The sequence below is a fragment of the Lissotriton helveticus genome, chromosome 3_1 (assembly GCF_964261635.1).
Source record: "Lissotriton helveticus chromosome 3_1, aLisHel1.1, whole genome shotgun sequence".
In the NCBI taxonomy this organism is placed as follows: Eukaryota; Metazoa; Chordata; class Amphibia; order Caudata; family Salamandridae; genus Lissotriton; species Lissotriton helveticus.
Genome location: NC_136061.1, coordinates 407,114,387 through 407,391,244, shown reverse-complemented (window position 1 = coordinate 407,391,244; position 276,858 = coordinate 407,114,387). Strand labels below are relative to the sequence as shown.

Sequence of the window (276,858 nt, the reverse complement as noted above, 5' to 3'; positions counted from 1 at the left end):
GTGTGGCTGTACTCTGGAGCGAAAGAATGTTGTATTGTTGAAAGCAAAACCGAATTGATGCTTATGGGCAACATAATAACCCAGAATGAGCCGCCGTAAGGTGGTACAGAAATAGCCAAATGCCTTGTCATCTAATTAGTGACGTGCATGAATGGATGAACGAGATTCCCACTGTCCCTACCTACTATCTAGCGAAACCACAGCCAAGGAAATGGGCTTGGCTGAATCAGTGGGGAAAGAGGCTTTCGTTGAGCTTGACTCTAGTCTGGCACGGTGAAGAGATATTTATTTATTTATTTCGGATTTGTAAAGCGCATGGCTGTCTCAGCGACGAGGCGTCCCAACGCGACCGAAAACAGGAGCCTGAAAGTTCAACAGTTTGCTTAGACAGCAGAAGTAGGAACCAGCCAGGTCTTTAAGGCTTTTTGAAACGTCAGATGGTTCAGATTCGCTCTAATAGGAGCCGGGAGCACGTTCCAAAGTTTCGCCGCCAGACAGCGGAACGAATGCCCCCCGCCGGCCCTAGCTCTCCAGTCTCAAGGGGCACAGGCCAATACTAAGTCGGCAGATCTCAACGGAAGCCCTGGCGAATCAAGATCTTGTGAGATATGCCCCGGGCCTTCAACTGAATGCGCTTTTCGACAGGCAACCATTGGAGTTTGGGGAGCACATGCGCCACTGAGCAGGATCTAGGCAGTGCAACCAAAATCCGGGTTGCCGCGTTCTGGACCATCTGCAGGCGCTTGATGCTGGTCTTATTGGCACCCAAGTAAAGGGAATTACCATAGTCCAGTCTGGACAAAATTGATGCCTGGACAATGGTCTGGCGCACCTTAGGAGGGAAGAAACCAAGCAAAGGTTTCATGCCTCGCAGAAGCCCGAAGCAGACCCCTGCAACAGCTTTCTATTGTTTGTCAAAGGTCAAACCGTTGTCAAACCACACACCCAAGTTCTTCCTAACCTCCTTAGAGAGTGGGGCGGGTTTGAGGCGATCTGGCCAGCACTGCTCAGACCATATCTCCCAGTCTTACCCGAACAGCAGAATCTCCGCTTTACTGGCGTTCAACTGTAAACAGTTTGCCGCCATCCAGTCAGAGACTGCAAGGAGAACTTACCCAAATTGGTATCGCATTTCTTCGAGAAAGCGATCACCAATTGGGTGTCATCGGCTTACGACACCAAGGACAGCCCCCTGCCTTTTGTCACCTCTGCCAGGGGTCTAACATAAATGTTGAACAAAAGTGGGCTCAATATTGAGCCCTGCGGACCCCCTGATGCATAGCAGCCTCCTGTGAGTGAAAAGGTGGTACTGAAACTTGGAAGGACCTCTCCTCCAAAAAAGACCGGATCCAGTCCAAGGCCGCATCCCTGATCCCAATTTCCTGAAGGCTTTTGAGAAGTATCTCATGGGAGACGGTATCAAACGCAGCACTTAAGCCCAGAAGGACCAAGGCCGCAGAGTCCCCAACATCCAAGCTACCCCGAATGGCTTCCGACACCACCAGTAATGCAGACTCTGTACTATGCCGAGATCGGAAACCATGCTGTGATGGGTCAAGGATAGCATTCTGCTCGATGAATACAGACAGAATAGAATTCACGTGTGATTCCACCAACTTGGCCAAAAAAGGCAGCTGGGAGATAGGCCAATAGTTTCCAGGTTCGACAGGGTCCAGAGACTATTTTTCTAGCAATGGGATGACTTTAGCATGTTTCCACGCCCGAGGTACAGATGCTGACATCAAAGACAAGTTGACCAGATCTAAGCTCACAGGAGAGATCAGGGAGTGAAACTGGCGAAAGTGGGCAGGTGTCAAAGGGTCGGCCGGAGAGCCTGATTTAATTTTTAAGCAAAGGGCCTCAAATTCCGTGGGTGCCAAGGGAGGGAAAGATGACAAACTGTTACCCCCCAAGGAGTCCCCCACTCCTGGTGCCTCCCCCTCCATTGGCAAGGCCGCCTTTGGTAGGCCCAGGTAAATTTGCTCTACTTTGTTGACGAAGTACCACGCCAGCTCGTCGCACTGATGGTTAGAGGCAATAAGAGAAACCCTAGTATCGCCCACGCTCTTCATGCCTTTGAGCAGAGAGAAGATAGTCTTAGCAGGATTAGGGCTGGCCAGGATTTTATTGGCCACAGACTCCGCTCGTGCTCTCCGAATGCACTTGTGGTACTGCTTAACAGCCGCCCGATATTCTAACTTTGCTGCCGCGTCATAAGAGCGTCTCCAGGCTCACTCAAGCTGCTTGCAGCCCTTCTTTGCTAGAGTTAGTGGGTCATTAAACCACGGATTAGATGGCCCTCGCCCCTTCCCTCCCATTTTAAGCGGGATGCAACTATCCAGGCCGGACGTCAGCCATTCTTGGAAGCACAAATTTGCGGCATCCACATCTGGCGGTAACTGAGGCCTATGCCCAGACATCCAGGCAGAAAAAAGATCCAAGTCTGACTTGTGCAAGGGGCGTTTGAGAACTTGGGCTGGGCGGATAAAGTCAGCTTTGCCCTGCAACTGCATTGAGAATGAAACCAAGAAGTGGTCAGTCCAAGCCTGCGGGACCGGCGGATACATTTTTATAGGACTACGGTTGGAAAAGATAAGGTCCAATAAATGGCCGGCCACCTGTGTACCCTCAAGAACGTGCTGTGTTACCTGGAAGGCTTCTAAGTCGGCCAAGAAGCTGACAATCTCGGCTTTCCCACCGTTCTCAAGATGGAGATTGAGATCCCCAAGGATGGTCAAATTTGGCGCCATACTAGCAAATTGTCCCACGTTACTCAGTAGATCTTCCCTAAACAAACTCGAGGGCCCAGGGGAATTAGGAGGCCAGATACTGTAAAATTGTGGTTGAGCCTGATTTTAAATGTGGCGCTTTCAGAGCCCACTATGTTCTCCTTACACAGGATGTAAGTATAAGCCTCCTTAACAACCACTGCAATACCGCCCCCTCTCCCCCCTCTATTAATGGTCTCTAACACATAGCCTTGAGGAAGAGCCAACCAAGGCTCTGCCACTGAATCTAGGGTGAGCTATGTCTCTGTTAGGAATAGAGCATCAGCTAAGAGGTAAAACACCTCAGCATGATGTTTCACAAGAGAGCGGCAATTCAAGCTGTACTCCGTATGTCCTAGTGGGAGGAATCCCCAGCACGGGGGATGGACACCAGGAGCCGAACTAGCAAGAAATGAATCTAGTGGTCACTCTATCTGAATGCCAGCTCAATAAGACTGAGGTGAAAGTCCTTCAGAAAGACTCGGGTTCGTCCCTACACCTAAAATCGACAAATTCCAACAGACATGTGAAGTACATCAATTCTTTCGGAAGATACGGCTGAAAGTGTTCTTTGACGGCAAAACCCAAGAACCAACTGATGACTCGGTGTTACACAACCCTTCTTCCTTCACCCCACACAATGGGATGGTCCCCAATGGAGCGCTTACCTACGAACAGGCAGTACTCAAAGATGTCAAAACTCTGACTGGAACACAGCATTTCAACAATATCTCAAAAATGGAGATGCAAGCACTAGAATCCCTAGCCAATGACACCACTATTACAGTGAAACAGGCAGACAAAGGTGGCGGTACGGTCATCATGGCAACAACAGATTATGATAAAGAATGTCTTAGACAACTGGCAATAGACATTACTATACCCCCATTCCTACCAACCCCACTGAACGCCTCACTAGAAGCATCATGGGACTAGTGGAGTCCGCAGAATGTCAAGGGTGCCTTAGCAAGAAGGAAGCGGCCTTTCTTGTTAAAAAGGAGCCTTAGACCCCCTACTTTGATGTGCTCCCAAAGATCTCACCAGTACCAGGCCGCCCAATAGTTTCAGGGATAGACTCGGTCTTGGAACCACTCTCACAATTCTGCGACCATTTTTTACAGCCACTAGTCAAACTTATCCCATCATATATACAGGACACAACAGATATCTTGCGTCTACTGGATCAGTTCCCAGATACTGACAAAATTGATTTCCTCATCACCGTAGACGTAGAGGCCCTCTATACTAACATCCCACAGAGGGCCACACTTGAGGTGGTTGAGGAAATAGTAAACACCACTCCCTGGGAGTCGCTAACACCGCCTGCATTGATTATGGAGTGTGCCACATTGGCCCTCACCGAAAACCTTTTTGAATACAAGGGACAACTCTCCCACCAGACACAAGGTAATTCCACGGGAAATACCTTCGCTCCCAGTGTGACCTCCCTCTACATGGCAGCTTTTGAGGGCAGACACATCCTCCACAACTCCAACCCTTATCAGGCTAACATTCTTCTTTGGAAGCGCTTTATAGAGGACATCTTGATTTTTTGGAGAGGCAATAATGAGTCCTACAAAGAATTTTTTGAATGGATTAATAAACTTAATCCATACCTTAACTTCACAATTACGGCCTCTCCCTCTCTTATAGCCTTCCTGGACCTAACTAACAACTATCAAACTCGAGGGCAATAACCTCTCAACCACAATATACAGAAAGAGTACTGACCGCAACAGTCTCCTCCACTTCAGCAGCCACCACCCTAAAGCATTGAAAGAGAATCTACCATTTCGTCAGTTTCTTAGGGTGAGAAGAAACTGCAGCACCATTGAGGAGTACAAATCTGAGTCCGCAACCCTGGCTAACAAGCTCACCACTAGAGGTTACCCCTACAGGAATTTCACACTCGCCAGAAAACGAGCTCGGAATAACCACAGGAAAAGCCTCTTAGAACATAAGACACATGAACCCACTGACACTGAGCTAATGACGTGTGTAACCACCTTCACACCAGCCTCTAACCAACTGAAGAACATACTGAAGAGACATTGCCACATCCTCAATACAACCTAGGTTTGTGTTCAAACGCTCTAAGAACATCAAGGATATTCTTATCCAGACCAGAGCAAAGAAAAAAGCAGTGACACACCAGACAACCTTGTGGCAATTGCCCGCAGTGAAGGGACACTACCCTTGTGGCACATGCAGTGCATGTGCGCTCACAACAATACATAAGACCATCACGCTGAACAACTCATTTACTTGGGAAATGAGAGGGCACACTAACTGCAACACTGCCAACTGTATCTATCTCCACTATGTGGGGATGACAACCCGCCCTATCAAGTTACGGATATCTGAGCACCGCAGCATTTTTCGCTGTAGGAAAAACAATACCAAAATGTGCACTCACTATTTAGAGCAAAAGCACTCACCAGATTCCGTAAGATGGCTTGTTCTTGAGGCCAATCCCAGAACTTCCAAAAACAACCTGTTTACTAAAGAACAGAGGTGGATACACCGCCTATACACAGACAGTGTTGGCCTTAATGAAGAAATACAATGGAGCACAATTAAGTCCCAGCAGTGACCCCCTTGGTTTTCTTCTTGTGGAGATACCGTACACACAGGGGACTCTATTATAAACGTTGGATAGCCTTAGTACAACTGCCCCCAACGGACACGTCACCACCCACTGCTATATGGCACTAGTAGCTATGAGCCGTTTATATAGCGAACTAGAACCTAAGATACTCCACCTTACCCTTTAGAATACTAACTAACCGATAGGTTGTCATTAACAGCCTCCCCATGCCACAACGGCTAGACACCTCGGAGGGGTGCAACCACTCATATGGGAACTTCCACGAGTACTACGAGCAGCCCTATCTCGCACTGATCAACCACTCAGAGTGACACTAGACATAGTTACTGCCTTTCCTGAGTCGAGATATACACTTGTGTGATTTTACCTCATATAGAACAACTGGCACTGTTATTGTTTTTCCTGAGTCCTCTCTTCGACTTTTTCTTGAGATAACAACTTGTGACACCTTTTATCATTTAGATTGACTCACCGATCAACTGGAGACTCGTCTATCTACCATACACTAACAGCACCCTCCACCTTTATACACTTTAAATTGCCTCTAGCTTGACACCGATAATGCGACATTATACCATTCTGTCATGGCCGCGCTAGTTACCCTAATCCATCACGTGAGCTGTGATACACTCCCCCAGTCACGTGATGTTTTTCAGCTGCTCTTAACGATAGCCATCTAACAAGCCAGCACCTCCCGGACCTGGCGCGTGGGTAGGTCATTCGGCTGCACACTAGGCTTCTAAAACGTGAGTAATAACTACGAACTTTCGTTTGTAATACTTGTCGACTTGTTCCGACTTGCTTTTATTGGCGAACAGCACCCCAAAACCGTCAATTCGTTTTTTACTCCCCTCGTAGCTAATCGCCATGCACATGGGTTAACACTCTCGAAATGGCCAGGGATAGGCTGCAATGCCGAAATACACATATACAACCTAGCGTGGTTACATTACCTCAACGCCTTTGATACCCCTATGTTTAGTATATTTTCATAACTATTTTTAGTGTGCTACTTTTATTGTATTGTTTGTAACCATCCATCCATGTACAGCCCAAGATACATGGGAGTGAGAGCCTGAAGTGTTGACCGCCGGGTACTGTTGATGCCTGGATTTTTTACACTATTAGGTGAGTCCCAGACAATTCTGCTGCTGTTATCAACCATATCCCACATGGGCATAGGAAACCACCATAGCTCTCTGTGGGTATTGTACCACCACATTTTTAATACTTTGCTAGCACGGAAATGTTATGTGCACACACCAAGGAGTACTTGTATTTTGAAGTCACTACAGGCACCGTCTAGCATGGTTAATCAATGTATATATCTGTAATGTATGCTTCCTTGTGTCTCCAAAACAGGCGGATCCAGCTTATCACAGGTACATTGACACACTAGACATTGCACTGTGTTTTCATGAACCTATGTACAATTCACACAACAGTTCAGTGTAGATAGTTCCATACCTTATGGTCCTGAAGAATTGCGAGAAACATGTTGACCGTTAAAAATATTCTTTACTAACCGACACATAGCGAGGAGACAATCCTCCAATGAGTGCGGTTATATTTCTTTTAACTAGGGCAGGAGACCCCCAGAATAAAAGTCAAATTCAGGCACTCCCAGCCCTATTTTAAACTAACGATCACGTCTACACTTTTCTGGCCCCATACCCGCACTTCACAACACGGCTGTTGGATAAAAGATCCCCGGCAAAGTGCCCCTCTTTGAGGTGAGCCCGTTGGGTATTGCACCGCCGACCGAACAAGGAGCAGCCCATATGATGAAGCATGACACCTGAAAGGGTGTGTGAGGGCATTAAAATCCAACAAATGGATTTCCAACTGTAGATCTCTTTGAGACACAGTATTGTCCAGCTCCCTAGTGACTTCTCCTATACCCACATGAGGAACAGCACAAACAATCTTTCTTTGACGTTCTCTAGTGGACAGAGGACCCGCTCCACTGGGGCCAGCTTGAATGCACAAAACTCACAGTTGAAAGAGCGATCCTGAAAGGCCCAAAGTAGAGAGGGGAAATTGGATGCCAAAGCCAGGAGCTCTTCCCGCGAATACCTGATAGAATCCGCGGAAAAATGTGCAGGGGTCCTGGCAACTGGTGACGGTCCGGCGCGGACGGGCGCAGACGGGCTTGCCTTTGGCGCGCGGTCGCAGCTGTACCTTCATTTAAGCAGTCCGGGCCACAACAACTGCCCCGCTGACCTTTCACTCCCCCTAGAGGGCGTAAACGCTCCAGCCGCCCCAGGAGAGCTACAGCCTTATGCCTTGCCCACCACCCGCTGAAGCTCAATGCCCCCTCACTTCCCAGCAATGCAGAGAACAGGTACATTTTAAAATGTAGCGAAGCACTATAAGTATATAGAAAATTTGTTTTAAAATGCAGAATGCGAGAAAACAACCATTCATGCTCCCGGCTCACGCCTCAGGAGTCTGGGTCTGCACGGTCGCAGCTGTGCCTGCATTTAAGCAGTCCAGGCCACAACAACTGTCCCGCTCACCTTTCACTCCCCCCAAGAGGGCGGAAACGCTCCAGCCGCCCCGGGAGAGCTACAGCCTTATGCCTTGCCCACCACCCGCTGAAGCTCAATGCCCCCGCACTTCCCAGCAATGCAGAGAACAGGTACATTTTAAAATGTAGCAAAGCACTATAAGTATATAGAAAATTAGTTTAAAAATGCAGAATGCGAGAAAACAACCATTCACAATTCCGGCTCACACCTCAGGAGATATGAGAGGTGTAAGATAAGTGGGAGGCCCTCGGGCTGCCAATGAAATACCACTACTCCTATTGTTTTTTCACTTACTCAGTGAGGCGGGGGCGAGCCCCATGGGGCTCTCGCTTCTGGCTCCAAGCGCTCGGCGCCCGCTGGGCGCAAACCGCTCCAGGGACAGTGGCAGGTGGGGAGTTTGACTGGGACGGTACACCTGCCAAACAATAACGCAGGTGTCCTAAGGTGAGCTCAGGGAGGACAGAAACAGCAGAGCAGAAGGACAAAAGCTTGCTTGATCTCGATTTTCAGTATGAATACAGACCGTGAAAGCGGGGCTTCACGATCCTTCTGACTTTTTGGGTTTCAAGCAGGAGGTGTCAGAAAAGTTACCACATGGATAACTGGCTTGTGGCGGCCAAGCGTTCATAGTGACGTCGCTTTTTGATCCTTCGATGTCGGCTCTTCCTATCATTATGAAGCAGAATTCACCAAGCGTTGGATTGTTCACCCACTAAAAGAGAACGTGAGCTTGGTGTAGACCGTCGTGAGACAGGTTAGTTTTACCCTACTGATGATGAGTTGTTGCAATAGTAATCCTGCTCAGTACGAGAGGAACCACAGGTTCAGGCATTTGGTGTATGTGCTTGGCTGAGGAGCCAATGGGGCGAAGCTACCATCTATGGGATTATGACTGAACGCCTCTTAGTCAGAATCCCCCCTAAAACGGAACGATACCGCAATGCCGTGGAGCCTCAGTTGGCCTGGGATAGCCGGTCTCTCTCGGGGAGCTGGTGTGTAGAGCCGCTCGCTTGGGGACCGGAGCGTGGACGGAAGGGGGCCACCTCCATCGCCCTTAGTGCACCGCATGTTTGTGGGGCACCCGGTGCTAAATCATTCGTAGGCGACCTGATTCGGGGTCAGGGTTTTGTAAGTAGCAGATCAGCTACCTTGCTGCGATCTATCGAAAGTCATCCTCTGAACCAAGCTTTTGTCTCTCCGTGCGTTTGTGCCCACGGATGCCCGTCTCCACCACACCCAGGGGTGGGTCCCTCTGCCGCCGGGCCAGCGGGAAGGACGCGGAGGGTGTAACGTGGGTTCGTGGGAGGCTGACTCCACCACGTGCCCTCTGGCACGGGGGCCTCCCCCTCCCGTCCCTGCCCCACCGGGGTTGCGGGGACGGGGCCACCATCCCTTGAGGGTCGGCAGGGTGACCAGATGGCCTGGGTCGGCCGGGCCTCTCCTTCCCGCTGCTCCCGCCCCAGTTGGGCAGGGAGGTGAGCAGCAGCCCCAGGGAAGGAGCCTCCCGAGCAGCTGCCTCAGTGCGCCTGGCCACCAGTCGCCGGACTGCAAGGGCGACTGGGTACGGCACAATCCCAGGCCATCTGGTTGCCTGACTGAGCGACCAGATGGCCCTGCGGGCCGGGTGACCAGATGGCCGGCCGGGCTAACTCCAACTTTTATCCTTCCCCAAAGTTCTGTAAGCCTTAATAGTCGAGAAAAATGGGCTCCCGGGGCAGGCCGTCGGGGAGAGGACGTGGCTTAGGCTTAACCCTCCTTGGTTCCAGCCGAGGGTCCAGGCGCTGGGAACGGGGGTCCACCGGATCCTGGGGAGGCTCTTCCCGGCCTGGCTAGGGTTTGGAAGCTGGAACTGGACCCCGGGCTTGTGCTCCATCCCAGGGTGCGGGAGCCCCCCATCCTGCAAGCCAGCCGAGCGTCCGTGCGCTTGGAACGGGGGTCCACCTGGGCCGGGGAGGCTCTCCCCGGCCTGGCTAGGGTTCGGAAGCTGGGACCGGAGCTCGTGCTCCATCTCAGGGTGCGGGAGCCCCCCACCATGCAAGCCAGCCGAGAGTCTGGGCGCTGGGTTCGTGGGTCAACCCGGGCCCGGGTAGGCTCTCCCTGGCCTGGCTAGGGTTCGGAAGCTGGGCCCGGGGCTTGTGCTCTGTCCCAGGGTCTCAGGGTGCGGGAGCCCCCCGTCCTGCAAGCCAGACGAGGATCTGGGCGCTGGGGACGGGTGTCCACCGGGGCCCGTGGAGGCTCGCCCCGGCATGGCTAGGGTTCGGAAGCTGGGCCCGGGCCCAGGGCTTGTGCTCCATCCCAGTGTCCCAGGGTGCGGGAGCCCCCTGACCTGCGAGCCAGCCGAGGGTCCGGACGCTGGGGACAGAGGTCCACCTGGGTCCGGGGAGGCTCTCCCCGGCCTGGCTAGGGATCGTAAACTGGGCCTGGGCCCGGGGCTTGTACTCCTTCCCAAGGTCTCAGGGTGTGGGAGCCCACCATCCTGCAAGCCAGCTGAGGGTCTAGGCGCTGGGGACGTGGGTCCACCGGGGCCCGGGGAGGCTCGCCCCGGCTGGCTAGGTTTCAGTAGCTGGGCCCGGGGCTTGTGTTCCATCCCAGTGTCCCAGGATGCAGGAGCCCCCCCGTCCTGCAAGCCAGCCAAGGGTCCAGGCGCTGGGGACGGGGATCTACCAGGGCCCGGGAAGACTCTCCCTGGCCTGGCTAGGGTTTGGAAGCTGGGACCGGGCCCGGGACTTGTGCTCCTTCCGGCGGGTCCTAGGGTGCAGGAGCCCCCATCCTACAAACAAGCCGAGGGTCTGGGCGCTGGGGAAGAGGGTCCACTGGGGCCTGGCCTGGCTGCTTTCAGAAGCAGGGACCCGGCCGGGGAGCGGCCGGCTTGTTTTCTGCCCACCCCTAGTAAATACAATGGAGTTACATGGTGCTGAAATGGATTTTGTTCCATTTTTTTGGGGGAGATGGCTCAGAGGATGGTATGTGCTGGATGACAGTAATGAAGGTATATTGCCTACATTCCTGTGCCAATATTGTCCCCTTTCCCATCCTTGTCCCCCAGCAAACCTTGCTTCAGGTAGTTCTTTGTCACCTTTGTCACATTTGCCGAACTGCCACTGACACTACTAGACTTCCATGTCCCTTATCTTGCTCCCTTTAATTCCCTAACCAGTTGTGCCACTTACTGCCCTACCCATGCTGCTCCTTGCCTGTTTCCTCTAAATGTGAACCCACATATGTGGATAAAGTACATAGTCTTGTAACAACTAAGTGGCTCATATTCATTGTTTTTGAAAAATTCTTAAGTTTTATTTTATGGAAAATAATCATGACCTCTAACCTAAATTGAATAATGTTTTTGTGTTACCATGAACGATAGTTCTATTTAATCAGAACTCTAAATTCATATTTACAAAAAGTAATTCTGCTGGCATGCACAAACTTTACAATATGCCAATGTTTTGGTTACTGGCCCTTGACATATTTTCCAGAGATAGTACTGATAGCTTGCCCGAATTTCACATGGGGTAGATTGATTTTGAAATTTGTCCTGGCTGTACCTGGTGCCTTGTTGCACAAAAGAATGATCACCTAAATTGGATTGGGACACCTCTACTGTAAGATCTGAATTGTGTGCTGTACTGGTATCACAGGATACATCAGGAAACATAATGGTCCATCTTGTATGTCAGCCAATCAATGGTATTAGGTAACAGCGCTTAAATTAGTGTCATAAACTGATCTAAGATAAATGTAAGTGCCTTATTTGTTATAATTTAAATATATTTTGAATTGACCTACTTTGAATTTTAAGTGAATTATTCAGTTCTTTCTTAGTTTTTTTTGTGATCATCTAATATATGTTCACAATTTCTTCCAATATAGTTGGTTGTTTCTAGTTTTAGATTATCCAATCCAATGAGAGAACATTAGTTTGTTGAATCTAAACCCAAACATTTCATCCTGAGAAAAAAATGTGGGACTTTATTTACTTTATTTATTTATTTATTTATACCATTTTTAAGGCTTTATTAATGTATATTTCCCTTGGCTCATTATGTAAGAAACTTTCCATGTAATTTTAAATGTGATGATCTACAAATCAGTTTCTTAATATAGTCTCACTAAAAGGTTAAAGTGTTCTCTTCACTCGTTGGTGTACAAGAGTGGAATGTATCCAACAATGTAAACCACCCAATATTTAATAGAGATGGGGTTTTTTTGTCAAAAAGCCACTGCAAGAGAGATTTTGATTGTGAGCACTTCTAGCCTATGAGTGGACTGGTGCTTAGAAATTGCCACAATGTTACTGCTTCCAAAACAACTAACTGCTCACAAAAGTGTTCTAAGTAATTTTCTAGGTTGGGCACAGTGTGAGAAGCAGGTGTTTTATTCTATCACACCAGTTTTGAGACTTCGTCTGATTTAGAGTCACTGAAAGTGTGCCCATTATTTGGTTTACCCAACCAAGAAATCAACAACTTTATATATGGGGAAATTAAACTGCATTTGACATTACACATAATTTGTGTTGCTTTTAACCATATATTTACCATCGCTTGTTCTTGTAAATTGATCTCCATTCACAAGATGACTCACCCAGGTTTCAGAAGTATGTGTGAGCATCCGTAAAGCATATGGTGTAAAAGACCAAACGCACCTATAGATCACGCTGCGCTGTCTCATCTTACAGAGAACAGTTGTTTTCCTCCTTACAGCAACCACTGAAATTGCAGAGCTAACTGAGGAGATATTTCTTAGGATACACCCTGCCATCAGATCTAAGAAACCCAATTTAGCTATTTCAGTGTGCTCCAGACCATAAAGTAGTGACATGGGAATTTTTGCTGGGTAAACCTCTAAGAGGTAGGCGAAGTGTCTTCTGCCATTCACCCTATAAAGAGCGCCTAAAATTTTGCCTAAGACTGAGCTTTTTTAGGTCTCGCATGGCGCCTGGCGTTAGCAGCGGGCATGCTTTGCTCTCACCATGCGAGGGCCTTTTGGAATCTATACGGATTCCAGATGTGCATGTGGACGGACAGAAGATGTGCACGCGGGGACTAAATGCTTTACTCGCGGCGTGAGACGGACGCACTATATTTCTGGCTCTGCTTGGTGTAAGAAGCACATATTTTTCAGAACGAGTTAAAGTTGAAACTGGGTTTATTGGTGAATGCTTCCCTTAAGTGTTCATTTGGTGGCATTGCGCCGCTAAAAATATTCAGTTTCCGGTGTTCGTTTTCACAGCTGAATTAGTCATATGCGTTCATCACCGGAATCCCGACCTCACCAAACCTGGAACTTTTACCCTTCTTCCAGTATGATTGGTACATTTCTTAGCCCGCTAAAAATATTCAGTTTCCAGTGTTTGTTCTCACAGCTGAATTAGTCATATGCGTTTATCACCGGACCTCCGACCTCACCAAACCTGGAACTTTTGCCCATCTTCCAGTAGGATTGGCACGTTTCTTACTAAGAAAACACGTGTCATCAGTTCATGGGCGCTTCAAAAGCTATTTCAAGCTTGAAAATAAAACATTTCTTTCTTAAACTCTCTGTTGCCTAATGGTATTTCCTTTAAAATTACAATTTGCCTGCAATTACACACAGCTCTCTCCAGATGGCTCTACTTGCTACGCGACAAAGGGTGATTAGCAGCAACACCGCGTGAGACACACAGCTATACCGAAGATCTCCTGTACCACAAAAGATATTCTTTCATTTGTCTCAAGTTTGCACATTTAAAATATTTTTTTTAATTCCATGTGCCTTCTCACGCCTCTTAACGCTGCTCAGCTGCCTTTAACAGTCACACCATAATTACTCCCCCACCTTCGCTTTACTTTCTTTCGCCCTCAGGACGGTGCATCTGACATTATAACTGTGCAAATTCGACCTCAGTGTCTTTTGATTTTTTTTTTAAATAGAAGTCTGCTTTACTGAAGCAGTTACTTGACACAAAATTGTCTTAGCTTTTTGATTGAATTAGCGCGCACTCTCCTTCTTACTCCTTGCGCTACAGCTTCCTGCTTCGTTCTATCCACAACGCGTTTCAAATTCGAAATGCGCCACAGCGGCCTGGTTCTTCTTTTCTTCGCCTCGATATACATCACAGCTGCAGCTAACCCAAGATGTGTTTCCTCCGTGCACTCACCTCTCCTCAAGCACTTATAAGGTCCAAAGGCGAGACCTATTGGCTATGCCAATGCTTGTTACATATTATTCTCAATATGAGCCTTAAGACTAAGATTGCTACAAATTAGCTTTTCCAGAAAATTATCAGATTTTACAATTTCAAACTTTTGGGGCCTAGGGACCATGAACAATTATAATATTTGGCTTTCTTCTTTCCATGAAAACACATGATTTTACTTTTAGAGATGTTAATCTTTAAATGATGAGTATCAGCAAAATGTCGCCTTCCCTGCAGAGGTCTAGTGGGACCTTTAGAAGTAAGGTCCAGAATGATTATATCATCCGCAAATCATAAATAGGTAATTGCCTTTCTGCCGAATAACTGAGCTGTGCCCTCACTCTGTGATAAGTGAACTAGGCTGTGCAAAATGTATAAAGAAAAGAGTAATGGACCAGGAGGCACCCTTGTTTTAGGCCATTTAGTGTTGGTATTTCCTTAGAAAGCCCCCGATTGCCATCTAGCAATACTCTGCACCTGGTAGAGGAAAGGAGTGCCATATCGAAATCTAGCAGGGTGTGCAGCACACCCAACTTAAGAGCTTTCTCCATAGCAAAGGTCTATTCCCCACTGCACCAACAAAATTTAATTCTATGGCTCTTTAGTTACACACAGACCTCTGTAGTGCATTAACTAATAGAGGTTTCATAATGTACTACAGTGCATTCCCCACTGAGTAACAACGTTTTAAAATTTATTTTTTATTTAAGCTACCCCTTATTTTATATGTATCTACCTGATCGCGAAAGACCTAAAAAAGTACAAAATATTTGGGGGGTGATTTATGAGAGGCTTGAGCCGCTGGAGTGTCATTTTTTCTTAAGGTACGGCTGCACAAGTATCGCAATTGTATCTATGAGGTGACGCAAAGTCACCCTGCATGGCTATGCGTGGCATCATACATGTGGAGTACAACAAACCAGCGCAAGTCGCTGCCTTGCCTTAGTCTGTCAAGTAGTAGTTTTATGGGCATTGCGGTGGGTGTTCCCACGCAAAACCCATGGATTTTGGCGCTGCCTTAGATTACAAAACCATGTAAACCTGGGGCAGCTCCAATATCTTGTGCCTCCCCACAGCAGGTGTAACGAGGAGAAATGTTTTCACGTCTCCTATTTTTTTCCTCTTTCCATGTTTGTTGCATTCTTCAGCTCATATAGAAAGAGGAACATCCCTCTTGGGATTGTTTTTGTGCAGGAAGGTGACCCTTCCTGCACAAAAACAATCCTGCCTACATTGGCGTTAGGTAGCACTTTGTGCGGCAACGCAGGATGAAAGGACAGGAATGCACCATATTTCATAAATAAGGTGCATTCCTGTCCTTTCACATTGGCGTAGGCCGGGGCAGCAAGAAGACTTTCGGCGCTGCCCTACACCAGTTCCTCATAAATGAGGCCCTTTGTATTTAGCGACACCTTTAACCATGCTCCCACACTCACTGACCTTTGGTTTGATAAACACTGTTTAATATTATTTCCCCACTGTAAAAATGATTTGCTATGGGAATTGGAGGCGCTTATGGTTGTTGATAGTTGTCAATGATGAAGAGTATCAAATTCTAGAACTTTTTGTCAGGAGGGTGTTCATACACCTACAAATTTTTGACAGGGTGGGGTCTTGGCATCAACAAGTTTGAAGACCTCTGCTTTAGAGTGAGGTCAGTGTCATGAGTGAATCTAGATGATTTGGCTTTGGATGATAATTGGAGGTTCAGTCTGTCCAGGTTCATGTCACGGAGCCAGATTTGGATTAGTGGTTGCTTGATGTTATTGTTGAATAGGAGGAATTCGGTCTTGGTACGATTGAGATTTAGATAAGTACTGGTCATCAAGGTCTGTACGAGGTAAGGCAGTGCCTAAGATGCTGAATGTCAAGAGTGGAGGTGACGCGTGTACATTTATTCGGCACTGGTGTATTGGTAAATTTTGGATGATGAATGTGGTCTCTAGGGGTTTTATGTACAAATTGAAAATGACGTAGACAGAATGGAGTTCTTGACAACTTCACAGATGATAGCGAGTTTCTTGAGTCCGTAGGTATCTGTGTAGTCCAACTGGTGTTAGTTAGATAGACAGGAGGTGACCCAGTGGCATTCATTGCAAACAAATGCTATTTGAGAGTTTATTGTGTGGTAAAAGTGGCATTCTTGATGGTGTTAAATTGAGCTGATAGGTCCAGAAGTATAAAGAGTTAGAAGCCATCTCTATCTGTGTTCAGTAGGAGTTGTCTACTAGTTGTATGGCAGATGTTTTATTGTTGCAGCACAATCTGAACCCTGTAATTGTTGAAGTAGGTAGCTGGTGTTAATGTGAACTTGCAGTTGTGGTAGACTGCTTTTTCACTAGTTTTGCCCATGAAGAATAGATAGGTGAAGGGAGGTAGTTGGCAAGGTTATCAGGGTCAGGTGTGGGTTTCTCAAGGAAAAGGTGTTCCTGGTCAGTGTTGAGGGTATCTGGAAAGGTGCATTGGGAGGGGGGGTGACTGGTGGTGAGCAGAGGTTAGAGAACTTCTCAAGAGAGATATTTGAAGAAGGATGGAGTTAGGAAATTGTTTTCAAAGAAGGTGGATTTGAGGGTGTTGATGATCTCAGTGAGGTCTGCCAGACAGAAGGTTGCTTGATGTTGCACCGTTGTATGGTTGGTAAGGAGGAGCAGGCTTGGTGCTGTTGATGTACTGTCCGATTTTCTGCATTTGTCATTTGAAAAGAGGATAATGGCACTGCCTTTGTCAGTGGATTGTGAGATTGGTAAGTGGGAAATAAGGCTCAAGCAGGCTTGTCTGTTTTGAAGACCCTTTTGGATGCTTAACTGAGGGTTTTCGTTTTATATTTGGTTTTGAGTGGTGTGAAGAGTTAGCTGTGCATTGCACGGAAAGACTTTAGAAGATTGTTAAAGATCTGCTTTTCTTTACTTTCCCTTTTGTATTTCTGCTATTCTTGTCCCCTCCCCCCGACTGCCCCTTCTATTGAGCCAACGGGCCTGTCCCAAGTACAGAAAGTTTCTACAAAGGGTTTATACCGTTTTTAGGGTTCTAAGTTTACCGATTTTCCATTTGTGTAGAATATGATTCATGGAAGGTTTTGCAGTGATGCTAATAAAGACAAATATAAAACCAGTCTGTGGATGCATGGGGTAAACTTGCACTGTTGGTGTTTGTGCTATACTTTTCTGCTACTGTATGTGCTGTACCTATTCCATGTAAGGAAGTCCACACTGCTGTGTTGTATCGGATCCATGTCAAGGGAGTGCGATATTCTGCAACTTGTGCTGTACCTATTCTGTGTGTTAGTGAAACTTGATAAACGGTTTAACCAGTTCTTTTTGTGTTGTGAGATTGCACTTCTGAGGCCCATGAAGCACCCCTTTACAATAATAAGAGTAAGGACACTAAAATGTATTGATTTTTACTCTACCAGTTGTAGGAGTTCTAATGTTATCCACTGTGGAAAGAGGAAAGGAGGAGTAGAGCTATTAGGACCTGAACCTGCAACTTTTTAGTCACACCCAGATCCCCACACATGGTACATTGATCCACTGAACTGTCTTGCTACCCTATGTATTTTGAAGCACTGCTGGTCATACTGTATCTTATATGTGTGTTGGGGAAGCATGTCTGTCTGAGTGTCTGCTCCTGCCCTGTAAATGAGGTGTGCTGTGCTGCTACCTAGGTCTGGGGTTTGGAATGTGTTTTCCCTTGTTGTTTGCGTGGATAAGGAAGCTTTAATTGCTGCTGCCCGTTCTGTACCTGTTGTGTGTGTGAAGGACGCTTGCATAACGGTCCCCCATGTTATGCCTGTTGCTGATAGAAATGTTGCTCGGCGAGACAAACCCAAGAATAGGGTAGAAAGTTTATGAATCAAGTGCAGACCACTAAGATAGACATCAAAGCCATCCAATCACACATGTTCCCATATTCTAAAATGTTGCCCCAATTCCGCTGTACTCCTTACAGGGAACTGGCGCCAAAGCATCACCAAAATATATGCGTTTGTGCATATTGTTTGTGAAATGCTGCGCACTCACAAATAAATAGGTTTTCGTTCGAGCATTCTCGGCGGATGCGATATTGCAGTCTTCTCTGACGGTAACCATGGTGATAGCATCTTGAAAAAGAGAGTTGTAGAGTCACGCACAATATCGTTTCTTCAAATGAGCAGTCAGGTTCCCGAATGTTCCTTTTCTGCCAGCCGCGCTCGCTCACCTCACCGCAGAGGTGAGACAATACATTTGCAGGACAGCCTGCTCCCTCCTGCGGTGCTTAAAAATAGAAACGAGGTGTATTTTTGTCTCAACCCGCCGGGAATGGGGAAAAAGCAAGAGGTGTTTCAGGCAGCATTAGAGGACGGAATTTAGAGGGAGAGCACGATAGCGAGTACATGGAAACTCCGGCTTCTCTGAGCTCCCCCAGGTGCTTGGCATGGAAAGGAATCACAAATAAACAGGTTACAGATGGTCTGTTCAGCGCCTGTAGTAGCAGCTTCTCCCTTTCTCAGGAGCGTCTCCAGCACCTCTCAGTGGAAATAACTATTCGAAACAGAGCATGACACTGCAGTAGAAATGAGGGTTGAGTGAAGGGGCAGAAGAGCATGTCACCCATTTGAGCAACAAGAAATTCTAAGAAAATCTTAAAACACCAGAACTGGTCTCTCTGTCCACGTGGGACCCGGCCCAACAGGACGGATATGTGAGCCCCGAACATGAACAAGTTACAGAAGGAGACATCTCAGCTGCCCAAGTGTCACACTGTCTCAGCTGACTAGCACAAGGTCAGGCTGTCAAGCACCATTTTGTATTTTCCTCACAGGCTGAGGCCGGCGCAATAATCTCCCATACAACATAGCTGACAATTTAGGACTGTCAGAAACATGTTTTAAATTACCCCCAGAAGAAATAAACCGCAAAGGTAAAGGAGGGGACAGAAACACACACTTGGTCACAGCCCGGGCTGCGGCCTGCAACCATCGAGGGAGGCATGTACCCTTTGGTTCTGCTCCCGTTAATTTTGTTAGAACCTCAGGCAATCGACTCGCAATATACGGCTTCCAATAGTCATTGCCCCCTTCCATCAACCAATTTTGGATTACGTTTTCTACGCGATGGGACGCACTTTGAGCCCATCCCACGCTGTTGTATATGCATGCTACCAAAATTACCGGCACTGTAGATATATTTTTAATGGGTTCCTCACTTGTCTGAATCATTTACGGGCCATCTGAGACTGTGACATACACTGTCAAGGGGGGACTATACCGCAGGGTAATCCCTTACAGAATTTTATGTTATTTACCTTTCAGCATCATCGGATTAATCCTTCAGATGTGCTGGTTCTTTGCACTTCAGGCATAGTACCCTCATGCCTATCAGGGTGAGTAATACTCCGTCCCTGTGTTTACACGGATTTACCTCCTTTTAACAACCTCTCTCACACACACCTTGTTCATTTAATTCCAGATAGTGCACAGTTAATCTCCGCTTCATCGTCTTGATAAAGACCCGCCGTGACCACCAACAGGGGCACAGAAGGGTCGAAACGTCGACATAACCTTTAGGTCCAGAATGACCCGGTTTCCACATCAAGGATGACACTGTGGTTACAAATAGAACTCTGGCCTCTCCTACATAAATGATTTTAGATAGAACACCCTGTTGTTATTGTATATATTGTGCACTTATTCACTGTTTCACTATGCACAAATGTCACTAAATGATATTTTGTACATAACTTGTTTTCAATTTGATATAAACAAACAGCTCATAACGGAATGAAGTAATTCTGATAAAGATTGAGCATAAACTTAAAGACTTCAAGTTTTGGGTCTTTTCTCTTTGTGTGTGTTGAGAGTATAATTGATGCATGTCATGTATTGTATTTTGAAATAATCCCAGGTCTACCCGACAGAACCGCTTTTTCTTGAAACGATGCGGCCTGCAACCAGTCACCTATTCGCTGTTCTCATTCTTTTAGCTCTAAAGTCACTGAGACAGTGACATTGCATACCATACTGTCCTGTTTTGAGCATGCTGTAGATTACACGCTCTTCATTAGGAAATCACATTCCATTCACTCCAGACTATGTATGTATACATTTGCAAAAGGTAGACGGAGAGAGATGAGAAGGAAGAACAGAAACAACAGGAGAAGAGAGGGGGAAGGAGGGAGGCAATGGGAGTAGGGAGAGGGGTGAGAGGGAAGGAGGTAGACAGAGGTGAGAGAGGGAAAGAGATCGAAAAAAGAAGGGGCATAGGTGAGATTGGAGGAGAGAGAGAGAGAGTAAAGCAGAAATGGAAGGGGAAAAGAGAGGGTGTAACAAAGGGAGTGTATGGCAGGTAAGTAGGAATAGAGGCAGAAGGAGGATTTGTGATAGGGAGAAGAAACGGAGGAGGAATAGGGTGGTGAGAGGCGTGAGGAAGACAGAGACTATAGGAAGATAAGAAATATTGGAGCGGAAGGAGGCAATGGGAGGTACTGAAGCAAAGCGATCAAAGTGACTTGGAGGAAAGAAGAAAGGCAAAAGAGAGAAGAGGAAACGATCAAAGTTAGGAAGTTTCAAGAGAATGAGATGAAAGATGAGGAAAAATTAGAGAAAGGAAAAGTGAGAGGGAAGGGAGGAGGATGGGGTATATAATGAGAAGAGGAGGGTGGGAAGTGAAACTGTAGAGGAAGGAGATAACGAGAGAGAGGAAGAAATGAAGAGCAAGGAAAGGATGGAGAAAAGGTATCAAGAGTTTCCTGGTCTGTAACTACAACAGAAGGATGGATACTGTCTTAGTACTCTTTGCAGCAAAGCCCTTCCTCATGCACGCAAGCCTCTTAAATGACCCTGAGGCGTGGCCAATGTGTGGAGTGGATTTCTGAAAAGCAAAGCCTCTAGAAGTGTCGCCTCCTGCCACGCCCCTCTCAACCCACAAACCTGACCCACACCTAACCAGGATCACCCCTGGCCGCTATCCTCCCACACCCTGCTCTCCTTGTCACCTGAGCCCAGCATTTCTAAGATGCAAGAAGTCAGTCCCCAGATGTCTTGTTTCAGGGTGGGGCTCCCAAGGCTGGTCGCGGGGTCGGTCCTGCCATTAGTCAGCGCAAATGCAGGGAAGAGCTGAGGCCAAGCATTGGGAAACACCGGTGTACAAGCGGTATCCACTGACCATAACACCGTGGCTTAGCAAGGAGCCTTGGGGATGGCCTGTCGCCTGTAAAACATAAGACACAAGCGCGAGGTGCATGGACCGGAGAATCAACAGGGGTGAAGGAGGAAGACCGGGATCAGCAAAACCCAGATGGGTTGAAGGAGGAAGACAGGGTGCGGCAAGCCTATACAGTGAAAGCATATTTATAATGAAGCAGAGTAAGAGAGTTCACTTTCCAGGCTGCATTCACTTTGCCCTCGCTGTGGCCTCAATGATTCCGCCCTCCGAGGTTCAGCAGCTGCGTGGAGAGACTGGTGTGCTCCTATGTGCTGAACAACTTCTGCGCAATGGCCTGCCGCAGGCCGATCACTCAACTCCTGCTTGACAGCTCAGGAGGCGCTGTTATGCTTGACAATCCATTTCAGTGCGGTAAAGCGGACCACCACACTGAAATACGTTAGTCTAACGCACGATGCGTGATACTTGGCACGACTGCATGCAGATGGGCAAGTGCTGCGGGGCTAGCCACTACAAAGTACGTTCGGGCGCACTCTAGCAGTGCCACAGGCTTTGGGACAGTTTCTTCGTTCGCAGTGTGGATCACTTGGGCACACTCCATGGGGTTGGCAACAGCAGGTCTTGAAATGCGATCAGCATGAGCACACTTTGGCAGTGCTGTGAGTCTTCCACTTCAGCAAAGGTGACCATTTCTGAGCCAGGAGCATCTCACACATGCTATCTTGATTCTTTTAGAGAGACCCATAGCAATGGAGAGACAGCTCTTCCTCCAGATCAGACAGAGACAGGATGACATCAGCCCTGGTTGTTCAGAAGTCTTCTGGGTACTTTGTGAAGGACCCCCACCCCCAGCCCCCTTTTCCTCAAAAAGAGACTGGAACAATAAGTGGATCAACAACTTTTACTCTTATACAGATACAATAGACAGTGAATGTATATTCTCTATCTGTAATTTCAGAACCAATTTGGGTAACTGGCATGTTTATGTGTTCTTCTCAGGCTGTTGTCCAGACTTCAGCATTTGTCTAGATTGATGCTCCAGGTTGGAGCACCCACAACAGAGGCACAAAAAGTGTATGCATTGTGCACTGGAAGCGATCAAGAAGATATACAAAAGGCTGTCTAAAGGACTCTGAACAATGTGGGCTTGATTTGCACCCTTCACCCCCATTATGTACCAAATGGCAGGGCTCAAACATACCCTTCTGAGGCTCCTACAGCAAAAGGACCTCAGGGATTTTCTAAGGGAAAGCCAGCCTCGTGAATGTCAGTAATACACTTTTACTCCCTGGGAAAGAAACCTCATCTCCATCTTGTGCACATGAACAGGCCAGGGGCTTCCAAAATAGAGCCACAGCCTCCTAGTCTGGTTCACTCAAATGTGTGTTACACACAGACAACACACACATGCACTCGCGATGTTAGCCCATGGATCCAGGTTTGTCTATAGCAGTGGAACATTACATGAGTAGGATGATAGGCTATTCCTCCAATAATACAGATAAAAAGGTCTGGTCCCATTATAGCCGCAGCTGTGCTACTTGTAAGAAAAGAAGAGCAGGAGCCCACTACTACTATCCACTTCTACAATGTAGAGCACACTTGGTGCACCCCTGCAGGTCCAGGATCATGATCATATGAACAAACAGGCCTAGAACTTGATGCACATGCTAGATTAGTATGAGGCTGAGGGCAAACACCCAAACTAACAGGGCACCAGCTACTTACAGATGGGCACTTGTAGAACGGGGCATGACTGTACACCAAACATGGTGGGTTCATATTCGACCAATTTACTTTAATCATGTTGATCAGCACTATAATTTCAGTTGATTTCTGTTTGAAGTCACTTTTTGTAGTAGGTGCACAATTTGCTTCATTGTTTTTCCCTTAACTTTTGACAATATCTGAAAAGCTTCCTTTGTGCCTTTTATTGTGTCTTCATGAGAATGCTGAATGGCACCAATTAGACATTTGGACTTCAGGAAAGCATTGGCAATAACTTGTCAGTATGAGGCTACTAAGTGTTGTCAAATTCCTGCTAACAACCACAACATGTTCATTCATAGCCATCTGCGGTTGTGTGTGTATATGAACATGCCATACATAACAGATGGTCTAAGGAGCTGTATGTGAATGCTGATGATTTAATAGATAGCCTATAAGTATATGCAACATATCTAGCAGACATTTTGTTTCATGCATATAAAGCTTCCATCACGATCAAATACTGGTTCAGCAACATACCAGCACGCAATCATAGATTTCTTAAATGAATAACTCATGCTTTGCTGTGCAAATGAGACAAAAAAGCTGTTTCCTAATGACTTTTGTCTTGTCATTGTAGTATATGACTTCAAGGGTACTTAATACTCTTTCTACTGACATTTTAGACTACAGGAATAAATAGGACAATTCTGTAGTCTGACTGACATGTAAAATAAAGAAAGACTGTCTTTGAAAGAAATATGAGAGAGTGCGCATGACAGCTCTGTAACTATGTATTTGCGGGTACGGGGCCCGGGCGCTAGATGTCACTAAAGCAGGGTATTGAGATAATCAAGATTAAAAGAGCAACCTTCAAAGTCAAGCTCTTAAAATAAAGGTTACGTTTTGTCTCAACAGGAGGTACTATACGTATAGTGCAGGGGGTTCCAACCTTTTCTGTAGCGAGAGCTACTTCTGATCAGTGAAAATAATTGTGAGCTACTAAAGGCCAAGCAACTTGCGCATTGTTCCTAGGGAACCCCCACACCCAGCTTCACTGACTTTAAGCCTAAATTCTACAGAGCCAATACTGTGGTTTGAGCAAAATACACAGAGTGCCCTAGAAACACTGGTAAAAATTACTTTGGATGTATGTTGTCACCATACACTATAGTAGATGTCTTCAATCTGTGGGGCACGACCGTCAGGGGGGAAGTGGAGTCATGAGAAGGGGGACACGTTTTTCCCAGCCTCACTTCTGACTGGATTCTAAAATGTTTGCTCTTTGTTTTGGGAAAAAACGTACCTGGATGGTTAATTCCGATAGTTAAAATTCTACAGTTGAAGTGTCTTTCAGACAGTGTCCTGTGCTGTGAAACAAAACCGGGCAGATAGCTAAACAAGATTTCCTGCCAGAGTGCCTGCTTACCTGAAGGGAATGCAAATGTGTGCTACTAGTTAATCTGCAAACGTAAAGGGTAATCTGCAAATGTATAGGTATGCTAGGAAGCCGGTACTGGCTTTGATTGATCGAATCACTCGAAGCTTTTTGGTGACAGATTTATTCTTATTGAGGGGTAGTGCAAAGAGTTAACAACTGAGCTGTTTCTGGTTACACACAAACCTTTGCAGTGCATTAAATAATAGAGGTTTCACAATGTACTATAGTGCATTTCCCATTGGGTAACAACTTTATATATTTATTTATTTTTCATTTAAGATGCCTGTTAGTTTCTATGTAGCTACCTGATGGGGAACGACCTAAAAAACCTACAGAATATTTTGGTTTTAACCACACCTTTGACCCTGCCCCAACGCTCAAACTCTTAAGGTCCTCCAGCCCTTTCCCAAACATGACCGAAGTGAACAACAACAGCAAACTAATATAACCAGGAGTCATTTTTGTCTAAAATAGAAGTGTCTGCTTGCATAATATTAAACATAAAAACAATTTAAGAAAAAGTGTGAAAGAAGATTAAGGGACCATGTCCTCTCCTGGAATTAAAGAAAGCATCCTGTTTGGATTTTACAGTTCTTCATTAATGTTTTCATTATGATGAATGATGTTCAGCAACATCCAGTTCCATGCAGCTGTAAAGGCCAAGCCGTTAGCATCCCATGGAATTATAGTATGGTTCTCATTAGATGCCGTGCACTAAAGTTACAGCCCATGTACTACAGCAATTATGCCACGGTCACTGAAATTATGCGATTGTGAGGTTGCGGTATTTTAACATAATTATAGAATTGCCACATAATCAATCATCTGCCGCATAATCTGCTGATTCTAACAAAAAAAAGTGTCTATAGCTCAAATGGTTCAAAGTTACTAAAAAGCAGCGACACGTGCTGCCACACAGTAAAAAGCTCTTTGCAAAGCTGTACTGGTCACTTTTATGTTGCTTATTGCTATTTGTTACTAATGAAGTGCAATCACAGATTGCCCATCTCTTTAGAGAAAAACAGGCACACCCATCACATTAGTTCAGACATGTGTTACTATCCAAATAAGTTTTGTCAAATGATGTTTTGTTTGTGAAAAATAAAGTGCCATTGAGGATTTTTGGAGACTCCCAGTCACCCACAATCCACTCATTAGCTAAACACTGTTTAATATTATTTCCCCACCGTAAAAATGATTTGCCATACGAATTTGGGGCGTATATGGTTGTTGATGATGAGGAGTACCAGGTTCTAGAATTTTTTGTCAGGCGGGGGTCCTTACACCTAAATAATTTTAAAAGGAGGGACGCAGCACCAAAAAGTTTGAAGACCTTTGCAATATAGTATGGAGAGAGAGGAGTGAGTTTTAAATAAGTAGGGCTGTTTTGAACTCAATGGAAGCTGATGTGATGAAAACGTTTTTATTTATTGAAATGCCCAAATGAAATTTAGTTCTTCTCTGCTGTGCATGTTTAAGTGTGAACTCTCTTTTTAACTTCAGAGCTTATTTATGAATATATAATTCACAGTTGCATCAACGTTGGGCTCCCTCTTCTTTCTTGATTCAGGTACACCTAAATCAAGAAAGAAAAGTCAGTCCATTCAATGCTACTTAGATACAACTGTGAATTATATAATAATAAGCTCTGAAGTTGAACAGGGAATTCACTCTTAAATATCCACAGCAGTGAAGAACTAAGGGCCTTATTGTGAGTACGTCGGTCTTAAGACCTCTATACCCATGGGGGCGGTCCGACAATTCTAACCTAGGCGGTCTGACCACCTGATTATAATACTGTCACTCGGATCCTGAATTTCGCGGTGCGGGTGGTCTTCATAGTAGGGAGAAATTGACCACGCCCACTGGGGCAGGAACTTGAATACAAAAGTGGCGACCTGTGCCGTATCTAATGTTTTAATGATGGCCACTGAAGAAAGGACAGCCATGTCCTGAAACGCGTCTGGCTGACATTATTTGCTGTGCGCCTGTTCTAACATTCCTGCTGGCAAGCTGCAATTAAAGATAGATCGAACAAAAATGGTGTAGTGGCCTCTCTCTGTGGGGTGTTTTACATTGGATTGAAATTAGCAGCTACGCCCAGCTGCTGTTGAGAGGCTCACCGCGTCGCAGCGGGTCTGTGCTGAAGCTAGATGGTGTTGGCAGACGGATACACTGACGTTCACTGATTGCATCTACAAAGCAGGGCAGGTATGCTGAACTTTGCCCACAGTACCAATTGGAATAAGATGAGTGTTATGGGAAAACATTTAAGAGCGGACTCACTTGAACAAGAATCACGGTACTACAAGATCCAGGAGGCTTTGTTTTGACCACGCCCACTGGGGCAGGAACTTGAATACAAAAGTGCCGACCTGTGCCGTATCTAATGTTTTAACGATGGCCACTGAAGAAAGGACAGCCATGTCCTGAAACGCGTCTGGCTGACATTATTTGCTGTGTGCCTGTTCTAACATTCCTGCTGGCAAGCTGCAATTAAAGATAGATCGAACAAAAATGGTGCAGTGGCCTCTCTCTGTGGGGTGTTTTACGTTGGATATATATATGGCAAAATTATATGCTGCTTATTACTTTGGATGTCGAACAGTTATACACCAGTATTTCACACACTGATGGAATGAATGCAGTTTCCCATTTTCTGGGCCATCGGCCGATTGACTTTTATGAACATAAAGTGATTCTGGGCCTGATTGAATGGTGTTTATATAACAACTATTTTTTATTTGGCAAAGAAATTTGGAGGCAACTGAGGGGCGTGGCGATGGGGGCCTGCTTCTCCCCCAGCTATGCGTGCTTGCACGTTGGCTGGTGGGAGGAGCGGGTCCTCAACGTCACGCATCAAGTGTGGATGCGAGAAAAAGTTGTTCGATACCTTCGCTATATCGATGATATTTTCATAGTTTGGCAAGGTGATGAAACAGAAGCCTGTGCTTTTATTGATGCAATCAATGACAATCCATTTAACCTTAAATTCACGTCTAAAATGAGTACCAAACAAGCGGAATTTTTGGATGTCACTGTTTATATTGATGATTATGGCAGGGTGCAAACAACACTTCATCGTAAAAGTACTGCGGGCAACACTACCCTCCATGCCTCTAGTTTACATCCTAGGCACACGATCCAAAGTATTCCATATGGAGAAATTCTCAGGTTGAAAAGAATATGTAGTGTTGCTACTGACTTTGAGATTTGTGTTAATGACTTGCGTAGCCGCATGAAAGCCCGAGGGTACACGGAAAAAATGTTCAACCAAGCGCTAGTGAAATCCCAGGGCAGAACACGTGCCAGTCTTTTAAGTCTAGCTTCTGAAAATACCGAATTGCCTGATGAGACATCAGATATCATTAAACAGGAATGTCCCAGATTCATCACTGATTACAGTAGCCAACAAAAGAGGATAAGGCAAATAATCAACCACCACTGGCCCACTATACTAACTGACAGTGTACTAGGCAGCATGCTTCCTGACAAACCCCTGGTCACCTTTCGTCGAGCACTTAGTATGGGTGCTGTGCTCGACCAGAGTAGTCCTGAGCTTAAACTCAAACCTAATTGGCTAATCAAGGAGGGATTCCGGAAATGCTCTACTTGTAGAGCATGTAATTTCGGAATTAATAAGACACACTATAAAACCCCTTCAAGGATATTGAGATCCCAATTAAAGGCCAGCATACATGCAAAACGGAATATGCAGTATATGTACTGACATTTACCTGTGGCCTCAATTATGTAGGCAGCACTAAACAGCCAGTACACGTCAGAATTTTACAGCACATTCGGGCTATTTTGCATTCCGATCCTGCATATCCGGTGGCACACCATTTTTTGAGCTCACACAACAAAGATATCAATTGCCTAACATATTATGTGGTGGCCGCAGTCCCCAAACCAAGGCGAGGGGGCAACCGGGAGCTCAAACTACGTCAACTAGAGTCACGAATGATCCTCGAATATGACTGTAAATGGCCGAATGGGCTTAACATCACAGAGGACCTTCGCCATTTTTTGTGATATGCTATGGTTTTTTGAACATTGAGTCTCCAGCACTCTTAGTCAATCTAGGAGTTAACCCCTCTAGGTAGTCAGGTTCCCTGTTATCTAGTAGGTCAAACATACTATCCTAGGTGAACAGAGATAGCACTTGTCCAGTCAAGTAGTTGCGTGGTCAGTCAAGTTCCTTGTTGGCCACTTGGCCATTAATAGATTTAGCTCCTTACCTTCCCCTATTTTGTAAATATACACTGATTGTTATTTAAAATCTAGCAAACACTTTTTATCAAATTTTTGTATAATATTTTAGCACTTTTTTACACTGGGTGTTTTTAGCTATAAGGAATTTTACATATTGTAGTTTTATGACAGTATCAAATGTTTGTACAGTTTTTTAAAGAGATATGTAGAAGGACAGTGTCCTATCTCTAACTGTTAAGATTGCATTCATGCATTGAATACACAAGGTACTTTGCAATATGTAGGTCCAGCACTTTATCCCCTTTCCCCTTATTCCCTCATGCACTTTAATATACTCCACTTGACGCAGGCTTGGAACCAGTCTAATTTGTATATATTTGCACTTATGGATATGAAATTGTACGTTTTTTTTTAAGGGATTTATCCCGGAATTAAGTATATGGAATTTTTACAAATAATAATTGTGGATTTATACAAATAATAATTGTGGATTGTGAATTTTAAAAATGCCGTATTTTGCACTATACTCCAATAGATAGGAGTAGTATGTCTTTTATTTTCATGACACTGTGACATCATGTGACTGGGCGGGCTGATTGGGTGTGCACTGCATTATAAAATTAAAAAATTCAAACTGGCTCACTTGCATGTGAACAAGGGCTTTTCAAGCCCGAAACGCGTAGTGCCCTCCTGCCTACCGACAACCTTGCAATAAAGAAAGAACCTGTGAAGCGCATTTGGTGGTCCGTCTCCTCTGTTACCTCGCCGATCTGACTTTGGTCTGACCCGGAAGTGGTGTTGTTTGGAGTTTTTGCATATATATATATATATATGTATACACATATTACTTTAGTAGTGTATTTTTTAATAAATCTTTACAGAACAATATTTATTTGATATACACAAATTAGGTATTTTTCCTGAAAATTTAGTTTATAGTACAGTAGCATTAAAAAAAATATTATACATTTACAAAATTTATATGAAATTAATTTACAGTAACAATCAACTTACAAATATTTAATATATATATATTTTTTTACTTTAACTTTCAAAATGTCCTTATGCTTTGCCAAAGGGAGGTCTTCATCCTGATTGTGGAGGTCTCTGCCAATATGCAGAACATCAAACTTTGTAGTGAAGTAAGTACTAGTACTAACTTTATCGTCATATTTGATGTTTTTTATGACTCCACCACCTGTTTCTAAGGTAGGGTCATGCAAGTCTAACCGTTTAAGTAACTGTACACTTGTAAATGGTGAATAGCCAACACTAATAAACTTACTGAAAAGTGTAAGTGTAAACTTACATGTGTAGATGTACTCAAGTGCAAGTTCATCTTTGTGAATAGGCTACTATATCAGTACCGCAGTTTACAGTTAAACAAAAGTTTTGAGAAACTATTGACAGCACTCCTATAACCAAGTACTCATAACCGTTAGGGCATAAATAATAGGCCCTGAATTCCAATGTTACAAACTCTATTAGTTATAGAATTATACAGAAATTATTTAAGATAATGGCACAATAGTATCAGCATTAATTTCAGTCAACACAGGGGGTTCAAAAAAATTATAATCCACTTCTTTCTCTTCAATCTTTATTCTTTCATTTTCATAAAACAGGTATTCCCAGCAATAAGTAAAGATCACCAACACGTGTTTCGTCCTGCACAAGGACTTTTTCAAGGCATTAGTAGGATAACCTGAGATGAACTGAGATGAATAAGTGGCATCAAAGTATCGCAGAACCAGTCATCGTAATTTAGTGAAGCTTAGTATCTAGAAATGGCATAAGTATGGCGCGGTGAGTAATGCAGCGCGTAGAGGATAAAAGGGGGGACCTCCCGGTGTGAAGCACCCTTCCCTGCAGTGAAATGGGCGTCACAGTATATTGCGCTAATTTCAATGTGTGTGATTCAACTGTAAAAAGGTAATCACTAAGCACGGGTTCCAAATACGAACACTCTGTAAACTGGTCCACACAGTCGAAAAACAACCATAGTAAGTTGAGAAACGTAAGAACTAACGTCACATTACTTTATCCAAAACGTCTCCGAGTCGCAGTTTACAGTGGTGACGTTTACGCTAAAACAGCATGTGAAAGAAACTTCAGGTGTGACGACTGGAGATCAGAGACTTTACCTTTGTTTTGGGACTTTGAACAGGTAGGCAACCTTTGTACAGACATAAAGAAATTACAGAGCACTGTAATGTCAGGCACCACTATGTACCAAGGATGCTGAACTGGTACTAAAGACTCCAGTGCTGCTGAGTAACATAGTGAGCCTGCAGTGTGCAAAAAGTCGCATGATGGCCACAAGTGACTATCCTCCATTTCTGGCACAGAAGCATGGAGGTAAACCAGGGAGCATGGCATCCAAGCTTGTGCAGAGGTCCCTAGTTGTGTGGAATGTGCACACGTCATCAAAAAAGAGATGCATGAACAGGAAGAGCTGACATACTATGCAGGATTTTATGTACTCCAGAGGATGCAAAATTCATCTCTCCATTTATTGTGATGGACTGTTGGAGAAGAGCCATTACATGGCGTAATGCAAATTTGCTGCCATTTAATTGGGAAATAACTGGGGCTAGAAATTATAATAATTTGGACTACCTTATTTGGAATGAGGCGGTCAGGTACTGTGAAAAGGCTTTATTTACACCACAGAAGGGAAGGCTATAAACCTTGGAAGGCACTCTGAATAATCCCTATGTGACAAGGGAGTGGACCTCAGGATTTAAAAGTAGAGCAAATATCGTACCTGATACTGTTGAGGATACATTTTTAAGAGTGAAATGGTGGTGTGTTAGTGAGATACCATGTGCATTTATAAGTGTGTGTTGGTGAAATAGAAATATGCTGAAGGACAGTGAATTCTAGGTCAGGACTGGAGGCGAGGATTATGCCTTCTTTTTCACTTTATTAGGATAGCAGCGATAAGAAGAACAAAGACTACGTTTCCCATGAACCGAGGGGAAAGGTAGAAAAATATAAACACCTGGAAACATCCAATCCTGAACAGAGAACCACTGTCCAATCAGGAGTCCTCTAGACCAACATGGTCCTTTGCTAGTGTCCCCTCTGTACTCTTTCTTCGCTGCTATGCAGCCAGATAAGTGCTCTTCAGTTTATTTTACTTTTTAGCTCTTTGTTCTCTGTTAATCTTTAATGTTAACGATTGTGCGCTCTAGCGCTGGTTGTTAATTGTAATTTATGATGCTGACCGAGAGAGCGATGTGGTTTTTTCAGGTTTAATCCCTTTTGGGGGTTTCTGTGTTCCCGTGCCGTTTTTTAGGTCTCGCGACCTATCAATGCGCGCATGCGCATTGAGCGGTGCGAGAATTCAAGTGCTCAAAATGCTTGTGAAACCAAGGGTTTCTTCGTGCGGTTTTCTTTGAGTTCACGTGAATCACGTGACCAAACAAGCACGTGCATCAGCCTCCCTCCCTCCTAATTGCATTTTTTCACGGCCGCACAGCACATCAAAGGGCTTCTCCCAGCGTGTGCTGTGCGGCTTCTCCTCCCCTAATTATTCATGGCTGGCCGGTGGCCGGCCGTACTTTCAGTTTCCCTTTACGCTCTTGTTATTCTTGTCTGTTTATAACCCAAGAAGACATCCTTGCCAAACTCCTTTTACCGACCTTTCCAAGCTTTGTCTTACCATACCACAACCGTACATTGAAGGGTTTGTTATATCTTCTCACCATCTTTTCCACTATCTATGGGTAAGTGTCTGCTTGCAGCCCAGCTGGATGACCTTAACTGAAAACACTTAATGAGAAGAGAAGTCCTGCCACACTTCTCCTCCCCTCGCTCGCATTCCCGCCCCCCCCACCGGCTCTCCCGCCCCCATCCGGCTTCCCTCCACGCATCTTTTTCTATTCCCTTCTCGGGCGTCTCTATTGCTCACCAAAACACCCACGTGTTTGCACTGTCTCACCCCCTGATCGCCACCATTCTGGCTTGCTCCCGCCCACCCCACCTCTGCCCGTCACCGACTATCTCGCTCTCTTTCCTGCCTTCCGACTATCTCGCTCTCTTTCCTGCCTTCCTCTCTCTTTCTCTGACTCTCCGCGCTCTGGTGTGTTTCTTTGTCTGACTCCTTCTTTCCTGTCTGACTTTCTCGCTCTCTCTCTCTGTATCTGCTTCTCTCCTCCATTGGGCTCATAACACAGAGAGAGACCCCCAACAAACAGGCCGAGCGTTCTGCGGGGTTACCGCCCCCCACCAATCTGGGTCCGCAGCCACTTATATACACCAGACCCAAACAATTCAGCGTGTTTGCAGCAGAAGCCTGCTCGTGCGCGCTCGCGTTTCTTTCTACCCTTCACACTTATCTGCCATCAGGGCGCACAGCGCCCCCTCCTCAATTTACTGTTTGTTATCAGACTCCGTAAGGACTCACAGCCGCAATGCTGTGAGCTACACAGCACACTCAGTGCACGATTATTTTTCTGTACGTCCCTGATCACCGCAGAGGTACGGCAGGCGCTTCAAACCAGCGATTTCAAGATTTTTAAGTCCTTGCCAATTCTTTCATTCCTAATGTCTTCGTTTCTCTTGCACGTTTGGTTAGAAATCAAAGAAAATCAGCTTCACAAAAAAGGATTTATATAATTAGCAGACTGAATTCCGTTTGTTCTTGCATGGTGCTGCACCATGCCATAAGGCACTTGGTACAGGCACACAAACCCACACACACAACCACACACACACAAACCCCCCCCCCCCCACACACACACACACACAAAACCCCCACACACACCCACACACACACACAACCACACACACAACCACACACACAACCACACAACCAATAGCAAAACATAACATAGCATAACAAAACATAGCATAGCATAACAAAACATAGTATAGCATAACAAAACACAAACAACATAGCATAACAAAACTCAAACATAGCATAACAAAACTCAAACAACATAGCATAACAAAACACAACAAAACATAGCATAGCACAACAAAACATAGCATAGCATAACAAAACATAGCATAACAAAGCATAGCATAACAAAAAACATCAGAGCATCACAAAACATAGCATAACAAAACATAGCATAGCATAACAAAACATAGCATAACAAAACAAAGCTTAGCATAGCATAACAAAACAGCATAACAAAGCATAGCATAACAAAACATAGCATAACAAAGCATAGCATAACAAAACATAGCACAACAAAACATAGCACAACAACACATAGCATAGCAAAACAAAGCATAGCATAATAAAACGCAACAAAACATAGCATAGCATAACAAAACATAGCATAGCATAACAAAGAATAGCACAGCAAAACACAACATAGCATAGCATACAAAGCATAGCATAACAAAACACAACAAAACAGCATAGCATAACAAAACAAAGCATAGGATAGCAAAACTAAACATAGCATAGCATAACAAAACAAAGCATAGGATAGCAAAACAAAACAAAGCATAGGATAGCAAAACAAAACAGCATAGCATAACAAAACATAGCATAACATAACAAAACATAGCATAAAAAACACAACACATAGCATAACAAAACATAGCAAAACACTACATAGCATAGCTTAACAAAACACAACAAAACATAGCATAGTAAAACTAAACAAAACATATCATAGCATAACAAAACATAGCATAGCATAACAAAACAAAGCATAGGATAGCAAAACAAAACATAGCATAGCATACAGCATCACTCAGCACCACCGCAGCATCACTCAGGGGCACCACAACATCACTATGGGCTACCACAGCATCACTGAACGCCACAGCATCACTCGTTCGCCACCACAACATCACTCGGCACAACCACAACATCACTCGGCGCCACCACAACATCACTCGGCGCCACCACAGCATCAATCTGTGCAACCAATCAACAACAACTGGTTCAAATATGTTCTCTCAATTTTTCAAGCTTTATTACAAATGTCACAAAAAGATGTTAATATTTCACTTCTGTTCTTGGATTTTTGTCACAATAAAATACCCTAAACATAATCTTCACAAAAGTTATTTACAAAATTTAAGCTATTGCCATTATAAATTACAATAACTTTTATTTAAAAAAATTAAAAAAACATTGTTATTTGTAATATCAATACATGTAAGTCACGTACATACAACACATATTGCATTACAAATGCTATAGGTATCAAATTTGCAAAAGTTATAACTATTGGCAGTGTAAATGACAAAGCTATTAATTTAGCTATTTTCAAAACCAACACAAAAAAAGAAATTGTCATTTACAATACCAATAGCTCAAACTTTCCTAATGCGAGACCTATTGGCAACGCCAGTGCTTGTTTTACTTCCCAGCGTGTGGGCTGCGCTTGCGGTCAATTGTGTGTGTTCCGGGAGCGGGGTTTCCCGTTCCTACACGGTGTCCCGCTGGCGTCTGCTCTGTGGACCGTGTCTAGGCAGCATTTATTCTGACTGCTGAGGAATTCAAACGCTGTGCGTGCACCGTTGCCTCAAAATGGAGCTGCTGGTTCTGAGGCGAATGCCCATGAGGGTCTGTAGGCGGCGGGGCTTCTCATCTTAATAAAGCCTGTTCACTGCCTGGATTGTTACGCTCTGTCTCCTGCCTAATCCATTTCGGATTCAGAGTCCATATTTCCCTTTTACATGCCTCTCCGAGGTCAGGTATTGCCAAAGCAGGGCATCTTGGGGTAAGCATCCCAGAGCAGCTACACCCAGACGGGGTGCTTTGGCAAGTTCCCTCGCTATTGTATTTAAAGTCTCCAAGCCAGCATTATCCCCCTGGGGCTCCAACCCCGAAATTACTGTGGTACATCCGCTCCTTTATTTATTTGACTGCCACCCAGCCCTGATAACATAGGCCATTATTGTTGGCCTGGTGGGTTGCCCACTGTCAAGAAGATTCCTGTGTCCAATACCATGGAGTACTATGACGACTACCAGGAAGAGGAGGACCCTCTCGCAGACACACCCTGGGGGATGCCTTTTATGAGGCGACGGATTCTTCCATCTACCAGGCAGTGGATCAGGTACTCCCTCCTTTAGAGGACAGGTTCTTGCGCCAGATAGACTGGGTGTTTGAGCGCCTTCAGCAGCAGATTGCTGCGCCTCCCCTGCCTTCGGGTTCTTTGGTCCCGGATACCCTTGGCTCTCTGCCCTCTAAACGGCCAGTAGGGTAGATTTGGACGTGTTTGAACGCCTGAAGCAGGCCTTGATAGCCTGTTGATAGCCAGGCCGCCTGTCCTTTTGGACCTCCTTCTTCCTCACACCCGCAGGCCCTTCTGTCTACTTACACAGGCGTGGCAGGGGACCCTGTTGTTGTTGCTTGCCCCTTCAGACCCGCTCAGACCTCCCGGGTCGCACCAGATATGCTTGACCCCAATGACATCATCCACCCTGGTCCTCAGAATGGACCACAGCTGAGAAGTTTGCTAAGTACGTAGCTGAGCATATCCGCCGTCCTCTGGAGAAAGAGGCCCGCAACTGCCTACGGGAGGAGTATTCACGTTCCTCCCTCGAGGGAAAAGTACTTACTCCAGAAATCAATTCCCGTCCTTCAACTTTTCTGCAAACATTTATCAGAGACCCTAAGAAGGGGATCTACAGATTGTGAAGGGCGTGCCAAGATAAACTACTGGACACCCTCAGACCCATTACCAAAATCCTTGACATGACAGAGGAAGCTAAGGAGACTGGCTCCATCATTTCCATGGAGACCCTTTCCGAATGGGCCCAGAGAGTGGTAATTGTTTGGGGAAACGCTAATTGTGCAATCTCCATAGAGCGTCGCCGGTACCTCCTTATTAAGATCGATAGTTAGATGATCTGGCAGGCTCAGAGGCGGGCGCTGTTGCTCAGGGTGGCCTCTTCGGAGAACCCTTTGTGAAAGAACTTGGCAAATTTGTCAATACATTCACCTCATTGAACAAAGTCCAGTCTACCATCAAAAAGGTTTTCCCAACAGAGGCTCTGGTCAATACCAGGACCAGAATTTTCATCCCACAAGAGGACGCCGCGGGAAAAGAAAAGGATTCTGAGGAGGTGCTTCTACATCTAGTCCCGGTGAGTGGTCTCCGTTTCTCCCTCCTAAGAATAGGGGGGCGGTTGGCAGGTTGTTACCAGGCTTGGTTGACCATAACACACGATGCTTGGGTGCTCCAAACAGTGCAAGGTTTTCATATAGAATTTGTAGGAACCCCAGTGCAAAGGTCCGCCCCTCAGGCCCTTAATTTTTGGTGCAAGCTGCGGCATTGGTGGACGAGGAAGTCTCATTCCTTCTCCACAAGGGCGCTATTTCCATTGCTTCCCTTCATCCCAAAATGTTCTTAGCCGACAAAACCAATGGCAGCAAGAGGCCGGTCATCAATTTAAGCGAGTTCAACGAATGGCTGGTTTATCGCCATTTCAAAATGGAGGGGATTCATCTCCTTTGGGATGTGTTGCGCCCGCGCGATTTGATCGTTGGTCAGACAACACGTGTCACTCCCCCAACTGGCTTGGTGGTGGGCCTTTTGTCCGACTCAATACAAGTAATTTTCCCGGGCCCACTCCACTACAGAGCCCTGTAGCGCCTCAAGGCTTACTCCTTTGCAAAGGGTATCCGTATTCACACAAAGTCCCATTGTCGGCCGAAGCTAAGTCAGAGATCCATTGGTGGTTGGATCATATGGACGCCTGGAACGGGTGTGCCATTTTCAGCTCTGCCCCAGACCTTGTAATCGAATCAGATGCCAGCAGGCTTGGATGGAGCGCCCAATGCGGAAACCTTTCTACTGGAGGGTGGTGGTCTCCTGAAGAACAGAAGTTGTAAACCACTGTTTACAGTACAGCAGGGCCAGTGTGAACACCCCAACATCGCGCATTAGCACATGCGCGTCTGTCTATTATTTCCAACATCAGAGTTACCATTCTAGTGTGTAATCATCGCGATCTAGCGCATGCGCACCAGCATCTCCATTCCGGTAGTCTAAATGAGCGCAATACGTCACTCCGGATGCGACTCCTGTAGTACCCAGATTGCACAACAAATCCTACAGGCAGACAGCCCGCCACGCTAGAGACTGTAACAAGTCTAGTGGCTGTGCCTTACTTCCACAAACCCGAGAAATGCCCACCGGACCGGCTCGTTCCCCGCGCTTTCCGGCTATTTAACTGCTCAGCAGTGCTCGGCTGAAACACCAGCCAGGTCCTGTGAGATCCACAAACAAGTTTTCAGCCGGGAGAGCCCTCAACCACAAGTAAGTGCAAAATCGAGCTAAGCGTGCTGGATACGCACCGTCACTAACGCTGATCCCTCTTCCGTTTTACATAGTAGCCAGCAAGACTGCTAAAACCTTTTCTCTCCATTCCCAAATAGGTAGTGAGGCTAAGGGTCCCCCTCCCATGGGTCCTGATTTACGTTGTATTTTCGTAACTAACGTAATTATTATTTTATTTTGCTAAAAGTGATACGGACCAGTTTTTGGCCCACATTGTATACAAAAATTACAGCTATTTTCACATATAGCTCTCCACCAATACTACACCGTGGAGTACAAATGCAGTAACATTGACCTGACTTGCTGCGGCCATTATTTATTTATTACTCCACTGGAAGCACGATGGAGGCGCTATGTCTAGCCCTGTCACGAGCATGTGTTTTTTCCACCAGAAAGTTATTTTTTAACATGCATACTGTGTGCGCGAAAGATGCACACGTATGAAAGACACGAAGTGTTCTTACAAATTAGAAACACACCGCGTATGAATGACTTTACAAACTAGCACACACCCCGTATGAATGGCTTCATTGGAATTTATATGTTAAATGTTGTACTGTGATTGTCTTGTTATATTCCTTTACAGGTGAATTACTGCAGGTGGACACGAAATACAGTTAGTCCCCACAGCATAAGCTAGCACACCTTAGCGTGTGTGCTACTTAAAATACAAATACACGTGGCATAACTATTTTTTGCCACTCACTTCCACTTTTTTCACTTTTCACCACATTTTTTATTCACTTTGAGTACGGACCTGAAGAAAGCCTTACTTATTTTTATAAGGGCTGAAACATGTCAACCTATAGATAACTAAGACTCAACTAAACGGTCTTTTTGAGTTATCCACTTGTTTTTATCGTATCCTGGGCCACTGGCAATAAAAGACTTCTAGTCGGTCAGAGTCCCAGAGATATTTTTAATACACCACTTCATCACACTATCACTAAAAACCAGCTCCACTGTAATCAGGTGTCGCAGCACAGCTGAGTAGCATTCGGCTACTCAGCTGGGAACCTGATGATGAAGCATGACACCAACTAGGTTGGTGTGTGAGGGTTCTTCTAACAAACCCCTGCGGTGCCAGACACTGCAGTGTCGGACATTGTGCTAGACAGATCCGTCCAACTTGTTTTTGAAAGTATTTAACCAGGGACAAGAGCGGCCCACCTCCTGTCCTAGCTCTCTCATTTGTTTTTCAGTATAAATCAGATTGGCCAAGCCTCTCAACTGAGAAGTATATGATGAGAAATACATGTGACAACCCCAGTCTTGCCAACATCAACTGACCAGTGTGGCACCAATCCAATATTCACCTTGTTCAATCAAGGTATGCCAACACCTGCCTGGCTTTGAAAAGGTTATTTAATCCTCATACGTTGTACATTATTAAGTTCAGGTGTAGGTCTGTCCCAGGCAAACTCAGTTGCCCTTTATTTATAGCATCTCATATTCAAATTACTCTTTGCTGAGTAGGAGACCTATATGATGAAACCTAATAATTAGGCAACAGGTGTTACTTCCCATTGTCCCCTGACTCGTCACCAACTCTCACAGGGCGAGTCGGTCGCACCTCGCAGTCCTGTCCCTGCGCTTCTTTATGCGCAAGCAGACTCCAACCAGCCTCAGCGTCACTGCTTTTTCGTAGACTTTCACCACTTTCTCACGACGTTGCAATGCCTTCCCTTCATTCTTTTGATTCGGCCAAAATTACGTTCCTCACTTGTCGCCAGTGTAGCGGCATATTAATGTCACAAAAACTCGTTTGGAAAATAAAAAGGTAAGAGTTATTTGTGAGGGCACCTCATCCATCAGGCTATGGGGACAAGTGCCAAAGCAACCATCACCCAGACCCTGAGGTGTGCCCGTCGTTCTTAATTCAACATTCTACAAGTCATTAGAACAAGACACCACACTCTCCAGTTTCAAAGATTTGATAACTCTAGGATCAAATCAGCTCTTGAGGAATGATATGAGAAAGTGGCATTCAGTTTTAAGGGAATTTCGCTGAACGATTTTCACGCATCCATGTTTGTATTTGGGAAAGGCAGTCTTGAAGGGCGGAGAGGCCTTAAATAGTTGCAATTTTTTTATTTAATTGCATGTTTCAGCATATTGCTGATGGTTGCACCCAAGTTTTCAAATGTATTCTTAGTATTAGGCACGGAGTCTTAGGATCAAATGAGGTTGAGACTAGAATTGAGCTTTGAGGTACGTCACACAGCATTTTGGCAGCGGTGTGGTCTCCGATAGTCATTGATAGGGATCTGTTAATCAGGAACAATGTGACCATGGTAGGGCCCTGTCTCAGAAACCTTTGTGGCGCTCAAGAGTTTGAAGTAGTCTTTGATGATGGACAATGTATTACATACAGAAAGACTGACAAGCATGAGCCACCTTTGCCTAGAATGTGGAATACGTCGTCCAGGGCTATTAGAGTTGTGGTTTCAATTCCGAGGCTTGCCCAAGCCATGTCAAATTTGATATTAGATAATAATTCAATGCTTGAATAAGATCAGAATAAGGCTTTTTACTTTGAGATTGATGGAGGGCCAGGGTCAGTATGATGGGAATAGAATATTGGCACGATTTGATCCCTGCTGCGACGGAAAGCAGATGGTGGATGCTGTTTTACTCGCTGTGCTAAAGGCTTGGAGTCCTCACTGCTCATGTCCCTCGACACTCTCAGGTGAGGCGTGTTCTGTGAGGATGTGGGACTAATATTACCGCAGAGAATGTGAAATATATACATCCCGTGGCCTCTACATTGTAGCGCTTATAGGCATGGACAGTGCAAGTGCGCCTGGGTGCTATCACAGGATTTACTGCCCTACATTGAAGCAATACTGGTGGACAATATGGGAAAACTGGGGACCCCAAACAACCCAACCAACCAATCAAAACGCGGCTGACTGGGAAATGTCAAGAATCAGACCAAATGCCTGGTCCGTCCAGCCAGGACGTCACTGATGAGAGCCTCGACATGAAAACACCACTTAAAAACAAGCAATCAAGCCCTACATCAATTGATAAGAGATAGATGGAATCAACCTACGCTATGGCCACTAGGATAGTTAAGAATTGAGACAGGCTAACTTAAGCAGAGAATAGAATATCGTCAATTAAAGGTAGCGCCCACGAAGACGGAGAGTATCTACTATAAATGGGTAATATACTCTCGCTCATAACATCTAGAAATAAAGACTTAGAAGCTATGTCTAGGGGCAAGAATAAGTGTATTCTTGGACTAGCGGAATCAACAAATATAGGGATAATTGAGACAAATGTTGAGGAAATGCTGATGTTCCTCTTTGTGCGGATCGCTTTTCGAAACTATTTGTGGTGGAGCAGGCGCATCACTCGCTGGAAGCATGGCAGTTGACGGATGGCCCCACCAGACCCATAATTGCCAGACTCCTGAATTTCTGCAACAGAAACCGGATACTAAATCTGGCAAGTGAAAAGAAAGCACAGCCTTGCCCATCGCTCCAATGAATCCAATAAATCAAGTTTATCAATGTATCTGCTTCAATTCATGTACTCTTTAACACTTTTCCTTTTCTTCTTTTTTCATGTTTAATCAATTTATTTTATCCATTTCAAAATAAATTCCAAGAATAATTACAAATAGGAGGTATTTCCACATGTCACCACTTTATTATGAATGCACCCAATGCATTTCGAGAAACTTATTTCCCTTCGTCAGGGGTATCTGTTAAAAAAAAAAAACAACACCATTAATTGGACAGAGCGCGTATCCTGCATTGCACGCCATAATAGGTCTGAAGCAGTTCAACAGAGTTAAAATGTTTGACAAAGCAACAGTACAAAGGTGTGCATCTCTTCACTGTATATGTACATTGCATGAATTTCCGTCCAAAGCAGCAAGATTGCACCCATGGCCAAGTATATTGATCAACAGTGAAAAGTAGAAAACTAATCATCCATCACAGCAAGATCTTCCATCCATACAGGAGTGTTAATTCCAGATAGAAGTGATTAGAATCATGTGAACAACATCATTATGAGACTATTGGGTTTGTTATCTGGATTGAGCAAGAGATATGACATATACATACTATTTTGTATTATGTGGTTGCTCCATTTCGGTTGCCTCATTTCGGTTGCTCAGTTCACTTGTTTTAATCAATTATTGATTCGTTTAAATTACATTTAATTGAAGTAGGGAGAGCAAAAAATACTAGGTACTTGTTTCAACACATACACACTGCATTCAGGGAATTGGAGTTTTACTGTTGCTTTTCATCCAAGGGAGAGCGTGAAATTTCGTAGTTGATGCTGTTAGATAAGTGACTGCACACCTGAGAGCATGAGGAGGAGCTACATATGGTGGGGGGAGATTGCTTTTGCTTAAATAGCCATAGTGAATAAAGACGTGCAGAGGCACTCGCCATTACAAGCATGAAATCTAGAAATGGAGTCGATTCACGTTTCTGACTGATGTTTTCAAAGTTATGCATGTCATGGTAAGCGCACTCGTAAGAACTCAGTTATGAAAGCTTTGAGACTGAAACAGGGTTAATGGGGTCAATGGCAATAGGTGAAGAGTGCAAATAGATATGGTGTGTTTTTCCCTCTAAGAAGCAGCGAATATCGAGCTTTAGTTTAAATTAACATGTGAATTGTAATGAAAGTAAAAGTGGAGCGTTTATGTGTATTACTGATAGACAAACACAATTTTTCTAGTGATAAAGAGGCTTCATGAGAGGCATAGTTTTTGTGTAAGGATGTAAACGTTGCAAAAATTAATGGTGTTGTATTTATGTTTTTTTTTTTTTTAACAGATACCCCTGACGAAGGGAAATAATTTTCCCGGAATGCATTGGGTGCATTCATAATAAAGTGGAAATACCTCCTGTTTGTAATTATTCTTGGAGTTTAATTTGAAATGGATAAAATAAATTGATTAAACATGAAAAAAGAATAAAAGGAAAAGTGTTAGAGTACATGAATTGAAGCAGATACATTGATAAACTTGATTTATTGGATTCATTGGAACGACGGGCAGGGCTGTGCTGCTTGAAAAGGGACCTAACTAGGTCCCCGTGTTTTTGTTTAATTCGCAAGCGCAATTGGACGGAGCGCATATCCTGCATTGCACGCCATAATAGGTCGGAAGCAGTTTAACAGAGTTAAAATGTTTGACAAAGCAACAGTACAAAGGTGTGCATCTCTTCACTGTATATGTTCAAGTGAAAAGAAAGACCTGCAGCATAGAGGCAACACTATTTCATTCTACCCTGACTTCACCCTTGCTGTATAGAAAGCTCATCAGGCCTTCACTACAGTGTAGCAAAATGTACAGCAATTGGCGATCTCCTACGCGAAGCTTTATCCTGCGAGGCTGAGGATTACCATTGAGGGACAGTTGAAGGTTTTCACTGACCCACAGCAGGCAGCCGTGTTTGTCAAATCCTGGCAGGAGTGTTGCATGTGAATAGACAGGGATGGCACTCTGCAACTTATCTCGCCACCGGAATACGTAACCCCTTAAAAGACACACTAGAAGGAAAATATTTTGTGATATCATCGCTGCCGTGTGCTCCTAGCAATTATAGGGACCAGTAATCAAGGAACATGAAGCTAACTATATGGGAAAATACACTAAATCCCATGACTATGGGGAAAGGCCAGGAAAACCACATGTCACAATAATAAAATAAAATGAAAAACCTAGGGCAGCAAACAATATCTCCATCAACGATAGTAAAGGTAACCTCAAATATGAAGCTGCTGACATTGAGGAAGTATTTTTCTGAAACTTTAGTGAACTGTACTCATCAAGCTGTATGTCAGACTCGTCTCAGGTACATAACTACTTAGAAGATATGGCAATAGTATGGTTAAGAACAGCACAAGAGTTTCTAGGCCAACCACTCACCCTTGAAGAAATCTCTGAACTCATACGTGGCCTACCTTATGGTAAAGTTTCCAGATCAGATGGCCTGCATACTGAACTATATAAAACTGACAAACCTATTGGCCCAAAAACTCGTGGAGGTCTTCCAGGAGGTGGAAGATAAAGGTGCGCTTCGGTTCTCCAACTGCGAAGCGCTTTTGATTATTCTCTTGAAACCCAATGAAAATACGGGCAGCTGCAAATCATAGATACCTTCTTCTAGTTAATTGTAACGCCAAAATATTCCAGAAAATCATTGCCAATAGATTGCTTCTTTTGCTTTCTGAAATGATGCTCCCAAACCAGGCTGGGTTTGTACCTGGCTGATCAACAACTTACATTCTAAGCACCATTTTTGCGGTGCTCCATCAGATGCAACATGAGAATGCAGCAGTGGCAGTATTTGTAGACGCCATTAAAGCTTTCTATTCACTTGAATGACATTACCTCCTGAATGTATTGAGCAAGATGGGAATCCTCCCCATCGTTCCTGAGACTTACTAGTACTCTGTAGGCTTTGCAGATGGCTAAAATATAGATCAACAAGCATGCTTCCTCCCAAATTCGAAAGCAACACTGCACTCACCAGGGGAGCCCCCTTTCACTGTTATTTGCGCTAGCATTCAAACCACTAGATGCGAAGCTTAGGCAACACAATGTGCACTATGCAGCGCTCTTCCATGACCGTCCCACCAATACCACTTTATGCTGACGCTATATCTTAGGTCGCCTCAGGCGAGTTTCAACCCCATACTGTGAGAGTTCACGAGATTCAGTGGGCTCTTGGGTCTCACACTCATTAGGAAAGATTTGCTATTTTCCCTTAAATGGAAGGGACAAGATGGGTAGATCTGGACTTTCCACTTGAATGATATACTGAACCCATTAAACACGTAGGGATATGGCTGATCGGAAATAAATACAGATGTAAGATTGCACACCTGAAAGACAGGATTGGTACGTGGCTGAAACGGACATTATCCATGGCAGGCGGAATAGGCTTAATTAAAATAGTCATTTTGCCCAAACTTCTATAGTATAAGATTAATATACCCATAACATTCAACACACACCTTTTCAATTTCTTACGAAGCTGCTCTCCAAAGTCGTGTGGGCAAATGAAAAACCCAGAATTGCATGCTAATGCAGTTGTACAATCACGGTGGGTTTACAGTCCCCAACATGGAACTGTATCAGCCCACGTCACACACTACTGGATGAAACCATTGTGCCATACGGCCCATCTTGCTGTTGAAAAAGATGTAGCAGACTCCATCCCACGTTTGAATGCCAATTTAGATTTTGTAGATAGTTTGGAGGGTTTGTCCAACTTCAGATGGTGTGAGATCTGAATCATGGTAATTTTTTCCAACGTGGTATGCTATTTTGGACATGTATATGCAATGTAAAGTAACTATGTACTCCATATAACTCTCACGATATGAGCACATTCTTTTATAGTGCTTAGACTTTTCGAAATGGCTTTCTTCTAAGCACTAATCCACACCACAATGACAATGACCCATCACTGTCCATAGATCTTGACCTTTCCCCTTTCCCTTCTGCTCTCCTTGATCATACTATCTGCATTTTTCTGTTTCTCTTTCTTCTATCACTACCATTCACGATATTGACCTGGACCTTCCAATTTACTAGTCTAATAATGTATACCTTGGTTTGTCAGCATCTGTTGGCCAGATGAATAATTCAATGTCTCCCCCTCCATCATTTCCAGTGACTTTTGCATGAACCTCACCGTGCACCACTATCGCATGATGGATGACCTTGGGACAAAATTAGACACATCATATACATGATAGTCTAAATCTCTGCACATGGTTCCATGGGTGCCCCCTCACTTCACCCCGTGGTGTGGGTATCTTGGAAGACAGAAATTTTTATGTGGACTACCACCTGTTCTTCCCTGTCGTTTCTCGGAGCCATGATAAAGCCCCAGGCTCAATTGCCACAGGGGGCGAAACATGTCAGCTGTTTGTACATGTCGGTTTGTGCATCAAGTGGTACATTTTCATCATCTCTGTCAAAATATTGAACTATGTATCCAAAAATAAACTCATGTAAAACAACCAAAGGATGGCATCTTGATGAGGAAGACACTGCTAATCCTTTTTCAAGCTTATGGACTAGATGCATACTTCCCCAGGATAAAATAAACTCTACTCAATATCAGCAAAGGAAAAGCTTACAAGCAAAACTACATTTTACCGTTTATATATTTCCGAGGCCTCCTTACCTCAGCATCCATTTTTCCCAATGATGAACGAACAAAAAGCGATATCACAACAACATATTTGAAAATACACACGTAGGGAGACTGAAAACATGTACTGTTCTTACATTGCTTGACTTCTGTCTCATATCTAGTATAGAATCAGGGCAAGGTGTAAGCAAATTTCAGTGGGGTTCCACGCGGAACCTGGATGTTTTGGCCCCCTGAAAAGAAAAATACTAATTCTCCCAGGCGGATTATAACCATATTATACTGGGAAACTCAAAACACACCCCTGGAACGCTCTACTCCGGCATGCTCAGGATAGGATACAGAGATGGATTCTGCCCTGTAAAACAAAATCTAGTAATATACTACTCTCAGATGGCGTAATTACTGCCAAGTAGCACATTTCACTTGATTCGTTATAGATGCGTTCACAGAATGTTACACTGCATTCACGCTGCATAAATGGACTCTGCAGGCAGACTCATGCAGTGACTGCTGTAGAGACGAGGGTGTGGAGTTCATTTATTTGGCATGGGCTTGCACAGGTATTTTTATTGCAGGCAGTAGGTACACGCCAGGAAGTTATTGAATCCTCCCTGCCTATTTCCTCTATGACTGCACTTCTGGGTTGGATGAAACATGTAGTGTTCCTCCCATGCGCATTTGCTGTCCGCTAAAATCTGACGCTGTGGACATTGCTCCACCATTAAATTATGGTTGGCTGAGCTAACATATTGCTGCAAGCAAGTAGAGCTCTACGAAGACCTTCTACCCAAGGCTTCTTGCCCCCAACGACATATGGATTTCGTTCAGGCAATCCCTTCTTTTGAGACCCAAGCCAATGGATGCCTCTAAGACAAAGCTGTAGATCGCATGGTGGGACAAGTGCTGGAAAATGAATATGATCGATGTCAAGCGTGGCGTGTGAACAGCAATGTTGATATATCTCAGACATGTGACGTACTTGTACTTTGTTTTTTCTGTTATGAAACCTTCAATAAAGGTGAAGATGCAATAAAAAAAATTGAAGGGTAAAGAACAAAAACTACAAGTCCTAAGTGGCCTCACTCGAAGAAGATGGAGCGTATGAAGAACAGGTTGTTGGAAACCTGGGTGAAAGACCTGGAACTGTGCTCGTTTCAGGGTCAGACCTTCCACTTACGGGGCTTTGTAGGCAGTAGCTGCCTAGCAACATTTTTGGCTTCCTGTTTCAGGAGTTCATCACCGTGTTCAATCCCTGCACCTTCATTGTGTTTTACCCTGTATGTTACTAGGGGGGATTTGGCAAGATAGTTCTCTAGTTTTTATGTCTCCTACCTGTTTTAGTATTTACAGACTGTGGGTCCTAGGGTTTGCCATTTGTATCTCAGTTGGTGTTAAGCTCAAAGCACCATCCACCACGGATGAGTTCAGAGAGACCCTTCAGTGTTGTGTACGGACTAGTTTACCTTTCTGAACACATGTGACAGAAGTGAAAGGTGGTGAGAGAATCTGAAGTATTGTTAAAAATATTCTCCTTAGCGACTGAACTGAACAAGCAACAGCAGACGGCATGTTGAAGATGAAAAGAGTGAAAACACTCAAACGTGTGTGGAATGACAGAAAGGCAATAGGGCCGAATAAGAAAAAATTACTAAGAGAGTGTGGCACCCGTTGACATAATAAGCAGAAAATCAGAGACAAGACAGATGGATTAGCCTGGTCTGTATCACCATTTTCTCTCAAAATCGCATATTAGAAATTCATTTTTATTGCTTTTCCATCTGCTTTTATTTTCCATACACTACACAGGGATTTGGATTCTCGACATTAGACAGCACTGTATCCAACCGGTAATTCAGCCCAATGCTTTCAGGATGTCAGAAGCATGAAGGTAACACATTTCTTTACCTTTCAGCTTGCCACACAAGGCCACTAACTACATAATGGACAAATGCACCAGCCTTGTTTTTTTGACATCATATCTTCACTAGGCTAAACTTCAGCTAGAGGAGAAAACAGCCCTTTTTAAAGGTACACCATAATGTGATGGACACTACGAACAGGAAGCAGAACAACGGAGAGTTCATTAGAATCTGTGCCTTAAGGAACGTTGTCTCTAGTGTTTTGCTCAAACTCCATTGAGGATTAATGTACTATTTCCTATGTGGAGGTTAAAGTCTAGCCCCTGTGATACATAGTAATACATTCAACGTTAAGCTTGTCTTGAGGCTAAAAACACTCAGAAATGTTGCCACACACCATTGTACTATGTACATTTTTAATATATAGCTTTACACAAGACATAAGCAGATGGTCTCAAAGTCTAACGAAACAGTGTACTGGGTGATGACTGGAAATCTCACTTCCCCAGAGAAGAAGTGAGACACACCAATCTGAAACACTTTGCAGTCCTTCAATGATGCCCCTCATCCTTCTTTGGAGGGAACAGGGCGTACTCGACCGCCAGAGCAACTGCGAATGCTGCAAACCCCCACTTGAATCCTCGGAAAATCACGTCTGTGAAGGTGATCGGCTTTGCAAAGCCTCCCATGTACCTCCAGGCTTCATTGCTGAAAAGAGGCGAGAAAAAAGAATGGTCAGTGAAGGGGCTTGAGACCTACAGGCGCTACTAGCCATGTACCTTAACAACTGCTTCATTGGCTAAGCATCTCAATGTTAGACTGCAAGTCGATCTTATAGAAGAAATGATTTCAAATACACTTTGCCCTTCCACTTACTAATTATACTGAGGTCAGAATATGAATTTCTACTAAAAACTTGCATAACGAATGAGAATAAAGACATCATAAGACCTTCATACATTTTTAGTCACTCACCTATGACATTTAACCCATTCTTGGTCTTCAATGTCATTTAAATTGTTACTAAAGGCATTTAGCACGTATCTTTTATCACTTAAGTTATTGCAGTCTCTCATGTAATAATCTACACCTGACAAACAGTTTTGAACTTGCCTCTGAACAATAAAATATATAAATATGCAGTTATGTTTTTTGTGGACCTCCTGAGCGCCACTAGAGGAAAACCACCAGAATGGTAGAACATCTGTTCATAGCATGAAATAGTGGATGCGTCTACATGACTAATCTTTGCTTTGCCAAAGTAGTGCTTCCATTACTTTTCTAAAACAAAAAAAAAATTTGGAAGTGGTTACGTTAAGCAGCACTAAGGGTTAAGGGAGAGACCATAGAGGATGTTAAATGACGCTGGATTTAACTTAATAAATAGATGTCCATGCTTAGGTTTGTCTCTTGTGCATTTAGTTTGTCTTTTTTATTGTTAGTGTGCCAAAGGACAAAGTCTTCTTTTCTGCTTCTCTTCACAGGGGCTTTCAAGGCCATCTCCACTCATGTCTCTGTCTGTCCACCACCCCTCTCCAGAGCAGAGAAAAAACTATACATAGCATTTTCCCATCCCTCTGTCTGCCACCTATCCCCAATAACCCCACCTTACTAAATGACCTATGCCAAGCACAAATAGGTCATTCATAATCCATTTCTCATTGCATTCTGTAATTCTTGTTGTATATGGCGGTTGCGGAGTTAGAAAGCTCAGGAGCAAAGGAGTACCTGCTGATCTGTGTTGGAACATGATCAGAGCACAGGGTTTAGAGGGAATAGATGGAGAATTGATCCTCCACATGAGTTTCCAAGATGATGACTGCCACAGCCATATTACATGGATCTGTAATTCACGTTGGTGAGAAGCTTTTAAGAAAGCTGGACCTTCGTGCTAGTGCACTAACCCACAGGCTGCAGACCATGAAATACTGGAGGGAGGACCTGGATGCTGAGACGGTAGCGGTTTGAGGTCATCTATCTAACGTCTACATCAGAGTTATGGATTAACTGCTCAGTTGGGGCTATATGGGCGCATGCAGATCAATCAATGGCCTTATGGACTTTGGCACAATACTTTGAGGTGGAGGAGGACCTACAAAGATCTACAGCTCTGATCATGCTTAAGACCTACCCCAAGTTGAAAGTGACAACAGGAAAACCAAAGAAGAATTGCTATTCTGGACTCCATGCCACATCCAATTAAAAATCCAAACGTGCCTTTCCACTAGATGGATTTTTCCACCCTCCCTGCTGCTTTGTGAAGGAACTACTGATGGATATGCCATAGCTGAAGATGTATGAGTGGAGGGTAGAGGGGTGTGAAAGGTGGAAAATGTTAAGTCCAGGTTTGTGGCACTATAAGCCAGGCTGAGCAACATATCACCGAGGGTCACTAGCACCCAGACTCCCGCGCAGTCCAGGGAAATGACGGTCATCCCATTTTCAAACTAGTGCTGTGACATCCATTGCCTCATGGACAGGATGATCAGTCTGGAAAATGGCAAAGGAGCCAGCACAATCACACTGATTAGTTGGTATGTGCCTGATTTAGGAAACAAGGGGTGGGAGGTGAGGGGAAAGAACACTAATTTCTGAGCATGAAAATGGCTTATGGAGAGTACCACCAGCTAGTCCAGGAGCTGAGAACTGTCAAACTGCCCATGAGAGACACTGAAGAATAGAAACAAGAGGCGGTTATAATGATATATGAGACCAAAGGTAGGAGTTAGTATACCTAGGCTGGCGGAGCCTTTTCTTTCTAGATGGGGCCCAGTCACTGTCCTGAAAAAAAAGTGTCTCTGAGCCCTATAGAAATAGTTTGTTTGGCAGTGCACCCATTTCGGTGTCTTGTATCCTGCCAGAAAAACGGGCTGTAGGAGACGTGGTCTTTCCCTTTACACAAATCAAAGCAGGACAGCCATCCATCTGAAGCATTGTATTAATGTGATGCACCCTTTTCTTTTTTGATTAACTTGTTTATTGTTACTTGGCCTGCATATGTTCAGCCCTGCGGCTCAACAAGGATATTGCAGTTAGTGTTGTATTTCGATGCAGTGGTTTATCTAAGTCCATAAGTATCTAACGTTTAAGCAGTTACCGAATTTCAGCACGTGAATTTTAACACATTGTTAGAAAAGAGACTTGAGCATTATAAGCCATAGTGATTAAAATCAGTTGTAATAATTCTGACAGGACTAACAACTTTTCTTTTCATTATGTATTTTACATTGCAAGGGTGCCAATTTGGCAGACGTAGTGAAGCATATGTCCTACATTTATGTCTATTGAAAGGAAGTACAAATGTATTTAAATTGTGAAACATGGCAATGTTGTTTATCATGAGCGAGGCTCGGGTGAGCCGAAACACGTTATCTTTTGCTGATTAAAAGCTTTCCAGAAAGAGACTTGGAGTGCCGATCTCTTCTTGCTAAGAAGAGGCTTAAATGTAAATCTATATAAATCGAGAGCCACACAGTGCCTCGAGGTAACAACCTCATTTTGCCAGTATTTTGGTCACGCAGTCGACTTGTGGGGCATATGCGCTACCAGCTGGGGCTTAATCCAGCTTTTGTTGACTTACCACATGGGCACATGCTCTAGGTGCCTGGCAGCTATGACGTGGATAAATGACAAAGGTCGCACTGCCTGATCCAGTAGTATCACAAGTCCTTTGGTGCACTTGCTTACCAATCCGACTCACCCTACACCAAGGTCAATTAAAGCCGTTTCTCTCACAATCCGCAAAGTGATCAACCAAAAACAGAGTTTTTAAAAGTTCTACACAGATCGGCTTTGTCTCCACCCACATGTTGGTAGCCAAGAGTACATGTTTTGATTGAGCAGAGGCCGTATACTTCCATATGAAGAATAGTGTTTTCCCAACACAGCTGGGATTGTTTTTTTATGCAAATGCTGCACCTTGAACTTTTAGGGGCACACACCTGCTATTGCTGTTGAAGTGTCTTAGATAACCAGATAACTTATTATGGTGCTAGCTTTTCTCTGGCAGTAGCACAGATGGGAGGATGGCAGCTAAGAGGCATATATTGCAGTCACAGCACCCTCACCTATCATCATTAACTTCAGAGTGCTGCTTTGTGTTTGACAGCAGTATGAATTGTCTAGGTCTACACTAATCTACATGGACTTTAGGTCTGGCTTCACAGTGAAACTGTCACTTTACATTAAGTGTTTACCGAAAGAGCGCTTTCAGAGTACTACTGATAGAGGGGCTTAGACTTCAACCACACATTGGTTTTCTTGAGTACGAGATTTGATTGGGCTGTATTTCTGTGCCTCCACTAAAAGACTATAGCATTGCACTTTTTGGCTTGTGGCATTATCCTCGATACAGCAGGACTGAGTTGGTATGGGGGCAAACTTATGATGATGGCTATAGGTCTGCTCGGTTTGTTGTGAAATGTTATAATAAAGGTAATAGAGCTGACATTTTTTTGCAAAAAGCATATGCTAAAGTCAATAGCCAAAAGTGTTTTGTTTGTTATTACTCCATATAAAAGCCTACAGTTATGTATTTGGATACATGGAATCTCACAGATACCATAACAGACAATGGCTTGGTGTTGGGTATCCCCTGTCACAATCCATGGATATAGGTGGTTTGCTCTGTGAGAATCCTTGTTTGACTCTGGAAATAATTGGACTATTTAGGTAAGGTGACAACTACCCACCTGAAGGAATAATCACAACCCTTGTCAAGGTGAATCCTCAAAGTCACTAAATTAACCTGAGCTCAATCCCCCTCCCCTGATAGCCATGGCACAGTGCAAACAGGCTGAAGCCAAGGTAATGTGTAAAGTATTTCTGCAGTACCAAAACATTAATAAAGTCAAAATTCACAATAATATTTCAAAACCAAATTAGAACAAGCATTTGCAATGCAATAGGTCTCGCATTCACATGAGTTTGAGCTTGGGTTTTAAAACATAAATGAAAGGCATTGTCATTTACAATACTAATAGCGTAAACTCTCGCAAATGCAAGACCTTTTGCATTACAATAAAGGGCCTTCTCGACCACTTGTTAAATTGTAAATATCAGAGGAAGAGACCAGACCAGCCTTCGAAGTCTTCAAAGTATTGATAAATAGTGCAGTGAAGAAGATGTGTAAGTGTTGTAAATTACACAGACACAAAGTGTGAAGTGAGAGTTGCATATGATCTGAGCTATAAACACTGAAACAGTGACTACACTGTCGCGGCTCAGGAGGAAAAACACTCCAGTCCTAGTAGGGCCCTGGCATCACCTCCTGGTGCAAGGCGGGCTGTGCTTGATGGCAGGCATGGAGGGAGGGAGGGAGGGAGGGATGGTCTCGGCTGCAGCTCCGGCCTCATACAGTGCCAGTGCTATTACTAGTGAGCGAGAGGCGCTGAGGTGGTGGTATTGGTGGTGGTATTGGTGGTGGTGGTATTGGTATTGGCAGTAGTATTGGTGGTGGTGGTGGTGGTGGCATTAGTGGTGGTGTTGGTCGTGGTAGTAGTGGTACCGGTGGTGGTATTGGTGGCGTTGGTGGTGGTGCTGAGGGCATTGGTGGTGGTGGTATTGGTGATGTTGTATTGGTGGTATTTGGCAGTGGTATTGGTGCGGGTGGTATTGGTGGTGGTATTGGTGGTGGTGGTATTGGTGGTGGTGAAGGTATTGGTGGTGGTGGAGGTATTGGTGGTGGTGGAGGTATTGGTGGTGGCGGAGGTATTGGTGGTGGCGGAGGTATTGGTGGTGGCGGAGGTATTGGTGGTGGCGGAGGTATTGGTGGTGGCGGAGGTATTGGTGGTGGCGGAGGTATTGGTGGTGGCGGAGGTATTGGCGGAGGTATTGGTGGTGGCGGTGGTATTGGTGGTGGCGGTGGTATTGGTGGTGGCGGTGGTGTTGGTGGTGGTAGTGGTGTTGGTGGTGGTAGTGGTGTTGGTGGTGGTAGTGGTGTTGGTGGTGGTAGTGGTGTTGGTGGTGGTAGTTGTATTGGTGGTGGTAGTGGTATTGGTGGTGGTAGTGGTATTGGTGGTGTTGATGGTGGTAGTACTGGTGGTGTTGGTGGTGGTGTTAATAAAAAATCTTTTGAAAACAAACCATCAGGTGGCTTTAGTACAGATGACATTTAACACAGATGTGCTGTTGTCAGCTTCAGCCCATTAGCACAGGGTTATGTGCTACCTGGAAGAAACATGACAATTTGTTAATCATTTCTAAATCCATTTTACTTGGGCGGTTGAAACAGACCCAAGATAATGCCAGGTTAAAGTGACTGAAAACAGGCGCTCGTGTTACGGGGGTGGCCTTGCTGTTTAAAACAACACAAGTGGTTTCAGGTGAAGCAGCGCATGTCGGTACTGCAGAGAAACTCAATAGAGGAAATAGTGGTTACAGAATAAATAACAGGTCCAATGTAACAACTGAAGTAAAAGGGCCAGTCACCATGGGAGGGTACAAATGAAGACAAGGCCTTACTAAGGAGGGACTAACAAGCCTATTAACGAATCTGAAGGCAGCATTTATGAAAAACAATGACACAAGCCAATGAAAAACATGGGAGTAAAGTGGGCGCTGCTTCTCTCCCATACTCTACTACAGCAGTCTCGCAGAGCAAGCAACGCATGTGCGCTACCGCTAGGCTCGACCTAAAAATAGAGACAATATATCAAACAAGCATTTGCAATGCAATAGGTCTTGCACTGGCAAGATATTGAGCTATTGGCATTCTAAATGACAATGCTTTTATTTATGTGTTTAAAAAAACCTGCAGTAATAGAAGGCAGTGTCATTTACAATACCAATAGGTAAAAGTTTCTAAATGCAAGACCTATTGCATTGCAAATGCTTGTTGAGTGCAGCTACTATTACCATTACCATAACCTTAGAGCAATGCTTACAACTCTAATGTAAGATAAACTATCTCTATGTGGCTCACCGCTACATTCTTTGTTATTCAACAATCAGCAATACCTCAAAAACTTCCACGAACTTCTGCAAATAAACATCCATACTTTATAAACACCCTCACATGTCTATAGCTCTCTATTACAACTATTTAACATGGGTAAGTGCCCAGATATCTACTGGTGGATAATGTATTGTCAACAGACCCTTTGGATTTTCACATACATTTTTTGACACAGAATTTGGCTTTAAGCCACAACCTACTTTGAAATCTGCATCTTAGAACAACATCAGGTGCACTCAGGCTTTACCTTATTTAACACTGAATAATACATGCACCCAGACCATTAGTGATATGTAAACGGTGCACCATTTAGCTTTCAGCATACACAGTCGCCTCCTGGACTTACTCTATTTACATGCTATGGACGCACACATTTACACTCAGTAACTCTATGCTATATATGACTATGATGTAATCAGTTGTGTCATTACTGATTAAATCAATGATCTAATCAATCAATGATGCCATTTAACATGTCATGAGTGATGGAATATGTGAAGTTATAGGCAGAGCAAGGCAATGGTGCAAATTACAGTTAGCTCAGCAAACTACAACTATTCAATTTGAGTGCATTTTTTGTTTTTAAATGTTATTTTCTCAACTAATTTCAAAATCTAACTATAACATCACATCCACCTAGGAAATAGTCCACTTCAGCACCTGGGAAATTTCTGCTGTCATTTCATGGAGAAGTTTTATTTGCTCTTGAAATTGTTAATTTTTTGACTTACTTGTTTATTTTTTGCTTTAGATGGAAGTATATTCTTCTGTTACTTTTTTGCTTTTAATCTCTATTGCATATGCTTGCGAAAAATAAATTTTAAAACATTGCACTTTAATGCACATGTCATTATAGGTCTCCACAACCCGGCATCCACAGAGTTAGGTCCAATATCAGGTCTAGATTATGTAACTAACAACCACTACCCGGTTTTAAACCATATTCAGATGCACTGGATGTTGGAAATGTAATCAGTAATTTGGTTTTTGGTATAACCAGAATTTCTACAGCCCCCGTTTCCCTAGATTTTTGTCACCCATTGCATGCTCAATGTAGCCTTCAAATTCGAGTCCAAGCACATAGCTGAAATTAAAGGAGTTCTATGTCCTCTGGATTCAGAGAGGTGTGTCTGTGGCAACGTGCTCAGAAATTTGGGGTGAAGAAGGTGCTGCAGCACATCCAGAATAATCTTGCGATAGCTCAAAAGGACAAAGATCAATAAAGAGAGGCATTTCAATTTTTGTTTATCTTGAGTCATTTGCTGTGCATTCAAAACAGAGGTCAAATGCCAGACATTTTTGTTTGACAAATTGCTCCTGTTTTCTAATATGAAGACTGGTGTTTATTGTTTCTTCGCTTTACTGCAAAGTGAGTGAATTTTGCAAAACTGGGGTACTGAGAGTGTGAAAGAAGGTTGCTTCTGTATGGCAAATGTTTTCTAACACACAACAAACTCGAAATACTTGTAAATAAAGTTTACAAATATTTCAAACTATATCTGCAGCAAGTAAAGAGCTAATAAGGCTTATTTTTCCTATCTCTGAATTGTGATGGACTGCAAGGTTTCAATAAGATCAAAACATATCAATACACTTCCTGTGATAAATATTCACAGGGATCTAATTTCCAAAAGATATTATTAGTTCCTTATATAAGTTTGTAAGTAAAGCTGCATGTCTGATGCAAAATGAATGGCCATTTCAATGATATTTCAGTGTAAAATGCGCTCCATATTCATGGCAGTACCCAACCACTCCATACTTAACACGTATATTTTGGGCAATGGCTTCAAGCCACTGGACGCCTACTACAGCCCAGTCATATTCCTGCAGAACGGACATGCCTCGTTTGCTACGCTTGAACTATCTGTAAGGTGACCAGAATTTTAAAGCCAAAAAACGGGACATTTCACAAAAATAGAAGGACTGAAATTTTACTTCAGCTGAGCACACAGAATGGCAGGGCTCATCAACATAGAATGACAGAGGAGTTAGTAAGAACATAAATAAAATACAATATTTTAAAGTCAGGATCATGCCTGTTAAATAAAGTGCTTTCTTATAACAGCTGCTATCACTACTTTGAAAAACATAGAACGGCAACTCCCACTGCTTTCAGTCGACCCGGTCAAAAACCGGAACATGAGGCAAATTTCCCGAAACTGTCGGAACCCCGGTGAAAACCGGGTCTGTTCGGGCAAACGCGGCACACCTCGTTACTTTAACTATATGTATGTAGCGCTTTGTGTTTTTCACATTGATAGCAGCACGCCGCTCTGTCTGACCATTGTTCTAGTACCACTGCCTGAGGCCCGGCTTTACTATGCACCAGGCTTTCCTTGCTGCACAAGCTTCATTAGGGAGAAGGGTACGCTGTCGTCTTAGCATCATTACGATTGACAAAAAGTGAGATTTCTGTTAACATTACATCGATTATTCAAACAACTTTAAAAAATAAACACGTATGTTTGAGGAGGAGCAAAAGCATTTCTTCTCGCAGTGGGATGCTGACTGGCCAGACAATTAATTACATCTGCATGGTGGGTTCTTGAATTTTTATCTGCGAGGATGGAGGAGTATGGCATGCCAATTTCAGTCGCTTTTGAACTTTTTTCAGAAACAGTGTCGCAACATTAACAGGATGAAAACACAACCTTGACTTGATACACACATAAATTAACTTTGAAGACAGCGTTCTGTTACTCGGCTGTTTTTTCAGCTCCATATTCAGAGGCTTCGTTCTGCCTTTGCTTTTACTTTATAAAAGAGAAATCAGGCGAACGATCTTGGCAGCAATCCTCTGACTTCATGGCTCGAGAGTGGGATGGGGGAAAAAGGGGGGAGGAAAACAGAGTGTGCCTTCCCTTGACACGCGAGGAGGGGGAAGTGCTCTGAAAAGGCACCCTCGGAATGCCTGTGCACCGTCCGGCTCCTGAAGACTTTTCTTATCAGCTTGCTAAATAAACAAGCTAATAAGAAAAGCCTTCACCACAAGTCGGAAAGCAGGCCACGCTGCCCGGAGGGGATGTCCGAAAAACAGACAGGGCGGCACCCAAAAACACTCCTTTCCATTGGGAATCCAGCGCTTACTGACGCTACCCAATGGAAACGAGGAGCAGGGCGTTGTTGCATCTTAACCCTTTCTCTCTTTCCCTTACCCCTGCTCGCGCTTGCTTCTGCCCAGCGCGTAATTGGATGAGATCAGCTGGAATGTTCCCAGCTGAGTGTTCCATGATGACAGTTGTTGTCAGTTGGTATTGAGCTATTCCGAAGACACAAGCTTTGGTGTGTTGTCAAGGCAATAAAGAAACATATTACCATTCAAGTGGTTCCAGTTTGATCTTTACACTTTGACGACGAGGCCGGGGACAACAAACCGACAAACCCACGCAAAACAACAGTGTAAAGTTTCCGGTAAGAAAAAAAAAAAAAAAAAGGACAATTGATTTTAAGAAGCTTGTCTGATTAATGAAAGCTGGAAGGATAACATCAAGCGTAGTAAATAAGAACTGTTGTGAAGCTGACAAGGAGTGAAAAAGAAGCTTGTGGAATAGTATTTGAGAAGAAAGGAGACGTTTGAAAGAAAAGAAAATGATCTAGGCTTTTATCTCAAATGAAGCACATTTTGCACGCATGGTGGTCCGTGTAACCGTTGGCATCACGAGTGAGTGATAGAAGCCAAGCGGCGAATAGGAATAGCTGGCGTTGCAGTGTGCGTGACGGATAATGCCTCAGGTGTTCTATGCGCATGAGGAAACGCGCAGATGAGTAATCTCCTCAGATGGGTGGCGCGAAGGGCGGCGTACTTAGACGCGCCCAACGCCATCTTTTATCTGAAAAGTTTAAAACCAACGTTGTGCCTCTAATCGACTAACGCACTAGCCTTGCGCAACTAATGTGGAATAAATAAAAACGGCAAAACGTTTAAAAGGACAGAAGGAATCGCAAAATTTAAAAACACAGATACGGAGCTTAAGTGAAATGTTTATTGGAAAAAAAAAGTAATTACAGAATATAAGGAATTAAATTAATAACGTAAAGTAGGAGTAAATCAACCTAAGAAAATAAAAAGCAGTGGAAAGTAAGAGTAAAGAAAAACTATCCACAATATAAAAAGTGATAAGGAAAATTAAGTATAAGTAAGACACACCATGGCAAACAGCAACAAATATAATTTACAGCCACCTGAACCGTTTTTGAAAGGAACAGGAACTCCATCTGTAAAATGGGAAACATGGAAAGAGTACTTTGGTAACTATTTGTCCACTTTTGAAAATGATGATAAACCTATGAAACCAGAAGAAAAGAAAAAAGTCCTATTACACTGTTTGGGGGCTGGAGGATTGGAAGTATACAAAAATATAAATAAGAAAGTACGGGGAGGAGAGGAAAGAAATGTATATAATGAAGCAATAGAAGACTTAGATGGCTACTACAAACCCACAGTGTGTGTAGCAGTGCACAGGTATAAGTTCTACAGGAGAAAACAAGGCAAGGAGGAAAGTGTAGACGAATATGTGGCGGCATTAACCCATTTGCTGCTTCGAACGTTCAGCGCCAGTGCTAAACGTTTGAAGAAACGGGTGCAGCCGCGTCGGCCGTTGGACGTGCGCAGCACCAGGGAGGTAGCTCACGCGACGGCAGCAGCGAAGGGGTTAAAGAACTTGGAGTTGAATTGCAAATCTGAGAATATGCACGATGACTTAATAAGAGACCAAATTGTTATGTGTGCTGCAAATCCGAATATTCAGGATGCGCTATGGGCTAAAGGGGAGAAGCCACTGCAACAAGTCATTGAAATAGTAAAAAAAGCAGAATTAACAGGAAGGTGTGCAAGGAAGTCATAAATGAAAGTAAAAACAAAAATGATATTTCAAGCGTCGTGGCGAAAGTAATAGGAACAAAGAAAAAAACAAATGAATACAGGGGCAAAAGTAAAGACAGACCTAAGCCATGCAATTACGGAAAAAAGTTTGAAGAATTGAGGTGTTACCGTTGCGGGAGCAGCAAACACCTAGCAAATGATTGGAATTGTCCAGCAATTAATAACAAATGTGGAAAGTGTGGGCTCCTAGGTCATTTTTCAAAAAAATTGCATAAGAAGAGTAAAAATTAAAGTAAAATATGTACAAGAAGAAGAAGAGGAGGAGGAAAATGATTCGTCAGATGAATCTGAATACAATCTTTGTATACTGAATGTAACCGAACAGAGGAAAATGAAGAAGATTGTGACAAAATCAAGAAAAAAACGTTGTGCAAAAGGACAATAGAAGGAGTAGAGATGGAAATAATAGCTGATTCAGGTTCTCCTTGCACGATCATAAACTTGGAGTGACAAGTTTAAGGGAGTTCTGGGGAACATAATGGAGAAACCGGATAGAACGTTGAGAACTTTCACCGGGGAGCCAATCGAACTTGTAGGGTACAGAAAGCTGAATTTTGTGTTCAAAGAAAGAGAAATGGAAAGCAAAATGTACATAGCAGCTACTGGTCCATCCGTGTTAGGGTGGAAAGACCAGGGAAAACTTGGAATAACCCTTAACCCAAACAGTTCAGAACCCGTACTGGTTATGAAACAAGATTTGCTAACAGCAGGAGACCTGGTAGAAAGATTCCCCAAGGTATTTAATGGAAAGACTGGCAAATTAAAAGGGTTCTTACACAGAATCCAGTTGAAAGAGAATGCTTCACCATGTGTACACAAAGTCAGACAGATACCCAGAACACTGAGAGAAGAAGTCAAAGAAGAAATTAATAGATTGTTGGAAGCAGACATAATAGAACCCACAGAGTCTGCTGAATGGGTCGCACCTTTGGTGGTCGCGAGACGACCTAATGGAAATGGACCTGCGAGACCTAAACAAGAACATTCTCATAGACCAATATCCACTGCCTAACATTAGTGAAATGTTATCACTCACCAAAGGTATGTGTGTGTTCTCTACGATTGACCTGGCAGCAGCATACCACCAGGTACCTCTACACCCATATAGTAAGCACCTTACCACTCTCATCTCACCATTTGGGTGTTTCAGGTTCAAGAGAGTGCCGTTTGGCATAGCGTCTGCTGCAGCGCTGTTTCAAAGGCTAATGCAGGAAATCTTTAAGGGAGTGAAAAACATACTCATCTTCCAGGATGACATCCTAGTCATGGGGAAAGATCATACGAAACATGACAGCAAACTAATACAAGTGCTGAAGAAATTAGAGAAATGTGGAATGACAGCAGAATACAAAAAATGCAAATTTAGTAAAAAATGTGTGAACTACCTGGGTCACGAAATTTCAGGTGAAGGAATAAAGCCAAAAAAAGAACTCATAATGGCTATCAAAGATGCACCAATACCTACTAATAAAGACGAACTAAGAGCATTTTTAGGGCTAGTAGAGTACTACTCTAAATTTGTAAAGGACTTTTCAGCAAAAACATACGAAATTAGGAGACTACTTAAGAACAAAAATAAATTTGAATGGACAGTTTAATGCGAAGGAAGTTTAAAAAGACTAAAGAAAGAAATTTGTGAGGCACCAGCTTTGCAAGGATTTGACGGAAATCTGGATTGTGTGATCACTACTGACGCAAGCAGAAAAGGTATTGGGGCTGTTCTCACACAAATTGAAAAGAATGGAAAGGAAGTTACGATAGCTTTTGCTTCGCGATCTTTAACTGAAACAGAGGAAAGGTACTCTGTAATCGAAAGGGAGGCACTAGCCTGTGTGTGGGGAATGGACCATTTCCGCTAATACATCTGGGGAAAGAAAGTAATTTTAAGGTGTGACCACAAGCCATTAACTAAAGTATTGAGCATGAAAGGATTGTACAACGCATCACCTCGTTTGGCACGACTCTCCATTAGACTGTTGAATTATAATTATGAGGTTCAATACCTACCTGGAGTAAAAAATGTGGTGGCAGATTTCCTGAGTAGGCTACCTTTGAAAAATAATGAAAGTGAAGAAAGGGAGGAAGAACTATGCGTTGCAAGTATTAACGAGGAGTTTCCAACCATAAAGAAAAGTGAATGGATAAAGGAATATTTGTTTAATGAAGAATTAGGAAAAGTCAAAGAATACATTGTACAAGGATGGCCAAAGAAAAACAGCATGGAAAAAGAACTACGATTATACTGGGAACTCAGAAATGAATTGTCAGTGGAAGACAACCTAATATTGAGACAAGGTAAAGTGGTTCCGCCAAAGAAACTTAGAGAAAGAATAATAAAAATATGCCACGAACGACATTTAGGAATGAACAAAACAAAACAGAGAATTAAATATTGGTATTGGTGGCCTGGATGTGACTTACAAATCGAGAGAGACATAAGAAACTGCATAGAATGTGAGAATTCGGACAAAACACAAACAACTTTACGACCTCCGCTACAACCATTAAAATGCCCGAAAATGCAGTGGGAAAGAATTGGAATAGATGTAATGGGACCACTAAAATGGCAAGAAGAGGTCGTATATGTAATGGTAATGGTGGACCACCTTTCTAAGTGGCCAGAAATAAAGATATGTGGAAAAGTAGACACTAACGATGTGCTGAAATTCATGGAGGAAGTATTTATTAAGGAAGGAATACCTATAACTATGGTGAGTGACAACGGAAGTCAATTCACCTCAGTGGCGTTTGTGGAAAGGAACGGTATCAATCATAAAACAACCTCTGTGTACCACCCTGCTGGAAATGGTGCAGTGGAAAGATTTAATAATAAAGGGTACCATCCAGCTGGCAAACATCAATGGCAAGTGTTGGAGGAAAGAAGTTAACAAAATGATTTGGGGTTGCAGAATCACTCCAGGTGAAAAAACTTTGGTAAGCCCGTTCGAAATCATGAGAGGCAGGACCCCAATCTCAAAGGACAACATTGGATGGATTAAGTCAGCTAAAGAAAAGGAGTGGTCTGTAGACACCATAAGAGAAAGGATAAAAAATGCACAAGCAGCGTACAAAGAAAAATATGACAAGAAGAAGAATTGTAAAGAGATTAACATCCGTGTGGGAGACAGAGTGAGAGTAAAGAAAAGCGGTCACATTATCAAAGGTGAGAACAGGTTCACAGCACCGTTAGAAGTTGTGGAAGTCTTCTGTAATTCTGCCCTACTCAGTGATGGAAAAGTGTGGCATGCTTCAGCAATATCAGTTTCTCACAAGAGGGAAGTTAGCCCACAGGAAAGGAATAAACCTAAACCAACGCAAGAGAGAGGTGAGCAAAAGAGGTCACAACTGAAGTATGAAGAATCTGAAACGGAGTACGATGGGGATGATGAAACTCTAGGAGCAGGTGGAAATCAAGATAGTCGGAACCTAGAGATTATCGAATCTATTGGTGAAAGGGGGGACATCAGCACAGATGCTTCTGTGGTATCACAGGACACGTGTGATGACTATGCTTCAAGTGATGAACAAGAGGAACCAGAGTGGGAGAAGAGGGACTCAAACTACCACAACAAAGGGACTGTAAAATCCATACCATGTGTAGATGGGTAGTCGGTAGCTTCTACTGGGGCACCCATAGCAAGCACTAGTAGCTTTGGTCGTACTCTGAGTAAACCCAACAAATACGATGACTATGTTTGCGATTAGCACTGTGTTTAATGACAGCATGTTTTCACATACTTTCCTTTTAGGGATGGAGATGTGTTGCATCTTAACCCTTTCTCTCTTTCCCTTACCCCTGCTAGCGCTTGCTTCTGCCCAGCGCGTAATTGGTTGAGATCAACTGGAATGTTCACAGCTGAGTGTTCCATGATGACAGTTGCTGTCAGTTGGTATTGAGCTATTCCGAAGACACAAGCTTTGGTGTGTTGTCAAGGCAATAAAGAAACATATTACCATTAAAGTGGTTCCAGTTGGATCTTTACAGGCTTACAGCACCCTTTTTGTAACAAAATCTCTTGCAGGGCGGGGCAGCTTTGCTGACACGCCCACGCAAGACCTAAAAAAATTAAATGAAAATGACAAAAATCCAAAACAGGGAACCAGATATATGCATTTTTTTTAAACAAATTTTTATTACAGTTTTCCTTCAGTCATCTTACCAACAGTCGTACAATTCAATCAGGGCCATCACTTCGATGGTCCTATCCTCAGAATGCAAATCAGCAGCACTCAATATCCAGTATCTCTCGCCTAACTCCCCCACCCACCTCCCCCTCTATCCCCACCCCCCCCCCCCCCCATGTCAGTGTGCCCTCCTCTAACCCCCCAATGAGATGGCATAAACCCCTTGTGCTCTGGTACCTAACTCCCTGCTAAGGTTATGTGCAACTATGTCCAATTCGGAAATACGGGGGTTCCAGCTAATCGTTCAACCAGATATATGCATGGCGACTCTTCCGCTAAGGTGGAGGAGCATCGCCCCTCTGCTCGAAAGAAAAAATAAAAGATAATAATGCATCATTATTATCATTTGATATTTCCTATTGCAGTCAGTGGCAGGGCAGGCCAGATCAGGGGAGGAGTGGTTTGACTTACCTAAGAGTGCATGAACTGTTTTGGCTGACTCTCTTGGGCCAGCCAAACAGTTCATGCTCACTTTGCATGGTCCCCACCAGGCTGCATTAAACAGCCTGGTGAGGAAAATGCACAGGCTCCCTGTCCCAGTCTGAGCGCCTAACCACAGCGCTCACCAACGCTGCATTACAGTGTTGTGATTGGCTCAGGGGAGCCTTTGTGCCCGGGTGCTTCCGTGAAGGAGCTAGGGTCAGATACATCAACCAGGTATGTCTGGGTCATAGATTTGACCTTTTTACCTCCCGACATAGTCTTTTAAGCCCCAATTCTCCATACAAGTTCACTTCTAAAGCCCCCAGGACCTCACTGCAGGCACTCTGAGGGTGTCAGGCAGAGGCCAACAGGAGGGTCCAATTTAGGTCCAGTTGCCATTCATGAGATGGGTACTTCCAGGAGAAGGCCTCTTGCATCTTGTTGTCTTCCTGTAGTCACACAGGAGGATAGCCAAATGAACCTTGGAGTCCATTTCTTTGCCCTAGCTACAAGAGGGAGCAGATCCAGTCCCTCATGCTTCCTTTCAGGTCACAGACAGCAGGTCCTTTACTTGTTGGATCTTCTGCAGGTCTAACAAGCATTTGCAATGCAATAGGTCTCGCATTAGGAAAGTTTGAGATATTGGTATTGTAAATGACACATTTTGTATTTATGTTTTGTTTTTGAAAATAGCGAAATTAATAGCTTTGTCATTTACAATGCCAATAGTTATAACTTTCGCAAATGTGACACCTATAGCATTTGTAATGCAATATGTGTTGTATTTACGTGACTTACATGTATTGATATTACAAATAACAATGGCTTTTCATTTTTGTTCAATAATTAATACTTAAATAAAAGTTATTGTAATTTATAATGGCAATAGTTTAAAGTTTTGTAAATAACTTTTGTGAAGATTATGTTCAGTGTATTTTATTGTGACGAAAATCCAAGAACAGAAGTGAAATATTAACATCTTTTTGTTACATTTGTAATAAAGCTTGAAACATTGAGAGAACATATTTGAACCAGGTGTTGTTGAATGGTTGCACAGATTGATGCTGTGGTGGCGCTGAGTGATGTTGTGATGGCGAACGAGTGATGCTGTGGCGTTCAGTGACGCTGTGGTAGCGCATAGTGATGTTGTGTTGCCCCTGAATGATGCTGTGGTGGTGCGGAGTGATGCTGTATGCTATGTTTTGTTTTGCTATCCTATGTTTTGTTATGCTATGCTATGTTTTGCTATCCTATGCTCTGATTTGTTATGCTATGCTGTGTTTTGTTATGCTATGCTATGTTTTGTTATGCAATGCTGTTTTGCTATGCTATGCTTTGTTATGCTATGCTATGTTTTGTTATGCTATGTTTTGTTGTGTTTTATTATGCTATGCTTTATTTTGCTATGCTATGTTTTGTTATGCTATGTTCTGTTGTGTTTTATTATGCTATGCTTTATTTTGCTATGCTATGTTTTGTTATGCTATGTTTTGTTTTGTTGTGTTTGCTATGCTATGTTTTGCTATGCTATTATATGTTTTGTTTTGCTATGCTATGTTTTGTTGTGTTTTGCTGTTTTGTTATGCTATGTGTTGTTGTGTTTTGTAATGCTATGTTTTATGTTATGCTATGCTATCTTTTGTTATGCTATGCTATCTTTTGTTTTGCTATCCTATGCTTTTTGTTATTCTATGTTTAGTTTTGCTATCCTATGCTTTGTTTTGTTATGCTATCCTATGTTTTGTTGTGTTTTGTTATGCCATGCTATGTTTTGTTGTGTTTCGCAATGCTATGCTTTATGCTATGCTATGTTTTGTTATGCTATGCTATGTTTTGAGTTTTATTATAATATGCTTTGTGTTGCTATGCTGTTTTGCTATGCTATGCTTTGTTATGCTAGGTTTTGTTATGCTAGGTTTTGTTATGCTATGCTAAGCTTTGTTTTGTTATGCTATGCTATGCTATGCTGTGTTGTGTTGTGTTATGCTGTTTTGCATGCTATGTTTTGTGATGTATGCTATGTTTTGCTATGTTTTGTTATGCTAGGTTTTATGCTAGGTTTTGTTTTGCTATGCTTTGTTTTATGTTATGCTATGTTATGTTTTGTTCTGCTATGTTTTGTTGTGTTTTGTTATGCTATGCTATGTTATACTATGCTATGTTTGTTTTGCTATGCTTTGTTATGTTAAGTTATGCTGTTTTGTTATGCTGTTATGTTAAGCTATGCTTTGTTTTGTTATGCTGTTTTGTTATGCTATATTTTGTTATGCTATGTTTTGTTGTGTTTTGTTATGCTATGCTGTTGTGTTTTGCTATGCTATGTTTTGATTTGTTATGCTATGCTATGTTTGCTATTTTATGCTTTTTTTGTTATGCTGTGTTGTGTTATGTTATGTTTTGTTATGCTGTGCTGGTGAGGGTGAGTGGGTGTGAGGGGGTGAGGGTGGGTGTGGGTGAGGGTGTGTGAGGGTGGGTGTGGGTGAGGGTGTGTGAGGGTGAGAGGGTGTGAGGGTGAGAGGGTGAGAGGGGGTGTGAGGGTGAGGAGGGGGTGCGGGGGAGCACATGGTGAGCGTGCACCCGGCGCACATGCACTGGCCATAATCCGCATTCCAAAGCCCTCTGGCAGCATTTCCTGGAGCCCCTACATAAGTCTCGCCGGAGCAATGCGCAAGCGCATTGGCTCAGGCGAGACCTAAAAAGTGCTCTTAAGTGGGTGCCTGAAGAAGTCACATTTATGGTTAGCACAAGCTATTGAGTGGGGGGATGCCTGGCTTTCCTTAACAAATTTACCGGTCTATACCTACCCATGTTTATGTCTCTCACCTAGCGTTGCAGTGTGCAGCACTGCTCGTGCACCGAGAGACCTCATGTAGGGGGTTTGAAAACGGACCTAGGAATCGCACAAGCTTGTGCTTTTCCTTTTGGCCCTCGCTATTGCCCTTTGTGTGCGTCTTTTTATCAAAGACAGCACGCAATTGGCCAAAGGCGGGCGCATTGTTTCCCCCATGGCCTATTGGTGTCTATTACGCGCACTGCTGCCACGTGGTTTCAATTATCATGCCCAACACGGGCGCGATAATTAAAACCACATGGCTTGCTGTGGCGCACGCGCACCACTCATGGGCTTGTTCTTTTTTGGATCCATTTCACAGGGAAGCAACTAAATGAAAGAACAGCTGACTTCTTGTTTTCTAAAGAACTCGAGATGTTCTGTGCTCTGTGGGAGGAGAAAGTTCAGTTAAGATTGTTCCTTCGCATTATGGTGCAGCTTTCGTTTTGCACTCACCCGTCTTACCAGTGAAAGTATTTGGAAGGGCTCGTGCCCAGCTCCATTTGCCCCGCCCACCGTGGCTGCAGAATGTACTGAGAGGTGAAGCAGAATAAAACAGACATTGCGCCTTACTACGCACATGCATTTGTCCATTTACATTTCACTAAGCGCTGGAAAGCAGAAGTATTTGAGTTAATTCACAAGCCTACGGGTTTGCTTAAAATCTGAACTTCTACATATTTGCATACGGTTGAATATTGCTAAATTTCAAAATAGTAAAAACCGCTACAGCATTTGCAGTTTTTTCACGTGGAAATTCCGGCCTAAGCAGTCGGGATTCCAATTCTGCAATACAAAGCCTGGGGGCACCTGCACAGAGGTCTTTGGTGGAAAATCCACTTGACCAACTGCAATGAGGTATTCCATCTAGATGTAGGGAAGAATAAAGGGGCTATAGACAAAAAAAATACATCGGGCAGAATACAACACGTGTGTAGTTACCGTTGTTAATTTAAAAAAACAAATGACAAGAATAGACGCCTTTAGACCATCTTTCGCTCCGTTCAAAATTACAAGATACAATACAACTAGAACTAGCAGCAATTCAGAGCCACCAGTTGGCCTTTTGGATGCCTTACTTCGAAAACCTTCTTTGACCATTTAGCTAATATTGATTTACTTTCAGTGTATTCCAGTTTCACACTTCGCATTGTCTGAATGTACTGGCTAGATGTCGCGCAGTACGCCATGCTTAATTTGTTCAACAATAGGCGTCGGAGCAAAAAGTTTTGTTTAGAACTATGCGGTGCACCTGCAAAGACGGGCCTACTTGTCAGCCACAGAAGCTTCTATCTAAGTGTATCGGTATTAATCCAAACACCCATATGCAACCAACGGAATCTGGTGGAAATGGGCGGGTAGGGCTGGGCAGAGGTCAGTCTCACTCGGAAGGAAGGAGAGTGAGAGGGGTGGGACTAAAGTGGCCCAGCGCTGCCGCATGTCTGTCAAGGCTATTATTGGCGGTGGCCGTGTATGTATGTATGTATGTATGTATGTCAGGCCACAAATGACTTGCAGTTATTCAAAATCGTGATCTACAGATCATATTACACAGAAGAAACACGTTCTGTAGCTGAACTGTCATTCGGATAGTATATCTTTGTATCACTAACATAAGAAAGGGACCCTCGAAGTGCCGCGTGGAGCCCCAAGGAACCACCAGCCAACACAAGAACTGACCTGAGGTAGAATTCTTTTGTTAGAGATAAACATCTCTCGCCTTGTTTTTAACAAGAACATGTTTTGCAAAACATGAATGACTGACAAACAATTACTTCACCAATTAACAAGTTACAGTACTTGGCAAATATTAATGCTCCCCATACAGATTACGCTAAAGTAGACATGTTCGTTTTAATCAGCCCGATTCACAATTTTCGGGAGCCCACTATGTGACTCCTCTCCTGGTTCTTAACATCCCCAGAAACCAGATAAAAGATCCCACCCGTAATAAGAAGGTCCCCCCAAATATTGCTTCCTCAGAGTCACTCAGATAATAATCTATAATAACCATGCCAGAAGTAAGCCATCCCTTTAGGGCCCACGAGCTTGTGGAAATGAGGTGGGCATGTTTTGCAATATTACAGTGAAACTGCAATCGAATGCATGAAGGCATCTTTGCCTGCCACTCTATTGAATGGCTCATTGAATGCTTCACTCCATTGGTGGAATTCAACTTCCAGGCCCTGGGTACAAATTGTACCATATTCTAGGGACTTAGAGGTAAGTTAAATGTGCCATTTTATGAGCATGCCAATTCACCTACGTTGAAAGGTGGAGCATAGGCTCTTTACTACTAGTTAGCAGGGGGTCAAATGCTCTCAATTCTAAAGTCAGCATCAAAAATAGCACCAAAGCTGAAATAATCTGGGGTGACCATGTAGAAAAGGCAGATTTCCTTCTGGCCCTCTTAGGAGTAAGAGTATTTTGTACTACCTGTAATTTTGTATACCTTTCTAATTTTATGAGTGTGTGTCAAATAGTTGCCTTGTGGAAAAGCTTACATTCTAAACTGTAGGCCAGAGTAGGTTATGGTGACAAGCTATAGGCCCGATTGGTGCACTGAGAAACACTATGCCTGATGCCATAGGTCTGGTCTGCTTACTATGTAACGTTATGGGCCGTTAGTCTAGCTTAGTAATTCCTAAAAGCATTTGTTAAAGCCAGTAATCCTTTAACAGCTGGTTGTTATCACACTTTGTTACAGGCTATAGACCGGCATTTTGCTACATGTAATCTCAGATTACCATAGTAGGCAAGGGTTTTGGTATTTGCCACCCACTCTGACAAATTGAGGGGGGTTTCACTCTAATAATTCTCGATATTGGTATTCAGGTTTCCCTCACTTGATACTATGGAACCATGCATGCTGTGAAGTTTACACAATACCATGAGGTGAAGCTTGAGAGGCGAATACCACAGCTCCTGAGGTGGTGCTTTAGTAGCCACCCTACAAGTACCAGGGGGTCCCTAGCCTGCCCCTCACATCAGGACACGGAGACTGAGCCCAGAGTCTTGTAATGATGGCTACAAAATATTTCACTGCCCATCCTATAATGGTTGATGGGAGAAAAAGCTCCATTGCCCAATGGGAGGGTTCTATTTAAAAGATATATAATTCAAGGTACCACAGGACTCTTGTGGGACCAATCTTCCAGATATACCTAGCTTTGTTAGCCCTTTGAGCCCAACCCATGATCCTCTTTAAATGTAATTTCTCCAAAACTGTTGAACGGATTTATACCAAATAACGAAAAACACAAATCAGAGTAAAATTCAAACTTTTGACTAATTTGGTGTAATGCAGTTCAGCTGTTCTGTATAGGAAAACAACATTTCCTTCTATACTTAACATGAGAAATCAATATTTTGGAACCCACCCGTCCCTTTTTTATTTGTGCCTGCTTGATGTATCAGCACAAGACTTTTCATGAAGCTACTGCGCTGGATGAACTTTTGTCTGGAAGATTTTAGGCAGATTCATCAAATAGTGCTAAAATTATTAGCAAAAGATTTAACATGCTGTGGAAAGTCTGACCCAACTATAACTACCAGTAGCAACTGCTACTGTGTTATATATAATTGTATCTCACACTGTATTCCAGCATGGCATGTCTTGCTCTGAAGGTATCTTCCATTGTTCACAGCACAAAATAGCAAAGGATTATAAATTTAAAATATTGTCCTAAAAGGTGGACTTTTTCTCGATGTGTGTGTGTGGTGTGGGGGCAGGGGGGAGAGAGGGGCAGTCGAATTCCTCTAACACTTTAATCTGGTCTACTGCACAGACAAAGAAGATACAGAAAATACGACAGATTAAAAAATCTAACTGTAAGGTACCTCGAGAAAAGACAACCGAGGAGTGCTAATCGGTCTGATCAGTCAGAAAAGGCATCAAGAGGTTTTGACTGCACAGCAAAGGTGAAAAAAATGTGAGTACTTCAGCTGGCTTGGGAATCCAAAAAAGTGGTAGCCTGATTTACGAGTGTTTCGGAATTATTATTATTAATATTATTAATTTTATAAGGCGCACAGCTACCCGGAGTTTTACCGGAGCCATCGGACACAGGCGAAGAGAGAGAGAGAAACAACTATTGGTTTAATAACCAAATTTTTAGGCCTTTATGAAAGTTGTTATAGTTTCGTGCCGGAGTGGCGTGGGGAACGTATTCATTAGTGAAGGGGCCATGTTAGAGAAAGACCTGCCACCCATACACGACCGTTTGATCCTGGAGACTAAAAATGTAGCCTGAGGATCGGAGAAGGCGTGTAGGGAGGTAGGGATGGACTAAGGCCCTCAAATACTGGGGAGCTAAACCCGATTTGATCCTATGCATGTAGCATAGGGCCTTGAATTTGATACGATTCTCCATCCTCAGCCAATGGAGGCCAAGGAGAGAGCATGAAATGGAGGCCTTTCTAAACACCTGGCAAAGCAGTCTGGCCGCCGAATTCTGTACTAGCTGCAGTTTTCAGACCACCTCCTTGTTAGCTCCTAAACACAGGACGTTGCCATAGTTCAGCCTGGAAGTAATCAGGGCCTGGATCACTGTTCTTTGTGTGGGACTAGGCAACAACATCCAGAGTATTTCTTTAAGCCATTTTAGGATGGTGAAGCAGACTGAGGCGACCTTGACTGCTTGCTGCCTCGTAGATAGCTGGTTATCTAGAACTACGCCTAGATTGCGAACTGATTGCACTGGTTGGGGAAGATCACCCATTTGAGGAGGCCAGTGTCGGGGGCCCCAAAGATCTTTGTTCTTCCCAAGAATTAGAACTTCAGTTTTTCCACCATTTAGTTTTAACCTATTAGCATGCATCCAACTAGCTGTCTTTTGCAGCCCTACCTGGAGAGATGACACCTTAGATGGATGACAAAGAGAAGATTAGCTGGGTATCATCAGCATACGAGAAGATGGATAACCCAGCCTCTTCCACTTTTGCAGCCAGGGGACTAATAGATATTAAATAGTAATGTGCTGAGGATATAACACTGCGGTACTCCGTAAGGAGAGGCATGGGACTTAGAGCTTGCAGATGGGGAAAAGACCTGAAAAGTCCGGCCTGTCAGGAAGTCCATAAGCCATTTGAGTGCTGATGCGACAATGCCCACGGATTGTAAGACTTTTAGTAGGACAGTTTTCACCCTTGTCAAGACGTTGGCACAAAGTTTCTGTAACTCCCAAGAGTATGGTTTCTCTAGAGAACCCAGCTTTAAATCCAGATTGCGATGTATGTAAGATTTCTTGGGAGTCCACAAACGGTGTCAGTTTTTGGTTGATGTGTTTTTCTAAAATTTTTGAAAAAGCAGGAAGTAACTAAATCGGGCGGAAGTTAGATAGTTCCGCCGGATCGGCAACAGCTTTTTTCAAAAGAGGGAGAACCATAGCATGTTTCCATGCCGCTGGTACTGTTGCTTCATGCAGTGACGCATTAAGCAACTCCATAATAAGTTTGAGTGATGATGGTTCCAATTTTTCTGAGAATGGAGATGGGAATCCCACAGCAACACTCTGCATTGTATGGAATTACCCATTAGCCTGTTGTTGAAGTGACAGCTGACGGCTTCTTATTACATTGCAAGTTTGGAGAATTGGACAGGAGGTGATGCCGCTGAGTCTGCCTTTGCTATTTCAGACTACTGGTGATATAGAGAATGGCACAAGAGAACAGGCGTAAAGTCAACTAAAGTGAATGATCCCACTTTCTGGCCGCCCACTGCCAGCTGTCATCGCATGTTTCCCCGGCTCCACCCTAGGACGCCTTGGACTCCTGACCTCCTGGCTCTTTGGTTCTCCCAAGAAACACACCCGACTTGGTTACTTATCCTTCTCTCACTATCGTTCAAGGCACTCCCACCAACACAACTATTATTTTTGGCTTTCTTCTGCAGTCTCGGCTCATAATGGAGTCCAGCTTTTATTCAAGCTGTCTTTGCTAAAAGGAAAGGAAGCTTGTGGTTCTATATTGCTGCATTATACCAGATAACGTCTGGAAATGAGGAGCTGTCCTGTGCTACAAACTGAGGACAAAATAAACATTCATTTTATGATTTTAGACACAATTATACGCTTTAGAGTGTTTGTTTTACTAGGCATCATTGGTGACCTTGAGAAATATTTTGGGTTATGATTGAGTTTGACCACTGTTGTTCCTATGTATTTGTGTTTGCTGTACAACTTGATATAATACCATTAAAAATAAAATAAAAGGGATAATCAAGTATTTCATTAAAATGCTCCTTTCATTTCATAGTTTGCAAAGAAACTCCATAGGCTCTTGGAAAAGCGTCACAGAAAATATATGTAAAAAAGAAAATTAAAGTATGTATATTGTTTTGCAACCTCTTGCTCATAAAAGTCCCTTGAAATACGGCAACACTGCATGTTGGTCTGGAGCTCAATTTTACATTTCGTTAGAGTTTTGACCAGATTTTGATTTTTATTAATGAACTTTTCCCAAGATCTTACGAAGTTTAAGAAGTAGGAAATTACACTGGCTTTGTGGCAAAAGTTATACCAGGTACTTTTTAGAATGTTCTTAAGCGTATTCAATCACCTCTTACATTGGTCATTACAATACAAGGAGGGCTTAGCGTGATTCTATGGAAAGGTGCAGAGTGGAAGAGCTGCATGTTGCGGAGAATGATACTGAAGAGATCTGCTCTAGTTACTTTTTTTAAATTCTATATGGATGATTCGTCTAAGTAATTTTATTTTTCTCTTGCAGCCAGAGGTGTGTTGGTGGGGGTATGCAAGTTCCATTGTCTTCCCTGTAAATATTGCCACGTGACTGCTTACAAATGTCTGAGGGACCCGGGAGTGTGCTAAGAATCAGCTCAGAACGTGATCAACATTAGCCTGAATTAACTTCTATACAGACGCTTACACATACATTATTTATAATAAAACAAAGCGTAGCGAGTCGATATTAAATATTTATCTCAGCAGTGGATTCAGGCACGTTTTGAACAAAAGATACCGCTTACTGTGTTCGGATTACTAAACAGTACGCATTAACAGCAAGAAGGAAATATTCAAAGAAGTAGAATATTAAAATCTAAGAGCTCAGCAGTACTTTACAGCATGAAGTTCCTTCTGAAACAACCTAACAGCGATAGAATATTACACTAGTAAACAGACATATACTGCATGCTAAACAATGTTTTCATTTACAATATCTTGATTGGAAGAAAAAGTCATTTATATGACAGGCTGTGCTGGTATCAGGAAAAGGTTGCATTAGCAATTAGTTAATGGCACCACTAGCAAAAATGATGTTCCCAAAATAAATAAAAACATTGCATAAAATCTGTATAATAGTGCACTAATCCTGCTCTACTTGAATTATTGATCAAAGTTTCTACATATCCTAGAAAATAAGTACATACATACTAGAAGAGATAGATAACAGTTTGTATGGTCATTATTTTCAGTGGTTGTGGGAGTGAAGCGATTTATATCTTCAAACAAATAGCACGATACTGTTTACAGCCACAGCAAACAAACACTGGCAAAGCCAATTGGTCTTAACTTTTTAATGAGTGCTAATCTATTGACTTTGCCATTGCTGGTTATTAACGGACTGTTTAAAAAAGAAAAAAAGAATCAAAATACTAGACGAAAAGGAAAGCCCTTTAGGCATCTCAAAGCTGTACAAAGAATTCAATATTTCAATCTTTATAAAGGCATAGTTATTTTACAAATATTCAGTCTTTATAAATGGCATCGTTATTTTTCAAATACTTTTCACTCTGGAAACTCTCATCAGAATTGAAAAAGAATGAGCAGTTTACAGGAACACACCTGCCAAGGCCTAAGTTACGTTCCACAGACCTCACAACTGAAACATGACCCAGCCATTTGACACTCTGCAGTAACCTTGTGATTGATGGGCCTCCAGGAGAACAGATATATTCTTTTCAGTCATGTTAATTGCAACTTCTGCCATCTGATATTGTGCAGCAGCCACGCCTCCCCCAGCACCATAATAGTATTTGTGTGTCAAAGACTGAGCTTTTATGCAATATGTGCAATTTTGCGGAGCAACAAAACACAGACTTATGGATTGCAGAATGAAAAAGGAAAAATAAGGTCCCTAAATTTGAGCAGTGGAAGGATAGAAGTGAGCCAATCAAAGGGATGTTAAAGAGGCTACGCTCCAGAAGAGGGATAAAGCACAAAATAAGGAAGGCAAGCCTTCGTATAAGATGCAAGCAAATGAGAGTGAAAAGCCAAGCAATGGTACACAATCTACCAACTTTAAACCGGTGGGGTTGGCATAGGCTGGCACACACCCCTTCCTGACGTAGTTTTTCCCGCCAGCCTTCCCACCAGAGTGGAGGTCAGAACTGGTGGGGGCCAGTTGCTGGGGGCAGCAAATGGTCTGAAGAAGCTCACAGGCGGCATGCCTTTGAAGCTTCCCCCTGCCTATCCTAGGGGAGAAGACCTAGCACCTCGCCCAGGATGTGCATTGTTGCAGGCCCAGGAGAGCGAGGGGGCTCGCTACCCAGGTGCCCAGCAATCAATCAATCAATCAGTGACACTTATAAAGCGCGCTACATACCCGTAGGGTCTCAAGGCGCTGGGGGGGGGGGGGGGGGGTGCCGCTACTGCTCGAACAGCCAGGTCTTCAGCTTCTTCCTGAAGGAGAGGTGGTCTTGGGTCAGGCGCAGGTCGGTCGGGAGGGAGTTCCAGGTCTTGGCGGCCAGGTAGGAGAAGGACCTTCCTCCTGTAGTCGTTTTTCTGATGCGGGGGACGGCGGCGAGGGCGTGGTTGGCTGATCGGAGGTGGCGTTTGGGAGCGTAGAAGTTGACTCGGCTGTTGAGGTAGCTCGGGCCTTGGTCGTGTAGGGCTTTGTGTGCGTGGGTGAGGAGGCGGAAGGTGATTCTTTTGTTGACGGGGAGCCAGTGAAGGTCTCTCAGATGTCCGGAGATGTGGCTGGTTCGCGGGATGTCGAGGATGAGTCTGGCTGAGGCGTTCTGGATCCGCTGGAGTCTCTTCTGGAGCTTGGCGGTGGTACCGGCGTAGAGGGCGTTGCCGTAGTCCAGTCGGCTGGTGACGAGGGCCTGGGTGACGGTCTTCCTGGTCTCGGTGGGGATCCACCAGAAGATCTTCCGTAGCATGCGTAGGATGTTGAAGCACGCCGAGGAGACGTTGTTGACTTGCCTGGTCATGGAGAGGGCGGGGTCCAGGATGAAGCCCAGGTTGCGTGCATGGTCTGTCGGTTTGGGTGCGGTGCCCAGGGCGGGAGGCCACCAGGAGTCGTCCCAGGCGGAGGGTGAGGAGCCCAGGATGAGGACCTCCGTCTTGTCCGAGTTCAGTTTCAGGCGGCTGGTCGTCATCCACTCGGCTACCTCTTTCATCCCTTCGTGTAGGTTGGCTCTGGCGGCGGCGGGGTTGTTGGTCAGGGAGAGGATCAGCTGGGTGTCGTCGGCGTAGGAGATTATGCTGAGGTTGTGTTTGCGTACGATGGCCGCGAGGGGGCTCATGTAGAGGTTGAAGAGGGTGGGGCTCAGAGATGATCCTTGGGGGACGCCGCAGATGACTTTGGAGGCCTCTGACTTGTACGGTGGTAGGCGGACTCTCTGTGTTCTTCCGTCGAGGAAGGAGATGATCCATTCCAGCGCCTTGTCCTGGATTCCGATGTTGCTGAGGCGCCGTACTAGGGTGCGGTGGCAGACCGTGTCGAATGCCGCGGAGAGGTCTAGGAGGATGAGGGCCGCTGTTTCTCCATTGTCCATCAGGGCTCGGATGTCATCGGTGGCGGCGATGAGGGCGGTCTCGGTGCTGTGGTTGGCTCGGAAGCCGGACTGTGAGGGGTCGAGGGATCCGTTCGTCTCGACAACATGTCTGCTGTGTGGCATCCTCTGCAGCCACTCAGCCCAGACGTGGATTGTAGGTTAGGTTTTCAGGGGGCATCTATAAGATGCCCTCTGGTGCACTTTACATTAAATCCCACACTGGCATCAGTGTGGTTTTAATGTGCTGAGAAGTTTGGTACCAAACTGGTCAGTCTTCAGTGTAGCCATTATGGTGCTGGAGAGTTCATAGTGACAACCTCCCAGCACCATATACTCTTAATGGCATCACTGCACTTACAGTGCCCAGGAATGGCCCTGGGTACTGTAGGGGCACAGGGCTCATGCACCTGTGCCCACACCTCTGGCATAGGGCACCCAGCTAGAGGGGTGACTGAAGTATGCCAGGGCAGTGGGTTCTGTGGGCATGGCACACAGGGGTGTGTGTAGGCTGTTCGGAATTCGGTTTAAACCGAATGTAAACGATAGTACCCTACCGATTGAAAATAAGGTGACCTGGTTTAAACCGAGTGTCACTGTTTTTTTACATATTTCGAGTGTCACTGATTTTTTTTTACATATTTGTTGCTCCGCTTGGCCACTTGAGGGAGCCAAAGGAGCACAAAAAAGAACTATCCTTGAGGAATGTCCTCCCACTGCTGCGGATTTAAGCCAGCAGGGTCGCGGGACAGCAGAGAGAAGCCCACACCCCGCATTCGCTGGACAAAGGCAGCAGAGTGTCTCCTGTCGCGCCTCTGTCTGAGAACAGCCCGAGGGGCGCCACCAACAAAAGGAGCTTTCACAGCTCATAAAGGGACACGGACTATCCTGGAACTTGCTTTGTGGAAGCAAACAGCGGGGAAACAATGAGTCACCCCCATTAAATTAGGGGCACCCAATTGGTTGGCAACTGCGTACTGAGCAACCCCTGTAAGTGTCAGTTTTATTTGCGCTAGGTTTTGTGGTGTTCCACAGTGGGGTGCTCTGTGCGTAATGTGTTCATTGTTAAAGTTGCTAAACTCCCTAATTAGGGTGGGCGCATAATGATTTGATTGCTTTCCAGCTTTCCTACCAAGAGCAAAGATGAAATACAAGGATGGGGGCGGGAGGGCAGTGTGGGAGGTAACCAGCTTCCAGGGAGGTCAATCCGGCACTCACCTCGAACAATAACAGAGTCACTCCCTCAAAAAAAAAAAAGCACAGGCACACATGTATTACCATACAGATCGTATTTTAATTGATGTCATGATTATTTGTCCCCAAACATCTCTGCCCGCATTGAATATCAAGAGGAGAAGACGACTGCTGGTGCTCCAAGACTCAGCAGATAAATACTGCGAGGGAGCTGTTTCACAGGAAAGGTGGCAGGGCATCATTCAGTGGTGCATTAATTGACCTGCCTTTGCGTTATTATTATCAATAATAAAATTAACGGAGTTAGTCAGTGAGCAGTAAGGAGGCTGTGTCAAAAGGTCAAGATGCTGGCAGGCAGACCCACAACGCCGATGGAGCTCAAAGGGCTGCAGTCTAAACCCTCCCCCCAGCCCCTGCTTAGAAAACCTCCCGGGCACAGACAGCCGGACTGGGAAGTGAAAGCAGCCCTGGCAAATTTTGCCAGACCAGCCCCCGTCCGGCACGTAGCGAGCCAGCCCCCATCCGGCGCGTAGCGAGCAAGCGCAGCGAGCGAGCCCGACGGGCACTAGGGGGGTTTGGGGGGGTTCTCCCCCCAAGAGATTTTTCAAAAATGACAGACCAAAATGGTGAATTTTACAGCACATTTTTCATTACATATTCAAATTGTATTAACTTTCAAAGCACAGCAAACAGTAGATGATGACCTTAAAGAACATCAGTTTACCCACCCAGTCATATGTATCCATAGGCATTCTTTCAGGAGCACCAAAAATAGACACAAGTAGTGAATAAGAGAGAACAAAGTAAAAGTGAGACCAACCCCCACATGGTGTGTAGCGAGCAAGCGCCGTGAGCAACCACTAGAGTGAGTTTGAGGGTTGAACTTCTACCCCCCAAGAAAATTTGGGAGACAGAAAAGCCAAAACAAAGAGAGAGAGATAAAGAGCTAAGAGAGAGAGAGAGAGATAAAGAGCAGAGAGAGAGATAAAGAGCAGAGAGAGAGATAAAGAGCTGAGAGAGAGAGAGAGAGAGAGATAAAGAGCAGAGAGAGAGAGAGAGAGATAAAGAGCAGAGAGAGAGAGAGAAAGAGCAGAGAGAGAGAGAGAGAGAGAGAGATAAAGAGCTGAGAGAGAGAGATAAAGAGCTGAGAGAGAGAGAGAGAGAGAGAGAGAGAGAGAGAGAGAGAGAGAAAGAGCTGAGAGAGAGAGAGAGAGAGAGAGGAGAGAGAGAGATAAAGGAGCGGAGAGAGAGGGATAAAGGAGCAGAGAGAGAGAGAGAGAGAGAGAGGAGAGAGAGGGATAAAGGAGCAGAGAGAGAGAGAGAGAGGGAGAGAGAGGGAGAGAGAGGGATGAAGGAGCAGAGATATATATATATATATATATATATATGTCCCCAAACCAGCAGCCTGATTATAACTTTAGAACTAACATGAAAACTCTCAACAATGCCATCAAACCCATACACCTCACACACCCACTTTTATAAGCATTCCAATAACACATAGGAAAGAACAGACACACCCCATATTAACAAGATCTACCAATAACCCAAGCAGGTGGATTAGCAGACTCTACTAACACAGGTTAGGTGGAAGGTCAAATTATCCACACTCTACTGTGATATGTCTACAAGTACTAGAAGTGGGCGAGCAAAGAAATTAACAGGGAGAGCCGAGACAGAGCCAAGCCAAGGGTGGGCTCTGGCTGTAAAAGCTCATGTGCGAGCTGAGCCCTGAAAATCATGCAAGAAACAACATATTAGAATATAAGTTGTCTTCAAAATTTAAAAAAAGTGTTTCTTTAATATTGAGTGTTTCACCTTAGTCCATAAGATTGTATCTCTGCATCGAGAAGTATTTATTGCAAGCGAAAGGTTTTAAACAGAAATTTACAAATATTCCTGCCCACGCCATGCTAAAAATGCTATTCGTGAACTAAGAAGCAAGTGAGTTGTCATTTCTACCCTATATGTGGCCTAAATTCTTATCATACAGAGAGTAACATTAAATCAATCACAAAAGAGGTTTTTGTACTGCACACAACCCAAACACACTTATTTGAAGCTGCTCTGATATGTGATAATGATGAAAAAGGAGGCTCTGAGGCAAAATATTTGCTCAGGATTACACTGTTTGGTCAACCACGGAAGCCGGGGTTGATAGCAGATTTTCGAGTTTCCCACTGTGCAGTTCAGCCACTTGATGGGTATCTCTATCTGACATCAAAGATTAATGGTTTGTCCTTAATTCTTGGAAGAGGAGATTAGCGTGTGGGCGACAGTCACAATCCACATTTTATTTTCGGCGGTTTTAGATAGTGCGCACTTGTGAAAGCTTAACAACAGACAAAGACCACCTTGCATGCTGTTTTTTAAATGTTGCAGGTAGATTTGTCAGATTTACAGAATGCGGAGCTGAGGCCAGGATTTAAACCTTGTTCCCCCCCATGTTACATGGTTGTCAGCTGTAGCCACTAGGACACATAACCTTCGTTCTTTTTGGGCTCAAGATTCTAAGATGAACCCGAGCTGAGCCAGAGCCGGCATTTACCTCAAGCCTGGTTTGAGCTTTCAGTGGCTTGCTCCTGTCTAGCAAGTGCAACCGTTAGGTAACATAACATAAAATAACATTGGATCTCTAATTCAGTCATATCCTTCCATCAGTTGAGCGCTTGCTTTTTTCAATTCAGATCCTTCTGCCACAGTTTTCTATGATAGACCCACCTCCACTGGTGTGAGTCATTCCTTGCTTGACTTGAATCTCATTTGCCTGTAGTTTGAGGTCTATACTTCCTCCGAGGAGTTTAATTCTGTCCTGGATTGAGTCTTATCTTCCTTCTTTTTAATTTTTATTTTTTTTATTTTATATAGCGCAAACTCGACCCGAAGGTATAAGCCAAGTTACATGAGCACCAGTTGTGTTACAGATGGACACATTCATTTTGTTAGGCAAAGGCAGATTAAGTGGGTTGCCCAGAATCACAGGATGTTGAGCGTCCCTGCTGAGACTCGAACCCAGTTTCCCAGCTGCGAAGTCGACTGCTCTAGCCGTTAGGCCACATCCTTGGTGGGGAGTTCTAGCATCTATAGACTAGTTGAATCTTATAAATTAAGTCGTCTCATGGTTAGAGTTCTATACCTCCATTAATTGAGGCCTATAATCCAAGGGGTCGAGTCCAAACCTTCATTGGTGGGAGTCCTACAGTCCCATGGCCTTATCCTAGTGAAAGAATATAAACAGGATCTTGTCTCATGTCCTAGCAACAATAACCCTGGTGATGTACTCCTGAGGAGAAATGACCAGAAACCTTTACAATATGTGGCAAAGCAGCAAACCTCAGCCAGGCTTTAAAGATCACTGTGTATAAAACAGCATGTGTAAAGAGCTCTCATGAATATTCATCATCATGTGCCTCGTGTCTGAGCCCAACCACTCCAGTAAGGTAGGGTTGTGAATTGGGAGCGGCAGCTACTGGGATCCGTGTACAAAATAATTTATGGATGGAATAGATGGTGAACTGGGTCAACTCCCCGGTTCAGCTCTTCAATGTCTTTAAGAGAGAGTTGTTGTTGTGTATTAATGACATATAATTAAAGTTCCCATTCTGGTGAGCGCTATATGATGTAGAGTTGGGCAAGCCACTGAAGCTCCAGCCAGGCTCGCGTCGAGACAGATGCCTGTCTCTGGCTCAGCTCGAGGTCCTCTGGACCCCTCAAGACCAGAGGGAGCAGAGCTCTGCTCTGCCGGCCAAAGCAAAAGGGATACCAATACTGTGGCTTAGTTGTACAATGCGATACATGGAATCAATTCCGGCTGAACACATTTTGTGGCACTAGGCAATATTTTATTTCACCAAGCACCTTTTTCTTCATTATCACATCGAAAGTGCCTACAAACGCGCGAGCTCAGGCTGTGGACTGTACAAAAATCTGATTTAATAGAATATGAAGTTGCTTAATTTCTGATCTATGTTGCTGTCATCTTGCGAGAAAAACGTCAGTCATCATAAGTTCAGTGTAATTATGAGTGACTGTCAGTCACTCATAATTACACTGAACTTATGAAAATGTCACACACATAGCAATCTGAAACTTTGGCAGCTACGGCTGGGCACGGCAGGCTCAGGCTCTAGCTGACGACTCCGACTTAAAAGACAGTAAAAATAGACCGCTAACAGGGGAACATAGTCACTCATAATTACACTGAACTTATGAAAATGTCACACACATAGCAATCTGAAACCTTGGCAGCTACGGCCGGGCACTGGCAGGCTCAGGCTCTAGCTGACGACTCCGACTTAAAAGACAGTAAAAATAGACAGCTAACAGGGGGAACATAGTCACTCATAATTACACTGAACTTATGAAAATGTCACACACATAGCAATCTGAAACCTTGGCAGCTACGGCCGGGCACTGTCAGGCTCAGGCTCAGGCTCTAGCTGACGACTCCGACTTAAAAGACAGTAAAAATAGACTGCTAACAGGGGAACATAGTCACTCATAATTACACTGAATTTATGAAAATGTCACACACATAGCAATCTGAAACCTTGGCAGCTACGGCCGGGCACTGGCAGGCTCTAGGTGATGACTCCGACTTAAAAGACAGTAAAAATAGACTGCTAACAGGGGAACATAGTCACTCATAATTACACTGAACTTATGAAAATGTCACACACATAGCAATCTGAAACCTTGGCAGCTACGGCCGGGCACTGGCAGGCTCTAGGTGATGACTCCGACTTAAAAGACAGTAAAAATAGACTGCTAACAGGGGAACATAGTCACTCATAATTACACTGAACTTATGAAAATGTCACACACATAGCAATCTGAAACCTTGGCAGCTACAGCCGGGCACTGGCAGGCTCTAGGTGATGACTCCGACTTAAAAGACAGTAAAATAGACAGCTAACAGGGGAACATCTTAACGAGGGAGCTGAGAAACAGGTGGTCAGGGGGAGAGGCCTTTCTCTTGTTGCCGCGCTTGGTTTCTCTCGTCCACATGCATGCTGAGCGCGGGGCCTGTGAGATCAATCGGCCTGCTGCTGGGCCCGGCCCCTGCTGAGAACACACTAGTTCTTACAAAATACCCTCCTCTGAGGCCTGCCACAGCACACTCCTTAGGACAAGATGCCTGAACACATCCACCCGAAATGATGTTTGCTTTGCAATTCACACCGAAACCGCATTAAAGCAGGGGATGATAACTCAGGCCCGACAGCTCCCTGTGCTATCAGTTCACCAATAAGGCCTCGCAAAGACCTGGCAATCCTCTGGATAAATTGCGCCAACTTCAGTGTCATAGCTGCCAAGGTTTCAGATTGCCATGTGTGACATTTTCATAATTTCAATGTAATTATGAGTGACAATTCAACGATTATGAGTGACATTTTCTCACAAGCAATATAATTAGAAATTACACCGGAGAGTGAGGCTGAGGCACACATAGGTCACAGCCAGACTGTATGTTGTTTTTTCAAGACTAAAATAGCAGCCTCAAACCTAAATAAAACCATTAACCCTAGCTGAGCAGTCCTCCCCATTTGGCGAGAGGTGCCTACGTACCCAGCCCTGCAGCAGGCACCAGATTACACCAGCCGCAGGCAGCCTGTCACAGAACTAAAGGCTCTGTTGACTGTGATGCTGTTGATCAGTGCTGAAAGTAAAGTAGTTGCCGTTGGACCTGGGCCGACTGGCATATTTCTGAAGGGAGAAATGAGGGGTAGGGTTCCAGGCGCTCCCGACAGCTCTATGTATCCATAAACACTGCTTCTGTGACTGCAGGTTGCCAGATCCATGTCCTACTACCCCATCATGTATATAGAGAAGAGATCCCTAATCTAGTTAGAGATGAGAAAACAGGGATCCAATGACAGACATTAGTACGGTGTCTAGATAATCCCATGTTACCAAGGATGCCTTGCTTCTGTTGTAGGTTTTCATTCAACAACAAATCTACTACATTCTGGAAATTGCAGTCCTGGAGCGGCTCATTTGAACTAACAGGACTAGAGTGTCTCTACTTACATGGAGTCATCTAATTCCCTTAGGCATCAGAATTAACAGAAAAGTTATGTTACCCAGTAAAGGCCTTAAAACATACCAAGACCCACAAGAGGCAGCATAGAGCAAGTGGTATATCACCACACACTGGTCTTTTAGGGAGAAAAGCTACTATGACGACCCTAGCAAAAGGAGGATCGAGTGCAGGCAAAGCCCTTCCCACTCGCAGGTCTCTTGTTATGTGTAATTTTAATTGAGTCTCTTGGCCCTGTCATGCGAGTCAGGAATCACTAAAAAGCAGCATTAGTATGAGTAAACTACAAAGACTGATGCAGCTCACTTAGTCCTTGATATACTTATCCTATTTCTGAGCGCAGCTTTTTACGTATGCTGTATACATTTCAGATAAGAGCATTTTTAAAAACATTTCTGTGGAATGTGCAATTAATTTTAGAGACTTAATCAAGTGTGTACATATCACAGCAATATAGAACACTTCCGATGGTTGCTTGGTTGTGATATGCAATGAAAATATGTCGGCACATTACAGAAAAAGAGAACAATGTAACAAAGTTAGTGTCCTATCAAGAAAACTAAACAGGACAGACAGTCGTGTATCTTGCAACACGGAGATGTTATTCCTACCACTAACACACTCTGTGGTAAGGGGCACCTCCTGGTAGGAATGAACCATCTAGGTAAGCCGAGCAAAGACTTTGTGGCAGACCCTCTTCTAGATTTTTAGAATAAATGATGGTCCGCACACAAACAAATGACCTTTTCGACCCTCGGGTACAATAGAGGTCAGCACTGGCCAAGTAAAGCATAGTCACCGTCAGGGCTTACAAACGTTTTTTAAAGGGTTCACATGAGCTCTGGAAATGTGTGCACTATCAAAGCTCTCAATTGCGTGACCTACTGTCCTTTCAAATTAATCAAACAGTAGTGCGAAACTCGTCGAGGCACCCTCCCAAGCGCAGCCTCGCCTGAGCAGTGAGCAGAGTTGGAGCAGGCGCAAAGTCAGTCAGCAGTGACATGATGACGCTCTAAAATAATTAACTATACTAGAATAATAAATTACCTGAAACTGAAGCAGAGAGAGAAATCCACGCTACAGGCCAGCCTCATGATGTTCTTGAGGCAACAAACTCTTCAGCAGCTGGGCCCGGTCCGGACTCGAGCGGCATTACTTCATGAGAGGCTGCAGACACCAAATGGGGGTGCAACAGATGGCGGTGCGAGCAGCAGCGGCGGGCTCAATGAGACGGGGCACTGCACGGGGTCGAGGCTCACTGCTATGCAGTCTCCCTGCAGTGTCCGATGCTGTGATGACCATGCCACGCAGTCATGACCTGACCTGAGTGAGAGTGGTAAGGACCAGGTCATGAGTGTTTGCATTAAAGACAGACAGTCAAGATACACTTACTCACTCACTGTCACGCCGTCACGGACCACGGGTCGGGCCGTGTTGTTGGTGGCAGTCTGCAGACACAGGACAGGAGGGCTGCTTACTTCCAGGGGCGGACAGCGTGCCAGCGGCCCCGGGCCTAGCCTAGCCACCCCACCACAGTACAATAAATTAAATTATGGTGGCCGCTCGGCGCTCCGGTCCTCTCCTGGCTCTGGCTGGCTCTCGTGATCAGGGCCTGCAACCTGCTGTAGTATTGCACACTGACTGCGCAGTTTTAATTGCCCCCATTCAATGCACATGCGCGAAAGACAGCACCCTAGGCGGCGCGCAGACGCGCCGGAGGAGGCAGGGCATAACTGCGCGCTGCACACAGTCAGGCACCTCTCCCTCTCCTCCAACGTTACGCTTCCGCTTTTTTTTTTTAGGTTGCACTGCACGTCAGTGCAAAGGTCGACAATCAGGCTTGTTGCTGCCTGCTGCAGTGTATGGGCGGTGCGGGACTCTGAGTGAGTACAGTACTGTCTGGGTGGGGGGCCGGTTTTGGATCAGGGGGCCGGTTTTGTGAGTGGGGGGACTGGGGGCCGATTTTCGGTCCGACCCGACCGGTACAGAGTGTCAGTGTCAGACTGTCTGACACAGTGACACTGACACGCTTTACCCGTCGGGTCGGACCGAAAATCGGCCCCCACTCACAAAACCGGCCCCCTGATCCAAAACCGGCCCCCCACCCCCTCCAGCCGACCGGGGGATTGCCCGGTGCCCGAAAGCACCAGTCCGGGCCTGGCCGCACCCGAGTACTTCACAGGTCTTTGAAAAGACCATTTACATATTATCGGAGTGCTTTACATGAGCGCCAGAGTGCAGGGGGTGAAGACAGACAAGAGAATGACAAACAGCCTCTGCCTTTGTTGCCTTCACATACACGCATGTTTTTTAAAAAAAAAATTATTATGCACCTTTACTTTTTTAATGTGGAAATGCAATGTATTTATGGATATTTTAAAAAGTATCATTTTTCATCACATAGTGAAACTGAGACGTAAGCTTAAGGGCAAAACTACTTTTAGCTACCGAATCTCCTGTAGAGAAAGGCTTGTCAAGGGCTTACCCGACAATGGATTTATCTGCAGAGACGAGTTTTGAAACCTTCATTTGTAAACCAACCATCATTGTATGCACAAACTTCAAAGGACGCACGTCACCTGAGACCAGGCATTACTTAAAGGAACCTGTAAATTGTAGCCACTGCCTCAGATGCATACTTAAGTACTAAAATGGCAGTAAAGTGAAAGGTGAAATACGAACGCTTCTACACAAAGCAACATATATCTATGATGAATAGCTACATTGTTTGTCAGTCAATTATTTAAATTTCCATTCGAGCTTATCTGGAATATTAATCTAGAGGAGATGTCACCAGTTTGCGATATATTGCAACAACAAAATGGAATTGTATTGTGTGCCCACATACACGCATGTTTTGAGTGCTGACTTACGCTGCTTACGGGACAGTGCTGAGAATAACAAAGAGCAAGGCATGGGTGTATCAGCTGCAGCTCCACAATTCTAGCATTAAACAGAAGAATTCTGCAGCGAGCGCATTAACCCACTGAGTTTTCTTTGACCAGAGATACAACTCACAAGTGATTCCTCTGTCCGAAGCTGCCCTACAGTGGAATGTCGTTCCTGAAACCTCTCTAAGACCTGTTTCTTCCTGATATTGTTATTGTAATATCTTGTCTGTGATTGGTCTGTGCCATAGGAAGAGAAGGTCTGTGGGGGATCGAAAACGTACATCAGTTCTGTCTTGCTTTTTAATATCCCTGAGGCAGTGTGTGGTCATCTTCTTTTTGAGTTCTCACTACATGGCAAGGTGTTTACCTTCAGTGGGAGTTCTCACTGCATGGCTAGGTGTTGCCCTTCTGTCTGTCCACATGCATTACAGAGATGGATAGAGCAACAACATTCTTCTCAGCCCACTGAGTGAAATAGATCTTCCTGGCTGCCACTTTTAGAGATAGTGACAAATTGGGGATCAGTGTTCCGCTTGTGTTTTAACCTCATAAGTGCTGCGCCCAGTCCAACGGCCGACGGCACCACTACCTCGGGAGTGCTGCAGTCAGCCGTTGGACGTTCCAACTGCACCTGCGCAATGGAACGTTCAGCACTTGAGCTGGACGTTCCATAGCTGCTAAGGTGTTAATAGACCTTTGAATAACAAAACATCCTATTTTTAAGCGTTTGCTTACTGTTTGTCTTTGACCAGGTCTTTCGATGGGGTGTTTTAGTTTATTGCAAGTGTGCTCGATCTTGTGCCACTCTAAGTGTGTTCCTATGATCTACAGAGCAAGGGACCTCCTTTCGCTCCACCTCTGGTTCCCCCTCTTCCTTTGGGTGGAGTTGTACAAGGTACATTCTTGAGGCAAATTATTGGGGTCAGCTATCGGAAACAACTGGTTCACAGTGCATTAGATCCATACACAATGGAGTTACAGATGGTACGGGTCATTCATATTCCTGAGACAGGATTTGACCCAGTGCAAGTGATTGAAGGGATGGAGGCTGGGCAATAAACTTCTCCATTAGTTTTTGACTTGCACCAACATTGCAAGCTAGAAGTCGCCAGCCATCCATGGAATTTGTGTGTCACGCCCTCACCCCGTCTTAATCAGCTGGCCCTCATACAGTGAAAGATGTCTGAAATTGTTCCATCGTTCGTTTTGCAAATTACAATTTGAATTTAGTGTATTGCACATTGGGAATTCATCTGTGCCAAGCTTGCCACTTTTAAACATGCAATTTTTGTTGTTACATCTGGCTTTTACCTGCCTCTGAGGCCTACTTTCTAAAAGATATGAGCTCTTGATGACTGATTCTGCTGATCCAGAGCATCTTTCCTATGTTGTTTGCAGAGAGTGCCTAGTTTCTGCAGTTAAGTAAGGTTATTTACGACTGCAAAGTGTCTTGACCTTGTTCATATACAGCGAGTGCTTAATGCAAAGTCCATACATAAATCAAAAGTATATCGTTTAGGGAAACGTTAAGATTGAATTAAAGACCTATTGGTGTGAGACCGAGTCAGTCGGATATCAGGCTCCTGCCTTGCATGTAACTAACAATTTACCATCCGTCCACATTTTTCAGAATCACTGAAGTGGTCGAGCATTGTCGTTGTTTACCTCACTGGCCATTAAAGAACGTTCTGGCATTGTTTAGTGCAACACAGAGTGCAGGGGGCGAAGACAGACAAGAGAATGGGGAGCCGAGGTGTGAAAGGCCAAAGGGCCAGAGCAACACCAGGCCCCCTGCCTGGCTCACGTGGGGGGGGGGGGGGGGGGGGGGAGAGGAGCTATTGTGTTTTGGCGTCTGTCTAACTGCAGCCGCACCTAAGTACTTCGCAGGTCTGTATACGACCATTTTACTTAACAAGGCTATCTTGTTTTTCACCCCTTCTTAGAGTGGGGAGCTTAGTGCCACCGGACAGAGTCAGTTTTGCACAGTTAAAACTTGCAATGATGTAAGAATTTTATTGAAGGTTGTAAAGCACTTCACTCCTTTGCCCGTACACTGGTTGGATGCATCATGTAGGTTGACGGGAGATAGTAGGGCTAGGGTGACCTGGTTTCAGTGCAATTTGTTAATGGGCGTGAGAACGTCGAGGATGTCATGTATGCACTTTCTGCAAGAGTCTTGGTGGCCAGAGTTGGCAAATTGTGTACTGTCTGTTTTGGCGTTGCCAGTCTCAAGTGCCAATGTCTTGAGGGCCTTTTCACAAATGAAAGTGTACATGGGAAGGAAAGAGAGAGCGCAAATGACCAAAGATTCACTGAAGAAATATTGTATGGTGTAAAAGTTTATTTGGACCTCATATACACTGTACATAGACTGGCTTTATACCATGCACCAATTAAGAAAGCAAGCAATAATAAAAGCAAAGGGTACCATAAACACTGGTAAAACACCATTTCAGTTGTTTTTTATGGCGCGAAAATGAGTAACCACTGAAAAGCACTGTTTTTTCGAGGTATTGAAATCACTGGAAAACACTGAGAAAACACCACCAGAATTTACCAAAAATAGAAACTGAAAACAGGAAAGCCTAGGTGTGTGCCATGTTGACTCTCTGTTTAGTTCTGTTACTTAGACACTCAGCCTGCAAAGGCAGTGTGTGGGTGTCAGAGTACAGGGCCCCTCAGGGTAGCACGATAAGTGCTGCATCCCTCAGGGGTCTTCTCTGGTCACCATGCCCTGGGTGCCTAGGGTACCATTTACTAGGGGCTGATAGGTGGCCAGCGATGCCAATTGGGTTTTAGTTTCAACACAGTCTTAGGGAAGGAACACAGGCCGTGGGTACCTGGTTGGCAGGAACCCAGGGCACACTCAGTCAAAGCACATCAGCAGTTCAGAAAAAAGTGGGGGCATACCAAGGCAAGAAAGATGGCACTTTCTCACACAAACCATTGGAAAGAAGCTGAAACGCCCCAGATCACCCTCTGGTTCACCCGCCTGTGGCACACGATGGCCATGGAGTTACTCATGGCGCGCTTTCAGCTACAGGACAGTAAATTCACCAAACTATGGCAACCACTCGTGGACTATGTCTGCAGACTGGACCATGCTCAACTTCAACCCCCGAGGTTACGGGCTTTGCGCCTCTGAAGACGCTGTATACCCACCAGATGCAGAAAGCCTATGGAGGCCCACTGATGGACCTGCCCGACCTCCACCCCGAGCGGCGCTTACACACCAGACCCTGGACACCCCCACCCCTCCTCGGATGTAGACGATCCTGGCCTTTACCTACATGACACTAGTGACCACCAGTAATTCTGGCTGCCACGGCACCCACAGCGCCCCCGGCGTCAGACAGCGGTAGAAACCCCCCCGCCCTACCTCTCTCGCGCACTTTGCCCCCTTACCCCTCCCACCTGCTTCATTTCTGCTCTCTCTTTCTCTAGATCTTTGCTTTTTATGATGGATGTACTGTTCTAAGTTGCAATTGTGAATCTTACGAGCAGACTTGAAAGTATGCCCCTTAGGCCAAAGTCTGCTGGGTTAGAGTTTCGTTTTGAGCCCGGTTCTTAGGCAGACCCTCAACGATTACCCAAACACCGAGATTGCAACTACAAAAGGCCCGAACTTGCTATTGTGTCCCTCCCTACGACCGTCATCCTGTACTGCATGTAATGTCTCTGAAATCCACCTCGCTGCACCTGGTGGATGACACTAATGGATACTGTGTATTGGCCTCTGCCTTCTTGCTGAAACGATATGTTGTAATATTGTGGCGAAAGTGACTGATAATATTGTGATCTGCTCCTGTGCGATTACTATAAATGACAATAAAAACAAAGTAAAGAAAATTAGCAGAATAAATGGCTTTTCAGGATGATATTAATCTTTTCTCTTTTTGCTTAAAACATTTTATTTTGAGACAACAGTATCAGAACAGAACCTGTTTTGATAATATTAACAAATGAGTACCATACTAATATGCTCTACAATCTGTGGCATGTGCTAAGCACTGGTGGGTAGAATCGTTCATGTTATTATGTTCTGTATTCTTCATTTTATATTGGAACTGTTGTGGCTTGAAACACAGGAGAGACTTGGTACCAGGAGCTGTAGCTGGAGGTTTTACACCTGGAATAAGGAAACTACTTCAGCTGAAGCTCAAGTCCTGAGTGATTCGTCTTTACTGGATGAATGCAAATTACAATAGTTGGTGATGAGGTTGGAATTCAATCCTATGTGTGCATGCCTGATATTGGGCATCTGGGCATGAGAAAAACCAAACGATGATTAAGAAGTGATTACTGGTGGCCGGGGACAGACATCCATATTGAACACGTGGTTAGAGAGTATCTGGATTGTTGCCAAAATTACAAAATTAAATAAAGAAATACATATTCCTCCAATGAAGTGTAGAGAAATTCCTTCATGACCTTGGGAAGAAGTATTGTTAGACATTGCAGAATTGGTGTCAGTGGGATCAGCTTCCAATTACTTGTTGGTGCTGATGGATGTGTTCTTCAGGTTGCCTGAAGCTGCTGTAGTGTGAGAATACTATAGAGTTGTGATCACATTTCTGGTAGAAAGTTTAAGCAAAGAAACCAATCCCAGGACAATCCTAACTGATATTTGGATAAAATTCATGTCATGGGAGACGGAAAGGTTTTTGAGTTAAAGAGGTATTGGGCATAAGAAGTGTTCTTTCAACCATTCTCAAACTAATGGGACGGTAGAGAGGTTTTCAGCAGGACGATAAAGGAGGCCGTTTATTTGTCCAGAAGTTGTGGAAGAGATTGGAAGGAAGAAATGGGGAAGAAAATAGAAGTATACAGATTCACTCCACGAGTTATCACAGGACATACAGCATTTGAGTTGTTTTGAAGACAACCAGACAGCAATGTGTCTTAAGTAAGAAAATACAGAGTTCAAATTACGAATGGAGGGGTAGAGAGGAATCAGAGGATTGCTAATGCTGGTCTGATAAGAGAACAGGATAGACAACTGCAAGGAAAGATTATCTACTACACACGCAGTAAGGAGTAGACGTTGCTGTTGTAGACATTGTAGTAGTAAAGTCACCCAATAAGTCGAACAACTCTGAGTTCAGCAAGCCTCTTGAAGTTAAGTTGTTTTGTGCTGCAGTCAAGCTTCAAGGCAGGTGCATTTGGAATTTAAAAGATACTGCTGTTGTTGCCAAGTAAGACTGATCATACTTTTGTTTTCACTCTTTAGTGTGACCTTCCCTGTTCCCTTTCCTAGTGTACCTTTTGTCTTACTACATTTGGTGTGTTTATTACTGGTGGAGAGAATATGTGGCTTGTAATAAGCTCTGTTGGGCAGAATCTTTCATATTCTTCATTCTATATCCCAACCATAGTGACTTGAAACCTTGGGGAGACTTGGTACCAGGAGTCGTAGCTAGAGGTTGGAGTCTTTTTACCCAGAATAAAGAAACTTTACTCAACCTGAGTGATCTGTCTTTACTGGATGCAAATTGTAACACAATCCATTCAGTGAAATCTACCTTGCCACACTCGTCAGCAGCACTAAAATGTATCTGTTCATCAACCATCCTTCATACTCCTCCCCTCCACTCCGGAAACCTCTTCCACGTTCCCCCAACCTTATTTTATCACATTTTGGGGAAATTCTGTCTCTTTTAAGACCCATTCGCTTTTGCTAACATACAGTTTCTAGTATCTGACCGGGTTTTAAGTTGTGAAAGAGTATGGCTTCCCCTTAATTCATATCACATCTGTCCTGGCCAATATTTGAAAATAATTTGTCGTATTTAGAGCATGTTGGCTTTCACCACATTTTTCACAGCCCCCCCACGCGCCCCCCTAGGTTCCACTCTAGACTTAGATCTATTAATCTGGATCAGATATTCCAAAGGTTGCTAATATTGGGCAATAAGCCTTAGACAACCAATCTTATATGGTCGCAATAGGGAACCATAGCCAGCATAGGGTCTCTACAGCAGTCTTCTGGTCAACCTCACTTTCAACTTTTGTGAAATGAGAAGATGAACAGCATAAGGACCATCCTGCACGTAGTCCATTGTAGTGGTCAAGTCAAAACCTGGAAATGGTTCCCATGACTGCACATGACCAGCTTTGGGAAAAATTAGTCATATGTGGTTCAGCCACTGCAGATGAAAACAATGCAACCATTGTAGATACAAAAAATACATCCTTCGCTATATCTTTTATACCTTTAGAATCCAACACATATCCATGCAAAACAAGATATTTTGCATTATTTTGGGGTGTCAAAATAGGAATGAAGAAACCAGGGAAATAGGATTTGAAAAACTGGTTATGGTGTGTTAGGCATTGTACAGACACTTCTCAATTTTCTTTACTGTCAGCTTTTAGATAGAGTCAATTATTGGTCAACTACTGCTTAACTGCCTTGACACCTAGCCACACCAGCATACTGTCCAGCTTTGCCATCCATAGCAACACACGAGTTTCATCAGTACAACAAAAAACAAGAAAGATAGGAGGGTGCAGGTCAAGAGCAGAATATAAGATTACTGCTTTGCTAACATGAACAGTAATTATTTTTTCACAGAAGAATAAAGGTTTCTTAAGATTTTATCACTACATTGAGTATAGCCACAACTCCTGAAATATCTGCATGGATTTCCTTAAGTTCTACAGGCACTCTCTGTATATGCAATCTAGGTTAAAGTTTATCTTAAGTCATCATAATATGCACAGTCTACCATGCCGTGGCGTCTATAGGAGCCACAGAGTCAGGTGAAGTATACAAACAAGCATTGGCAATGCCACTAGGCCTGGCTTACAAATGTACTCTCGCATCAGAACTAAAAATCCATGTAGGCTAATGACTGCCCTCCCTCTCCCCATCTGTGTTGCTGCCAGAGAAAAACACCATAAATGATCTAGCTATGTAAGACACTTTAATAGCTTTACAATGTGATGTGTGGGCCCCTGTTCACTCTCAGGCAGCTGGATAAATAAACAAAATGGACATGGCTAGGTGAGGGGAAAGCACTTTTTGTGAAGCACACAACTTCTGCCTAATCAAAACATGTACTCTTGTCTTCAAGATGTGGCCAGAGCCAAATCCCTTCTCCTGATGGTTCTCACATAATTGTCTGGCAAAAGTGCTGGATGGACAGCTTGAATTATTATCATCATTGGTAATTAATTGGAGCCTCATCCCAGTCCATCATTATTTTGCACACCGTGCCTCTTCAGTCTGTACCCATCCAGATTCAAATCAGTCTTGCTCCCGCTGCTCTAATACGAACAGTCCAGCATGAACTGCCAAGACAGAATCCTCTCTGAACAAGAACACAAGCATCCCAAGACCAGTTTCACCCTTACTGGGGCTCATCAGTCAGGTATAGCAAGGTTACCATTGCACAGTGTGCACAAGAACCATGTCCAGTCATACCCACCCTAACTAGGGCGTTGCATTGAAGTATACAAAAAGTGGTGGATGGAATGCTTCAATTAATCTTAGCACTGGTAATTTCTCTAGCCTGCATCCCAGTCCATCGTTATTGTGCACACTTGTGGCACCTCAGTTTCGAGCCAGCCATATGCAAATCAGTTTTTTGACCCTTCTCTAATATGAACAACACAATCTGAACTGCCAGGCTGGGTCCTGCCAGACTGGATCCTTCCTGAACAGGAACACAAGCATCCCAAGACGGTTTTAAGCCTTATTATGTCTCATCAGCCATGTACAGCTTGGTTCCAGTGGTGCAGGGTGCACAGGACACCCGCCTGGGCTTACCTATCCCACTTAGGGCGTTTCACAGAAGAATACAAAAAAATTATGGATGAATTTCTTGAATTAATCTCAGCCACTAGTTATTATTCTGACTGCATCCTTAACGATTTGCATTTGGCTGGTTCCATACTGAGGTGGGATGGGGTCCAGAGAGGCTAAGATTAAGTCAAGCATTCCGTCCATCACTTCTTTGTATATTAAAGAGTCAGGAGGGCAAAGGGTGGCAGAGAACCATGAAAGTTATCATGGGTAGGTTTTCGTAATGGAGCAATCATCCGCACCAAATATTCTGCCTCGTAGCGAACACCCAGTGATTGAATCTAGACGTACTCCTAATATAATCCCTGTCAGCACCCACCGCTCCGTGAAACCGACTGCATGAGAGTAACAGGATTGTAACCAGCATATTTTTATTTTTCTACCTCGAACGACGGAGGGCTGGAGCCAGCTACTAGCCACTCGACTCTCAGTCCGGATCGTCTGGAGACATCACCACCCTCACCGGACTGTGGAGCCTGCACGGAGGGTCAACGAGGGCTCCGAAGCTCGCCCCCCTCCCCCCCCTGCACCGGACTGTGGAGCCTGCACGGAGGGTCGGCAGAGGTTTCTGAAGTTCACCCCCTCCCCCCCCCTGCACCGGACTGTGGAGCCTGCACGGAGGGTCAACGGAGGCTCCGAAGCCCGCCCCCCCCTCCCCCCTGCACCGGACTGTGGAGCCTGCACGGAGGGTCGGCAGAGGTTCTGAAGTTCACCCCCTCCCCCCCCCTGCACCGGACTGTGGAGCCTGCACGGAGGGTCAACGGAGGCTCCGAAGCCCGCCCCCCCCCTCCCCCCTGCACCGGACTGTGGAGCCTGCACGGAGGGCCAACGGAGGCTCCGAAGCTCGCCCCCCTCCCCCCTGCATCGGACGGTGGAACCGGCATCGGATTGGGGACATAGTGAAGGACTCCTGCTCTATTTGAGTCTCCCCCCTCCCCCCCCTACTCCGGAGTGTGGATACCCTGCAGGGCTCTTGCTCCCGACAAGCCTCGATCATATGGAGGCTCGGCGGTCGGCTTGGAGTTCATCCCTTCCACCGGACTGTGGATACCTGAAGGGCTCCTGCCCCTGAGGCCGTCGACTTCACCCTGGCCCCACCAGCTGCTGGATGCGGGACGACGGTGCCGCCTTCGTCCTTGCCCCACCGGCTGCCCGCCGCTAGCCTCTCGCCTTACACAATTGCCGCAGTGGAGCGCAAACGATAGAGGCGCTGGACTTGGCCTCTGATGACCTCGCTAGGAGTGTTTACTGAGGGTGTCTCGCGGCGCGGTAAAGCCGTTGCTGAGGGTGACTACCGGCTCTGAAGCTGACCCCCTCCCCCTCCCTTGCACCGGTGTGTGGTGGGCTTGCGCTGGAGCTGGTGACACTATATGCAGAGCGGCTGTCCTCGCTCTGCGCAACGAAAAGGGCACCGGACCCCTCCCCCACTTTTGACCTGAAGCAGGGACCCCTTCCTGAAGGCAGCGGAGGACGCAGATAGCAGCACCGGGTAATCGACAACGCAACCCCCCCCCTTTCCCGCCCTCACCCAACAGAGGACCGCTAACGGTCTTGAGGGCTGAGAGGGGCCTGGGACGCAGGTTGCGAGCAAACACAGGGGCAACACTGTACTAAGCACAGCTCAACATACAGAAAAAAGAAGAACTTTTTTTATAGGAGTGAATGAAACGTCGCATCTACGAAGCGGAAGGGATCATCATTATCATGGGCTAAAGCATTGCTCCTGTATAACTCTACGGGCAAAATTAACAGGCACACAGAACCTTAAGGTATTTACTTCTCCCACCCGCCTGCTCTCTTTTAAAATCTAACTCCTTTTGTACAAAATGGCTGGAGCCATAAAACTGTAGTAATAAATCCCCCACCTACCTCTGTTGTCCACGAGGCCCCTCAGCTTAACTCCCCCACACAGAGATAAGAATTCCTCCCAGCTAGACCTGAGCTCTGCCTGCTTAAAGAGAAAGTGTAATCCCATCCCCGGTGCTCAAAGTAATGGCAGCAGACAGAGGACTAATGTCTCTATCTCCCTTTGCCTGCATGGTTGTGAAGGGAAGCTGCTCTCCCCTGCTATCGAAGCAACAGCAACAAACAGAGGACTACTGTCTCGATCTGTACTACCTGGCGGCCATTTTAGACTAGTCTCTATTGGACTTTAGTATTTTAGACTAGTGTGATAGAATGTCTACCTATTACTGTAGTATTATACTTCTACCTATATTTTGAACATATGTATCGCGCATATTGCTACCTCATATTTGAATGTCTGCCTATTATTGCAGTATTATGTTACTAGCTTTATTTTGAACTTCGTAACGCACAGAATGAGAATACTTTTTCTGCATTGGACTTTTGTCTGCAATTGTATTTTGTTACTGACACATGTACCTCACATATTTCTGACTACTCACTACTGTCATTTTCGATTCAGGTATGTTACTGCCTGCCTAGGTATTCTATTTTTCTTCCAGTATATTATTATTATTATTTACATTATAGGCTATCACTAGTGACACTCACCAGTGTCTTCCCTGGCCCTGTAACTAGCAGCTGACAGCTTATACTATCGTCCTAGTTCCTACTTCTAACACCACAGCCTCTCTAAAATGGAGCTCAACGGCAAGCACACTTTTAGAATTAACTACCCCTCCACTCCTCTCTCCAAAAATGCCACTAAACGTTTTAAACACAACTTCTTGAGGTCACACCCTGAAACACCCTTTGCCGACACTTACTTCTCACTGGGCAATGGAGCCCTGAATACTGATATCATCTTCCACACCTCACGCAGAGCCCAATGGAGGAAAACTTTCCTATCCCTACTCACAGTCTCCACCACCAGGAAAACAACTCATGGCCTAATTCTCACCATCACACCTTCCCACCTCTTCCCGGGCAGGTCTACCATTACTATCTACAATAACGGGATTGTCCTAATCCAATCCAAGGACAAGAACCTGGAATTACTAGACAACCTGTTCCCCAAGTTCAAAGAGCACCTCTCCAAGCTGAGATCCACCACCCAGAACCCCGCCAGCACTATCACCCCTAACGTCGCATCCACCACCTACTACACTGCTATCCCTAGCACTCCAGTAAATGGCCCACCTGCTGTGAACGCCCCTCACTCCCCAAGGACAGTCACAAATAACTCCACCGCACATACTAGCAACCCCTCTAACATGACCCTTCTTATCCCCACCCATACCCCCTCCATCCTTCCCCCCCCGGACAGAACATCCCCCGCCCACAACGCACCACCATCTGAACTAGCCACCGCCCAAAGTTTATACACCCCCTCCTCCCATCCCCCCCACGACAGACACCTCTCCCTCCCCATCTCCCTCCCCACTCCCACCCACGAGTCTCTCACACCCGACACAACAACTCCCACCCACAACACGCCTACATCGGCACACACCATCACTCGGAGCTTATCCACTCATCCCCCCCTCGGCGGACAACTCTCCCCTCCCTGCTCCCCCCCCACTCCCACTCACAATTCTATCTCCCTCCCAACAAAAGATACAGAACATACCTCCTCCCTCACCGTAGCATCCCCCTCTCTCCCACCTCCTATTCTCAGCCCTCACTACCCTCCTGTCTCCCCCACTGTCTTCAGCCTTCACTCACTCTTCTACTCACCGGCACCGCCTCCCACTGAAGTCACTACCTATGCTTCCCACCCACCGCCTGTCCCACCCACTTCACTCACACCCTTCGCCCACAAACACGTTCACACCCCTCCGATACCCTGCCTGCTCTCCAGCACACTACTCAACCACTCACCAACGGCTCTCTCCACCAACACCTTCCCCAATGACCCTCCTCCTGACCTGACTTTATCCACCCTCCAACAAGTCAAAGAGGAAATCTTACAAATCAAAAAAGACATCCACGCAATCAAAAACCTTCTCTCCTCACAGCCCAATATACCTCCCACCATTCCACTACCCCACAAACGACGCACCCTCCCTACATACCCTCGCCCCCGACGACACCAGCAATGGCCTACTATCCCCGTTCGCAATAATTCCCACCGCCCCCGTCGTGTTCTCAACCCCTTATCGGACCGCGACCTATGCTCTCTCCTAAGCTCTTATGGCCCAGGTCCGGTAAAAGACTTCTCCAACTCACACATCCCCATACCCACAATTCTTACAAACCCTCTAAGGCTCCCAACACTCAACAACAGAGGCTCCGTCCCTAACAACCTCAGAAAAGTTCCCCTCACACTAGAAAGTTCGACCACCCTTCTCTCTCCCAAACTCAAATGCATCCTACTAAATTGCAGATCGGCCCAGAGACATTCCTCTGACATCGCGGATCTCGTCTCAAATAGGGATCTAGACCTAGCCATTCTAACGGAAACGTGGCTCACTGAAGCCTCTACCCCTATTATGGACATACTAGTCCCCCCCAATTATCACATCATTAGGCTGGACAGGTCACCTGGCAAGACGGGCGGGGGAATTGCATGCATTTTTAGGAGCAACCTCTCCGTTACTCAAGTCACCTCCCCCTCCCTTTCCTCCTGTGAACTACTCTGCCTCGACATCACCAGTGAGGGCAAACAAGTCTGTGCTTTACATCTTATCTATCACCCGCCCGGTGACAATCTCATATTCACCCAACAATTCATGGACCTGATCACTTCCAATGCCGGTCGGCAGACCACTCAAGTCTACCTGGGTGACTTCAATCTTCACTGGAACGATCAGAAAGATACCGTGGTGAATAGTCTCAAAACTTTCCTCAATGCGCTTGACCTCACCCAACTATGTGATAAACCAACACACGACAAAGGCGCGATACTCGACCTCATCATTGCCAAAGAGAACGCTATTCATCTGGAGGCGATTCTACCCTGTGACTGGTCAGATCAACACATTATCACCTTTCTTATCAACGAAAAAGTTAAACGTAACCCTACTCAACCAATCAAAACCAAAACATGGAAACGGGATTTGAAGAATCTCAACCCCTCTACCCTACCTCCCCACATCGGCAACCTCCTCCTTCCCCCTTCAGGGACCTCAGATGTTCAATCACTGACTGACCACTACCTTGACTCTATGAATACAATAGTCAATGAAGTCGCCCCTCTGCAACTGAAGAGAGCCCCCACCAAAATTTCTAACCCCTGGTATGATGACAGACTCAACGACGAAAGGCGTAATATGCGAATGGCAGAGCGCACTTGGAGATCGGACCCCTCAGCACTGCATCTCAAAAAGCTTAAGAACAAGAGAAATGCCTACTTTAGGAAAATAAAGCGCACAAAGTCGGACTTCTTTAGCCGCCAGTTGGACCAAGCGAAGAACAGGCCAAGAAAGCTGTTTGAGCTAATCAAGACCCAAACAAAGGCACAACCCACACAATCAAACAGCACAACAAATGACACCCCACACTGTGAAGCCTTCTCCGCTTTCTTTAAATTAAAGACTGACAACATAAGAAATGACCTCATCATGGATGTAAGCCGATACCCCAACCACACCAGAATGGCAGACACTCAACCTAAAAACAAGGCATCCTGGCAGCACTTCGATACCTATTCGGAAGAAGCAATACACAAACTGCTCTGCACCTTGAAGCCCTCTAATCACCTCACAGACCCTCTACCTGCTAATGCTGTAAAAGACTTTATCCCCTTGCTCCTCCCTCTCTGGACCAAGATCATCAACAGCTCTCTGCAACAAGGCCACATTCCAGACTCCCTTAAGGTGGGGCAAGTCACGCCTATACTCAAGAAACCTACAGCTGATCCGACTGACCTAAACAACTATCGGCCCATCACCAATATCCCCACCCTGGCCAAACTGCTGGAGAAATGTGTCCAACTCCAACTAACAAAACACATTGATCAATATGACCTCCTCAACCCTCATCAATCAGGCTTCAGAGCGAAACATAGCACGGAAACGGCTATGACACACATAATTGATGATGCCCTCCAAATTCTGGATCGCAATGAGTCCTGCCTCCTCATCCTCCTTGACCTCTCGGCAGCATTTGACACGGTCAAACATGAGAACTTGCTAGAGCTGCTAAGTACTAGAATGGGGATATCGGGAACTGTTCTCAAGTGGTTTTCGTCCTTCCTACACAATCGGTCTCAGAGGTTCAAGATCGACAATGTGCTATCTACACCTGTGCCTGTAGATCTAGGTGTTCCACAAGGATCCACCCTCTCCCCTACACTGTTCAACCTCGTTATGGAACCGCTCGCCACCTTGCTTCAAGCTTCCAATGCTCAATTCCATATGTACGCCGATGACACACAACTCTATCTAAAGTTACAATCCCCGGAAGACATCAAACATCTGAATTCCACACTTATTAACACCCAATCTTGGCTGGCTGATAATCACCTCAAACTAAATGCCCTGAAAACTGAGTTCCTACTCATCTCACCCCCGGCGAAAATCTCCACCACCCAAACCTGGCTCAACAACCTAACAGCACTCAATGTCCAACCCACCATCGTGGACTCAGCGAAATCCCTAGGCATCACACTCGACGCTAAGCTAAACATGCAGCAGCACGTCAGCAAAGCCACAAAAGCAGCTAATTTCCAAATTAACACGCTGAGGAAAATTAAACCCTTCCTCCCGGCCAAAGACTTCCAAACTGCTGTACAAGCTTTAGTCATCCCTCGAATAGACTACGGAATTGCGGCCCTCAGCGGTCTCCCGCTATCCACAACAGCACCCTTAAGAGCCTCCCTGAACGCTGCCGCGAGACTCATTACAGGCTCTAGAAAACATTCGCACATATCCCCAGACTTAAAGTCTCTAAAATGGCTGCCTTTTGAAGCCAGAATACAGCTAAAAATTGCAGTTATGACACACGCGGCCGTGCACCACAAGGCACCCAACTACCTCGCTCAAAAGCTGTCTATATCAGGAGGTTCGAGATCCAATAGGAGTACAAAAAATCTACTCCTGAAACCTCGTAGATTCCGGAAAGTGAAAACTTACAAGCGCTCCTTCTCAGGAATGGCACCCAGGATCTGGAATGCGCTCCCTCCTGAAACAAGACTGATCTCCTCCACTGCACTCTTCAAGAAAGAGGTGAAAACAATCCTTCTGGCCAAGATCTCCTGATCGTTATAGATGTTGGTTCAGAGACTCTGCATTGCCTTATACCACTGCTCACCCTATCCCTTGGCACTATACTCTATTTGTTGGGGGCACTACTACGCTACTCTCTTACTACCGACCAAGATATGTTGCACGTTGGTTTTCTGATCCACCTAAACACCTCTGTAGTGATCAATGATTTGTGCTATCCTTATTACTTCCTTACCTGATTGTATATGGATTGGTTTTATGTATGTTTTATTATCCATGTTATTACCATGCTATTGACTATTATATTGTTCCCATTATCTCTCTTGACTCCTACTGCACCTACCCTGTCTTGTGAAGCGCTCTGATATCTGTAAGGATCCTGTTCGCGCTATATAAAACTTTGAATAAATAAATAAAATAAATAAAATAAAAAACAACTATAGCAGAGTTGATATTTTGGTTTGAGAGATACTCTTGATATAGGGTCAGAAGGAATGGTGCAATCCTGCTTTTTTATATTTTCTGAAGTGGAGTGTTAGTTTTCGCACTGTTAAAGGGGACGATTTGGTCTTCACCCACTTCTACAGGCACCAGACCACCTACATTCAACCATCTCCAGAAGAATTATGACCTTTATGACTCTGTACCAAATACTAAGGAGGGTGTCTGAAATCCTAGTCACCGAACTCAGAGCCTATCAGCATGACCCCCTTAACAATAGGGCATGGTAGTTCAAATCAGATTGTTCCGATGAGTTGCTTCACTGGTCTTGAAGGCCAGAGATGGTTCTGTGATTCCAATACTTCATTATCCCAAGCCCATGCAAGTAGGTCATACGGCAAGATTCCGTGTGTTATGCAGCATCCCTTGATCCCTTAATTATCCAGACTATATTTTAGCTGTTCTTTTGGGCAGAATCAAGCCTGCTCAATCGTGGTTCTACTAAATAAAACAGGGGGACGTAATGGTATCCTCTGTTGTGAAGATACTATATGATGTCGGGCTCCACCCATATCTGTCAGTTTAAGAATTTTGAATCGATCAAATGTATAATCTTGTTACAACATAAAAAAATTAAACAAGAGAAATTGAAATGTAGCATATTTAACCATGGTAGTTTATAAATGTTGGAGTTCAGCTGCAGTCATTTTGAACTTCCAATAACCAAGAATGCAACCAAAAACGCTCTTTGTTTGAACTGTTGCCATGTGCCTGGAGACGATTCACCTCTTATCTAAACACAAATGTGTCTTATGGTTGGCCAAAGCTCAGCTGTAATGATGGCCAATTTGATGGCTAACTTCATGGGGAGAACACGCAGATGGAATTGATGATTCTAGCCCTGGTATCCCTCTAAGAGTTAACAGGGATCACATGTTAAAATCCCCGAAATCGGGATGAACGTGCCAGAACTGCAATAACCAGTTTCATTTATACATGTTTTGCCCATTCCCATTGAGTTTAATGCCCTATGAACAAAATATACAGCATTTCATTTTAATGTGTTTCATACTTGATATTTTAGCCGATGCTTGAGTAATATAAACATACACGTCCTGCCTTTAAATACAGAAATTATACTGATTCGGTTAATTTTCAAGTGTGGAAAAGAACTACAGTGGTTGGTTGATGAAGGAAAGTGTTTTGCTCGGTATCACACAATGTGATTTAGTGTGGAAGCCACGATTAGAACTTCGGTTACCAGAGACAAGAGTCACTCAATTACTAGATCTCATATTCTCCTAGTAGAGTGGCGGCAGAACGAGTCACATATACTTGCCTGTTAAGTAACTGAAAGTGTTCTAAACATACCAGCATTGTATTATGGTCCAAAGAATCGCTGGATAAAATGGGGAGTTCTAGCTGTTAACATGTTTGTGTGTTTTTTATTTTTTTACAATGTCACCTGGAGATTCCAGGCTGTTGAACAGGAGCACATCATAAATAATATGACATTCACACTTCAATTGTACGCCTCAATGGATCGAATCTAGTTCTCATATGAAGTACTTTCTCGTTTATTGTTGTACACACTTTACAGAATGATGCATACAATTTAGGTAAAGCGACCAGTAGAACACAAGGTTGTCAAATGTGATAGCTAAGATAAGTGATCATGTCCAGACCCTAGATTACATTTCCTCCCAGTTAAGCACTCGTCATTCTTTAAAGAAAAAGAGGGTGTTTTACCTGTGTATTGTATCGGACGTTGTGCAAGCCATCCCTTCCATTCCATAACGTCTAGCCAGTCTTTCCGTAAAAAATGGTCTTCTGCGCATGTGTTTAAGAATATGATCTAGGTTTATATAGTACCAGGCTGCTAAAAACGTAATGCCCCCATGAACAACAAGTACCATATTTCAGTTCATATGCACATCCCAGTGGGGCATAACAAGCATCTCCAGTCCTTTTTATGTAGTTCTTCAACAAAAAGCAGTTATAGTAGTTACTGCATATGGCTATTCTTTCTGAATTGTTTTAGCTACGAAGAATAATATTGTCAAGCCTTAGATGGACCCTTGGCCTGACCAGGACTTTAATGCATTATTTACAGCTCTTGGCTATGGGTGAACATGTCTGCATTTTCTTAAATAAAATAACGATGGGTTATTTTACCGCAACCAAGGATCCCTCAGGCCTCTTCTAGCCAGCCGCTGTTGTACAACCTCCAGAGGCGTGCCGTCTATCTTCCACATCCTGTAATCCGGAAGCGGCACCTTCCCGTGTCCATGACCAGCACCATGTTCAGGACCATGCCCCATTTCTGAAATTAAAAGTTTCAAAAGCATTTATAAGATTTAAATCAAAGACTGTCCTCATCATTCACCAAAGCCCAAAAAGAAAACAACCAAAATCTAGTACCAGAAACGAGGGTGCGGAAGAACCCTGAAACATTTTTAACTGAAAGCAAACTTCCCACATGGCCACCTGTCCAGTATTTCTAGCAAATGGGGGCAAAGGGCCTATAGATGACAGTAAGGTGAAAAGCCCTAAATGAGAAATCTAGGTAGAGTTCTGCTGTGGGGCAATAACAAAAAGTTATTGTTGATTATCATCCAAGTATCGGTTTCAGATATGGTAGGCTTCCACATTACCACTTTAAATTTGCCTATCCAACCCACTCCATAAAATCTTCAAATTTGAGAAAAAATATGGGCTGCTAACTTTAGCTTTGTAGCTCACGGGATACCCTCATGAGACTGCATTACTAAAACAGCCAACAGCTACCAGTTAGGCAAGGTGGCAAATGCAATGTTCTCGTACCCCAACTACTACTACCAGTGTTTTCTAATATGAAGAATGCACTATATTGGTATTCTGCATCTGGAACACTGCTCTCTACATACAAGTCTAAATCTATACTCTTCCCTCCTATCCTGTAGAACTTGCTAAGAGTGTAAGTATATGGTTCAACTTTATGGCATGCTCTTTACCTGGGGGCATTCAATCAAAAAAGTCTCAAACAATTAATTTTACAACTGGGCCATGTGATAGTTTATGGTTGTATGCATAGGGCACTGTAATATATTCATACAGTCATGTTGTCTAGAGTACTGCGATTAAGATGATTTTGCACAGAACAAAAACTGAAACTAAGTAAATAAAATCACAAGCCAAGAAACTGCACAGGACCCCAACAATAAACTTACACTAGTAACAGCAAGGGTTTCTGGCTTCAGAATTGAACCAGAGTACTTTCAAAGATATAAAAACAGATAAGACCTAAGAAAACGGATATGAAAGCAAATCAAACCCTGAATGGAAGCCACTGAAGAATTTGAAGACCGAAAGAGACTGTTTTATTTAGTCAAACCAGTCGTGGTTGTTCATTCTTAGTCTCCTGCATGCAGTGAGCCAAGCAGCTGTGAGTCCTAAATCAGGGGTCTCCCCTTTTCTATAAGGAGAGTTACTTCTGACTGCGGACAACAATCCCAAGCTACTAATGACTTTGACAATTGTTGTCGTAGTGTCCACATCAGAAAATCAAAATAGTGAGGAAACCTTACAGGATTACTAATAGGGGCCACCTAGGTGTTTGTCAAAACACCATCCACCCCAGTGCATAAGACAGAGTTTTTAACAGCAATGTCAGGCAGGAAAAGCTTTTATCATTATAAAATACCACCACATGAGTAATGAAATAACTTCAACAGCAGCAAGTGACCACTGACACAAAGGAAATACTAAAAGCTATAAATCTCCAAAATTCTGCTCGAACTATCATTCAAAGAGGAGCTTAAATATCATTTTGAATCGTTTTGTTTTCAAGCATCAGGATTCCAGTTTCTCAAAATCCATGGTTGTCTATCAGAAATGCACTTTCCATTTTGGATTAATACACACAAAGAAAATAGCCTCTTTTTCTCAAACTCGAGTTTTGCCTCAAAAATAAGCTTTCATGCAAGGCCTCTAAAATTAGTTTGTGATTTACCTAGTACAAATGTATAATATATACAGATTCTATGCTACCTGTCTAAGTTTTATTGTCATATGCCACCTCTGCTCACCATAATGCCATTGGTGCCTACTTTGTGCCAAGGTTGCCCACCATTTTGTCAGGCCCATAACTGTGCACTGCTTCCTATTATAATGCTAACACCCCCCCCCCCTCCAGTTCCCCCTCCCGTCAGCCATGGTTATTGTTCCAAAATAGCACCAAGTACGTGATATATGACCGTAATTGGTACAAACATACTCACAATATTGCAAGAACAGCAGATATTATTATTCCAAAGGTGCCCAGCATTCATCAAGATTAACCATTATTATGCTTCTGTGAACATTATATCAGAACCAGACATAATTGTGGCGGAAATAAACCTATTACATTTGGGATGACAGTTGCAACTGGTGTTCCCCGACACTAGAAATGGTTTCTAGTAAGGGATAGTACCTTTCAAGGAGGGAAACTACGTCAGGCGCAAAGACAACACATACATAAATGCACATGTGCACACATACAGACGGAACCCTGTAGAATTCAAACTAAACACCCACTAGTTAAACATAGAATACCTACATTTGAACACTGATCAACCTAGCTTCTTAGCACGCAAAGCTAAATTATTACAAGGTACACCTCAAAATCCATCAAGTTTGAAGGATGTATCACCGACCACCAGTCAGTTCTCACAAAGAGTGTTAACACCAGTATATTTTCAATAGTAGTTACTTGCCACCCAGTCTTAACACGGATTCTAAACGTATATAGAAATAAAAAAATGTGATGTACATGAACTAACAAATCAATCTCAATAAAGTATATATACCTGAGCTTTAGTAGCCACCTCCCCGCCCCCACACACACACACACAAACAAACACATCCCCCAAAAGCACTGCGGACCATGTCATTGTATATTTCAAAGTTCATCTGTATTTACTTAACGTTTTTCTACTGGTGCACCACAGAGACGTTTGTGTGCGTCGCATGAAACCCAGTTACAATTTACAAGCAGCTGTGAACAATAGAGAAATAGTTCCAAACAAATTTAAGACTGTGGATTAAACAAAAGGTCAAGATTTGGGGGTTAAGACATGGAAGATATAAAGAGGTCTGAGAATGTGGTCAGGTGAAGAGAAGTTCTCTTGATTTTCCTCAAGGGCAGGTGGTATGTTTGAGCTCTCTGGGAGAGAGTTCCAAAATGTTGTCTGCAGCTCTAGAGGAGGATTGTTTTAATAATGGCAATCCTGAACCTTCGAGTTTCCAAAAGAAATGACTCTGTTCCTGCCAACCAGCTTACCACCATAGACGGTTACTCTGCCACATAAATGCAGGTTTTACTAGTTGAAATCTTCATCTCGACAACATATTATGGTCATTTTGTGAGGTACATTTGCTCCAATGGAACTTGTAATACATACCTCATTATATTTGAAAATCAAAGGAGTGTTTCAGTGCCCATTTGTGAGCAGTTCAATCCAGAAATTATAATGCTTCTCTAAAACCTGGTTGGCGGTGGTTTATTGAGGGGCAATCAAAGCAAAGGTGTTTTAATACACGTTTTGCTTGCCAAAGGCGGATAGTGATGCATTGGCGACGGCACAGGCTGCGAGCTGGAAGATATTACGCATTACACCCTGTGAATATTTGAGTACACAAAACGCACATTCTTACCTTGGTGGCATGCAGGGCTAGTTCTCAAACCTCTAGATCATAATAAGGGAATACATTACATTTATAATGTAATGCTTTTTTTTAAATTATGCTTAAGTTGGATATTGTCTAAAATAATCAATGGCGAAAAGAAAGTGTTCCTGCAGGGCGAATGGGTTAGAGCATGTCTTGGGGAGGCATGTCAAGAAACTTTGTTCCAAGTGGTCTGATCCTCAGAAGATGGTGCGAAAGTAAAGGTGGGGTGGTGCGTTTGGAAGATGATTCTAGTGGGTTGACATTGTCCTGTTCTGGGTTGCACTGTACTTGTGTAACGGTTGTTTCTGAATAAACACGTTACATACATAACTTGAGGCAACTAAGTCTCTAAAAGTGATGAATGATCTAGGCTTTTAAAACAATACCACCTTTCAGACACATGGCAACACATGGGGTTCCTTTATGACAAACATCACATAATTTATAATAAATCAGGAGGGCACTGGTACAGATTCCGGTTTGTGGCCGGCGACTGATGACAGATGCAGGAAGAGCTTTTCCCCTCTTAGCTCCCCACGCCACCCCCCAGAAGTCATAAACTGGTGATGCCTTAGTGGAGTGTTAGTTGGTGCAGCTTGACAACCCCCAATCACGTAGCGACCTTGTAATGCCAGAAAACGTGCCGCCATCATAAGGACTGACAATTCTTCTCTTCAGCGTTTAATTTTTTTTCCACGTCACTTTTTACTTATTCCAGTTAAGAAGAACATTTAACAACCTGTTACAACTCGCTCGAAAATCGTTTCGGCACATTTTGTTATGTAATCGACAACGAGCTTTAAATGATGACAGAAACGTTTTTTTTCTCTTCAATCTGGTGCGTGGTTCAGCATTCAAGTTAGTTCAGGTACTTTTAAAACAACAGCATACTTTTGGATCTCATTTCCAGTAACATTAAATCGAAACTCCAACATCAAGACATTCACATCTTCAATATTCTGATGTATAATATTGCCACCTAATGTCTAATTGAAATGAGTTTTTCATGTTGTAATTTCCAATTTAACCTAAGTCTAGCAATGGAAAGGATTATATGTATTATTAATTTTACCCCTACACTGAGTGAGTGTACACTTTCTAGAGTGTTACTCCATTTTATTCACACCTCAAAAACACTACTATGTTTTATTTTACATTGTTTGTTTTTCATGCACACAAAATTTTAGGTTTCAAAAAAAAGAAAATGTATACGTATTGAAGTTGTGCACATTTTGTCTTATTTGAGTTCACTAAGTATTATATGGACCATCGTCCCACATAAATTTACACAATTTTGATACCTCTCCGCGAGGTGTGTTGTGGGATTTTCCCCATTATTTCTATCTCAAGTTGCAAGGATCTATTCCTGCATTTATTTATGCACATAATTTATTTGACTTTTGACCTCTCCGTGAGGTGTGTTTTTCCTCTCCACGAGGTATGTTTGGATTATTCTTCTCTATTTTCATGTGCATTCCACCTGACCTCCATTTGAGGTGTGTACGTGGACTTTGTCCCGACTCTTCTAGTACACTTTCTTAATCTCTCAGTAGGGATAAATAAGTTTTCAGGTACTACATAATTTTATTCTGTGCACAATTCTCTCATGTATTTGGGGAGTGTTTGTTGGGTGTCGACCCATTAGTTCAGTGCACTTTAATTTTACTTGTTGTATAGTTAAGTTACTCTCATCACCGTCTTTGTTTATTTTTCTCCTCTTGGTATTGGGTGTGAGTTTGTGTTTTTTCTAACTATGCGCAAGTCAGTACCTCTCCGGAGGTTGCCCATGGTATTTGTTTTACCCTCTGCGGGTGCATGATTTCTCTTACCTTGATACTTGGGTCAGTTTACTCTGGGCGATTTAGGTTTGTTTCTACACTTTAGCCCAGTTGTTCATCTATTTCTTCTTATATTGTTGAGGGAGATTCTGTTCTTTTCTTCTCCCTCGACTTGTTCTTCTCCTGAGGTGATATGGTTTTCTGCATCTTTCCTGGCCAGAAGGTGTGGAGAGATCTGTCATGGATGGTTTTTTTCTCTTTCTATCTCGTTTCTCTTTCTTTTCTGTGTTTTCGCTCTGGAAGGAAGGATGAGTGTCATTCTCTCTTATGAGTGTTGTTTGTACGTTCCTTATTGTTCCTTACATTTAAAGGATAGTTTTCTTTGTTTTTTCTTCACGCCTTACCTGCATTCTTCTATCTTCACTTATGCTTTTCTTTTATTCATTCTCCCAGCTCTTCCCGTTAGATGGGTTGTATTGTCCTTCTTATTAATCATTTATGGACATTCCTTTTTGTTCAACTTTGTAACAAGGGAGGATATGTAATATCCTAACCTGACATGTGCTATGCTGTGTCAGTGGAACCCTGCATCCGTGATGCAATATGGAATGTTGGGAGTAGTAAATGTCAGTTAGATTGGGGCTGAGTGCCTGGTTAGGTACTCCTGGTGGGGCTTAAAACTATTATATCTCTAACTTGTAACTAACTCCAATAAATTACTTGGAAACATCAAGATCATCTGTCTACATCGTTATTACAGACCTCCAACGCAGATGACTTGCAACTAAGGGATGTGGCTGAAGGTGTCACACAATGAATGATAAGATACTCGGGCAGTCGTTTGGGACTGGGCTTGAGTGCGCCAAATGCCCTTTATGTAACCCTTTTGCTTTGCCCAGCGTCAGAGTTCATGTAAATGTCAGTCCAGCTAAAGCAGGTGCTAGGTGGCACACTACATCTCTTCCCAACACAGATGAAATAAGATGGTACCTTTGTAAGATGATCTCTGCATCACTGCCCATGCTACAACAGGTGGAATAAGTCTTTTTGACAGTTACAGTTTTTGTCACAGGATTAGAACGGTTCTTCCGGCTACTGGTATCTTGTGTTATTCTCCAGGGTGGGCAATTCTCACTTGCAGGCTGTTTCAGGTAAAGAGTGCTTGTCGATTGTGGTGGCCTCGCCCTGTGATGGAGGGGTTGTCCTACTCCAGGAGGATGTTAGAATTGTTGGATGGCTGTTTGACATGCAGTGGGTGGTCTTCCCCTTGACAAGGCCCAATCAATCGCCTGAACAGGAATCTATTACCGGTGATTGTTTAGTCTACGTGCAGTTTCCAATGTTGCATTGTGTCGAAGGATTGCTTTGAAAAGGAGTTCTAAATCTCCTTTCTGGGCGTCAATCTGGTACCAGAACCAAATCTCCTGTTGTGATCAAGTGTTGTCTTGCAGTCTTCTTTTGGATAGCATAAATATTGTTCTTAGCTCACCTTTGCTGGCGGAGTTGAAAGGCTGAGGGTTACAGAGTCAGTGTGGGGCCACAAGAATGGTGTTGCCTACCATAGTCATAAGTGTTGAAGGTACACCACTGGTGTAGTTAGGTGGTTGCATGAGAAGCAACGGGTAGTAGATTGACCTCTCAATATTCCTGTTCCGCTTTGCCCACAATTGTAGGGCTTAGACTGTTCTCATGAACCTTTACCCCTCCCCACTGGCTTGAGGTCATCAGGGTGTGATCTTCCAGTGTAAGAAAAGTTCTAGTATTTGAAGGTATGCTGTGAATTCAGGTCCCTGAAATGGTCTGATTTTATTCCACTAGGTATGATGTTCGCTGCAATACTCTTTTCAGGTTTTGTGTGGAAGTGGTTGAAGCAGATCTTTTATACAATTTCATCCACGTATTTGGTTCAGGTATCAATAATACAAAGTAACTGTTGTCCATCAGGGAGAAGGCAGAAATTAGCATCCAGTTGTGTGAACAGTGTGAGGTACTTCTCTTCAGTAGTCACTGCCACTGGATGCTCACTCCCTCCCATGGCTTAGTATACATGAAAGTTGATGACCATGTCCTCTGCAAGGAGGTCTATGTAATGTGATCACACACCTACTCTCGAACTTTCATCCTGTTTTTCACAATTCCTTGATGTGCTCAGCCATCAGTTCATCTTCTGAGTGAATGCAGAATCATAATCCTGTTTCCTAAGAGAACTACACCTATTTTGTCACCCTTAGTTTGTGTCTGCCTTTCTTGAGTGCTGTCGTACCATGTTGACTGGTATGAACTTTGATTCTTGAACTTTGTAGGAACATTTTCCATTAGATATTTTTGTTGCTTCAAGGGCCAAGTGAATGCATTTTTTTGGCATCCACAATTTCTGCCAACATGAGTGATTTTGGCCATATTGTTTCATTGATAAAATGGATACGCTCATTATCTCCATCCAACAGGTGCAAGGTTCAGATTGATCATTCTGACGGATGTTTTAACATGTAATCTGCTGGGTTGTCACATCCCAGGCGACTCACTGCAAGTCAGTATCTAAAATGTCAAAACGCATTTCTCAAACCTGGGAAGTGAATGAAGTGATGAACCCGTTAAGAACAATGGCATGCATTTTTGATCTGTGGCAGACGTGCCACTGCAGATTCAGATGAAGGTGGGTGCAACCCCTTGATATTTAGGGCTTTTCTCTCAATTTGAGAGCATCTGGTGTCCCTCTCTCAGACAGAGCCCTACTGGCAAAAGTCAATGGTACTCATGCACTCTTACTTTGCTCTTGTATGGATATGGGTCAACATTCATTCCTTCTCAAGAAAATACGTAGGCATAGAAGTTGATGGTATCAGTCTCGAATTGACACTTGTGGCAGTGAAGAGAGAGGCTAGAATCGAAGATTCTTGCACCATAGCCCTCAAAGGTTATGTTCCATGATGGCTTTCACATGAATCAAGATGTCATCATTGACATTCAGACTCCTTCTAGTCATGGCAGTGCATCTTTGATTCCATTTTGTAAGACTTTGGCTACGGATGAGATGCTGAATTCGAGGCATTTGTATTGATAGAGGAAGAGGTGATGTAGCTGCTTGCCCCCTCCTGTTATAACTACATGTGCCTGGAACTCAGGTGTTGCTTTGAGAACAACCTTGCCCCATTCAGGTCGGTCAAGATGTCATCAATGGTAGGATGAAGTAGCATGGTCTTCTGAATAGACTTGTGACTGCCAAACAAGGAAATTAGATGTCCACCGCTGTTTGGGTATCATTATAATTACCACTGGGGACAACAACTGACCTTGCCCAGATACGTTTTCACCGGTGTTGAACATTTATAGATTTTTAGCACTGCTCCAAAAACAGCTTCATGTGGAAGGGCATCTATCAGTGTCTCATGGTGATGGGCCAAACAGTCTGCTGTCGGTGTTCCTTGGTCAGTGCTTTAATGCACTTAAGTCCCTGGAACATGTTATGAAAGTCTTTCAGTGGGTCTTCCACACTGCACGCATTGGCACTGTAAACGCATTTAGTCCGAGCTCTTAGTTTTTTACGTTGTTGGGGGCGCACCAAAAATAGAAGTCCAAAATATAATAAGTATGAAAATGTCCTTTATTTATTTTTGTCCATTAAAATACATATTATCAATACGAAATATCACGAGTTCAGCCAACGCGTTTCACTCCTTACCAAGGAGTTTCTTCAGGGCACTGAGGTTCTTTTTTTGGAATATTGTATTGCAGGAGTTTCCACTGTTGGTACATTAATTTTTTCTGTTGATCATGTAGATCTTTGGTTCTTTGATCATCCAGACATAATCCTTAGTGAGCTGTGGTTCCTGTTGTCCCTTATCTATGGTCTTATTTTCTCCTCTTCTTGAATCACAACGAGTGGTCCACTGTCGTTTTGGATCAGGATTCCTTGTGATACTGTTGTAGCGTTGTTCGTCTTCAGAGGTTCGGCATGGCTGGTTCCAAGCTCTTAGGCTGAGACACATCTGCTTAAACTCTCCTTTTGACACCCTCAAATATGGTCTTTTTATTGTGGAGTTACTTTTTACGGGCTTGCACCCTGCATTGCACTGCGTAGCAGTGCTCGCAGCGCGAGCCCTTTGGTAGGTGAAAAACGGTGTTTCGAAGCTGCCCTAGGAATCGCACACGCTCGTGCGTGTGCTTTTCCTTTTGTGGGCAGCTATTGGCCTTTGCGTGCGGCTTTTTGTAAAACACCGCACGCAATTGGCCAAAGGCGGTCGCATTGCTCCGCCCATGGCCTATCGGTGTCTATTACGCAGTGGTGCGCGTAACAGACACCAAGAGGCCATGTGGTCACGTGTATCGCTGTGGCGCGCGCACCACTCGCGGGCGTGTCTTTCATTGTCGCTTATTGAGGCCGCACGTAGACCTTGAGAACGAAGCTGCTTCAGCATACCTGAGTGCATTGAGGTTAAATGCATAGCTTTAGATGGGAGAGGTCAGAGGGCGGCGCTGGCTTTCCTTTTATTTGCCTGAGCTCACTTCGTGTCCACTTGATTACCCGCTTTCTGACTGCATGATTCAATGTACAGATATTGGGTAGAATAGGGAATTTACTTACTTTTTATTTTTATTTTATAATAATACATTTGATATTTGCTAGAAAGTATTACATAAAACACTGCTGCTGTGGAGGCCCTGGGTGGATCATCAGGTAACTGGTTAGACACCAGCTGAGGCACGCAGTGCATACCACTATTTGTCATTTCTGTGGTTGACTTTGTTAAAGGAGGTTCATGAGTATAGCCATTTCCCCGCTAACTCGAGATCGCAGTAGTTGAAGTCTACTTCTGACTCTGTAGTTAGATGACGCCTGTGGTCAGCTAAAGTCTGAGATAACCTGCCTGTCCATCATCATCATCATCATCATCTGTGTCCAGGTGTGTGTGGAAGTTCAAAGCATGGATGTCATTTAGGGGTCGCAGCTGCAACCCCGAGCACTAACTTTGCGACCTCTGGCCTCAGTGGTGGCAAAATCAATGCAAGGAACCCAGTGGCAACTCGTCCTTAAATACATCAGTTTGGGCTCTACTCGGTTTGGTTTCTGTAAATATTTTATTTTACTAATAGTGAATAATATATTCACTATTAGTGTATATGAATATTATATTATTCACTAAAACAATTGAGTATAATTAGCTCGAATAAAACCTTCAATGGCATCTAAAGTAAGTAAAAAAAATGTTTAATGTATGCTGTGGACGTGCCTGTAGATGAGTATTTTAATGAGAGAGTGTGTTTATAAGCTTGAATGTGTGTGTATGTGTAAGCGTGCGAGTGAAGTGAAGGTCAGAGAATATGTGATGTCAATTCCGTACTCCAGGCATTTGGGTTAAATGACGCCTATTGTTTTCAGCAAATGTTATCATATTACTTTTCCCAGAATTTATTACCTGTACAATTCGATGGATTTTTAGTGCATATTTTATCCCGTTGTTGACTCCTTAACACCCATGTTACACCTGATGAATAGTTGCATTTTAGTTTGAAGGTTTTTCTGAAATGGTCTGATGCCGCTAGTCTTGACATCTTTTTTTAAAAGTGTGATCTAGTTGTTGGAAAGGCAACAACCAATTTAGGATATCCTCGGACACTTACAAAATGGGGCTTCTGAATAGAGAGATTTTCCAGAAGTGATTTAATCTGTAAATGCAGATTTGTCCCTCTGTTTCCTGCTGTCTTATGCGATTTGATTTCTTTGCGATTTGCTGTCCGAAAACACCCTGGCTCTAGCCAAAGAGCTTCAGAGAGTGTGGTGCAAGGTTTCTTTAAAAGGGGACTTTTTTCTGCTTGCTTTTTCTACACACTTTTTAAAATGCTATCGGATTATTCTATTACATTATGACTTTTGCGAAGGTCTTCTGTGTTAGGCACCCAATTTTTGCCCAGGTCTGCAAAACAAGTTGTTTAATATATTTTAGCTATGCATAAAACATTTTATTTCTAAAACTTGTTAAATCAAGAGTTGATGCATTCCATGTTATGATTGAAAAGGCCTCTTGACAGTCTTTGAAAATGACCTGTGTGTGGTAGGGAACATTTTGAGATATGATACAGCAGTAGTATCAGCAGCAGTATTGGGAGGAATGAAGAGGATACATACTACACTTAAATATGTTTGAATGGGAAAAACCTACCCAGTTTTCCAAAACTGGACCTAGGGAATCTATTGCCAATTGCGTGTGGCAGTACTCGTATTCAGAACAGCAGGCGGGGTGAGGGAGGGGCCCCCTTGGCCGGTGCCCCTATGTAGATGGGTATTTTAGTTGCGAGTGGTATTCGCACTTGTGTCATTACTTTGGGTGTAAATGTATCATTGAGTGTTTCTGCAAGATTTGAGGGCATGTTCAGTATCCACTGCTGTCAGAGTATGACGTGAAGATAGTACTGGGAGAAGTACATGTATATCAAATTTACAACATCACAGTTGGAAGTTTACGGAGATGTTTGCACATCCAAACTGATACTTTCAGCCTCACTTGCGCTGTAAAAAAAGTGCATCTATTTTCAACAAGATCAAAGTAATCCGATTTGTTGTCATAGATCTTGAAAAGCAACTCTAAGTGGAGATAATATTAGTGATGATTGCAGAAGTTCAGCTACCATACCATTTTGTAGTTGTGCTTAACAGGTTTGTTCTGGCAGCTAGTTTTTTTGGGCGGTGCAGCACGCTTTAGCAATAGTGGCCATGTGCCTATCTTTTGGTCTCCATAAGCCGTGATATTTTATTTTTAAAGTGCGCACCTCGCCCCACTCCAGCAAAAGGCACGGTTAGGCAAACCCTATTTTAAATAGGTTATGCTTTTAGAAAGCAGCGTGGCACAACCAGCATGCTGTGTTGCTTACTAAAAGCCTAAAATATTGAACAATTACAGTTTGGTGAGCCGCACCTTTCTTTTCTTCGGCATCGCTAGTCAAACTTTGTATGTGTATTCTGCAGTCCCCTAGCGATGAGATAGAAGCTTCACTATGCACACTTTCACTTTCATTTCCCAAGTAGACCTTCACCCCTGCACTTCGACATTTGTTAAAATTTGACCGCCTTCTTGTAAAATTCCCTGCTCTCGCATTGAAGTCTGCAGAGACACCCACACGTAGAGTGCATATATCTCCCCAATTCAAGGTGGCTGCTAGACTAACTAGAGTGAACATAGACTACTCGCTTGTAGTTTCAGTACCTGTTGCCCGAAATACGTCATTGCTTTTCCGGCGTGTTTCCTCTTTGACATTTTGGGCACTCATTGAATGCGGATTGAAGTGCTCACTGTAGGACTAGTTTTGTCGGTTCCCCGCGCCCCGGTGTTCCCAGCCATACCGGCCCCCACACCACCCTTGGCCGCATCCTCGGCCGCCACTCTGCAGGAGGCCCTAGGAAGCTGAGGGCACATTATCAAAAGACATGTGCAGAAGGAACGCACGTCCCCCAACTGTCAGAGATGCTGCAAGTTCCCTCAGTACTGGGATTGTGGAGGGTAACTTGTGAATAGCATTTTACTCACTCCTGTGTATGGTGTGATGCCAGTATTTGACATAGTTTGTTGCCTTGGCTATTACTATTATTAATGCAAAAACTGGTGCTGTTGTTGTGCCTATCTGCGCCTCTGCTGAAGCCGCTGTAGTGCCTACAGGTGTCCTCTCCTCTGTCCCTGTTGTCATCAGCTGCTGCAATGCCTGCCGGTGTCCACTGCGCTGTCCCTGTTGTTGTCAGCTGCTGCAGTGTCTGCCGGTGTCCTCTCTGCTGTCCCTGTTGTCAGCTGCCGCAGTGCCTGCCAGTGTCCACTGCGCTGTCCCTGTTGTCATCAGCTGCTGCAGTGCCTGCCGGTGTCCACTGCGCTGTCCCTGTTGTTGTCAGCTGCTGCAGTGTCTGCCGGTGTCCTCTCTGCTGTCCCTGTTGTTGTCAGCTGCTGCAGTGCCTGCCGGTGTCCACTGCGCTGTCCCTGTTGTTGTCAGCTGCTGCAGTGTCTGCCGGTGTCCTCTCTGCTGTCCCTGTTGTTGTCAGCTGCTGCAGTGTCTGCCAGTGTCCTTTCCGCTGTCCCTGTTATCAGCTGCTGCAGTGCCTGCCAGTGTCCACTGCGCTGTCCCTGTTATCAGCTGCTGCAGTGTCTGCCGGTGTCCTCTTTGCTGTCCCTGTTGTCAGCTGCTGCAGTGCCTGCCGGTGTCCACTGCGATGTCCCTGTTGTTACCAGCTGCTGCAGTGTCTGCCAGTGTCCTCTCCGCTGTCCCTGTTGTTGCCAGCTGCTGCAGTGTCTACTACTTTATTTATATTTATCTGACAACGCGGATTTCTACCAGTAATGAGGTACCTAGGATCGTTGGCGGTAGAAGTGTTATTTATAGATTTATTGTTAAACCCACCTTTTGTCAGTGTCAGTTTACTGCATTGCATGTTATGTACTTAGCTGAGTGAAGTATTTGTTACTTTGCTCACATTGGTACAAATACATTACTTCAGCATTTGTTGAAGTTTGAGCTGTTCGCGTTGAAAATGACAATGTTTTTACTGTTTTTAAAATTTTTAATTTGCAGTGTAGTATTTATATTGGCATTGCGTTATTGTCATTGGTATAACAAGCCAAAAGTAAAAAACATTATAATTTTGAACGCCAACAGCTCTAACTTCAACAAATGCGAGACCTATTGCATTGCAAATGCTTGTTGTATTATGAGATTAACAGACATTAGATTTTACTTCCTGCCAAGGGTTCATCTTCTACATGTTACTCTACAGGAGTCAATGCCAGGGCCAGTAAGGAAGACTGTGATAACAATGGTTGGCAATCAAGATGGCTACCGAGCTGGGGCACCGAAAGGAAGCTCCTGGGTTTGGGATCACAAATGAGTGAATATCTTGTTTTATACCCTGACAGCTACCCCTCTGCAATATAGCTTTGCTACAAAAAACACACTGGAATTGAACCCAATTAGCGAAATTGTTACTACTCCCTGTGACATTTGGGTGCTTCGAAATGCACCCACGCATGATTGCAGGATACACGGATGCAATCGGACATAACTGCCAAGACAGATGCACAGTGGCCGATCTACCTGCCTCACCCGTCTGGGACATTTGATAATTTGTGGAAATCGTCCTGCATGAAATATCAGCCTGCATGGACTAAGCTGACATGATGCAGCTGAAAACAGGTGAGTTTTGCTCCCTTGTTTTGCCCATCTGCCGTCCACCAACTTGCCCTTGGTAGAGCTGTTTTCTCTCCTCTCAAGCGATTACGGCAGTTGTATAATGCGGGTGGATGTAAACCTAATCAAAGTCTAGGTCCGTGCCCATTGCACTCTATCGAGAGACTCCACCCCCCCTCCCAAGCCGACCCCACCAACTGTTGGCCTGTAGGACAGCCTGAAAGACTAGATCATGCCCAGTGCACTACATCAGGTCCCTCCACCCCCCTCTGAGACGACCTCTGCAAACTGCGGGCTTCCCTATTCTTATAGGTCTTGCCCACATACCAAACGTCCTGCCCTGCAGGCAGCCACCCCCCCACCAAACATCCAGACTGGTGGACGCCTCACCCCTCCCCAGTGTTCTGCAGGCTCCCGCTCCACCAAATACTCATGGGGTATGCAGCTGGTGATACTCTAAGACACTCGAAGAGCCCGCTTGCAAATGCACTTTATATCTCTTTAATTTGGGGCTGCTAGTAGTCTGTGGACAGTTCTCAATCTTGGACTCCCCCTTCCTCCACTCACCATTACAAGGGCTTATCCTCAAGATGGTTGTTGTTCCTTAGGAAGCAACAAAGACATAGGACTTGCAGTAAGCTGACAGCGAAGCAGGATTTTGTGTATCACTGTGCATCTCACATTGAGAATGGAAAGAAAAGAAGGACTTGTCACTTCATTGCCACGGAAGCGACCATCCTTGAAGGGCACTGGGTTGACCCATTTGATCTTCTACTTGCCCAAACATGGCAGACTATTCACTGCCACCTGTGGTCTTAACATTTCAGAGGAGTTTAATAGTCACCCCAACTCACAGTAATTGAAGAAACTCTATTGGTGGCTCGCTTTCATAATAAAGAAAGAAGGACTCCACGATTCAGACCTTCTAATGAGAAGGCATATTAGGATAGCACTGGGATGATCCCTTTAGTACCTCTTCTCGCAGTAATACAGGCAGCTTTCTTCTCCATCACTCTTGGCTTTCACTTGGTCTTCACTGCCACAACACCACCGCTGACAGCACTCTCACACATTTGAAACAACTTCTTTTGTATCCGTCTCTTGTTTGTTGACTCTCAGCAAGATTATTTATGCATTGAAATTCAGGGTTCCTTTGCCAATATGGAGACAAACAAAGCTCTAGTAACAGTTTGGCAATGGTGGGCCGCAAAGCGTTCACGATTACTTACCCCTCTATGTAAGAATGCTGCCAAAAGTTTCAAACATAGTCTTCTCAAACAGAACGCTGAAATGCTCATTTCAGACTCCTACTATTGTGCTAAGAAAGGAGTGTTATTATCTGATCTGATCTTCTTCACCAACAGAAGAGCACAATAGCGATGAGCCGCAATTCTCCAGATAACAACGAGTAAAACACCACATGGACTGCGAATCACCATAACACCCTCTTCTGCTTTCAAGTCTGAAGCAACCATCTCCCTCTACAGCAACGGAAAGTTCTCATACAATCTTCTGACTGTTACTGAAGATCAAAAGTCAATATCTACTCACCCAATCTACAACTGAAACATAGGCCTCACCCGACTCACCTCTATTTGATCACCTATGCATCCTGGAACCGCCACTGATGGCCCTAGATCACGGTCTCCTATTGATGAGTTCTGCCCTTCCCCCATTACCCATGTAATTGATCTACACATGCCCTTAGCTCATAAAAGGCAAGGAACTGATACTCACAGGCTGAGATTTGTCAACTTAGTGAGCAAGGTCACCCCTTCCCCTTCTACATCAGCCTTACAGTCGGCGACCATATCATCCCTACCCCCAATCTGCTCGAAACAACCCACTAAGAGTGCAGGATGCAAGTCGTTGAGGCACCTAGACCTCCTTTTATCCCCCTTCCCATCATCACATCTAGCAGTCCCCCTCCTAGCCTCATTTTGCCAGTATTTTCCCCTATTGCCTCCCACACCACCTCTGATCCACTAAGGCGGTGGACTACCCCACCCGCCCTAAAGAGCTCACATGCATCTTCCCTCCCCAGGCCGCACTACACTCCAATCCATAATGATGACCCCTCTTCTCCCACTGAATCCACTAAATGCAACATTACCCGTGGAAGTAACTGGAATACACTTTGGATTATCCAGGTAAGCAAGCTGGAACACAAAATTGATAATCTTGGGAGTAAATTTAGCAATTCCTAATATCAGAGAAACCTCACTAGCAGTCGAAAAGATTAAGTAATACACAAAAAACACAAAGATTAACAACCTCCCTCATTCAATCACAAGAAATGCCACCCACTCCCGGCCATCCACTCTGTGGTCCAAGAGAGCACATAACCATCAATCCATGCCAGACATCAATGCCTTGCTGCTATACTACAAGGATTCAGCAATGCCAGTCCCACAGCCAATTTACAAGATACAGCACCATCGGCAGCAAGAAAAAAGGATGGTCAAAGGATAAAAGACAGAATACAAACCACGGAAACCTCATTGAGATCCAGCTAACACCAGATCTTCAGCCCTCATCAAAACCGACCCTAAAATGCATGCTTCTTAACTGCAAATCAGTGATCACTCAAGCAACAGACATCAAAACTATCCTCCATCACGAATTGGACATGTTATTCCTGACAAAAACCTGGCTAAATCAGTGGTCCACACCCATGCTTGACATCATCGTGCCTCCAAACTGCACCATTCACCACCTTGACCGACTGCAACAACAGGGAGGAGGGATCGCAATCATTAATGAAAGATCCCTACAAGTCAAGTCTTTCTCAGTAGACAGTCGCACATCCTGTGAATACATGGGGGCAGAAATCTAAGCAGCAAAGAAATCCCTAGCCAAAGTACACTTCATTTATTACTCTTCAGGAGACAAGCAACTGTTCTTTGAACATATAATGGAAACAATCACTATAATCTCCATTCTACACCCCATGCCATTTTTCTCAAAGACTTCTACCTTCACTGGAATAATGAGACATATAAGCAGGTATCCACACCTAATTCCCCTCTGGTCAAAACCTTATCCAACAATGCGGAAGCCTAACTCATATCAAAGGGTCAATCTAATCATATCCAGAGAAGGTGCGCTGACAACTGACTCGATCACACCCAATGACTTAATTGTTCATCACTCAATCATTTTCCATCTAAATACACGGAGACCTAAAGGGCAAGAAATACTGGATTAAAGAGACCAAAAATATTAACAGGACTGAACTAACCACACTTTGCAAGAAAACCCTCAGTCCCCCAACAGGAACTCAAAATGTTCTTGGATTAATCAAGCACTGTCATATAGTTACTGCTTACCTATATACCGTGTTAAGTTAGCATGAGCTTATTAAATGTTTAAACGCCATTTTTTCCTTTTGCTGCTTTTTGCACACAACACAATTGTTATTTTAGCTTTCAACCTAGAAGAGCGTTGTGATTTAGATGAGAATAATATGTTATTGCTCTGATATCAGCTTTGCTTTGTAAACTGTCTGCACAGTGAGTGCTGAAGCCTCCAAGGATAACTTGACACAGTGTTGTTGTGAGGTCTGATCTTCGCACCTTCCTAGACATAACATAAATGCAGCTGCTGCCAAAATCTGGCTTTACGCGCGTTTTATATTGCTTTGCTTAGAGCACACGTTACACACTTGATGGTGCTTCGCATGCAGAGAGCTGGTGGAAGATGATGTGATCCTCTGCCACTGAGATTTTGAGGTATGGGCCCGCCCTGCTAAAACCCAAAGAGACCTTCATAGATATAATATACTATGCTAATAGGGAGGGTGAGAAAGAGGTGTTTTTAATTCCTATTCATTTCAGCATTCTAGTATGCCGTCACCGTTCGCTTTCTATGGATTAGTAACTATGCTGATAACTCTGCTTCTGATAATATGTTTGCTTGTATTATCTAAGATACTGCGTTTGAGAACCCTGCATTAGTAAATAAATATTTCAAATGTGCACGTGTCCTCTTTTACTCCATGTTCTGGTTTGAAATGATTGTATAAAGAAAGAGTGTTCATGTGTTCCACGATACCTGAGGTATTCTAAGTTCATGTTCTGGTCTGTCTAAACATTGGGAGTTTGTTATGACCAATGATACACTGTAGCTAGCTCGGTAAGGGGATTTTGGATACTAAGGTGAGTTTTTGGGCCACCCTAATTCACTGAGGTTCCAAATCTCTCTGCACAGTTCTGTAGGAGAACGGAATTCCCGCTACATGGCGCCCAACGTTGGTGGTCTTATATCATGACACTCTAGTAGTATATCATTCAATCCTTAACCCCTTCACTGTCGTTTCCGGAAAACGGTGGTGTCGGAAAAAACCTACCTATTTTTGAAATAGGTCTTTTCAAGCTTGAATCTATCTAAAACGGTTTCCTTGAATTACTACCCAGTTGTGCTACAAAGTTTACTTTGTTTTTCTAACTTTCTGTGCAGTCATGGCCAATGCTGTGGACATTCCGCAACATAGTCGCATTGCAGTGAGCAATCATTTGCAGACTTACCAAGTGCCCTTGGAAGACTTGGCTGTGATATTGGTGGCGAGTGCGGATGCAGCTTATCCATACGAACTGTTTTATTCGTGGGTGACGTTTCTGGCTGTGGACGCTAATTCTGGTGTGTTCCACAATTACACTCCCTCTTCTGTGCCGAATGAATCTACTCCGTACAGGGCACAGGAAGTTCCTATTAATACTTGGCAGCATCGCGTTTGGTTTGGTGGCGCCCTATCCCATTCTTTAACCGCTCCGAGGTTAGGTCCTTTGTCCATTCCAGGCGCAAATTGGCCTGTTTTGGCTGGATTTACTCCTCATCCTCTACACAGCAATTGTACCCTTGCGGAAGTTCGTAGACTACATGTAGTCTCGATTGCCGTGATTCGAGCATTAGTACAATACATAGCCCGCAATCTTCCGGTGCGGCGCTTCCGGCCGGACAGGGCGAATTGAAGCTCAGTCCCGTGATGGTCAATGCTGAAATGGGCAAGCGTCCCCAGGAGAAGGATGATTTTCCTTTCTAGCTTGCCGAGAAATTTGACCAGCTGGAAGCAGTATTTCCTAATACAACTCCTGGTGACAAACACAGGATTTTGACACTTAGTTTGTCAAAGGATTTGGCCCCTGAACTCGGTGACTGAGACCTGGGGTAAAACATTTGCGGCGGTCTATGCGTGGTGTTATGGCACTCCGTCTATGGCTGTCCTGCCTACGATCCTTAAACGCGTTCAAGATGATCACGGACCGGAGGCAGCGGTTGAATTGGGTATGCGCCTGTGTGGCACCTTTGATATAGTTTGCGATCTCATACTTGCTAATGTCAAGGGGGATGCAGTGAACTTTCAGGTAGCTAATGCTTTGGCGGCGATTCCCGATGCAGAGAAACCCCGACAGTTGGCGAGGATTATTGTGGCGGCTTATAAAACCGTGGGTCGCAATAGCAAGGGTCTAAAACCTTTTTCTGTCAGAGAAAAAGCAACCCCAATGGCAGAATTCAGAAACAGAAGTTCAGCCCAAGTCCAAGAAACAAAATTGGCCTAAAAAACAAAAACAGGGTAAGCAACAGCAACAACAGCAGACACAGGAATCTCGTCCTGCGTCTCCGTTACCTGCGCAAACAGAACGTATTTATGACTTGCGCGAAGATTAAATCACCTGATCGATTTCAGGTTTCTGATCAACGTTCTCCTCGTTCCTTTCAGGACTCATCGGCCTCGGCGACCGGTGGTGGAGGAGGCGGAAGGGGTCGGGGTGGTCAACAAGGAAGTGAACAGCCCCGCCCGAAAGACGGTGCAGGAAAGCAGGACGGCTCGACACCGAAGAGAACGCAGTTTGCCAAGAAGAAAGTCGCCGCCTTAACAGCGCACAGATATGCCACAGATAGTGAGAACGCGGCTTCGGAATCTGACATGGTCTCTGACCTTGCTGGACAGCGCGGCGGAGATTACCATTGTGAGAGAGGCCCTGCGTCCACTACTGAAGGTGACAGCGACTGATATTTATGTTGTGATAGAAACAGCAGATACAAGAGTTGCTCCCAGATAGACTTTATGAAATCGTCCTGTTAATCGAAGGTGACATACAACGTACCATAAAAGGGGTATTTTGGGAAAATCTTTCGTCTACGTATGACATTTTGCTTTCGGAGGCTGACTGGCCCCCACCTTTTGTTCTCGCAGCACCGCGAGGGGAGGAGGTAATCCTCCCCAGTTTCACAAGCACTGTCTCGAAAGAGCATGCGCTACATTTTGCAGAAGAGTGGGCTAAGGCTCTAGCACCGGCTCTGTACCGCAACCGTGACTTAAAGCAATCTTTGACAGCACAAGTTATAGGCACTGGCAGAAACTGGCTGGCCCATCTCAATGGCGTGCAGCGTGCTCTTAATAATCTCCCTAGAAGGTCTCTGGGTGGGCGGACCCCATACGAAATGTTCTTTGGTATCAAGATGTTTGTCCCGGACCTTGACGGTCTAGACGGCGTGGCCAGAGCCACAACCTTTGACGTAGATGAACATTTCAATGTTTTACAGGATCTACAAAAGACCAGAGACAGTCTTGCAAAGGAACATTTGCCCTCCACATCGGATGATGCGTTGCAGATCCCGGTAGTTGGCTGGCTACCCCAAGTTGGAGAACTGGTTCGAGAGAAGATCGATAATAAGAAAGAATTTGGTCCTTCCTATCGAGCTCTGGTTCCTGTGCTTAGAGTGAAGGGCACAAGAACAGTCATTTTACCACCACTTCCAGGTCGTAAGGAAAACAGGTTTATCTCTATTGACAATGTCAAGATACACAGAGTGGCCGATTCGTCTTAGTATGACTCCGGCGGTCTCCTGTCCTTCGATTGTGAGAAATTCTGTTTTGGCCACTGCTTCTAATCCTATGCCTGAGGTGGCCCTCGAGATGCCTGCTGTTTCCAGTCCTTTATTGAGTACTTTACCTGTTGATAACATTGATGAACTTGACTACACTTACCCAACTGACTTATCGATGCCTGATTTGCAAACACGTTTGGCCACTGAATCCAGATTCTCCTTTGACACTTTCAGAAAATTCAAAAAAACCCTCACGTTTTGCAGTTTATGCCACATTATTTAAAAAACATTTTTTGATCCCCCCTTGGACATATATTTGGCTGGTACTTTTTTCAATTTACCTTTTTATGTCAATTGGTTTTGTGTTTTATTTTTTTTGTCTAGTCGATGGCCATTATGCCGAGAGGAGAACATGCATTCGGCATCTTAATGGAACTTTGGCCCCTCTTTCCTCGTCACATTCAGCACACAGACTGAAGAGAGACTTGAATTTTGTTAACATCACTGCTTGGCCTGTTCTTGATGGGATTGTGTGGGATGCGGTTAAATTTCAAATCCATGGCCCTACTGAGGTTGTTAATGTCCCTAATGTGCTCAGGGTAAACATGGGAGATGTGGTGAAACAAAACATACGTTCTGATGATTGGGATATTCAGGCCGTAGAAGCGTTGTTTTCTGATTTGAAATATTATGCTGCCTTTGATGCTGAAGATTTATACTTGGATTCTGCTAATTATGGTGAATTATTTTGCTTCCAACATTTTGGCAATCATTATCTGCATAAAACGAGTTCCAAAAGAGATACTGTAAATTACACACAGTGGGAACATTGCCCAGCCCCTTCACAAGGCAGTTCGAGTACTTTCTTGAAAAAGTACACTTACTTTACCGACTTTAATCAGTCCAATCCCGAGTCTTTTTATTTTAAAATGACACAGAAGTCCATGTCCAAGGTTAGAATTACCGATACTAAATTATTGTATTCAAAGTCCTTTCTAGACAAATTGGCTGTACAAGGCTACGAGCTATGGAAGGAAACCATTGACCTTAAATCAGTTTGGGGTTCTAAAAGTTGGCAGGTACAAGGCACTGAGGCTTTGCACAGAGCATGTCTCATCCCAAATCATATGTTGTTTTTGAATTCTAGCATTTCACAGACTACATGCTTTGGATTGGCTACTTCTAAAAAATTAAATACACCTACCGTCCCTGATTTAGAGGAATATTCTGGTTGGAGTAAATTTACACAAGTCAGGCCTGATCCCCGTTTTGATACTGACCATTCTGTCACCACTTACTCGGTAGGCAAATTATGTCAGAATTGGCTAAAACATTCTACATTGGCTGCAGTTAAACTACATCTATCCAAGCTGACTGATGATGTGGATTTGAATGATTTCATTAAAGGCCCGGCTAGTGGTAGATCTAAAAGATGGATTTATGCGATTTACAATGAAATCTGGAAAACTTCACAAATTGAGGCTGCTACACGCCTTAGAGCTATTGATCAAGCTAATTTAGAAAAAGTGCTTGCAGTTGTAGATAACAGTATTAACATGCTTTCTTCACGCATTTACACATTAAATAATATTGTGCCTTCTGTTGTTGATATTGTACATGATGAAGTGTCTGTGTTGTACCATGGTCAAAATCAATTGCGTTCCATTATGCAATTTGCGTGGACCCTGCAGACGCTTAAGTCTGGTAAGATGCCTTGGACTTACATGAACGTGTCCTCCCTCTATGCCCCTTTTAATTTAACTGACAAGCAGCGCATGCTTTCAAGGCGAGATGCTTCTTTTTCCATGTTACACATTGAAAAATTAGAGTCTTTACCTTTCTCTGTGGCAAAAGCCACTGCTGTAACGTGGCTTATCCACGGATTAATTACATTACCATTTGCTTTGTACAAATTTACAAATTGTATGCGATATATCGCGATAGGCAGATATGAACCACTCGGTAGTTCGGTTCTCCATGAGGCATGGTCGCTTCCATTCACCTATCGATGCCTGAAAGACGAGAAGGAAGTTTATCTTAAGGGGGAGGAGTGCACAGAGACACCTGATCATTCATTGATATGCAGACACATCCAATTGCACGGTTCTTGTAACCAGGACCGGCCAAATTTTGCCTGTGTTTTGAAAGGTACTCCAGTTCCCGCAATCGTTCCTACTTTCACATTACTGGCAAACGGCAGTTATTTACTTTTGAATAACGAAGACTGTTGTGGATTAATTAGAGGTATCGCTTATGTGCTAACAGTGTCAGAACGTGTGGTGTGTTGCAAAAACGTTCTATATCCTCCTACACATGGGAATTCAGATGTTTCCATCTGGCCGCGAATCCCAACCTTGACTGCAGAGTTCAATGGTATGAGTAGAATACGAGCCCTTTTGTCTCAAAAAGAGGTGGCCCTGAGTTCGGCTCGTGAAAAATGTGTCCTTCACATAGCTAACACGCACACAGAGGTGAAGGCGCTATTGAATACTGACTTGCCATTGCATTTCAGCAAGCCGATTCATCAAATCTTTAATGCCTCCTCCACTTCTGGCCTCGCACACTTTTTTAAAATAGTTAGCGGTGGTCTTGTGACTTCCTTCGAGAAAATATTTGGAGTCATCCCTGCTTTCTTTCATTCTATATTTTCAAGCCGGTTTGGTGGATTTCCGGTTTTGCTGGCACTGGCTGCAGCCGTTCTGGTGATATTTTGTTTTATTAAAAATGGATGCCCGTCCTGTGTTAGAAGCCGCACAGCCCCCCCTTGCTCTGTTTCGCAACCGGATGCTTGAATACTATGGCGCACTGCCGCTTGCGACCTTAAGCACGGCGTATGGATTATCGTTTCGATTTTCCTATTTCACATGTGTCCAACCTGTGTTTCATTGCCTGAGCTGCGATTTCGACTGGGCCCTTGATTTGTGTCTCTGCAAGACGGTGTCTCCTGACGTCGATTTTAATCACCTGATGAGTCCAGTAGTTACTCACGAGTTGGTTTGTTCTGGCGAAAGGATTATGGCCTTGGCAGCGATGCATGGACTAATGGGTCATTTGAACATACTCGCAGCAGCGCAAGATTTCTTGGCACAGAGCTATATTGAGAACCCGCCGAGTTGTCCTCTGATGATGCTAGAGGCTCCGGTGCTGGAGGCGCACGTATGTTCTTTCCCACTAATGAATTGGATGGCTGAACTGTTTTCGGATGATGACAGTGATTTCATGCTGGAGGCTGTTGCTGCATATTTTGCATATTCAGTCCTGTCCTGAAAGCCTTCGAGACTCTTGGCTAATTGCCAGTTCTTGATTACGATTTTTTTGGACACTTACTGTACAAAATTTTTTTACAACCCCAGACCTATTGACTTGAGTGAGACCTCTATAAAGCCTTTTCACCAGATTTTAGCTCATTATTATTGAACTCTGCTTTCATAATATGCCCCTATTCTGGTCTTACCTTACATTATCTTGTCCGTGCTCGGATCATTGGGGGGGTGTCATATAGTTACTGCTTACCTATATACCGTGTTAAGTTAGCATGAGCTTATTAAATGTTTAAGCGCCATTTTTTCCTTTTGCTGCTTTTTGCACACGACACATAATTGTTATTTTAGCTTTCAACCTAGAAGAGCGTTACATGATAATAATATGTTATTGCTCTGATATCAGCTTTGCTTTGTAAACTGTCTGCACAGTGAGTGCTGAAGCCTCCAAGGATAACTTGACACAGCGTTGTTGTGAGGTCTGATCTTCGCACCTTCCTAGACATTACATAAATGCAGCTGCTGCCAAAATCTGGCTTTAAGCGCGTTTTATATTGCTTTGCTTAGAGCACACGTTACACACTTGATGGTGCTTCGCATGCAGAGAGCTGGTGGAAGATGATGTGATCCTCTGCCACTGAGATTTTGAGGTATGGGCCCGCCCTGCTAAAACCCAAAGAGACCTTCCTAGATATAATATACTATGCTAATAGGGAGGGTGAGAAATAGGTGTTCTTAATTCCTATTCATTTCAGCATTCTAGTATGCTGTCACCGTTCGCTTTCTATGGATTAGTAACTATGCTGATAACTCTGCTTCTGATAATATGTTTGCTTGTATTATCTAAGATACTGCGTTTGAGAACCCTGCATTAGTAAATAAATATTTCAAATGTGCACGTGTCCTCGTTTACTCCACGTTCTGGTTTGAAATGATTGTATAAAGAAAGAGTGTTCATGTGTTCCACGATACCTGAGGTATTCTAAGTTCATGTTCTGGTCTGTCTAAACATTGGGAGTTTGTTATGACCAATGAGACACTGTAGCTAGCTCGCGATACTGCGTTTGAGAACCCTGCATTAGTAAATAAATATTTCAAATGTGCACGTGTCCTCGTTTACTCCACGTTCTGGTTTGAAATGATTGTATAAAGAAAGAGTGTTCATGTGTTCCACGATACCTGAGGTATTCTAAGTTCATGTTCTGGTCTGTCTAAACATTGGAAGTTTGTTATGACCAATGAGACACTGTAGCTAGCTCGGTAAAGGGATTTTGGATCCTAAGGTGAGTTTTTGGGCCAGCCTAATTCTCTGAGGTTCCAAATCTCTCTGCACAGTTCTGTAGGAGAACAGAATTCCCGCTACAGCACTACAACCAAACACTATCAAACATGGTGGAGTCAGCAGCACCATTGACCCACAAAAGACAAAATGCCAAACCCTCCCATATTTGGTATAATCAAAGTCTAAATGAGGAAAGGAATCTCCATCACGTAGGACGACGATGTAGACAGAAACCCTCAACGTTGCTCCTAATCAAGATACGTGAACAACAGAGCAACAAAAACACATCTGGAACACAAAAGCATCATACTTCCCATCCCAACTTGACGATGCAAGGCATCACCCAAGAAGATTGTTTGAAATTGTCAACCAACAAACCGGGTCATACAATGTAACCAAGATCGACAACTCAATGGAAAAATTTGCATCTCCACATCCAGTGGAGGAACAAAGAATCACCCATCTAAAACCAAAAACCAAGCTATCTAGGATGACTTCAAATCGCTTACTGAGGAAGAGGTCACAAGCTCTTACTGGCCTTGAAAAAAAGTTCACATTTAAATGACCCTATCCCCTCCACATTACTAATGGAACTCAGTCACCTCTTCTCTCTCATAATGTTGAAGAAAATAAATTCATCACTAAAACAAGGTATTACCCCCAGACTACCTGAAGACTGGGCAAGTGGCACCCCTCCTGAAAAAAGTAGGAGGGGACCCTACAATCCTGAGCAACTTTCACCCAATACAGATTATTCCCTTTCCGGCCAAATTGTTGAAAAAATGTGTACACAACCAATTGAGTTAGCACATTGATTAATTCAACCTACTCAACAAATTCAAATCAGGATTTAGACCAGGGAACAGTACAGAATCAGCTATTGTTCAAATAATGGATAACACCCTTAAGATGCTCGACAACAATGACCCCTGCCTACTCTTCCTACTAGATCTCTCATCGGCGTTTGACACAGTTAATCACCACAACCTGCTAAAACTGCTAGAAAACAGAATGGGGCTGTCCGGAAAAATGCTTTCATGATTTGTATCCTTCCTGCAGATCCGCTCACAACGAATCAAACTAGGAAACTTAATCTTAGGTACCACACCAGTGAGAGGCTGAGTTCCACAAGGGTCGACCATTTCCCCCAAGCTCTTTAACCTATACATGAACCACTAACGGAAATCTTCAAACAATTGAAAGTTGCATACTACGCAGACAACACATAATTATACTTAAAGATATTCTCCCTGGAGGATATCGTCCAACTAAATAACACTCTGGTCAAAAATCAGTCCTGGTTAGCTCCAAACAACCTTAAGTGGAACTCACTTAAAAAGAATACTTTTCCACACATATTAAAGACTGGCTCATTTACCTTGAAGCCCTCAACTGCAAGCCTAACATTATTGATTCCACTAAATACCTTAGAATAACACTAGACAAAAATCTGAACATGCGAACACATATCAGTGCAACAACGCGCAGTGCGTCATTCCAACTCAGACTACTAAAGGAAATTAAACCATTCCTGCCACCTCCAGACTTCCAATAAGCAAAGCAATCATTAGTGGTCTCAAGACTACAATATGGTTCTGGAACCATATTGGCCCATTATTTAGGAAGGCCCTTTCTGGCCTTCCTAAATCATGAATGGCTGGCCCCACTCAAAGCGACCCTCAACGCAGCAGCTAGACTGGTAACCGGCACTAGACGCTTTGACAACATTACCCCTTCAACACAGTCCCTAAAATGGTTCCCTCTCGAGACCAGAACTCAACTGAAAATTACGTCCTCACTTCTCGGTGAACATTGGTGAAGTCAAGGGACAGGCAAAGCTCACTGTAAGCAGCAGAATTTAGAAGCCCCTCCTAGTTGGAATGTTTATAAAAACGAAACAAGACTGATGGAAAGTGTGTGCAGATCCCGTAGTCTTGTTGGACAACATGCAACAATACATTCACCATTTTCGATTGAGAGCTTTGGACGCAAAATAAATGAGGGACCGTAGGATCATCTTGTGAGCTGCTGGGCTCTTGAGAAGTAGAAAAAAAATGTTGCTTTTCAAGCTACTGATGTGGCGTACCTTTTGTTTAATCCAGGTACTGCACTGCATTTAATAAACCTATATTTTAATTTAGTCAAATATTATTCTTAATCCACTGCTCTCTGCTCCTGATAAAGTGTCACTAAAAGTGTCATAATTGACGCATGCATGCCAACGCGCCCGATTCGGGCGGGAAACTCCCGATTTGTGATGCAACAATTAGCTTTACTTTTGCTCTCTCCTGCCTGAAATTGCTTCTCCTTCCAATTTCCTCCCTAAAATGATGGCATGTCGCTCAAAGGTGCGTGCTGAAAAACTGGACTAGGCAGCTATGCAATGTACGCCTTTAACGTGTGTTCAATAATATGTGTCTCCAGCCTCATCAAATTAAATGTTTAAATGCATGCGCATGTTACACCATGATGTGGTCACGTTACTGTTTTAACAAGGCATTACAAACTCTAGTAGCAATGATACTACCTAGAAAAAAAGCCTTTAAACAGTATGTAAACTATACAGCAGCGAGTCAGACTTTCAGGCTTTTTAGTCGCTATTGCAGGAATGATATAAAATTCAACTACTGTTAAAGCACCAAATCGTAGCAGTATTTATACGTTTAAGTAGCCCAATTAAGCAGCCCTGTATTGTATTCACAGACTCTCTAGGACTTCATCCCTCGTATCACAAAAACAGATGAAAAACATCTGTGTTGTAAACATGACGACAGTCCATTCCCCAAAACTAACCAATACATTAGGAGGCAGTGACTTTAAGACTGTTATGGGCACAAGAGATGCGGTAAACGCATAGTAGAACGGTCCTCTTTTAATAACAAAAAAAACAAGCGCGACCCAGGCGGCCCACGCTCACAATGACAAAGAAAGAGTGTGTCCCAGCTAATGAAGGAGACTCTCTAACGCCACAAGTGAGAGATCCAATCCCGGTGGGTGGGGCCAAAAGTTGACAGGGCGGTGACAAGGAGGGACTAAAAAAGATGGGCGGGTCTTCAAGTCCGCCTCTGAAATCCGTATTGATTCCAAGAAGCCCTAGCATGGCGAGAGCAGCGCGTGTGCGCTGCTAACACCAGCCGAGACCTACAAAATTAGAGGATTCACATGAATGGAAGTAAAGGCAAAGCTGCCTATGTCGCTTCCTTTGTCTCTCATTTGTCAAACAACCCCCCTTTTCACTTTACCCAGGCTCAGAATACACAATTATTGTATTCCAATGCCTTATAAGTAGGGGTGGGTGGTAAACCAGCCTCCACCGGTGGAGTTATTCCACTCTGTGCCCCGCTTAACAGTGTGCAGTTTGCCAAACTTCACCAACCGCTGGCGGAGTGGAGTTTACTGGTGCCACCCCTGGTTATACTGCATATTTCGCCCTTTGAATATGAGCAGTAGCCGTGGCCTTCGTTTTAAACTGTGAGTATGTATGTTGGTGCTGCCTGCATTCCCCAGCATCTCTTTTAGCGGGTTTCTTAAAACCGCTTAACACAGGAGATGCCGGTGTGCCAGAAAGTGCAGACTACATAAGAATGCAAGATGCAAGCTGTCAGAAACAGCTTAAAAATAATTAAGAGGGGAGGGGCGGGAGCGAGAGAGGTTGTGCTGTGGAATTTTCAAGCAATGTGTCAGGTTCTCGACTAAGTCACGACTGTGGTTATTAAAAGTTCGGTAGAGCACCATTAAGAGCTCCAACTGAAATACTATTGATGACGCCAAGAGTTGTATTAGCTTTGGAGCCGAAAACATGAGATGTCTGCTCTATCTGTGCACAATTCAAAGTGCACTAATATCTTACATTACATGCAAACTTTCCAGTGTCTCAGCGTGGTAACACATTGATCTATTGAGTGTGAATCACCTCTTGCTACTCACTGGCTATGTATTGTCCCTAAAAAGCATGAATTGAAGCATGCACGTCCATGAACTTTGGTGGAATTTGCATGTGCTACACGATGCCGCCCTCATCTCTTAGAACTGCAGAAAAGAAAAAGTTTGCAGCTCCCTCATCATTCAAAACGCCAAATCAGACATTACAGTCCAGATAATACACACAAGCAGGCAGCGGAGGAGCACTGACAGCGTGCCTTACCGGGTTGAGTCTGAAGTACAGGTTGTTCTGTTGCCACAACAGCTATGGGAATACCACCCTCTGCTGCATGTCCAGGACCATGATGTGCCCCAGGGCCAGTAAAATAACAAGCATTTACAATGCAACGGTTTCGCCTTTGTAAAAGTTAGAGCTATTGGCATTGTAAATAGCATTCTTGCTACATTTTGGAACACCCAGGAGGGAGCTCTTCAAAACAGAGCTTAGTATTTGTCCTTTCTTTTTTATCGAAACGAGGGATAGTGGGAAGACTCCGCCATAAGACAAGTTAGCCGTATGACATGCATTTTGAAGTGAACTTTAAATAGATAGAATTCGTGTAAAAAAGAAAGGGGTTTATCTGCCCCCTTGTTTTGTAGTGGAGCTTTATGGCTTAACGTAATAGCAGCTTAATAGATTTTTTTTTAAATGTTAGAAATACAGCATAACGTGGGTACTAAAACAGCATATCCATATTTGATTCAAAAATAAGAAAGCCATACATGTTAGGAAGGGCATTAGTGTGGAGAGGTGGGGAATCACATGCATACATTTTCATCAAAACAACGCTATCCGGATCAGGTGACAGAATGTGTGTGTCTTTGTAGCAGTCTAACCGATCAAGATAGTGTGTAACCTGCTTTTAAAAGCCCATAATTCTCCGTCTCTCCTACTTCCTTTTTTCCTGCTTGCCACTCTGGCTCTCGTCTCTCTACGAGGCAGTTGCGCCCTGTTGGGCAGTTATAGACAGTTGGGCTAGTTGCCCTCCACATACCCTACTTGCTAAGGCGGATATACTCTTGCACACGACAAGCCCCTAAACAATACATCCCTAAGCCACGCGGCCGGCCCTCCTGAGAGGGTTGTAGGCAAGGCGCTGTGTTAAAGCTTCTTTCCCGGCCGCACTGGCACTGAACAACGAGAGATATCCCATACGCGGCCGGCCTCGACATGAGGTTGTAGGCTTAACGCTGTGTTCAAAATAAAACAGATTTGAACTAAAAGCCCATAATAACATTAAAGCTACCCCGACAGCTCACAAAACCCCTCCGCATCCCTTCCAAAGTCACGGAGGAGCACTTACTAAAACGATCATGACACCACAGACTTCGATACCGCTGGTGCGCTGCCCCTCGCCCTCAATTATAAGAATGTTATGAACTTTTCATCCACTACTTGTTGTTCGAGGAAGATTGCCCCATTCCATATAGATCCTGTTCTGTGGAACACGCGTTCCTCTCCGAGATCTAGCTAAGTAGCATCGATATCTTTGCTGAACAGCCAGATGAAGGTGAAATAAATAATAAAAATACGCTAAAGAAGCCACGGGTAGTGAATAATATCAGTGAAGTGTATTTTGCCCTCTAGAAGACTCGCTCGTCTGTGGGATTTCCCAGGAAATCCGTCCGATGTTGCTCGCTTTCTACTGGCACCCACCAGAAATGGAGGCGGTTCTAACGCTCCGACTGCAATGCCGTGCTCTCATTTAGGAAGTCATTAATCATATCTCCTTCCCCGGAAAGAGGTGGAGGAACCTGTGGAGTAAGAGCCCCCCTCCGCAACAAAGGCAGCAACCAGGGCGAGCAAACGTAGGCTTCCCAGCTATGTTAATCAACATTACAGGGTGTTAGTGCGTCTGGAAGTGGGTTTGACAGGGGTAAAGGAGGGGAGTGGAAAAGACAGACGAAAGTTATACAAAAACATGCGTTGGCCTCAGGCAAGGAGGTTTAAGTGGCACGTGGTAGCAGCATGGGGGAAGATATAGTATAAAACAAAATAGGAGAGAAAATGGTGGGAAGCAAGTGCTTGTGAAAGGAAGAGAGAAGCAAAAGAGAGGGAGGACTAAGGCTGATAGAGATGGAAAGATGGAGAAACAAGAGGGAGTAACAAAGGAGAGAGCATAAAAAAGAGCGACTAAACCACGAAAGAAAAAGTGTAACAACTGAGTATGCAGGATAAGACGGTGGGGGCTGAGGGTGGAGGGAAAAGGGAATTACAAAACAGAAACTAACAAAAGAGAAATAATAGGTGAGAAGAGGAGGACGAGAGCTCCAGTGTCGCGGTGTCAAAGGGTGCAGGGTTTCCGCCGAGGATCACACAGGTCGCTTTCTTGTCCTACTAGCTCTATGTCCCACTGCCTTCAGGTGGCAGAGATCACGTGCCTGCTCCCTCTGTAGGCACACTGGGGGGGGGCGCGTGCCCATGTACCTGCTGTACTCCTGAGAGTGGAGCAGGTGGTGCGTGCCCCTCCCCCGGGACACAACAGGGGGCGAGGTGAGGGTAACTGCCCAGGGGGTGCTGCCCACCTACCTGCTGTCCCCAGGCTCTGCTGGCAGCTCTCTGTCCTGGCACACTGTGGGGTGGGCTGGTGGTGCTGCCACCTTCCTGCGGTGCCCCGAGAGTGGCACGGCTCTCCTCGCTGCTGGCACCCACAGCGAGGCTCGGGCACGGTCTGACGAGGGAGTGTTCTTATACCCGCCTCTGGTCACACTTGTTGCACCGGTTTCCTTTGCGCTCCGGCGCGGAGCGGGTTAATACATTTCCAGGGATGCACTCGGGCGGGTTTTTCTGCTGCCCAGGACTTAAAGATCACTGCTCTCTGATGCTTTTAGGGGCACCCCACCACGAACTCCTCTCCCACCGAGTTCACGATAATAAAGTGGGTGGGAGTTCATGTCCAGAGACGCTGGGTGATCGAGGATACACATGCCTGGCTAGAAACAAGCTCCTTCCGAGGTTCAAATTGGTGCCTCCTTGGCATGATGTTGGAGTAGCCCCAAGGCTTGGTTCAGGCTGGTAGATGGCCATCGTTGGCGCGGTGGACGGGCCGGACGGGGACGACATGGTGATCGGCGAGAGACACACTGCAGCAGGCAGCACACGTGAAGTCACCTCCATGTCCCCGCCCGCCGCTTCTGACGAGTCTCACTTCCTGCTTCCTGTGTGTAACAGGACTTGGCATGGGCTCCAGGCCACGCCACTACACAAACCAGTCAAGAAAAATGCACGAACACTTGTGGGCAGGCCGGCTGCCCCGCCGCTGGATCTTATCCGCAAAAAACACAGTTGATGGACAGAATGTAGAACAATGTCATACATTCACCCCAGTACAAGGATCTGGGCCTAAATCCATCGTTTTTTTGCACTCCACACCACCCTGGGTTAGACACTGGCTATATGCAAATCAGCTCTGACCCTGTGCCTCATGGGAATAGTCCAGTCCGAACTATGAAACCATGTCTTTCCCAGACCGGAATTAAGCATCCAAGGACCGGTTTCTGGCTATCAGCCTTCATCAGCCTGGATAGCTTGACTCCAGTGGTGTGGAGAGCCTGGGACTCACGTCCGAGCATCCCCAGCCCACTCGGGGTGAAATTGCAAAAAACACAGTTGATGGACAGAATGTAGAACAATGTCATACATTCACCCCAGTACAAGGATCTGGGCCTAAATCCATCGTTTTTTTGCACTTATTTTGTCTTATCCGGGCACACGGACAGCGGAAGGGGGGGCGGGGACGGCACATGGACAGCGGGAGGGGGGGCGGGGACGGCACACGGACAGCGGGAGGGGGGGCGGGGACGGGATACCTGCCTAATCACGCAGCCCACCCCTGCATGGCACACGTTGGAAATGAAACCAACATGCCGATACAAAAAAAAAAAAAACGCCCACCGCCTGAATGACGTCACAAAGGGGCGGGATGAGAAAAATTCAACAGAAACGCCCACGAATCGCCTCCCAGAATGACGGACGCCTCTCCCTTCCAATGGCTAGCCTCCATTTATGGAGCTAGCCAATGGAACAGAGAGGCGGGACTTTTGTCCATACTTGTAAACAAAAGTATTCGCCCTGCGCGAAAGTATGCTGCGCAGCTTTCGGTGAGGCGAAACCTAAAAAGCAAAAGCGTGGCAGACATCGCTTCAGCCCACCCTGGAAGCCAATGCTAGACGGACAGCTTACTTCCTGCTCTCAGCCACATTTTAGTAACGGTAGCGTGCTTCCTTATTACTGACTGGGGCAGAGAACGAGGCTTGGGATGCATGCGTTCCATATGAGGCATTGGTATAAGTAGTAATAAGGCTATCAATCGCTCTCAGACACCCCTGCTCTCCTAGATAAAAAACACATGCAACGAACATTCAGGAATGCATATAGAATGCTTACTCGAGGTCCCGCAGCTCAGACTCTTTTGAAGCTATTTTTAACTCTCGAACTTCCTCTCGATGACGGACTTGGCCTGCGTACCAGGTTAGTGTACCAAGACACAAATCCGAGTGGACTGCGCCTGCGTGCCAGGTTAGTGTAGCAAGACACAAATCGGAAACAAGGACGACCGGCTTGGAAAACAAACGTAAAACAAATTAAGCTAATGTCGATAGTACCCTATCACTAATCCAGCCCTTAAAACCTAAGAAAGTAAGTTTAAACGGAATATCGCTATTTCCTTTGGATTATGCTCTGACTTTTTTTATATGCTGAGATGTTGTGTTGAGTACCATTATTCTGATTTGAATTATATTTCTAGTGAAGTCGGATTGCGTTGCCCACGAGCCTTGTTGGGATGTTAGATCACTCGCCAACGTATGCTGACATCACAACAGATGACGGTTTTGGGCTTTAAACGCTGCGCTATACAAGCGCTTGAACCAATTTATAAGTGGCGCGGAGTAAAACAAGATGTCAATGTGAACCCCAAGCAGTGCAATTAAACAAAGAGTTCTCCCAATCAGCATAATAGCAATTCACGGGTAAGTAAACTGTACTTGGCCAGTGAACCCGACCCAAAAAAAACAAAGTGAGGTATCAGCTTTTGAACCAATTAGAAAGCAGCAAAGTAGACAGACAATAGACTTAGCCTATGGGAAGCAGCAGGAGGTATTACACGCCGTATAGTAACTACAACGGGTCTTACAGACAGCACAAACGCGAAGATGCTTGACCTATGTTTTAGATACTCCTGCTTGGAGCAGTGGTAGAAGTGGGCGGGATCGGAAGGGTACGGCGTGCCCCTACTTTCAAAAATTATTTTCAGTCTGTTACCCTACTTCTTGTTTTAAAAAAGCGTCCTGGGACGGCAAGAATAGTCCTACTTAAAAATTATAACTTTTTCATTCTGCCTCTGCAGTTCCCTCGGCCCCCTCCCCTTTCCCCTCTGTTTCTAGGGGCCTGCAAAGCAACACTGAAAGGGCCATCAATCTTAGGTAAGCGCGAAAACGGCTACCTCTGATGGCCGTGCTGCTGCAGTGATTCACACCTCATTTAGTGAGGGCGTTACCTGCCTGCCCCCACTGTGACAAATACAATGGTCACATCAGGATGCTTTGGTGGGCCACCCTTGACCTCCTCTCCCTTTTATTTTCAGGCTCACGCAGACAGCACCTGGAAAAGAAGAAAAGGGCAAGGGGAGGAATTTGTGGCTTGCTGCAAATCTGCTCTTCACCCAGCCAGAACTGCAAAATAGGAGGAGGGCGGCTGCTGTAGCAGAGGCCGTCTGCTGGTCTATGTCCCCACAGCTGACCCAGACCCACCAGCATCTCCTGGAAATTGTTCTGCTTGCTTGCCCAGAGGTCCCCAGCCCCACCTTTACAGCTCTGCTCTTTTCCCTGCACTGGGGCATGCAAGAGGAGCCTGGACTGCTTCTGAACTCCACGCTCTTAAATAGACATCAAGTAAGTTGAGAAAATGAAAGAATACGCAGTGCCTTTTTATTTAATTACTGGAAAATGTCAAATGTTATTTTTTTATAAGGTGTACCACTGCTTTGCCTGTGTTCAGGGATGTGGTCTTTTAAAACAAGCATCCGCAATGCAATAGGTCTTGCATTACTGAAAGTTTGGCCTATTGGTGTTGCAAATAATAATGCACGCCAAAAGCTCAAACTTTCAGTAATGTGGGGCCTATTGCATTGCAAATACTTGTTTTTTTAGGCACAAGGAGACTAAGTGATTTGCCCAGAATCATAGGAAGCTTGAGCCTCCTGTCAGACCTGAACTTGGTTCCCCAGCTTCAGTCTAGTAGGGCACCGAAATATGTGGATTATGATTACTTCTAGAGTTGCTCCTCAGTAGGAGCCTCATTCACTCTGAAGCAAGGTAGAGGGCAGACAGACAAAGGGCTGACAAAATACGAAAAAGAATCGGATTCCTAGCAATTGAGCTGTGCTAGTGGAAAGCCAGCACTGCAGCACCAACTTGTGGTTTGTTGGTAAATTGCAACATTAGTCAATATTAGTTGCAAGGCGCTTTATACCACTTCTGCCGTTTCTAAGCATTATGTATCCAATCTGGCGATATACAAATTAACCGACCTGGGAAGGATTAATTGGTTTTGCCTGTGTTATCCATACACATGAGCACGAGAAGTCAATGACTAGTATTAATTCACTGAGGTATGTTGGCACCTGAGAAATACTGTCCATAGTGCCTGCTAGCTGTTTCAGTGGGCTTAGAGTTGGTTACAAGGAGGAAGCCATGCGTGGCAGACCCTACCACAAGTGTTGAACAGATATGCAAGAGCGTATTTACTCATGTAGAGAGGGGACCAGGGGAGGAGCTTCATTGAGAACCAGGTCAAGTGCCAAATCATGTGTAATTAACCTGCTGGACATTTGTGTACAGGTTTTGACAACTTTTTACAGTGAACGATGCACTAATGATCAGTTACAAATCCAAATTTGCACTGATAAATCAGCTAAATATAACATTTTAATTTTCTACCAATGGTAGGGTCCAAATATTGGTACAAAAATTCCCAGCATCCCAACACAACTACATGCCACTTGTGCAGATCACGAGGCCTGGACCATAGTGCTTCGCACCTGATCCTCTACGCTCAAGACAGCCAGTAAAGTGACTGCGCTGTACCTGCTCAGTTCATGATGAAGCCTGCAGCCAATGCTTAATTTGAGGTGGTGGCTGCAGCTGCGGGTATTCGCCAGGCTCTGCGGGCCATTAGTCGGAAATCACAGAAAGGCTAACTGAGACCTCAGTCCTCGAGAGGATGGTTAATGAATTCTCGTTTCACTGGGTAACAGTAACATATATCGTTTACAATGCTCGGAATCGTGGGTTGAAACTTGGCATGAAACGGGTTATTACCCTTAAAATATGGACAGTTATAGGACGGGATGTGGAAACCACCTGCCTAATGTTAACTTCATTCTAAGAGCCCCTCGTGGCTGAGCACGCTGAGGGGGTCCATTGAGACCCACCCCCACCCCTGAAAGGAAGAGTCTTGTCCGTTCTATTGACCCCCTCCCTCATCCCCTGTTACCCACTCAATTCTCAGCGGCCTGGATGCCCTCACAGTCTCAATTAAGAGACCTTCCTGTGTGTGAAAGGAGCCCTGAACAGTGAAGGGTGGCATGCATAGAAGTAGTGTTCTGTCCTGCTTCCCTGTCACCCCTCTTCGCTTATGTTCTCTCTCTTCCATACCTACTCTTAATTCTCCTCTCCATCAGTGCTTTGAAGTGGCATAGTCAGCCATGAAGCTCATTCCTGCCACCAACTCCATACAGCCTTCTCCTATCCCCTTGTAGTGCTCTGAAGCGGCCAGCAGATGACTTGTACTTCTATGAGCTAGTGCATACGATGGCTCTTGAACGCCGTGATGCCTCGTCTGGCCACAACAAAGTTCAATTAATTTTTTTTAAACGCAAACTCTGCACAAGCAGGTCTCAGAGTGCTGTGCACAAGAGGGTGTTCGAACACAAGACAACTGTGAATTAACTAGTGACAGAGGAGATTGTTGACAATTAAATATTGGCCCTTGATTAGCAGTGAATTCCAAAACAACGAGTGTAAAATCCTCTGTGTAGAGGATGCTGTGGTACAGGGAGGGCACACAACCTAATTTATTTTAACAAACTGACTACACAACGTGGTACCTGTGCACCCTAAACTGGAAACAGTGAACAACACAAGAGATGTGGGATTAGACAGTGCAGTCGAATCTGAGACTAGTAGAAAGGCCATGAAGAGGCAGGATACGCGGCTCCTACTCTCAAGAGCTGGGTGATCCTCTGCATTGACAAAGCACCGTCTGGGTCATGCAGCTTCCAATCCACTTATGACAAGCGTGTCTCTGAACCAGAGAGAGAAGAGCTCAGCCTCTGGCAGAATACAGGAACCTCTGCTTCAGGAAGGTTCGGCTGGGAGTTACCCCGGCCCGGACTCAAACCCATCTCTGCACAATCCAGCTTCTCTTCAACTCAAAGTCACAGGACTGCAGAAGAGATGATTGCATTCTGTCTTTACTTCTATTCCATATGGCATGGCCCTAAAAAAATTTACAAATTTGTCTAGACGTTAAAAAAACATTATTATATTGCTTGTTAGAAAGATTACGTTAAAGGTGCAAACTTTAAAACATCTGCCGAAAAGATTATGCACAGTAAAGCACAGGCAAGAACTGTACAGGAAGGTCAAAAAGGTAAGTGGTCCTGTGTGAGGGTCCTTATGAATAACATTAATGTGCCTAACTCAGAGGTCTACCCAGAGGCCTTCTTTTGTGTATCAAACTGCTCATGTGTATCATTCAGGCAGGAACCCAATTCAAAGGATATTCAGGAAGAATCTAATGTCCTACTCAAACAGTGACTCATGATGTTTATATAAAATAAGCATACATATCTGCAGTATTGCATTGAACAAGGCTCTACAGTAACTAGGCCGGACTGGCCATTCCGAGCATCAGGCGTTTCCCCTGGCGAATGGAAGGGTAGGGGGCCGGTTTAGTTTGTGGGGGCGGTTTTGTAGCAGTGCAGGAGTTTTAAAAACACTGCAAAGTTCTTTGTATATTCAGCAGGTTTCGGGCTACAATAAAAGTGCCAAGATAACTCCGGTGAATAATGTACCTGCTGGAGAGAGATGGAAGCGTATTTTGTCCAATGGCTGTTTTGACCAATCTAAGGTAGTGCAGAGGGTTAATATGTTTGCTGCAAAGAATGTGTACCATGCATATCAGAGAGCAATATGTTATGTGCACAGCTCAGTGGGTTACTGCTTTGTGTTCACTTCCCGAATGAAAGGACACTTGTATACATATGTAGTATACTATGTTTGAGCAGCTAGCTGGCTGACATGGATATGAAGGAGCCCTTGTGGGATTCCGTAAGTCAGATCAGATTCTCCTGAAGAGTCCCTTTCTCTTCTGTGCCCCGCTTAACACGTGTACAGGAGGAGCCCTGTATTCATGTCCTCAATATTTGAGACAAAAAATACGAAGTGATTTCTGAACAATGAAAGTAAAAGCGTTAAGGTAACATGTTCCTGCTTATATTTCGCACACTTTACATAAACCTGCATCCCCTATGAGTGTTTGCTTTTTCCTGAATTCAACCTCAAATAAACATGTTTATCCATTGCTTGAATTAAATAACGTTATAAGCTGTAACTGGTCAGTGAAATGCCAACGTACAAACATTTGTTATGTTTTATTTCTAGCCACACCCCTGACTCCACCCACTGATCCAAAACTCGGGCCAGTCCCGCCCCCTGATTCTCTGCCAACAGTTCCCCTACTTTTTTTTCCCACTTCGACCACTGGCTTGGAGACAATAACATCACTACCTGCTATGAGCACCATTACCTAGCACAAGAGATCTGTGTGCACTGCAGCAAGAAAATTACATCTGGAAGGAAAACAGTTCCACACTTTAGACAGGGGAACAACAACATTCCCTGTCTGGAAAATGAGGATAAAGACTTAATCCAAACTGCCCTACTTTGTTCCAATTCCCAAGTTCTTCTTGACCTAGACACATTAACTGCAGGGTATTTGAAGACCTGGTGTGATCCAGGGGTGGGGGTTGCATGACAGTCAGTAACCCATAGCGAAAGGAACATCTGCTGAAGTCTGCGGAACTTTCTGGAGAAACTGTAGAAGTCTAGCTAGTACCTAGTGCCTACTGACAGGATGTTCTTTTCAGAATAATGAGTCAAAGCATTCAAAAGTCATCTGGCAATTATGTTGCCGATATTTTCTGGCACAAGCCACCTAATAACTGGAAGGTTGCTTTCATGGAAAGGCTTGATGGAGAGAAAGAGACCTGAGCATCAGGCAATTACCTGGGCGTCGGAGTGGCGTAGAATTCTGATTTGCGTGAGTGCAGTTGTACCCACTGCGGTAGGTCGAGGAGTTAGGATACGCTGCCTTTACAGTCACTCACATATACACACTTACACCCCCCCCCCCCCATCCCCTTCAACCACAAGGACCCTTAACGTCACCATCAGTTGTAAGCCTCCCAAAAGGTGCGACACATTCCCGGGCAAGCGAGCCTGCCCTGGTCCCAAGTGACCCCCCTCTTGCCCAGGTGCTCCTCGTGTGAAAGCTCTCAAATTTTCCAGGTCAATGTACGTGTAGGTTATCAAGTCAAGGATATTTCTTTGCATTAAGACTCGTAGCGCTGGTTCCATATTGGGATCTAAAAAACGACATATTCCATAATGCAAATAACATATACTGGTCTGAATAAACAACTGGTGCAAGAAACTAGGAATCTTCAGAACTCTGGGAGCTGAACGCCATGCTAAAAGTGCCCTTCGTCTGACCGCAGCATAAACACACGACATAAACATACGACAACAAACCAACATGTGTCCCCCCAATGTGAACGCCGCCTTCAATGTGCTGATTGTAAGACACGCAAATGCACACTTCACGATTATTTACCTACTGGAATGACCTCCTACGATGAAGACTTTCAAGTTTCAACTCAGCCAGATGAACCGGAAGCTGTCACTTTTAACTGAGTGCAGAGAGGAAAAGAAAGAGAGGACTCGGGCACTAAGGCGCCCTGTGTTACCGAGACATTTCAGCGGCCATATTGGAATGCTGCTGAATACCATTTTAAACTTCAATATCCTACTAGATATCAATTACTTCTAAGGATTCTTCAGCTTCTGATGATTAAAAGTGTAAATTAAAAAACGATCTTTCTAGGGGTTTAATATCGGTAAGCGAAAAAACATACATACATGTTCTACAGGTTTCATGGCGCTCAGGGTGGGATTGTCTGGCGTTTGCATAGCTGCCAAGGTTTCAGATTGCTATGTGTGACATTTTCAGAATTTTAGTGTAATCATGAGTGACATTTCAACAACTATGAGTGACACTTTCTCGTGGTCAAAATCACGCAATGAAGAAGACGGAAACTTATAAATATTAGAAATTACACCCATTTGAACAACGAGAAACTCTAAGATCTTGAAACTGGTGCAAAGCAACTGATCGTTGCAAAGTACGTTGCAACCCTCTGCGCTACTTTTTGGTGAGTTAAAACTGCCACCAGACAAGTAACTCTCCAGCAGGAGCTTTCACACTCATAAGTTATGTCTAAGCACCGAACCCTCCCTCAGCTCAGCAGGTGCGGCTGAACGACAAGTAACTAAAGGATCTCTGTAGCAAAAGCATTAACCTGCTGAGCTATCTACATAAAATACAGTTCGGTAATGTCAAAGTACACCTTCTTTGTTGCAGCATGTTAACCCTCTGCACAGGCAGGAGCATTTCGCTCTGCGCCTGCAGTGGTTATAGAAGGATCAGAGCTGGCCAGATGTAATCTGAAACAAGATCTGCTCAGTGAAGGTAGACTGTGTCTTTCCATAAGATAATGCAATGGGACTCCCTGCTTTCCAGGCCTGCAATTTCCATCCAGGATTTATGGCTTCCCCTTCACTCCCCCTGACAGATTCAAACCCATACAAAATAAAACCCGTGCGAGAGGCAATTTGGATTGTGTGTTTTAGCTTTCAGTAATTAATTAAATTAGACTCCGTACACTTAGTTTAACTGTTAATGTCTAAAATCACGCCGCACTGAAAACAATTACACCCATAATGCAAGAAGCCAGCAACACAGCCATGATCAGCATCATTTTCGAAAGAGAATTTGCAAATCAGAGAGCAATTTTGCCTGCCAAACGAAGAATACAAGGTTTTGTTTGAAAGGCTGCCAAGGATTGCTGGTTGTGTGGAGTGAACAGTTTAAAACCCGGCTCTCAGCAGGAATGTTCATGGCGCATAAATGAAATGTAAAGCAATTACATTACCTTCGACAGTAATGTCAATGGCAGTCTCTCAGAGTGAAGCACGGAACCCGACCAGCGCATGAGAGTCTGCAGGCCCCAAACTCGACTGGCTGCATCATCCGTGGTCCGGTCCGGATTCACGCAGAATCAACAGAGGCTGCAGGCACCACTTAACCCTTTTGCCCAGCACTGCAGTGACCGCGGTCCTCCAACTCTGTTCCGGAGCAGGCAAGCGGCTCCTTGATAAGAGGGCAGCACAACAGAGGTGCGAGAAGCAGCAGGCTCCACGGACTTAAGTCAAACGTTAGGAGGCACTCAACTCTCTCGAGTCCCCCGCCGACTCTAAGAACCAGGGACCTCACTTCCTCTGCAGGCAGCCGTACGTGATGAGGTCACATCCGATTAACAATCCCCGGCCCAGTCGATACATTTGTAGCGCGCCGGCTCTCAGAGAGCTGCGCAGTCTGCTGCTGTTAACTGTTTCGGGACACAGGCGGCACCTCGAGCAGCAGAGAGAGCCACGGTGACGGGCACAGTGACAGGTGCCGTTGGCTCGCCTGGCAGTTGCAAAAATGCGTGACATTTCATTTCAGTGCGGTGATGCGGATCACCGCACTGAAATAGGTGGGCGTCACACGTGTTGCGTGACGCTTGGCAGGACTGAGTTTGCCAAATCACATGGACTCATTTTATATGAAGTTTAAATCGAGAGAGAACGGGCGCAACTGCTTGTAAAAGTGCTGTTCAGATGTGTTTGTATGACTGGTCTTATTTTTGTTGTGAATTTGCTCTTTTTACATTTTAGGCTTGTATATATGTATGTCTACCCAGCCTGCCCACCAATAACCACGTCTCACACAGAGCTTAGTATTATACGTGGTGTCTTTATTTTACTGTGTGTAACTGCGCACCAACATTCTAAAAACAAGAATTTACAATGCAATAGGTCTCGCAATTGCGATATTTTGAGCTATTGGCACTGTATTGTATTGTATTGTAATTGCATTTATATAGCGCTTACTACCCCTGAAATCGCTTTTTCGGGGAGTAGCACGCTACTCCGGGACCCATAGAGGATTAGTGTTGAATTAGTATAGTGAAACATGCAAGTACATTTTAAGTGGTGTGTAGGTTAGTTAATTGGATTTGGAATGATAGTGATGGAGCAAGGTGGAGAAACAAAATTTTGTGTACCCCTTGCAAAATCACACTTCCATAACCATAACTTGAACTAATGGAGTGATATGTGTAATTAATCAACTTAGAATAAGAAATGCACCTACACGAATACATGTGGGAATTAATTTTGCTTATGTTGCAATCATAATTAACTAATTATGTGATTCTGTCATGTCATAAACTAATAAGCTGCTTTTGAAATAACGGAATGCGCCATAAATGTGCTTTTGTTTACGTATTTCGTGGCAAAACGTGAAATAGGTGAGTATAATTACGTCTGAATGTTGCTTAATTGCTAGGTAACTACTAATAGGGAAAACCCCAGTAAGGGGGGAGGTAAAGAGAAAAGCTACATTTCTAAAATTAACGTTTATTTGTGTTTGTTACTATGATAGTTCCCATTCTGGCCTGTGAGGCCTAGCGAAAAGATGGCTGACTTGTTAAACTGCGAATAGAAAATGAACTGAGCATGCGCAAGCCCAAGTCCGAGTTCGAATGCGGGCTGCTTGTGCCTAGAGTGATCGCAGTTCAAGGACGATGTGGCCTGGAAGTCTAGATGGCTGCCAAAAGGATGAGCACAATGGTTCTGAATGTGAGAAAATCTTGGGAAATTGCTAATTGAGAACAGGACTAGCCCGGACATGACCCAAAACAATGACCCATTTAAAAATCTAGCTGACGGAAGAAGAACAAATATTGTATTGATGAGGTGATGCTCATCCACCCAAATTGTCCAATCAGAACTCGAATTTATGCTGAAAGTTAATTTTTTGATAGATAGAGCTAGTGAAAAAGGTATAAAAAGTGCTGGTTTTAGTGAAGAAAAAACTTTTCGATTTCCTCTCGAGATGCTGTCCATATGCTGATTTTTTCTGAGATGTAAGAATTTGAATAATTTTTCTATTTCTTCTGAATGAGAAGTTAGGTGAGGTTGTTAGTCAGGGATGTTAGGAGAAAGGATGGATTTTGGTAATTATCTGTCTTTTGCTAATACTTGCATTTCTGAAATCTAAATAAAATGTCTATTTCTGAATTTTCTAAAATAAATGAAATTAACTGTTTTGAAATAAAATCCTTATTTTCCGTTCAATGTCGTTTTTGAATAAATAAATAAATAAAGTGAATAAACTTTAGACATGTTAAATTTGCTTTTAATAAAAATTAGATAAATGGAGAATTAAGCTGGTCTTGAGTTTTCCTACACCTAATTTTTACTAGCAGATTCGTCGACCACAGTGGTGGCGTGTCTAAGTAAATGTTTTGTTAATAAAAACCATGGTAAAACTCGTTTAGACTGCAGGTGTAAATAGTATAATTATCCAGTTATAGGTTAGACACTCCACTATATGATACAGCTGCTCTCCTTTGTATCTCACCGATCCATGAAGTAGGGTGTAAGTGTTTCGTGAATGACTCGCGGCGTCATGGGCCCCACTGTCGAGCATATGTATTGATTTTGTACTTCAGGGAAAGGTGTCATGGTTTTAGAAATTATTTCCGGAGTACTGCTGCATCAATAGCAGAAGGATAGAGGAGGACAAAGGTTTGTATTTATATAGCGCTTGTTGACGCACACTATTTAGGAAGCCTACAAAGGGTTAGTGGTAAATTAATATGGTGAAATATGAAGTAATTTCAGTGGTGGATATTAGTCAGTTACTTGGAGTGAGAAGGATAGCGGAGGGATAAAAGGGGAAGAAAGGGGAGGAGGAGCTACGCTAGCAAGCAAGATGGCCGCGTAAGCTCCTGGCTCTGCCGACCTCCGCCAGCAGCTCGTATATCCTGCAATTTATCCTTACTTCGCACCAGACTCCCGTGCACATTAAGTGTTCCTGATTCTTAAGGTGCAATCCCGAAATTTCCATCTTATCGGGTCACGAAGATACGCCGTGTTCCATTCTCGGCCTAACTCAGTGTGGAAGCCGGGGCCTCGATTTCTAGCCCATCCGGGTTAGAGTTGATCAACATCGGCCACGGGACCTGGGTTGCGTCCGGTCTCCCGAACTGGGACACAATTTGCTTTTTCGAATGGCTGCTCTGTGAACTGTTTACATCGAGGACACAGCAGAGGGACGCACCGGTGCTGTGGTCGGGGGTCCGACGCCCGGAGACTCCGCTAGCCTCCCGGGGTGGACGGGCTCGGCCCTCGCTAGTGGCGAAAGTGTCGATATTGCAAGGTGGAGAGCGCCCACTGTTGTCATCGGCTTCGTGTGTGCCTGTTACCCCGGAGTAGTCGACCTCCGGGGTTCAAGTCCTGGTTTGTTGCTTCGTGAGAGGGGATGAAGGGGACGGAAGGCACACCATCGCTGCAGACCGTAAGGGCCGCCATTGGGGCGCTCCACTCGCTAATCACCGTCATGTGCCAGAAACTGTTTGTAACAATGGACAATATCTGTCTGAGACCGGACGACGACGCTTTGGCATGTTCTCAGCCAGCTGTGGTACCCGTGGAGCAGTGTATGCTTGAGTGTGAGGTCCCCGTCCGGAAGCCTGATTTCCTATGCTTTGCTGATTCTCGCATAACAGATAGCACGCCTATTTTCATCCTCGGCTTCCCCTGCTGGATCCCTATTCCGCCAAGTATCGCCATGGACTGTCTTAACTGCCGCAACAAGTTCCTCAATGACTATTGGAGAGTTTCGCTATCCTTCCTCACCTTTCCTCGCCTGATCTGTGGATATCGTGAACTTTTATCCTGTTTTTGATCCGATTCCTTTGACTTGAACTATTATGAACGCTTTGATTTTTCCATTGTGATTGTGGTTTGGGTGATAGGGGCTATTATAAAGAACCGTACTGGCCAGGGTTGAATCTGACTATTAGGGCTTGATAGAATATCTTGATCTGTTGCCGGGATTGTGACCTATAACGTAACGGGAGTTGGGTGGTGTTTCCTGTACTCCCCCGGTTTGATTACTTACTTTGCCTCATATTGTATTTGATATGTTTCGGGGTGGTCGCTTTTGGCGGGGGGTATGGGAGACCGGGAGTGTGTTTTAGTTCTCCTCCTCCGCTTTTTTCCTACTATTAGGGCAAGTTTCCGGGCGACAGGCACGCTGCTAGTGGGGGAGGCCGTAGCCATTGCAGGGGTGCAGGGTGGGGGGTTCGGGGGGGTTTATTATTTTGCCTTTGTTTTGTTCTACGGTCCTATTTTTTTTCTTTTTCTCCCTTCGGGTGGCGGGCTGTTTATCCTTCACTGATTTTTCCCCGTATATAGTGTCTACACTGACTTTGATTCTCCTGTATCCTGATGGGTGGGCCTTGTGGATGGTAATCGCTCTAGATCGCCTTCAAGTTGTTTATCCTTTACGTATGCGTAACTAATGCGTAATTATGATGGCGTCGTATGACCCTTTATAATCGATTGTATGCGAAGCTACATCCCCTCACCCATTCTTGAACTGTATTTTATAGTGTGACACCTGATATTTGTAATGCCACTCTCTTTCCTTCAATAAAAATATATATAAAAAAAAGGGGAAGAAAGATTTGCATTCATATAGCACTTGTTACCCCTGATGGGTGTTGAAGCGCTTTTCTGGCGAGTAGCACGCCACTCCGGAACCCATAAAGGATTACTGTTGAAAATTAGTATAGTAAAAAAAATATGAAGTAATTTGAGTAGTGGATATGTTATTCAGTTATTTGGGTAGTATATTAGTATAGTTTAATATGGAATTTGAGAAGTGAACATGTTAGTCTGTTAATTTCGATTGAAAAGGATAGTGGAGGGATAAAGGAGTGAAGGATTATTTTTTTAGGTCTTAGCAGTAGGAGGAGGCTTTTGGATGAGTAAAAAGAAGTTTTGGAGGGGAGGACTCAGAGGGAAGAGTTTAGAAAGGTTTGTTTTAGGGGACCTGTATAGTAAAAGAGGTGTCAGATGATGCAAGGAGGGGTAGAGTAGGAGAGAGTCTAGAAAGGGTTATTTTGGCAATCATAGTAGTGGTATGGGGTTTGGGATAAATGAGCGAGTGGAAGTAGAGGATATATTGATAGATGTATAGGATGAGAGATAGGGTAGTGCATTGGAAGGAGTAGTAGAAGAAGTTTGAGATGAGTCAGAAGGTTGGGCTACAAGATATATTGAGCGAAGTATAGGCTGAGAAATAGGGTAGTGCATTGGAAATGCTAAATTAGAAGAAAGTGATAAATATATAGATCCATAATTACATTGAAAGTATATAGATACATAAAGGAGGTAAGTATATGTAGATTAAAAATATTGATAGAGGCACAGGATGAGAAATAGAGTAGTGCATCAGATATGCTTTTTCAGGAGAAAAGTAACAGACACACAGATCCAAGTACAAGGAAGGTACATAGATGCACAATGGAAGTATGTACATGTAGACCAAAGATGATTTTTTTTTCTCTCAACAACATAATTATTTTACATGTATATACAAAGTAATACACAAAGATAGATACATATCTATAGTGAAAAAAATGGTTGTATACAGTGCGATATGCTGTAAATTTCTGTTTGCGTGTGGTGCTTGTGTGGGGAAGAGCCAAATCTTGAGTAGTTTTCTGAAGATTAGGTGGTTGTCGGTGGACCTTATGTTGGGGGGTAAAGAGTTCCATAGTTTGGCTGCTTGAACAGAGAAGGATGTGCCACCCATGTTTTTTTCTGGTATGGTGGGGTTTTGAGGCGAGATGCTCCTTTAGAGCGGAGGTTCCTTTGTTGAATGTGTTTGGTGATTTTATTCCTGATGAAGAAAGGTCCCATTCCATGTATTGCTTTGTGGGTAATACAAAGCAGCTTGAACGTGGATCTTCTGGCAACCGGTAACCAATGCAGGGCTTTCAAGGCAGGGGAGATGTGGTCTCGTGGTTTGATATGCAAGAGTAGTCTGGCAGCCGAGTTCTGAATCCGTTGTGGTCTTTTCATGGTCGTTAAAGGTGATGCATGGTAGGGGCAATTGGCGTTAGTGCTGGTGCTTTGTTTCTGTTTTAAGTACGATTCCAATGTGTCTGCTTTGTCCGTATAATGATTTGCCACTTTGTCTGTGAAATCTTGAGTAACAGGATGAGTTCCTTCTAGGCAATTTGGTTTGCGAAATTCATTTAGTATTTTATAGATTTCTTTATTGGCACATTTAGAGTTTTGAATTCTGTCTGAATAGTACCTTTTCTTAGCTTTTTGATAGCAGACTTGTATAATCTGTTAATTTTCTGTAGGTGAAGTTTGTCTTGTTTGGCCTTTGTTTTGAGCCAGGTACGTTGCAGCTTTCTAATTTGTTGTTTTATGTCTTTTATTTCTATGTTTCTCCAAGGCGCTTTTTTTCTTTTGTTCTGTTGTATGGTTTTGAGTGGTTTCAAGATGTCAAAAGCTTCCTGTAGCCACTCATATAGATTTTGAACAGAATTTATGGGTTCCAGATTTGTACTGGATGTTAGTTGTGTTTCCAAGTGTTCCAAATTGAGTTTGTTCCACGGCCGATAGGTGGATGGATGTAAGGTAGTTTTAGGTGAGTCGCTTAGCGTTGTTTTATGTTGGAAGGCAAGCAAGTGGTGGTCTGACCATGTGACTGGAGTTATAGTTTGAAAGGTAACTAGTTCAGTATTAGCAAAAATTACATCTAGGATATGTCCAGCGGTGTGTGTCGGATTGTGGACAATCTGATGCAGGTTCAATGTGTCTAGGCCGGTGATTATAGTTTTTGGATGGGTCATATTTGGTTTATCAAAGCAAATGTTAAGGTCACCCAGAACGCATAGGTTGGAGTGTATTGTTATCAGGTTTGAAACTGTGTCTAGAAGTGCGTCTGGAAATGTTGCCTTGCTAGGCGGAGGTCTGTAAAGGAGCAGGAAGTTACATGAGGAAGACGGTGTAGGATTGCATCTTGTTAGAAGAGCCTCACAATTCTTTATGGAAATGTTGTCAATTTTAGTGATATGTATGGTTTGCCTGAATACAACAGCTAGACCACCTCCTTTTTTGGCTATACGATTTTGAGTGATTATTTGATAGCCTAGAGGAATGGCTACATGCAGGACTGGAGCCATATCGCTCCCAACCATGATTCGGTTATGAATAGTATGTCTGGTGTTGCATCAGTGAGAAGGTCGAAAAATGTGATGCTTGTTTTTAGAGAGGGATCGAGCATTTATTAGTAGACAGTTTAGTGAGTGGCCTTTGGTGATAGTGGGACTTTGATTTGTAGAAGAGTGATCAGTATTGTGTGGGTTTGTAGCTGGTGTGTTTTTAGTGCTGGTATTAGCTGTATTAGGATAGCAATTGTGTAGCTGTTCTGTATCGTGTTCCTCATCCAGCATGCTAAGAAGGCATTTTGATGGGTCTGCATGTGTATGTGTTGGAGATGGTGTTTGAGAGTGAGTTGGAGTGCTGTATTGCTTTCGTGGTGTAACATTGTTGTGAAGTAAACATGGGGAAGCAAAGTTGTGAGGTGTGGCATGTTGCTTATATTTTTTCCGTGTGTTTAAGGCGGAAGGTGTATGAGTCAGGGGAGGTGGTGCAGCATGTGGGTCATGTAGTAATGTTCTAAATTGTCCTATGGATGAGAAGCGGTTAGAAGAGAGGTGCTGTATTGCTGTATCTGTGTTAGGTGTGGTGGAAGAGTGAAAGCTTGGCATTGGAGTTTGTTCCTTTGTGTGGTTTGAAAGGTGGGTATATGTTTGTATTTTGTGATGGTAAGTATTATGAGGTGTTGTGCTTTGAAGATCTTGTTATGCTAGTGTGTGTGATATGTTTTGCTTTTGAGGAGTAGTGAAAAAGGGTGCTGATGTATATGTTTCATGCAATGGATTTGGTTGTGTAGTATTGTTTGTGAGAGGAGATTGTGACGTAGAGGGGGTGATGATGTGTTTATGAGTAGAGTGTATGTTGTGTGTAGGAGGGATTGAAGTAGAGGTGAGAGTGTTTATCTTAGACTGGTTTGTTGCAAGAGTTACAGTTAAGGTGGTGTGCAGTGTGTGTGTTGTGTGTTAGTGTTATTATGGTCATTTACAATACCAATAGGTCAAACTTTGGCAAAAGCAAGACCTATTGTATTGCAGAGCGTGGTGTCCGTAAAGTGGGCGCCGCGCTCACCAGTAAAGTTAAAAAAAAGAAAGAAACAGAACGCGGTGCCCCTAAACAGGCGCCGCGCTCAGCATCCACGTTTATTAAAAAAAAGTTGAGCGGACGTTGCGTTCTTCTAAAAAGTAATAAAAAAAAAATTGCCATTGTGTCCTGTGTGCTGTAGGGGAAAGGGGCAGCCACTTTTAAAGTTTGAGCGGCACAGTGCTCCATACGAAAGGCAGCCACCATTGTCCTGTGTGGGCGCGCTGCAAATATAACAAGCATTTGCAATGCAACGGGTCTCGCTTGACATTGCAAATAAAAATGCTTTTTATTATTGCTTTTGTTTAAAAAACATAAATAAAAAGGCATTGTCATTTACAATGCCAATAGCTTAAACTTGCGTAAATGCGAGACCTATTGCATTGGAAATGCTTGTTTTATATTTTAATGTGGCAAAGGACTTTTGTACAGTGCCTCCTGTGAACCGAGTCACATGTGAGTGCTCTGGAGTTAAGACTGTGTGAGTTTCTGACGATGCCAGGCAGTGGGTCATAAAGGTGCTCAGAATACTCGCTCATCCAAGCCTTGGCCTCTTGGCCTCTTGGCAGACAGCACAGTGCTATGATCACTTATGTGCGGATTGTAATCACTGTTTTATATGAAACTGTGTGCGCTGGAGGCACACACAGATGGTGAAACTTCAGAGGAGGAGATATTTTCAGAACTGATACTTTCAGCTTTAAATATTCACAACAAAATTATTGTTACTCATTTATGATACAGTTAACAAGCATTTGCAAACTCAATGTATAGCCTGTTTTAGGCATATGTTCGTTGTTGTGCGGTGTATCTGCACACAATATTGGAGAAATCAGAAAGGTCCCCTAATACTTGTCAGGTGATACCAGTCTGAAGCACAGTGCTTTATTTTGTATCTTTTAGCTAATCCGTTAATTGCACAAGCCACGCCCCCTTTAAAGAAATTTCCAGGTGCACTCCTAAACGGAGACCTCACCCCACCCATTTCTTCATCTCACTTAAAGCCCCTGGCGGTATGTGCCATGGAACCCCTTAACGAAACCTTAGTCACCTTAAACTCTGCTCCCAAACATCGCTGAGCCCTCCATTAGAAGTTAGTGCGTCCGTGAGTTTGCTACTGTGTTCCCAGTGTTCCTGCGAAATCTGCGGGGTTAGATGCATATTCCATTTTTCTCGGCTCTTGTTGTGCAGTGACACCCTCTCCTCTCTAGCGAACCTGTATAATTTGGTGATTAGTTAATGCCTCGTGGGGCTGAGCAGTAGTGTGTGCAGGGATTGTAATGTCAGGGGCTCTGATGGGAATGTGGGATAATGTGCTTGCATTGCATTTCGCAGTCTGTAAAAAGTAAAGAAAAACAATGGCGTTTTGTATAAAATGTAAGTCGTCTACTGTCAGAAAAGTACCATCAGGGAAGATATCTTGCATCTTATCGACTTCAGCCAGTGTAAGTGTGTGCATAGCACCCGACTCCTGCGTGACCGAAGCTGCCGAGTGGTGAGCAAGAGGCAACAGAGGGGAATACAGTGGTTGCTTCGCCGCAGAGCAGCCTAGTGCCTGCCAAGCAGCCTAGTGCCTGTCAAGCTGCTATTATGACATCTATGGGGTTAATTTGGACTGTTCTAGTTTATGACACCAATTTGTACTACCTGTGTATTATGGTATTGTCTTGTTTAATTTATTGATCACATCACTGACAGGTCACCACCCTCTTATTGGGGGATTGCTGTATCTTGTAATTCTCTAATTATTCTCATATTTCTACATGTTTTGTTGCATAACTATATCCTCTCTAATAATTGTAAATATAAAACTCTTCAAATAAAAAAAAAAAACAGCCAGCTCTCCAACCGTTACCGAGCGCTTCAACCCCAAACTGGAAACATTTCAAGATCATGTACAAACAAGAACCGCCCAGCTCCGCATCACACTTAAAAAGAAACACAACTGGGGGGTCACATGGAGAGAACACTGTACATGAAAAAAGCATTTTGGTTGCTAGGACACCAAAATGCGAAATGGCGTCGGGCTGTCTACAGTCCCTACAGACTACAGACATGCGCATGCTGTTGTTTGCTATGGACACATGGCAAGAGCAGGCATGTTTGTCCATGCAGACTCGCGCATACAAGCCCTGAATTAATTCCAAAAGCTGCTCTCCATGGCGAGAGCAGCGCATGCGCTGTTTTCACCAGGCAAGACCTAAAATGAAATGAAAAAAAAAATATTTAATAAAGCGCACTGTGGCCAAGCGGCTTCCTGGCGCTGGGGACTTAGACCGCAAGTCGCAGAGGAGGCCCATGGGATTTAACAGGAGAACGCCTGAGAGAACAAGAAAGTTTTTAAGGCTTTACGAAAATGGGAGTAGATGGGGATAGAGCGTATGGACAGGGGGAGGCAGTTCCAGAAACGGGGGGCCAAAACAGAAAATCTGGTACCACCTGTTCTGGACTTGCGAAAGCGGGGGACATGAAGAAGAGAGAGAGTGGAGGAGCGAAGAGTGCGGGTGGGGACGTGAGAAGAAATGAGGGAACTGATAAACAAAGGGGCAGAGCGGGCCTGAGCCTGGAAAACTAGGCAGCCCAATTTGAAGAGGGATCTCTGGAGGACAGGGAGCCAGTGAAGGGACTTGAGTGCCGGAGTGATGTGAAAGGTTTTAGGAAGATGAAGAATGAGACGGGCAGCCTGATTCTGAATTGCCTGTAGGCGACGTGTTTCGTAGGCTGGAATGCCCACGTACAGGCCATTTCCATAATCAAGGCGGGAAGTGATAAAAGCCATAATAATAATTTTGAGGGCATCAAAAGAAAAGAAACAGGACATTTTTCGAATAAGACGAAGAGACAGAAAGCAGGAAGAAATTACAGAACTGATTTGTGCATGCATAGAAAGATCCTGACTGACCCTAATGCCCAAGGTGCGAACAGAAGCGACAGGTACAGGGGAGGACAAAAGGTGAGGGGCCAAAAAGTGGAAGACCAGGGGTTGGAGGAGCCGCCCGTCAAAACCAGCTCCGTCTTGTCCGGATTGAGTTTCAAATGATTGAAACTCATCCACTCAGATATGAAAACCAAGGTAGAGCAAAACTTAGGAATGGAGTCAGAAGAAGAAGAAAGATCAAAGACGAGCTGGAGGTCATCTGCATAATTGTACACAGAGACCCCCATATCGAGAAGAGACGAGATGAGAGGGTGGATATAAAGATTAAAGAGAAGAGGGGAAAGGGAAGAACCTTGGGGAACCCCACAAGAAACCGGGCGAAGAGGGGCAGAAAAGCCAGAGAGGTGGACTGCTTGAGACCGCCCCTTGAGGAAGGACGCAAGCCAGGAAAGAGCAGAACCCCGGATGCCCGCTGCGCCAACACGGCCGAGAAGGATGGAGTGGTCGACCGTGTCAAACGCAGCGGACAAATCGAGGAGGACCAAGGCCTGAGGGAGATTGGAGTCGGCTTTCCCCTTCAGCTCATCTAGCACTGCAAGGACCACCGACTCCGTAGAGTGGCCCGGGCAGAAGCCCGCTTGGTGAGAGGCCAGGAGATGATTCTCCTCGATATAGGTGGACAGACAAGATGTTACATGACTTTCGAGGATCTTGCCCAAATAGGGAAGGAGAGAGATGGGCCTGAAATTAGAAGGGAGTGATGGGTCCAGATCGGGTTTTTTAAGAATAGGTAAGACAATAGCTGATTTAAAAGAAGCAGGAACTAGGCCCTGGGTGAGGGAAGCATTAAGAAAGGAAAGAGGGGGAGCTGGGCAGCTAGAGAAAAGTGTTCTAAGGATACGTGCAGGGGCACAATCCGCCGGAGATCCGGACTTAACTTTAATAAGTATGGCAAGGAATGAGTCCAAGGAAATAGGCGAGAAATGGTCTAAGAAAGAAGAGGGCAAAGAAACAACATAAGGTGGACCGGGCAAAGGTACAGTAGGAATGTTAGATTTAATCTTAACGATCTTGTCGATGAAATAGTCGTTAAGTGAAGAGCAAAGGATCTGGGAAGGGACAAGGTTAGGGCTGGCGCGATCGGAGGTGGCTAAGTTGTGAACTAAAGAAAAAATCTCCTTCGATTTGTTGGCAGAAAGGGCGACTTTCTCGGAGAAATATTTGGTTTTGGCCGAGAGAATCGCTCTTTTATATTCATGTAAAAGAAGTTTGTATTTGGCCCGAAGAGTGGGACAATATTTACGTCTCCAATGACGCTCCGATCGTCTAAGATCTAACTTGAGGACTTTTAGCTCAGTATTGAACCATTTATGGGCGTCATGGGGGCGAATGGTCTTAACCTTCCTAAGCGGAGCAACCTGGTCGCAGGAAGAGGATAGCCAGGTTCTGACCGCCTCAGCCTGAGAGTCAAGGGAAAGATCGGAGAGATCAGGAGTGGAAGAAGCTAGGGCGAGCGAAAGAGAATTCAGATCGACCCGGTTCCAGCTGCGGGCGAGAATATTTTTAGGTAGAGGGAGTTTGTCAGTGGAGCCCAGGTGAATGGAGAAGGATACAATAGAGTGATCCGACCAGGTGCAGGGAAGAATAGTGGGGGAAAGGACCATACAGCGTGATGACCAAATTTGGTCCAGTATGTGACACTGGTCGTGTGTAGGGGCAGAAACGTGAGGTCAAAAATTAAGACAGTGGAGACTGGCCGAGAAATCTTTGGAGGACAAGTCCTCCTTAGGATCGCCTGGCCAGAAATTAAAGTCACCTAAAAGGAGGACCGAAGAGTTGTTAACCACAAGCGTGGCTAGGAGTTCCTGGAGAATGGGCACGAACAAGGGCATGTTTTGAGGAGGACGATACATAAGAACAACCGTGAGGGGGGCTGAGAGGTTAAGTGAGCAGGCCACCAGGTAGTCCACATTGGTTATGGGGCAATGAGAAAGGAGTTGAAATTGCAAACTGGAGCGAACAATCATAGCCACACCCCCCCCCCAACCTTGCCATCAGGACGGTCCGCCCGGAGGATGTAGTATGAGTCAGGGAGGATGGCTAAAATATCAGGAAGAGAATCAGTTGAAAACCAGGTTTCCGTGAGGAATAAACAATCGGGAGATTCCATGTTCAGGAGATTGAATAGGTCCACCTGGTGCTTTCCTGCTGAACGAGTGTTGAGCAGGTAGGCGAGGCAGCAGGAGGTGAAAAAGGAAGGTGGGAGACAGGGGGGGAACCAGGAGGGAGGGGGGTAGAGTATGGGAGAGAGGGACCATCGGACACGGGTGGGGGACATAAATGCCAAGAGAATCAAGGCAGTGTACCACCGGAAGGGGAAGAGGTGGAGGAGTATTAGCAGAATAAGAGAGTAACAGGGCAGACGAATAGACCAACAAAGGACCAGGTTCACTGGCCCCAGGTCCCGGGCCGTCGCGGACGGGCGCAGACGGGCTTAACTTAGGCGCAACTTCGGCGCGCCTTCGCCACGCCCGCTGCGCGGCCGGGGATATGATGTCATAATGTAAGAGGAGGAAGGGGCGTGGTGGGGGGGGAGTGGCCAGAACACTAGCCCGTCGACCCCAGAGCGCCCAAGATGGCAAACAGCCTCGCCCGTCCCCACTCCAGCAAGCCGAGAGGTAGAGGAGGGGGGCGATCAGCGGGAGGCGCTCCCGAGGGCAGAGACAGGTAGGAAGTTTTAAAAACAAGCAGCGAGTGCCGATTCAAGTCCAGGCACCGGCAAATTAAAATAGGTCCAAACGTTGCTCCCAGGGCAGCGCCAAGAGAGATAAGTGCAGCGTCCAGGTGCACAGATGGAAATGAGCGCAGGCTTAGCTCCCGGCAGGCGCCTCAGGAGGAATGAGCAGCAAATGCAGCCACCATTGTCCCCATTAGTCAATAAACAAAATAGTGCTCGCTGAGTTATAATGTAGAGCATGTAACAAGACAAGTAAAAGATCCAGGGCCAGATGTAGGTAATTCATATTTACCGACTCTTAAATACCGAATTTTAACGATTCGGTATTTAAGAGTCGGTAAATATGAAGGGGGGAGATGTAGGTATTACAGAATCTGTAAATACCGAATCTTTAAGATTCGGTATTTACCGATTCTGTAAATACCGAATCGGTATTGCCCATTGATTCCTATGGGCCGTGAAGCCCATAGGAATCAATGGGCAATACCGATTCTGTAATTACAGAATCGGTAAATACCGATTTTAGCAAGGGTGCAAGGGGTGTCACTTTGACACCCTCTAGCACCCCAAAGACGGGCATGTTTGCCATGTGGCACACAGACATGCCCTAAGGGCATGTCTGTCTGTCACATGGCTAGGTGTGCATGCACACATGTGCATGCACACCTGGAATCGGTATTTTATCACCCAATTGGATTGGGTGGTAAAATACCGATTCTGTAAGGCCTTAGGGACTCTGAAGAGTCCCACCTACATCTGGAAGGTACCGAATCGGTAAAAATACCGATTCGGTATTTTACAGATTCTGTAAATTTACCGATTCGGTAAATTTACAGAATCTGTAAAATCTGGCCCCCTACATCCCAAGATGCCAAATACCGGTCGGAAACGGACGAATTCGGCCGTTTCCGACCGATATTTGCCACCTACATCGGGCCCCCAGTCGTTATTTGAGGTAACAAATCCAGACAACAAGCCTATTTAGGAATCAGAAGCCATCATTTACGACAATGACAAAAGCCAATGACAAATATGGGCGGATAGTGGGCAGGACTTCCAGTCATACTCCAATACAGCATGCCTTGCAGAGTGATCAGCGCATGCGCGCTGCCTCTAGGCTCGACCTAACAAGCTTTCATGGATTTAAGCTCTAACATCTACCTCACAGCTCTACAGAGTTCACTAGGAGTCAAAAGGGTTCCTTTCTAAAATATCGCAAGACACTTCATCTCCTCCTCTGATAATTAAAAATATATACTTCTTTACAAATATATATATATAAGTTCAGGAGCTGGTATGATAAGGGCAGCCTTTCGTTCAGCCTGACGTGTTTCAAAAAGTTTTTCTTTCTCAGAGGCTCCCAAAAGGTATGTGCTGGATAGTCCTCCTCCCACAGCATTTATGTAAATGTCCCGCCCCTGGATGGGGTCTGCTTCATCTATTGGTATTCTGGGAGTTGGAGTGCTTAATCTTTCATCAATGTTGCGCACGATTACTGCCTGCAATAAGAACCAAAATGGGCCCCTGCAGCTGCTCGAAGTCTTCATTCTGCGACGTTTCCCCGCTTTTTTGGTAGGGAAATCCCTCCACGCGGCCCGCTTTGTATACTGGGGTCAAGTCAAGTCAAGTCAAATAATTTATATAGCGCGCTACATACCCAGAGGGTCTCAAGGCGCTTGGGGAAGGGTGGGGAATTACTTGTCGAATATCCAAGTTTTAAGTTGCTTTCTGAATGATAGGTGGTTCTGAGTGAGGCGAAGGTGAATGGGGAGTGAGTTCCAGGTTTTAGCTGCCAGGTAGGAGAAGGATCTACCTCCCATGGTGGTTTTGTTGATGCGGGGTACGGTAGTAAGGGCTTGGTTGGAGGAGCGTAGCTGGCGGGAGGGGGTGTAGAAGGAGAGTCGAGTGTTGAGGCATTCAGGTCCGAGTTCATAAAGTGCTTTGTGTGCGTGGGTTAAGAGGCGGAATGTTATTCTCTTATTGACGGGGAGCCAGTGGAGGTTTTTCAGGTGACTAGAAATGTGGTCTTTACACGGGATGTCTAGTATGAGTCTGGCTGAAGCGTTCTGGATGCGTTGGAGTTTTTTCTGAAGTTTTGCGGTGGTTCCGGCGTATAGGGTGTTACCGTAGTCCAAGCGGCTCGTGACCAGTGCGTGGGTGACCGTTTTTCTAGTTTCGGTGGGGATCCAGCGAAATGTTTTTTTGAGCATGCGAAGAATGTTGAAGCACGAAGATGAGACGGCGTTGACTTGTCTGTTCATCGAGAGTGAGGAGTCCATGATGATGCCCAGGTTCCGTGCGTGGTCCGTCGGGGTGGGTGCTTTTCCAAGGGCTTCTGGCCACCAAGAGTCATCCCAGGCGGGAGGGGAGGTGCCTAAGATAAGGACTTCTGTTTTGTCTGAGTTCAGTTTCAGACGGCTGTGTTTCATCCACTCGGCTACTTCTTTCATTCCTTCATGTAGGTTGGTTTTGGCGGTGTTAGGGTCTTTGGTGAGTGAGAGGATCAGTTGAGTGTCATCAGCGTAGGAGATGATGTTGAGGTTGTGTTGGCGTGCGATGGTCGCGAGGGGGCTCATGTATACGTTGAAGAGGGTGGGGCTGAGTGATGATCCTTGCGGGACGCCGCAAATGACTTCGGTGGCTTCTGACTTGAATGGTGGAAGGCGGACTCTCTGAGTTCTTCCGGTAAGGAACGAGCTGATCCACTCCAGTGCTTTTCCTTGGATTCCAATGTTTCTGAGGCGTTGTAGGAGGGTGTTATGACAGACTGTGTCGAAGGCTGCGGAGAGGTCAAGGAGGATGAGGGCGACTGTGTCTCCATTGTCCAGTAGGGTTCGAATGTCGTCTGTTGCTGCGATGAGTGCAGTCTCGGTGCTGTGTTTTGCTCGGAAGCCGGACTGTGAGGAGTCGAGGGATTTGTTGGTTTCGAGGAAGGCGGCGAGCTGGCTGTTGACGGCTTTCTCGATGACTTTGGCCGGGAATGGTAGGAGCGAGATGGGGCGGTAGTTTTTTAGTTCGTTGGGGTCAGCTGTGGGTTTTTTCAGAAGGGCGCTGAGTTCGGCGTGTTTCCAGCTTTCCGGGAAGGTGGCAGAGTTGAGGGAGCAGTTGATGATGTCTCGGAGGTGTGGTGCTATGATGGAGTCAGCTTTGTTGAAGATATGGTGAGGGCATGGGTCTGTGGGGGATCCTGAGTGGATGGAGTTCATCAGGCGGGTGGTGTCCTCAGTGGAGATTGGGTTCCAATCAGTAAGGATGTTCAAGGGGGGTGAGGCTACCGCAGAATGTTGGGTGGGTTTGTCTCCGTGTTGGTTGTCGAAGCTGTTGTGGATGTCTGCGATTTTGTTGTGGAAGAACGAGGCAAGGGAGTCGCAGAGGGTTTGAGAGGGAGTGATGTCGTTGGAGTTGGCTGAGGGGTTGGTAAATTCTTTGACGATGTTGAATAGTTCCTTGCTGTTGTGGGCGTTGTTGTCTAGACGGTCTTTGAGTGCAGCTTTCTTGGCAGTCCGGATCAGTTGGTGGTGTGTGCGGGTGGCGTTTTTGAGGGCGTCCTTGGTGCTGGTGTTTGGGTCTTTTTTCCAGGCCTTAACAAGGGAGCGACAGAGTTTCTTGGATGTCTTAAGATCATCGTTGAACCAGGGAGCGTTTTTGCTGCCTAGTTTGATTTGATGTTTTTTCAAAGGTGCTAGGTTGTCGGCGCTATTCGTTAGACATTGAGTGAGGTTAGCGGCTGCTTGGTTGGCGTTCGAGGAGTGGGCCGGGGGGTTTTGAAGAAGCGATGAGGAGATCTCGTCGATGGTGATTTTATTCCAGTTTCTCCGCAAAGTGGGTTGAGGAATGTTGTGGGTTGTGGTCTTTTTGTAGACAAAGTGAACACAGCTGTGGTCCGTCAAATGGAGAACTGTGGTGTGACTGAAGGAGATATGTTTGCTGGAGGTGAAGATGGGGTCGAGTGTGTGGCCTGCGTAGTGAGTGGGGGTGTTAACAAGCTGTTTGAGTCCGAGGTTGGCCAGATTGTCCAGAAGGGTGGTGGCGTTGCTGTCGTTGCTCTTTTCCAGGTGAAAATTGAGGTCTCCCAGTAGTATGTAGTCCTCGGAGGGAAGGGCGTGTGGGGTGATAAAGTCAGTGATGTCTTCACTGAATTGTGCACGGGGTCCTGGTGGCCTGTAGAGGAGGGTGCCTCTGAGTGTGGTCTTGGGGTCGGTGTGGATCTGGAAGTGAAGGTGTTCGGTGCTAGCGAGGTTGGCGTCTGAGCTGGTTGAAATGCGGATGGAATTCTTATGGACGATTGCGATGCCTCCTCCTGTTTGTTTGATGCGGTCCTTACGGATGATCTTGTAGCCTTCCGGGATGGCAATGGTGATGTCTGGGGCTGAGGATGCGTTCATCCATGTTTCTGTTAGGAAGGCGACGTCCGGAGAGATGGTGTCTAGTAGATTCCAAAGGTCGATGGCGTGTCTGTGGACCGATCGGGTGTTGAGTAGGATGCATTTTAGGTGGTTGGGGTCAGATATCTGTTTGGTGTTCGTGGATGAGGAGTTGGTCTTGGTGCTGTCATACTTGCATGAGATGCATGTGAAGGGTCCATGGGTGTGTCCAGGAGCGGCTTGGGCGCAGTTGGGGGGTCGGCCTGTGTTAAGGGCTAAGAGGGTGGAGGCGTCGTAAGGGATACGGGTGGAGGTGGTGGTACGGGGGCCAGGGGGTCTGGCGCTGGGCGCGGTCCAGGCACGGACGGGCGTATACGGGCTTACCTTTGGCGCACCTTCGGCGCACATGGAGCGCGACCGCTGCGCGTGAACGCTGCGCGCAAAAGCATCAGTCATAAATGGATAGTGGAGGGGGGAGGGGCGGGGGAGGGTCAGCTGGGAGGCGGGTGCGTGGTGGAGGGGACGGGCTACGAGGAAAAATAACACCAAATGGCTAAAGAAGCGAAACCGGAACCGGTTGGGGCCAACAAGAGTGGAAGCTTCGTGAGCAGAGGCACAATAACAGTAAAATAATTAAATAATGCTACAACTACACAATTCTAGCGAGCGTTATGCGAGGCTACTAAATTTAAATTGTAATCAGGCAGTGTAGGCGCTACTGTGTGAGAACAATGCTGGCACGAGCAGCGCGCTCCAAAATGCAGGCAGCAGTACGATACCAAATGTAGCAGCGCGCTTCGATATGTAGGCAGCAATCCGATTCCAAAATGCAGTCAGCGGTGAGAGGAGCTAACTTGGGTAATGGCGCTCTGTGGTCAGCAAAGTGATCGTAGCAAGGGCCAGTGGCTGCGGGGAGCGACCGCTTCTGACGGCGTCAGGACGGTCACAGTGAAATCAGGGACGGGGCGTGCTTACTGAGTCTGTGGGGGGGATGGTCAGCTGGGAGGTGGGTGCGTGGTGGAGGGGACGGGCTACGAGGAAAAATAACACCAAATGGCTAAAGAAGCGAAACCGGAACCGGTTGGGGCCAACAAGAGTGGAAGCTTCGTGAGCAGAGGCACAATAACAGTAAAATAATTAAATAATGCTACAACTACACAATTCTAGCGAGCGTTATGCGAGGCTACTAAATTTAAATTGTAATCAGGCAGTGTAGGCGCTACTGATTGAGAACAATGCTGGCACGAGCAGCGCGCTCCAAAAGGCAGGCAGCAGTACGATACCAAATGTAGCAGCGCGCTTCGATATGTAGGCAGCAATCCGATTCCAAAATGCAGTCAGCGGTGAGAGGAGCTAACTTGGGTAATGGCGCTCTGTGGTCATCCTCAGCGGCTGAGCTGCCGCTTTTAATAGACAAAACACTGGTGGGTCACAGGAGAAGCACACGGGAGACGTGCAAGGTCACCAGCCTTTTATTAAAAGATATAGACAAGTTCAGGAGCAGGTATGATAAGGGCACCCTTCCGTTCAGTCTGACGCGTTTCGAAAAGGTTTTCTTCCTCAAGAGTCTTATTACAGGCAGTAATCGTGTGCAACACTTATAAAAGATTAAGCACTTCAACTCCCAGAATGCCAATAGTTGACGCAGACCCCATCCAGGGGCGGGACATTTACATAAATGCTGTGGGAGGAGGACTATCCAGCACATACCTTTTGGAGCCTCTGAGGAAGAAAACCTTTTCGAAGCGCGTCAGGCTGAAGGAAAGGCTGTCCTTATCATACTAGGTTACATTTACATATTTACATTAATGCTGTGGGAGGAGGCCTATCCAGCACATGAACTTGTCTATATCTTTTAATAAAAGGCTGGTTACCTTGCACGTCTCCCGTGTGCTTCTCCTGTGAGCCACCAGTGTTTTGCATATATATGTATATATATATATATATATATATATATATATATATATATATATATATATATATATATATATATATATATATATATGATTGATTACTGGAAGCTGGGAGCTATCATCTTCACTGTCAGAGATCTTCAACGACGGTGAAGAAACAGCAGCAGTCACTGGGTTATCAGGTTTAGTCTTTCACTCACGCTCTTTATCAGAAGGCACAGGAATCAAATGCCGAAAGTGAGAACAGTCTCTGGTAACAGACTTTCCAGGACACTAGGCAGTCAACATATGTTCTTGGTGGACACTATATGGAAAGGTGCAGCATCATATGGAGCATCAGATTTTCTCCTTCGCAGTTGGCGGGAAATTACTAGGTCAAATTCAATGCTCTTTGCATGTTGCATCTTGCCAGCATAGACTTTCATCTTTTCTTTATTAACCAAGTCCTTTATTCGTGTTATATTATCTCCTCCTTCTCTTGTGTTGGTCCATTGAGGTAACTTGGTTGCCATTGCTCTCCCGAATATCAAAGTTGCAGAACTTTCATCCGTGGTCGAGTGAGGTGTTGAATGATAGGCTCATAGGGTAGAATTCAGCACCGTTTGCAAAGTTAGTCTCTCAAGTGTGGCACGCTGTACTGCTTTCCTTAGCGTAATCTTAAAACGGTCAACAAGACAGTTGGCCTGTAGACACAAAGTAGTACTCTTTATATGCTTTACGTTCAGATGCTCCAGAAAATCCTTTCATTCTCTACTGTTGAACGGCAGGCCATTATCAGACTACAAAATGCCTGGAACTCTTGTTGCAATAAAGCCGTCAAGTCTCTTGATGACTCACTCATGAGTTGTGGATGAGAGATCCTCTATTAATGGAATTTGAGAGTACTCATCCACAATTACCATCACATGATGTGCATTGCCTTGTGGACCAAAGAAATCAATGGTTATTCTCTCCCATGCATGCCTAGGGAGTTCTGACATGGTAAGGATATGTTGAGTATATCCGTACAGAGGCTGTTACATAGATGTTAGGCTTTCAGTGTAAATGCTCTACTCCTGAGGCGGAAAGCCGGGAGTTTGTAACTTTTTAAAAACTGTTTGCTGCTGTTTATTTTCATTTTAATTCACTTACCCCCAGTCACTTTGCTCGGAAAGCGGGCCTACCGCTGTCAGTGGAAGGCTTAGAACGCTGTTTCCAGCGCCACGATCCAAGCGCAGGCCACGCCCCCTTCGGAGGCCACGCCCACCGCCCACTGCTCTTAAGGGACGCTGACTACAAGCGTCACCACGTGTAAATGCTCTACTCCTGAGGCGGAAAGCCGGGAGTTTGTAACTTTTTAAAAACTGTTTGCTGCTGTTTATTTTCATTTTAATTCACTTACCCCCAGTCACTTTGCTCGGAAAGCGGGCCTACCGCTGTCAGTGGAAGGCTTAGAACGCTGTTTCCAGCGCCACGATCCAAGCGCAGGCCACGCCCCCTTTGGAGGCCACGCCCACCGCCCAACCACTAACTCTCCCATAAAAATGTGCTTCCCCTGGAAGCGCAGCGGACGAGCGCAGCGGGCGCGCCGTTTGCGCGCCAAAGGCGCGCCTAAGGAAAGCCCGTCTGCGCCCGTCCGCGGCCGACCGAGGCTAGAGGCTAGTCACTCTGCCTCTTTTACTCAATATTCCCGCTCGCAACTGACTGATCTCCGAGGTAAGTGGCCACTACCTACTACTGTTTCATCCCGTGTCGCTAATCTTGGCCTCCTGACTCCGCAAACCCCACTTTACACTAGTCCCTCGTCCTTGCCTCCGACTAGTTGCCCTTCCATTCCGACTCCCACTGCCCCCTCGCCTACAGTAATTTCTGCAATGTACCTCAATACCAGATCGGCAGTTAAACATCAGCTCGATCTTTTCACGCTTTTGGAATCCCAAAAACCTGATGTGCTATTCCTTACCGAGACTTGGTTCTCGGATAGCTCTCTCCCCTCCCTATTGGCAATACTCCCCCCATCTTATTACGCTATCCGAGTTGATCGTTCATCCGGAAAGTCAGGCGGAGGGGTTGCCCTGATTGCCCGTAAGGAAATTACTTTCCAACCCTTAGCTTTCTCTTCTCTGGGCTCTTCTGACTGTCTAGTTGCTCGTTCACTCTCCCTGACTCCCCCACTTACCTGTGTCCTTATCTACCGACCCCCGTCCTCCCCTCTTACGTTTCTCCCAAGCTTCCAAGACCTGATGGCTACTCTGGTAGTCAATCACTCCTCCATCGTTGTCCTGGGAGACTTCAACTTTTGGCCCTCTGACCCTGCAGAATGTGCAACCCCCAAAGAGTTTTCAGACTCCCTCCAGTCGCTCAACTTCACCTCTGTTGTGCACGTCCCTACGCATAGGTTGGGACATATCCTCGATCAAATTTGGCACCGAAACTGTCCGATTACCTCACTCTCGATCGCTCCCTGTGTATGGTCAGATCATTCGCTGATCACTTTTTCTTTATCCCTTCTATTACCCCCCAAGCTCATCTCCACCAAAAACGTCTGGGCACGATCATGGAACCGCGTTGATGTAGAGGCCCTATCTGCCACACTCTCCTCATCCAGCCCTGATCTCTCAGGGTTGCCATCTTTTGAGCAAGCTGAATCTATCAACAGCTGGCTACGGGCCGGCTGCGACTCCATTGCCCCTCTGAAGCGCATCTTGTCCAAACGCCCCAAAGATGCTAACCGATGGTTCTCCAACGACCTGAAGACCCTAAAACTTAATCTCCGCCAAGCAGAAGGCCTTTGGCGGCGTGATTACTGCCCTGTTTCTAGAATTCGATATACCACTCTCCTATCACAATACAAGAAATCCATCCTGGAAACTAAGAAGACTTACTTTTCAGCTAAAATTCAGTTCGCGGAGAACAGGCCCAGAGAAATATTCTCCATCGTCCAAGATCTGGCCTACTCTGATAGAACCTCACTCAAACCTCCTCCATCACAACCACTCTGCGATTCTCTTAATTTATCTTTTCTCAATAAAATTAGCACGATCAAGGCTAATATCCCTTCCCCATCCCCCTCCTTCACTGACCCGTGCTGTCCCCCAGCTACAGCACACCTTAATTCCATCCCCCCCCCTCACGATTGACTCTCTTTCCTCTATCCTTCCGCTGGTCAGATCCGGCTCCCCCCTGGACCCCTGCCCTGCCTACATATTGAAGCAGATCTACTCCCACTGCCCCTCACCGCCCCTCACGTTTCTTAACAGCTCATTATCCCAGGGCACTGTTATTCCATCACTCAAATCGGCAGTGATCGTTCCTATTTTAAAAAACCCGGGGCGGATCCCTCGGATCCAGCAAACTATCGCCCCATCTCCCTCTTGCCTTTCCTGGCAAAGGTATTGGAACGTCATGTCGTCAGAACCTTGGGCGAATTTGTGGAAAGAAGCAGTGCCCTGGCCCCTAGGCAGGCCGGATTCCGCCCCGCACATTCAACGGAATCTGTAATTATTTCCGTGATGGACAACCTCCGAGAGGGTTTGGACACCAGTCAGCCCCAGGCCCTGGTCCTTCTTGATCTTTCCGCCGCATTCGACACGGTGGACCATGCCATCTTACTTTCACGTGTCGAGGCGGCGGGAATCGGAGGGACGGCCCTGTTATGGCTATCTTCCTTCTTAACTGGCCGCACCCAGGCGGTCCGCCTGGGTGAGTACTCAGCTGACCCTTATCCTGTCCAGTGCGGGGTCCCCCAAGGATCCTCTCTCTCCCCCCTGTTATTCAACCTCTATATTGCCCCTCTTATTTTTTCTTTACAGCAGATGGAGGTCTCTGTGTACAATTATGCAGATGACCTCCAGCTTATCTTTTCTCTCTCTTCCTCCCCCGGTTCAATATCTAATTTTCAGTTCATCATGACTTTTATCCAGGACTGGATGAACTTCAACCACCTGAGACTCAATCCCGATAAAACGGAATTGGTGTTGACGGGTGGTTGCTCCAGTCCCTGGTCTCCTTCCTTTTGGCCCCCCTCTTTAGGTTCCCCACCCACTCCAGTTTCCTCTGTCAAGACTCTTGGTTTCAAAATCAATAATCAACTTTCCCATCACACTCAAGTCAGTGCCGCCGTTTCCTCAGCTTTTCTTTCCCTCCGGACAATACGTAAGGTTCACGATTTTTTTCCTCAGCCGCCCTTAAGCTAATACTTCTGGCCATGGTGACGTCTCGCTTGGACTATGGCAATGCCCTCTACCATGGCATGCCTGCGTACCTCGTGAGGCGTCTCCAACTGGTCCAAAACCAGGCCGCTCGACTGGTGTTTAATCTTCCCAAATCCCAACATGTCACTCCCCTGCTCGTATCCCTCCACTGGCTCCCTGTCCGGCAGCGTGCCTTATTCAAGCTTGGCTGTACTACTTTCAGAGCGCGGACTGGCTCTGCCCCGTCCTTCATCAATACAGCCATTCAAGACTACATCCCTTCCAGAGAACTGCGTTCTGCTACCCATCATCTCCTTGTGGTCCCTCGTTTTAAACGTAAAAAGTGGGGAGGTTCCAAATTTTCCACCACGGCTCCTGCCTTTTGGAACTCTCTCCCACCCCACTTGAGATCTTGCTCCCAGTACCCCCTGTTCCGTAAAGGTCTCAAAACCTTCCTGTTCTCCCAAGCCTTTCCCTCTTAAATCATTGCATTCTTTACTCTGTCTGCCCCCTGAGTAGCAGTATTTACTTAGCGCCATGAAACCGGCTGGTGAACGCGCGCTCTACAAAACCCTTAAACTCAAACTCAAACTCAAACTCAGTTCCTTTTCAACCCTCTCATCTAAATATGGAAACCAGACTCATTCTCAGAGAGCTCGCTTGGTGGCAACAATACCACGATATCCTTCATAAGCCACCTCAATCATCTTGTATCTCAATCTCCCCGGAATTAGGATTCTTGACCCTCACAGTATAACTCCTTCCTGAGTTATTGAGGGTTCATCTTTAACGTTTTTGTACTTTTGGCATTCACCATTACTGGTGAGAGGTCAAGCATGTCGTTTCCATGACTGATGTGGAATACCTTTCAACTTCAGCATGTCACTATCATGGCTTGTGGCAATGATGATTTGGGCTAATGATATGGCAGCTGGCGTATTTGACTTTACAATCCAATTAATGTAGGCTTCAGCCGTCATGGATGAAGTACCTTGAACTTGTATAGGTACTCTGGAAAGGTAGGCGGCATGGTTTTTATCCTTCCCTGGACAATGTACAATGGTGTAATCATACTCTTGTAATCGGAGTCCCCACCGTTCAATGCTAGGAGGCATTGTGGCTTTTGGACTGCCAGAGATAGTCAACAGATCTTGATGATCAGCCACCAGTGTAAACGGCTTTCCATACAGGAATACATGGAAACGTTCACAAGCCCATACCATGGTCAAACTCTCTCTGGTTGAAAGTAAGTATACTTTGTCTGAGACAAACTTCCATGGCATGTGCCACAATATGCCTTGGGGGTGTCCACTGAGCTGTGCCAGGATAGTGCCTAATCCAACGGGGCTTTCTTCAACAACAACCTCGGTGTGAAGCTTTGGATTGAGATAGGCCCCTTCAGTAGCAATTTCAATGGCTTGTTTGATTTTCTTGAAACTTCTCTAACATTCCTGTAACCACTATAATTAAACATTTTTCTTCATTAACTCTCATAAGGGAAAGTCTTGCAAAGTCTTGTCTGTATCTTGAACAGTAACTGGCCATGTCAAGAAATTAACGCATCATAGAAACATCATATGGGGATCAACATTAGACAGAGCTTGCACCTCAGCATGATCGGGTGTCATACCCCCATCAGAAAAGTTGTGGCAAATAATGTTTATTTAGTCTTGTGGAACTCACACTATTGTATGGGGCAGCATTGGTGAGTTGGCAGAAATGTTTTCTCAATTAAGTAGACTGTTGCACAGGCTAAGGAGGAGTGGAAAAAAGAGGTAGAAAGTGCAGTTCTCTTAACATAGTGATGGGGGACAGTTTGTGTAGGAGAGTAGGGTCTGCAATCCTATGATCACCCAGATTTTTGCTTTTTGCTTCACTGGTTTACGACTTTCCCTGGCTGTGGGCCTGCTAATCAGACCCACAGCCTAGCTGTTCTCTCTACTCCAAATTGTACCCAGGTACTGAATTGGCACTGGGCCCTCACCAAGTCCCTGTACCCAGAGCTGAGGTACACCCAGAAGTCTCCCAGGGGCTGCAGCATGTATTATGCCACCCCTGGGCTGACTAACTAAATCAGACACAACTAGCTGCTTGACAGCTGGGGCAAAGTGGTGTACTCACCCTCTGCTGTAGATATAGTATTCCTATATCTAAACCTAAATGGGCACACAGATCTCCTATCAGTCACTCCTATGGCAGGCCTTGACAATCCTGAAAGCAGAGTTTCTACAGTCTAGAAAAGTATTACTTACCTGCTAGTAACTTCGCATTCCACTTCTTGTGTATATGGTTTTTCGTGCCCCTCGGGCATTTGTGTAAATTGTGCGACTTTCAGTAATTCTTTAAGAGTTTTGTTGTGTGCTTAGCTCCCTGTCTCATAAAGAGCCAGGGTAGTCCTGTTATAAATAAATACACTTTATTTTTGATAACAACTTGTGTGGTGTCCTTTCACTTGGTGTTCAAGGGGTAATGTGATGGTAAAACAGCTGGCTTAACACGCCCTCTAGAGTCTTAGCCTTAGACTGCTCGTATCCATGCTACTAGGATAGCTGGTCTATAAGGTTGACTTAAAAACCAATCATCAATAAGGGTTGTTTGGACTGATACATAGTGATCACTAGAATAGTGAGCACTGCATATCAGGCCAACTTCTCACATTGGTGGCAGCGGTGGGATTTGAGCTTGCTGTTGTTTTACCACACATATCCTAAGAATATCATTTGAAAGATCACATAAGTACTAAGGTACATATAACTTAGCTTAGAATACTCTGAGTTCTACTGAACCAGCTGTTGTAGCTCCTAGGGCCTAGCACACCCTAAACTACAACTCTAGCAAGGGATCAGTAGGTAAACATATAGTGTAGGTAAGTGCACCACTTACACCTCACTAGAAAAGCATGTCTACCCATGGAGAGTCTACTGAGACTCCCCTTGTGGTTATTGACCCTCCACAGGTCAAATCAAGATATGCAGCTCTCAGTTTCCAGGAGATGAGACAAGTGTGTACCTCCAGGAAACTGAAACAGGGGTCTAACCCCACCATTCCCTTTCTAATAGGTCTCTTAGAGACATATGATGCGAGAAAAATTTCTCAGTTAGATGGGAATATGCCAGCCCTAGAGGGTACCATTGGAGATCCAGACCTCCTTGACACTGAAGACAGAGTTGAGGAGGGGGATCAAGATGACCTCTCTGGGGATGAGGCAGACAAGAGGTCTGAGTTAGTCAGCAGACTTACTAGGGCCAACTTAGACCTACTTAGGGAAGGATCTGGGGGACCCCCAGTACTGACCCTAATGAGGCCTAACCTTGGAGTTAGAAGAGATAGATCTCATTCTAGGGACTCCAATAGATCTCTGCACTCTAATGCCTCTTCTCAGAGGAGAAGGAACTCTCCCCAGAGGAGATTGACTTCCCCTCAGAGAATAGAGCATGAAGCAAGGATGAGACAGGCTAATCTGAGGATTGAAAGGGAAGAACTTGCCCTGGCCAAAGAGAAGCTTGCCTTTGCTAGAGAGCAGCAGATGAGTGGGGTAGTACCCACTGGTGGCAGCAATCTCCCAAGAGAAAAAGAGAAGGGTTTAGATACTAAACACCTGACAAAGATAGTGCCCCCCTTTAAACAAGGGGATGACATCCAGAAATGGATGGCTGCTTTGGAGAGGGCCTGCACTGTGCAGCGTATTCCCCAGAGTCAGTGGGCAGCTATACTGTGGCTCTCCTTTGATGGCAAAGGTAGAGATAAGCTCCTCACTACAAGAGTGGAGGATGCTAACAATTACCAGGTCCTGAAAAATACACTGGTTGATGGGTTTGGTTTAACCACTGAGCAGTACAGGTTGCTGTTCAGAGACACCCAGAAAACTCAGTCTCAGGACTGGTCTGACTTTGTGGATTGTGCCACTAAGGCTTTGGAGGGCTGGTTGCTGGGTAGCAAGGTTACTGATTACACAGGATTGTATAATCTTATGATGAGAGAACAGATTTTAAATAACTGTCAGAACCAGTTGTTGCACCAGCACCTTGTTGATTCAGATCTGACCTCTCCCCAAGAATTGGGAAAGAAGGCAGACAAATGGGTCAGAACAAGGATCAAGCAGAACCAGAACCAGAACCAGGGTGGTCAGAAGAAAGCAGACCAGATGGGTAATGCCAAGAGTGAACAAAATGACCAGAAGTCTTCAACAGGTCCCCAACAAACCAAAGAGGGTGGGGGTCAGGCTTCACAGCAGAAAAAGAAGACTCAAGAAGGCCAGTCAAAAAGGTGGTGCCAGTACTGTAAAAGTAAGTCTCACTGGTTTAGTGAGTGCACCAAAAGAGGAGGGCAAACTCCTACCACTACAGCCCCTAAGGCAACTGCACCCCCTAGTACAGTCAGTAGTGGTAGTGCACCTCCCAAGGGACTAGTTGGGTTAACCTTGGGAACTGAGGAGTCTGACAACTTAGTTGGCACACTCACTCAGGCTGTCCTTGTCTGTACAGGGGATATGGATATGTCCCCTGATGTAAGTCCCAATACTTTGGGCAAATACAGGCAGACACCTTTGATAAATGGCAAAATGGCTCAGGCCTATAGGGACACTTGTGCCAGTGTCACCATGGTGACACCTAACTTTGTGGACCCTGGACAGATCATGCCAGGTACAGATTTCCTGGTGACCAATGCCAGCAACGTCACTACCAGTCATAGTATGGCAATTGTTGCTTTCTCCTGGGGAGGGGTAAGTGGCCAAAAGAAAGTTGTGGTTAGTTCAGACCTCCCAGTGGATTGTTTGTTGGGCAATGATTTGGAGTCATCACTATGGTCAGAAGTGGAGCAGAGGACTCACATGGAAATGTTAGGCTTGCCAGCACATGTGCTTGCTGTGACTAGGTCACAGGCCAGAAGATGTCCCACTGAACAGGTGCTGGATCCTGGAACAATGGACCAGACACCTTCCAAGAAGAAGAGCAGTAGGGTTAAGGCATTGCCTTCCCCCTTGCCCCAGGTTGAGGATCAAGTCTCTGAGGAGGCTGATCTGAGAGAGCTGAGGGAAACTGAGCCTAAAGAGCTTGAACTTGATCAAGTTGAGTTTCTGGGCTCAGGGGGACCCTCCAGAGAAGACCTGGGGAAGGCACAGTTAGACTGCCCTTCCCTTGAACCCCTCAGACAGCAGGCTGCTGCTGAGGCTGCAGGGAATGCCACAGGTGCCCACAGGGTATACTGGGAAGATGGACTCCTGTACTCTGAGGCAAGAGACCCCAAGCCTGGTGCAACCAGGAGGCTGGTCATCCCCTTGTCTCAGAGGGGTTTCCTTCTCACCTTGGCCCATGAGATTCCCCTTGCAGGTCACTTAGGCCAGACAAAGACTTGGGACAGGCTTGTCTCACACTTTCACTGGCCTCACATGAGTGAGAATACCAAGGAGTTTTGTCGCTCCTGTGTCACTTGCCAAGCCAGTGGTAAGTCAGGTGGCACAACAAAGGCCCCCCTCATACCACTACCTGTGGTGGGGGTTCCCTTTGAAAGAGTGGGGATTGACATTGTTGGTCCAATGGAACCCCAGACAGCATCAGGGCACAAGTTTATACTGGTGGTGGTGGACCATGCCACCAGGTATCCTGAAGCTATTCCACTTAGGACCACTACAGCACCTGTAGTGGCAAGGGCCCTAGTTTGAGTGTTCTCCAGAGTGGGCTTCCCTAAGGAGGTTGTTTCTGACAGAGGTGCAAACTTCATGTCAGGATATCTGACTGCAATGTGGAAGGAATGTGGTGTCAACTACAAGTTCACCACACCCTATCATCCACAGTGCAATGGGCGTGTTGAAAGATTCAACAGGACCCTCAAAGGGATGATTCATGGACTACCTGAAAAGCTCAGGCGTAGATGGGATGTCCTGATACCCTGCCTCTTGTTTGCTTACAGAGAGGTCCCACAGAAGGGGGTTGGCTACAGCCCTTTTGAACTTCTGTATGGGCATCCTGTAAGAGGACCCCTGTGTTTGGTGAAGGAAGGATGGGAGAGACCTCTCAAAAAGCCTGCAACCAACATAGTGGACTATGTACTTGGTCTCCGCTCCAGGATGGCTGAATACATGGAGAAGGCAACTAAAAACCTTGAGGCCAGCCAAGAACTCCAAAAAGCTTGGCATGACCAGAAGGCTGTCCTGACTGTGTACCAGCCTGGACAGAAGGTGTGGGTGCTGGAGCCAGTGGCCCCAGCAGCACTCAAAGACAAATGGTCTGGGCCCCACACCATCATTGAGCAAAAGGGAGAGGTCACCTACCTGGTGGACCTTGGAACTCCCAGGAGCCCCCTCAGGGTGCTCCATGTGAACAGGCTCAAGGCATATGTCGACAGGAAGGACATGAGCTTGCTCATGGCCACCGATGAGGGACAGGAGGAAGAGAGTGACCCTCTCCCAGACCTGCTCACTCAGAATCCTGATGATGGATCAGTAGATGGTGTTGTCTTTTGTGGCAGCCTCTCTGAACATCAGCAACAGGATTGTAGACAAGTTCTGCAATCCTTTAGACATATGTTCTCTCTGACACCCAGTCAAACTGATTGGTGTACCCATGAAGTGGACACTGGAGACAGTCTGCCTGTCAAGAGTAACATCTACAGACAGCCTGATCATGTCAGAGACTGCATCAAGACAGAAGTGCAGAAAATGTTGGAGCTGGGAGTCATTGAGCCCTCAGATAGCCCTTGGGCTAGCCCAGTAGTTCTAGTGCCAAAGCCTCACACCCAGGGTGGTAAGAAAGAGATGAGGTTTTGCGTAGACTACAGAGGACTCAATGCAGTCACTAAGTGCCAGATAGGGCAGACACAGGTTGTGTACCTGGGCCACCTTGTAGGTGGAGGCCAGGTTCAACCCTTGGAGAGCAAGATACAGGCCATCAAGGACTGGGCTCCTCCAACCACCCAGACTCAGGTTCGAGCTTTCTTGGGCCTGACTGGTTACTATAGGAAATTTGTCAAGAATTATGGGTCCATTGTGACTCCACTTAATGACCTGACAAGTAAAAAGATGCCAAAGAAAGTTCAGTGGACAGCAAGCTGTCAGAAAGCATTCAATGACCTAAAGCAGGCCATGTGCACAGCACCTATCCTAAAGAGTCCAGATTACTCAAAGACCTTCATTGTCCAAACAGATGCTTCTGAGTTGGGTGTGGGAGCTGTTCTATCTCAGCTGAATTTTGATGATAACGACCAGCCCATTGCTTTTATTAGCAGAAGGCTGACCCCCAGAGAGAAAAATTGGTCAGCTATTGAGAGGGAGGCCTTTGCTGTGGTGTGGGCCCTGAAAAAGTTGAGGTCATACTTGTTTGGCACTCACTTTAAGATTCAGACCGACCATAAGCCCCTCTTATGGCTAAATCAGATGAAGGGTGAAAACCCCAAACTACTTAGGTGGTCCATTTCCCTACAGGGGATGGATTTTACAGTGGAGCACAGACCTGGTACTGATCATGGCAATGCTGATGGGCTCTCCCGGTATTTCCACTTAGAGCAAGAAGACTCACCTGGTCAAGGTTAGCTTATTGTCCCAAAGTTTGGGGGGGGTCATGTAGGAGAGTAGGGTCTGCAATCCTATGATCACCCAGATTTTTGCTTTTTGCTTCACTGGTTTACGACTTTCTCTGGCTGTGGGCCTGCTAATCAGACCCACAGCCTAGCTGTTCTCTCTACTCCAAATTGTACCCAGGTACTGAATTGGCACTGGGCCCTCACCAAGTCCCTGTACCCAGGGCTGAGGTGCACCCAGAAGTCTCCCAGGGGCTGCAGCATGTATTATGCCACCTCTGGGCTGACTAACTAAATCAGACACAACTGGCTGCTTGACAGCTGGGGCAAAGTGGTGTACTCACCCTCTGCTGTAGATATAGTATTCCTATATCTAAACCTAAATGGGCACACAGATCTCCTATCAGTCACTCCTATGGCAGGCCTTGACAATCCTGAAGGCAGAGTGCTTGGAATCGTGTGAGATAGTGCTCTGGCATGAGCTGAGCCTGTCTGCGGCTTTCGGGATCCATCCCTTAGCCGTTTCCATGATATCGCATACCATATACTCTTAAGTGCATTATAATCCTCGCAGTTATATGCCAACTCTGGTATCGCTTTATCAAAACATGTCGAGTAAGGTGTCATACGAATTGGAATATTAACCCCTCGCCAATTCTGGTGACGGGGTTAGCATTCCACCCTTCTAGAGGGACACGACATGTATGTAACCTGTAACCCCGGTTAAAGTCAGACATAGCCTCAGCTCCACAAGATGGATGCTGCCACCGAGACACAAGTCTGCCCTCCTGCTGCTGGGAGTCCTCCCAGCACAGGAGGCAAGGACAAAGGGTTTCCTGCCAGGGGCGGTGCCAGCACCGTCCCAGACAGGATTTTGTGTATCCTAGGTAGGCAGGGCTTTAGAGGAAGGTGACTGCAAGTGGCACCCCGGTGCTCACTGTGCATAGGCCGGCTGGAACCAGTTCCAGGGGCACTCCAGCCCCTGATCTGGGGAAAGCCCGCCAAAGGAGAGGGGTGTAACCACCCCCCTCCTAGTCCCACCCATAGGGCAGGACTTAGTCGCGTGCCAGCCCCTTTTTGCAGGATAAAGGTAGGAACTGGCCCCCTTCCAAATTAGATCAATCTTTGAATCCTGAACCGACCTTCTACACGAAGAACTCAAGACTCTTCTCAAGATTTCTCCCTTGTGACTAAGGAGTAGTCACCCTGCAGCAGCAGGCACCAACCAAGCATCGCGGTTTGTTGCCAGTCTCTCCTCCGGATCAAGACTGCTCCAGCACGACGAGAACCGGCTTCCCTGGCACCTCTGACCTCAACCTACATCATCAGCCCAGCTGTGATCCGTGGGTGCGACGAGACCTCGAGGGACCGGCCATCTTCAGAACTGCACGACGCTTGTCCAGCACGACCACCGAGTGATCCTCGACTGAGTGCTTTGGGGTAAGAGAAGCCCCGACCCTGAGCAGCTCCAGCACCGAAGTTCAGCCCCCCCTGCATCCACGAGATCTGCGTGGGGCCCTTCTGCTCTTTGCTGCTCACCGCGTTGTCCAGGTCACTTGCACGTTGGCTAGTGGCCCTCTTACGACGCTTCACGACGACAACCACCGCTGGTCTGGTTGCTCCAGACTAGCCCTTGCTTCCCTCCAAAAGAGGAGCACCCTGGACCCTCCTGGTCCACTCCAGACTCCATTTTAAGTCCACCGCGTGGGCTTGCATTTGCCAAGACTTGTTGCCCCAATCCTGGGTCCAGCGACGTCGACAGCAGAGACCTTCGTGGGACAGCTCGCACCTCCATCCTGGTCGCCGACAACGCCTCCTGGTCCGAGAGACTGCAGAGCCCAGCAGCGCCCACTCACCTGGTCGAGGTGACTTCGTCCGGTGCCATCCTGGTGCCCACCTAAATCACTGGCTAGTGATTCAGAACTTGGTCCCCTCTGCTTACAGGTTTTCTTCTTCCCTGATCCAGGCTTGGATCACCACGAACTTCTTCACTGGCCACCTGCCAGCAACTTCTTTCTTCAGGCTCCTGGATCTTCAACGAGGGTTTCCGACGCAACTTGAACCCTATGCAGCCGCAGCCCCTGGGCTAGGTAAACTGAGTACTCCGGTGCTCCAGCATAGTCCAACACCCTAAGTGTTCGGATCCACCCTTGTTTTCGACCCACCTAGTCGGGTTCGCCCGAGAACAGTAACTTTGCAATTGCTAGTATCCATAGACTTGTTCCCGCATTACGCGTGAGAGTTCCCACTCTGCACACGGCGTCCCTAGGCCTCCTGCTTCTAATCCAAGGGTTCAGCATTGTAGGCCTAGCGTTTCTACAGTCTAGAAAAGTATTAGTTACCTGCTAGTAACTTCGCATTCCACTTCTTGTGTATATGGTTTTTCGTGCCCCTCGGGCATTTGTGTAAATTGTGCGACTTTCAGTAATTCTTTAAGAGTTTTGTTGTGTGCTTAGCTCCCTGTCTCATAAAGAGCCAGGGTAGTCCTGTTATAAATAAATACACTTTATTTTTGATAACAACTTGTGTGGTGTCCTTTCACTTGGTGTTCAAGGGGTAATGTGATGGTAAAACAGCTGGCTTAACACGCCCTCTAGAGTCTTAGCCTTAGACTGCTCGTATCCATGCTACTAGGATAGCTGGTCTATAAGGTTGACTTACAACCAATCATCAATAAGGGTTGTTTGGACTGATACATAGTGATCACTAGAATAGTGAGCACTGCATATCAGGCCAACTTCTCACAGTTTGTCCTTGTCTTAATGCCCTCACACACCCCGAAGGATGTCATGCTTCAACATTGGGCGGTGCTCCTCGTTGGGCCGGTGCTGCAATGCCCAACAGGTCCCCCGAAGGGTCACTTTTTCAGAGATTTTTTAAATGATTAAGCCGAAAAGGTATGTGTGGGTCTGAGTTGGAGTGGTGTCTGGTGCAGTATTAAAAGATGGCTGTAAGGGGGTAGTAGTAGGTTTAATGAGAAAAAAAACCTCTTTCACCAATAAAAAACCAAAGGGTTGTGTGCTGGAATATTGTTTATACAGGGGACCTACACTTAGAACATCCCAGGTTTTCTTTCAAGAGAACACAGAACCTAAAAGACATTCTGGTCCACACAGACCTCAAACGAAAAGACCAACCAACCAAACCACCCTATCGGATCGTCCATCTGTAATAGGACACTACCCGTGTCGAAACTGTAATGCATGCACATCCACACTAAGGACCTCAAGTTAGGTGACCTGACCTGGACCCAACGCCAGCATACGAATTGCAATACTAAAAATTGCGTCTACCTAATCAAATGCCCATGTAACCTGTTTAACGTGAGTATGACAACCAGATAAGTCGAGATTCGCATCAATGAACACCAAAGCTACATCCCAGCGGCCGCAGCACAACAAAAATGAGCACTCACTTCATCGGACATATCCACACCACAGACCAACTCAAATGGACTCTCCTGGAAGCCAACACTATGGTTAATTTAGAAAGAGAAGTAGGACTATCTCCAAGGACATTGGACCCAGAAATGAGTCTGTGTTGTTCAAGGATACACTGTGCCCTGAAGTCATGGGAAGTCTAAACATCGCCTGCCTGGCAATTCTCCAATTAGTTTGTTAGACTATATGTTCAGTTAATTATTTGCAAAGTGATTTGCTATTTATAGAGTTCATGGTATAATATTTGGTGACATAAATATGCCTTGTTTCCCACTAACTGTGAGATTCATTAGATTGGGGAACAGTTTGTTTAGTGATGCTTGAGTATCAACATGTGCTATATAGATGTTATTGTTAATGCATCTGTTAGGTCAGTAAGGTTTTGTGTAAGTTGTCTTGTGTTATTTAAAAATTCATATTTATGTTAGTGGTTGGCATGTGATGCTGATTACAGATGCAAGATGGGTTGGGAAGTTTAAATGATCTACGTGTATGTTGTTTTCAGATTACAGTGTTAGCATTTATTTTCCACTTCATAAGGAGCCTAGTTTGCAGTGTTGTTGTGTAGAAATGTGCTGTTTAAGCATGTCCAAGTGTTGCAGATGTGGGGAAGACTATTACTCCATCACGAGAGATATGAATTCAGTACACTTGTGGGGAAAGAGCAGTACTCTGTTGCTAAAAGTTGTCTGGGGGCGTACCCATCGTACGCAAAGTTGTGAAAGACTAGCACCCTGTAGCTCGTGTTTGTATGCGATGAGTACCCTGCAGTAAATGGAATTCAAACCATTTAGTCTCCTATCAATATAAGTTGCACAGGGAAGTATCCCATGGTCTGCCAAGTTAAGGCAGTGTAGTACCTGGTTATGAGAAGTTGCATGGGGTTGTATCCCGTGGTGTATAAAGTTGGGGAATAATGTACCCTGTATTAGAAGTTGCATGGGCTTGTACCGGATGTATGACGTTACAACGCATACTTTTACCACGCATACCTTTACAACGTGGTTTTTACCACGCATACCATTACAACGCATAGCGCTTAGAGGTGCTGGATAGTGGTAAGTATAATTTTCTATTCCAACTCCAGTCCCCGTGGACACTAGGGAAGGTGTTGGATAGAAAATTAAACTTAATCCCTATCCTAGAGCGCCCCCCAGTGCAATGCGTTGTAATGGTATGCGTGGTAATGCCTGCGTTGTAATGGTAGTGCGTTGTAAATATTTTGTTGTAAACGTTACATACCGCTTGTACCCCATGTTTGTAGTGTGTGGGGAGAGAAAAGCAATGTCACAATAGGGTACTGCAAGGAAAGTACCCTGTGGAATGAAAATTTGGGGAAATGTAGTACCCTCAGGTGTCGTGTGTGATAACCACACATGTTATTCACTTTGAGTGCAATGGAATAGGTTATCACTGAATGGTAGTGTTTGATGTAGCGGTCTTGTGTTGTAAGTCAGTATATCTTTACCTGCTGGCATAGTTGGAATCAATGATTGTATTGCTGGACTGCTCTAGTGTTTGATTGTTTTGTCAATGTTTTTCCAATATGTGTCTACTGCAGGCTGTAACCAGTGTGTTCAGAAAATGTCCTGACTTTTTCTGAGGGAGTGGTAGTTGGTGCAAATTAAAGGTAACAGGTGCAGATTAAGTACTTTCTTCTGCCTGGCACCTGGTTATATTAATTTAGCCAGCTAGGACGTCTAGGTGTGGGGCATGTTGGAGTGCAGGGCTGTACTTTTGTGAGTGATGTAGTGTGTTTTCCTTATGGGGATGTCTGTATTGCTTGTGGAAGATGCAGAAGGAGTGAGAGTTTGTTATGCTATATAGTTTAGTAACGTGATGTGAATGTCTGGAATTTTGTGTTGGGGTCTAATCAAGAGAATTTTGAGTTGAAGGGATATATGGTTAAAATGTCCATTTTTGTTTTGTTTTGTGCCTTAAGTATGTAGGCTTAGGGATGACGGGGAAACCCCTTGTCGAAGGAAGTTTGTGGGTTCCTTGCCCTGGCCGTTACATGACTGGGCACCGTGAATAGATGTTCTGTGCACATAAATGTTGTATGGTCTCTTTGTGAGTGTACAGACGTAGTGATAGGGTCTCATGTCCGAGGTCTATAGGCTTGCATGTCTTTGACTGTTATGCAATGGTAGTCACAACCTAATAGTCTTCTCATTTCTTTGTTTGACATAAGGTGTGGAGAGCCTCATGTCTTGACCTGTCACAGAGTTTATGGGACCGCTCTTTGTTGTCTTTGTGCGTCCTTATGGGAATCCGGGTGTTTAACAGGTAGTTGTTGGGTAAATATGTAAGCTACACATGTAGGAGATTTGGTGATTGCGAATGATTGTCCCGGTACTGTATAAGCAAGGGTACTTGCCTAAGTAAAACTATTTATTATTAGTATTGAAAATAAATAAAGCCCCCTGCTTTTATCGTGTTAATCCCTGCTGCTAAAAAACAGTAAGACACAAAATAACTGTGCCATGTGTGAATTTCCACAAAAAACACCTGGAACATTTAGAGTGGGGGGGGAGGTTTTCATTGTAGATTTCGTTATCTATGATATATAAAAATATATATGGTAGCTACATTTATCAGATACGAAATACCAATAATTTGTTAATGTTTTGAGATTCTAGAAAGTCTAGGTGAAGGCAGTATAAAAAGTGGGGGTTAAGTCAAATCGTTCTTGATAATATTTTTGTACAATTTTTTTTAATAAACATTAAGGACTAGTCTAAGGAGCTCTAAAATACTTTTGAAGTAAATTTCTTTTTTTGTGTTGTATTTCTTTATTGGATAATCAAACAAGTGTACATAGAGAACGAAGTAGGATTTTACATTCACTAGAGTGGGTTACATTCACATGTTCGGCTTCACCCATATACAGAATGTGGTATATCCCCATAAGGTTAACATTAAGTTCCTACGGATAACAATCATACACTGCAAACTTTATGTGGGGTGGGAATGATGGGGGAAGGGATCTGGAAGGACACGGGAGAGGTATGTGAATATGCCTACATATCCCTGCTTTGTGCCTCCCCCTCTGCCTGGCTACCTGCAGCTACTGCCCTTCCCAGGCTTGCACTCTGTTCCCCACTGTCACCCTAGGATACTTGGGGATGGATATGGGTTATTTCTTTAATTCTTCGATTCCTGTGAAAAACTAGGGGCGGGAAGCAGGGACAGGGATTGTGTGTGTAGGAAGCGAGATGGCTGGGAGGCCTAGCGGGGACACAGCAAAGTTACACGGGGTCTATGATAGTTTGGCAATGTGGCAATATGACAGAGTGACGATGTGGCATTGTGGATATGTGAGTGTGTTGGTGTGCCAGTGGGGGGGAAGATGAGGGTAAGGAACAACACCTAATACTAATAATAATAATGATAATAATAATAATAATAATGGTAATACTACTGTAACTAAGCTGGAAAATAATGAATAAAAAAATTAGAGGAATGTATAGAAGGATAAATTAAGTGGTGGATGTGGATGGTGTCCAGAGCACAGGTGGCATGTTGTGCACTCAGTCGCCAGTGTCAGCTGCTGGCATATCTGTATCCGTGTCTGGCACCTCTGTACGTAAAAAGGGTGCCCATGTCTCTAGAAAGATGTCTGATTGATCCTGTATATTGTATATCATCCTCTCATGGGGGGCATTTCGAATCATAGCTGCGAGCCATGCTTCCTGTGACAGGGGCCGGGGCCCTCCATTGGCGCAATATGCAAAGTTTGGCCGTGGCCAAAGCTGTGTGAAGGAGGCGGCGTTGCAGTCTTGATGGGCCTGGGAACTGCTGAAAATCATGCAGAAGAGCCTCGGGGTGAGAACGGTAGGCAGAGTGGCATGGAGGCGCTCAGGGGCCAGCCCACGTACCCCCACAAGGCCTGCACTGAGGGGCATTCACTGAGGATGTGTGTTAAGTTGCAGCGTGAGTTGGGACATCTCCAGCCATTGGCATGTGGGAGGAGACCCGCTCTGTGGAGTTCGGTGGGCGTCCAGTACCAGTCTTGCAGAACTTTAAAGAGTCAGAACTTCATCCATGCCTCTCTCGCGCCCTTGTCAGGGCTCCTAAGATAGCTGTCCATTCGTCATCCTCACATGGAATCACCAGGCGTTCCTGCCATCTGGTACGTAACGTCTGTGACAAAGGGGTCGAGAAGCGGTGCGACGAGAGTACTCCGTAGAGGCCGGACATCACCCCTTTGTACCTCCCCGCCCCTTGTGAGGAGGAATGATAGCACTGGTGATGTGGGCAGGGTCCACACGGGGGGATACCAAACACTGCCCCAGACAGTGTTTGTTGTATAAATCTCCAGGCCTGTGTTGCAGGAAGACCGAACTCTTTCCCTAATCGCACCAACGATTTCAAGGAGCCGTTGCAGATAAGCTGGTCAAGTCAATTGATTCACACTGCCTGCCATGCGTGCCACATCAAGTCCTTCCCTCCTATGCGTATGGCATAATTCCCCCCTAGGGGAGCCTTCTCATGCAGACAGTGATGTACACCCAGTAGCTTGTGTGCCCCAGGCGCCAAGCCGTGCGCGTGACGGATAGGATCGGGTGTTCAATGCCATGATTCGTGGGCTCTGTGGTATAGAAGGCAGATATTCCTGCCTCAGCCGAGGGCAGATGGCGCTCCAGTGGTACCCATTGCGGCGGGTCAGAGAATCTGGCAAGAAGAGTGCCATCTGGGAGCGATGTAAGGCCAGAGCATACAGTTCAACCGAAGGAAGGCTCAGTCCCCCGTGGGTGCGGCGAGGTGCTAACTTGGACACGGCTAAGCGAGGCTTCGAAGAACCCCACACAAATAGCCTGATCCTGGAGTCTCTCTGTCGCAGAGTGGTGAGGGGTACCTGCATCAGTGAAGTCATTTCTACTTGTGTAAAGCTGTTTCAGGTTTTCAAAAGATGAAAAAAGTACAGGACTTTGCCAGATTTTCTAGATGTGACAGATCTTGACATAACAATATCATTGATGACAGAAAAATACTGGTGAGTTATTAACACCAACAGTATAAGGTGATCCTCAGATTCACACACAACCTTTCGATTTGTATGACAACAAAATTAAGGTAATAAAGGACACATTGGGTGCTAGAACAGAATGTAAAATGTCCTAGTTTTCTTTACAGAAAGTTCAATTATTCTGAAGACTCTTAGGCAAGGATGGTGTCTTCTTTTCATTAAGCTGCATATTCAGCAGCCAGTTAAAATATTAGAATAGAGACAGCAAAATATGACAACTATGTGTCTCAGGTGTCTTCACTAAAATATGTCATAATAAACAACCAATTAGAAAGCGTTGAGGTATCCTAAAGAGTTTTCTGCTATCTTGTTGTTCTCTTTTCTATGTGAAATAGCCAAACAGTGATCTGATGCTCAAGGTTACTCCTGTTTGTTGTCCAAATCTGCAAACAAATACACATACAAATCTGAAAAGTAAATACTATTGCGCAATGCATGCCTAGAAAAACATAATTAATGAAAAATCTCATAGATGCAATCTGCACCAATAATAGAAAAATATATAAGCACACTTCCTGTAATGATATACTGTAGGTGGGCAAAAGAGTAAAGAAAACTGATCTTGTATCAAGATCTCTGGAATAGGATACTCCTCACCTCCTAGTCCTTAACAGAATTGCAAACTTTCAGACGAAAAAATTAAGAAATGTTACATTGTATGTCAGTACTGGAGGCGAGGATTACCCCTGTATAGAGATTATTAACAACCTCATGATCTCCTCCAGGGAAACATCAACCACTAAAGTCTTCTAAGCCATGGCACCTCTAGCTAGGTGTGTTCCATACACTTAGGTATCTATGCATGCTTCAGACATGCTCCATCTAACCTACCTAAACATCGTGACAGCCAATCCTGTACTAAAAGGACTGGGAAATTAGATCAACAACCGGCCTGTACTCACCTGATCGTGATTCATATTCTTTCAAACATTAATCAATACATAGGTATTGTTGTTCAGGAAAGCTTGGGTAAGACACTGATTTTGAGGAATTCTTTATTCTTCTTCCAATATTGGAAAAACAACTATTCTGCAGTAATCATTCTGCTAGGAACATTGAGGGCCCTGACATTTGACACCCTTCTATACGAAATTAAACAGACTAGCACTAACAAAGTGTCAGATCGCTTCTTTCTTGACAAATCCTCGTTGCATGGCCAGTGTTGCAAAATTGCAAAACTATGATAACATCTCAAAGTTTATTGTACCTCGGTTGTGGAGGCACTGGAAACCTAATCACCTGAGGAGTTTACACACTAGCTAATACTTTAGGGAGATTGGTGAGTGGCCAATAGAGATGCTGGATCTAAGATCTTTCAGAGATCTATTTGCCGTTCCTGACTCTGCTAACGCAAAGACAACATTTAAAATGTAAACAATATGTACCTGCTATGCCTGTATCTCCATGAAGTGTTGTACAGTTTGTGACTGCTGTGTGCCCATGCGCCCAATATGTACTCTGCATCTTTGTATGAAGAGCCTAATACGTGTCCTGTCTCCCAGAAACCCTCCAAGAGATCAAAAATAGATGACATTCCATCACTGAAGGGGGGGTGATTGTCTAGGGGATCTGAAAAATGTATAGAGGTGCCGGCTGCGGAACTAGGTAATCACACAAGAGTTCCAATAGAATTGGGAGCCATGCTTGCAGTCTCCACTGTAATGCGATCATGATCAGCTTCACTGCCTGCCTGCGAACTTGAGCTGTCACTCTTGGGCAGGAAGGCACTCTGCAGGGCTCCTGACCAATCCTAGAGAAAGACATATGTCACCTCTTCCGTATCTGTTCTCCAACTGAAGAATCTGGGCAACTGTCTGTTGAGACAGGAGGCGAACAAATCCCGGTGACAAGGACCGTGGTGATCCAACAGTTTCTGGAAGAATTTGCTTTTCAGCATCCAGTCACTGCTGTCTATCAAAAACCTTGAAAGATTCTCTGCCCTGATAGAAATCTTGTGATGAAGCCAGTAATGCCAAAAAATCCTTGGTCAGTTTGGCTAGGAGTTATGTGTTTGACAGCCAAACTGTTGTCCATGTTCAAAGGAATACAACATTTTGTTGTTCTTCGTCAGGGATGATTTTACAGCAAATAAGCCCAAGCAGTTTGATGTGCATTGTCAATTTCTCTATCCGCCATTTCCCCTATAGAAACAAAGCATCCCTACCTGTTCTGCTGGCCTCTGACTCTATCAACAAGTCCAGGAGAAAGCTGTAAATTGATTGCCCGTTCCACGCCTCCAAATGCTTCAGCCATCATTGCATCTCGTTTGTACTCCTCTGACAAGGGACCTGTGTCTCCATAAGAAATTCCCTTTCGTAGTTCAGCTATCTTGATTCTCTGGAGGGTTCTGTACTGTAGGAACCCAGATATATGGCCTGAATGGAGGACAAGAAAAAATGTTTGATTCTTGCCACCGGTCCCAGGAAGGACAGACCCTTTGTTAAGACCTCCCAGATCTTTCTTTCTTGAATGAATTTTGATTTAGAAAGCAAAAGCAAAGCTTTTACTTATCGACTTGAAAACGCAGGAAAATGAGTTGCTACGGTTGGAACAACGCTGACTTCTGAACATTGATCAGAAAGGCCTTATTGGAAGGGGCTGGTTGGCACTGGCAAGAAACATCAACTTCTTCTCTAACTCCTTCTCAATTGCTTTTCGTTGGGCTTCCGGAGTACAGTAAGTTTTTTGTTTCAGAATCTGTTTGGGATCAGTGTGAATGTAAAGTTTCACAAAATCTGTTCTTCCAGTTTCTTTAGAAAAAAGTTTCTGAAAAGGGACTAGGGGGCATATTACCAAGGGCCATTATCGCCGCTTTAGCGGGACTTTTTCCCGCTAAAGCGGCGATAATTTTATCGCCCAATTACCAAGCTGTCGCTAACACCATTTAGCGACAGCTAGTAGGCGATAGCGATCATCTTGGGGCCGGCAATGCATGTCAGCGATAATTATCGCTAATGACATGCAATGTGGGCGTGCCAAGATGTTAGCGACTGGAAACAGTCGCTAATATCGCTATCTCCTATTACCAACAATGGCTTAGTTTTGGAAATATTTGCGCTAAGCGCGAATATCTCCAAAAGCTAACACCTGCCCAGAGCAGTTCTTAGCCATGTTATCCAATACAAGGTGGATAACATGGCTAAGAGCATTGTCACGATAATGTGTGAATATCGCTGTATTTACAGCGATATTCACGCATTTCGCCTGTTTTTTTATCGTTTTAGAGATAAACCTTGCTAATAGCAAGGTATCTCAGCGATATAAACAGGTGAAGGGCGGCGATAGAAAAATTCCCGCTAGGCCAACTTAGTGATAATAATAGCTAGTTGTTGGGAATATGCCCCTAGGATCTCCTCTAACCCCTTAATGAAATAAGATTGGGATTTATATTTAATTTTACTATGGCATTTGGCATTGAACTGGAGAAAGACACCCAAGATTATTTAGGGATATGGCTCTTCCATTTGTTTAGGAGATTAACTAGGAAAGTTGGTTTTCTCTTTTGTTTTCAGCCACATCAAGCTGATACCGCCCCTCTGGCTATTATCTTCTGTATCCTACCACTTAGCTAGGAGGTTTTGCTCACTGGAGGGAATTAATAGGAGTACCCAGTAACCTGGTTGACACTCCTGCACTTTCACTTTGCTGTCATAATAGGTAGTTGTCTAGTTTGTGGGCTCTATACCTTTTCTTTAACTGTCTAATTGTCACCAGTCTGCTCCATCACTGGCAAGCATACTCTAGTAAGAATTTCATTCCTCCCTGCCCCCTATGTCCTGATCATTTCCAGCAGGTTCCTAGGTTTCCAACCAAACAGTATTTCAAACGAGAATCCTTGACTGGTTTGAAGTTGGCATCTAATAGCAAACAGAGATAGAGGAGCATTGTATCTCAATTATGACCCTCAGTTCCAAAAATCTTCAGGATAGCGTTGTAATGCTCAACCAACCCACCTACAGATGGTAAGTCGATGTATGTAATTTTTTTTGTATCCCTAACTCCTGACATAACTGTTTCATTAACTTTGAAACGAAGGGTTTACCTTTCTCAGTAGGTATTTTTCTTAGGGAAACCTGAGAAAACATATATGAGAGCTGAGACTATTTGCTGAGTGGTGTCAGTCTAAGGGGGAGGCTTCAGGGTATCACCCAGCATAATCTGCTATAACTATAATGTATTTATAGCCTTCCATGGACAGGATTAACAGCCCAACTAAATCCACTTCTTTTCTTTGGAATGAGATTTCAATAAGGGGCATCCACTGAAGGGGAGCTTTGGGAGATGTATAAAGGTTAACTAACTGGAAACATTCTCTGCAATTTGTTTTATGTGTACAAACATCCTGGACCAGAAGAAGTACTCCGAAATTATTTTGTCCGTATTATCTGGTCCTCAGTGTCCTCCAAGTAGGACAGTGTGTGCTAAAGAAGAACTTGCTCTTGAAGGTTCTTAGTTCCTAGTAGTTGTAATGGCATAGTTGCCTGGACTTTTCTGTAGAGTAATCATCCCCTTATACGAAATAAAGCCCTATCTCTTGACCCGATTCTTCCTGTTTAGCTTGCTCCCAGGCATTTTGTAAAAAGGGGATTATTTCTTTGGGCAATCTTAAAGTCAGTGTCCTGAGTCCAAGGCTCCTATGTTAAGCCAAGTTTTTGCGTCCCATTTTTTCTGCCCTCCTTTCCTTTCTACTGATGCGATTTTCACATGGACCCCCTTCCAGCTTTCCTGAAGAATGTGGTTCCAATTCACAATAGTAAATATTTACTCACATGTATATTTACCAACCTGTATATTTAGCCCCAAATCTATATGTAACTCACATTTTTTATATTGACCATTTTCAAGTGGAGATTTACACCTAGTGTAGACGTACATCCCCCCATCACCCTCAAATGAATGGGAGGAGCCTCCTACAACAGACTTTATGAGTGTAATATTACTACGAGTAATTTTCACCTGTTAATGAAGATTTTCACCACTGAGGTCTCCCTGTGGGAAAGGATAGGGAAAATCATTAAACTTTATTATTCTTTAAAACAAATGAGTACACATATCTTAATGTATAATATAAATGTAAACTAATTCAAAATATGTATTATTAACTTTGAAACAAAATCATTTTACAACACATAAGCTCGTTAAATTAAATGTGTATTAACTGTTACAATGATTTAAAGAAATACATGCAATATAAAAATATTATTTTTTAAACAGTAGTTAAAAAAGTCACACTCACTAACACTTATTTAAAATTTTGTAAATTTGGTTAGAAGGTATATATTCCATTAATATTTTGTTAAATCATTTAAAAAGTTGAATCTGTTTTTTAAAATTTGGTGTATTGTTAAATTTAAATACTAATCAATAATTATATATCTTTTTTTTCACCGCATACTTTTATTGTTGACGTCCAATATAATACAAGGGACCCATAGGGCACCCAATGCAAATATACATGGTAGCAAATATATGAATCAACATTTCCAGTAATAGTAAAGGATGAATTCCACAGAAGACACTTAGCAGGAAAACCTGCAAATAAAAGAACAAGAAAGAAAGAAGAAACAACAAACTGTGCCACTTTGCCTCCCCTTAATAAGTATATTAATTATAAATGGAGAGAGATTCTGCCATTGATAATCAAAGTGATTACAAGCTATACAGACATGTCGACTAAACAATATCATACTATTGGCTCGCCACCATCAGGTATGGGGGGGAGGAGGCTCCAGATATAATCCCCTATAGTCAGCCCACCGCTTTCAAATTTTGTAGTGTTTACGGGTGCATCCCCTGGCCTCGAAAACCGGTAGTTCGAGGCCCATACAAAAATCTAGGCCCTTCTTCCACACCCCAAGCGATGGCGAAAATGCATTCTTCCAGGCCCCAGCGATATCTCTCTTGGCCACTGTTAGACCCAGGAAGAGGGGATGGTGCGTATATCTATTCCCACCTACGTCCTCTGTAATGTGTAGCATAGCCAGTCTTAATTAAAAGCAAGAACCCATCTCAGAACTTCAGACAGACATGTGAACACCCCCTTCCAGAATTTTGACAGTGCTGGGCTTTCCCACACGGTGTGTAAAAATGTGTCCTCCATACTTTTGCAGTGCAAACAGTGCGGGGGGGTGACGAGTCTGGTGCGCCATAGCCTATGTCTGGTGTAGTAGGCTCTGTGTAAGTATTTAAACTGGATGAGGCGCAAGCGAGCCGCAATTGCTGCGCTGCATGGGGACTCCAACGCCTCCATCTAGTAATCTTCATCCAAGGGACCTAGATCTTGCTACCATGTCTCCCTAGTTTTATCGAGTGTGGTGGGGGTGTTGTTAATAAGTGTGCGGTATATTTTGGTGATTTTATGATCACCTAAGTCTCCCATGAAAACCTTCACCTCAATGGGGTTGAATTCAGAAATTTCTGTTAAGTGAGATATATATGGGGTGAAGGCGTGCCGGAACTGGAGATAGCGGTAACATTGTGAGCAGGGCATATCGAAATCTGCTTGGATGTCCAGGAAGGACTTGAGAGTACATCCACGTATGACTCCCCCCACTGTATCTATCCCAATGGCCTCCCAGCCCCGGAAGCCGGACAGGTTTAATAACTGTGGCAATTGTCAGTTGTTCCACAGTGGAGTTTCCTTAGTGAGGCTTCCACACCGCCTTCCAGATCTGAAAGATCGTGCTGTGGCAGGTCGTAGCACACGATGCAGTGCTACTAAATAAAGAACCCTGCAGAGAGCATTGTCTCCCATGAGCCAGTGCACCACCGCAAATGCTGAGTCCCGACGATCGCCATACCACCAGTCATTGAGAACCAGTAAATGGGAGGCCAAATAATACACCTGAACATCCGGAGTGGCTACTCCGCCGGAGTAAGTAGACTGGAAACAAGTCTCCAAAGCCACCCGCGACGCAACACCCCCCCCCCCCACACAAGAACCGGGCAAGGATAGCATTCAATTGGCGAAACCATGTGGGCTTTATCGGGTAGGGATGATTCTGTAGCTGATAGAGTAGATGAGGAACAGAAATAATTTTAAAAATAGCGATCTTCTAAAAAAACACAGAGGTAGTTAAGACCACACACGTGTCTGATCGCCCACCTGCATCCACAGAGGGGCAAGGTTCTTAGTTCATGTCTGAGCCTGAGACGAAGTGAGATGAACACCCAAATATTTAAGGCCATCTGGGGCTATGACCACTTCTCGTGAACAGTCACCCAGTCGAGCTCCACCCAGCAGTGGCCACAAAATGGATTTCCCCCGGTTCATATATAGGACGGAGGTTTCGCCAAAGATCTGCATAATGAGGAGAAGGCACGGGCCAGTCCAGTCGAGATCGGTGAGAATGAACAGTATATCGTCCGCATAGAGTGCTATGCAGTCGGAGTTGCCTTGCGCCAACTCTATCCGTACCCAAGCCGCAAGCGGCTCCATAGCTAGAGCACAGAGATAGGGAGAGAGCGGGCAGCCCTGGTGCGTCCCCCGACCAACAACAAAGTGTTTGGAAATGGAATCAGCCACACGGACTGAGGCAGTTATATCTGTGTATAGAAGGCGAATAAGGCTAAGCAACCGGGGGCCAATGTTTAGGCGAGCTAGCAAAGCAAAGAGATATGTCAAACTAAGGGAATCAAAGGCCTTATTCATTTCGGCCAGAAGGAGTGCTGCAGGTGTGTTGTGTAGCGCAATTTGACATAAATCCTGGCTGATCTGGATGGACCAACTCCGTGATAAATGGGACGAGGCGGTTGGCGATCACCTAGGCCAGAAGCTTTGCTTCCAAATTATGTAAGTAGATCGGGCGATAGGACGAGAAGTGTTCCGGTGGTCGGCCTGGCTTCAAGAACACAATGACCTCAGCATGCCGCAAATCTGGTGGAAGGCTGCCATGATCTTGGAAGCCTCTAGGGCGACTAAGTAGGGTTTTAAGAGTTGCCGGTGATATTTTTAACAGAACTCACAGGGATAGCCATTCGGGCCTGGGGCCTTACCCAATCGCATATCCAAAAGTGCAGGCACAGGTTCATCTACTGACAGGGGAGAGTCAAGCGCCTCTCAGGCTGTGTCTGGCAAAGCGCGAGGAGGGAAGTCATCTATAAACTTCTGTATAACGCAGCAGGTAATACCTCCCAGGGGGCATAGAGGTCTGTGAAGAATGAGACAAAGCTATCGGAAAGGGCAATTGGGTCTGTAAGTGCAGTCCCATCAGGGCCGCTTATACTCGAGAGCCGCTGGGGCCGTAGTGTCTGCTGACACAGGCGGTGCAGTAATCGCTGGACTTGTCCCCCCACTCGTAGATCAGACTACGAGTGGCGAGCCAATAAAGGTGGGCTTCATCGAGGAGCTCACTAGCGTATGTCTGCTGCATTGTCAAAAGTTGTCTACGTGCTGCTTGTCCCGCTATGTCTCTGCTATCGCGCTCTAAATCAAGGAGCTGGGCCTCAATTCTGAGCAGCTTATCGCGTCGCTGTCTGCGTAGGGCAGTACAGAAAGCAATATCCGCTCCCCTAAGAGTGGGTTTCATAGCCTCCCACAAGGTGACCGGCAACTCCACTGATCCTGTGTTTAGTAATAGGTAGTCTGCTAAAGATGTATACATATGCACCCTAAATTTCTCGTCCCTTAATAGCCATGGCGACAACCACCACCGAAACCGAGACCTTCTGCGGTCTAGGGATAGGAGAATGGACACTGGGGAATGGTCAGAGAGCCCCCTGGGAAGAATTGCAGCCTCGGCCTGTCTATGGGTGTGTGTCGCTATGAGGAAAATGTAATCTAGACAGGAAAAGGAATCATGCGGCCTAGAGAAATAGGTGTAGGCATGTGTGTCAGGATGTGTCGACCCACCCCAAGCCTTGAACCAAGGGGAATAGTTTGGAGTCTGGGGCCTCTGCAACACGGGCCATGGCACACCATCTATCCTGCAACAGGGACATAACATCATTCCAGTCTCCCCCAACTATAGTTAACACTGATGGAAGGTCAGTCCAGAGCATCGTCAGCTTTTCTACCAAGGACCACGAGAGAAGGGGAGGGGCATAGACACTGCCTAAAACGATGGGCTAACCATAGAGCGTCCCATAGAACACAATGAATCTACCCTGCGGGTCCAGCCATGTGCAGCTGTGAACGAAGGGGACGCTGCGATGTGTTAGTATTGCAACTCCCCGGGAGACCCTAGTAAAACCAGCATGGTAGGTGTGTGCGAAGCCAAAACGCCCCAAACAAGGTGTCTTAGTGCCTGCTAAGTGGGTCTCCTGCAAGAAGAGGACACCCGCCATGTGTCGCTTTGCCTCGTGCAAAACAGCACCCCATTTAATATTGTCCAGTAGACCATTAACATTCCAGCTAAGGATTCGGTGCTCTCTACTCCCCGCCCCTGCTAATTTTTGCAACATAGAGGATAGTGACATATAATAAAGCATCTGATAAGGTGGCTGACATTGGCAATCTCGAGGTAAATAGAACGAAAGACTTGGTGGTAATAACAAAGAACATCAAAACAACCCTCCCCACCACACCCAATACCTCAAAAACAATAGAAGTATCTATCGTGGTGAGCGTCATACCACTACCCAAACGGGGCAAGGCACGGTCTCATACCAATGGTTCCCCATGAGGCAGACCCCAAGAAACGTTAAGTTATCAGATACTGAGAGGTAAGGGATAGGGCGATAGCTTCACATAGGCCCATTAGTAATACCATCCGCATATGAAACAACTAAATCTGAGTTCTCAAACCCCAATACTGGTATTGTAAAATCTAAATGAAAAATATATACTAGGGGAAGTGAGTTAGAGATCACCAGCCCGTCCGCAGACCTCAATCTCCATTGTGTGTCGGCAAAGAGTCACTTAGGCCCCCATCACCCCGGGAGCCGGAGGCACCTTGGGCCTTCGAACGTTGCGTCGAGCGAGGCCTTCAGGTTGTTTTACCCTTAGTCTTAGGAAGCTGCTGCATGGCCTCACCAAAGGACGACTCTGATTCAAAAAGTGGCGGGATATGCGGCTCGACCCTCTGCCGGCTCATCCATCCACATAAACACCTCCTCTGGAGTGTTTCAAAGAAGAGAGTATATGACTCGTAAATAACTCGCAGCCGGGCCGGGAAAAGCAATGCATACTGGAGCTTGAGTTCTCGCAGATGGGCTTTAGCCGCCGTGAATGACTGTCGGCGTTGTTGCACCAGTCTTGTATAGTCTGGAAAGACGAGCATATGGTGAGAGTCATGCTGGAGTTTGCCCGCCATTCTGGCCTGCATGAGGACTGCCTCACGGTCATGGAAGTTGAGGAATCTAGTTATAATGGGTCGCAGCCTGGCCCCCGATGGAGGCTTTTGCATCAGGGCACGATGTCCACGTTCAATAAGAAAGCATTGAGATAAAGACGACTGAGGGATCCAACTCTGTATCCACATAATAAGGAATTGTTCCACATTATTGTCCTCGCACCCCTCCGGAAAACCCACATAGCTATGGTTGTTCTTCCGAGCCATGCCCTCGGCCTCCTCAGCCCTGAGCGCAAGCCCCTTAGTGATAGATTCCAGAGAGGACACCTTCCTATGCAGAGAGGTGACTATATCTTTCGTGGTTGAGATCCGGGTTTCGGCTTCTGTTATCCTGTCGACCGCCTTGTGAAGGGCGTGACGGATCAACATCACATCCGACCCTACCACCCCAATCTTAGCTTCAAGCGCATCTCGGGATTGTGCGATTCCCGCCATCAATGCAGCGTTATCGGGCCCAGCAGAGTCCTGATCTGCTGGATCCGTTGACTGCGCCCCAGCTGCGGCATAATGATCGAGCGTGCTTTGTTTGGCGCTGTGTAGCATGTCGTGAATCATGTTGAAGGGTAATAGGTAGGTCGTCACTGGCCAGCGGAGGTCTGCAGTAGTCAATGAGTGGTGCACCTGCACCCCAGCGCAACAATTACACCAGTGTAAGCACCAGGGGGGGTTGAGAGATGGAGAGGGCTCTCCCACTGCAGGCGATAAGTTCGAGATAAGCAGAAAGGCAAGTGGAGAATCAGCCCACACACAAGCGCACCGGGCCTATCTCGGCCACCTCCGCATTGCAGGGGTCTCCCCACCTCCCTAATGGGTACCTCTGCCTGGTTGTACTTCCTCTGTGCAGTGCTAGGCGGTGGTGGGAGACAAACCGCAGAGGTCACGGCGAAAGTGCGATGATCACTAGTGTGCTCCGGCAGCGGTCCCCACATGTGTCCCACCCGATGCACACTGGAGGGGGCGATCCTCGTTGGATTTTCACAGAGCAGCAGGGTGAGTTCGGGCCCAGCACAAGCCGATGGTCAACCCCTCCACAGCCCTGAAGCACTATGGGGGGGTACCAAGTCCCAGATGAAAATGCCGGCCTCTGCAGTAGTGGTGAGATGGGGGAATGCACACTAGTTACGCGACCCCCAGCTAATCAGGACGAGGAAGGGAGACGCTTCAACAGTCAAGCAGTGACCCCCGACGAAGGGCACATGGCAGCCCGAAATGCATTGGGTATCTTTATATGAAACATTAAAGACTGCTTGCGATGAACTTTTTGCATCAATCATATTCTTTCTATAAGGCCTGGATAGGCACAGTTTGAATACAAGAAACTTGGAAATTGGCATACTATACTTCGAGTGTTGAATATCTGGATAAAACGGAGATAACAAAAAGTTGATTTAGAAGAGTTTAAATATGTTTAAAGCTTGGTATACTGTGGATTAAAGCTAAAAGTTGCTTAACGAATAAGGTGCACGCAAAAAGCGGCACGAAGCTGTGCATTTGGCTTCAGGGGCTTCACAGTCCCTCATCTCTCATGGCCTCTGCAGTAGAGCACACAGGGGGGGACCTCAAGTACAACACCGGCAGCGCAATGGACTCCACAGCCGATCGAGTGTGGTAGGGCCGGGGTACATCAACGCCACGCCAGCTGCAGGGTAGGCTGGGGAAGACCTCCGAGGAGCCCCCAGAATACTGTTGATAGCGGAGCTGGGTTTCCCCAAGTATGTGCACAGTTCTTCCAGGATGTAGCCGGGTGCCCCCAAGAAAAAGACAAGACCAGAAGGGAGGGGGGGGGTCTTAAAACTAACCTCAGAAACGTCCACAACGAGGAGTTCTGCCGCACAGACTCAATTCACGGCAATCCTCGACAGCCGGACCCAATATCAGCAGGCGCAACGCACGCCTGCGATAGCGCTCTCCAGCGGCTATCCAGTGCGGCCACGTGACTGCGGCTCGGCACAACGCGGCCACTGCATGAGTCCGTTAGCGGCCAGGGGAGGGGGGTATGGACCTCCGCCACCTCCCAGCCCACCAGACAAGCAATGTAGTTGTGGCCAGCAGCAGGGAGCATCCAAACGCGGGTCCCCAGCTCCTGTTGATACACCGCACGGGGCCTGCCGGGCGGCGCAGTCACTGTATGAGGTTCCCCTTACAATGATAATTAGGCAATGCGCCACCGGCTCCACATGAGTCGTCCCGCAGAGTCGCCACCTGTCCGGCAGCGAGTCTCGTGCATAATCCAGCTGCCGGAGGCCAGAGGAGGCGGGGTGTAGTGCGGCCCAGGCTCGAGGGGCCAAGTGTGTGGGAGCAGCTACGCAAGCCGGCTCCCCCATCAGCAATTCAGCCGCCAGACACCTCCGCAGCACGCAGGACACAGGCAGGCACAGTGCAAGCAGGGCTGGAACGATAAAAACGCTGATGGGGCAGGATAGTGAAAGGATTTATTGGCGGGCCTCCAGAGCTCGTCTAGAATGCGTCCGCCATGTTGGACTGCTCGGTCACGGCCCCCATTATATATCTTTTTAATCACTTACAAAAATTCATATTTTCAAAATTCAAACTTATTTAATTAATTTTACATTAGTTCCTATAGGGTGGTAATTAATTCCCTTCCTCCACTGTTTTACATTACTAGTGGATGACTTTATGAGGTGCTTAACTCCAAGGCTGGGCTGGAGTACATTTGAGCCTATTTTGACACCTATATCATGTCCCTCTCTAAACCTAAACCCATTTATTAGTAATTAGTCTCCTTTTTCCCATCATTCTCTCTGGTCCCTCCCACATTTACTACTACTACCACATTTGGATATCACCACTACCATGGCAGCAATCTCCACATAAAAAAGATAGGAGAGGAAGTGTTCTCTGAGCATAGGTTTGTGAGTCGCATTTTGTAATAGGTGAGAAATACTACTGTGGACCTATTTTATGTATTACAAAATGCAGTTTGCGAATCAGACCCCTAGAGCCTCATGATGGGCCACACTATGTAAGTGTGAATAAGAGAGTATATTGCCAAGTGTTGTATGCAGCATAAGAAGATTTCACTATTCTATCCTGAGTCCAATAGGCAAGTGAAATGGTTCAACAAGGTTGTCAAAGAATTTATTCAGATTGCCGCTGAAAGAAAGGTTAGCTGGAGAAAGGCATTACAAACAACGTTACTAACAGAAGTACATCTGATAAGGTATGTGGTGTGTCTCTTTAGGAGTTGTTGAAGAGATGCAAATCTGGTTCAAAGTTGGTTTCATTGTGTTTGAGAAGAAAACTTTGAAATGAACCTAATGATGATTGGGTAAAGATAAAGGGCCAGATGTAGGTGGCCAAATACTGAGCGGTAATGCAGAAACTCCCAGAATTTCTACGTTACCGATCGGTATTTGGCAATGTAGGTGAGTTGAAACCTACTTGCAAAATAAGGAATCGCAAAATAGCAATTCCTTATTTTGCTCTTGCATTTAAGGAATCGGAAATACCGATTCCTTAAATGCAATGTACGTAGCACTAAAAATAGTGCACTTCACCCTCAAGGAATCGGTAATTACCACCAAGTTGGTGGTAAGTAGCGATTTCCTTTAAAAAAGCGCTTTTTTGCTTTTTTAAATGTGCCATGTGGCACACATCCATGCCCTTAGGGCATGTATGTGCGCCACATGTGCACACATGCACATTTCAGGGGTGCAACAGGGTGTCCTGTGGACACCCTGGCACCCTTGAAATAGCTCCCGCTATTAGTGATTCGGTAATACCGAATCGCTAATAGTGAATATCTTCCCATTCATTCCTATGGACCTCCTAGCCCATAGGAATGAATGGCTAGGTATTCCTTAATAACGAATCTCAATTACCGATTCGTTATTAAGGAATGTTGTCGGAATCGCTAATATTTTAGCGATTCCTACCTACATTCAATTTAGCGAGTCCTTAATAGTGATTTAGTAAAAATCGCTATTAAGGACTCGCTAAATTGAAGTTACCTGCATCTGGCCCAAAGAGAGCAGTGGAAGAGTAAAAAGAGAAGATGAGGAATTATATGAGCAACGGGAGGAAAAGATGTAGCAAGGTGTAGATCAATATGGGACAATTATTTCTTGTCACGCATCCTACTACTTCTTGGAAGGGTACATCAGCATGTTCAGTTCCTGTTAGAAACACTAAAATATATGAGGAGGTGGTAGAGATTGTTGGGGCAAGGTTTGTAAATTGTAAATAGTTTCAGTGTTCCATGGAGATTATGTTGCCAATGGTTCTTTAGTTGTTGATGACTGTAGCGATAGGCGTTTGCAGCTTGTAAAAATGTAATTGATGTTTCGGAAAATGAAGCGAGGACAGGTTTGTAATGTCATGCATTGGGTATGAGCAACGTGTAGCTATTACAGTGATGGGTGTCATTGTACTTCAAGCGATGCTATAGAAAATGTGGTGCACTATGAATGGAGCAGGCTTTTATCCTTAGCACTTTGAATACGTTTGTTGCATGCAGAAGAATTTTACCTGTGAAGTTCCCTGGTTATATACTAAGTTAGCTTTACCATTGCTTGGCTCTGTGTTTCCAGTTTTGTTTGTGTTTGGTTTTATTTAGTTTCCTTGTTGAAGGAGGGAGATTTAGAGTACCGTATTGGAGATAGCAGATGTGTGCGTTTTGGAATATTCTGCAAGGTGATGTGGAATATGTTATGGATTGAGTGTGAGAATTTTATGTTTGAGTGGTTGGCAGTTTGAACAAATTATAAAGTCCCTGTATACTTACTTCTCATGAATAACTAATTTCAAACTACTCACTGTGGCCGCCCTCATCTTTACCCCCAGCAAACACTTTGCTAATTTGACAAACTATTTTCAAAATAAATGTTTCAAGAGTGCTGAGGTACTGTTTTAATTGTTTACTTTGCTTTCAAGTCTGCTAAAATGCTCTTTAATTACTTTAACCAACTGTAACATAGCTGCTTCTTTAATGGTGGTTCCATCAAATTTATTTATAGAGCAATAGAAAATGACCTTGTGTTTTTTTATTTTAAAGGGTTTTAGTCAGTGTGCTCAGCTCCAGTGGTTGGCTCGCTGGATGGCGGGGTTCTCCCTGGACGAGATCTGTACTTGGCCCTCACCTCTTACCCTTGGCGACATTCTAGTGCTCTTGGTCCTGAGCTTGCCCATTCGCTCAGACCTTCCCGTCTGATCTCAGTGGTGTTACACTACCTGGTTAGAGGTCTTTGGATCACTAAATCTGTTGCCCCTAATGCCCCTGTGATACTACTCTATGGCTTTCCTAGGCCTCTGGAACATCTGAAAAGTAGTGAGTTATTCCTATGGGACTGGGCAGGGGCAGTTTATTTCAAGATGGGCACCTGGCGCAGTCCCCAGACCTGGTGGAACAATGTGGTCTTCATGTAGGCCAGTTCCTTACTTATGGTCTGATATGTAACACCTTCAGACAGATCTGGTCCAAGGCAGGTGCGGAATCACCCACAAACGAACTGTTGAACTCCTTAAACACTATGGGAATGGGTCGGAAGGCTTGTTACTTGGCTCTATAAGGCCATGCTTAATCACACACGGGTATCACTGCATGCCACACAACAAACCTGAGAGGGCAAATGTGGCAGGGCCCTTCATAAGAAGGAATGGGCTTGGGCACTGGAACTCCTACACAAACTGTCCCAGAATGCCAGGCTGAAAATGATACCGTTTTATATTATTCACAAAGGATACTTTTCACCAGCACGTATTAGTAGGATACTCCCTGGGACATCAGACTTGTGCACTAGATTTAATTATTGAATTTGTAAAGCGCTACAGCTACCCAAACGGGTTTCCCGGCGCTGATTGTTACAAGTATCCTGACACCCATAAAAAGAAAGAATAAATCTACTGGTTAAGGAGCCAGGTCTTAACAGCTCTTCGAAAGCGAACATAGTTGACCTCCGCACGGACAGCCAACGGGAGAGAATTCCACAGTCTGGGTCCCAAGTTGGCAAATGCACCGCCCCCCATTCTGGACAACCTATACTTAGGGGCACAGAATAAATGTTGAGAGGAAGAACGGAGCAGGCGGGAAGGAGAATAGGGCTTAACAAGTGACTGAAGATAAAGGGGAGCCACACCCATCTTAATCTTGTGCATGTAGCATAGCGCCTTAAACTTTATACGGCTTTCCACACGGAGCCAATGAAGTTCCCTCAGGCGTTCTGTGATGTGGTCTGATTTGCGACATCCACAAAGGAGTCGCGCTGCCGCATTTTGAACCAGTTGGAGACGGCGGGTGACCGCCTTGGTGGACCCCAGATAGAGTACGTTGCCATAGTCCAATCTGGAGGTCACCAAGGCGTCAACCACAGATCTCTGGGTATCCGAGGGGAGCATCCCAAATTTTTTTCCAAGCCACCGTAAGATGGTAAAACAGGTGGCAGATACTCTGTTGGCTTGGTCCCTCATAGATAGCCCCCTGTCAATAATCACTCCAAGGTTACGTACACACGCAGACGGAACTGGCAGTGCACCCATAGCTGAAGGCCAATGACTCGAACTCCAAAGATCTGGTATATTGCCCAAAACCAGAACCTCCGTCTTCCCACCATTTAATTTAAGGAAGTTCCTATTCATCCAGTTTGCTATATCACTGAGTCCAGTTTCCAGGGGAGAAGGCAGGGCAGGGTCAGTTTGGGATAAGGAAAAAACAATCTGTGAATCATCAGCATAAGTAAATAAATTAAGACCGGCCCTTTGAGCAATATGAGCTAAAGGAATAACATAAAGATTAAACAGAAGAGGACTAAGAATGGAACCCTGGGGTACACCGTGTGGGGATAGATAAACTTTAGAAGTAGAAAGGTGAGAAGCAATTTGAAAGGTCCGGTCTTTCAAAAAAGACGAGAGCCACTCCAAAGCCCTGCCACCAATACCAAGATGAGTGAGGGATCTGATGAGTATACTGTGTGATATAGTGTCGAATGCTGCACTGAGATCGAGCAATATCAGTGCAGCAGTTTCCCCTCGATCCAGATGTAATCTTAAATTTTCCGTCACACCTAGAAGAGTGGTCTCCGTAGAGAATCCCGGGCGAAAGCCAGACTGAGAAGGATGTAGGAAATCGTTGAGCGCCACATACTCAGATAGATGCGTGTGGATATGTCTCTCCAAAACTTTGGAAAAAATGGGTAACAGGGAGATGGGACGATAGTTTGAAGAAACGTTGGGGTCCAAGGTGGGCTTTTTCAAGAGTGGTGTAACCATTGCATGTTTCCAGCAGCTTGGGACAGTTGCCGTATTCAAGGAGTGGTTTAGCAAAGCGCAAATAGTAGAAAGCAGGGGGGGCTCCAAAGATCCTAAGATGGAAACAGGTACAGGGTCCAACGGCGAGCCTGACTTAACTTTACCCAAAATCTCTAAAAGAGTAGAGGGAAGAAGGTCAGGCCAGGACAAAAGTGAAGCTGAAGTCAGAGTGTGAAGAATTACCTCAGCAGCTGCAGGGGGCAAGTTAACAGCGATGTTACTGATGTTGCCAGCTCCCTGCGCAGTAATGTCCAAGTGAATATTCTCAATCTTAGAGATGGAGTACTGAGCGAGCTCGTCACATTTATCGTTCGATAAGGGAGGAAGAATGGCCGTGGTTTTAGAGCCAGCAAGCTCCTTAACAACACTGAACAGTGTTTTAGATTTGTTAGAGGCTTCAGAAATCATCTTATTCACATAGCTAGCCCTAGTCTGGGCACAGGCTTTGTGGTATAGCTTCAGTTCAGTTTTATAAATGAGACAAGCAGAGGGAGAGTAATCTCTTCTCCAAACCCGTTCGAGTTTCTTACAGCGGGATTTATTCGTTTGGAGTAACTCATTATACCAAGGGGCAGGAGTTCTGTGAAATGATTTCCTCTTCAGAACTGAAGGAAGACAAATATCAATGGCTTCAGAGAGCCAGACATTCACGGCCCTGGCCGCAGATTCGGTGTCTTCTAAGTCCAAGCGACTAAACGGTGGATGGTCAGCGAGGACCTCATTTAAAGCACCTGAGTCGAGTTTTTTCCAGTCTCTCATCAGTATGCTTCCAGAGGTTTTACTATTGGATGGCGCAACAGGGTTCACAACTGAAAATGTAATTAAATAGTGGTCTGACCAAGAAACTGGTAAGGGTAAAGAACAGTGTAACTGGGGAATATTTGAAAAGATAGGATCAAGTAAATGACCACCACTATGGGTTGGGCCCTTATTATGTAGGGTAAGGTTCATAGCAGCCAAATCTTCAATTAAAGTATTACTCAGGCTATTGGTGAAATCTTCCAAATGCACATTGAGATCACCCACCACAAGAAAATTGCTGGAGGATGAAAGCACCAAGCTTAAGTAATCAGTAAACGAAGCCAGCCATGTATTAGCCGGACTAGGAGGCCGATAAACTAGTAGACCGGTGAGAGTAGTCTTAGGATGCAGGGCAAGCTTGAAATGAGCTGCCTCGCAATTGTCTAAGACCACAGAATCGAATTGGCATTGGTAGCAATTTTTAATTATGATAGCCACACCGCCCCCGGTTTTTCTGGGGCGGTCACACCTAACAATGGCATAGCCAGTAGGTAGTGCTTCTGCCACATCCGGACCGGAGCCGGCATGAAGCCAGGTTTCAGTGATAAAAAGACCATCAGGGGATTCATCTGTGAGGAGGTCGAAAATCTCGTGTCTATGTTTCGTAAAGAGCGGCAGTTCAAACTAAAAAAATGTGTAACCCAAAGAGGGGGAAATAAAATTCCTCTGCATAAGGCTACCACAGAGCTGCGGAACATCAAGAGAGAATGAGCAGTGTGGGCACTCGTGCGAAAGCTGATCAAACTCGTCAAACTCAGGAGAAGTATGATTTAATGTTGGTCTCAGAGCATAGAGTTGTTTCGCCTCGTACACAAGTCTAGGCGTCGCAGTTTGGCCAGGGGTTGGGGCCCCTGGACCCGTATGCTGCGCGGGCGAAATGGGACACACATTTATACCGGAAGAAGGGCGGGAGGGTCGGAATGTCTGGACCGCCAACCCTGCACCTCCCTGCAAGATGTCTGCTCACCCCCGGGTCAGCCCGCGACAGCACCTATTCGGCTGCGCGGGGTGACGTAAGTGCCTGGGAGGTAGCCGTGGGCGAGAGGAGCAAGTATGCAGAATCGGTGAGGAACAAAGTAAAACAATTTAAAATGTCATGTAGGGTAAAACACAAGTAAAATACAAATTAGCAGCCTAACTTTCCCGGCTTTCCGCCTCAGGAAAGGAAAAAGTGCAGAGTGCGAGTAGCAATCAATGAGGGTCAGGATCTACGCTACTTAAATACTACAGAGGGCGGGAGGGTCGGAATGTCTGGACCGCCAACCCTGCACCTCCCTGCAAGATGTCTGCTCACCCCCGGGTCAGCCCGCGACAGCACCTATTCGGCTGCGCGGGGTGACGTAATGGCCTGGGAGGTAGCCGTGGGCGAGAGGAGCAAGTATGCAGAATCGGTGAGGAACAAAGTAAAACAATTTAAAATGTCATGTAGGGTAAAACACAAGTAAAATACAAATTAGCAGCCAAACTTTCCCGGCTTTCCGCCTCAGGAAAGGAAAAAGTGCAGAGTGCGAGAGATGAACCTCTCCAGGAGCTGATATAAAAATTATTCTGTGGGATTGCCCCTCTCTCCTTAATTATTGGGCAAATGGACTAGGCCAAAATGGGGTGATCACTGGGTTGCCTCAGCCCGACTCTTGGGAAGTGGTTGCATTAGGAATATATCGGCGCCCGAAGAAATGCAAGATAGCCTTCTGCTTCCTTAACTTGACATTGGTAATTGAAAAAAAAACACAATTACCACTCACAGGAAGAACCCTTGTCCCCCCTCAGCATCCTTTGGTGCTGGTTCCTCAAGATATGGGTGGAGGCAGAAAATGTAGCCCTCCGGAGGACTGCACAGGTGGCCGATAGACGCTGATTATGATATCCTGATGTCCAAATTGACTGACAAAGCTACCGATGAGGATTCCTCCTTCTCCTCCTGACTCCCCCCTCCCTTACCTGGGGCATACTGACCTACCTCACAGGCCTGATTACCACTCTTAGGTCGACTGTACCCTGGTACCCCTTGGTACATGGCCTAGTGTGCTCTCATTTATTAGTCACCGTGCCATATGGCGGCTTGAGACCCCCCACTCCTAACACAGGAGACTCTAGCTTTGTGCGTTTTTAGTTTGAACCCTGTTGCTCCTTTTTTATTGTTACCCTTCCAGATTAATAATTGGAATTATTGCATATATTAAATTCTGGTGCTCTATGATTTGCAGTTCGCCCTTTAACACGGACAGTCAGCCTACCTCTACTTTATGTGGGAATATCCCACAGGCTAGATATTCCACCAAACTTGAGCCGTGCCTATTAGCATGGGACGTGGGCATGCACTCTAAATAACTGCAATCAATGCGATCGTTACCTTATACTTTGCTATGTATTATTCTCGTTCTTTTTAACAAAATGATTATAAAAATATATTTTTAAAGGTTTATAAGAGAAGAAAGTTTGATTGTTCAATTAATTTGAAGACGAGGGTTAACAGATTTTGGCCATCTACCAGAAACAGAGCTTGTGAAGAATGACTTTGGAAAAAGGGATTTGTACTCGTAAGCTGTGAAAAAGATTTTAGCAACATTCTCTGAGGGTACCAAAAGCCCAATGTACTAAAAGTCCATTTGAAAAAAGTGGTTGCAAATTGTGCACCAACATTTTACAAAGTGAGGAATCCTCTGAAGAGAAGGAATTGTGTTGGATGGATTTAACAGAGCACCAGAGATGGATATTGCCTAACAGCTATTTCCATGCTGTAGTTACCATGGTGCATGGACCTGCTCATATTAGCGCAAAAGGGATATAGAAAGTTCTTGACCCGGTTTGCAAAAACTCCAGCATAACCCGAGCTCTTACTGCCCTAGTGCAGAATTGCATGGTATGTGCACAACATAATGCTGGCAAGGGCACTCCAATGCCCTCAGGGCATATCGCCCTGCCTTCCCGGCCATGTGAAGTCTTTCAGATGGACTACAGTGAGATGGAAAGATGCAACAATTTGAAAATGTTTTGGTAGAGGTTTGTGCATTTAGCAGGTGGGTCGAGGCTTATTCCATGAAAGATAACACAACGCTTAGCACAGCAAAGATATTACTGAAAGAACATTTTCCATGGTATGGAATTCCCCAGGTGGTTTGGAGTGACAATGGGTGACACTTTATTGGCCAGGTAATGGAAAAGGTGTGTTCAGGGTTACAAATAAAGCAGAAATTCCATGGTGCCAGTCACCGACAATCTGCAGGCATTGTAGAATGCTTCAATGGTACGCCCAAGGCAAGTTAGCAAAAGTATGTGCCACTACTAGATTGAAATGGCCTGATGGTTTGCCGATAGTACTGTTATCAATAAGAACGACTATACGTAGCCGGATGGGCATCTCGCCTTATGAGGTGGTCATTTGCATCCGGCGAACAATTGGGGTGTGCCAAGAACAAATACATTCTCTGAACTTGAGTATCCTTTGCTTGTAGACTACTGTGAACAACTGACTAAAGACTTGCATTTGATTTACCGACAGGTCAAGTCAATCCACCTCCTCGTTTAGAAGAACCGGGACACAGTATCAGGCCCGGGGACTGGGTCCTGATGAAGAATTTCCAGAGGTCCAATTGCCTTCAGCCCAGGTGGAAGGGCCCTATTCAGGTCCTTTTGGTGATGCAAACAGCTGTAAAGGCCACTGGAAGAAGGAACTGGATTCATGCAACACATTGTAAGAAGGTGCCTTTGCCCCTCCCGTACGATCGATGGGTAAAAGACAGTCTCCCCGATGAGGAGTGGGAGAAAATACTCACCTTGGTGCCATTCAGTGATGGAGTTCTGGTTGAGGATGCAAAGTTAAAAAATGTATTCTTATGCATGTTACATACATTGTATTGAATATCACATCAATCCGTATAACAACATAAACAACCTGTGGCATTATTGTACATTAGTACACACATTCTCAGAGAACACAAACATGACGTATAGTACATTGTTATAGAAAGGGCAGTCCTGTACCGCATTATGATACATCTGGGTCAGGTGGTGTGTCTTGCTCATTTGACTGTAAATACTGCAGCAGTGGTCCCCAAATGTCATTGGGCATAGAGGTAGTGGGCAGCTCTTCCGCATATAGTGGCAAGTTGTCGAGACAATATACCATGTCTTTGATCCACTGTGCGGAGGAGGGGCTTGCTTTACTCTCCCAAGTCATTGCCACCCGACGTTTGGCTAATAATAGCACTATTCGAACCAGTTTACCCATGCTACCTTTCAGGAACGGCACCAGGGCTAGCAGACACACCTGAGGAGAACAAGATAGCACTGTGTGGGTCTTTTCTTGCAGGGTATTGACAACAGCAGTCCAGAATGCTGCCACCTTCTTAAATTCCCAGGCTAAATGCCAGAAATCCGCACCCTTATTACCTCGCCGTTTAAATTTATCAGTATCATGAAGACAATATTTAAAAAGCTTGTGTGGTGTATGGTAAACTTGATGTAGATATTTGAAGGGGATTATACGCACGTTTCTGTTAGATGTGAGTGCGCTAGTGAGCTGGCAGCAGTGCTCCCAGTCCTTCTGTGTGATCTGTGAATCTAACTTCGCATTCCACTGCTTCATACTCTTGTTGTGGGGTGGGGGTGTTTCATCTCTAGCAGCCCTGTACAACTTGGTGACCATTTTATGCCTCGTGGGGCTTATAAGCAAGGTATGCAAAGTTTGCAGTGTCGGGGGGTCAGTTGGAAATGTAGGGTAGTATACTTGCAGCGCTTCATCAGTCTGTGTAGGGTGAAAATGAATAATGGCATTGATTTTGCACATAACTAAGGTCCTCTTCTATTAGAAATGCACCCTTGGGGAAGATGTCTTGCATTTTATCAATCCCAGCTAGTGTCAAGGTATGCATGGCTCCCGTTTTGTGCATGACCAATGCACCTGCATGATATGTAATGGGTCGAAATGAGGAATATAGAGGCGATTTTGCCACTCTGCATCCAAGCGCCTCCTAGGCCGCGACCATAGTATCAATAGAGTTAATTTCGGATTTGGGCGTGCCCCTATGAGGGTGAGTCAGTATAGAGTCCAAAGGGATGGGATGAGCATCCTCATCCTCCACTGCAACATGTGGGATGAAATCATGAGTGTGATACCAGTAATGGGCATACTGAGCTTGAGCACAAAGGTAGTATAAATATATAGCTGCTACACTAAAGCCCCCTTTTTTATAGTTTAGCTTGAGAGTCGTCAGACTCATTTGAGCTTGTTTACCGCCCCATATTAGCTTGAGTAGCATCGATCGTACCGTTTTGAAAAAACATGTGGGTAGTTGTCTAGGTATGTTACTAAAAAAAGTAAAGAAACTTGGGCAGCATGATCATTTTTATGAGTGCTATGCAGTCTGCCACTGATAAGGGCAGGCGTATCCACCTGTCTTTCTGCTGCTCCAACGTGGTGCAGGCTGTGCCATAGTTTTTGTGAATGACTACCTTGGGATCGCAGTAAACCCACGGTGAACCCACACCCCAAGATATTTTACCGGCTCAATGGACCATATCTGCGGGAATTCAAGCTTGTGGGGAGAAGTGATCTCAGTAAGCGGTACCACCACTGACTAGGACAAGTTTATGGTGAGACCAGAAAACCGTCCAAATCGTATGTATTCCCTTAGGATCAGCGCCATAAATTTGTGCGGTTCTCTAATCAATAATAACATATCGTCTGCATATAGTGATATGCTCACAAGCCGATGAGCAGACCGTACCGCTGCCGCTCCATGTTGCTGTCTTATAATGCAAGCCAGTGGCTCTAGCAGTACAGCAAATAAGAGTGGTGACAAGGGGCAACCCTGCCTAGTTTCTCTACTTATTTGTATAGGGTCCGTAGTGGTGCCTTCCACGAATATCCATGCTGTAGTATCAGTATATAGCAACCGCACCCAGTTGATGAAGACTAGAGGAAACCCCATTCGCTGGAGTATGTGAAATAGATAACCCCATTCTATAGAATCAAAGCTATTGGTCGCATCCAGCATTACGGCTGCCGCCTTTAAATCCAGGTCTCGAATGTGATACATGGCAAAAAGCGTTCACAAATTGTGCGTGGTGGATCTATCAGGGATGAAGCTGGACTGATCCGGTAGAACTTAGTTTGACATTAGGGGCTTAAGTCTGGTTGCTAAAATTGAGGCTACCAATTTCCCAATGTTTATAAGCAATAGCGGCCTATAAGAGTCACAGCAGGAAGGTGGTTTATCCTTTTTTAGCAGGGTGATAATTAGGGCCTCCCTGAGCGTCAGTGGTAATTTACCCGCCTCATAAGCCTCTGCATACATTTCAATTAAATGGGGTATCAGTTTCTCTGTGAATTCCTTATAGAACTCGCAGGTGAGGACCGTGAACTTTTTTGTTAGGAAGAGTTTTAATCGCAGCTCGGATGTCCTCTTCGGTGATTGATTGGCACAGGTATTCCTTTTGACCATCCGACAGCCACACTAGGGCAATGTCCAATAAATAATCATCTAGGTCTGCACTTGTGTGTGATGTATACATATTTGCATACGTCTTCCTAAGCTGCATGACAATGTCTTGTGTAGTGTAATGGTCCACACCGGAGGCATCAGTAATCTTGGTAATGGTGTGCCGGTCTTCTCTAGCCTTTATTTTGACAGCAAGATTATGTCCGGATCTACCGCCCCCCGTACGTCCGAGCAACAGTTCTTCTGGACAAATATCGAATTTCTATGTCTGCTAGGTCAATGTAGTGCAGTAATGATGCCTTGATTTGTGCGAGGTGCTAGGGAGCTCTTGTATTCCCTTTCTAGTTTTAGCAGTGTGTTTTCGGTCTTGGTCACCTGGCCCCGGATGTCTTTTTAAATCCCCGCTGTCGTCCTAATGCATGTACATCGTATCGTGACTTGGAAGGCCTCCCATAATGTTGCTGCACTGTCTACAGACCCCTTGTTTAAAGTAAAATATTGGACTATGGCTTCACGGATGGTATTAGTGTAAAGCGGGTCTAGCTGCGCCTCGGGTAAAAACTGCCAGGTGAACAGTCCGCTGGTGGTTTGTGGGATGTGTAATTTAAGCTTGACTGGGCTGTGGTCAGATAAAGTTCTTGGTAGCCCCTCTACGTCTGAGACCCAGGTCGTTGCCCTCTCACTCATTATTCAGTCATCTAGTCGCGATCAGCTACCATGTGCTGTTGAAATATGTGTTCCCTCTAGTGCAGAGGTCCTTAAACTTTAGGATGCCGAGACCCCCTGTCAACATTTTCAGGCTTAAGTCCCCCCTCCTGACAAAAATTTCTAAACCTGTGGGCAGGGCTACTGGAATTATGAGGCAGGTGAGGACCAAATTATGCGACAGGCTTGACCAAATTGTGTGGGAAGAAAATGTAAATAATGTTATGTGATGCCACATATTTTGGCATAGCATTGCTTCATTATCTTTATTCATAGTAAAAGCGAGGAAAGATTTCACTCCATCAGTACTGGTTTATAACCAAAATATAGTAATTAACATCAGAAAGATGTCTATTTAACCTTTGTGATGGGCCTTGCACTCTGCAGGAATACGTGCTGCCACATTAGAAGCTCACCTAGCCCTGGCCGGGAGCAGCAGGGGTCTCTTAAAACCCTGGCGGTCTTGTGCGGAGTTAAGCAGTTTACCCATACTGCTTTTCTCTCACCCCCTCTCCTCTCCTAATCCCGGATGCCTCTCTCACTTTGCGGGCCATTTCGTTCACCCCTTTTTACAGTTTCTGAACTCTCCCCATTCAACCTCTCACTTCACCTTCTGCCATTCTGTCTTTTCACTGCCCCCATCTCTAAGTCTCTTGCATTTATCTCATAGCCTCTCTGGCCCCGTCACCTCCTGTGCCCCTCAGCACTTCTCATTCACCTCAAGTCTCTCCATTCAAATTTTTGTCTACTTGTATCTTACAGCTGTTCAGTCCCCCCATTCATCTTTCACATCTCCCCTTTGTTCTTCCACTCCCCCTTGAACCAACTTCCCTCTCCCCTGTTACCTCAGCTACAGTGCTTAATTTGAGCAGGTGGTTTCCGGTGCTCCGCACTGGCACCAAATTGTGCACACTGACTCTATGACAGTCTGCCACATAGTGGCTTTTGTGTAATTTAGAGATGAGCGAAACATCTGTTTATTAATTCAATATACATTAAAAACGATAAACTCCTGACACCCATACCATTCTTATAGCTTTGAGGGCTTGAAATAGTCTGAATAGTCACACATGTACAAGTGATATGGTTGGTAGTTGCTTAGGTAATATCATTGCCCGCGCAGGCCTGGCAATGAATGGGTGGGTGGGTGGTTAAAGTTGCAGTGGCCTACTGGTGAGGGCCTGGCACATGTTTTATTACAAAGTAATCACTGCTCAGCACCCACTCCAGTACTCCCTCTCTTACCCTAGCAATGCTGTCCCTCACCCAGTCCTATGATTAGGGTTGCCAGCTCATTATTGTGATGTCCCAGACGGTACAACAATAGGCAGTCACCTAAAGTCATATTTTCAGCACTTATCTGTGCATACTGAGAACTGCAAATATAAATAGAAAGCACTTTTAATTGTGTTCTAGGGCTGCCTCAATGATCCATGACTGATAATTAAAGGGTACAAATACAGAAAAGTCACATAACAAATGAATACATCTTTTTTTATTTATATCTCTATTTAGTGTCAAGAGGAGGTCTTTGCAGGCTCTTTAAACAACACAGGGCTGGCATTTTTCTTTTGGCAACCCAAATTTATAGTCCTTTTCATGAAATGCATTCTCACACTACCCCAGTAAATGTCAAATGCAAATGTAAAGAATAGGCAGAGTGGGGGCCCAGGGGGTCATAAAACTAGAAAAAAAATAAGCCTGGGTAACCAGTTTACAAAAGGTATGCAAATGGTCTTTAAAGACCTGTGAAAAACTCTGGCATGCCGGAGATAAAGACTCCAGACACTTCCCAGCCTAGCCCCCACAAGCTCCAGGAGGCTGGGGGCTGAAGCCCTTGTAGTCCTATGGGCCTGGGCAGAAGTGTGACCGGGAATGCGTGACCCCTTTTCCATCGCTCCACGGACCCCTGGGGGTCGAGCCCCACAGTTGTAATACCCTTGCTCTAGTGCGTCTGTGTGGCACAGGTGCCAGACATCTGTCAGACAGACCTCAGCCATCCCTTCTTTAATGACTCCGGCCGCTTTGGGTGAGTGTCCCCCATCCACTTGATTTGTCCATACTGGGATCAAGTGGGTGTTGAGATCGCGCCCCCCCCCCCCCCTATTATTGTGGCGTCTGGCCATTCCCGCAGTATAGAAATTATTCGCTCATAAAACCCAGGATCCTCTACGTTAGGACCATAAACATTCACCGAGGTGATTAGTGTCCCTGCTAATTTTCCCTGTGTTATGGCATAGCGGCCTTCAGCGGCCGTGCAGTTTTTGATCATAGTGAATGGAAGAGTTTTCTTGATAAGCGTGAGCACTCCCCTCGCATATGATGAGTACAAAGAGGCTAGTCTATGCCCCCAATTTGTGCCTCGTTCTATCGCGTCAAATGAGTTTCTTGAATAAGAGCAATTTTTACCTTGTGGTGATCTAAATATGCCAGCACCTGATGTATTTTTTGGGTGAGTTCAGCCCCCGCACATTTCACGTCAGGCAGGCAATTGTTTCACAGTCTATACGTGACATTTGAGCAGATTGTACAGTACACAAGATGACATTGTGTTGTGATACTCCTGCCCTGCATGTAGTAGGATGTCTGAGTCACAGTGTAAAAAACTTGTTGGCATAATATCAACACAATAGGAAGGAGAAACTGCACAAAGGAACTAGAACTCAATAAATGTAAAAAGCCAAGTATCATTTAATCAATGTGGCAAAATTCGTATTAAAAACAATTAGTGAAAAACATAAATACAGCTCAATAATACAAAAAACAGGCTAAATAATATTTATATAGTACATACAAAATGCATCTATTAAAAAGACTGTTGTTACAAAATGCATCTATTAAAAAGACTGTTGTAGGATGTCTGAGTAACATGTAGCCACATGAACAAACCCCCTAACCCCCTCCCACCTTCACACCCCACCCCCTTCAGCAACCCCACCATGCCAAAGCTATCCCAAACCACACAGAGCAATACCCAAAAGTAAAACAGAGCTGAAAATAGCTGTGGGGATCAACCATCGTGGAGCGCTGGAGCACAGATAGCCTCCCAGCTATAAGGGAAGGTGGAAGGAGAACAATAGTAAAGGCGCCCACCGACATGACAGCACAAATGCGAATGAAACATTAAGTGGCATTCACAACAGTGATAACATAAATCTTATCTGCGTATCCATAGTTCAGGTCATCATTCCAGAGAGTAGCTGCAGATGGGATAGGGCCGGCATCACCTGCATGCAGTTCGTGTGTTAGAGAACCATTCGCCCCTGTTAGAAACGTAGCCCCACATGGGTACAAGTAGTCTGTTACTCAGCAGCGTCGCGTGAGGAGCCTTCATTGTCGTAATCCGCAGGGCCGGGAGAACTGATGTCTACGCTTTAGTGTCTTTGCATAGTTCATTGCAGAGCTTGGAGTGGTGAAGATCTTTGATTTTCCATTTAATTCAATGCGTAACTGCGCCGGGTACAACATTGCGTAAGGGATTTTTTCAGCCATAAGGATTCTTTTCGCAGGTAGATATTCGTTCCTTGCCGCTTGCACTGCTGCTGTAAAATCCAGGTAAAAAGCCAGGGAGTGTCTCTCGTGGACGATGTTCCCTTTCTCCCTAGCCATTCGAAGGATAGTGTCCCGGTATCTGTAATTCAGCAGACGCGCAATTATGGGGCGCGGGGGCACCCGGGGGAGGCCGGGCAGCAAGCGAGCGGTGCACACGTTCTATCAGCACAGGTGACAAATATTCAGCCCCAAAGATCGCCTGCAGCAAGGTTTCAACTTAGGTTTCAAGGCGCCCAGTTTTGGAGGACTCCGGTAGGCTCATGATCCATATATTGTTTCGCCTGGATCTTGCTTCCAAGTCGTCATTTTTGGCTTGTATTACAGCGAGCACTTTTTCCATTGCAAGTTATTTTGATGACAGTTGCTGCAAGCCGTCCTCGGTGTCAGATATGCGTGTTGCCGCTTCCCCCAGGCACGTAGTCTGCTTGTCCTGTTTTGTGGACATGTGATCCATCCTGAGATTCAGAGTCTATTTTGCCATCAATGGATTGTATGCTTGCCTGTACAGCCAGGAGCATTCTCTCAATGGCGGAAAATCTGTCGGTTGGAATGTCCATTTCCGAGTCAGAGGCAGCCTGTTGCTGCGATTTGCGGGGGTCAAACGTGAGGCGAGGTTGGCCACGTTCAATTTTTCCCTTTTTAGCCCTGTGCCTGTGAGTGAGGTAAGTAGGAAGAAGAGCGTTCAAACCAGGAGAGCAATTGTGCTGCGCTCTCCAGGCCCACCACGCGTCTCGAGACCAAGCAGTGTCACCGGTAGGAGAGGCGTTCGCGAAGTGATCTTAAACGTGATCCAAAACTAGCGCCCAGTTGTTAGGCACACCACATGTCAGGTTCGTGTAGGAGACAAGTGACCACAGTACAGTGATCTCAGTTAAGCATATAATAATCAAGATCTGCAAACTGTTTTAGGCCCCAACACGGTACAGATGGATCCAGTTGAGATGCAGATTTTATTAGGCCTTCACTTCTGCCGCAGTATTTTCTCACCAGTCTGGGCCCTGGCAGTGAGCCACAACCAATTCCAACCTAGGCCCCTCTCACCGCAGGAGGACGTAGGATCGCAGCATAGCTTCCGAGAGCCCCTGGTACTGGGGACTAGCTGATGAATCGGGTGCAAACAGCTGGCCAAGCAAGTAACGCACAGGAGGCCCGTGGTGTGCCAGGTTTCAGTTTGCACGTGTTCGGGTGGGCCGATCTGCCGCACTAGTGCAATAGAGCAGAGAATGCACCCTTCCCACGAGGACCCTGGCAGCAGCTGTGGGGCACAGTCTGGTCTGCTCGGCACCGCAAGCAATGGGGCATGGGCTTCAGTGACTGAGTTTTTGGGCCTAAGCGCGGGCAACAGTGGCGATGATGATCTCCACCATCTCACATCGCCTCCAGGCGCTCGGCCCGCTCTCGCCGCACAGTTACAGTACCTCAGAGGCAACAGGAATATCTGAGCCCCACTCTAGCGTCCGAGGCAGGGTCCCGCACACTCCAGCTGCCCTCGTCCACGACAACACTCCTGCCCGGCGGGTGCAGCAACTGCGCAGATAATGCAGTGTCGTTCTCCGCTCACTGGCTTCTGACACCTCTAGGAGAGCGCCGGGTGTAGCACGATCCCCCGCCTCCAGCCGCTGCATCCTTCCGTACTTCGTTCACCGGTCCCAGAGCGAGTGTTAGGCCGCCATTTCATTAACCCAGGTCCGCACCATATACGGCATTGTTCTCTGGAATCGGGAGAGCTGGTGCCTGGATTTGCAAACAGCGTGAATTCCACGCTATTGTGTCCCGCAGTTTTGGTAATGGGGGATGTGAGCGGGAAGAGCAGGATTTTTAACGGATTATATCTCCATCCGGCGGAGTTGCACTACAGCGCAGCCATCTCGTCGTGCGCCCTCTAGTACCCCCTTGAGGATGCAAAGTTGAGAGAGGCTCAGGAAAGTGAGCTTCAAAGGCCTCTGCCGCTTTCTGATGACACTCCGTTATTTAGGGATCATGAGCAATCTGGTCTCCAGCGTTACAATTTGAGGCCACCTAACAAAACATTTAGTGTAGGAAAGTGTCCCATTGCTTTGGGTACCACCTTTATCGTTGTAAGATTAGGCAGGAAATAGCTTACGACTGAGCAAGCTCCAACTGACAGGTGCTCAAGAGCGCCACCTTTAATGGACTAACTTGTGGAAAGGGTTTGTAAAATAAGGACTCTGTGAATATTGGTTCTTCTATCTTCTCTTTGGTTTTCGCATACCTCCTAGTCCTTTTGCTTATATGATACCTGTGCACACTATAATAGATGAATATCTGCTATAATTTTAGTCAAATCTCTGGGTTTTAATAGACGCTATTAGTGTAAATAATAAAGACCCCCGTACCTATTCTTCCAGGAAGTGATCTCTGTGGGGATAATGGAATTGCACCCATTTTGCAGAAACGTGCATCAGAATGATGTGGGGGACAGTGCCCCATTGGTTTGACGATCACCTATTAGGACATGGTCTCGTAAGGAGAAATGTACCTTGGCCTTTATCTTATTGATAATAGTTGCAGGAATATTTGGCATATACAGGTTTCTAGCAGAGAGATTCCTTGTTAATACCCTTTTCGATCCCACTCCAACACTGCAGGAACACTATCACTTTACTCTTAGCCACCACAAACAGAGTCATAAGTTGGTTATCAGAATAATACATTTATTCAGAGCCTTCATGAAACGCATGAGTCACTAAACATGTGGCCTGTTGCCTGCTGTGGGTAAAAAAAGCTGTGGGTTTATTCCCTTTCCTTTTACCTACTAAGAGTCCTGCCGTGCATGATTCCGGATTTTTTCCTCTGCAACTCAGTTTAGGTCCCAACACACTCTGGAAATTTTAGCCGATTTGATATACAATAGCTGTTTCATTAATTGTTCTTTGTATGGTAATGAATTGGAGAACTAAACATATACAGTTTGGAATACAACATTCCAATATATATAGTGGCTTAAGGAAAATGGGACATTTAAGTTAGATAAAGGGGTATCAGTTATCTCCTCCTGAGCATCCCTCTGCGTTAACGGAGGGGGCTCCATACCGCTGGGTGATTCCAATTGTAAACTTATATTGTCATTGAACAGCACCAATTCACTTGCATTTCTATCAATGAGGAATAGCTATTTCATATGTGGTCAAAAAGCCTACACGTCTCTCCCTTTTGATTAGGCAGGATCGTGTTATTTTGATTTTCTTTTGCCAACAATATATGTTGCCCCTTCCAATTATTACAAAATATATCATCTCCAGAGGAGAGAAAGCTGGTTGCCCAGGACCACGAGAGCAGTGGACGCCACTGAAACAGATCAAACAGATATAACCCTACAGCAGTTTATTGACGCCATGAAAGGCCTAATACCCTTTTGGGGCCCTATGGTCAATAGTGTTCAGGTTCGTCAATACACTAGAGTTGTTGACGCTGTAATAAACAAAACATCAGGAACCCTTGCCAACATTACTGCTGAAATGCAGGCTAATTGCCTTATGACACTTCTAAACAGGATGGTTTTAGATGTCATCCTCGCTGATAGAGGTGGAGTATGCCGGGTAATAGGCAGCTCATGCTGTGCTTGTAGTCCTGATAATGTCCCCAATGTTTATGAGGCTATTCAGAGCTTACATTGCATTTCCAATGAGATACATCAGGAGAGGGGGCCTGGTCCTGTTCTGGATGGTTCACAGAAATACTTACCACATGGGGTTGGAAACCTCTCCTAATAGCAGCCACTGTGGAGGACAGTATACTGGCTTGTTGTTTAAGTGTGCAATATTTGCCCATTTGCTGTTCCATGTGTTTATCTGCCTATAAGTCAACTCCCTTTTCGATTAAGGTTGGTATGTAGAACAAGGGTCTGGGAGAGGTCTAAAGGGTCCTCAGGTAGCCTGGGCTACCGATGATTTTAGAATAGTCTTAATCAGATGAACTAGTGCAAGAAAGTCCTGGAGGGACGTTGATACCTTATATACAAGGACACAAGTTTTTTTTTAAATGACAACACATTTATTATCTGCATTACTGGAATATCATATACTTAGGTAATATTTTGAGTGCTCACACAAGAAGTGGGAGTGCGTGAAGTGGGGAAGTGCTGGTGACATTTTTAAAATCAATACAAAAGGGGCCCCTTGAAGAAGATAAGGGTAGACGACAGGGGAAAATTAACTACTAAACAAAAAAAGGTCCACCCCATCGGATCAAACACTGGCCCATATAGAGTCCAATACTTCTCATACACAACAAGGAACTCACCAAGGGGCGACAAACAGGTCACACGGTATACTTGATTCTCAAATATAAATGTACAAAATCTTTATTTTCTTTTTGTCATGTTTTGTTCAACACACTTTTTTGTATCCAGAATATCTAATAACATAATAAATTAATGGATCAATTCATAGAACATATACTGGTACATATACATCAAAGAAAACACAATACGAACACCCCACACCGCCTCAACACGTACACACACATGCTACTCTTTCAATCACACACACACATATAGACTTATAACCCGGGTTATTTATTATGTTATTAGATATTCTGGATACAAAAAAAGTGTGTTGAACAAAACATGACAAAAAGAAAATAAAGATTTTGTACATTTATATTTGAGAATCAAGTATACCGTGTGACCTGTTTGTCGTCCCTTGGTGAGTTCCTTGTTGTTAATGAGAAGTATTGGACTCTATATGGGCCAGTGTTTGATCCGATGGGGTGGACTTTTTTTGTTTACTAGACATTTTTTAAATTACATCGCATTGAAAAACAACAATAATGATCAAAACTCTACAATAAACCAAATGTGATAATGGAGTTTCCAACAAAAACAGAGTGGTTTTAAATCCAGACGAGATGACCATGCTATGTTACTAATAATTTCTCGTCTCCACATAGATATCTAGATAAAGTAAGGACTGAAGCATAGAGTGTGGACTGAACTAATTAGAACAAAAGAACAAACTGAGAATAGATATCTTATCAATGTACAATCCTTCATTTTTCCTGCCTTGAGCTTGTAAAAGGTTGATAGGGTATTTAAGGCACACATGTGCTGCACAATGTCCTAGTGGTCTTGGTGATTGCCCTAGTAACCTCTGTATATGTAAAGTAAACAGCGGTTCTGTTGGGTGTAAAAGATATTTCTTATGTAGACAATCAAATTCCAAAAATAATCTAGTAACCTCTGTAGTCGGCTATTTGTTGGACCTGTAGTCTCTGGATGGTTGTGCCTCACTAAGCAATAAGATAAATCAAATGCTTGTAAATAGTAGAGAAAAGTTAGATGGAAAATTAACACATAAGATGAAAATGAGATGAGTCTAGTGACTCACAATGGAGCGTCATTAAATTTCTTATTGGAAAATGAATGCTTTGCATCAATGAAATATCTAAATGTAGCTAACTTAGCAACGGTAGGCTTTATGGTTGTGAGGTTTACTTCAATGTTCTGTATCAAGTGGACAAACTTGTATTACAGATCTCTGTAGAATAATGTTTGAATCTGTTTTCACAGGCAATACAACATTAACAAGAATATTAAAATGTAATTTCAACAGAATTGCCCATGTTCAGGGTTTTATCTGCCTGTCCAAGCAAAATTCCACAAAATGTAGCACTGTTTGTTTTAATACAGGTGGTGTCCTTGAGACCTTTGGAAAAATATATTTTCTTGCAACTGTTTCATTCAAGTTAATTCTAATTGATTTACTTTGTGAACAACTGTGTTGAATGTATGAAATCCTTTGTTCAGTAAACTTAAAAAATACAGTCTTTTTTGGTCGAACCTAATCCATCCCGTAGGGATGGTAAGCGAGATTATAGTAAGGCTTTCGAAAAGTCTCCCCAAACTGCGGATTAGGTACAGTTCATGTGAGCTGGGCGCGTGCACATCGCCATCCACATCCTCGGCATCAGACTTCAAAGGAATGCGCACCCACGCCCCCTCCGCGCAATGCCAGAGCTCGTTGTTTACAAGCAACATTTCAACTGCTTTGACACCGGCCCCCTTCCAGCTGGCAATCCCCCCTCTCTTCTCGCCCAGTCCTTGTTTTAAACCTCTTTTTCACCAGCATGTGTTATTCTATTTCATTTTATTCTTCAGAAAAGTATCATAACATCCAAAATACACAGTACCTGTAACCCATTTCCCGACCGCTGTATTTATCAACTTTTTTACCCAAATCGACTAACACTCTACAAAGATCGGCATCACGCAGAGTCCTACTTTATTTTCACTTGTTCCTTAACGTTCGGGCACACGCAGTGAAGCACGTTTGAATACATAACTTTTGTAGCACGGAACACTTCAAGCTCCGCAGCGAAGGAAACTTTTTAGCAAAGACTTAGGTAAGCGAAACTCTTGGGCCACTCAATACCTTACAGCCAAATTCTCTTTAATCTGTTGGGCAACGGCATCAAATGTACCTGCCTGTGTCGTGCACAGTTTGAAAAGTGATCTAGTGGGGGCTTCGCAGTGCAATTATCCAGCCCATCATACAACTCTCCTTCCCTGGCACTTTTCCTCCCTCGGTGAGGCAAGTTAGCTCACAGGCTCTTTGGACTTCTGAGGTCACTTCCGGGGTGTGGTGGGCGGCGGCAGGGCGAGTCTATCTATAATTGAGCTGACCGGGCTGCCTCTTCTTCGGTATGTTGGCTGGTTTGTTTCGTTCTCTGAAATCTGCTGGGCAACGGCGTCAAATGAGGCGCTCACGCCCCAAGAAGTTCCGGCTTCGACAGCGACAAATTTTGGACAGAGGGGACACACAAGCAGCCAGCTCATTGTTTTGGGTCTTGCTGTTTTACCACTGTTTATTAAAATCAGCTTTGCTTTTTATGTGACTCTGCGCAGCAAATAAAATATTGGTTTATATGACATTTCTCTGGTTCAGTACATTTTTCTCCCATAACTGCCAGCTTGGGTTACTTTATCCCCGCAACAAACAACATATTCAAATTTCTGCTGAGAATAACAGAGCTGTTAATTTAATTTTTCTACTCTAACATGGAGAAGATGCATGTCTGGTTGTGTTAAGCCTTCTTACCTGTGAGTTGAAGGATCACTGAGTCAGCACATTAAATGGCTGCTATGGAATCGCATGCAGGCATATGCAACCATACAGATGAAAGCTACTGAAAGGAAATAAATAACTCGATCCTCGTCTTTGCTGGGATCATTAAGCGCAACTGCACTGCAATGGTAAATATGCCTAGTGTAGTACATTGATTTAGCCCACTTCAGAAAGCTAACTGTGCCGCTTAAAGCATATAGCAGTCATGACTCATGAGCTCAGAATAGTATATTACCTAGTTAAAAAAACATCTGTTGAGACGTGTACCTATTGGGCTCTGCATATTTGTCCTCCCCATCAGGGTGAAAAAAAAATCTTAACTCTGCAGCAGTGCCATCCTTCACTGTCTTTGATGCATCTCCAAAGAGAGTCGTTTTAGTTCTTTCACAGTCTCATAATTTTTATTTTAGAAGCGCCCTGTTACAGCGCTCATAATGCTTCCCTGCAAAGAACACCTGTCTCACCTCCCAAACACCATCGAGCAGTAATCGCCATGGATGTCGTGGCTGGTTTCGCTTTCTTTGTTTAAAGTGCCCCATTAGAGCGTCCGTAATGCTTGTCTGCAAAGAACACCCCACCCCTCCCACTTCCACCACAGCATCGAGCAGCAATCGCCATGGCTTTTTATTTAATAGAGCGTCCATAAAAGTGGCTCATTCCGTGCTTTTTTGTCTTCCGGAACATATATATTGACAACTTATCACCAGGAGAAATTATGTGATTTTCCCAGAATTACAAGATGTTGCGGAGCAGAGACTCGAGTCGGGATCTCCCACTCTCGAGTCAGCAGCGCCATAGCCTCTCCACTAATACTTGTTTTATTTGTAATGTTTGCTTGCTCTTCGCCAAATGCACAGTTATAAAAGGGCAGGTAGGTGCCTTTGCAGAAAAAAAAGGTGAATCCGAGTAGGGCTGCTGAAGTAGACATAATAAAACGATGCCCTTTTGACAAGATTGCAGGGCTAGCTAGGGTGTGACGTCACCAGTACAGCTCACTTTAAACAGCTGAGCAGCATGTCAGAAGCATGCTAGTAGAAACATTGCATTTCGAACAAAAAGAGTAAGTAGAAAATCATATGTGGGCAAAGCAAAAAAAGTCATGTACATTAAGGTGCTTACATATATTGCTGCCTGCAGTTCCGATCATGCTCTCTATAGTGCTTCTACATATTAATACATAGGCTGGGCTATAAAAGGGCAGGGAGGCCCCTTTGCAGAAAAAAACGTGACTCCGAGTCGGGCGGTTTACCATGTTCCAAAAAGGTTTCTGAAGTAGACATAATAGAAGGATGCCCTTTTGACAAAATCACAGGGCCAGCCAGTGGTGTGACATCACCAGCGCAGCTCACTTGAAACAGCTATGTTGTTTGTCAGAAACGTTGCATTTTCAACAAGACGGGTAATTAGGAAAACATATGTGGACAAAGCAAAAAATGATCTTGTGCACATTAAGATGCTTACAAACATTGCTTTAAAGAAATAATGAACTGCAGTAATTTTGACCATTTTCGTAAGTGGGAAAAAACAATAATTGCCATTCATGTATCTATTAACCTCCTACTTTGTAAGAGTATTTTGTGGTGTTGCTTAACATTTATCATTCTAAAATGGCCACTAACACCCAGTTTTCTGAGGCAGCCCTTCTCCAGGTTAGTCCTTCTATTGTGTGCTTGCTTCAAATGCCTACACACAGTGAAAGGCTAATTAATATAAGTGTTGCAACTTCCAACAAGCATTTGCAATGCAACAGGTCTCGCATTTGCGACAGTTTAAGCTATTGTCATTGTAAATTACAATGCCTTTCATTTATGTTTTAAAAACCAACACGTAAATAAAAGGCATTGCCATTTACAATGCCAATAGCTCAAACTCTCACAACTGCGAGACCTATTGCATTGCACATGCTTGTTGGGGTGTGTTAGAGACCCTTTTCCCACTGACCTTAGGAGGCAAATCCATGTTGGATTGCTCTCCCATTTTACACGCTGTATTTTGCTGATCTAAAGTTTACTGAGTTCCTTGACTGATTCTGTAGCTTAACTGAGCGTTGCACTCTGAAACATTGATTCACTGATTTTTGACTATATTAGCCGATTACTGGATGATTTATAAGCGGAAAATAAACCGTTATGGTTTAAACCTTCTAGGTATGTCCTTGTTGTAGTATCACATTTGTTCATAATAACGTCTAAATTGAAATCTTCATTCAGAATGTTTTATAGGGAAACAGTTCCAACAGGAGCACCAAAATCTACTTAGCGGTTAACAGCGCTCTCTGTATTTCAAGAGAGTAAGGTGGAGAACCGTGTCAAATGCTGTATTTCTGAGCTTCTTTTCGAAAGCAAATACAAACCTAATTACCAATTTACCACCAACCATGGAACGTCAAGATAACTTGCAATTACATCTCTGGTCCTAATGTGTAAGGAAAGCGCATTATCCTGTATTCAAAATATACTGTACCCCCATAGTCCATGACTTGAGTCAGATTAGTAGATTATCCAGTTTTTCAATGCTTACGGTTATTTGGCGGCACAAAAATCCAACTTTTATTAAACTTAACTGTACACCTCCGTTCGCTTACTTAAAGCAGGAAAGAGATATTCTGAGCCCTCAATGTACGACACATACTATATGCCTATTCCTCCCTCATATCTATTTTGGAAAGACATCGAAATATGTATTATCCTAAAATGCGGAATGCAGTAGTATTTCAATGCCTCGTCTTCCGCGGTGTGTCGAAATGCAGACGAAAACAAGACGAGGTGGCATGATATGGTGGTCACGTGATGCAGCGCGGTTGCTACGGACGCCCAACGTGGCCGTTCTACTTGTAATAGGGACGGTACGCGATCATCGAACGGAGCCGCCAGAATCGATATACCGATGACACTGATCTAGGCCAAGCGGCTGTCCCCGACGAGTACCTACTCACGGGAGCATCCGCGGTGCGCGAGAAGGCGCTCAGAAGGAGGACACGGGAAGCGACGTGTCAGTGACGTAGGTACAGGCCGGGAGGCTATTGTCGACGGAAGTCTACTCACCAAAGCCACCGTGTACTGGAAGGGGGCAGAAGTCTACCCACCAAAAAGCCCCCTTGGAATGGCTGGGTGACAGGGGTCCTTCAGCGACCCAAGGCTTCTGGACGCTGCTGAGGGGAGCAGCGAGAAGGAGGGACGCGCAGCAGGTACATTTTGCCATTCTGTGCCAGCGTTACCTCTGTATTGAAGAGTAATTGCATTTATTCCTCGTTTCGTGCACCTGACAGGGCGCCGAAGCGTCAGCTAGCAGAAACCCGGCGTCCTACACACACCACGGGAGCCGCAGCCTCCATCTCCCACCCACACTGCGGCAGGCAGGCCTGCTCCGGGCAGCTGCTGCAGTGATGTGCAGGAGCCCTCTGCCCGCCCCCACCTGCTCCGGGCAGAGCATTGATGTCAATGTCAAGCCGGGCACACACAACGAGGCCGCCGCAGGCACCCCAGACTTGAAGCCGTGTAAGATAGCAGGGCACACATTTGTTCACGGTCTTCCTCAACAAAGCGCATTATCTTTAGCATGTTCCGTGTAAAGGGGATGTAGAGTCGTGACTTCCGTCTCCATCTCTGCCAGCTTGCGCCAACCCTCATGTACTGTATTGCAATCAAGCAGTGGGGATGAGTTTTTTTTGTGTAATGCCGATTTAGGGTGACAGCTGACTCTTCCAGCTGTTTGCGTTGAGACTCAAAGTATGTCAGTGTTCACCTGGGATCTCTTAGTTATGACCCTGCAATGCCGGTTGATCGCATAACTGACAACTTCCTTAAAAACGGCAGGCAGGGCTGACAACAACGATACCTCACGAAATAATGAGATGGGTTTCATTCTCGATAAGTTAAACGTATTTCTTTGGTCTGTGAATCGCCTGCTGATGCTTCTGGGCCAGGAAAACCACTTTCCCTTGGCAGGCAGCTTCAGAGACATGGTCGCTAAAGGAATGTTATTTGTTGCCTCTCTCCTGCACTGTAAGCGTGTAAGAGACGAAAGAAATACAGCGTGCAGACTGGGTGATGGACTTGAACGTGGTTGAGGCTTGCTGCATTTTGTCACAGACGGGCCAAAAACTTCCACCTGTAATCCGTGGGAAAACCCCTGATGTGTTTTGATAATATAGTGTTGCTGTTAGCGGATGGCATTCTGTCAATTTTGGGTAGGCGACAGGCATTTTTATTCGTAATTTCAGAGATAAGCTTTTTTAAAATTATTATTATTTTTATGTCAGATGGTGTTATTTCTGATTTTTTAGTGATACCCCTAAGAAGCAAATAAGTTACCCTACAGCTCTGGACTGGTCAACATCCAAGTCCATGTAATGGTACCCAGAGGCAACAGCGGCAAATAAAATACACGCCTATAAGACATACATTAGGATGTTATTTCTCCCTCATTTCCCTGTCCATCTCGTTCGGTTTTTCAAAATCAGTCTTTTAAACATTTGCAAGACAACCAAAGTGCTGGGAGACGACCTGGTATTGATTGTGGACAGTATGGAAGACAACCGGAAATCGACCCCTTCGTATTCCACTTCTGTCCTCGGAGAAGTAGGCGCTGTGTTTGGAGTTCACCTTTTTACACATCGTGCTCTGATCTCACTGTTACGGAGCGGGGAAGAATGTGGTATACAAGAGCGAACATCGTATGTCTGATTTATGTGCTGAGATAGATGATGGAATTTAGCGGGGCTGGTGTTTTCTTTTTGGGTGGCTGAGCAATTTCGCAACAAGTTAATATTTATTTTCTTCGGAACGCTCAAACATGCAAAGGGTTAGGTTTTCTAAGAGGCAATCGAGTATGTGAACATAATGGGCGTTTCAGGGTTGGAATGATGTTTTTTGCCATTCAGTGAGGCTATATTTAGCAACTGAAGCACGTACTGAAGTGCAGGGTTTCTGGTACAGTGTTTTTAACCATATAATGTTTTACAGAATGTAACTTATTTCTCATAATGCTAAATGTTTAAAGTGCAACAACGCACTCTCAAAGGGGGTGTACCTACTTCTGTAAATGAGATGGGAAACTGTATATACTCATCAGAAGCTCGTATATAGATTTGTTCAGCTTTTGTGCTTTATATAGTTGTTGGTTCTTGTTTTGAAATCTCTAGTTTATAAACTCAGCTTGTTTGGGGAGGCAGGACATATTACTGCGGGTAATCATCCCAGCGAATCAGATGTGAAGAGCAAAATATTTCCTGCATTGTACTTGTTTCTTGCTTGAATGGATCACGTATCAAGGCTCACACGTTTATAGAGGAATGCAAGCTGTTTCTTGTTCCCTACCTCTGCCCTCCCGGTCAGCTGGCGCACACAGCATTTAGCATTTTTCCAGGATCAAGCTTTGTTATGCATGCTTAGATACCTATGTACTTATTGAATATTTAGAAGTGCAGGGAAGTACGAGGGAGTAGTCTGTGATCAGAACTAGATAATGTAGGCACAGAGTCCGAGTCAAATTAGGAGCGCGTCCACTAAAACGTATTCAGTTAATTGCTCATTGCAAGGCAGAACAATCTCAAAGTAACCATACTTTATTTAGCACACCTGAGTTTAAACTGCCAGCCTGTGCCTGATATGCATACGTCTGGGACGTCCCCTTTAATCACCTTCTGCTTTTCCATTAAAAAAACTTCTTTCTGTATGCCGAGGCTTGAAGGTAAATAGCCTGCAGGAGGAGATGTTGGGGAGAGACTCGTTAGACCTGTGTCAACTATGTGTTGTAGGCGTGTGCTTGCAGCCAGGTGATATTTGAACGTATTAATGGCCCCAGGGGTTGGGTCCGTCACAGGACACTGCTTGTGTCACCTTTTGTTGAAAGACTGGAACTATGTCGAGGCCTTCCTTTGACTGAATGCAGGTAATTCATGCAATGGCACATTCTTATGATTCGCAGTGCTTCGTTGGAACATGAACAGGGATGCAATCCTCCAAATGCAAGATGGAAAATCTCAGAATCATTCTGAGAAATTCCCATTTTAGAATCCGCACATAAAACGTCCATTGCAATTTCAGTGGTTGTGGATTGTTTTGAATAAGGTGTTGTCCCCAGGCAGCCAGCAAGATGCAACACGTCAGCTTTGATATTGGGCAGGTAAAGCCCTCGCAGATCAGGCTAAAGTAGCTGGCCTAGTCACGTTTTAGCATTTATCAAGCCTCTGCCTGCTTATCTTCTGTTCCAGCAAAGGAGGTTCATGTAGGCTGTCTTTGTCTAAATGTTATTATCAGTGCTTTAAATGGAAAAAAATAAGTGCAGGTACTCACCAAAAGGAGCAGTGGGTAGAGTTTAGGGTGGACACAAGGATGGGGCTAAGGGGGAACAAGGGACGAGATTAGCTTTTGACCGTGCCAACGTTGTATGCACAAAATCAGCATGCATTGTTTGAATGTGGGATGTATCTGTCTATTCGTTATCTCACAAATAACTATATATATATGGCACTTACTAATAAGTGGTTATTACTATCCAAAGAAACTTTTCTTTTTTAGCAACTTTAAAATAAGAAAGTATTGAGGAAACAGCAAGTTCTAAATATATGCTGTCTTGTTTGAAGTCAGGTCTTTGCTGCAGGTTCATAATATTTCACTAAGCTATAATACAGGGATGTTAACTTTTTACCTGCAGGTAACACTCTATGCAACAAAACAGTAATCAACTAAGCTATCTACATAAAACAGCTAATCTGTGATTTACATGTTGCATGCTGTGCTTTCCAGCAGACACATTGATCCCCTACACAATATTATGGTGAGTTGAACCTTTGATTAGAATGTACACAGATCTTTCAAGCAAGTGCACTAACCTCCAGAGTTATCCACTTCATTGTTACCTAGGATGCCTCAAGCTCACTTACTTATGCTTCCTGGTTCTCATGATTGGTGAAGGCACAACTGCGAAAAGCAGAAATTCATCAGGTAGTCTTTTCATTCACGCCACTAGTGAGTGTTTCTGTCAAACCTGGAAACCAGAGTTGCTTTCGAAGAGACATAGTTTGTATAACTTTAGTGAGCAGCATATTTTCTCTCTCTCTGCCACTGGATGAGAAATGCGGACACACAGACAATAGCCATATTGCTGTTGGTGGTTCAGCCTTTCAACATTCTGTTTTATGTGGTTGAAAGGAGTGATGGAAGGAGTAAACACGCTGCAGATGTGATATCAGAAAGAATAAAGGATCTACTGGGCTCATCTAGCTGCACTATGTATAATAAAAATACACACCATTATCTCACTTGTGTTAATTCAGCTAATAATTGATATTCTGTGCCTTATATACGCACTATAATAAATGTCAAATGCATTCTTGCATTTACAATTGTCGATTAAATAAATATTAAAAAGAACTTTAAATAGTGTTCATCCGCTGCTCACGCTATGATTCAGGTGCTATTTCTTTTACGATATGACACCGTGAATGCTGGCCACGTCACAGCACTTTTTAACCTTTACCCTTCCCTCGCCTTCCTCCAACTTGTTTGTTCTCCCCTCCACCTCTCCCCATCCTGTTTCTTCTATCCCCTTACACTGCAATTCCTTGCATGTTTCTTCTGTCCGCTTCATTAAGCTTCTTTTTAACTGTCCCATTACAAGACCTATTGGCTTTGCCAATGCTTGTCATACTTCATTCTCCCAATTTAGTTTATTTGTTTTTTTTGCCAACTCAATAACCCCTTTATCTTCACTGTTAAACCGTTGCACAATCCAATTTCCTTCAGGGTGGTAGGCAGATTTACCCACTCTTGCTCATGTACTGTTAGAAGGTTTCAGCTTTAAATTGCCTCCACTGTCACTTACTATGACTTTCAGTAAACCTTCCTTTCTGAATACAGCATCCACAAAGTTCAACTCAGAAAATATTTCCCATTTACTCCGATTTTGTAATCCATTCATAAAAGTAGTACTTTTTAAACGGAACCACTCGTGCTTGCAAATGGTTTGAAATAAAGTTTGTAATGTGAAGCTTTTCAAAGAAATGAGCACAGTTTATGTATCAAACCTCAAGGTGTGAATACTAATGAGGCCATTGCATAACAGATTTTTTAGTAATCAAACTAAAACGCATTCATTTTATCAACCGCCTAAGCATGACATGCTGCTTCAGCCTGCCTTAAAGCGAACCGATGGTCTACAGCCCACTGAGCCATCTGTCTAGTACACAAGTCTCTCCTGGAACATTTGCAAACCTGAGGGGCCAGAGCTGATAACGTCTTTACCGGGGAACCAGGTGCCAATCTCCACATTTTTGTTTGGACTTTTGGACTTAAGGGCTGTTCAAGGTGGATAAAATAGGGATCAGCGAGTGTGGTAACAAGATCCCTTCCTATTTTAACATGAAAGAAAGCAATTCAGATGTGTGTCGACGGTAAAAGCATAAGATAATACACAACTATTTTATTGTGAAAAATAATCTAGCTATCGCAAAATGCAATAGAAGGGGTAGTAAACAAAGGAACAAAAGTGGAGGAAAGATTACTGTCCTGAAGAAAAAAATAAATACAAATCACTCTAATCATTACAGAAAAATCTAGATACTTCGCAGACAAAATTAATACTGCTAAACACTCCGTTAAGGAGCTATTCAAAACAGTAAAAATCATATCTACCTGTAACAATAACAATGCCATCAGTCTTGGCCAATCTTTGTGTAACAAACTAGCAAAATGTGTCCAGTTTAAAATCGTATCTTTATTGAATTTACTACTAATCAAAATGTTACATCCATGGAAGTCTACACTCAAATGGTCATTTCGTCAGACGTCTCGAATGCTAAAAGCTGTATCGCATCTAATGTCTTCACAGTTTTTCCCCCTCTCCGAGGAGAAAGTCACAAACCTTATTTAAACCACCAAATCTGCACTCCTCCAGCCAGTATAACAAGCAAGCATGCGAAGTTAGTCTTGCTGGCTTTCAATCCAGAAGTGTAGCAGAGTTCATAAACAACTGTCCCGTCTGATGCATTTTCAATGAAACAGTCACCGATGACGAAAATACTTTTTAAATTGGAGAATAAGTTTTCGTTAACAGGAGAATAAACCTTTTGGCCTCAGGCCCGTTTCAAAATAGATAGCTAACAGAAGACCGTAGGTTCTTTTGTTATGTCCTGAATAGTGCCTCCCACCGCCACCCATTAGATTTTACAGCCCCCCTCTCAGCCCCACTGTGAAAGATCTATGGATAAGCAAATGACTCTGCAGACACACCCCTGCTCTGATGACTTACAAAGCAGCTCACGCTGTGTCCTGGTGGCGAGCTCCATTGATTGATTCCGTGACGTGTTTGTTAAAGGTGCTGCCGTGGTATCAGTTGAGGGATGAAGGGAGCGCTGCCTCGGTGAAAGTCAGGTCCCCATGAGTACCAGTACTCTCTTCGTTCTAGAAAAAGTGCCGGTACTCAAGGGGAGAAAATGAAGAAGTGCCGGTACTCAGTACAGGTGAGTACCGGCCCATTTAAAGCACTGGTTATTATAAATTAGAAACCTAGCTTCAAGTCAAGAAAGCCCTTTGCGTGAATCAATATTACAATACCTCTAGCTTAGGTCGTGCCACCTTAGAGACGGCTGGAGGATAGGGAGAGTGTGGTGAAGGTATGCCTGTTAGGCCCAGAGGGGCAGAGGTAACTCGGGACGGAGGCTGGGGGTATGTTGAATGAGTGAGGAAAAGAGGGAAGAGAAGAAGAGGGCATCACAGAGAGTGGTTGTGGAGGGGTTAAGATGCAATGCAGTGATGCTTGAATAGATGAGTCTTCAGTTCCTCCTGGGACAGGAGAAGTGTTGTGACCTCCCTGATTTGAACTTACATGACGTGTCGTAAAAGTTTACATCTTGGTTTTTCGTTCTTGCAATTACTCATTTCCAGTACAGAGGTGCTACTGCTGGTGTTGTCCTTGCTTAGAAAATAAAAGGATCCACCTTTAAGAGAAGTGTGGCTCACTGGTTAGAGGAGGCAGACCTGGAAGCAGAGGTCAGCCCGGGACCAGGGTTCAATTCCCGGCTCGGCGGGGTCTTGAGTCCTAAAATGTCCATGGACTCGACAATTCTCGCTCCGGTGCCTACTCGATTCACGGGTTCACACTCTGTGACTCTGGGCAATAGCTTGCTTAATCTCCACAACGGCCCCTCGCGGCGGGATGCCTGGCTTTCACCTTGTGGATACCCTGCCGGGGTTATCTCACAGCGGAATACCAGGACGGGTTCCCTAAGCAAGCGCTTAGAAACCGCTTGGTGATTTGCGCTATATAAATTCCTGTACATTTACATTTAAGAGGTTTCCTGTATGTCTAGAGGTGTAAGGCATACACAGTATTTGTTAAAATACCCCTCACACGCCAAAAGGGCCCTTGGTGTCATGCTTCATCATCGGGATCTTCCCGCCCCACTGCGGGACGGGGCGTGCTGCGACTGGCGACTACGCTGGAGCACTTTACATTTGTAAGTGCTATGTGAGGTTTATTTGTAGTGAGTGAAGTAGGGTCCGGTTATGACAGGGTGTTATTGATAGCTTTGTAGATGATGTAGCCGATCTTTCATGGGAGGCGTTCAAGCAGTGGCAGTATTTCTAAATGTAAGGGTCATACTGGTGCAGTGGTCCTCCGAGGTCAAAGTGTTTGTACTAACCTGGTAAATCTGACACCCTTTAGGATGAACAAATTAATTCAATGGGCACCTGTTCAACTATGGAACGATGTAAGCAGTTTGTTTGAGCTCTTCTCTATATACTAAAAAAAGACCCCACCTCATAATTTTTTTCTAATATCTGTTTATTACGTTTTTCACACCAACATAATAGAGCAGTTCCAAAATAAAACTATTAGTACCTATCATTGTCGCTTATGCTTTCTTACTGTATGTTTTTGTTTTGTTTTGGAAACTACCAATACAAAAATTTGTGGAATAAAACCAATGACTGAAATCATAAAAAAAATGGAGAACTATAGTCTTCTAGCAATTCCACAATTAGTGAACAACTACTTCATGTCATTAGTACACATTATAACGTTCGGGCTAGAAGGTACTTTCACGTTTATTTAGCTGCGACACAGGGTGAGGATTATGTGTATACTTATACTGTAGTCCAACAGTAAACTCAGCCAAAGTTCCATGTATAGCATCCACAACTCAGTGAACCTCAACATAATGATCAAGCAGTGAGTTTGGCCAGTCCCCCTCACGTGTACTTAGGTGTAACACACAGTAGCGCTATTGGATCATATGTGTGTTCCTCAGTTCACTGATACATCAGTTGCGGAATCAGCACCTAGAAGGTATTCCCCAAACTGCCTCATATGTCTTTCACTATGTTTGTTATGGGTTGTAGTGTGACAGATAGGTTGCTACATAAGGCAGTATTTTTAAGCCAGTATTTTATTTTATACGGGGGGGGGCTCTAGAGACTAATCATAGAGTGGTCACCCTTCTGACAAAGCACGCAATATATTCCATTACCATAGACAATGGCATACAGTCTAATGATAAGAATCTTATGTCCCCAAGAGTTTGTGCACGACTGCACAGAGACTGTAGACTAGAGGGCATAGATGGGCTCCTCCAACTCATTAAAATTGACATTTTAGGCTTATTAAGTTCCTTCTGACACAAAACCAAATCATATTCTGGTCTGCTGTGGAAATGTTTGGAGGGCCAGTCTCTATACTACCAAAAGGCTCTGGAATGCCATACTAAAGTCAATGTTTCAGAAGACAGTGGTCCCAAACATTAACAAGAATGCGATAACCAGAATGAATATAGACCAAAATTGAAATCTATATTTTTTTTATACTGTCCAGCCGGACAGAATTTAATAGTGTAAATATTCATATATATTACAAAAGATGGGAAGCAATTACCAAGCGGGGGACACAACCTGTGTCCTGCTATCACATATGTGAAAACATATGACATACGTGTAAGGCAAAAAAGAAAGGGCAGTCTGTAAATACTTCAATTTTGTGACAGACGATGGTAAAAATACACTTTGTGTGATCTTTTTCAATACAATATATAAATCATCAAGTGTATATTGTCGACGACGTTTCGATCCCTGTTAGTATGGGATCATCATCAGGACTCATAAATACATGCCTCGTTATCAAATGAAATGACAGGGTCGTCAAATTTAAAATAACTGATGCAAATGGGGACCGGTTAATTTTATTGCAGATGAAAAACAGGTCCCAAACAACAATCTGTGGCCGGGTAGTCATTGCCCTAAGTTGGGTCAGGATAAACCTTTGTTGGTCATTGCATACCACGGTCAAATATATTTTCAGGCTCTCCTGTGGGGCTAGTCGGTTGTAAATGGCTACAGAAGATTTTACTCCCTCGCCCACCCTTCTTTTTCCCATGATATTATTCTGGGCACGTTGTTTCAACTGATCCCTTTCTGATAACTTGCAGGTTTCAGGGTTCACAAAAAGTTTTGGTAGGCCGATCCTCTCGCATGTAGATTTGACATCTCAGCCTGGGGATTTCCAACCCGCCGTCTACCTTCATTACATCGCTGAGAATTATTTCGTTCAGTCTTGTTTCTTCTCGTGACCAGATCATGTGCCAGAGGAATATAGGGCCCATCTTTAGTCTGTCAGAGATATACAGGGTTCCTAGTTCAGCGTGAGCTGTGTTGTTCGAGCAACTATTGGGGAAGGAGAGGGTACATTTAAACAAGCATTTGTAATGCAATAGGTCTCGCGTTTACTAAACTCTCAAAAATGTAAGACCTATTGCATTGCAAATGGTTGTTGGCAAAATCGCCCTGTGCAGCGCTTTCATTTTAGTTGCTACCGTGCCCCTTTCCTTAGACACCGCGTTCGGCGCCGCAAATAAAGCAAAGGCGCGGCCGCCACTGTGGCATGCCGTACTATGGAAAAAATAAATGAAGCTCTAGGAAAGGGCGTGTCCCACAAGCAGGCAGGGAAAAGCCTTAAACAAAATAGTCCTCGGAAGCTGTCGTTAAAGCCTTTCGAGCAACAACACAGGTAACGGGGGTGTCGCCACCCCCGTTACAAAGGAAGACAAGATGGTACTAAGGAGGGACTACCAATCCTATTAACTAATCAGAAGCCAGCATTTACGAAGGACGATGACACAAGCCAATGAAATATATAGGCGGAGAGTGGTCGGAGCTTCACCTCCATACTCCAAATACAGCATGCCTCCCAGAGCAGCGCATGCGCTGCCCAGGGTCAACCTAAAAGGAGTCCTTAACCCTATGGATGCTCTGTGTGTTAACCATTCTCCTGACCCATATACCATATGAAGCCACCACCACTGTTTTGCTTGCGTATATAGTAAGGAGTTCACTTATTGCCTTAAAACCCATTTTGTTTATGCATGATTGATGATGCACCATTAATGGATTTCTCCATTTGCATGCAACATGTTCTCTGGTGACTTGGAGATAAAACAAAATATATTCCTGGACTTTGTTTGGGAATATATTATTGCCTTCTGCTGTAAAATGGACTCCCATCTCATCAGAAAATTCTAGGTGTTTGAAAGTGAATATTATTACTTTTATCCCCCTAATAGGGTTCACCGTGCCATAAGGCACCAAGGGCGGGGCTGGAGAGAAGATGCCAACAATTGCGAGTTGGCTTCTCCGGACCAGTACTGGCCAAGACAACCTATTTTTTAATATCCCCACATCTAACAGGTACAGCAGCCTAGAAGGAGTAGATTGACTTGAGGACCAGGCCCGCAATATTAAAGCCCAACTACGACCCCCTCTAAAGACAATCAGGGCCAGGGCTATTGATACTGGACCCTGCACGCCGTGCGTGGAAGGTGAACCTTGTGGGAGCATGAGCGGCCCCCCAGGTTCCAAACACGACGGCTGTAACATGGTGCTGACTGATAATCAAAAACCACCACTAACCAGAGGGCTCGCTCTGAAGGAACACACTGGACCAAGCCAGGAACCAGCAAGTACTCCTGCAGTGGCTAATAAATCCAATTGCCCCATTTGCCCAAGGACCCGGGTCTTCTCGTGGAACATAGCGGGTCTGAATAGCAAGATATATGACCCTAACTGGTGCCTTTTCATTGACCTACATGAGATCTGCATGTTTCAGGAGACATGGGCTAGAGGGGACGTATCTAAGAGGGGCTTTGCCACTTTTAACATCCATGCTACATCAGGGGAAAAAGGGAGACCATCGGGAGGGCTTTGCACTTTGGTGGGAGTTCACCTAGGCTGCACAGCTAAGCAGATTTACTCAGCATCTACTGATATTTTGCGTGTCATTCTGCATTTCCCATCTAAGACCTCAATAGCCCTTATAAACGTGAATTCCAGACCAACCATCCAGGGTAAGGAGTCAAAAACACTGGAAGATCTAATGACCTTCCTAAACATCATCGCAGAGGATCACATACTGATCATAGGAGGGGACTTTAATTGCCAGTTTGAGCCACTTGAAGGAATGTCCCATGATAGCCTGTATGATGAGGATAAACATTGGGCTATCCCCGAGACCAGGTGCCCACTGGTTAAAATATGGTCCCCACTGGTAATGCAGATGAACTGTCTGGCTTTGAAACCCTCCTTAAGAGCTTGTAATGGTAAAACATCGTCTGATACATCCAGCAATTACACCTTCTATAGAAATGATCAAGGTTCCCTATTAGACTACATTTTAATTGATTCTAAATCCTGGTACGGGTTAATCGACTTTAATGTCATACCAAGGTTTGATAGTGACCATAATGCCCCAGTAGTAGAACTCAATGAGTTTAAGCCTGGGAGCGCCACAAGTACATATGTCCCCACTGATGACAGGTCGATACTTTCAAACTGCAGGAGAAGAGTGCGATGGTCAGATTTTAGTCAGTCTCAAGACAGACTTAGCGCCCTATATGAAGCCGTTATTCCGGTGTTTCTGACCGCAACTTATTCAATATCTCCCAACGGGGACAGAATCGATCCTCAGATGGTCACCATGAACCACGGCAAACTGGATGAAGTCACTTTAGACTTCTTTTATCCTACAAAGACTATCAGGCCAAACCGGAAGCCCTCCCCATCCATGGTATAATGTACATTGCCGTAAAGCCAAAACAGCTCTGGTATTGTCCATCAAGGCCAGTGACTGCTTCTTAATTAAATCAGCAAGAACTGCCTATAAGGCCGCAGTTTCCGAGGCTGAAAAGGGTTGGGAAAGAGATAAGTGGGATACTCTGCGTAGTTCTCTGGGTTCTAGGGATATGAGAACATTTTGGAAAGCTGGTAATGCAGGTAGTTGTGGCTCCAAACCGCCAATAGAGCTGAATCTGGAGGCTGATGTCTGGCGGGACCATTTTGAGTCTCTTTATTCAAGGGGTGAGACACCAGAAGATGAGACCACCAAGGGATGCTCTGTGGGGTCCGACCATCGGACCGCAACGAAGCATACCAACGATTATGACAGCAATATTCCCAGCATAACTCTTAATGAGATTAGTGGTGCTCTCTCTAAAATAGCCGCAGGTAAAGCCCCCGGACTAGACAAGATCCCCGGAGATTTATTTCGTAATGAACCGACTATATGGACACCATACCTCTGGGTGCTATTCAGTGCTATACTCCAAGGCATGAAGATCCCTACTAGTTGGGCTGTAGCAGAAATAATCCCCATTTACTAAATGGGCTCACCACTTTTGCCAACCAACTATAGGCCGATTAGCCTCATAGACATCTCGCAAAAAATCTTTGCGCGTGTGCTCCTGCTTCATCTGCAAAGCTGGATGGAGGAGCAGAAGATACTCACCCCCCTACAGACAGGGTTTAGAGAGAAAATGTCCACTTTGGACCAAATCCTCAGGATTCAAGTATTACACTGGAAGACCGTGTGTTTGGAGGGTGGCAGCCTCTATCTAATATTTGTAGACCTGAGGTCAGCGTTTGATTTGGTCCCAAGAGAAAAGTTGTGGGCAGTTCTCCATGAGATGGGGGTTCCAGCGTACCTATCCCAGGTCACAAAGCGGCTGCACAAGGATAATTATGCCCAAATCCGGTTCGTTAAGGAGGGAAATTAACAGCCCCCATCCCAATAAAACGGGGTGTCCGACAGGGCTGCATGCTTGCCCCCACCCTTTGTAGCCTCTATATAAATGGTTTAGTAGACTTTTTGCTGGCAGAGAAAGACCTCAATGCCCCTAAGTTGGCTTCTCGCAAAATTCCGGCAATGATGTTTGCCGATGATACTTTATTAGTATCCAAACCACCTATGGGGATCCAGAGGGTACTTAACAGATTTGAAGTATTCTGTATCGAAAGAGGACCAGAAATTAATTACAGAAAAACACATTTATAGCTTTTAACACCAATAAAAGTTCTCAAGTAAATCCATCTTTACACGGTAAACCCCTCGAGAGAGTACCTTCGAGAGAGTCTATGGATTGGGGAGCACAAATTAAAAAATCAACCCTGAAATTGGCACAATCGTCAGGCGGCCTAATGAAGGTTTTTCGTAAGTCCAGCCACAAACCGGTGAGCCCTGCTATTGAAATATACAAGGTTCAAGCCAGGGGAGGGGTGTTATATGGTGCTGAAATATGGGGCCACCATAGCTCTGAGAGCCTCACCCAGATATAAAACAACTTTCTTAGGCAGCTGTTTAACCTGCCGCGGAGCACCCCTCTTACCCCGCTCCGACTAGATCTGTGAGTAAGGGCAATCGCTGATGAATCCAAACTCGGACCCCTTTTATACTGGCGGCGCCTGTGGGTCACTCCAGAACTTGCAGTATACAGGGAAGAACTAAAAGAGGTGATGAACCTACGGGGTGCGGGCAAACTACCATGGCTAGTGTATATCCAACACATGGCAGATAGCTTGGGGCGGGGAGATCTCTGGGGTGATCCGGAGCTCGCTTGCGCTGCACTCTCGAGGAAATCTCTAAAGGATCACTATGGGGAGTTCAAATTAGCCCAGCTCCATAGCACCCCCTAGCAGGCAAGTTGACCTCAGCCTTTTTAGAAATTAAAGACAGATATAACCTTGAGCCAGCCCTGGATGATATCAAACCGGCAGCTGCACGAAAGCTCTACCTACAATTCAGACATGGGGCTTTGCCCCTCCGCTCTTTTACACACAAGTGGGGGGGTTCGCAAGTTCTAAAGTGCCCGGCATATGATTGCCCTGTAGAGTCAGTCCCTCATGTGTTACTATAAGGCAAGAAAACGATGGCCGGTACAGATCTGTAGAAATTTAGGAACTAGGCGCTGCCGCGAGGCCTAGAGGATTCTAAAACACGACTGTAGCATTCCTATAGTATATTCAGTAGCAGGTTTCCTATTTTCTATGTGGTGCACCCGCAGAGTACTTTTGAAAACATCTTAGAAAGTCGATTGTGGAGCTGCATAAATGAAATGGGGTTCCTTCCAGGACCCCTCCATACCGTCACCTATTTGTAAATAGCACAAACCTGTGCCTTTTCACATCCAGGACCTATTGCCCAATGGCTTGCTACACCTGAGCTACGTATGTAGTATTTTCTAATTATGTTTTAGGAAAAATTTACTTTTTAATTATTTATTTAATATATATTATGTATTTTTAAATGCCAGTACTGCCGCCTGTCTTGAGCAATTTATTGTTTTACTACACATGACTATTCTATGGTGCAGTAACTTGAATTAAAGGCACCTCAGAGTTGTGGCAGGTAATACCCACATACAAATTTGTGTGCCAGGTAGTGCCTGCCACCATTCTAACTAAACGTTCATATGTAATATGTATGACCATGTTTTAGGAAAAATCTTATTTCTTTCAATTATCTATTTATTGCACTATGAACTCTCAAATGCTAGTACTGCCTCCAGCCTTGACCAACCTATTGCCATATTTGATGTGGATATATTTGATGAAGTTACTTGAATATAGGACATTTCAAACCCGCTGTAGGTAATCTTCATTTACAAATCTGTGTGTCACGCTATGCTTATTCTTGTTTTTATTAATTGTTTAATTACACGCTCCTAACTCTTTTGATAGTTTTGAACGTATTTGCATGTATCGTTAATTGTACTTTCAAGGTCATACTGATTGAAATAAAGTTTTGATTGATTGATTGATTGAATTTTATTATTGTAGATAGATCCCATGCCATGGCCTTAAGGTAAGCAAAGTCACCTTGTTGACATATTTGCTCAACTTGTATTCAAAACTGATCATATTGTTTCCATATTTGCCATTGATAAATGTTCGACTATGCAAAGGCTGTGTAGAGGAAGAGATACATTAATGTTGCAAAGGTTTTCCCTAAACCTCATATGACTGGGGCTTTGTCCGAGGTAATGCAAAATTTGGGGTACCTAGATAGCTGGCGGCTCCTATATCCTGAGATACAAAAGTACACCTGTCACTCATTGACATATAATACGTATCGCCGTCTGGATCGCCTGCCTGTGACAGGGGTCAGGACGGAGATGCTTAAATCAGTGGGTCATTTGGGGGTATTTCTCTCGTATCATGCGTGCTGCTACTTCTGCAAAAGAATGGAGGCGTGCAGTTTGATAGATGCTGGCACATGTTACTAAAAATGCTGATTGAAGCAGCATGTAAGGTGTCACTGGCGGATGCACTCACTGAATATTTGGCGTATAACTGGGGCTCCACCGTATAGGAGGCATTGAAGGCAGTATTGGGGGATATGCATAGGGACTACCTGTATGGTAAGACGGCGACTGGAGGTGGACATCAAGGTCCAGGAGAAGCGTCTGGTTGATGCCCAGCGTGGGGAAGGTGGACTACGCGGCTTTACATGGGGAGGTCCTGCTGGCCCAGCGGGCCCTGAAAACACTGTTGGACACCCTGGACAAATACACCCTTAAGGCATATAGGCAGCGCTAAGATAGAGAGGAGACAACTCGGGGAGGCTACTGGCCTGAATCTTGAAGCGTAAACAAGAGGCTCTGCCTATACTTCACATCCAGACCCCTGGGGGGACGATTAGTGACGAGGGGCCAAGATATTGTGAATACCCTTGGGACGTATCTTTGGAACGTGTACCAAGCCGGGGCGATTTGTCAGGGGAAAGCTGGAGAATAATTTCTTGCGGGGGTGGAGCTACCACGCCTGCTGTTGGACAGTACGCATGAACTAGATGGAGAGATTATATTGGAGGAATGGAGATTGCGTCTGCGGGACCTTAATATGTTAAAGTCCCCAGGTGGGGATGGGTTCCCTGTGGAATTATATCAGACACATGTTTTCAGGAGGCCAGAGGGTGAAAATACTCTCCCATACTATGCTCATTGTGATCAATTGTGTCGTCAAGATACTTTATAAACTACTGGCAATCGGGTTGAGAAGGGAAGTACAGAAATTGGTGCACGAGGATCAATGTGGGCTTATATCCGCATGCAGTAAGGCCTTCAAATTCCGCCCCTGACCCATGTACTTCATGAGGCAGAGGGGTTTGGCCGCAATTTGGCTCTTGTATCAATCAACTTGGAGAACGCTTTTGATACTGTCAATTGGCACTATCTGATGGAGGTGCTGCGGGGGATGGGATTCGTGATTGCCTTCAGAAATTGGGTGCAACTCCTATATGCGGATCCCAGGGTACGTCTCGGGGTGGGAAGTACAGTGTTGGAGAGTTTAGCGGTAGAAAGGGGAGGGCTGTCCCCCCACTCTAAATTTTTGTTCACTCTGGTGCTCGAACCCTTGGCGATTAACCTGCGGAGGGAGATGGAACCTTGGGACATTCGAGTGGGGGAGTCCACTCATATAATTTTCTATACGCAGATGATGCGTTGATTTATTGAGTTTGGTAGGGTCTCTGGCCTGCGGTTTAACATCCGGAAGAGTCTGTTGTTCCGGGAGGTTATAGGGGGCATGGACTAGTTGCAACTCCCCGGGAGCAGCTCCAACACACTAGAGTCCGGTGGTAGACAGAGAGCTTTTGTTACTTGGGTATTATGTTCACCCATACGGTGGCTCATGAACAACACTTTAATACAGACAGAGGTCTGCAGGGCTTCACCGGGTCCATAGAGTCCTGGAAGACATCACCCTTGTCGGTTATGGGTCGGTCAGCCATTAATAAGATAGTTTTAATCCAGAGGGGCTCGTATACAGTACAGAATTAGTTATACGATTGGTCCTGTAATATTTCAAAAGCTGAATAGCTTGCTGACCTCTCTAGTATGGGTGGTGAAGCGTAGCAGGGTGGCTCTACAGGTGCTACATAGTGACATGGAGGAGGGAGGTAAAGCTCTCCCAGATATGCAGCTCTATCACTACGTAGCCATCTGCAACATGCTGCCCGGTGGATTGCGGAGTTTGATAACTGGGAGAAGCAACTCCTATGGAGAACAATAGAGGTGGAATTGCTGGCATGCTTGTTGATGAGGGGGGATCGTTCGGAGGTCCTGATCCCCTACATGGCGAGCCACATGGCCTCGATATGAGAAACTGTTGTCAGATACTTTGCAGGGCCCCGTTTAATAGAGTTGTGTTTATGGGACCTTGCTCTGTTTCGTAATATAAACGTAATATAAACTCTGATATGTCCATGAACAGTTGGAGGGCTGGGGGCTGCCTTCGAGAGGGGAACCTATTCAACTAAGAGAACTTTATCACCGTTCTGGATGCACAAGAAACATTTCAGGTGGGGGTGGGTATTTCTTGCAGTATGCCAATTTGGAAAACGCAGCGTAAGAAGAGTGGTGTAGCTTCCTGACTGCGCCACTGCCATCACAGGTTTTGGGCGGCTTACTTAGATGGGGGGAGGGTAGACATCGGATTACACTCTTCTATAAGGAACTTAAAGGAGACATGACCAAAACCCCGTTCAGAGCCCTACGTGCATGGGAGACGGACAATGGTGAGCCCTGTACAGCCGTGGACTGGAATCATACATGCAAGTTGGTCCGCAAGATCTCTTGTAATAGCAGGTTTAAACTCTTACATTTGAATTACTTCCATTTGACCTATGTGAGGCTGTACACACTGAACAGGATTGACTCCAACAGGGTAGCAAAGTGTGCTCGGTGTGAGTAGGAGAGTGGCTTGTTTCTGCATCTTGCTTGGCTCTGTTCTGAGGTCCAAGAGAACTGGAGGTAGGTGGTGCCTAGATTTGAGGCAACTGCAGGAGTCCCGATCCCTTTCACCCCTGTGGCCTGTCTGCCCAGGATAGTGATGAGGCCTAGAGAGCACAAGATGCCTTAGAAGTTCTTACAGCTTGCACACCTACTGGCAAAACAGTTGGTAACTATTGGGAGGCTCGGCTCCCCTGTTCCTCAGGTAGCGCATTGGGTCAAGGATGTGCTCGAGTGGGGGATTGCTGAGGAGCAGCGCATGTGATTATCCTGATTCAATTAAAAAGCTCCTGAGGATATAGGAACGTGGGGATTGCTTCTGGACAGCTTTAATAGTCATGAAGAACCCGACACTGATACAGAAAGAGGGTATGGGGATTTGAATCCAATGTATACGTTGTTGTTTCATAAAGCTGTAGATGCCCTGAGTTGTAATGATGTGTTTATATAGACGGTTTACTGGCAGACTTGGTTTACAATGTACTGATCACTTCAGCTGTCACAATACAACCAGCAATGTAAATGCACCATGAAACACGTTACTGATGACTTCTTTGTATGGTTGTAAAATTGGAAAAACAAAGGTTTAAAAAACTTTTCAACGGTTTCTTTAATTTTAAAAGATAAAGCAACTCCAATAATTGTGCCTAAGTCGTTGCCCCCCTCGCAATGCACAATTATGTGAGGCTACTCGCATGTCAAAATGCTTTCCACCACATGTAAAAGTTAATGCCATATCATTCCAGGGATGCCAATCCTTGTAATGTATGTAGTATTTCTGCAGTGTAATCCTAGCCAAAAGGCACTAACACGTTCTAAAGGTTCAAAGATGTGCCCGGTATGCTCCGAGTCCATCGCTTGTCCCGAAGGACCCCACTATTGCCACTGGAGAGGTTACCTCAGGGCGGGAGCAACTACACTGCCCACGCACAACAGGGCTGGACGGACCTCTCGCGTCTTGAAGTAGAGTCCCTTTTTGCTGAAGGCCAACTTCTCCCTTTTGACCAACTGGCAGAGGAGAGGGGGCTCCCCTGAGGGCTATTCCTTCTCCACCGGCAAATCATATACTGTCCATGGGCCCCGGCTGTCATTTAAATACTAGGATATAAAAGGCCATTTTTCTTTTATTCTACTCCGATACTACCTGACACTGGTGCAACTTCAGCGATACTACCCGAAGTCACAGTTTTCCTGCCAGGCACCTAGCGCAGCGTTTCTACACGTATTCTGGGACTATCCCATCCTAAAGCACTACTGGGGCGCCATTCATGCCACACTGCGTGAGGTCACGGGGCTTCCTGACATTACTACCTGTGAGGCCTGCTCGTTAGGCATATTCTGACACAGGAAACACCACAAAGTCAAGTCGCGGTTTACAGCCCTGGCCATCGTTCTGGCTAAGCAATGCAAGGAATTACAATGCATTGGCCCGCGCCTGCGGGCCACCCATGGCGGCCTTGACATGGGCAGTCTCTAAGTGGGGTGCTGCTGAGGACGCGATCCGTCACAAGGAGGTACGGGAGTGCATCGAAGCTACATCTCCGCTGAATGGGCTATGCTACTCCTGCGTTTCTGACAAGCAACTGATAACGACTCAATGTCCCCACCACCGCAGGATTCAGCTGGGACATCTTGATGAATGCCTCTCTCAGGGTCTAAGGCAGACATTTCCTACCATAATCCTTTACATTGCACACCTATACATTAGACACTGGTAGCCCCCTGTGAGGCCATTCTCTGCCATCCTTTGCCTAGGCCCACACCCTCAGCCATCTAGTAACCATCAACAAGAACCTGGCCACCCGCCCCTACCCGGCACATTCCCCTGTTTTGTACCCCAAGTTAGTAGCTGGATGTCTCTCCCCATTTTCCTCTTCTTGAGTACATATATCGGAGGAAAACCCCCATGCCCGGGAAGGAGTAGCTTCTCCAAGGCATCACTCTGATCTTCAGCATTGCCCGTGTTTATTATTATTTCTTGTAACAATGCTTCAGTACCATTAATATGTCCTTGATGTTATGCCTGTACCTATGATTGATAACAAGGTGCACTGCTTCTGAAATGTTGAAACCCCAATAAAATGGTATAAATAAAAATAAAAAAGTTTGAAAGACAAGCATGAAGTCAACAATTGATATAGGTAGCTGGTCTGTGTATGGTTGATGCATTGTCATGCGGTATTCTTTTAAGAGGTGCATCTTTAACTCTTTCCTAAACTGGAGCAGCACTGAGGCCGTCCTAATGGATACGGGGGTGTTGTTCGAGATCCCTGGGCATATTGATGGAAAAGGCTACTACCATGGTTTTTCTTTTGTTTACACTTCTTTGTCTGCAGTCTAATGGTGTCTTGGCCGCGGGTGTGCCCAGAACCACTAGGGATGGTGAGCTTGGGGTCTAGGGTGAATCCAAGTAACTTGGCATTCAGTGAAAGTTGGAGTTCGAAGCTAGAAAGGTTCCTGTCAGTTAGCTAGGTTTGTACTGTTTCTTGTTCTTGTCAAATAACAGGAATTCTCTCTTGGTTATATTGAGCTTCAGTTATGCGCTGAACATCCTTGTCGGGATGATGTGTAGGTGGTAGTGTTTGAGACGTTGGATGTTTCAAGCAGAGGAGACATTTAAGTAGAGTTGTGTGTCTTAGGCTTAATAGTGAATCTTGGTGCTGTAATCGATGAGTAGAGCACCAAGCAGCTCCATGTAGGGATTTAAGATTACAGAGACGTTATGGAACCCCGGTTGACTCCTTCGCGATAGAGAACTTTTGGGACTTGGAGATGCGCAAACTAGTGTTGATTGGAAAGGAATGAGGCGAACCAGTCAAGTGCTCGAAAAATCCACTTGACCGCTTGCATATGCGAGCTAAATTTAATGAGGGCGAGCTGTTTTTAGTTCTCACTCGCCCTTTCTGGCGAGTAGGAAGACAAACAAACTTTTATCCTCTGTCTCTGAAAACGGAGCAAATGTGACAAGATAACAAGGTTTAAAGGCTTTTTTATTGCTCACAAATGTATGAGCAATAAAGATGCCTTTAAATCTTGTTATCTTGGCACATTTGTTCCTCTTTCAGAGAAGGAGGTCAAGTAGGTTGTAGTTTGGTTGAGGAGATTTTTCACGATACTAGACCTGCAGGGCTAGTACCATTTTTGGGATTTTTTGAGACTGACATTGCCAGTGAATCCCACACATCTTTCCCCACACCCTCATTCATGTTTACTCCGAGTTTAACTCACTGCCTCTCTAATATATATACTTAGTCTTACAGACTCCCTCTCAATCTTTCTTTGCTCGCTCCCTCCCACTCAGTCTCTCACTTCTGTATTCTTTTAACCACTCCATCAGCATTTTCCTTTTCTTCACAAGCTTCCTCATACCTTTCTTCACTTTCATTCACTGTATGTCATACTTACTTGCATACATGCCCACTCGCTCTCACTCATTTTCACTCATTGACTCCATTACTTTTTTTGCTCACGCAATCACCTTTTCTCATTCCCTCTCACCTAGGCTTTCACTCACTTTCTCACTTTTCCACTCTAATCTACTTTTGTTCTCTCAGACTGTCCCTCACACTATCCATTGCTTTTCCTCTTTCCTTCTCTCTCCTAACATTCACCCACCTGCTATTTCGCACTCCCTCATTTCCATTTACCCACTCTCTTACTCTTTGGCAGCCTTCCTTTTACTCACTCTCACTCACCATCACTAATCTTTACTTAACACCTCCCATTCAGTCTCTCAATCATATTCTCATTCGTCCTTACTGATGCACTATCTCCCCCATACTGTCACGTACTCACTTTGACTTGCTGACTCTCCCATACTCGCCCCCTCTCATTTCCTTCTTTTGGGACTCACTTACTGTGTCATTCACTTTGCTCAGCCTCTTCACTTTCACCCGCTTTCACTTATCACTTATCACACACAAAACAACCAATATATGCTTTTTATTTTTTATAACATTAAAGTTAGTTCTGAAATGCATTTTTTAATAGGCATATTTTTGTGATTTCTTTTATTTGTGGAGAACAGAAAAACAGACACAGGTTCACATTGTAGATATTTATATAAAACTATATATAACTGAAGAAAAAAAATATCCTGCAAATCTTCTGTTCTTTAATTTGTTTGAGCCCAGCATTCTTATTTTGCTAATCACAGCAGATGACACTCCCACACATTAAACAATGCAGCCCCACACCTTAACAGAGATCAGTCGCTTTCTGCTCCTCATTGAGAATTTCTTTAGGCAGTTGATCTCCATCATGGATGGCATTGTCACTAAGATGTATGTAAAAACAAGGGTACCCCTGACACAAATTCCTAAATCAGGAAAATATCGGGTGTGTGAATATCACAATTTAGGAACGATGAAAATACTTGTGGACCTAAACATTCATTATCAACAGCATGTGCATACAACCTCAATAGGATGATATAAAAAATATATTTTTATTTATATTATTTTTTCTAGATAAGTAAAGCTAGATACAAACGAGAGGTCAGATGTACTTGCCTCTTCGGCATCCCTCTTCCTCTTTATTTTATCTGCAATCAAGAGCTGTTCATGTCGTGTCCGCTTGTGCATCAGCATTGTCTAGAAGCTGTATTTTCCTTGGGTGGCCCTCCTGATTTTCTTCTCGCACAAAGTGCAAGTAATGTATTTGGATGTCATTTTTCCCCAAGGTGGAATGTAAAAAACGTCTGTAAAGCTGATTATGGTGATGTTCTGAAAGCTTTAGTATCATCAACTTCCAGTTTTTTTTCTCTCATTCTGGATTTCATTCTGGATTTCTTATGTCCTTATTTTGTTGTCGGGAAGCCATTTTTGAAGCACAGAAATTGTTTCCTCAAAAAATAATGCACCTCAAAAAATGTAAAGTCTCCATTGCCTCAGTCAGGCATGTACCATGGCAATGAGGCAAATGAACTGACAGATGCTCAAATATTCTTTGAGTGCGTACCAATGCATCCTGATGAAATAATCAAACTTGCTCTATGGTTTAGAAAATCCAATGCGAACCATCAAAAAAACCAAGACTTTAAGAACCGGCACACACTGACTTTGCGATACGAGGAACTACAAACCTTAAAAGGCTCAAAGAATACAAAAATGTATTTGAAAGTACACACTTGTAACTTTTCGTATGATTTTTCATTGTGCTGTTAAATAACTTTGAATAATAGTTTTTCTTATCAATCTAGAGTTCAGAGGTTGACCCCGCTCGGTCTTTATAAGACTTGTGCCAGTGTGGCCTGGAGTCTAAAATCTGCAATGACCATGGATGGATTGACAGCTCACATAAACGGTTCAGAATGCAGTAGCCATGGTGAAATGAGGACTACAAAAAAAAAAAATCTAGAGTTAAAAAAAAAAAAGTCTGGGTGGTTTGCGGGACTCTTTTTTTGGATCATACTCTGAAAGGAACGCCTATCTTTGGGATTGTGTGATAGCTATGAATTTAAAATCAGTACAGTGGAACTCTAATGATGAGAAACGTGTTGCCTTTAAAAACAAATGGCACGTATGTCTCTTTTGCTGTTCTTACACAAGGCCTAATTTAAAACATCCCAAAGTTTGTCTTCATATTAGGACTTGAAGTTCCAAAAATTATGAGATTGACAGTACTCTTAACTGATATGTCGATACAGACCAGAATTTCCGACTTCTGTTGTCAGGAACTGCGAATCCTGATAGGTTAAAAAAAAAAAACTCCATCACTGACTGGACGAGCAGGAAAGCTACTTTCTGTAAAAAAAAAATTTAAAAGCCTACTTTATATTTAAAAAACAAAAAAAGTTCATCTCCACCCCTTTTTTCCTGTTTACTGAGCAGGACATAGGAAAACAGGCACTTAAAAATGCTGCTGCTCTTTTCTAGATAAAGTGAAGAGGGAGCCGAGGGAGCCAGCTACAGCAGTCAAGCACCACCTTCTGCACATGAACAATAAGAGCAAGAAGTTTTGAACGTTTCCGTTCAAGAAGAGTAGCGCACTCTGCAATAGTCACTAGCCTTGCAATTCTTCAGTCACCTGATGGGGGAAGAAGGTGAATACAAGGAATGCTATTTCAACACGTGTAACCAGGTGCTCTAGAAAGGACATAGTGTCAGATATTCATTTGAATAGGTACGCTCGGGCAGAAATGGAGCAACAAATCCCGGAATGGGAGGAAGAGGACAGCATTTTTTTTTTTTTAAACATAGTTTATTGGGTTTTGTACAGTCCACATACATAATCACATCATCCATCAATCAACACGATAAACCAGCCCCCACAAGGGCTCCCAACCCCCTACTCCTTGTATGCTGTGCTATACAATTACTGTGATGCAGTAGGTGGTCGAATGTCAAGAACTATATCCCAATAATGTGTGTATCCCCAACTCCCCCCACCCCCCCAACTGGTGCAACCCCACCTACCCCCCTCCCCCCTTGTTACCGGTGTGTGCTTCGCTATGGTTCTATTCTGTCTTGTGGGAACAGGAGTCACTTCCCTTTTAGTCATTCAATGTACCTGACCAGGCTCGGGGTCTTCTACTGCTAGTGCAACCTCCTCTCGTTCATCACTGACTTACACTTCGGTCTCTCTCACTGTCTCACTTCAGGACTGATAGTCCTGTAACGCTTGCACTAATGTTTCCCATGCCGTCGCTGCCTCCAACGCTCTCTCGTTATTTAGCCGTCTTGCCTGCTGGTATTTAAGTGTGCTTTCACTGCTTGCCCATTTTACAAACTCAGCCCTCCATCTCTTGCTGCTAGGTCCCACTGTCGCCTTCCAGTGCCTCGTTATTTCCCGTTTCGCCAGTAGCAGCCCCATATCCACGAACTTGCTTGATATTTTGTTCTTTGATGTATGGGGGAACCAATGCAAAACACAAGTGGCTATATCAAAGGTCAATTGTCGCTCTGTGATTGTATTCAGTACATCTCCCACCTCCTCTCAGTAAGCCCCCATCGCAGGGCAAGACCATAGCATGTGCATCAAGTCTGCTCCTATCCGTGCACATCGAGGGCATGCTGCCTCCGTTATCTCAAAATATTTCTGGATTTTCCCTGGTGTCAAATATGCTCTATGGAGTATATAGAAGTGCACTAATTGGAATCTTGCATTTCTTGTGCTCTTCCAGGCTCTGCGTATAATCTGTGTCCAGACCGTTTCAGAAATAGCTCTTCCTATGTCCACTTCCCATTTCTCCCTCAGTATCTCTAGGGGTGCTAATCCTTCATTAAGCATTCTAGAATAGAGGCATGTGACCGCTTTGAAAGTCCCGGCTGCCAGCATGGTATATTGGCATGCCATGGTAGTCTTAGGCTCCGCTCGCCCCTCCCGCCAGTGAGCTTGAAGTGCCCTAGTGAATGCTGCATGTAAGAGAAATCCCCCTCTCGGCAGATCGGATCTCTCCTGCAGCGCCTGATATGGCAGCATTGCCCCATCCTCGTATAGGTCTCCTAGTATCTGGATCCCTGCATCTTCCCATTCCTGTAATGGCGTCCAATCGCCGCCGTGTGGAAGCGCTGTCTCCATTCTCAACGGGATCTCGGGTACAAGACTCCCACCCTGCGCTGAGAGCGATTCCAGCATAGCCTTCTCTTCAGTTAGGAGATCCCTAAGGTCTAGTTTTTGTTGTAGCACTATGAATGACAGAACAAAGCGTGGTTTTCCCCTACCTCTCTGCCGTTCCGGACCTCTAAATTCCTGCGCTACTGCCTGTGTTAATATCTGGAGTTGGGCCGCTAGGTAATACCGCTTGAAATCTGGGACCGCCAATCCTCCCTCAGCTTTGGGCCTAACGAGCGTTGCCTGCGCAACCCAACGTCTCCCCGTTCCCCATAGGAAACTCACTATGAGCGATTTCAACAATTTGAACATTGAGCATGGGATCCATACCGGGAGAGTTCTAAAAAAATATAATAGTCGAGGAAGCGCAACCATTTTCAATAGAGCTATTCGTCCCGTCACCGACAATAGGAGGGTGGACCAAAAGGCCATGCTCCTTTTCAATGCTCTCACGGCACGTCCAACGTTCCCTTCCAGCATATCGGCGGCAGTGTGATAGATATGCACTCCCAGATATTTCAAACAAGTGGGTTCCCATCTCACATCCCTATCCGTAGTGGGCTGGGGTTCTCCCTGTCTCACCGGGAACAGGCATGTTTTCGACCAGTTCACTCTCAGCCCGAGACTTCTCCAAATTCCGATAGTAAGGTCCCTGCTCTCGTTAACGCTCCACCTGCGTCCTCAAGAAACAACAGCAAGTCATCAGTGTATAACGATATGTACTGCCGATCCCCTCTACTCTGCAGACCATCGTAGTAATCCCCCAATCGGACCTTTGCCCCAGTGGTTCCACCGCTAGGGCGAACAACAAAGGGGAAAGTGAACATCCCTGCCTAGTACCACGGGCCACTGGGTACTGTGAGGATATCAGCGTTCCCACCCGTACCCTAGCTACAGCTGACGTATATAATACTTTTGTCCACTGCACAAAGTCGGCTCCCAGGCCAAAACGCCCCATTGTCTTGTATAGGTACAGCCATTCTAAGCTGTCAAAAGCTTTCTCATTATCTACCGATAATATCATTGGTTGTCGGGCCTCTGGCTGGTCTTCCTCAAGCAACCTCACTAATCTTCTAACGTTTGTGGATGTGTTTCTCGTCGGTATGAAACCGGCTTGATCTTCATGGATCACTGTGGTCATATGGCCTAAAAGTCTGGTCACCAAGATGCTGCTCAGTATCTCGTAGTCTGTAGTCAGCATCGATAACAGGCATTAGGAGGCCGGATTCGTCCCCTCCCGACCTGGTTTTAAAAGCAGAATCACCATTGCTTCCCGCATGGAGGTGGGTAATCGACCCAGGTCTTTCGCTTCCCTATAGACCTCCAGGAGTCTCGGCGCCAACAAATCCATATACTTCCCGTAGAAATCTATCGGCAATCCGTCTACTCCTGGTGTCTTATTCCTGGACATGCGTTTAATAGCGCTCCTAATTTCACCTAACTCTATAGTCTGACCCAAGCACTTTGCTTGCTCCTGCTCCAGCTCTAGCTCTGTACGTGTGAGTCCCTCCATAAAGGAACCGATTTGTAGGTCCCCTGCCACCAACGAGCTTTCATAAAGCCCCTCATAGTATCTCAAGAAACGGTGCAAAATCTCGTTTTGGGTATACACCATCTCCCCGTCTTCATTCTCCAGGGCCAGAATAGGAGAGCCTCTCTTCTCCGGGTTGGCCAACCAAGCCAGCAGAGTTCCTGCTTTGTCTCCCTCTGCATGAACCCTCGCAGCATAGGCCTTATAGTCAAAGCAGCGCAATCGTTCCACCTCTGCTGCAACCTCTTCCTTCGCTGTCATGGCTTCGGCCAAAAGCTCAGGATGATTAGGCCTTGCCAATTCCGCCTTACGTGACCCATCCTCTGCTCGGTTCAGGTCATGGAGGAGCACCTTCCGCACTCCCGCATATTCCCCTGATAACCACTTTGAAAGCATCCCATTCTATCGCCCTCGTTGAGGCCGAGCCAGCATTCTCCGCAAAATAGTGAGTGATCCCTTCGCCCACTTCCCTCTGAAAAATCGGGTCCTCTAGTGTGTTGGGTTGTAGTCTCCAAGTGGGGATACTAGACACCCCGGTAAACCAGTGCATTGTGAATAGCAATGGGTTTTGATCGGAGATCGTCCTAGTGAGATATTCGGTCTGCACTATAGCGGGCAGCACCGCTGGCGAGCACAACACTGTGTCCAGTCGGACATGCAAGTCGTGCATCCTGGAGAAGTAGGAGTAATCACGATCGAGCGGGTGATGTGTACGCCACGCGTCTTCCACACCCCATCTATTCTGCCATTCGAGCCTGTCTTTAGTCAACATATGTATCGGGGAATCGACCAGTGGGAGGTGGGACCTATCGAGCGATATATCTGTTATGGAGTTGAAGTCTTCCCCCCTTCACTAGTGAACTCGCAAGATAGTACGCCAATGATCCAGAAAGCTGCGTCAGAAAACCCACCTGATCCACATTAGGCGCATACACACTGCAAAAAGCTATGTCCCTGCTCCTTAGCCTACCTTCTATGGCCACAAACCTGCCTGCTGGGTCTATCGTCTGCCTTGTGACCTGGAAAGGGACCCCTGCTCTAATCCAGATCATGTTTGGTGAGAGATGCCACTTTCCGAATCAAGGTGGAAGAATACTGAATCTATGCCAGAAGAACACAGCTGCAAAGAAATGATGCTGCCCCAAATTTAAACTCTAATGATCCTTCCTCTCCCCCCGCTCTCTTTCCAAAACCTGTGAAAGGGAGTCCACTTAAGCTGCAAAGTCTCGTCCTGTTCAATTCGTCGGCTGCCTCCGCTCTCATCCAACATCCCTTCTGCCGTTGCCTGTGTGACCCTCGGCAGGCGCACACTGTCCGCCTCTGATTGTTCGGTATCAGATCTATCTTTATCCTTTTCCGAATCCGTTCCTCCCGGAGACAGCCCTCCCTGCGCTCCCGACAACGTTGCTACCACGTCCAACACATCCCGCCGTTCTGCTTCCATCTGCAGCAACGAGGGTCTCCTCAGGCCTCTCTGTCTGTGCCGAAGCCTCCTCAACTTCCTCTGAGGCAAATGGTCTGTGAGAAGTCATGTCCTTTGCTCGTTGCCATCTTTCCCAGCTCTGTATAATTCTAACCAAGCACAGGCGTCTTCCGGGGTATCATAAAAACACGATTTGCCGTCTACAATTACCCGTAACTTGGCCGGGAATAACAGGGAGTACTGGAGCCCCTCTTCTCTCAGTTCCCTCTTGACAGCCAAGAAGGAGGTCCGGCGTCGCTGGGTTTCGTATGTGTAGTCCGGTAATAGGTTGACCTTACTGTTCCCCACTTGTTAGGGGCCATCTACACGTGCTTTCTGGAGCAGGAGATCTGTCGCGATAGTGCAACAGCCGCGCCACCACTGGCCGTGGGGGTCGTCCCTGCTGAGGCGGTCTAGCGGGCACTCTGTGCGCTCTTTCCAAAGTGTAGACGGTAGAGAGGCCTTCCGGTGCCACCACTGTTTTGAGCCATGACTCAAGATACTGCACCATGTCGGTCCCCTCCATTTTTTCTGGCAGTCCCACTATGCGGATGTCGTTCCGGCGATTTCGTCCTTCAGCATCTTCGGCCCTTTTCTCCAGCACCCCAATGCGATCCAGAACATTAGTCATTGTGGCCTTGAGGTCGTTTTGTAGTGGTTCGATGGCCTGGAGCGCTCCCTCCACCGTTTTAACTCTGTCTACCAGTTTACCATGGTCAGCTCGCAATAGGCCCAACCCCGTGGCCACCTGTGCTATGTCCTGCTGTAGCGTCGCCCGGAAGTCTGCTATCGCTGTCAGGATTTTATCCAGCTGGAGCTGTAGGTGGGGATCACGCGGCTGCTCGGGCTCTTCCTGCTCCCCCCGGCCAGGTAGTTCACTTTCCGATAGCTGCTGAGCCCCGTCCTTCTTCCCCTTTAATTTTCCCATGGTTAGGCGCCGTGAGGAAGCGAGCCCCCCGTCTCACCGGACAGATGGTCCTTTAGAGTCCCGCTCCAGGAGGGGTCGCCACCACCTTCCCCCAAGTGTCGAATCCGGCCACTTGGCTCTTCTCCTAGCAGGTCGGGACTAAATCCAGTCAAGATAGGGCATCCGCGTGGTCTTTCCACTGTTAGAGTTTGTTCGGCCTCTGAGTGTCACGATGGCCAAGCCGACTATGGCGATAAGGTCCCCCAGCCATTCCGCTACGCCCCCCAGACAATTTCCTCAGGGAACTGTTAACTCTGCTCTCGTCCCCTGTGTCTTGTTAGAGCGGGCCTCTCTCCTCTAATCATAAGGGTGCCTCTCCTGCTGATCTCTACGCATGAGGCATCCCAAATCGTGATCTTCGACCTCCGGGAGGGCCATCCGCGACATCCGACAGGCTACCCCGCTGTATTTCCTGTTCAGGGGAGGCAACGGCCTCCACCACCCCCAGCGCCCGGCCTCCCACTGTGGTCCGTCGGTGCCGGGGTCCCTCGCCACAGTCACCGGCAGGCCCGAACATCCCTGGCAGCAGCCTCCTGGCTTTCTCTGGTGGTCTCCCAATGTCTGTTTAGAGCTGGGCCGTTCAGGTCACCGCCCACGGGTCTGTAGCCGAACCCGCTCTTCTTTTCAGGCCTCAATGCTCCGTGACCTCGGGAGCCCCGCCGCTCGCGCCTCCCAGCCTCTCCCCACCTTTCGCACCAGTGCCGGGTTCGGACTCTCCCGCCACAGTCCACATTCGCGGGGACTCTTCAATAGCTCTGCCGCATCGCCACGTAGTTCCTGGCTGCTCTGTTGTCTCCCGGAGCAGCCTCGGGTTGTCTGCTCCACGGGGGGGGTGGGTCCCTCTCCACTCGCCCGCCGCCAGGAGTCCGACGGCTCCTCGGGGCCCACCACCTCTTGGCTCGGCTCACCTCCGTGCCATGTCCTTAATAGGGCACTGCCACCATTGCGATCTGCGCCGCACTGGGTTTCGTTTCTATTGTCCAGCCGCCATCTTGGGCCACGCGTCCCTTCACGCACCGGCCAGACTTCCAGCTGTCGTCACCAGTGTCTCGGGACAGGCTCGAGTCCCAAATCACGACCGAGCGGGCCCGGTCCCTACACCTTTCATCTTGGCGGGGTAGAGGGCCCGGAGTACCGTCAGAACAGGATTTTTGGGGGCTCAGTTACGGAGCTCGCGATTCAGGCGGCTTCCATCATCGGCCCCAAGCCACGCCCCTAAGAGGACAGCATACTTGTGGAAGTTCTTCAAGTATAAGAGGAAGAGTGTAATCCTCAGCTGTTTAAATTTGCTTCCCACTGTACAAATGCAAAATGCAAAAACAAACATTTTCCCTGGTGAACAAAATCGCAGAGTGATATCAAGTGCTGCAAACAAACAATTAAACAGATTCCTCTGGTTCCCTAAAAAAGTGAACATTTGCTTTTAAGAACAAGTTTAAAGCAAAAAAAACAACATGGTTCCAGATAGGAGCAAATACATGAATTAAAAACATAAAAAAGTTTAAGTTCAATAACTAAAAAACAAAGTCCTAAGTCATTGGTTTCCCTACAGCAGGTTGGGGTAGTGGATAGCCGTAGAGCAGGGCCTTCAATCAACCCCTGCCAAGGGCAGTGGGTTGGATCCTCACTCTATATGACCAAATGCATTGTATTGGTACTGCTATATGAGGGATGTCCTCGATCACTTTTTTTTAACATATCATGAGTGATGTCATATATGAGGTCATAACCATTGCATAACAGGGGTGCGAATATTGGTTAATTTACCTAACAACTGCTGGTGAATTCCAGTTATTTTGTTTTGTAACTGAGACTGCACTTTTACTGTGCTTTTTCAGTGTATTTGTGTTTTTTTTAAACATATGTTAGGATCTTATAAGCAAAGCGAACATAACTTTATCTGTTTTCAAGACGACTTTCTCTGTAACACACCTAGTAAATGTATTTGAATGCTTGCATGCGCTAGCGATAACACTGAGGTCCTACTCCTTGTCTGCACAGATTCCTCCACTTTCTCTTTTCCTTGGCTCCTACAATTCGATGCATATTTTACACCAGTAGATGTGGTAAGAATTTTTCGTGGTGATTTGAATGAGACTATTATTTTAACCTCGCGTTGCAGGGGCCAAGTCTTCACAATATTGCCAGTATTCTGTATAAAAAAACGCTGCTTCAAATTGGACAACGCAGATTTATCATACAAGCGGAAACCATGTTACAGGTGCAATTTTGAATGGATTGTTTTTTTTACATCTCAGGGAAGCTACTGTCTAACCCACAGTCAGCACAAAATAGAGTTATTAGTCTCATCTTCTTTCTTAAATATGAATGCTTAAATAAGTGGCGTTATAAATTTGGTTGACTGGATGTTGATAATTAATCCAAAATCCCTTTGATCTTTCCGAAATGAATGAAAGCACTATCTTTCAATATCCGTGCTACGCAGCTTCAACCCAGTGACAATGCGGAGTATATTATCCACAAGATATTTCACAATTCAACTTTTAAATGAAGCTCTTTAGTCTGCCTGTGCCAAGTATCGGGGTGATTTGCAGCGACTCCTGGAAGAAGATACATCAATTTTAGGATTATTGATATTTTGTTTGTGCACCTTGAAGCTATCTTTGTCCATGTGTAGTGTAGTACCAATGATAAAATAACATGGCCCTTTACTAGTGATTATTATGGTGGTAAACGTTTTGGTTTCACAGACTGACGCTCAGTTCACAAAGCTGAGCGCATGGGGGACTCTTTCCAGTTTTTAGAAAGAAAGGCCATTCTACTCTGCCATGATTGTGATCTTCATTTGAAATGTTTATTTTAGTTATGAACAATGCAAGTTAGCTATAAAATAATACCTGGGTACATTAATTTAGTGTGTATTGTAAAAGCAGTAAAGCGCATATGATTAAAGGTGGTGTTGTACCGTATCTGCAAAAGAATAGGAGAAATGGATGAAATCCATGAGCAACGTCAGAATGAGATCACAATAGCCCAGCAGAGGAAGAGGGGATGCTTCTGAAGGTCGCCTACCACGACCTCCTTGGAGGCTATAACGCACCCTATCAGATGCTTTCTTATGCAGAAGTTGAACAAGCTTAATCTGGCTAACATTTAGGCCAACAGTTTCAAAGAACTTTATTTTTCATCGTCCGAGTCAATTTTACGATCTAGAAACATTGTCAATGGGGAGCCCTTATTTATCCATGTAAGTGTTTACAGAGCACAGCCTGAACAAGCAGTAACGTAGTCCTCCAAATAATATCAAAAAGCAGTGGAACATTTAGAGCCATGCTATCTCCTGAACTCTTATAATCTGAAGTCCACATAAGGTATTTGCTTAGATATTCAGAATCCTACCTTGCTCAGTAAACTAAACAGCCCATTTATAGACAGTTTGTGCATATGCAGAGCCTGTGAATCTTTACATATTTGACAAAAATACAGTCTTGGCATGTTCAGAATCCAGTATAAACCCTGAGAGTCGCCCTGCTGTAATACAAACCTTGAGCTAACTAATACTACCCTTGGCAAAATCAGAGAAACTATTATCATAGCTCTGATGGAACGAGAACACTGCAATTATTTTCACCTCACTGCATGATACCAAATTGGAGAAGTGCATTGTTTTTGCTGGCAAGTAGATTTCTTAAGCATTTTGTCCTCTGGACAGGTAGATATGTAATAAAATTCCAAACTTTTGAAATTACATGTTCCCATTGGTTTCGTTTGATACTGTCTGAACAGACCAATTGTAAGAAAGCTAAAGTCTTTGGATGGAAGTCATTGTGATAAAGGGCATCATTTACTACTAGCCGAGTGAGCTGTGAAAGGGTGGTTGGTGGAGTGCTGTGAAAAGAAAGGTAACAGGCAGCGTGACAAGAATCTTGCCCTTAAATGCATCTAATAATGACATTTCAGGGAAGCTGAAATGTAACGCATGCAGATTCCACATGTCTCTGCCATAAGTTTGAAAAACCTCGAAGGAGTAAAGAGAATTGATGAAAGACTTTTATAACATGATGGAGGTGACTGATGGCTTTCATTATATACCAGTGGCTAGACTTATTCATAGAGCACATAACTGCAGGGAGACACCCGAAGAGGGGCGGCCTTCTAAATGCCACACAACTGGAATGTGGGTTTATAAAGTTATATAGTCGGATTAGCTAAAACTGGATTGATAATGTGGGAAAACAACAGAGAGAGCAAGAGGAATGTTGAAAAATATATTAATTGAGGCTGTAGCAAGAGCGTTGTCCTTTCATCAACATGTATACATGACATGTACGGTTAGCATATCATTTTGTCTTACACTGCAGGTTTGAGAGCACTACTGACCACAATCTGAGGGTTTCCTTTCCTTTAACCCAGCCTGTATTCTTTGTTTCGGCTTTTGATGAATATGTTATGTTGCACTATTTCCTTAACACAGCCTTCCTCGGACAAGAAACTGCAAGCGCTGACTGTCCTCCTATTAAATAGGAAATGAATAGAACACAACCTCACTCTAATGGCGACATTTTTTTAAAATATCTAATCTCAGTATATCCCTTGTTGTTCTTTATAGCCAAAAATAGACCGTTCTTTGTGTTTGCTTCCCCTTAATATTTCGCAGTCATTTCCTTTCCACTTCCTTTCCCGAAGGGCAGGCATATGCAGATTTTGTGACTTCAGTGTTTCTTCATGCAGTGAACCTTGAAGTATTTTCATCGTTGTCATCCCTTTTCTTTATTTCTTATACTTTATTTCACCTAGATATGTCAAAGAATGTGGAAAAGGTTAAACGTGTTGTAAAGTGCAGAGATTAGCTGACAACATACACATGCATGAAGAAAAATTCCAAAGTAAAGACACCTTTAATTTACATGAGATGGTAACATTACATGTGTGAAAACAAGAAAATATGATGGGACACATGAAGGTACCTTACAAATCATTGTTCCTGCAAAGGAACACAATACAAAACATTTTGCGGCGCGCATTAGAGCCTCTGAGAAGTGGCAATTGAACAGCAGCGCTTTTGTGCTCCTTCTTTATGGTGGTGCAAATATGATTTAAGTCAGTATCTTTGCATTTTGATTGTGTAGAGACCAACCCCGTAAATTAGCTTTTTATAGATGTCTCCATTGAAAAGTTTAGTTTTATAGCCGAACTATTTTGATCTTTGTTTTGCAGGAGTGTTCTTACTTTTTGTTAAAGATGGACGAGTTAATAATGTTTTCATTATTTATTCATAAATTCCATGTTTAGGCACCTGTGTGTGTTAAAAGTACACACATTTCATAAAAAAAGATCCTGTGTAGTTTTTCACTCTTGACAAATGCCCTGTATTGAAATGTAGGACGTTTTACTTGGGCTACTTATAAGCTAAATGCCCTTCGCGATAATCGCCCTTTGTCCGCTGTGGCTAGCAGAGATAGAGCGGGTGAATGAATCATTGTCAGGTATGTGAAAGATAAACTCTGCGGCAACGTGTCTGTATGCAAGTCCAGAAACAGAGCTCATGCAGCTCCTGCAGAGGTTGTGAGAGAAAACACATTGCTGTTTTTCGTAGGCAGTATTCAGTAATGTAGGGAAGACAATCTGAGGCTGCCAAAATATGCTTGCGTTCTCCTTTCTGAGAGAAGACCTTTTTACAGGTTAACCGTAATCTCACCTGTGGTGAACAGTTGAGGCCATGCTGATGAAATGATTAAAGTGATGCATGCAGTTAGGTTGGTAAGATCTGTAATGACATTAAAATGTTCCTTGGGGTCCAGTTGGAATGGACTGGCGGATGATATAGCAGGATAGGGTGTGACTTGGAATACATTTGTATATAAACTGTAAACCACGTCTAGCTTAGCAGTGGCAGAAAAGATTCGATCCAGCGCTTAGTGATTTGGAGCCATTTTTCACAGCCTATAAAGCAATTTCAATCCTATCCGTCAACCAAGACTAAGGCGGGTGTCTGTGTTGTACCTTGGAATACATTTATATACATATGCAAGTGTACATCTGCCTCATCACCACCATTGTGCATATTCAAACTGTTTTCAGATCTTACTGAGCGTTTGAGGTACAGTGCCACAAATGTGGCGAGCTGGGCAGGACATAAGTACATGTTCTACCCTACTTCCCCCCCCCCCCCCTAATTGCTGAATGTGTTCAGTTCATTTATAGTTATTTACATTTTGTTATGTTACAAAAGATTGATCTCCTACTGCCTTTACTTTCTCACTCCCTGTATCACAGCAAGATTGTCACAATTCACTTTACTTTCTCAGATTCTAAAGTGAGATCGCGTTTGTAAACACCAATCCACGTATTGGTAAAAAACCAGCAATTTGTCAGAAGACATAGCCTGATGCTTGACTTCTCTCTTTGAAGCGCAGCAAATGTGACAAGATAAATACAGAATTTAAAGGCATCTTTATTTATGCTTAGACTTTTGCGAACCACCAAAAAAGAATCGTGACCCACAGTTTGGGAAACACTGGTTTAGGCTATAGCTAATGGTCATAATTATATTTTTCCCCTAATCTACTCTCTGCTCTGTCCTTTGGTGTCCTTACTTGTATACTTTGTACCGGTTGTAAATGTATTGTTCAGGCTATGATAGATGGTCAGTAGTTACTTTGTATTTAAATGCATTGCAACCTTCAATTGTCAGTCTGCCTCTAACACTCTTCTCAACATGCTTTTCTTGGACATCAGAAACTAAACTCCATTCATGATCAGTTCATGGGGAATTTAAAATGAAAATGTCATGTTCACAGCAGGAAATTGATCTAAATGGGTGCACATAAAAACACCTGGGTGAGTCTTCCAAACCTCTATTTAGGTAGTGTGGAAACATTCAGCTCATTGTAGCAGTTTCTAAGGTCCTCCATAGCTGTAATTGGGTGTGACCGTTATCATACGTTAAGGAGATATTGCATGTGGAAGTTATAGTCAACATTTCAGTTCAGACAGCACACTTTACATCTGAATGTACTTTATTTTGAACAATTCGAGACACAATTGTCATACCATATGTTATTACAGATAAGTAACGTATGATTTTAAAGAAATGACTGCATTAATGTGATCAGAAAGTGTTTGAGTATGGGAATGACATATTTAGAAATAACAATGATTAGTGATGTTTGCAAAGCGGTGTAGGTTGACCAGAGGAATGATGATCAATAGGCTGTTCAGTGCTGCAAAATATGGGAAAGAGCGTTTACAACGCTGGTAATACCACGTGGGTAGATAAAAACGCGGACGTTACTTTGTCCGTGTTGTTACTCCGCATGGCATTACATCGCAAGTCGTTTCAACGACTTGCACTAGATGGCGCGCAACACCAGGGAATGTGTTGGATTTTATATCCAACACATTCCCTGCTGTTGCGCTAACTGGAGTAGAAATAGTAATTTATACTATTCCTAAGTCCAGAAACGGCTTGCGATGTAAAGCCATGCGTGGTAACAACGCGGACGATGTAACATCCTTGTTGTAACCTACTGCGGGGTAATAGATGACGTAGTAACGTCATGCATTCGCAAAATATAGTTGTGTTTTTAATCTCAAGTTATATGAGAAGGTAATTGCCATAAAACTGTGTATTTGACCTACGATTTTATGTTTGTAAATTAATACTTTGTGTCTTCTTTTGCTTGTCAAACTTATCAGTAGTACTTAAAATGCATTTTAAACCTTTATATTGGTACACAACAAGGAAATGAGAAACTATTGATCCGTTGTTGGGGGCCAAGCTGTCATCTTGTGCTCTGACATTAAGGAGCAGATCTAGTGGAGCGCAGATCTTTAGACGCCAATTTGGTGTAAGCATCTTATGAGGATGGGACATGTGACCGTGTCAAATGCAGCAGAGAATTGCGATTCTCCTATTAACATGACCAGAGAATCTGGATTTCATTAAAGACATGGAGGCTGACATTATGCATTATCCTTTAATAGCAACTGACACAGCCACACTACATCATAAAGGATAAAGTTCTAGAGTTAACAACACTGAACAAAGGATGTATCCAGGAGATGATCTGCCTCTTTTAAAAGAATCGCAGCAGGAAAGAACTTAAAAAACTGAGAGATCCGGGTAACAGGAAAGAACTTCATAGGCTGAGCGATCCAGGTAGAGCTTGAAAAACATCATGGAAGAAACTTCAGCATGTCAAAGGTCAGCCGGTTAAACGGAATTGCCTGAAAGAAAGAAATGATTAAGAACCAAGAGCCTAAAAGAGCTATCTCATCACATAGGCATAATAATAGATTAAAAACAATTGAAGCAATCAATAAGATCATGAACAAATACAATATATCAAAAGATGTAATAAGTTCATAAAAGACATCCCTAAAGTTGTAAAAGGGAGGAGGGAGGGATAATGTCAGCCTCCGTGTCTTTAATGAAATCCAGATTCTCTGGTCATGTTAATAGGAGAATCGCAATTTCATTACAAGACCGGAGGCTGCATTATGCATGTTCGTAGCCCCGAAGGACCACATCAGACATATGCTCGATAGGCTTGCAATAATGACGAGCAAAGGTATTAGCATTTGACCAGTCAGCAGCTTTCAGGATATCATCCAACTTACCACCTGACCAGAAGGATTTACTGGCCATAGCTCCTCTAATAGAATGTGCTTGAAACTTAGAGAGGTCGATACCAGCAAGACTCATGGTAGATTTAACCCATCTAGCTATGGAGGTGGAAGAAACAGGTTTAAAAGGTTTCACAAAAGAAACTAAAAGTTGATTTGCATCATCAGGGCGTAGGAGAGACATCCTAGCGTCATATTCTTTCATACAAGCAACCACACAAAGTTTAGGTAAACTGTCAAAACGAGGATAAAAGATAAAATCTGACATGGTTTTAGTTCTTCTTAGTAATTCAAAGTTGACACCAAAAATATCATAACATCTATTAGAAATGTCTAAGCTTCTGATGTCAGATACTCTCCTACAGGAGACTAAACATAAGAGTGTGGCGAGTTTAAAGGAGAGAAACTTTCTATTAAGGGAAGAATTATCTGGCCAAGAACAAAAAAGGTCTAAAATACACTTGACATCCCAAAGGGTTGGGTATTTAGGTCTAGGGGGTCTTCTTAGTCTTATACACTTGAGGACTCTGCAAATGATAGGAGTTTTACCTACCGATTTACCGTTGATAGGAGAATGACCCGCAGAGATTGCGGATCTAAAGCAATGAATAGAGCGATAGGAAAGGCCTCTGTCAAATTGTTCGACCAGAAAATTTACGATATTCACGACAGGAGTCTCCACGGGATCCAGACTCATTTCCAGGCACCAATGAAACCATTTCTTCCAAATGTTGTTATATCTAAGGTGTGTTCCAGGTGCCCAAGATTCTCCGAGAAGAGAGAGAGCTGTCGACGAAAGTCCAGACAACTAGTTAGATTGCCTGACACTTTCCAGGCAAGAAGGTTCAAATTCCCCTCGAGAATAAGATGATGATCTTCCCCGTCTGCGTTTGAGACCAGGCCTGGAAAGGCTGGGATCAGAAAGGGAATGTCGCATGCGAGTTCCAGGGCTGTCGGGAACCAAGCTTGGGACGGCCAAAAAGGAGTTATTAGGATCAGAAGGCATTGTTCTGATCTGACTTTCTGAAGGACCCTCTGAATCATGGCGAAAGGAGGGAAGGCATAACCCAGGAAGTGAGACCAAGGTTGGAGAAACGCGTTCACAGCAAGAGCGCCCGGGTCTGGCATCCAGCTGAAGTAGTTGGGAAGTCGGAAGGTAAGTCTGCTGGCAAACAGATCCACGTCTATGGGACCCCAAAAGTGGAAGAGGGAATTGAAGACGTTCACATCGAGTTTCCAGTCCGAGAAGTCTATAAGGAATCTTGAATTCCAGACTGCAGAAATGTTCGATTTCCCGGGAAGATATTCCGCCCTGAGGGAAATTTTGTGTTCCAGACAGAACATCCAAAGTTTCCTGGCAAGATTGGAGAGATCTGCAGATCTCGTCCCTCCAAGGCGATTGATATAGGCCACAGCGGAAATGTTGTCCATCTTCAGAACAACGGACCTCCCTTGGATGGAGTGTTTGAAGCTCATAAGAGCGTATAAACCAGCCGTCAGTTCCAGAAAATGTATGTGTTGAGAAGATTCCGACAGGGTCCAGACCCCACCGGTGTTCTGGTCTTCCAAACGAGCACCCCAGCCACGAAGACTGGCATCTGATTCTAGGACAAAATCCGGGGATGAGCCGAAGATAGCTTTGCCGTTCCAGGCGTCTAAGTTCTCCAGCCACCAAAAGAGCTCTGCTCTCGCGTCTGGATCCAGAGACACAAGATCCCCATACCACAGACCTGAATTGAGGGCTTTTCTCTTTATTCTCTGAAGCGTGCGGTAGTTCAGAGGGCCGGGAAAAATAGCCTGGATGGAAGAAGAAAGGAGTCCAAGAAGTCTGGCTAGTTCGCGGAGAGTTAAAGACTCTTGTTTCAAGACGGACCTGATCTCCATCCGGATCTTGGCAATCTTCTTGGCAGGAAGAAGGAGAAGGCATTTCAAAGTGTCTAGGGTGATCCCGAGGAATTCTATAGTTCTGCAGGGAGAGAGAATGGATTTCTTTCTGTTGATGAATCCTAGGCTCTCTATTAAGTTCATGGAAGTTTCTAGATCTCTTAGGAGGTCTGAATGGGATTGGGACATAAGAATATCGTCCAGGTAACTGATGAGGCGGATACCTCTCTCTCTTAGGATTGTAATGACACACTTCATGATCTTGGTAAAACACCAAGGGGCAGAAGAGAGGCCGAAGAGAAGAGCTTGGAACTGGTTAACGTCGTTCTTTCCAAGCAAATTGAAGGAAAGGTTGATGTTCCTTGTACATAGGGATGGTAAAGTAGGCGTCCTTCAGGTCTAACTTGACCATCCAATCTCCTTCGAGAAGGAGATCCCTCAGGAGGTGGATACCCTCCATTTTGAAGTGGCGATAAACCAGAAATTTGTTGACTTCTCGAAGGTTTATTACAGGTCTCCAACTTTTGTCCTTTTTCTGAACAAGAAACAGTGTGCTTATGAATCTTGCATCGGACCAGGGAACCTCCACTATTGCGTCTTTTTTGAGCATAGAAATAATTTCTTCCTCCACGATCTTTTCTTGATCTTCTGAAAGGACGAAGGGTTGGGGTAAGCGTGATTGGAGGGTAATCTGTAAGAAGTCTATCTTGAAGCCCATGACGGTTTCTAAAACCCATGGATCTTGGGTAATTGAATCCCAAACGTGATAAAACTGTTTTAGTCTGCCCCCTACTATGGGAGGGAAAGAAGGAAAGAAGTACTTACTTGTAGAGTTGGAGGTGTTGGGAGTACCCCGACCTCTGGAACCACGGTTTCTTGGACCTCTTCCTCTTTGGGGGAAGAAGGGTTGTCTAGGGGGTAGAAGCCCCTTCCTGTTCCTCTGAAGGACAAATAGGGTCGTTGGTTGCCTCGGCCAGAAGAGGGACCCCTTCTACCGGCCTGACCAAAAAGGTTGGTGTTGAATACCCGTCTCAGGTTATTTTGAGCTCTATCAAGAGCAGTGAAGGTGGATACATATTTACCAATCTCCTTGATTATATCCTCTCCGAAAAGAAGGCCTTTGGGGTTCTGGGAGGGTTCCTTCTCCGCCATGTCACCTAATTTGGGGTTGATTTTGTTTAGAATGGACCTCCTCCTTTCAACATTCAAACTTGAGTTAGCGTTGCCAAGGAGAACGATGGCCCTTTGGCTCCATCCTCGAATGAGGTCAACCTTCAAGGGGGTAGAGGAGAGGTGGGATTGTTCGGCCATATCCAGGATTCTAACAAGGGGTCCTAAGACGTCTAAAAGGCGGTCTTGGCAGCCTTTAAGGGCTCTCTCCAATCCTTTTCTGGGGTCTCGCCCTAATTTAAATAGGAATTGGATAAGGTTTGGGGTTTGACAGACCCTCTCATCAATGGTAGGTCTGGGGGACTCAGATCTCATTGTGTTTCTAGTGTTCCTATCCAAAAGGTTTCTCAACCAGCGTGTGACAAATTTGGAAACATGATCCTGTGGGAACCACTTTGAACTGTTAGGGTGAGAGATGTTTAGGGGAGAAAACATCTCTTCTCCAATAGGGTTCAAAATAATATTTTTTGAGGTAGGTTCCGGATCAGATTGGGAGTTAAGATCATGTTGGACCTTATCCAGGTCAAAGACGAATTCGTCTGAGGGGTCTTTGGAGGAGTTGTCGTCAAAGGAGGAGGAAGAGGAGTCAAGACCAATATTCTTATTATTTTGATTAGCACTATTCCAAAGTGTGTCGCGAGGGACACCGAACATATTTGTGCCGCCATGGGCACCGGTCAAGGGAGTGTCCCGAGGGACATCAGGTTCAAGTGGGGCGCGGTGGCCTCCCATCCAAAGTGAGGTGCTAGGACCTCCTGTACTATGAAAGGCGCTAGGGCCTGTAGTGCTTTCGCAATGTTTGGTCTTTTTGGGTCTCTTACCGTGTATAGGGGGGGGGGGGATCTTGGGAATCACACGGTCTTTTAGAGAGCATGACTTCTTTGAGAGAGGACATCATACAGGATTTAATCTCCTGTTGCAGGAATTTCTTCAGTGAACTGCCGATAGGTGCAGGTGAGCTTGCAGTGGCGTCATCTGAATCCATGTCAGACATGGTGTAGTAATATTAGTAGATTTGAAAAGGGGGATGATATTAATAAAGTTAAGGTAATAAAGCTTCTCCTTTCTTAAACGTCCTCTTTTTTAAAAAAAAATTTTTAAATTATGCTCAGAATGTAATAAACTACTTTTTTTTAAATTTATTTTTTTATGGTAAGGGAAGTGAGAAAAATAATTGTATGGGGAATTAATAACCTTATTTGAGTAAATTAGTTTAAACTATCGGGTAATAATCAAATTGATGGTAATAAATGCTTTTCCAAGGTAATTGCGAGGATGGTGGCAAAAAACGCGAAGGATCGAGTATCTCCGGCGGCTGAGGCAGAGCAACTGAAAAATATTGAAGAGCGCTCGAGCCCAGCCGCCGGAGCAGAGGAAAGTCGCTTCGGAAGGGAGGCACGCAACGCGGGCATTGCTGATGGCCGTTCCTTCAATCTCGAAGCGTACACGGAAGTCAGAGAAAGGTCGGAAAGGCAGAGGACATCGGCAAAATTAAAGCGCGAACGCGCGCTGGGGGAAACGGAATATTATGGTGAGGGAAAGTCATAATCACGGCGAGGGACAACCATAAATTGGAGGTCCGGGGGGTGGGGGAGGGTGGGGTGGAATGGGGAACCAGCGCCACCCGAGTGAATCGAGCCAATGTGAAGGGCACAGGTCAGAGCGTGAAAGTGTGTAAGGTAGTAGATACAACAGTCAAAGGACGGCGTTAAAGCGTTACATGAAGAAGCATGGCAAAGTATCAAATTGGCATTTAAACAGTCAAAAGACAGCGCTAAAGCGTCACGACATGAAGAAGCATGGCAAAGCATCAAATTGGCATTTAAAGGTATTGAAAAATATCATAATATACGAAATATAAGTCAAAAGATGAGAGAAACAAGTAGTAGTGACTTATCTGCTGGCGAGCCGCTTTTAAAAGAGGCAGATCATCTCCTGGATACATCCTTTGTTCAGTGTTGTTAACTCTAGAACTTTATCCTTTATGATGTAGTGCGGCAGTGTGAGTTGCTATTAAAGTATAATGAATAATGTCAGCCTCCGGTCTTGTAATGAAATTCTAGGAGTGTTGCTGTATTTCTCCTGTCCGGGAATTTGCAGGTTTCGTCTGTGGCTGCACTAGTACTGTTTCTGTACTGTTTTGGGTCTGAGACCAGACTGTGTGGCAACAAGGAACTGGTTGCTGTTGAGGTACTTGGGTGTTGGTTGATGAGCTTCTCTAAGATCATGTCCAGGTATGGTAGAAGGGAAATTGGTATGTAGTTGGCAAGCAGTGAGTCAATGAAGGGTTTCTTGAGCTGGTGAGACATGTTTCCATGTGTCTGGGAAATTGGCAGTGTCAATGGTAGTGTTGAGGATTGGTGTAAGAGCTTTGCTGATTGATAGGAGTCCTTTGTTGAAGGCGTAGTAGAGACTGGGATCAGCTGCTGTCCCAGAAGTGAATGGATTTTATGGTAGCAGTGGTTTCATTTGTGGTGATGCTGGGCCATGAGGTCAGGGTTCTTTCTTCAGCCGTTAAAGGAAGTAGAGTTGCGAGGGCATGAGGGTCCAGTTGAGGGTGAAGTTGCCATATTCAGAGGTGATTTTGTTACAGAAGAATATCTTTTTTAGTGCCTCCCTCTCTTTATTGGTAATCACTTTCCTTCTAGCTATTTTTGTACATGTCAGGATAAGTGGAGTTAGATTATAACAGGATCCTATATGGTTTAGATATGTCCCTCTTACTTGTCTTGAGTGTAGAGAAGAATTTCTCGAACACTGTTCTGTCTCTTAGATATGTTTCACTTAAGAACGGATGTATCACCTAATGCCTGGGTGTGGTGAAGGCACTTCTTTTCGTCAGTATAAAAGTCTGTCTTGCATCAGTTACATGAGTTTATCTCACAATTACAAAAGATGTTTTAATATGCCCTGTTTAAGCACAGATGAAAAATCTGGGTTACAGTGTATTGGAATTAATGGTCAAGAGAAGGAAGTGAGTTTCACTTTCAAGACAAACACATTCTGTTTTAGAAATGAAATAATCATTGGAGTACTGTAGCATGCTTTAGCAAGTCTTAATGTCTTTTGCAGCAAGTCCCAGCCCGAAAGGATTCTCCCCATTAGGACCCTTTCCATATTGGGACATATTTGATCAGTTTTGAATTGGGACCATTCTAGTGGTGTCCTCAATTGCACTGCCTGATACTAGAGATGTAAGTCGGGCATGGCCAGGCCCCTCTTAAACTCATTGTACTTCAAAGAGATTCTAGGGTGAGAGCCATTCAATACAACTTGGAAGATAGCGTATTGGAGGAATTTGAAAAAGGATAGTCCCTTTTCAAAAAAGCAATACATTAATCTAAGTAAGTTGAACCTACCCATGTAGGAGATAAAAATTGTGTGTCACCTTCACAAGTTTTTACGGTTTTCCACCAGCAACAGTGAAAAGTTGATTTTCTAGAAGTCTTTGATTTAGGGTGGTTATGTATCTTCACCCTAGATAATTAATGTGACTAACCATTGAAAAAATTATTTTGTCAAGGAAGTCAGTATCTCAGGTAGCGTAAGTCTAAAGGATTTTACACTTTCATATATTAATATTGTAGACAGCTTGATTTTTGGAATATTTGCAGTTGCTAAATCAGTACCAGAAGCATTCTAGCTCACGACCCACTGTTGAGAGTGAATGTTGTGCAAAGTTTGCAATATGTGCATATTGGGGCCAAAGAATAAGCCAGAAATGTATTGATCATGATGAATATGACTTGCAAGTAGTTCAGTGCTCAAAACAAAAAGAAGAGGGGGAAAGTGACCTGTTTCTGGTCCCTCTTACTATCTGAACAGTATCAGAAGTGTAACCATTCAGTATTATCCTGGTTAGTCCTGGCCATTCAGTAAAATTGGGGAATGATGCCAAAACCATCAGTGCTTGTTCCAAAAAAGACCAGTCTAATTGGTCAGTGACCTTTCTGCCTCTAATGAAATAGGGATCTCGGGAATATTTTTCCTTTTAACCTTTTTACTAGATGGACCTTCCTTCTAATGTTATAGTGGGCCTGTCTATCTTTAATAAAAATTGGATTGATTCTGTTAAACTAACCCTAGAATCGCCCCTTCAAGCCTGTTGACCCATGATGAGTAAGATAAATGGCCTGTATGCAGGTATGTGGAATTTAACAAATGATCTACTTTTCCATGGGGCACATTGATTCATAAATCTACTTGTCCTGTAACAAAATCCACTTGTCCCTTTGGTGCCAAGTAGTGTGGCGACAAATTATGGCAGCAATCTCATTATATAAGATCTTTGATATAACCTCTCTGATTATGCCAGTGCTCATACCATAGTAGTGTTTAAATACTTGCAATCCCCATATTTCCCCACGTTTCTGCAGATCTACATACTGGGGCTAAAGGTAGTGGTAAGTAATATTTCTAGGGTTAAAATGCTCTTTTGAGTCTGTGCAAACCTAATAACTTGCATGTTTTAAGGGTTTTCAACACCTCTTCTCTAATCTTTTCCCATACTGAGAAATGTTGCAAATTTACTCCTGACAATGACTGATGTAAACCTTCTTCCAGAGGTGGGGAAAAAAGTGGTTGGAGCGAAAGTGAACTTTCAAACACTCAGATTTTCTCATGAGCAAATCTACCAATATGCATGTTTGTTCATGCTAAAATGCAATTAACAAATATTTTCTAGGAGTACTATTTCTTGTCCTACTTATGTAAATTCTTGGGAATTCACGAAAGCCATATAGCCGCTCTTAATGCAAGGACATATACCATCGGTGCACTTTTGTGACTTTCGTTAATAATTGGGCATTCTAATTTGGTATGGCATTCTGTCTCTCTCTCTGTATCTGCTGGCTTCACTGTGAGTGACAGCATTCTTCTCTTTCACAAGGAGCATATCGACATACAAAGTAGTTTTGTTCAGTGCCTATAACTACTGTGGCACTGTGTGTATTTTGAGACCAAAACCAGTTTTTGCTTTTGCCAATGTTTGTTATAATCGTGAGAGCCCAGCAGCTCCCACACCAATAAGATTTTACAAAAACGATGCCAAAACAAGTGACACATTGACAAAAATAACAAGCTGACCACCAATTTCAGACCTACTGACTTTGCCAATGCTTGTTTATTTTTGTTTCCCATAATCTTATTGAAACTAGTTACACTGATTTTCGATAATGAATATCTTTGGGAAATACTAGCATGCATATACACATGTTACTAAATGATGCTGCAAAGAAATGGTACCTAAAATTTTACCGTAGTTTAGCGAAATGTTTTTTTTTCCTGCTTTCATTTTTTATGAACATTTTGAAAGCAAAGATTCATCAATCTTGCTTTCAAGCTACTACAAATATTTGAATCGAATCAGAGAGCATTCTGGGAGCATTATACATAGCCTCATAATGCAAAGCTTTGAAAACGTGTGTACAATTGTTTATACTGGAACCACTGTCAATAGTGCAATCAAAGCCTACATTTACTCACCCTAATAATAAAGGCTTTCAATTAATGAACCATAAATACAAGTTTGAACAGCATTAACATATGGACCCAAATATTACCTTAACTGCAGAAAGTGCTCTTGCCTGATCCATAATGTGGTATTGCAAACTGGCAGCCAAAGGGTTTGTACTGCAGGGGGTTGGGCCTACTTGTCCCAAGGACAAAATACACATGAAAACTTGTTGCCCTTGACCCCAAACAATATGTCCTGGGCACCGGGCTGTAGGAATTCCACATCCCTGTATATGAGAGCAGAATATCCTTTTCTTGCCGGTTTAAATTTCACAGGTCTCCGCTTCACACACAGAAAAACGGATGCTCTCCATATCATATATTTAATGAGTAATTTTTTGATCAGCTAAAAAGCATGGGACTTGTAAAAATTTCCCTGTAAAGCCTTTAGGCCCCAGGGGTTTTAGTTACATTGAGATATTCAAGAGACTGCTCCTTCTGACATTGGCGCTTCTAGGTTTGTGCCTTGAGAGAGAGAGCCTTGAAACAGAAACAGCGGTTTTATTCTAATAGGATAATTGTTGATAGTATCCTTGATATACCAGTCTTGTATAGTTTATTACATAAAGCATGCCTTCCTGGTGCAAGCATGGGTCTCTAACAGTATCTATTAATAGTTACCTTGAATAAGGATGTGTATTGGGTTAAATGTAATAGAGTAGAGAGCTAGTGGATAACTTGGTTTTTAAGTATTGTTTGAGGGCAGGGTACTTTGCTGTAGCATTTTCACACCTAATGGATTAAAGAGAATTTAGCAGAGATGCATGTTTGGAATATATTGATAACCAGTTGGGGAGACAGGGCTAGGTTGGTGTGGTTGAACACTTCAAGAGGTTTGACACTCATTCTGTAGTGTAGTTCCTATTATCCCAATAGGCTCTGCGCATTGGAATAATATCTTCAATAGTATAGACCTAGGGCAGAGGTTAACTAGGTCTTCTACCGACGATATTAGACTTAAAGGTTTGTGTTTGCCAGCTAGCTCAGAGTTCACTAGAAACTTTCTCAAATAGACAAGGAGGATTTTAACCTCCCTGGATAGACAAGAAGGGATTTAGTTTCTGACAACCATAGAACATGACAACTTTGCTCTCCCCTAATCAAGAGTGTATCTCTAGAGTCGTGTGAAAACAATAGACAACTTATTTTACTCAGTCAGTACGTGCATTCTTAGTTTCACCAGTTTGTAGAGAAATAAGAGATGGGCGTGGTTCAATAAAAGATGTTATTTATTGATCAGTCTCTTTTCTCATACAAGAGAAATGAATCGCTATTATTGCAATACTTGTAGTTAAGTAAAGTGCATACAGTAGAGACAGAATTATAAAATAATACTGTAAAAGCATTGATATGGTTTCTGAGCCATATGATACTTTAAAATGGATAAAATAGATACATACATATATACATTTGACTAATCGTACTCAACTGGTGCTTCTAACCACGCCTACCCCAATGTACCTGACCTAAGCCTAATACGTGGGCGGGAGTAGATAAGTAGCAGTTTAAGTTAAGTTTGTTTTGCCAAGGGACTGATTCGAGAATTCTCTGCAAGGGGTTATTCAGTTCTGTACCTGAGATCTAGAATGATGGAGGGCTGGTATCTCTTATCCCAGGTCTTGATATTCCAGCTGCCTGCGAGGGCTGCATGAAGCGCCGGAGCTGGATTTCTCGGCAGGAGAAAGACAGCGTCTTGTTTTCAGCGCGTCAGGAAGGCGGGGCAGCGCCTGTGGGCTTCGCTCTCTGCTGGGCTCCTCAGCACGTCTCGCTGCTCCGATCTCGTCACCACCGCATGTGTTTGCTTAAGGCAATGTCGGTAATATTTATACCTGAAAGGTGCCGAGATTGACGTAAGGATGGACATATATACGTCAATAAGGATGTCATTTGAACGGGCTCGTTCGCACATTCTTTTGCTGAAGTTCTCGGTGAAATCAAAACAATGGTTATGGGAATTTCCCAGGTCGCTGTAGGTTTGATTTGTTTTGAGAACTCCGTATGCCTTATCAGGGGCTGGAGGAATATCGCTTGTCTAATTAGATGGCATGCGTTATGACCTAATCAGATAACGCGCTTCTGTGCCGTGGTGTGGCTTAATCAGATAACGGTTCTTGCACCGTTGGATGGCTGCTAGTTAATTATTAACCAAACCAGGGTCAGGAATAGGGGAATCGATACAGTACCTATAGGAATACATCACACCCACTCCACGTAGACTATGTCCATATTTACAAATCTAGGCATAGTGAAACCAGTAGCGTTTGTGTATACCATACCACCCCAAAATACAATCATATGTATTCAGAAAATTGGAATTATAAAATATATGAAGCACAATCACATGTACTATATGCACAAGCAGTCTAATAATGCTAAACATATAATGCATATTTTTAAATTCAGCATGAATAAATGCGAAAACCACACATGAAATGGCTCTTAATACAGAAAAAAAGTGCGAGACCATTTCATCACAATCATAAAGTTTTGTATGAGAGCGCTAGAGGATAGCTAATGCCTCGTGACTACCTAAAATAGAAATTCAGTTCTCTAAGAATAATGTCTACTTTAAGCAGAAGATAAGTGTCCCAAAAATCGTAAATATTTTGGAATTGGGGAAAAAGTTCTCGCAGTCTGAAAAAATGATGAGAACATTTTTCATATCGCTTTTCTTTAAAAAGTTGAAGGCCAAATTCAGGATGTGAGGAACTCCAAGTGCTAGTTTGCTCAAAGTTATTCCTGCTGCTCCGGTGAAAACATCATATCATTTAGACTATTGAAAAAACTGTCAACAGCTTCTTGCGTAAGTTCCACTAATTCGGAAAAAGTTGTTACCATGCATTCATGAGCCTGAGCATGATTGCCTCCATTGATGTTTTGATCAGCATAGCTGACTGAAGGTCGTACCTGATTGATGCTGCTTTCATCTTGTACTTCACTACCCCTCAATCGTAGTGGTGAAGACTCCACGAATGCCGTCATCAGGATTGGTAGCCGCTGGGGACAGCACAATGCATGAGCCGTTACCGGACCCAACAAGGTATCTGCGTCCATTGGCACATCCGATTGTAGTGCCAGACAGGTGTCCAACACGCATTCTTCGCCGCATAGCAAGCACCTTAATACAGGCATAACACAACTTTGCCACATTGGTCTAAATGAAAGAAACCAGGTCATGTTCAGGTCTCTAAGCCGGGATAGTCCAAGGATTTTAGTTACCCGGTCCCGGTAGCCAATGGCTAGGATCATTTCTTCCCTTGTCGCAGGTGTTTTGTCTGTGACATGGTTTGCCATAGCAAAATAACAGGATCAAAAATAGAATACCCGCTACTAGTCCTAAAAGGAGAGGAAGTCCGCCAAAAATGGAATGGACAAAGTCTGGAAAAATACCCAGGATGGCTTTGAATGGAGTTAAAGCACCCGAAAACACTGCTTTAAATACACTGGAGATACCAGTGGTATCAGAAATATTTAAGATTTTGTTCAGTATTTCTGCGAAATGTATGGGGGAATTAGTTGATAATAATGAATGAATCTCTTCTGTTGTCCTTGCAACTTGGAGATCATACGTTTCTTTTGATGACGTGAGCCTTGTCGGCGTCTGTAGGAGCACAGTCTTCATTCTGCTTAAAGTATCTATTCGAATAGAAGCAATTTTCAAATCGGGCCATAACCTTGCCTCCCTGTCTGGAGAATCGCTGGGGAACAATACATGTTCACAGCACATGACCTTCCTAGTCACAGTTATGAGATAAGGTTTTCCGGGCAGCAAACTACAACATCTGCGATCTACTATTAGAATGTAACTCCCGTTCGAGAGTCTCCTAAAGAATGGTTCTATTTGTGTTGCAGGTGTGCCTAGCTGGTAACATGAAAGGTTATTTGAAGTCCCTTCACAGGCTCCGTGCAAACTAATACCCTGACACAGAAGTGTACCACTTAGTGATCTTGCACAATTATCGCCACTGAGAAACACTTTCTGGCCTTTATTACTTACACATTCGTGTGTATAGGGCAAGTTCCATATTGACTTAATGTATCCTTTACCCAACCTTTCATACTGGCCTGCCTGTATATATTTTTGGCAGAATTGAAACTGGAAAGTAGTTATCGGAATATTTATTATCCCATGTATTATCCATTCAATGACAGGTCGTTCTGACATTGTCAATGGTAATCTCTCAAGTTTTTCAATGCTCAGAATTG

The 276,858-nt window shown here is 44.7% G+C and overlaps 2 protein-coding genes and 2 pseudogenes across 3 annotated transcripts in view; 3 read left to right on the top strand and 1 right to left on the bottom strand.

Annotated features, from left to right (window-relative positions):
- LOC144825557 (28S ribosomal RNA) overlaps positions 1–223 on the top strand; it is a 3,615-nt pseudogene extending 3,392 nt beyond the window's left edge.
- A 7,851-nt stretch (positions 224–8,074) lies between these two features.
- On the top strand, positions 8,075–9,098 carry LOC144825605 (28S ribosomal RNA; annotated as a pseudogene).
- A 39,157-nt stretch (positions 9,099–48,255) lies between these two features.
- Positions 48,256–145,258, bottom strand: NDUFB3 (NADH:ubiquinone oxidoreductase subunit B3). 2 transcript variants are annotated; one of them, XM_078680195.1, is made up of 3 exons: positions 145,142–145,258; positions 104,495–104,642; positions 48,256–48,564 (listed from the first exon to the last, which is right to left on the bottom strand). In XM_078680195.1, exons 2-3 carry the CDS (start codon positions 104,638–104,640, stop codon positions 48,408–48,410), a joined length of 303 nt encoding a protein of 100 aa, XP_078536321.1. In that variant the 5' UTR covers positions 104,641–104,642; positions 145,142–145,258; the 3' UTR covers positions 48,256–48,407. The 2 variants fall into 2 exon arrangements, with proteins under 2 accessions (XP_078536321.1, XP_078536322.1); XM_078680196.1 differs by having other exon boundaries at positions 145,146–145,212.
- Positions 145,259–225,728: 80,470 nt separating this feature from the next.
- Positions 225,729–276,858, top strand: part of HYCC2 (hyccin PI4KA lipid kinase complex subunit 2) — a 671,498-nt gene continuing 620,368 nt past the window's right edge. Inside the window, exon 1 of the mRNA XM_078680193.1 lies at positions 225,729–226,119. The gene's annotated coding sequence lies outside the window, so the exon portion shown is untranslated. The remainder of the gene's footprint in view (positions 226,120–276,858) is intronic.

Excerpts from the sequence above, each read along its gene's own strand:
- NDUFB3 (XM_078680195.1), bottom strand. The coding sequence starts at position 104,640 with ATGGGGCATGGTCCTGAACATGGTGCTGGTCATGGACACGGGAAGGTG. Across the intron at positions 48,565-104,494 it reads CTGAGGGATCCTTGGTTGCG|CAATGAAGCCTGGAGGTACA; the intron begins GTAAAATAACCC and ends GCCTCTTTTCAG.